The 257,191-nt window shown below is 47.3% G+C and overlaps 3 protein-coding genes and 1 pseudogene across 4 annotated transcripts; 2 read left to right on the forward strand and 2 right to left on the reverse strand.

Moving 5' to 3' along the window:
• Positions 1-15,728: 15,728 nt before the first annotated feature.
• Positions 15,729-69,243, reverse strand: LOC147107882 (uncharacterized). The gene is made up of 4 exons (XM_086006084.1): positions 69,225-69,243; positions 66,627-66,721; positions 17,306-17,468; positions 15,729-17,147 (listed from the first exon to the last, which is right to left on the reverse strand). The coding sequence occupies exons 1-4, from the start codon at positions 69,241-69,243 to the stop codon at positions 16,156-16,158; spliced, it is 1,269 nt and encodes a 422-aa protein (XP_085862210.1). The 3' UTR covers positions 15,729-16,155.
• A 7,353-nt stretch (positions 69,244-76,596) lies between these two features.
• LOC147107883 (E3 ubiquitin/ISG15 ligase TRIM25-like) lies at positions 76,597-143,092 on the reverse strand (annotated as a pseudogene).
• Positions 143,093-164,127: 21,035 nt separating this feature from the next.
• LOC147107884 (E3 ubiquitin/ISG15 ligase TRIM25-like) lies at positions 164,128-202,679 on the forward strand. Of its 2 annotated transcripts, none has more exons than XM_086007262.1 (7): positions 164,128-164,689; positions 165,841-165,936; positions 166,313-166,543; positions 172,221-172,243; positions 174,688-174,798; positions 181,451-181,473; positions 200,003-202,679. In XM_086007262.1, exons 1-7 carry the CDS (start codon positions 164,183-164,185, stop codon positions 200,530-200,532), a joined length of 1,521 nt encoding a protein of 506 aa, XP_085863388.1. In that variant the 5' UTR covers positions 164,128-164,182; the 3' UTR covers positions 200,533-202,679. The 2 variants fall into 2 exon arrangements, with proteins under 2 accessions (XP_085863388.1, XP_085863389.1); XM_086007263.1 differs by lacking the exon at positions 181,451-181,473 and adding an exon at positions 191,538-191,560.
• A 25,592-nt stretch (positions 202,680-228,271) lies between these two features.
• Positions 228,272-244,030, forward strand: LOC147107885 (E3 ubiquitin/ISG15 ligase TRIM25-like). The gene is made up of 4 exons (XM_086007264.1): positions 228,272-228,902; positions 237,194-237,289; positions 239,966-240,196; positions 244,004-244,030. Exons 1-4 carry the CDS (start codon positions 228,351-228,353, stop codon positions 244,028-244,030), a joined length of 906 nt encoding a protein of 301 aa, XP_085863390.1. The 5' UTR covers positions 228,272-228,350.
• The last annotated feature ends 13,161 nt before the right edge of the window (positions 244,031-257,191 follow it).

The raw sequence follows: 257,191 nt of genomic DNA on the forward strand, positions 1-257,191 counted from the left end.
CACTTCAGCAACTTGAGTAAATAAGCTAGGCTGACTCTCCCCGAGGGAGTGCTGCACTGTCCGATGTGCCGTCTTTTGGATGATACTTTAAACCAAGGCCCCATCTACCCTCTCAGGTGGATGTAAAAGATCCCACGGCACTATTTCGAAGAAAACCAGGGGAGTCCTGGGCCAATATTTATCCTTCAACCAATATCACTAAAACAGATTATCTGGTCATTATCTCATTGCTGTATGTGGGACCTTGCTGTGCGCAAATTGGCTGCCGCGTTGCTTACATTACAACAGCGACTCCACTTCAAAAGTACTTCATTGGCTGTAAAGCGCTTTGGGACATCCTAAGGTTGTGAAAGGTGCTATATAAATGCAATTTCTTTCTTTCTTTCATACATTTTATGTCATTAGTTTGGATTTTAGCCTGGCTGTAGATGTCCAGCGCAACTCTGTGGGAATAACACCTCCTTTAAGCCTTCAGTTGAGCAGCTATCTCTTCTGAAATATGGCTTCCATTTGTTTCTAACCTGCTACAAGAAAAGTTACCAAAGATCTGAAATGACTGGTTTGTCTGTTTCACCCTTTCCTGAACTATTCAAAGCTGTTGTGATATTTGGACTAACTTCAAATACTCGGTGCTACTGCTTTTCTGGAAAATAATTTTTGAATGCATTTGTTTGGTAGTTTAATCTGCTATGAAGGTGTTAAAATCATACATGTTATCCAGAAGAAAAATAAACAGCTTTATCAGTTACCCAAGCACATACTTTCCCAAGTCATTCTGTACTTGAGGTCATGCACCAACTCGTAGGGATTGAGAATAAGAACATAAGAAATAGGAGCAGGAGTCGGCCATACAGCCGCTCGAGCCTGCTCCGCCATTCAATAAGATCATGGCTGATCTTGGACCTCAACTCCACCTGTGAAGGAATAAGCAATATACCTATTCAGAAAAATAGACCATCCTATGAAAGAATTTTGACTTTATTAAAACATGACAAACTGGGCTTGGAAATCTAAAAGCCTCAACAATGGAAAAGCTGTAAAGAGCATACAGGCTATTAAGATAAGATAATTTGTTGACACTGAATCAATAGCCTTATTGAAGCAGGAGGTTGGAGGTTCCTGAAAGTCTGAAGTTTTGGAAAGAACACAATAGTATACCCTGTTAAGGTGTCTTAAACCAACACTTCGGAAAGAATCACATAAATTAAAGAAACATATGCCGTCGGAAAAATTACATCAAATGAAACACGGAGACACGAGTCTGTGTTACAACCAGTTGAGGTAACTAAGAAGACAATGGTGCACCCGATTGAGGTGTTTTTAATTTACACATTGTAAAAAGATACAAACAGAAGACCTTGGAAGAACGACATCAAGTAGATGCACCAGCCATCACATTGTTTTTGTGTTAAGCTTGAGACACCTACACAGGAGACATAATTCTTAATGCTACAAGCTGATCTAACTGTAAGAATAGCAGAAGTCAACAGAAAAATGACTAGAGATAATTAGCTTACATCAGCAGAAAACTTCAAAGGAAATACCACTGAGAAAGGGTATAAAAATTGAACTTTCAAATGCAAAGATAGATTCGCTTGAAGGGGCAAAGCGATTCTCGGCTTCAGAGGCAAGCTCTGTAAGTCTTCAACTCTTTGTATCTCGGGGATCAAGGTACTTGTATTTGATTTTGGTGGATATCCTGGAATAAGACTAAGAAATGTAAAAATGTAACAAAGTTAAGATTTGAGAATAAGGATCTTTGAATAAGATTGTAAAAGCTTTTTGTATTTGGAACTGTTAATGTTGCAATTGAAATACTTACTGTAAATTACATGTCAGTTCTTTAATAAATCTATATATTTTTAGAATTGTCTCACATAGTACTTCTGTATCAAACTCGCAAACTCAATCTCTGTACACTCTTTGGTGAGGAGTTGAAGAATTCTGGGGGAGTTTTCCAGGCCCTCATAATATCCGGAAGGTTACAGTCTAGTTAAACTTATTAAAAGTACTATCTGGAGGACGGTAACATCTTCAGGTTGTTCCTTTCCTTTAGGGAGAGATAGTCCAGACCTTTAGGCCCAATTAAGCATCTTTAGGATTCGGCTAACTCAAACTTTAGTTGAAGGTGAACGTCTGGGGAATACGCCTGATCTGGGGTAGGACTAGTAATTATCCCTTCACACCTTCCTGCACTATCCCCATATCCCTTGATACTTCTCTGTGGGAGTTGAGTTTTGCACTCGGCATGAGAAAAGGTATCTGCACAAGCCCTAATGGTAACACGTGCATTTGAGAACATAGGGCACGAAATTCGGTTACGCCCCGTTTGGGGGAGACAACCGAGTTAAGGCCAGACATTTAGTGCCCGGCGCAGAATTACCACCCCAGCCGCTATATTCGGCTTACCGCCCTGCACAGGAAGCGGCGCGCAATCTCGGGCGCTCCGCTTCCTGGTGGGGCGGTAACCGATGCGATGGCGGGGCGCGATCAGCAGCTCTCCGCAGAGCGCTGCCGTGTTTCAACGCTCCTTCCCTTCAGTTAATGGGGAGGGCTGCTGCGCACTCTGCAGGGTCTCCGATGGCCCACACTAGGCCACCAGGGCGGCGTGGTGCCACAGCCGCAGCCCGGCGCCGAGACGCTGTGCCGGGCCGTGCGATGGCGGCCAGGACCATGCCACGGCCCACCACGGAGGGCCGACCTGGATGTCAGGCAACAAAAGAAAATGGTGGCGCGAGTCGTGGCCGTACCTCCCCTTTAAATAATGCCCCGGGAGCGGAGGTCGGCCCAGTTCGCGACCAGCGAGGCTGGCGCTGACATCACCCGCGGCAGCCTCGTGGTGCACAGCCAAATTTCGAGATACTTCACTCAAGCAATAAGTTAATTGCCATAATGTAGAAACAAGGCATCCTAGTGGCCAGCTGTGGTGTCTAGGAACATAGGAACAGTAGTAGGCCATTCCGCCCCTCGAGCCTGTTCCATCTAACAACTGCTCTCTATGCTAATAACAACAGAAAATGCTGGAAACACTCAGCAGATCAGGCAGCACCGTGGAGCGAGAAACAGAGTCAACGTTTCATGGCGATGACCCTTCGTCAGAATTGAGGCTGTCAATGCTAAGTCTGTCCTGATAAGATTTTTTTTTAATTCGTTCCTGGGATATGGGCGCCGCCGGCAAGGCCAGCATTTATTGCCCGTCCCTAGTTGCCCTCGGGACGGTGGTGGTGGGGATAGATGCCAACTGCCCAGCCTGCGGCTACAGACGCCATTTTGAGGTTCACATTGGCGGCCGTGCCTTCAGCCGTCTAGGCTCTCGTATTCTCTCCCTAAACCTCTGCCTCTCTACTATCCTTGTTTATAAATCCCTCCATGGCCTCGCCCCTCCCTATCTCTGTAACCTCCTCCTGCCCTACAACCCTCCGAGATATCTGCGCTCATCCAATTCTGGCTTCTTGCGCATCCCCGATTTTAATCACTCCACCATTGGTGGCCCTGCCTTCAGCTGCCTGGGCTTTAAGCTCTGGAATTCCCTCCCTAAACCTCTCCACCTCTCTCTCTCTCCTCCTTTAAGATGCGCCTGAAAACTTACCTCTTCTTTGGCTTTGGTGTCAATTATTGTCTGATTATGCTCCAACGTGGACCACTTTCCATACCTCAGGAGCCTCGATCAGCTCCGATGGGCGGGCCACATCGTCCGCGTGCCAGGTACGAGACTCCCAAAACAAGCGCTCTACTCGGAGCTCCGACACGGAAAGAGAGCCCCAGGTGGGCAGAGGAAATGCTTCAAGGACACCCTCAAAGCCTCCTTGAAAAAGTGCAACATCCCCATCGACACCTGGGAATCACTGGCCCAAGACCGCACAAAGTGGAAGAGAAGCATCCGGGAAGGCGCCGAACACCTCGAGTCTCTTCGCCGGGAGCAAGCGGAAGCCAAGCGCAAATAGCGGAAGGCACACACGTCAACCCAAGCACCCCACCCACCCGCCCCTTCAACCACCGTCTGCCCCCCCGTGACAGAGACTGTAGGTCCCGCATTGGACTCATCAGTCACCTGCGAACTCATTTTTAGTGTGGAAGCAAGTCATCCTCGGTTCCGAGGGACTGCCTAAGAAGAGACGAAGATTATGCTCCTGTGAAGCACCTTAAAGACACTATAAAAAATGCAAGTTGTTGTTGGTATCTCTCTTAACAGAACCTTCTTTTAAATAAAGTGACGCGGTACAAACAGAGAAGTCAGAGAGCTGAGGCCTGCAAAGATAGGCTTTGACTGCCAACGGTCCAAGTGATTTTGTGTATTTATATTTATATATATATAGACAGAATAAAAGAGCAGTGTAAACGGGACCTGCAAAGACAGGCCTCATCATCAACTGGCATCAGCCCAGCATGCGCGTCTTTATTTTCTGTTCTGGGACAGTGCCCCACTCCGCGTAATCTAATCAGCCTGGGCCTGGTACAGTATTGAGTTAATTAAAACATCAGTACTTACTTAAAGCAGAATTGATTGTCACCTGTCATGTGCCTGAGTCAGCAGCCTGTGTCACAGATAGCAGCGCAGTTTGAATCTGTTAATAAGCAGCTGATCCTTTCTCGGGAGCTCTTTCCTACAGTTTCCAGGCACTGCGCAATAAAATCATAGAAATTTACAGCACAGAAGGAGACAATGCGTCAAATTGTGAACAGAATATGCTGGGAATGCATAACAGCCAGCGGTGAATAGCAAAAAAAAAATTTAAAGATTGCTATTGTGGGTGAGATCCTACATGGAAATATCCTACTGCTCCTCCTCCTCCTCCTCTTCCTCCACCATTCATTTTGAATTGTTGCCAGTCCCGTTCTCTTTATTCCGCGGTTACTCAAAGGGCTTGTGTTCAGGAGTTAGACCTGTGCTGCTACAAGCTTGTTATTAACCGAGCGTGCTGATCTCCCATTGCCCTGCCTGTGTGTGTGTGTTCCAGCAGCTAGGAGCTTCACCAACTGAGTCAGCAGCTCCACACAGCTTTGGATCAGCAGCTTGTCAGCGATGAAATATCACCGGCAGTAGCCTAGCCAAGACTATCATATAATGGCAACATTAAGTGGTGCGCCAGCTAATTACTCACACGCATTATGTAAGCAACTCGCCCAACCTATTCCCACCCACACCCCACCCGCACTCCCCCCCACCACCACCGCCAACCACCACAAAATCAATAATTTTACAGCATTGACAGAAATTAGCCCTCGAGTTTTCTCTTTAGCAAAATTAGCGTTCAGTCAGTGAGTTGTCCGTCACCGCGGTTAGCTGCTGGTCCCCGACCAATGGGGTTAATTGCCTGATTTCGGCAGGCACTCCACCCTCTGTCGGGGAGTGTAAGAAACATAGAAACATAGAAACATAGAAGATAGGTGCAGGAGTAGGCCATTCGGCCCCTCGAGCCTGCTCCGCCATTCAATGCGATCATGGCTGATCATCCAAATTCAGTACCCTGCCCCTGCTTTCTCCCCATATCCCTTGATCCCTTTAGCCTTAAGAAATATATCCAACTCCTTCTTGAATATATTTAATGAATTGGCCTCTACTGCCTCCTGTGGTAGAGAATTCCACAGGTTCACCACTCTCTGGGTGAAGAAATTCCTCCTCATTTCTGTCCTAAATGGCTTACCCCTTATCCTTAGACTGTGACCCCTGGTTCTGGACTCCCCGACCATCGGGAACATCCTTCCTGCATCTAGTCTGTCCAGTCCTGTCAGAATTTTATAAGTTTCAATGAGATCCCCTCTCATTCTTCTAAACTCCAGTGAGTACAAGCCCAATCAACCCAATCTCTCCTAATACGTCATTCCTGCCATCCCAGGTATCAGCCTGGTGAATCTTCGCTGAACTCCTTCCATGGCAAGAACATCCTTCCTCAGATAAGGTGACCAAAACTGCACACAATACTCAAGATATGGTCTCACCAAGGCCCTGTATAACTGCAGCAAGACATCCTTGTTCCTGTACTCAAACCCTCTCGCTACGAAGGCCAATTTACCATTTGCCTCCTTAACCGCCTGCTGCACCTGCATGCTTACCTTCAGCGACTGGTGCACAAGGACACCCAGGTCTCATTGCACTTCCCCTTCTCCCAATCTATTCCCATTCAGATAATAATCTGCCTTCCTGTTTTTGACACCAAAGTGGATAACCTCGCATTTATCCACATTATATTGCATCTGCCATGCTTCTGCCCAATCACCCAACTGTCCATATCATCCTGGAGTTTCTCGGCATCCTCCTCACAGCACACACGCCCACCAAGCTTTGTGTCGTTTGCAAATTTGGAGATATTACATCTAGTTCCCTTGTCTAGATCATTAATATATATTGTGAATAGCTGGGGCCCAAGGACCGATCCCTGCGGTACTCCACTAGTCACTGACTGCCACTCGGAAAAAGACCCGTTTATTCCAACTCTTTTCTTTCTGTCTGCCAACCAGTTCTCTATCCAAGTCAATACCTTGCCCCCAATCCCATGTGCCTTAACTTTTCACGCTAATCTCTTATGCGGGACCTTATCGAAAGCCTTCTGAAAGTCCAAATGCACCACATCCACTGGTTCTCCCTTATCTATTTTACCAGTTACATCCTCAAAAAATTCCAGTAGATTAGTCAAGCACGAGTTACCTTTTGTAAATCCATGTTGACTTTGTCCGATCCTGTCACTGTTTTCCAAGTGCTCTGCTATTACATCTTTTATAATGGACTCTAGCATTTTCCCCACTACCGATGTCAGGCTTACCGGTCTGTAATTCCCTGTTTTCTCTCAGGTGTATTGGGCATGGGTGCGTGGGGGTAGCTGACAACCTATATACATAGCAAGTCAATCAGCACCTACAAAGATAGGTTATGTTTCAGGTAAGCTCTTGACGGGAACTTTTTTACCCGGAAAGTTTTATGCATCTGACAGTTCTGAACTCCGCCCATCAAATACGTGTCAGCTGTGGCTCAGTGGCCAGCACTCTCTTGCCTCTGACTCAGAAGGCATTGGGTTCAGGTCCCACCCCAGACACTTGAGCACAAAAATCTAGGCTGACACTGCAGTGCAGTACTGAGGGAGCTGAGGTGCCGTCTTTCGGATGAGATGTTAATTCGAGGCCCTGCCTGCCCACTCTGGGGGTGGATGTAAAAGATCCCATGGCACTGTTTCGAAGAAGAACAGGGGAGCTCTCCCCGGTGTCCTATTTGTGGGATCTTGCTGTGCGCAAATTGGTTTCCGCATATCCCACATTAAAACGGCGACTACATTTCAAAAACGTACTTCAATAGGCAAAAAGGAAAAGGAGGTGGGGTAGCATTGCTGGTTAAAGAGGGGATTAACACAAATGTAAGGAAGGATATTAGCCCTGATGATGTGGAATCTGTATGGGTAGAACTGAGAAATACCAAGGGGCAGAAAACGTTAGTGGGAGTGGTATATAGACCTCCAAACAGTAATGCGGAGGTCGGGGATGGCATTAAAAGGGCAATAAAGAAGCGTGCAATAAGGGCACAGCAGTTATCATGGGTGACTTTAATCTACATATAGATTGGGCTAACCAAATTAGTAACAATACTGTGGAGGAGGAATTCCTGGAGTGTATACGGGATGGTTTCCTGGACCAATATGTCGAGGAACCAACTAGAGATCAGGCCATCTTAGAGTGGGTATTATGTAATGAGAAAGGATTAATTAGCAATCTTGTTGTGCGAGGCCCCTTGGGTCGGAGCGATCATAATATGATAGAATTCTTTATTAAGATGGAGAATGAAGTAGTTGACTCACAGACTAGGGTCCTGAATTTAAATAAAGGAAACTACGATGTAATGAGGCGCGACTTGGGTAGGATTGATTGGGGAATGTCACTCAAAGGGTTGATGGTGGATAGGCAATGGCAAACATTCAAAGATCGCATGGATGAACTACAGAATTTGTTCATCCCAGTTTGGCATAAAAATAAAACAAAAAAGGTGACTCAACCGTGGCTAACAAGGGAAATTAGGGATAGCATAAGATCCAAGGAGAGGACATATAAAGTGGCCAGAAAAAGCAGTAAACCTGAGGATTGGGAGCAGTTTAGGATTCAACAAAGGAGGACAAAGGGATTAATTAAGAGGGGGAAAATAGAGCATGAGAGTTAGCTTGCAGGGAACATAAAAACTGACTGTAAAAGCTTTTATAGATATGTGAAGCGAAAAAGATTGGTGAAGTCAAGCGTAGGTCCCTTGCAGTCAGAATCAGGGGAATTTATAATGGGGAACAAGAAATGGCAGACCAATTAAATACATACTTTGGTTCTGTCTTCACAAAGGAGGACACAAATAACCTCCCATAGATGTCAGGGAATATAGGGTCTAATGAAAGGGAGGAACTGATAGAAATCAGTATTTGTAGGGAAATGGTGTTAGGGAAATTCACAGGATTGAAGGCCGATAAATCCCCAGGGCCTGATAATCTACATCCTAGGGTACTTAAGGAAGTGGCCCTAGTAATAGTAGATGCATTGCTGATCATCTTCCAACATTCGATGGAATCTGGAACAGTAGCCATGGATTGGAGGGTAGCTAATGTTACCCCACTATTCAGAAAAGTTGGTAGAGAGGAAATGGGGAATTACAGACCGGTAAGCCTGACATCGGTAGTGGGGAAAATGCTAGAGTCCATTATAAAAGATGTAATAGCAGAGCACTTGGAAAACAGTGACCGGATCGGACAAAGTCAACATGGATTTACAAAAGGTAACTCGTGCTTGACTAATCTACTGGAATTTTTTGAGGATGTAACTGGTAAAATAGATAAGGGAGAACCAGTGGATGTGGTATATTTGGACTTTCAAAATGCTTTCGATAAGGTCCCGCATAAGAGATTAGCATGTAAAGTTAAGGCACATGGGATTGGGGGCAAGGTATTGACTTGGATAGAGAACTGGTTGGCAGACAGAAAGCAAAGAGTTGGAATAAACGGCTCTTTTTCCGAGTGGCAGGCAGTGACTAGTGGGGTACCACAGGGATCGGTCCTTGGACACCAACCATTCACAATTTATATATTAATGATCTGGACGAGGGAACTAGATGTAATATCTCCAAGTTTGCAGACGACACAAAGCTGGGTGGGTGTGTGTGCTGTGAGGAGGATGCCAAGAAACTCCAGTATGATTTGGACAGGTTGGGTGATTGGGCAGAAGCATGGCAGATGCAATATGACGTGGATAAATGCGAGGTGATCCACTTTGTTGTCAAAAACAGGAAGGCAGATTATTATCTGAATGGCAATAGATTGGGAGAAGGGGAAGTATAACGAGACCTGGGCGTGCTTGTGCACCAGTCGCTGAAGGTAAGCATGCAGGTGCAGCAGGCGGTTAAGAAGGCAAATGGTATGTTGGCCTTTGTAGCGAGAGGGTTTGAGTACAGGAACAAGGATGCCTTGCTGCAGTTGTACAGGGCCTTGGTGAGACCACATCTTGAGTATTGTGTGCAGTTTTGATCGCCTTATCTGAGGAAGGATGTACTTGCCATGGAAGGAGTGCAGCGAAGATTCAGCAGGCTGATACCTGGGATGGCAGGAATGATGTATGAGGAGAGATTGGGTCGATTGGGCTTGTACTCGCTGGAGTTTAGAAGAATGAGAGGGGATCTCATTGAAACTTATAAAATTCTAACAGGACTAGACAGACTAGATGCAGGAAGGATGTTCCCGATGGTCGGGGAGTCCAGAACCAGGGGTCACAGTCTAAGGGTAAGGGGTAAGCCATTTAGGACAGGGCTGAGGAGGAATTTCTTCACCCAGAGAGTGGTGAACCTGTGGAATTCTCTACCAAAGAAGGCAGTGGAGGCCAACTTATTAAATATATTCAGGAAGGAGTTGGATATATTTCTTAAGGCTAAAGGGATCAAGGGATATGGAGAGAAAGCAGGAACAGGGTACTGAATTTGGATGATCAGCCATGATCTCATTAAATGGTGGAGCAGGCTCGAGGGGCCAAATGGCCTACTCCTGCTGCTATCTTCTATTTTTCTATGTTTCTATTGGCTGTGAAGTGCTTTGGGACGTCCTGAGGTTGTGAAAGGCGCTAAATCCAAGTTCTTTCTTCCTAAACGATTCAGTGCATAACATGAGCAGTTACAAACCTCTGGGGTTTGGGTCCAAGTCTAGTCCAGAATGATGGCCTGCTAGTGACAGTTTAATTCTAATCCTTTGGGGGAAACGTGAATCTTTAGCACCGGACGAGCCACAACTCAATGCTAGCCGTTCCAGAATTGGCAGAGGCCACAAGTGTGATGCATGCAGTAACATGGTCCTTAACCTCCAAGCAAACAGTGGCACAATCACCATCACCTCCAACCTCGCTTACGCACATCTTATACTCAGCCTGGGATGTGCCTTGCAAATGCGCAACTTAATTAACCAGAGTTAACGGGAAGACTGCAACTGAATCTAAGTCTAATTAACTGTGCTTAATTGAACCAGCTTTGAAGTCCCCACAACATGGGGTTGAAGCCCAAAAAGGCAGAAGATCTGATATTCTGTTACAGTTGCTCACAGTATGGAGGAATCAGTTAGCGAGTTAATTAACTTTCTCATGCTATAAATCTCTTCAGTATTAGTGAAAAGCCAATTCTGCAATTGCCGTTCAATTAAAAGCTAAATCCTAATTAAAATTGATTTTTCAGCAGCTTCTTGCTTTCTCTCGCTTTCTTGAACCGCTTTGTATTAATATACGTGTAAGATGATAGGATGGCACTTTTTGTTAACGCTCGGTATTGTCTCTGAGTCAGAAGGTTGTGGGTTTGAGTCCCAACCCGGAGATGTGAGCACGAAACCGAGGGAGTGCTGCACTGTCGGAGGTGCCGTCTTTCGGACGAGACGTTAAAACGAGGCCCTGTCTCCTCTCTCAGGTGGACGTAAAAGATCCTGTGGCACTATTTCGAAGAAGAGCAGGGGAGTTATCCCCGGTGTCCTGGCCAATATTTACCCCCCAACCAACATAACAAAAACAGATTATCTGGTCATTATCACATTGCTGTTTGTGGGACCTTGCTGTGCGCAAATTGGCTGCCGCGTTTCCTGCATTACAACAGTGACTTCACTTCAAAAGTACTTAATTGACTGTAAAGTGCTTTGAGGCGTCCGGTGATCGTGAAAGGCGCTATATAAATGCAAGTCTTTCTTTCTTTCTTTCTTAAACCGAGGCCCCGTCTGCCCTCTCAGGTGGATGTAACACATCCCACTGCGCTATTTCGAAGAAGAGCAGGGGAGTTCTCCCCGGTGTCCTAGACCGATATTTATCCCTCAACCACAACCTAAAACAGATTATCTGGTCATTATCTCATTGCTGTTTGTGGGAGCTTGCTGTGCGCAAATTGGCTGCCACGTTTCCCATATTACAACAGTGACTACACTTCAAAAAGTACTTCATTGGCTGTACAGCGCTTTGGGACGTCCTGAGGTCGTGAAAGACGATATAGAAATGCAAGTCTTTTCTTACAAGGGGGGTCGTGTGTGGAGCAGTAAGCGTATCTTGTTGGAATTCTCTGTGCTGGCGGCTGACATTGTCTCAAAAAACGGGCCAAGAGAAAATGGAGGGAGGTTTCATCAAAGCACGCCTCTGGCACAGGCCGTCCCATGGGGATAGGATGATCCCCAGAACTAATGTCGGCGTTCTGCCACTCACTCCTTGCGATTTGAGATTGTATTTGCATAAAGGACAAAATGTTCTTTTTTGTGCGGCATCCATCCATATTATTAAATGCCGACCATTATTAAGTCGAGTTGGAGAAATGGAAGGAAAAGTGTGCAAAATCTTTTATTTCCTTTTTTCTTTAAATATCTTATCTGCTCCTGGAAGGACTGAAGGACTCCTCCAGGGTTTATAGCCAGAGACTTCATTTTCTGCTGCCCTAGAGACTAGTTATTAAAATCCTTACATGCAGTGAATAGCATTCTTATCAACTTACTGCAGCTTTATCAGGCCGCTAACCTCCGTATGTTTTAAATATGTAATACACCAGGGCAGTTACTAAGGGACAAGTCATCTCTGCCAATTTTAAAAGCTGTTTCCCCTGAGCGGCAAAAGAGCAACCTTGAATAGAATCAATCGTTCACTCTTTCACACAGCTTAGTGCTGGAGTTCACGGGTTGGAGAAAGGGTTGGAGCATAAAGCACGCCGGATATTTTCCAGAAGCTTGTAGCTCTTATAAGTTACTAAGAAGGAAAGCCTTGTTTTGTAAAACGGGAGACTTGCAATTCTATAAACCCCTTATCAAATAGCTCCTCGATGAATTACTTTGCAAGTGCAGTGACTGTTATTTAAGCAAATGCAGCAGGCATTTTTCACACAGCAAGATCCCGCAAACAACGAAGAGTTGACGGTCCATTTAATTTGTTTTGGGCGGTGTTGATCGAGGGAGGAATGCTGACGAGGAGAACTCCGTGCTCTTCTTTGAATAGTGCCATGGGATCTTTAATATCCACTTGAACAACGAAACAGACACAAGGCTGTAGTCTGAGGTCCAACAACACATCTCTCTCTCTCAGTCCCACACAGGAGTGCCAGTCTACAATTTGTGCTCGAGTCCCAGAGTGCGACTGGAATCCCCAGCCTACTGACTTAACAGCAAGAATTCTACCAACTGGGCCAAGGTGACACTCGGGGCAGAGGGTGGGGGGAGTATTTTTGGCTTTGGACGATAGTATAAAGCGGGCGATATCAATTCAGCCACCTGTTATACATCTCTCCTGATTGGAACTGAAAATCGGGACAGATGTATAACGAGCGGCTGAATCGATGGCGCCCATTTTACACTATCATCCAAAGTCAAAATTGCTCCCTCATTAGTTTAACCTGGCATTGATCCCCTCCCAAACATTGTTCCCAGGAAAGCTTTTCCCGCTCCTTTCTTTTAAAATGTTGCACTCATTTATAATGACAGGATTGAGGTCCAAAGTCATTGCCTCTTGTGCAGGAGGCCATTGTGATGAATCCGTGATGGTGCTGTGTTCTTTCCCTACCCACCCCCCCCCACAAAAAAAACCTTTTAATACTAAAGCACTGTAGTTTCTAATGGTTAAATGGGTGAACATATCACGGTGTCACATAGAGCAGGAATGTCCTAGCTACAAGCTGTCATCTCTGTTGATCTAATTTTCCTCAGTGGAAGTGGTGCTCTGATAGGCCTCAGTGTCTCTGGAGAAGAGAATAGTCACAATCAATGAAAATATAGCATAACTTGGCACATTCAGCAAAGGAGAGCAGAAAATTAGACCATTCTCTTCGATAGAGGTACTTATTGATTGCTGTACAGCACAAAGTAAAGAGGCCTTCTAATCATCTTAAAGCCAAAGTCGTTCCGGTACTGTCATTCATCTTAAAACTCTCAACGATGCCTTCCTGAAACTGCGCACTAATCTTTCTTCCCTATTATATATTTTGTAATGTATTCTAAATGGTTATAGCAGCAGGTTTTGGGAAGGCAAAATCATTAGTCAAGTCTGGATCGAGGTTCTGATTAAGAGTCTTGATTTAAATATGCATAAGTACTGTTGCAGAGATATTTTTTGAAGAAGGAATGATGCAAATTACTTTATTAATCTTAAGATGTTTTTAATTTCTCAGTGTCGTTTTATAAACCCATACCCTAACCAGATGGATAGTAAAAGTAAGTAGCTTATTACAAGAAGACTTTTACATGTATTTAGAGTGAGCAGGGGGAGTTCTCCCGAGTGTCCTGGCTAATATTTATCCCTCAACCAACATCACTTAAAAAAAACAAAGATTACCTGGCCATTATCGCATTGCTGTTTGTGGGATCTTGCTGTGCGCAAGTTGGCCACAGCGTTTCCTGCATTACAACAGTGACTTCACTTCAAAAGTTCTTCATTGGCTGTAAAGCGCTTTGGGGCATTCTGAGGTCGTGAAAGATGCTTTATAAATGTAAGTCTTTCTTTACAGTGTAAGGAAAACATTCTATATAGGGCTAGAAGTTCATTATAGCCCAGGAATAGGCAGTGGCCTAGAAATTCAGCTGTTTGCGCCAGCCGTTAGCGCCAGATTTCCGGCGCTATCCACTTAGCGCCCGGGCACCGCCGGATCTGCGCCTACGCCGAAATTCAGCTGGGCTTTAGCGCCGGCGCAAAGTGTTAGCGCCCGCTCAGCTGCGCGCGCATCTTATGACGTCATTCCGTCGTGCAACGCCGTTTGTGCGCCCCAAACCGGAAATTCAGTGGCGCCCGGCCGATGTGGGCGTGGCGCTGCTAAGAACTGTGAAATGGAACTCAACAGAGGCCCTGTGGGATTCGGGGAGCGCTAATTAAAGGGCACATCCACTCACCCATAAAAGCCAGCCATTTCGCTGCAATGACTTGACTGGTTTGGATTTCTGCACAGAGAGCAAGGCACAGAGATTACTGATTTCGGACACCATAGGAGAGGTATTTTTGGCTTCTAGCCAGTGCTTTGACATTTGCATCCTTGTGATTTTGCTGTTTGGAACTTTGTAATGGGGGCTGCATGGGGGGCCAACCCTCAGTTGCTACATTTTGTGCGAAGGGCTCGCAGACGCTTTGAGAGAGGGCCAGGCATGCCTAGACGCAGAGGGGCCATTAGGCGTCGCCAACGTAGGCCTTACCCAGTCAGGCAATACCGGGAGCAGGTCTCATATCTCACCATGACTGCGGCGCATTGTGTTAAGAGGCTGCGCTTCAGAAGGGAGGTGGTTGGAGAGATCTGCCAGCTGCTTCATGCAGATTTGCAGCCACAACTCATGTCCAGGGCGTCTCTCTCGGTGGAAGTGAAGGTCACGGTGGCTCTCAGCTTTTATGCAAGCGGCTCCTTCCAAGCCGCTGCTGGGGACATTGCGAACATCTCCCAGTTCGCCGCGCATCGCTGCATCCGACAGGCCACCGAAGCACTTTTCGCGAGGAGGCACCAATTCATCTCCTTCCCCATGACCCAACACAAGCAGGAGCAGCGTGCAGTCGGATTTGCCAGGATCGCGGGCTTCCCCATGGTGCAGGGCGCCATTGACTGCACGCATGTGGCTATGCGGGCACCTATCCACAATGCCGAGCAATACCGCAACCGGAAGGGCTACCATTCCCTAAATGTGCAGCTGGTGTGTGACCACAGGCAGCGCATCCTAGCTGTCAATGCCCGCTTCCCAGGAAGCAGCCACGATGCCTTTATCCTGCGCCAGACTACTGTGGCTGACATGTTCCAGGCACAGCCTCCACCAAGGGGATGGCTTATCGGGGACAAGGGCTACCCTTTGTGCAGATGGCTCATGACCCCGCTCCACGCGCCCAGGACCCCAGCGGAGCTGGCATACAACGAAAGCCATCAAGCCACAAGGAACCTAATAGAGCAAACGATAGGCGTCCTCAAGCAACGGTTCCGTTGCCTGGATCGTTCGGGCGGGTCTCTTCAGTATTCGCCGGATAGAGTCTCCCAGTTCGTCGTGGTGTGCTGCATGCTCCACAACCTGGCTATCCGCAGGACTCAGGCACTGCCACCTGACATTGCCCCACCACCTCAGGAGGACGAGCAGGAGGACCCTGAGGAGGAGGAGCACCAGGCCAGGAGGGAGCGACAAGGTCCAAGGGCCGTCCGCCGGGGGCTTATTGCTCGACACTTCTAGGCCCCCTGTCAGGGAATGGCCTGGGCCACTGAACGCAGCCGCTCCGCAAGCCCTCAGCCGGTTAACCCAACAACCACTTGAAACATGACACCTGCACATGGTGAATAAATAAACATCTTTATTTCAAAAACTCAGGGCCCTTCCCACATGGAAGAGCAAAACAGAGAAGACCCCCAAAAAACAGTCACAAACTTCTGTCACTCCCAAAACCTGGGGAGGACTAACAAAACATCACCATCCAAATGGCCTTCGTCACTGGCCTAACAAAAACAAGCCCCCCCCACAACACAAACACCCCCATAAAACCAAACCACATAATGCCCCCCAGAACAGAAGCCCCCGCATCACCCAAACCCTCGCTCAACACACTCTATTCGGTGTGGCGAGAGGGCGAGTCTGTCGACAGCCGTCTTTTGCCCCGGCCCGTCCTGCTGCTGCGCCTCAAGCTGGGCCGTGAGGCTGTGGCGAGGCTGGGGGAAGGATCTTCAGGGCGACAAGGCATCTCGCCAGATGCCCTTGGGGGTCAGCCTACACGAGGGCGGGCCCGGGAGGGGCCGGCTGGTGGCTGCTGCAGCTGTGGGTGGCCCTCTTCACTGGCTGCAGCAGCTCCTTGCACCCTGGCTGGGGGAGTGGCAGGCTCGCCTGCACCAATGGGGACAAGGTGGGTGATGCCAGGCGCGCGCTGGTCGCCAGACACACGTGCACTCGGGCGGCCTGGCCGGGGAGCAAGCGCGCCAAACTGTTGGTCGCCAGACCGGTGTGCGGCAGCAGGGCGGCGGCTGGCCTGGCGACGCCTCCGCGCCAGTGCGAGGGTGGCAGAAGTCAGTGCCCCAACTGCGCCGGCATGTGCCCGCATCTGCAGTGCCATTGTCTGCACAGCACCTCTCAGCTGGCGACTGGCGTGCTGCGCTGCCTCGAGTTGTTCGACCCCCCTCTCATGCGCTGCCACAAGGAGCTCCACCCCCCTGGCGTGCGCTGCTGCGAATTGCTCTAGGCCCCTGGCCTGGGATTGGCCGAAAGCCACCACACTTTGTGCGAGGCTTTCGATGGCGTGAGGCATCTGTGCCACCACCTCCATGATTTCGACGTGCCGCCGCTCCGACGCCGCCGACATCTCGTCCAGGAGGCGCACCTCCTGGGCGACGTCCGAGTCCGGACTGGAGGGCGCCTCCACCCTCTGGCCAGAAGGCTGGCGTGCCGCCGGAGCCTTGCCGCGTGCGGCCACGCCACTGGGACCAGGTTCTGCCCTCCCCTCCACCGCCTCCCCCCTCTGGGCAGAAGGCTGGTGTGCCGCCGGAGCCTTGCCGCGTGCGTCCATGCCACTGGGACCAGGTTCGGGGCTCCCCTCCCCCGCCTCCCCCTGGCTCTCCGGCACGCCAGACGTCTCCCCTTCATTGCCATCTCCTGGAGCGGAGGAGGGTTCCCCCGAGGTGGCGCCTTCCTGCTGCTCCTCGACGTCCTCCTCCTCCGAGGGCCTGGCTGTCTGGGCTTCAGGGAGCACCTCCTCCTCACCAGCTGAAAGCAGGAAGGCACAAGTGTAGCTTTAGAGTGAGGACAGGCCGACAGCGAGGGAGGCCGCACTGGTGCATTATGCGCATTTTTCGGCCAGTGGGGAAGGATGTAGATCTGATGCGCGAGGGCAAGGAGAGAGGTGCACCCGGTCCTGTCCTTACCAGTGGGTTCCAGTATAGGGTCGGCGTCGCCGAGCGCCACAGGCCCAATCACCGGGTGACGCAGCAGTCGGGCCACCCTCTCTTCCAGAACCGTTAGCTCCTGGTAATCGCGAGGGCCTCCACCAGTGACACGCAGGCTCCTGGCGTTCCTCGCCAGCTTGGCCTGCAAGAGAAAGGAGGGCGTCTAAGTACAGTGTGGTGCCCCGTTGTTGTGTGTGAGGCCTCCCATGGTGGAATAGCTTGCACAGTGTGGTGCCCTGTTGCTGTGTGTGAGGCCTCCCATGGTGGAATAGCTTGCACAGTGTGGTGCCCTGTTGCTGTGTGTGAGGCCTCCCATGGTGGAATAGCTTGCACAGTGTGGTGCCCTGTTGCTGTGTGTGAGGCCTCCCATGGTGGAATAGCTTGCACAGTGTGGTGCCCTGTTGCTGTGTGTGAGGCCTCCCATGGTGGAATAGCTTGCACAGTGTGGTGCCCTGTTGCTGTGTGTGAGGCCTCCCATGGTGGAATAGCTTGCACAGTGTGGTGCCCTGTTGCTGTGTGTGAGGCCTCCCATGGTGGAATAGCTTGCACAGTGTGATAAGTGCAGAAAGAGCTATTGATTAACATGCAAGTGCCATTGCAGCGGCAGCAGGGCTGGGCATTAGACCTTTGATGTCCCTTTGGCCCTAATGGGAGGTGCACATGCAAGGATGAGGGGGACACTGGAAAGGGTACTCACCTTGACCAGCCGACATAGGTCATTGTATTTCTTGCGGCACTGGTCCGCACTCCTGGGAACATCGGAGTTGGAGGAGACCCTCCGGGCAATTTTGGTCCACGCCTCCCTGAACTGGCTCCTGGGAACCTTCCTGCCACTAGCCAGGCACACGACCCGTCTTCTCTTGCGTACCCCATGAAGGAGCACACCCAGCGCATGCTCAGAGAACCGCTGGGCTCTTTCACGGGCCCTCTCCATGACCTCCAGGCGTTGATTTGGTACACAACCAGTCCTGAGGCCTAGTTGCAGGGCTACAGCATGCAGGGCGTGGCTGCAGTCAAAGTTGACCCTTCCCCCTTTAAGAGCTGGCCGGCGTCAGGGTGTCTGCTGACACTCACCACATGATCGCACCTGCGCTGCGCCCGGAATCGGCGTTATCAGGCTGCATCGCCGGATTAGCGCCTGAACACAGGGTTCCAACGCCTTTTGCAGCGCTCGGCCAAAAAGTTGGCCAAATCTACTGAATTTCGGCGAGCTCGCCTGCACTTTCCGGCGGCCGCTAAATTTGCCGAGCGCCCGACTTTAGCGCCGCAATAGCGTCCGAACTGAATTTCTAGGCCTGTATCTTTAGAAAAGTTTGAGAATTAGCGCCAGGCACTAATGCTTTAGACTGCACGCAAAATTCATGCTCACTGCTCAAAGAAATGATTGGGGCGCTAAATCAAGTCTTAAAGGCCTAGCTCAGTGGTGTTACACTCAAAGGGTGGACCAATATCGGGTGCAGTCTAATCTCAACTCATCATCACCACAGGCTTTTCCCAGTGCTTAAAGGGGAGGTTCATTGATACTGCAGCACCTCATTCTCAGCTTTGCTGGCTGTGCAACTGCCTCAGCAAGGAGAAGCTCAACAAGGAGAAGGAGCCGGAGGACTGAAGCAGGTGTGCTCGTGGCAGATCCACCTCAGTCGGGTGGTCAGGGTGAGTGAAGGCTTCAACAAATGTTACATACCACCATCTGTAACACAAGCTTCACACACTGCCCAAAGCACCAGACCCCCAGCGCTCACCCACCAACAATCTCTACCTACCAACACTCATACCCACATCTCACGCCTTGCACAAAATGACAGCTATTCAACTATGGCAGGCACAAGGGTCATTAGTTATTAGAATGATAAGTGTGATATGGTTATGCATGAATTTATTAATGGAGTTTGCAATGTTTTGTGGTCACTCTCATTTCACCTTTGCGCCAAGGAGGACGTTGTGATATGACACAGGGATGGTATGATGGGCATGTGGTGAGCAAAAGGGATCTGGGGTTTAGGGTGTGAGGCGGGAGGTCTGTTTGGAGAAAGTGGCAGAGTTCTATGACCACCACCCTGGTGATGCGGAGCCATCTAATACACTGCTTCTCGCTTCATTGAAGGTAGGAGAGGTGCTGTCGGAATATCCTTGGAGGGTAAGGCCTCCTGGTGAGAGCCCTGATGTCCCTCCTCATCCCTCTGTGCACATGTTCCCGTATTTCTGGCTGCCTGCGCTTCCTCCGCCGTAGATCCTGGAGGGCGAGGTGGCACCAGTACAGCCCCCATTAATGTTGCCAAGTGTAGCTGTTTGAATCTTTGAACAATAAATGTAGGCACTTTGCACTTGCCAGAACACTGCTGATAAAAAAGAACCTTGAAATTACTCATACAAAGTGATCCACTGGCAGAAACTGACAAGAAACCACTGAAGCTAACCTGCCCTGACAGCTGCGAGTGATTAATGCGGATGCCTTTAAATAACGTCCCTGGAGCCGGCATCCTGCAGCTGTGCGCCTGCTCTCCCTGTCGCTGTCTGGTCGAGGCGCAGAGGTAAGTGGCCAGAATGAATTTTGCAGATCGGGCGCCCAGTGTGTCACGATCTGCCTGGCATTGAAGTCTCTGGTGGTACCTCGTACCGGCGGCGCAATGGGGGGTGGGAGGGGGGGTGCCGGATTTGCCGTGCGCCGCTGGATTCGCCTCACCTCGGCGCTACTGCATCAGCGCCCCATTACCGCCCTCTGCAGGTGCTAACAGGAGGCGCTAACCAACTGAATTTCCCCACCTATTTCTTTATTTTTCATGAACAAGTTAAAAAGCACATCCTTCACAGGCTTTAGGGCGATCTTTCACAAATATCTTTCCTAAGTCTTTCATTGGAGCTGTCGCCCCTTCTGTCTCTTCCACACTCCGTCCCACAATAGTACAACCACTGACTCACTGTGAGCATTGCCACAGCAGATCTGCTGGTAGACATAAATGAAAGTTGCATGCAGTAAGAGGAGTGCTGGGGATCTGGTACTTTAGGCAGTGTGTGAAGCTTGTGGTACAGATGGTGGTATGTAACATTTATTGAAGCATTTAATCACCCTGACCACCCGACTGAGGTGGATCTGCCATGAGCACACCTGCTTCAGTCCTCCGGCTCCTTCTCCTTGTTGTGCTTCTGCTTGCACAGCCAGCAAAGCTGAGAATGAGGTGCTGCAGTATCAATGAACCTTCCCTTTAAGCACTGGGAAAAGCCTGTGGCAATGATGAGTTGAGATTAGACTGCACCCGATATTGGTCCACCCTTTGAGTGTAACACCACTGAGCTAGGCCTTTAAGACTTGATTTAGCGCCCCAATCATTTCTTTGAGCAGTGAAATGCTATTAGTTAAACTCAAAGTGGTGGGGGATTCAGGATAAACCCTGGAAATGGATTTTTAAAAACTGGTTGAAGAGTAGAAAGCTATGAACGCTCATTAGAAGAGTTACGTCACGGTAGAGGAAAGTATTGAGTAGGATGTCCCAGGGCTCGGTGTTGGAACTATTGTTTCTCATTTACATAGATGACCTAGAATCAGAAACCCAATGCAAAGTGGCCAACTTTGGTGAGGATACCAAACTGGAAGGGGAAGTGGAATTGGAGGAAGCCAAAATTACAAAGAGAGTTGGACAAAATAAGTGGAAAGATAAATGCCAGATGAAATTTAATGCAAACAAGCGCAAAGTACTGCAAATAGGATGGAAAACTAAGTAGTGTGCCTACTCACTAAATGGTGTTGAAATAGCTCAGGATGAAGAACATATTAGCATGGATAGACGATTGGCTAGCTAACAGGAAACCGAGCGTAGGCATAAATGGGTCATTTTCTGATTGGCAAGATGTAACGAGTGGTGTGCCACAGGGATCAGTGCTGGGGCCTCAACTTTTTACAATTTATATAAATGACTTGGATGAAGGGACCAAAGGTATGGTTGCTAAATTTGCTGATGACACAAAGATAGGTAGGAAAGTAAACTGTGAAGAGGACATAAGCAAGTTACAAAGGGATATAGATAGGTTAAGTGAGTGGGCAAAGATCTGGCAAATGGAGTATAATGTGGGAAAATGTGAAGTTGTCCATTTTGGCAGGAGGAATAAAAAAGAAGCATGTTATCTAAATGGTGAGAGATTGCAGAGCTCTGAGATGCAGAGGGATCTGGGTGTCCTAGTGCATGAATTGCAAAAGGTTACTATGCAGGTACAGCACGTAATTAGGAAAGCTAATAGAATGTTATTGTTTATTGTGAGGGGAATTGAATACAAAAGTAGGGAGGTTATGCTTCAGTTATACAGGGCATTGGTGAGACCACATCTGGAGTACTGTGCACAGTATTGGTCTCCTTATTTAAGGAAGGATGTAAATGCGTTGGAAGCAGTTCAGAGAAGGTTTACTAGACTAATACCTGGAATGGGCAGGTTGTCTTATGAGGAAAGGTTGGACAGGCTAGGCTTGTATCCACTGGAGTTTAGAAGAGTAACAGGTGACTTGATTGAAACATCCTGAGGGGTCTGGACAGGGGGGATGTGGAGAGGATGTTTCCTCTTGTGGGAGAATCTAGAACTAGGGGTCACAAGGGTTTGCCCATTTCAGACAGAGATGAGGAGAAATTTTTTCTCAGAGGGTCGTGAGTCTTTGGAACTCTCTTCCTCAGAGGGCGGTGGAAGCAGAGTCTTTGAATATTTTTAAGACAGAGGTAGATAGATTCTTGATAAGCAAGGGGGGGTGAAAGGTTATCGGGGTTAGGCGGCAATGTGGAGTAATCAGATCAGCCATGATCTTATTGAATGGCGGAGCAGGCTCGAAGGGCCGAGTGGCCTACTCCTGCTCCTAATTCGTGTGTTTGTAAGAGGAAAGGGATCTAGTAGACTCAATGGTAAATATGTCCAACCAATGCAGAGCAGCAATCAACAAAGCCAAATGAATTATTGAACTACATAGTCAACACAGTTGAATATAAATCAGAGCTAGACATGTTCAAACTGCACAGTGTAGACCACACCTTGAGTACTGCTTCCAGTTCTGGCCGCCAAGACATTCAAGTGTTGGAGGCATTGGAGATCAGATCTACTAGACTGATCCCTGATGTCAATGTTCTAAGATAGGATGAGAAAGGAGGTGCCCATAGGTGATCTTATTGAGACTTACAACATACTAAATGACATGGAAAAGGTATATCTGTAATATTACTTTAACTTAAATTGTGGGAGTAGGACAAGGGGGCATAGGTTCAAGCTAGCAAAAGGTAACTTTAAAAGAAAAGAAAGACTTGCATTTCTATAGCGCCTTTCACGACCACCAGATATCTCAATGCGCTTTACAGTCAATGAAGTAGTTTTGAAGTGTAGTCACTGTTGTAATGTGGGAAACACGGCAGCCAATTTGCACTCAGCAAGCTCCCACAGACAGCAATGTGATAATGACCAGATAATCTGTTTAGCGATAAATATTGACCAGGACAGCGGGGATAACTCCCCTGCTCTTCTCCGAAATAGTGTCTTGGGATCTTTAACGTCCACCTGAGAGAGCAGACGGGGCCTCGGTTTAATGTCTCATCCGAGAGACAGCACCTCCGACAGTGCAGCACTCCCTCAGCACTGTATTGGAGCGTCAGCCTAGATTTATTTTGTGCTCAAGTCCCTGGAGTAGGATTTGAACCCACGACCTTCTGACTCAGAGGCAAACTGAGCCACAGTTGACACTTTAGGACTGATATCAGGAAGTTCTTCTTCACAAAGAGAGTGATCAAGACTTGGCATGGACCATTGGGCAAAGTAGTGGAGGCAAAACCGTGGATGCAATTAAGAAATGATTAGCTGCAGTAATGGGGGGACCAGAGGGTGCTTCTGGATAGTTGAGCTAACATGGGTTGAATGGTTTTCTTTATCCACAATTGTCTTGTGACCTTTTATGCTGACCAACATGGAAACCATTTTAAGTATGACTGGCTCCCCAAAAACAGCAATGAGATGAATGGCTGGTTGACCTGTTTTTGGTGATGTTGGTTGAGGGAGGAACTCCCCACCCTTCCTGAAACAGTACTGCAGAACCTTGAATGGAACATCAAGCCAGCGATTGGGACTTTGATTTAAATTTGCGTCTGAAAGACAGCATTTCTGACAATATAGCACTCTGTCAGTGGCGTTCAAGTCTTGGAGTGGGGCTTGAGCCCACAACCAGTAATCCGGAGGCAACTCTCGTTTTGGCTGTGTATGTGTATACATTCTCTCTCTATATATATATATATATATATGATATATTCCTATGTATTCCCTTCCCCCATACACTTTCTGTGCTTTTCAGGTATTGACTGAAGACTGCAGAGCTGAATATTTTGTCATGACATCATGCGCTATAAAAAGGAATGGTGCTGTGAGCTTCTTCCCAATGAACAGAAGTGTAATTGGCTTCCTGCAGAAACAGCATGTTGTAAAATACTCTCCTCAATCTCTTTGTACGTCTTCCAGGCATCATTACCCTTCCCCCACCCCACCCACCCACCCCCGCCTCCTTGGACCACTCCGTCGATAGAAGTCCTTATTGATCACTGTACAAAACAAACAGAAGAAACCTTCTAATCATGTTAAAGCCAAAGTCATTCAGGTACTGCAATCCATCTTAAAACTCCCAACGATGCCTTCCTGAAACTGTGCACCAATCTTTCCTCCCCAATTTATGCATCAAGAACCAGCTCGTCCTCGTTACAGCTAGTGACAGTGCTCACCACCGTGCATCAGTCAATATTTCAAATTGATTGTTGGTGGCACGGCTGTGTTGCTGGATTAGTGTGACGCCACATGACGTCACAGACTCTGGGCGATTGCCTCCTTCCCCTCCCCTCCTTCCCCTCCCCTCCCTCCCCACCCCCCACCCCCAATTAACATGCACAAAAAGGCATGTGGGCAATGAGTTCCATTCAATAGCAACAGCTTGTGGAGCACTTTCAACATATCAAAATGCCCCACGGCGCTTCACAGGAGCGATTATCAAACAAAATTTGACACCGAGCCACATAAGGAGATATTAGAACAGATGACCAAAAGCTTGGTCAAAGAGGTAGGTTTTAAGGAGCGCCTTAAAGGAGGAGAGAGAAGTAGCGAGGCAGAGAGGTTTAGGGAGGACATTCCAGAGCTTAGGGCCTAGGCAGCTGAAGGCACGCTCGCCATAAAGTCCAGGGAGAGGTGTGAGTCAGAGGGAAGCCATTTTTTTTTATTGATTCTTGGGATGTGGGCATCACTGTCCAGCATTTATTGCCCGCCCCTAGTTTCCCTTGAGAAGGTGGTGGTGGGCCATCTTCTTGAACCGTTGCAATCCGTGTGGTGATCGTAATGCTGTGAGTGCCAGGATTTTGACCACCACTTAGATGGACAAGGGCAGCAGGTGCATGGGAACACCATCACCTCCAAGTTCACCTCCAAGTCACACACCAGCCTGACTGTATTTTTGCCTTTCCTAGAAGATCACATGGCTGCTGGTGGATTGAGTAGACAAGAACTATATTCTCTAGAGTTTAGAAGAATGAGAGGTGATCTCATTGAAGCATACAAAATTCTTACAGGACTTGACGGAGTAGATGCAGGGAGGATGTTTCCCCTGGCTGGGGAATCTGGAATCAGGGGGTCACAGTCTCAGAATAAGGGGTCGGCCATTTAGGACTGAGATGAGGAGAAATGTCTTCACTCAGAGGGTGGTGAATCTTTGGAATTCTCTACCCCAGAGGGCTGTGGAGGCTCAGTCATTGAGTATATTCAAGACAGAGATCGATAGATATTTGGATATTAAGGGAATCAAGGGATATGGGGATAGTGCAGGAAAGTGGAGTTGAGGTAGAAGATCAGCCATGATCTTATTGAATGGTGGAGCAGGTTCGAAGGGCTGAATGGCCTACTCCTGCTCCTATTTCTTATGTTCTTATAGGGGGTGTACATAAGAATGTAAGAATTAGGAGCAGGAGTCGGCCATTTGGCCCTTCGAGCCTGCTCCGCCATTCAATAAGATCATGGCTGATCTTCTACCTCGTCTCCACTTCTAATCATAATGCTTCAGGCATCACAACCATTTGGGGCAGGCTTGATAGACTAGATGGTCTTTTCCTGCCCGTCATTTTCATACCTTTGCATGGAAATGCTGCTATGGCTAAGATCAGTTAACCAAGCATAGAATGGGAATCAAACCTGGGACCTGGGAGCTCTGTGTGGCTCAGTACCACACAGAACAGCCAGGAGGATGACATCTTCAGAATACAGTAGCAAAATACTGCGGATGCTGTAAAATCTGAAATAAAAACAGAAAATGCTGGAAAGACTCAGCAGGTCAGGCAGCATCTGTGGAGAGAGAGAAACAGAGTTAACGTTTCAGGTCGTTGACCTTTCGTCAGAACTGGAAAAAGTTAGTAAGATGTAAGAACATTGTCCAGTTCTGACGAAAGGTCAGCGAGCTGAAATCTTAACTCTGTTTCTCCCTCCACAGATGCTGCCTGACCTGCTGAGTATTTCCAGCATTTTCACCATTTTAAGAATGTTTTGATGCTCATATATGATTTTTTTTAAAGCGTCAAATATTACCTAGTCTGTTTAGGGACTAATGCCCTAAAGTTGAGTAGGTGATAATCTAGAAAAATCTCATTCAAAATTACAATTAACGTGCATATTTTATATGTGTGTAAAATTAATTTTAGTTTTGAAATCGATGGAGTTGAGCATTTAACAGATAGTTGAAGTTTTAACGTATTGTTTCTGTGGGCATTGTATCACTCGGGATACAGACATATATAATAAGGCCATTTACAGTAGGATCCATGCACCGTGTCAGTGCACAATAATACTGGTCTTTACACAGTGCTTTATCACATCAAAAGTCTTTACACTATTAGAGTGCAGTCAATGTCTTATGTGGGCAAATGCAACAGCCATTCTGCACACAGCACGATCCCACCATAGAATCATAGAAATTTACGGCACAGAAGGAGGCCATTCGGCCCATCGTCTCTGTGCCGGCTGAAAAAGAGCTCTCCACCCTAATCCCACTTTCCAGCTCTTGGTCCGTAGCCCTGTAGGTTACGGCACTTCAAATGCATATCCAAGTGCTTTTTAAATGTGATGAGGGTTTCTGCCTCTACCACCCTTTCAGGCAGTGAGTTCCAGACCCCCACCACCCTCTGGGTGAAAAAAGTTCTCCTCAACTCCCCTCTAATCCTTCTACCAATTACTTTAAATCTATGCCCCCTGGTTATTGACCCCTCTGCTAAGGGAAATAGATCCTTCCTATCCACTCTATCTAGCCGCCTCATAATTTTACACACCTCAATTAGGTCTCCCCTCAGCCTCCTCTGTTCCAAAGAAAACAACCCCAGCCTATCCAATCTTTCCTCATAGCTAAAATTCTCCGGTCCTGGCAACATCCTCGTAAATCTCCTCTGTACCCTCTCTAGTGCAATCACATCCTTCCTGTAATGTGGTCACCAGCAGAAATGAGGTGAAGTCAGTTAATCTGTTTTTGCAAAGTATTGGACAGTCCCCATAAACAAGACAGGCTCACTTTGTATCAAGTACGGGTGGATTACAAAGAATATCTACTGTAATGCAGTTCATAGTATTGTGATTTACAGGCCCACTGTTCTGGCTCATCAGTATTTATCTCTGGTAGAAACCTTTACCATGACGATTCCCGCTCCCCGATCAGTATTTTTACCAATCGTCTTCTCACTTGTTTGGCTCAGCACAGATTAGATTAGCACTTAGTTGCTGAACTTCAAAAGTAATTAATTGCGTGAAGTGCTTTGAGACCTTTGATCAGACGTTGTATAAATGCAAGCACTGACACATTGCGCTGAGCCTGTATCTGCCTCACTATGCAACCTACATCTCAAAGTGTTTGGACGGGACATTTTACGGCCGCTTGCTAACGGCAGCAAATTCTTTCAGCTGCCCCCTGCCTTCTTCTGATGAATTAAAAATGATGAAAGTAACTGCAGGGAACTTACAAAAGAAGACAATCAGAAAAGATGAAACAGACAGTGCATTATCTTTGACATGGAGAAAGCCAAATTGATGAGTCTTATCAAGAAAGATTGATTGTGATATTGCCATCCAGTTCAACTTCGGAAGAGTTGAAAACTTTTTTTGTTATTAACGTTCAGCCCTTCGGATGGGTAAATGGCGTCTCATCTACACTGAGACCAACTGAGACACTGGATGGAGAAATACATACTAATCGTCCAGAACAGTAGACTTGGAAATTGAATTAGCAAGCTGCTGCGTAACAACAGTTTGTAAACCACAAATACTTCATTTGGTATGAAATGAAGCCCGACATCTCTAAACTAAAATGGCATGTTTTGCAGACTGTTTTCACAAAGTGTCCATTGACACCACTGTGGCAGCCAGTGAGTTGGAGGTGGGGTGGGACTTACGGCAGGACTCACAGCAAACTGTCTATTTCGTAGCAAACAGAACTCATGACCGGAACTACAGCAAAGTCCCCTGATAAAAAAGGTGGGTTTTTTCACCAGTAAAATGGAAGATAGTTACATCCAAATTATATGTGTAAAATCAAAATCTGTCCCCTCCACCACCACCTCCCCCCCCACAGTTTTTTCCCCTCCTGTCCTGGAACATTAACTTGTGTGGGATCTCACCCAAGCCTGATCTTGTCTTCACCTCAGTCCGCACATGCCGGCAGACTAGACAGGCCAAATGGCCTCCTTCTGTGCTGTAACCATTCTATGATTCTATATGCACATCTGGCTTTAGTTCATCAGTGTAACTTATACTTATTTCCCTGGTCCTCCCTCACCTATCTAACTCAACGAGCCTAGCCACACGGACCACATTTAATTTTTTCATTATTTTAAAGACCGCAATTGAATCACCTCAAAGTCTACACTTTGCTAGAGTGAAAAACCCTAGCTCTCTAGGCCTGTTGTGGTAACTGATGCCCTTTAAACTAGGTATCAGTATTGTCGCCCTCCTCTGATCCTTTGCCAGGACCTCTCTAATCGTCAAGCATGTGAGGGGACTAAAACTGGACACAGTGTTCGCTGATGATTGCACAATGTTCAGTCCCATTCGCAACTCCTCAGATAATGAAGCAGTCCATGCCCGCATACAGCAAGACCTGGACAACATTCAGACTTGGGCTGATAAGTGGCAAGTAACATTCATGCCACACAAGTGCCAAGCAATGACTATCTCCAACAAGAGGGAGACTAACTACCCCACCAGCCTTGATATTTAACAGTATTACCATCGCCGAATCTCCCACCATCAACAACCTGGGGGCCACCATTGACCAGAAACTTAACTGGACCAGCCACATAAATACTGTGGCAACAAGAGCAGGTCAGAGGCTAGGTATTCTGTGGCGAGTATCTCACCTCCTGACTCCCCAAAGCCTTTCCACCATCTACAAGGCACAAGTAAGGAGTGTGATGGAATATTCTCCACTTGCCTGGATGAGTGCAGCTCCAACAACACTCAAGAAGCTTGACACCATCCAGGACAAAGCAACCCGCTTGATTGACACCACATCCACCACCTAAAGCATTCACTCCCTCCACCACCGGCGCACCGTGGCTGCAGTGTGTACCATCTACAAGATGCACTGCAGCAACTCGCCAAGGCTTCTTCGGCAGCACCTCCCAAACCCACGACCTCTACCACCTAGAAGGACAAGGGCAGCAGGTACATGGGAACATCATCACCTCCAAGTTCCCCTCCAAGTCACACATCATCCTGATTTGGAAGTATATCGCCGATCCTTCATCGTCGCTGGGTCAAAATCCTGGAACTCCCTCCTGAAAAACACTGTGGGAGCACCTTCACCACACGGACAGCAGTGGTTCAAGAAGGCAGCTCACCACCACCTTCTTAAGGGCAATTAGGGATGGGCAATAAATGCTGGCCTTGCCAGCGACGCCCACATCCCGTGAATGAATAAAAAACTTTTAAAGTAGCTTGCAGTTATATAAGCGCCTTTAATGTTGCAAATCATCCCAAGATGCTGCAGATGTGTGATTAAAAAAGAATAGTTGTTGAGCCAAATAAGGAGATATTAGGAGAGGTGACCAAAAACTTGGCCAAACAAATGGGTTTTAAGGAGGGTCTTTAAAAAGTATAACAAAGTAGTTACAGCACAGAAACAGGCCATTCGGCACTACTGGTCCCTGCTGGTGTTTATGCTCCACACGAGCCTCCACGCACCCTTCATCTCACCCCATCAGCATACCCTTCTATTCCTTTCTCCCTCATGTGTTTATCTAGTATCCACTTAAAAGCATCGATGCTGGTCGCCTGAACCACTCCTTGCGGTAGCGAGTTCCACATTCTCACCACTCTCTGGGTCATAAAGTTTCTCCTGAAAGCACTGTTGCCTCACAGCGCCAGGGACCCGGGTTCGAATCCGGCCTCGGGTGACTGTCTGTGTGGAGTTTGCACATTCTCCCTGTGTTTGCGTGGGTTTTCTCCGGGTGCTCCGGTTTCCTCCCACAGTCCAAAGATGTGCGGGTTAGGTTGATTGGCTATGATAAATTGACCCTTAGTGTTAGGGGGATTAAATACGTGGGGTTACGGGGATAGGGTGGGATATGTGTTGGTGTAGGGGTTACGGGGATCGGGTGGGATATGTGTCGGTGCAGGCTCGATGGGCCGAAATGGCCTCTATCTGCACTGTGGGGTTTCTGTGATTCTGTGATTCCCTATTGGATTAAAGTCTTAAAGGAGAAGAAGGAGGTAGAGAGGTAGGGGGGGTTTAGGGGTGGAACTAAACCATAGATGTGGCCTACGGTGTGGTAAACCGAGGAATGGGGATGCACGAGAGGCCAGAATCAGAGAGTGGAGCCTTTGTTGTGGGGGGGGGAGGCGGAGTGGGGGGTTTGGAGTGAGGGGGAGGGGGTATAGAAGTTGTAGGGCAGGAGGAAGTTACAGAGATAGGAAGGGGCGAGCACATGAAGAACCATTTCTAGTTGATGTGTTCCTGTAATACTCAGGGGCTCTCGGCACAAGCAGTTGTCTGAATCATGTCTTGCAATTTAATTCTTCCTGCTGGGCTTTGCACTATGGCTTGGGGAGGTCTGTATAGACCAGCGATTGGGAGCCTGTATCACTGGTCGCTACGGATAGGCTCAGCTTCTGTCTGGAAGAAACTACAGCTGGTGCTATGGGCAGCATTTCCATTTGTTACTGGTGCTGTGATCTCCAGAGGTGATGGAGAAAGCCACCTCTTTGAGAGAAAGAAAGACTTGCATTTAAATAACGCCTTTCATAACCTCAGGACATCCCAATATGCTTTACAGCCAATGAAGCACTTTTGCAGTGTATTCATTGTTGTAGTTGTTATTCATTGTTAACCAAAGGCATTAAGGGATGTGGGCCAAAGTTAGATCGCAGATCAGCCATGATCTCATTGAATGGTGGAACAGGCTCAAGGTGCTGAATGGCCTCCTCCTGTTCCTATTTTCCTCTGTTCCCATGTAATGTAAAGAAATGTGGCAGCCAATTTGCGCACAGCAAGGATCCACAAACAGTAATGTGACAATGACCAGATCATCTGTTTTAATGATGTTGGTTAAGGCTTAAACATTAGCCAAATCACCAGGAAGAAATCTGTTGCTGTTCTTCGAAATAGTGCCATGGGATCTTTTACATCCACCTGAGAGAGCAGACGGAGCCTCGGTTTAACATCTCATCCGAAAGACGGAACCTCCCGACAGTGCAGCGATCCCTCAACCCTGCGCTGGGAGTGTCAACCTGGATTTTGTGCTCAAGTCTCTGGAGTGGGTCTCTAAACACACAACTTTCTGACTCAGAGGCAGGAGTGCTACCCAGTGAGCCACGGCTGACACTTTAGGGGCAAGTCTTGCCATCTCTGGAGCCATTTATTTGCAGCCCTCCCACTGAGGTTGGGGCTGCCATGAGCAGCAATTCTGTAATGCAAAGGAGCAACAACAACAGCAACAACAACAAATAAATTTGACACCGATCCACCTAATCACAGAATCACAGAAACCCCACAGTGCAGATAGAGGCCATTCGGCCCATCGAGCCTGCACCGACACATATCCCACCCGATCCCCGTAACCCCTACACCAACACATATCCCACTCTATCCCCGTAACCCCATGTATTTAATCACCCTAACACTAAGAGTCAATTTATCATAGCCAATCAACATAACCCGCACATCTTTGGACTGTGGGAGGAAACCGGAGCACCCGGAGGAAACCCACGCAAACACGGGGAGAATGTGCAAACCCCACACAGACAGTCACCCGAGGCCAGATTCGAACCCGGGTTCCTGGCGCTGTGAGGCAACAGTGCTAACCACTATGCCACCGTGCTAAGGATAAATTAGGGCAGGTGACCAAAAGCTTGGTCAAAGAGGCAGGTTTTAAGGAGCGTCTTAAAGGAGGAAAGAGAGGTGGGCAGGTTTAGGCAGGAAATTCCAGAGCTTAGGGCCTAGGCAACAGAAGGCACGGCCACCAATGGTTGAGCAATTATAATCAGGGATGCTCAAGAGGGCAGAATTAGAGGAGCGCAGATATCTCGGGGGGTTGTGGGGCTGAAGGAGATGACAGAGATAGGGAGGGGTGAGGCCATGGAGGGATTTGAAAACAAGGATGATCATTTTGAAATCGAGGTGCTGCTTAACCGGGAGTCAATGTAGATCAGCGAGCACAAGAGTGATGGGTGAACGGGACTTGGTACGAGTTAGGACACGGGCAGCCGAGTATTGGATGACCTCAAGTTTACGTAGGGTGGAATGTGGGAGGCCAGCCAGGAGTGCGTTGGAATAGTCAAGTCTAGAGGTAACAAAGGCATGGATGAGGGTTTCAGCAGCGGATGAGCTGAGGCGGGGCGGAGACGGGCAATGTTACAGAGCTGGAAATAGGCAGTCTTTGTTATGCTGCGGATATCTGGTCGGAAGCTCATTCCAGGGTCAAATATGACACCAAGGTATATAATGCATTCACTGCACCACAGATATTTAGAAAATCAGACCTTTACTTTTAACTTCAATCAAGAGACTGGGGTGAGTGGCAGGACTTGGAGAGGGAAATATCATTTATGTTCTGAAAGGTTGCATAACGACGCTTGCGTCTGCGCTCACTCAGAGGTCGATCTCCCTGTGCGAATGTGACGGATGCCCTTGCTCTCAAGGTAAGAGGAGAGTTCCGAAGAGACCACTTGGTGGCCATTGTTTGTGGTGATGGCCTTTGGATGCCCCCAGCGGGAGAAGAGGGACTCAAGGATATCAATGATGACCCGAGAGGTGACGGAGCCCACGGCAGTGACCTCTGGCCATTTTGAGTGCAGGTCATAGGTCACCACTAGGAACCGTTGATGGTGGGGGACACCATGGATCTCCCCGCAGACGTCCAGCTGCAGGTGCTCCCAGGGCTGAGAGGGCCAGGCAAGGGGTTGCAGGGGTGGGGGAGCTTGGTGGCCAGTCTTGCCACTTACAAGGCAGGCTACACAGTCAATTTCCCTGTCGATACCCGGCCACCACACTAGGTCTCGGCATCGTTGTTTGAGCTTCACTATGCCCAAGTGGCCCTCATGCGCCATGGATAAAACACGCGCACGAAGGGCACTTGGGACCACAGTGCAGAGCCCACGTGCAACACAGGAGTCATTCCAGCAGGAGAGCTCCTCTTTAACTCTGGAGTAGGCAGACAGTTCCTCAGGCACCTTGCGAGGCCAGCCATCTCTGATGAAGGTGTACAGCTGGGAGAGGGCCGGATCCTGTTCAGAGGCCTCTTTGAGCTCCTGGAGAGAGACTGTGGTTTGGAGAGGCATGTGCAGCATCTGGACGATATCCTGTTCCACTTGTTCAGACCCGACGAGTGGGGCTGGGGCAGAGACAGTACGGGAGAGCAGATCTGCAACAACATTGTCACGTCCTGGTGTGAACTGGAGACTGAAATTGTATTGGCGGAGGCGGTCAGACCAGCGGTGTAGACGCAGTGGTCTGTGGCCCGTGCCGGATGTCGACAGCAAGGCAGTGAGAGCCTGGTGATCGGTTCGCAGGGTGAAGGCACGGCCATACGTGTACAGGTGCCACCGCTCACATGCCCAGACGCACGCCAGTGCCTCACGCTCGCCTACTGAGTACTTCTGTTCGGTGGGGCTAAGGGCTCGGGAGGCAAAGGCAATTGGTTTCTCCACTCCATTCTGTATCTGCGATAACACCACCCCCACAGCTGCAGCGGACGCGTCGCAGGTGACGAGGGTGGGGCTGGCGACGTCAAAGTGAGCCAACACTGGAGGCGACGTGAGCTGCGATTTGAGGAGGCGAACAGCTTCCGTACAGACTTGTGACCACACCCAGGGCTCATCCTTTCGCAGGAGCTGGCGCAGTGGGGCTGTGGTGGCTGAGTACTGGGGCAAAAACTTCAGGTAGTAACCCAGTCATGCCAAGGAAGGAGGCAACCTGTGCTGCAGAGCTGGGTTCTGGGATGCTGTGAATGGCATCCACGTTTGACTGGAGTGGGGATATACCATCAGCCGACAACCGAAACCCCACAAATTCGATCTCTGAAACAGCAAAGACACACTTTTCGCCATTCAGTGTGAGCTTGTGTTTTGCTAGAGCTGTGAAAACTCTGTGAAGGCGTTCGTCGTGAGTGGAGGTCGAGGGCCCATGCACGACGATGTCATCCAGGTAGATGGCCACCCCAGGAATGCCCGCGAGCACAGAGGCCATCACCTTTTGGAAGCAACTGGGTGCAGAGCTAAGTCCAAATGGCATCCTGGTGTACCGAAAGATGCCAGCATGTGTCACAAAAGCAGTGAGGTCCCTGCTGCTGGGGTGGAGGGGAACCTGTAGATAGCCCTGTCGAAGGTCCAGTTTCGAGAACAGGATGGAACCATAGAAATGCGCTGTGAGTTCCTCTGACGTGGGCAGTGGATACTTGTCAGGGATTACGGCCTTATTCACTGCTCGAAGATCGACACAGGCGCGTAGACCACCTGACTTTTTCATTGCGACCACCAGGTTGGAGACCCATGGAGAGGCATCAACTGGTTTGATGATGCCGGCTTCCAGTAGCTGCTTTAGTTCAGCTGTGACCCCATCACGGAGAGCAAGCGGGATGCGGCGCAGTGGCTGAATGACAGGGGTAACGGTGGAGTCAACCATGGGCTGGTGGGTGAAGGCAGTCAGGCAGCCCAGACCCTCGAAGAGTGCTGGCCATGTTTGGCGCCATGGTGAGGCGACGTGCAGAATCACAGACCTGCCGGTGTCCAAGAGAGAAAAACCCCAGGTCAGTGAAAAGATCCAGTCCCATCAGGTTAGCTCCTTGGCGTGCCACATGAAAACAAAAATCTGGCAAAACTTTTGTTCCATAGCGTACTGTGAGGTTGACTGAGCCCACTAGTCCAATTTTCAAATTACCATACCCGCAAAGGGCAGTGGAGGGCGCAGAGAGTGGCAGGGAGTTGAAAAAGCGTTTGAATGTGTCCACATTCAGCAGTGAGACGCTGGCACCGGTATCCAACAACAGCGGGATGCACACATCATTCAGGTTAATTGTGCATGATTTGAAAGCCACTACTGGCCCAGAGCTCACGTTGTGAATTGTAGGCCAACTGCTTGAGGACTGAGAGTGTTCATTTGTAGCAACCGGGACAGAGCGGCAGACATTGGCAAAGTGATTTTGTTTTCCACAATTGCGACAGGCTTGGCCGCGCGCGGGGCAATTCTGCGCTCTGGTAGCATGTGAACGAGATCTGCAGTTTCCACACTGTTGCCGCGGTAGCACGCGTTGCTGCCGTCGCGCGAGCATTACCGTGTCAGAGCTGTCGGGGCCGAGGGCGCTATCACTGGGTGTGTGTGCTAGTTTCGCTGCACATTCGGCTGCAGACTCCATTTGAAAGGCAATGTTGACTGCCTGCGACAACGACAGATCGTCAGACTCGAGTAACAGTCTTTCACGCACTCTCACGTTGTTTGTGTGCTCTATTAGTTGATCACGCACCATCTCATCTTGTAATGCACCGAACTTGCACGAGCTAGCTAACCCCCTCAAATTAGCCACGTATTGATGCACTGACTCGCCGAGGAGTTGGTGACGCTGTCTAAAAATGAATCGCCGCAGGAGGGCACTTTGTGGGGCAGAGAAGTGTGTGCTTAACAGAGCCACAGCCTCATCATATGTTTGAATTGAGTCTGCTGTGCACAATGTCCCAAGAACACGCTGGCCCTCCGCTCCCAAGCAATGGGATAACAGTGCCTTTTTCCGAGCCGTACTCACAGTTTCTAGTCCAAGAGCAATGAGATAGGTTTCAAAGGACTGTAACCAGCGAACCCATGGGATCGGGGGCTCACCGGGTAGTGCAAGGAAGGGAGGAGGTAGTGGAAGAGAGATTTCAGCCATCCTTGTCGCCAAATATTGCGTGTGCAAAGATAATCCAGAGACCGTCAGTGAGTTCAGTTTATGCTGCTTTTAATATGGCTGACACACACACACACTTCCAGGCACAAGCAATCGAATACCTATACACAATACAATGATCACAGCACTATCAAACTCCATGTGCTCAGGCCAAGGCAATCGAGTACCTATCACCAAATGTCAGACATACCAGAACTCCAAACCATCGTCAACACCTTCACCGAAGCATACGAGAGCATGGGCCTTATATTAAACATCCATAAGACAAAGGTCCTTTACCAACCTGCCAAATCATTAAATATATTCAAGAAGGAGTAAGATATATTTCTTAAAGCTAAAGGGATCAAGGGATATGGGGAGAAGGCAGGGACAGGGTACTGAGTTTGGATGATCAGCCATGATCTCATTGAATGGCGGAGCAGGCTCGAGGGGCCGAATGGCCTACTCCTGCTCCTATCTTCTATATTTCTATGTTTCTATGTTTCTGCCCCCGCCACACAGTGCTGCCCCCCGATTATCAAAATCCACGACAAGGCCTTGGACAACGAGGACCACTTTCCATACCTCAGGAGCCTACTGTCAACAAGGGCAGACGTCGATGACGAAGTCCAACACCGCCTTCAGTGTGCCAGTGCAGCCTTCGGTCACCTGAGGAAGAGAGCGTTTGAAGACCAGGACCTCAAACCCGGCACTATGCTCATGGTCTATAGAGCAGCAGTGATACCCGCCCTGCTGTATGCCTCAGAGACATGGACCATGTACAGCAGGCACCTCAAAGCACTGGATTGGCAGGATAGGCGCACCAATGTCAGTGTTCTCGCTCAGGCCAACATCCCCAGCATCGAAGCTTTGACCACGCTCGATCAGCTCCGATGGACGGGTCACATCGTCCGCATGCCAGATACAAGACTCCCAAAACAAGCACTCTACTCGGAGCTCCGACACAGCAAGAGAGCCCCAGGTGGGCAGAGGAAATGCTTCAAGGACACCCTCAAAGCCTCCTTGAAAAAGTGCAACATCCTCACTGACACCTGGGAATCCCTGGCCCAAGACCGCACGTCAACCCAAGCACCCCACCCACCTGCCCCTTCAACCACCGTCTGCCCCACCTGTGACAGAGACTGTAGGTCCCGCATTGGACTCATCAGTCACCTGAGAACTCATTGTTAATGTGAAAGCAATTCATCCTCGGTTCCGAGGGACTGCCTAAGAAGAAACTTGGCTTGTATTCCTAAGACCGAGGGGTGATCTGATCAAGGTGTTCAGAATGGTAAAAAGGATTCTATATGGTTGATACAAAGAGACTATTTCCTCTGGTCGGGAATCAAGATCAAGGGGACATAACCTTAAAATTAGAGCTAGGCCATTGAGGACTGATATCAGGAAGCACAAAGGATAGTAGAAATCGGGAACTCTCGCCCCCAAAAGGCTGCGGATGCTGGGGGACAATCGGAGCTTTCAAGACTGAGAGCGATAGATTTTTGTTAGGTTGGGCATATCAAGGGAAATAGAGCGAAAGCAGATAAATGGGGTTGAGGTACAGATCAGCCATGATCTAATTGAATGGCGGAGCAGGCTCGAGGGTCTGAATGGCCTTTGAGGAATGATTCTATTTCCGTTATATTGGTGTCACCAACTGAACATGGGGGGGGGTGGCGGTAACAGTTGTATTGGCGATTGTGGGCCGATTGAAGTGATTCTGAGTGTACATTGATCTGACGGTGGCAGGCTAAATTAGGAGCGCACTAAAGGAATAATTGGGAGCCCAACTCGAGTGGGAGTTTGCACTGCATGGGGTCGATTTTCACTGGCCTCACCTGGCGTTAACGGGCAGTAAAATGGGGGGTCAGTCACCTCACCGCCCTGTTAACACCATCGATGCGGTCAGCGCCATTTTGAAAGTGTCCTGCCGCCTGGGCGTCCAAAGCGCCCACCTGTTTCAGGTGAAAGGCCCCTTTTTAATATAGAAGTTGAGGTCCTATGACTTAAATAAGACCCCGATTGCCATTTTAGGTCGGAACTGGTCGGAGCCTGCTCAGTACGCACTCCGACCAGTTCCACGGGCAATAGAAGAGGAGAGGCCTGCTAAAGACAAGCCTCAAATTATTTTTGATGGGACCTGGAAGAGAAGGACTGCAACTCCTGGGCCTACAAAAATAATCTGGCCCGCTGCTGCCTCGGGACACCCAACCTCCGCGATCGCGACCCGCAACCACCCCCCCACCCCCCCACAACTTACCTCACTGGCGGCAGCTCCAGCCCGATAATGAGGCCTCAATCTGACGAGCAGCCTATTTTGGCACCCCGCAGCTCACCTGACAGATCTAAATGAGACTGGAGCCTCAAAATCCCGAGGTTTGGCTGGAAGGGGGGGTAGTGGGGGGTCTCTTCTCCACCGGCGGGGGGCGGCCGGTCAATGCATTCTGCTGGTTGGTCGTCCAAAAGTCAAAATCAACCCCCACGTGTCTTAATATTGAGGGAGATGCACTACTTCTATCCTCCGCCCTCAGCTCTCGTAGAAACGAGCCACCAAGGGAACAAAGCTCTGTGTCAATACAAGGCACAGGCGGCAGTATAACTGGGGTCTGCTGACAGAGCATCATACTATAGAGATGGGTCCGGGGCTGGTCCCGGCAGTATTACTGCAGCCTTAAGTCTTCCCCGAGCTATTTATTAACACACTGCAGCAGTTCAGTACATTTCTTGCACCCTCTGCTAGATTCAGTAAAACAATGAATCAGTCCTGGTATGAAGCAGCTTCCTCTAGTGGACACTCTGCCCAGTAACAGGCCAACAAACCTCCTGTTACTTAAGATTGGGGGTGAATTATGGCAAGTAGGGATCTCCCACTCGCCCGCCACGACTTTGTCGGAAGAACTATTTACTGAAGGATATCAAGGAGAGCTAAGGAGGATAACTGGAGTTGAGGTACAGATCAGCAGTGATCTAATTGAATGGTTTCCATTGAAGATCAGGAGAACTCCTCGCGGGAATTCGCCCCGTTATATCAACGGTGCCCACTCTCAATTGTTATGAGTGAGACTCACTCGTTCTGCTTTTAAGAATCTGAGCTACTTTTGATGTCTGTGACAAGGATGATTCCAAGACTGCTTATTTCAACCTCCCGTAAGATTGCCCACCTCTCCCCCTGCCTCGCCCTCACTGCTACCACTTATCCCCTTCATCATTGATTTCTCCAATGGTCCCCTCACTGACCTCCCCACTTCCACCCATATAAAGTCCATCTCCTCGAACCCTCTGCCACCTGTAGCCTGCCCCACACTAGGTCCTGTTCAACCATCCCCTGTCCTAATTAACAAGCTTTGCATCCTCCAACACATTTGCAATCACCACAGTGGTAAAAGAAGGTTATAAGGATGAGATAGAGAGGTTGGAGGCTCCGCGGAGCCTCCGCTGAGTGCTGCCGATCGCACCCCGACATCGCCTCAGTTACCACCCCACCAGGAAGTGGAGTGCCCGAGATTGCGCTCCACTTCCTGTGCGGGGCGGTAAGCCGAGTTTAGCAGCCAGAAAGTAAGATGAAGCAGAAAAAGAGCGCATATGACAGAGGTCAGATTGAGAATACAAATGAGAATCAGGCTGAATATAGAAAGTTCAGAGGGGAAGTGAAAAAGTAAATAAGGGGGCAAAGAGAGAGTATGAGCCTAACATCAGTGGTAGGTAAATTATTGGAAAAAATTCTGAGGGACAAAATTAGTCTCCACTTGGAGAGGCAAGGATTAATCAGGGATAGTCAACATGGCTTTATCAAGGGAAGATCATGTCTGACTAATTTGATTGAATTTTTTGAGGGGGTGACTAGGTGTGTGGATGAGGGTAACGCAGTGGATGTGGTATACATGGATTTCAGTAAGGCCTTCGATAAAGTCCCGCACAGGAGACTGGTCAAGAAGGTAAGAGCCCATGGAATCCAGGGTGCCTTGGCACATTGGATACAAAACTGGCTTAGTGGCAGAAGGCAGAGGGTGATGGTCGAAGGTTGTTTTAGTGACTGGAAGCCTGTGGCCAGTGGGGTACCACAGGGATCGGTGCTGGGTCCCTTGCTGTTTGTGGTCTACATTAATGACTTGGATATGAATGTAAAAGGTATGATCAGTAAGTTCGCGGATGATACAAAAATTGGTAGGGTGGTAAATAGCGAGGAGGGTAGTCTCAGTCTGCAGGACGATATAGATGGGTTGGTCAGATGGGCGGAACAGTGGCAAATGGAATTTAACCTGGAAAAGTGCGAGGTGATGCACTTTGGGGGGACTAACAAGGCAAGGGAATACACAATGAATGGTAAGACCCTAGGCAAGATGGAGGGTCAGAGGGATCTGGGTGTGCAAGTACACAGATCCCTGAAGGCGGCGGAACAGGTGGATAAGGTGGTAAAAAAGGCATATGGGATACTTGCCTTCATTAGCCGAGGCATAGAATATAAGAGCAAGGAGGTTATGATGGAGCTGTATAAAACACTGGTTAGGCCACAGCTGGAATATTGTGTGCAGTTCTGGTCGCCACACTACAGGAAGGATGTGATCGCTTTGGAGAGGGTGCAGAGGAGATTCACCAGGATGTTACCAGGGCTGGAGCGCTTCAGCTATGAAGAGAGACTGGGCAGATTGAGTTTGTTTTCCTTGGAGCAGAGGAGGCTGAGGGGGGACATGATTGAGGTGTACAAAGTTATGAGGGGCATAGATAGGATGGATACTAAGGAGCTTTTTCCCTTAGTAGAAGGGTCAATAACAAGGGGGCATAGATTCAAGGTAAAGGGCGGGAGGTTTAGAGGGGATTTGAGAAAGAACTTTTTCACCCAGAGGGTGGTTGGAGTCTGGAACTCACTGCCTGAAAGGGTTGTGGAGGCAGGAACCCTCACAACATTCAAGAAGCATTTGGATGAGCACTTGAAATGCCATAGCATACAAGGCTACGGACCAAATGCTGGAATATGGGATTAGATTAGACAGGGCTTGATGGCCGGTGCGGACACGATGGGCCGAAGGGCCTCTAGCCGTGCTGTATAACTCTATGGCCTAGAAATTCAGTATAGCCACTTTTGGGGCGGTAAAGTCGGGCGGCCGCTAAAGTTTGCGCCCGCCGGAAAGTGGAGGCCACTTCGCCGATATTCAGTAGCTTTGGCCAAGGAGTTCGCCCGAGCGCTAAAACTGGCGTTGCACGGCTATCTTTAGGCGCTAAGCCGGCGGTGCAGACTGATACCGCCGAGGCCGGGCGCAGCGCATGTGCGGTCATGTTTTGATTGACAGCAGACACCCTGGCGCCGGCCAGCTCTTAAAGGGGGAAGGGTCGACTTGGCCTGCTGCCACGCCCTGGATACTGCAGCCCTCCAGCTAGGCCTAAACACTGCTGCTGGAGAGAAATAGCGCCAGGAAGGATGCAGAGGGCCCGTGAGCGAGCGCAGCGCTTCTCTGCCCATGATTTAAAGGTGCTGGTTAGGGCTTTGGAGAAGAGAAGCCATATCTTGTTCCCGGACAGTGGCAAGAAGCCTCCCAAGAGGGTGTACAGGAGAGCCTGGAGGGAAATCGCCCAGAGGGTCACAGCCAACAGCGATGTCCCCAGAACTGGTGTCCAATGCCGGAAAAAGTTTAACGACCTCACTCGGATTGTCAGGGTGAGTACCCTTTCCAGTGTCCTCCTCATCCTTGCATGTGCACCTCACATTATGGGCAAAGGGACCTCAAAGCCCTAATGGCCAGCCCTCATCCAGCAGCTATGGCACTGGCATGAACATCAATTGCACTTTCTGCACTTGACACACTGGCCAAGCTATTCGACCATGGGAGGCAGTGCATACAGCAACAGGGCACCACACTGGCCAAGCTATTCGACCATGGGAGGCAGTGCATACAGCAACAGGGCACCACACTGGCCAAGCTATTTGACCATGGGAGGCAGTGCACACAACAACAGGGCACCACACTGTACTTAGAGGCCGTCCTTTCTCTTGCAGGCCAAGCTGGCCCAGAATCTGAAGAGCCGGACTGTCACCGGGGGAGGCCGTGCCCAGTTCCAGCAACTCAGTGACCTGGAGGAGCGCGTGGGTCGAGTCATGGGTGCCCGGGTGATTGGCCCCGTTGCAATTGGAGATGCCGACCCTGTGCTGGGCCCCAATGGTAAGGACATGACCGTTTGGACCTCTCTCGTTCCCCTTGCGCTTCAGATCTACATCCTTTGCCACTGTCCGACCAATGCGCAGAATGCCACCACTCATGCCTCCCTCGCTGACGCCCTGTCCTCACTCTAAAGCTACTCTTGTGCCTTCCTGCTTTCAGCTGGTGAGGAAGAGGTCCCTGAAGCTGCGAGTGTCAGTCCCTCGGAAGAGGAGGACGAGGAGGAGCAAGAGGAAGGCGGCACATCGGGGGAACCCTCATCCGCGCCAGGGGATGTAACCCTGTAACCCCTACACATCCCACCCTAAATCCCTGTAACTCCACACAACACGGCAGCAACATCATATAAGCAAGAATACAACTGAGTAAAAGTGGTAAACTAAATGAGTTAAAAGTGTCTGTATTACATAGTAATAAGAACACAAGGCGACACAACATGGTGGCAGCAGTATAAGTGTGTACAACTTGTGCCATACGAACTGCGAATAAGACAAAAAGTGAATATATGAGCTGATCGTGAGTGTCGGTGTCTGTGGTGGTTGAGCGTGAATTGTACAGGCAACTAAGATGGCAGCTGCCGCTGCACTGACTGTGCAAATGCAACCCCTCATGAACTGGGAAGCCGACGATATAGTAGAGGCATTCCGCAAGTTCAAACAGAAATGTGACCTTACATTCAAAAGCTTCCTGAAGGGTACTGCCAATGAAGAAAAGGTTAGTTACATTCTGTTGTGGACAGGAGAAAAAGGTCTAGATTTGTATAATAGCTGGAGTTTGACTGAAGAGGAAAAGGAAAACCCTGCAACAACCTTTGAGAAATTCAGCAACCATCTAGAGCCTAAATCCAATCACCGTATACACAGATACAAATTCCAGAGTCTAAGACAGGAACCCGGTGAAACAACTGACAATTTCCTGACAAGGCTGAGAAATGAAGCCAGCAAGTGTGCATTTAAGGAAATGGAGGAAAGGCTTGTGGACCAGCTGATATGGGGGTCAGCGCATGCAGAGGTACAAAAAGCCCTGATAGGGAAAGAAAAGCTCGAAATAACAGAAGCTATAGATACTGCGAGAGCTCACGAAGCCATGAAGCAGCAAATGAGAATGCTGATTTCTTAAACGGCTGACATGCAGACGGCTTCTGAGACAGATAATAGAGTGGATACAGTGAGAGAAAAGTACAACATGCACATGACAACGGGAGAAACATGTGCAGAAACTGTGGAAGACCGCACGATTATACAGACAGGAGGAAATGTCCAGCATATGGAACAAGCTGCAATGCATGTGGCAAACTAAACCACTGGGAAAAGAGGTGTAGAACGAAGAAAGAAGGAACATACATCAAAAACAAAGGTGGACAGCAGAACCAGAGAAAGAAACACAATATCCATGCCATGGATAAACAGGATGATGATGATTATGGTCATGACAATACACTAAACATCGAAACCATAAAGGTACAGCTTCACGAGATGTCCAGAGCGGAAAATACTCCGAAGAGAGAATTGCACACCATTATCCAAATCAAAAAGAGGGTCAAAGATCAGCCCACAACCATCAACTTAAAGTTGAAACTGGACACAGGGGCTCAGAGCAACATTCTCCCATTGAGACTGTACCAGCAGATCTTTCCTGAAAATTTGAGAGAAGATGGCTACCCGAAAAAGGGTTGTTTAAAGGCAAGTAATGTCACGTTGACAGCATACGGGGGGAGTGAGATTAAACAACCTGGAACAACCTTTGTCAAAGGGACACATAAAAGAAAGAACATCAACTGCATGTTCTACGTCACCGACGCTGAGGGGCCAGCGATCCTGGGATTAAACAGCTGCGAGAAGTTGAGATTGATCTCAGTGAATCACGAGCTGACAGAAACGCCACTGAGGATAGACAGCAACACCCCGCTGGAGAATCGCCCACAAATCAAGAGTAAAAAAGACTTGATAGACATGTATCTGGAATGTTTCGATGATACAGTGGGATGTTTCGGAGATTTCCAATACCACATCACCATCGATCCAGAGGTAAAGCCCGTTATCCATGCTCCACGAAAAGTACCCATCGAGCTGAAGACAAAGCTTGAAAGAGAGCTAAAGGAGATGGAAGAAAAGGGAGTGATTGTAAAGGTCACTGAACCCACAGACTGGGTAAATTCAATTGTGGTACGAGAAAAGCTAAACGGGTGTCTCAGAATATGTTTGGACCCCAAAGATCTAAACCAGGCGATAAAGAGGGACCACTATCCCACCCCAACGCTAGAGGAGATTACACCATCACTGGCAGGAGCCAAGGTTTTCTCAAAACTAGATGCCAGAAATGGATATTGGAACGTGAAGTTGAATGAGGAATCAACAACACTGACAACATTCAACACACCATTTGGGCGTTACAAATTCCTACGGCTACCAGTCGGGTTAAAGGTCAGTCAAGATATCTTTCAACAGAAAGTAGACAAGACATACAGAGGCTGTGGAGGAGCTATAGGAATAGCTGATGATATTCAGATCTATGGAGCAGATGAAAGAGACCATGATATGCACCTACATGAGGCCATGGGGCGTACCAGGAAGGCTGGCATCAAGTTAAATGCCGATAAGTGCATAGTTAAAGTCAAGGAATGCCAATTCTTCAGTATGATTTACACACCAGAGGGAGTCAAGCCAAGTCCTGAGAAGATTGCAGCGATTGCTGAAATGAAACCACCCAAAGATAAGAAAGAGCTGAGGAGTTACCTCGGCTTGGTCCAGTACATGAGTTCTTTCATCCCAAACATGTCGGAACATACAACAAATCTCAGAGAGCTAATGATAGAAGATGCCGAATACCAGTGGTCTGAATCACATGAAAGGAATTTCAAACAACTTAAAGAATTGTTGTGCAAAGAAACAAGTCTGTCATATTATGACAGAAGAAAACCAGTCACTCTACAAGTAGACGCTTCTACCAGAGGACTAGGGGCAGCTCTTGTGCAGGAAGGAAAGCCAATAGCTTTCGCATCAAAGGCCTTGACGTCAGCCGAGATGAGATACGCCAACATAGAAAGAGAACTATTAGCAGTAGTGTATGGATGCGAGAAATTCCATACATACCTGTATGGAAAGCAGTTTACAATAGAGAGTGACCATCGTCCACTAGAACAGATCTACAAGAAGAATCTGTGCAAAGCGCCTGCAAGACTGCAAAGACTACTTCTAAGGCTCCAAAGCTACGACTTCACGCTTAAATATAAGCCAGGAAAGGAAATGGTGCTAGCAGATGCGTTGTCTCGATTGTCACCATATGAGAAACACGAGGTGGAGGGTCTAACAGTAAAAATCTACCACCTAGTGAGTGTTACCCCTACAAAGCTCAGTCAAATCAGAGATGAGACTAGCAAAGATGAGGAATTGCAACTGCTCACACAACAAGTGATACAGGGGTGGCCGGAGAGAATCCAGCAGATACAGGTGACAATTCGTCAATACTGGACGATTAGAGACGACATCGCAATAGAAGATGGTATTCTCCTTGCTGGATCGAGGATCATCGTGCCAAAGACGATGCAGACAGAACTTCTCCATCTCATACATGAAGGCCACATGGGAATGGAGAAATGCAAGCTGAGAGCCAGATCAGCTGTATACTGGATAGGCATGTACAAAAATATCGAACAGATGGATTCTGCATGTGGTATATGCCAGAAATACAGAAATGCACAACAGAAAGAGGAGATGATACCTAGTGAAATACCGTCAAGACCATGGCACACTGTTGGGGCAGATCTCTTTATGTGCAATCAAGAATGGTATCTCATAGTGACAGATTACTATTCCAAGTTTCCTTTTGTGAGAAGGATGAAAGATCTGAGAGCCACAACTACCACCAGAATTGCAAAGAGCTTGTTTGCTGAACAAGGAATCCCGGCAAAGGTAATCTGTGACAATGGAACCCAGTTCACATCGAGTGAATTCAGAGCTCTGGCAGAAAAGTATGGCTTCAAAATAGTAACCTCATCCCCACATTTCCCAAGGGGACACGGGTTCATCGAAAGACAGATCCAGACTGTCAAGAGAACTCTCATCAAAAGCAGTGAGATGGGGGAAGACCAAGACCTTGCCCTCCTATCACTCAGATCAACACCACTGAAAGCAGACATGAAATCACCTGCGGAATTGCTGAATGGGAGGAAGTTTAAGACTACCCTACCAGCAAAAATACATCCTCCCCAGGACCAGGAGGACTTCAGACAGAAGCTGGCAGAAGCACAAGTTGTAGGGAGCAAACATTACGACAAACATGCAAAGATGCTACCAGAATTGCTGAATGGGCAATCAGTGCATGTGCAAGACCCGGTGTTGAAAACCTGGAATCCAGCCAAGGTCATTGGAAAAGCTGATACTACAAGATCCTACTTCATAGAGACTGAACCTGGTAACCAATACAGGCGGAACAGACTCCACATCAGACCTTCACATGAACTGGTTAAGCAGCAGACAACATCAGCAACATTGACAACACCAGCTACCACAAGCAGTACAATGCCAGAAACAAGCGCCACAAATCAAACAACCATGAGCATGCACACTCCAACTCCAAGTGCGACAGCAACAACAACAACAAGAGCGGAACACACCAAAACACCGCAGAGAGGAGTGGTAATCCACAAGATGGAGGGACAACATCCAACCACCTGAGCAATATAGCGAATAAGAAAAGAAAACTCACGATTCTTTGTATTTGATAATAATAGTTTAGATATAATACTTTTAAATTAAATTAAATTTCATGTTTTAGTTTCTTTGTATTTGATAATAATAGTTTAGATATAATGGCCCAGTAATTCCGTTCCAAACGCGTGAGTACGGTCGGGGTACTCACGCGTCTGGCCGGAGGAAATGCCGGTTTTCAGCATGCACAGCACATGCGGGGAAAACTGGCATTTCCTGTCCTCTGAACGAAGGGGTTCAGAGGCACAGCGCGTGCGCAGTGAACTTCGTCGATTTCATTCATGGATTCAGTGAGGTTAAGTCCTTACAACTTACACATGAAAAAAGCATGTGTAAAGTTGCTCCAGAGGCTGCGGAGGAAGATATATTTTATCGTGGAGCTTCTGAAAGGCAATATTTTTGTTTGGGAAAGGGAGGAAAGTTATTTTAAGAAATGCTGAGGTAAGTTTTAAAGTTTAATTTTTTTTTTAATGGGTTTTCAGTACTGTAGGTAGAAGGAACAATTGTGGCTGTGTGAATTGAATTTGCTGTGTTTATTAAATGTGAAAATGACTGTTCTAAAATGAGTAATGTAACATTTCCAACATTTTTAAGAAAGAAACTTTTCATCAGTAATATATTCTTTTAAGTAATTATGTATGTATGTCCATATATATTCCTTTACGTATATATATATTCAGTATGTATGTATATATTCCTTTACTTATGTGTATGAATGTATGTATTTAATTATGATTTTCCAATAAGTTATTTCTCTGAAAGTCATAATTAAATACATACATTCATACACATAAGTAAAGGAATATATACATACATACATATACGCAAAGGAATATATACAGACATACATACATAATTACTTAAAAGAATATATTACTGATGAAAAGTTTCTTTCTTAAAAATGTTGGAGTCATTTTCACATTTAATAAACACAGCAAATTCAATTCACATAGCCACAATTGCTCCTTCTACCTACAGTACTGAAAACCCGTTTTAAAAAACAAAAATAAACTTTAAAACTTACCTCAGCATTTCTTAAAATAACTTTCCTCCCTTTCCCAAACAAAAATATTGCCTTTCAGAAGCTCCACGATAAAATATATCTTCCTCCGCAGCCTCTGGAGCAACTGTACTCGTGCTTTTTTCATGTGTAAGTTGTAAGGACTTAACCTCACTGAAAGCATGAATGAAACCGGCGAATTTCACTGCGCACACGCTGCCTGTGCAGTCGCACGCGTTCTGCCTCTGAACCCCTTCGTTCAGAGGACAGGAAATGCCGGTTTTCCCCGCATGCGCTGTGCATGCTGAAAACCGGCATTTCCTCCTGCCAGACGCGTGAGTACCCTGACCGTACTCACACGTTTGGAATGGAATTACTGGGCCAACATTTTACATGTCAATAAAATGAAAAATTTAACAATTGCACGATTTGCCCCCTCGCATCTGCGACTGAGGGTCCAAGGAGGTGCATTGCGCAAGAGGTCATCGTCGTACGTATCCTCACACTGTTCCCTTTCGGGAACTGTATGAAGTGGTGGAAGGATTTCTGGCCACGTTAACGCTCCTTCCGTGACCATAACCATCTTCATACCAGCCATTAGGGTGGTTAGTCCTATGGTGTGAGGGTTTTATGGACTCCCACAACCCATCTGAGGCGGGGGGGGCCACCCACACCCGCGGACGCAAGTATCCCGCTGGATGTCCACCCAGAATTTATAGTTGGAGCTCCGACTCCACTTGCCGGGATTGTCTGGAGCGGGGTTCGAAACCCTACTCCTTCTGGCCCAGCGGCGGGGATGCTTACCGCTATGCAAAAGGCCCACTCCGCGCAAAAGGTGACACCCATACGTTTCCTGTGCCTTTTCCCTCCCCGTGACTGGGGCCCTATGCTGCCACTTGAAAGACCAAGCTATCATCTGTCCTTTTTGCGGCGCCTTGGACTTCTCATTACCAATGATGAGCAGGCGCTGCCCCTCCACCTCGTTGAGGAGATTGCTGAGGTCATCATCAGTTCAATTGTGAGTTCTTTTAATGCCGTGAATTGTGCTCATTCCAGCCATTTCACGTTGCTAATCGGAGTGGGCCTTTGGCGTAGCGGTAGCATCCCCGCCGCTGGGCCAGACGGGTAGGGTTTTGAACCCCGCTCCAGACAGTCCCGGCAAGTGGAGTCGGAGCTCCGGCTCTAAATTCTGGGTTGACATCCAGTGGGATATTTGCGTCCGTGGGTGTGGGTGGCCCCCCTCCTCGTATAGCTTGTGGGAGCCCGTAAAACCCTCCCGCCATAGGACTAACCACCCTAATGGCTGGTACAAAGATGGTTACGGTCACGGAAGGAGCGTTAATCACGGCCATAAATCCTTCCACCACTTCATACAGTTCCCCAAAGGGAACAGTGTGAAGACACGTATGACGACGACGTTGCTAAATAAATAAATGGAATGAAAAAAATTCTTTCAGGGCTTTTAAAAGTCTTTAAATTGCTTTAATTCTGTTTAAAACTACTTCAGATTCTTCAAAATAATGTAAACGTTTTTAAAAGTTTATAAAAGTTACCAAAAGCTTCATAAAAATACCAAAAACCTATTTGAAATGCTGCTCTACATGTAAAAATGCTTTGCAGCTTGTGAGAAACATTGGGAGCGTGTCCTATTAAACTGAGACCTCAAGGGGCGTGTCTCACTTGCACTGCGCGCTCCAGGCTTCGCGCTGGCTGCACTCCTGGGCAGCGTGACGTCAGACGCTGCCCGGGATTCTTCTCTTTCAAAAAGGAATTCCAGGCGTCCCTGGAGGTGAACGGCAGGCGCGTCGGGTAAGTGCAGATCGGGGGCTTGCACGCGCGGCAAGCCCCCGATCTGAATTTCTGCCCCAATATTTTTAAATTAAATTAAATTTCATGTTTTCGTTTTTTTGAGAAAGAGGGATGTTACATCGTTATATTATTACATCGTTAAATGGAACTACTTGTTACATCGTTATATGGAACTACTTTGGTTAGTGTATTTATATTGCTATGTGGCACACTGTGAAAGGCAGTGCGCAGTGCAAGGTCGGACATCTTGTATCACTCCGCACAATGCGGCAGCAACACCGTATAAGCAAGAATACAACTGAGTAAAAGTGGTAAACTAAATGAGTTAAAAGTGTCTGTATTACATAGTAATAAGAACACAAGGAGACACAACACTCAGCCTCCCAGTGGCAGCGACGCGGGAGAGGAGGAGGAAGAACAAGCCAGAGCCTCACTGCCTGTGTCTCCCGAAGGCGCTAGGTCTGATAATGGGGTGACACGGTCGCTGGAGGGGAGCCTAGTACATGGGTCTGATGTGGGTGAAGCCCTGGGACCCAGCGGGCTGCAGCAACGCCACAGGGAAAGGGAAGCTCGGGGGCCATCTCCCCGGAGGGTGAGTTTGCGCACGAGTTCTGCTGCACAGGACTCAGATGAGGACCTTGATGTATAGGTGATGACCACATGGGCGATGGGCATGCACACTGAGCTCATGCGTGCAATGGCAAGGCTGCCCGAGAGCATGGATGCACTAGCTAGGAGCTTGGAGGAGTCCACCTCCAGCATTGCTCTCAGCTCTGCTCACACCATTGAGCCCATCCTTGGCAGTTTGCCAAAGATGGTCGACTCGCAGAGAGACCGTGGGGACCCAGACCTCATGCCTCGTGTCATGGGCGAGGTGGCAGCAGCTATTGCAGCACAGGCTGCATCCTGAGCAATCTGCTCGAGCACAGATTACTGGCCTGTTGCGGCACCATGAGATCCCCGGTGGACTGTGGGCGACCCAGTGAAGATGGCAGCAGTCAGTGCTTGCGTGGCATCAATCCGAGACTGCATGAGAGCAGTCTGAGATTGGATGCCAGCAACCACTGACTCCATTACAGCACTAATCCATTGCATTGCCTCAAATGAAAAAGGCAGTGCGGATCGTGGCTGCACCTCCCATTTAACTACTGCCCCGCGAGCGGAGGTCGGCCCAGCTCATGACCCGCGAGGCTGGCGCTGACACCGCCCACAGCAGCCTCGCGAGGCACAGCTGAATTTCTGCCGCAGGTTGGTAAGGGGCTGTGGTGGGGCGCTAAGGGGTCGCGGCGCATGACGATGCCGTCAACGCTGGCGATGCGGCGGCCCAGGGCGCTACCGATGGGGGCGCAGCGCTATCGGGTAGTGCCTCAGCAACACCCCGCCAAATTTCGCAGGAGACGCTTTTTCGCTCCCCTCCCGCCCCACCTGAGCGATGAGCCCTTTGCATCCCGTTAGCGCCCCCCGGAGGCACTAATGGCAGGCACAAAGGAGCCTAATTTCTGGACCTCTATCACTTTCGTCATCCAGGGAGCTCTGATATTTTACAACTTCTGTCTAAAGAAGCAGCAGGAAGAGGATGTGGAAGTCACAGGGCTGTGAAATGGGACTGTTTTAGCTCTGAAAGTTAACAGAATTTTTGGTACAAATCCTGATTTAAGTTTTTAACAACTTTAATTTGTTAAATATTTTATTGGTTTTGGATCTCAAAAGAGAGGAATTGGGGTATTCTGAAGAGTGTAGGTAATTTAAAGAGGAACTTTTGCTGTGGACAGGGTAAGCATTCTATTCAATTAGATTTCATTTTTTTTTAACTTGAAAATGACTGTTTAAAAATGATTTTTTTCATATTTACTAATGTTTAACATAATTATGTCAGAATATATGAATGTTTTAAATGTTAACTTTTTTTTATGCTGTTTAAAATTTTTAGGTATGAAATTGTAAAAAGTCCTAGAAATTGGTCATGGGCGCTGATTTTTACAGGCGCTGCGTATCCGCCCGTTTCGCACCAATGCCCAGCATGAATTTCTACCCACTCACTGTATTAATGTGACTTTTTACAACTCTTTCCATTTTTTTCCTTACATGTACTGCATCTCTTTAAAGAGGCAGCCTATGAGGGAGAAACATGCCTCCTGAGGGCTTTGCCCCAATCTTCTGTGTGATTCTGGCACATAGAGTCGAACGCGCCAGGGAACAACAAAGAAGACTGAGGAACCATGACCATCGCCTGATCAGGAGGAACTACTACCCACCCCAGAGAGTGTACAGGGAGAGACTGTGTTTTGAGATGCTGTCGGAGGAGTTGTGTGTGAGGAGGTTGCACTTTAGGAAAGAGGCAATTGGCCGACTATGTGGCATGTTAAAGGGCGACCTTCAAACATGCTCGAAGACCCGTACTGCCTTGTCAGTGTCCATGAAGGTAACCACAGCGCTGAACTTCTTTGCATGCTGGTCATTTCAGTCAGGCATTTCAAACATCACCCAGAGCGCTGCGAGGGCTGCCTGCATTCACCAGGTCACAACATCACCCAGAGCGCGACAAGGGTCTGCCTGCATTCACCAGGTCACAACATCACCCAGAGCGCGACGAGGGTCTGCACTCACCAGGTCACAGATGCCATTTTCCGTAGGGCTTCTGAGTTCATAGACTTTAACTTGTCCCCTCGGCAGCAATGGGAGAGGGCCCTTGCATTTTATAGCATTGCTGGATTCCCCAAAGTGATTGGGGCTGTCGATGGGACCCATGTTACATTGAAGGCACCAATTGATGCACTTGTGACATACATCAACAGGAAGCGGTTTCATTCCTTAAATGTATTGATCGTTTGTGATGCGCAAGTCAGGACTCTAAACCTTAATGCAGATCACCGGGGAAGTGCTCATGACTTCTTTGTCCTCCGGCACTCGGACATATATGGCGCCCTCAGCACATTGCCTCCAGCATCCGCATGGACATTGGGCCACAAGGGCTACCCGCTAGGACCATGGCTGATGACACCATATTGCAGGACCAATAATGAGGCTCAGGAGATGCAACCAGGCACGTATCCAGATGGCAAGTGGTGGAAAGGACAATCGGGGTTCTGAAATCACGCTTCCGGTGCCTGGACAGGTCAGGGGGGACTTTGCAGTACTCTCCTCTGAAAGTGTCAAGGATTGTGGTGGCCTGTTGCGCTTTGCACAACTTTGCCCTGCGGGAAGGACTGACCCTTAACCCTGCAGAGGAGCCCCCTGCTGGAATGGAGGACATGGACGATGCCAATGTGCCTGTGGCCAGGCCTGATGGGGAGGAGCCAAGAGCTGCCGGGAGCAGAGCTGCTCGGGAACAGCTAGTAGCCAACATGTTCACGAGGTGATGATAGCGTCGCCTCGTGCCTCACCCTCCCCCAGCTAGCCACAGAAAAAAACACACACAATTTAAAGTGAAACAGTGAACTTTTATTGCAGCATCAAAGACTTTTGCTGTACTTTTTTTGATGTTCTCAGTCTTTAAATACAAATTGTTAGCTAGCTATTTTCTACTTTGTAAACATTGGCAAAGATAAATTGGTTGATAAAAAAATGTAAACAGTTTAAAGTGACTTTTTGGGTTTCTTAGTGCAATAAAGACTTTACAATCAAAATGTAAACCAGCTATTTTTTTACTTTTTAAGCAGTTGTAATGTTAAATAGGTTGTTAATAAAAAAAGTTGAAAAAACTTTAAAGTGACTACAGGCTATACATATGAAACGAAATGGTTAAATACACTGTCAGTCACAAATATAAACTTCAAGAAATAACACACCAACATTTAAATAACAACAAACATTAAAGAATTGACAGCTGTGCCCCCTCGCATCCGTGCCTGAGGGTCGAAGGAGGTGGAATGTGCAAAAGGTGACACCCTACTGTCTCCTGCGTCTTACCCTTCCCCGTGACCGCAGCTTTCTCATGCCCAGTGAAAGATCCCTGTGTGCCATCTCTACCCTTCAGCAATTGGCTCGTGACAGGGTTGCTGCTGCTGCTGGTGAAAGGCAACATTTGCTTCCAACATAATTGGCAGAGCTGCTGTCTCGTGGGCCGGCACTGTGACTGCGCTGGGAGCAGGCAAGGGGGGTTCTGCGGGGGTCAAATGAACGGCAGCCTGTAAAGTCTGTGGGTTATATGGTGAAGTAATACACAGACTACAAGAGTAACTTTAACAGGACTTTACTATTCGAAGGTCAGGGCGAATCTGCCCAATAAATCCTTACACAGCACTTATATACCGGTGTGGTCACTCCTGGTATTACAGTATACAGCAGCCAAGATAAAGTAGTGCAACACCTAAAATAGTTCTCTTAAAGGTGGACGGTTACATACAGTAGTTCTCTTAAAGGTAGAACGGTTACATACACTACAATCCTCCCTTTTTAGTTTACAACATACTTATTCCCCATTAAACATAACATATATCCAACTTCATGTAAAAACAGTTCACAGATGTAGTCTCTGCGGAAACAGTTCACAGATTCAGTCTCTGCGGGAAACAGTTCACAGATTCAGTCTCTGCGGAAAACAGTTCACAGATTCAGTCTCGGTGTAGTCGGTTCACGTTGCTGGAGTGACTCATCCAATAGTCCTTCACTGGACTTAACAGCTTGAACTTCCGTCACTTCTGAACCAGCATTGTTGACTTTAAAAGCTTGAGTACCTTGGGAAGTTTTTCTACTTCCAAACTGATTTGGCTCCGTACGGAGAGACCACGTGTGTGACCTGGTAGAGGTGATAATGGTTCAGATGGTCATCATCTTCTGCTTCGTCTTTTCCTTTTCTGCTTCTTGGAGACTCTCTGGGCTCCACTGTCAGCTGCCAGCTGCATGCACCGTTCCTCCTTCTCGTCCTCCTTTTTCTGTAGTAGCGCCACCATCTCCCGATGTTCCTTAGACTTTAGGTGATTCTTCATGGTTTCTGCACTTTGGGAGTTTTCATCACAAGCTGGGCAGAGCAGGTCATCGTAATATTCGGTGTCGTCCAACAGGTCATGGTAATATTCGGTGTCGTCCTGAGCTAGGCCAGCGAGAGGGTCTTCTATTTCCTCCATACCCAGCTGGACGTTAGCCAGCTTTTGTTCCAAATCCAGACATCTTTCCTGAAGAGACTTCTTCATGCGTTCAGTTTCATCCAGCTTTTTCTGGGCTTCCTGCAAGTCTTTTACTAATGACCTTGTAAGAGCCATAAAAGCTTAAGAAAATACTTTAAAATAGTGGTTAAATGGCATAATACAGTTAATTTACCTGACCGACTTATTGTATTAAGAAACCCCCTACTTTCTTGCTCCAGTAGTATATTCCGAGACACCCCCTTCATTCTTGCCACAATGGAACAGTCCCTAAGCCACACATGGGTGCAGCCATTTTACAGTTTAAACTGCACGTGGTTGAAGGAGGCAGAAGCTGTGAGGTTTGGAGCAGTACAGTTTTTGACCGTGTTCGTTTATACGTGTTTGCTTTGTAATTCCGTTTGTTAAGTGTTATAGTAAACAGTTTAAAAGACAAAGCTACGTTTGGGAACGTTTTATTTCAACACGCGTCTACTCGTTGTTAAAAACCCCACAGCTCAGTGGCTGCCTGTTTGGAAACTAAGAAGCGCCACTACATTAGTCAAAAACTAGCTCCCTAAGAAGGAAGGGACAGAATCATCGGCGAACGTATACCCGAATGGTCACGGAGCCAGACGACAATATAAGAAAGCGAAGGTACAGTGACTGCTACTTGCTTTGTTCATTCTATTGAGAAGCTAAATAAGAGCTGCGGGTAAAATGGCCGAGGCCTTACGGAGCCAGGAGCTTCCATCAGCCAGAAAGATTGCTGGCCAAAAGAGGGAAATAAAGCTCACCCCAAAGGCAATGGAAGAGAAGTTACATAGAAGCATAGGCGCAAGGAAGGCTAAATTAGCTCAGATAACTGGAAAAATGAAGATAATTGATCGTCTCATGGAAGATAATGCTAATATTAAGAAAGCTGAAGACATAATGTATTACGATTTCTCCAAGCTGCATGAAGAATTTAATGTACTCAATGAAGATGTATTAGCACTTCTGTCTGAAGAAGAGGGAAACGCTGATCAGCACAACTGGTTTGATCTTAAATCAACCAGCATTAAGGACTATATCAAGGCCACGGAACAGTGGATGTTAAAGATTCGTCAAGATGCTGAAACAGCAGAGAAAGATAAAGTTGACGATGAAGTCGGACCAGACGATAGCATTTCAGAGACTTCCGCCAGACCGAGCAAAAATCGAAAAGAAGGTAGCTCTGTTTCTGGATGCAGGTCAGTCGCTTCTACCACAAGCTCGTCGCGACGCATGAGAGCGGAGGCTGAACGGACGGCGTTGATGGCGCGCGCAGCATCTTTAGCGGAGAAGCAAGCTCTTGAACGGGAAGAGGCCCAACTGCAGGTCCAAGAGGCCCAACTGCAGGCCCAACGGGCCCACGTGCAGGTAAAGAAAGAACAGCTGGAGATAAAAACAGCTATCGAGGTCTCAGACGCCAGGTTGAGTGCGTACGAAGATTATGAAGGCTCACGGGACGGCGGGAGCCACTGCCAGTCAACGTTGTCACATGGAGTTGGATCCAGGGCACCTTCAAGAGTTACAACAGAGCCCGAAGGCAATCCCCTGGCATTACAGCGTGGAAGAGTGGCCTCTCCACTAACAGGAGCACGTGATGCTACCCCAGACGTCAGACGGTCTAGACTAGACCCTGCTGATGACCACCAGAGGCCTGAAGACACAGGGAGAAGCCTATACCGAGTGATGCAACGTCAGAACGAAATTACAGAGATGCTTGTAAAACAACAGAATCTGTTTCGACTCCCTCAAAGAGACATACCAGTGTTCCAAGGCAACCCACTCAAGTATAAGCCCTTCATCAGATCCTTTGAACAAGCCATTGACTCCAAAACAGAGAGCAGCAGTGATAAGTTGTACTACCTGGGACAGTACACCAGTGGTAAACCACAAGACCTGGTCAGAAGCTGTGAACACATGAGACCGGACCGGGGATACATAGAAGCCAGGAAGTTGCTGCAGGAGCACTATGGTAACGAGCTGAAGATAGCCACTGCATATATCGAAAAGGCTACCAAGCGGCCACAGATCAGATCGGAGGACGGAGAGGCATTGAACGCATATGTTCTTTTCCTCATAGGATGTCGCAACACCATGGAGGATGTTGAATTCATGGAAGAGATGGACAATCCTACGACTATGAGAATCATCATCTCTAAGCTTCCTTACAGGATGAGAGAACAATGGAGAAGAACAGCCTTTGAGATAATGGAGAGACGGAAAAGTAGAGCCAGGTTTGCAGACTTAGTGAACTTCATAGACAAACAGGCTAAAATTGCTAGGGACCCATTGTTTGGAAACATCCAAGATGTCAGCCCGACCACCGATGGAAGAGTGAAAGCCAAGCCTGTTGAATCAAAGACTCTCAGGAAAGGTGGTTCCAGGGGAAGCAGCTTTGCAACTATCGTCACCCAGGCCGAGGAAGAAAGGCCCCAGAACTCATCTCCCAAAAAGAGCAGCACAGTGACATCTGCTAATGCCTTTCAGAAGCCATGCTTATTCTGCCAGAAGAATCATACATTGGATTTCTGCAGCGACATCAAAGCACAGCCACATAAAGACAGAATCGAATTCCTGAAGTGCAACGGCCTATGCTTTGGATGTCTCTCTCAGGGGCACCTGAGTAGAAACTGTAAGCAAAGAACAACATGCAGAGAGTGCACTCGGAAACATCCCAGCCTGCTGCATATCCATAAAGAAGAACAAGTCTCTAAGGAGAGTGAAGAAAACAATACCGACGAGAAGGTTGTCTCAAGTGCTCTGGTGTCGCTAGAACCAGAGACTTGTGGACTCACTGGGGCCGGTGACAGTGATTGTATTCTTGCCATCGTACCAGTAAAGATCAAGTCTAAGAGGAGCGAGAAGCTTGTGGAGACTTACGCCTTCATGGATCCAGGTAGCTCAGCAACGTTCTGCACAGAATCACTCATGCGACAGCTGAACGTTAGAGGCAGAAGAACAGAAATCCTATTACGCACCATGGGTCATGAGAAGTCAATGCAAAGTTATATCCTGTCAGACCTAGAAGTGTGTGGACTTGAAGAGAAGGACTTCATAGACCTGCCTAATGTTTTCACACAGAGGGAGATTCCTGTTAGAATAGGGAACCTAGCCCTGCAGAAGGATGTGGATAGATGGCCTTACCTAGAAAAGGTGCGTCTCCCATACATTGAAGCAGAAATTGGCCTATTAATTGGAACCAATGCCTACAAAACTATGGAGCCATGGCAGGTGATAAACAGCAAGGATGACGGACCCTACGCCGTCAGGACAGCCCTTGGATGGGTAGTCAATGGACCGGTAAGGAGAGATGATGGCCACAAGTCGAACAAGGAGGAACGACAAAACGTCACAGTTAATCGCATCTCTATCGCAAGCATTGAAGAGCTGTTGATCCAGCAGTTCAACGCAGACTTCTCAGAACGCAGCTGTGAGGAAAAGACAGAGATGTCACAAGAAGACCATCAGTTCATGGGTTTGATGACAAGGTCTACACAATTCATTGATGGCCACTATCACATTGGTTTGCCACTGAGAAGACAGACTGCGAAGATGCCGAACAATCGCTGCATAGCAGAGCAACGCGCCATCAGTCTAAAGAGAAAGCTGAACAAGAACCCCGACTTTCACGAAGACTACAAAGACTTCATGAGAAACATCATAGCGAAAGGCTATGCCGTAAAGGTGCCCGAGGAACAGTTGAACAGAGACGATGGAAGGGTCTGGTACATTCCTCATCACGGGGTGTATCACCCAAAGAAGAAAAAGATCCATGTAGTGTTTGACTGCGCCGTCTCATTCAGAGGAACTTCACTGAATGACCAGCTGCTTCAAGGTCCTGATCTTACTAATACCCTCATTGGCGTCTTGACTAGGTTTAGACAAGAGCTCGTTGCCATGATGGCAGACATAGAATCAATGTTCTACCAAGTTAGAATCCCTGATGAAGATGTTGATCTTCTGCGCTTCCTTTGGTGGCCAGATGGCGACGTTAGTCAAGCGATGGTGGAATGTAGAATGGCCGTACACTTGTTCGGAGCCACATCATCTCCCAGCTGTGCAAGCTACGCTCTCAGAAAAACTGCAGAAGATGGCAAAGGCAAAGCACCATCAGAGGCTGTGGAGACAATCTTCAGAAACTTTTATGTCGACGACTGTCTGAAGTCCGTGTCAACAGAAGACGATGCCATCGCACTGTCAAGAGACCTTAGAACTCTGTGTTCGAATGGAGGATTCCATCTGACTAAGTGGATAAGCAACAGCAGAGCAGTTCTAGCTTCTATCCCAGAAAAGGAAAGAGCCACTGAAGTCAAAGATCTGGACCTGAGCCACGATGTCCTTCCTATCGAGAGAGCCCTTGGTGTACAATGGTGCATCGAGTCAGACACGTTCAACTTCAGGATAATGGTGAACGAAAGACCGTCCACAAGACGAGGGATTCTCTCCGTGGTCAGTTCCATCTACAACCCTCTTGGATTCCTGGCACCACTCATTCTGCCGGTGAAGCTGATGCTACGAGAGCTGTGTAGAGACAAGAGAGGATGGGATGAAGATATCCCAGAAGGTCAAGCTCAGAGATGGCACAGATGGTTGACAGATTTGCAACAACTTTCTAGCTTCAACGTCAGTAGATGCATCAAGCCCGCGAGTTTTGGACTTACAAAGACGGCTCAACTACATCATTTCTCGGACGCCAGTGAGGACGGCTATGGCACGGCTACTTACGTCTTGCTGACAAATCAACAGGGCCAGAAACATTGTGCCTTCCTCATGGGGAAATCCAGGGTGGCTCCACTGAAGCAGGTCAGCATCCCGAGACTGGAATTGACGGCAGCGGTTGTTGCAGTTAAAGTTGACCAGGTGATGTGGAAAGAGTTACAGCTCCCATTAGAAGAATCTGTCTTCTGGACGGATAGCACGACGGTGCTGAAGTATATAGAGAATGAGAAGATACGCTTCAAGACCTTCGTAGCAAACAGAATCTCATCCATTAGAGAAGCTACACAACCATCTCAATGGAGGTACGTAAACACCTCATTAAACCCAGCAGATCAAGCCTCACGAGGATTGAAGGCTGAAAACTTCATGAGGAGTGAAACTTGGATACAAGGCCCAAGTTATCTGCTGGAAACAGAGAGATCATGGCCAGAAAGACCAGATATGCCAAGTCAGATTGCTGAAGACGACGTCGAAGTCAAGAGATCAGTCACAGTAAATCTCATAAATGCGAAAGAGAACTTTGACACAGTGAACAAGCTTGTTAACCATTTCTCAGGATGGCACCAGTTGAGGAAAGCAGTTGCATGGTTTCTAAGGTTGAAAGAGTTGCTGCTACACCTGAGCGGTAAGAGAAAAGAGTACCGAGCCACTATCAGTCAGTCTGAAAGTAACCCTGATAAGCAGAGAATGCTTCTACAGCAGTATACGCATCAGCACAAGACCACATTGGGCAAGAATTCATTGACCGTGGAGGATTTGGCCAAGGCTGAGAAGGAGATAGTTCGCTTCAGTCAAAGACAAAGATACCCAGAAGAAATCGAAGCTCTACAGCGAAATACTCCAATCAAGAAAGGTAGTCATATCTACAAGCTGGACCCTACACTGCAAGATGGAGTACTGAGGGTGGGAGGGAGACTAAACAAATCTGCTATGCCAGAGGAGGCCAAGCATCCTGCTATCCTTTCTAAGGACCTCCGGGTTGCTACCCTCATTCTTCAGCATATACACCAGAGTATTGGACACGGTGGGAGGAATCACGTGCTTGCGAAGCTAAGACAAAGATACTGGATTCCAGGAGCTAATTCCGTAATAAGAAAAATACTCTCTGAATGCATTGTTTGCAGACGGTTACACGCTAGAGCTGGGGAGCAGAAAATGGCAGACCTGCCTGAAGACCGTTTGTTACCAGACAAGCCCCCATTTACAAACGTAGGGGTGGACTATTTCGGGCCTTTCGAGGTAAAGCCAGGACGGAGCCTTGTCAAGAGATACGGTGTGCTTTTCACTTGTTTGACCATCAGAGCTGTTCATATTGAGGTGGCACACACGCTTGACACTGATTCCTGTATTAACGCCTTGCGGCGCTTTGTCTGTAGAAGAGGACAGGTGTCCATTATGCGTTCTGATAATGGCACTAATTTCGTCGGAGCGGAGAGAGAACTACGGGAAGCTATTGAAGGTTGGAATCAGCTTAAAATACAGGAAGCCATGATGCAAACAGGAATTAAATGGATCTTCAATCCTCCGGCTGCATCCCACCACGGAGGTGTCTGGGAAAGACAGATACGCACCGTAAGAAAACTACTCAGTTCTGTACTGAAGCAGCAAGCGCTTGACGACGAGGGACTCCAAACCGTTCTGTGCGAGGTCGAAGCCATCATTAATGACCGACCGATAACTAAGACATCAGATGATCCCAATGACCTCGAAGCCCTGACTCCGAACCACCTGTTGTTGTTGAAAACACAGCCAGCCATGCCCCCGAGAGTCTTCAAAAAGGAAGATCTGTATGCCCGTCGGAAGTGGAGGCAAGTTCAGTATATGTCAGACCTTTTCTGGACCAGATGGACAAGAGAATACTTACCTCTGCTACAGGAGCGTCAAAAATGGTCCAAAATAAAGAGGAACTTCATTGTCGGAGACATTGTCTTAATTGTGGATGATTCAGCCCCTAGGAATTCTAGGTTGATGGGAAAAATAATTAAGACCATGCCAGACTCCAGAGGCGTCGTTCGTCGTGTTTGTTTGCAAACCAAGACCAGTACCCTGGAAAGACCGATCACAAAGCTCTGCCTGCTACAAGAAGCAGCGTGAAAGGTTCCCGAACGAAAAAAGTGGACACATATATTGTAAATATGTTGAACTCATTAGTTTATGACTCTTAATGTTTGAGTAATTGATATGCTTCATGTGCCTAGTCAATTAGGGGCCGGAATGTAAGAGCCATAAAAGCTTAAGAAAACACTTTAAAATAGTGGTTAAATGGCATAATACAGTTAATTTACCTGACCGACTTATTGTATTAAGAAACCCCCTATTTTCTTGCTCCAGTAGTATAGTCCGAGACACCCCCTTCATTCTTGCCACAATGGAACAGTCCCTAAGCCACACATGGGTGCAGCCATTTTACAGTTTAAACTGCACGTGGTTGAAGGAGGCAGAAGCTGTGAGGTTTGGAGCAGTACAGTTTTTGACCGTGTTCGTTTATATGTGTTTGCTTTGTAATTCCGTTTGTTAAGTGTTATAGTAAACAGTTTAAAAGACAAAGCTACGTTTGGGAACGTTTTATTTCGACACGCGTCTACTCGTTGTTAAAAACCCCACAGCTCAGTGGCTGCCTGTTTGGAAACTAAGAAGCGCCACTACAGACCTCATTCGTGATTTCAATACTTCAACTTCATTGGGAGATTGATTGATTGTATTATTCAATCCCTCTACTGGAGCAGCTGTTTCAGCATTCTGTTGTTCAACATTGACGTGAATCAGCGTACTTTTGGCATCCAAGGTTTGCTCTGCTGCCATCTTCTCAGTCTGTGTTGCAACCTCAGCTATTCCAATAACTTTTGGGAGCTCCAAACCCCTCTCCTTTGAAGATTTAGACTCATGTCCAAATTGTTCCCATTTCAGAGTCTTGTCCCTCAGCATATGAAGGAGTTGGCTGACCGTTGACTCTTCTGACCTCATCCGTTTCCCAGTAGCTGCAGGGCTGTTTATAACCTTGCCCTGGGGCTCCTTTGCTGTTTCTACTTCGCCATCATCCGCAGCCTCCACCATTCGAATTTCCACAAATGAATCATCCGGTGATGCTGCACCCAACTTCAGTAGGAGCTCGGAATTCATGGCGACCAACTCAGCCTTTTCTGCCTGCAATCTGCTAACAAGCGCCTTCAGTTGCTGAACATCTTGCTCCACCAGATTAGAGCACGCACCTTCAGAAACCGAATCAGCTTTGATTCGTTTGGCCTCCTTGCGCAGACGATTTGTGTGCTCCTGCTCCCTTTTCTCCCTCAGCTGTTTCTGTTGTCTTTCCAGATTCTCCCACTCTGTGTCAAAGAACGTTTTCATTGCTTTTATCTCTTGCTCGAGACGGCAACTCAATTGTTCTAATTGCTGTTGTAATTTGAAATGGAGTTGAGTTCGAGCCCAGTGTTCCTCAGACTTGTGCATGTCTGTAAACTGGACAGACTCAGAGTTCTCTGCCAAACTATGTTGTTGTTGTTCAGTGGAATTCTGTTCTGAAACTTTGTTCTCCTTTGAAGCATCAGTATTTATGCACTCCTTCATTTTTCCAACCTTAGTCAGCAAGTCCATTTTAGACTTGTCTTTCGCACCTGGGCTGGTCTTGTCGTCATCCGTTTCAGAGTCTGAGCTGATTGTCTTCACCGAGTTCTCACTCGTTATTGCTTTTAGGTAGTGCCATTCCATGTTTATTTCCCTGATCCACTCCCGTCCCAGAAGTGGTGGACCTCCCTCAGGTAGTACATATAAGTCCATTCCTTGGTGTTCTTTGCCCCTGTCTCTCACCTTGACTTGTATCTTTCCCATGGGGTATACTTTATGCCCCGTGTATGTCTGCAATACGATCTTGGTATCTCTCAAGGGTATATGTGAGAATAGCCGGTTGTAATCCCTTCGATTTATGACTGATAGGGCTGATCCTGTGTCCAATTCCATTTTCACTTGGACTCCGGCTACTTTTAGTGTGACCCAGATAGTTTGTAGGTCAGCTTCCTTACTCACATTGTGAATTCTCAGACTACCCAGTTCCTGGCCGTTCGGGTCTGAATCCGAATTCTGTTCATCTGAACTCTTCTCAGCCACCTTGTGTACCTTGCTGTACTTTTCCTGCGGTGACTTTTTTCTGTTGTTGGTCTTCTTTCCTGACCGGCATACTTTAGCTATGTGACCAAGCTTGCCACATTTTCTACATTCCTGGTTTTTAAACCAGCATTGGTTCTGGTCGTGTGTTGTCTTCCCACAACGATAACATTTTGTTGTACCCGAAGTCATTTGATCCATGCTGAGTACCGTTGCCTTCAGCTGCATTTCCGCAGTGCCCCTCGCGGCTGCTTCGTGTGATGCTGCAATAAGGACAGCCTTGTCAAGTGTAAGATCGTTCTCTTCGAGCAGTCGCTTTTGTGTTCCTTCCTTCGACAACCCGCACACGAACTTGTCTCTCAATGCCTCTGTCAGATTTTCCCCAAACTGGCAGTATTTCGCTAGTCTACGCAGTTCGACCAAGTATTCCGCGTTGCTTTCCTCTTTCCGTTGCGTTCTCGCATAAAATTTGAATCGTTCCGCCAACATCAGCGGTGTGGGGTTCAAATGACCCTTCAGGACAGCAACAATATCAGCGAAAGTCTGATCCGCCGGTTTAGCTGGTGATAGAAGATGCTTCAATAGCCCGTATGTCTTCGCCCCCATTGCGTTTAATAAGGTGAGAGCTTTATCATCATCTGCTATTTTATTGGCCTCACAATATATCTCGATGCATTCTACGTACGTGGCCCAATCTTCCACCTCGGAATCGAAGTTGTTGATGTTACCATGCTTAGGCATCTTCACTATCTTTTTGAGAAACCACAACGAATTTGTTCGTTACTTTTTTTTCCAAAAATGGTGGTTTCCCGCGCTTGTCTTCTTCCCCGCCCACTTTCAAAATGGCGGTTTCCCGCTTCTGTCTTCTTCCCCGCCTACTGGCGGCTTCCCGCGTTTCTTCCCCTGGCGGGAGGGGTAAGCTTTCCTTCGGGCGACGACCGCTGGCTTTCGGAGTTCGCAGCCTGCGCGCCGGCTTCAGTGCGTTCCTTGTTCCCTTTTCTTGGCAGGGCAACCGGCGCTGGGGACAACCCGTTGACGGCGAACAGTTCCAGCCGCTGGCTGAATCTCCTCGGTCTCCCTCGCTCGGCTCTGTCTCTCCCGCTCGCTCGGGCTCTGTCTCTCCCTCAGTGGCTTCCAATCGCGCCTCCCAGCCCTCTCGCAGTCCGGTCCTTTCCTCCCCCGGCTGCGGCTGAGTTCTCCGCGGTTTCTTATTTTTATTTCTTCCCGCGCCTTACGATCCCGGTCGCAGCGCCTCGCGGCCTCGGTAGCTGCCCGGCCTTTCGCCGGTCGCGGTCGAGCTGTCTCATGACGCTGTTGCGTCTCCCAGCCCGCTTGTAGCCCGGTCTCTCACACTGGCTGCGTTACCGCTTGTAGCCCGGTCTCTCACACCGGCTGCGTTCCCGCTTGTACCGCGGCTTCCGTGCCCTACGCTGCCCCAGTCTCAGCGCCTCTGGGCCCGACTTCTGTCCGGCTCCTTTCCCCCGACCGTGGTCGAGTTCACCGCCCTTATCCCCCGTTTCTTTTTATTTTCCCCCTACTCACAGTCAACGTGGCCGACTTGCTTCTCTTGGCTGATCGGCTCACTCACCGCCGTGGCAGAAGGGACAATAACAGCCTGTTGCTGATGGAAGGCTTCGTGTCTGAATCCTTCCTTCTTCCTTGCTCTGCAGACTCGAGTCTTCTCTCAGCAGAACGACGAGGGCGGGTGCCTCTTCTCGACGCTCGTTAACTGCTTCGGGTGTGTCGCTGCCGCAGGGTAAGATCGAACCCGTCGCCACTGTAAAGTCTGTGGGTTATATGGTGAAGTAATACACAGACTACAAGAGTAACTTTAACAGGACTTTACTATTCGAAGGTCAGGGCGAATCTGCCCAATAAATCCTTACACAGCACTTATATACCGGTGTGGTCACCACCGGTATTACAGTATACAGCAGCCAAGATAAAGTAGTGCAACACCTAAAATAGTTCTCTTAAAGGTGGACGGTTACATACAATAGTTCTCTTAAAGGTAGAACGGTTACATACACTACACAGCCGAACCTGCTGTCTTCAACTGCAAAAGTTGAACGAGAGACTCGTTAAACTGATTAAGCGCCAGATGAACTTGGCACATCACATCAGAAAAGCTGTGTGAAGCCATGACGAGCTCATTAACAACTGTCTGTGCAGTTGTGCCAAACTGGTTGAGGGTCTGTCGACCTGTGTCCAAATTATTGCGTAATTGCTCCCAAGAACATCAATCTCCTGCCTAACAGCAGCAAGAGAGTCAAGTTTCTTCCCATGAAGAGTGAGCATTTCTCGCCTCAAGCCTTCAATCTGTTGCAGCTGAGTTTCTATGTCATTCTGCTGTGCTGTAACATCTGTCTGAGGCTGAACCACACTGTTCGCAACCTTGGTGTCATATTTGACCCTGAAATGAGCTTTCGACCACATATCTGCAGCATAACAAAGACTGCCTATTTCCACCTCCGAAACATCGCCCGTCCCCGCCCCTGCCTCAGCTCATCCGCTGCTGAAACCCTCATCCATGCCTTTGTTACCTCTAGACTTGACTATTCCAACGCACTCCTGGCTGGCCTCCCACATTCCACCCTCCGTAAACTTGAGGTCATCCAAAACTCGGCTGCACGTGTCCTAACTCGCACCAAGTCCCGTTCGCCCATCACCCCTGTGCTCGCTGACCTACATTGGCTCCCGGTTAAGCAGCGCCTCAATTTCAAAATTCTCATCCTTGTTTTCAAATCCCTCCATGGCCTCACCCTTTCCTATCTCTGTAATCTCCTTCAGCCCCACAACCCCCTGAGATATCTGCACTCCTTTAATTCTGCCCTCTTGAGGATCCCTGATTATAATTGCTCCACCATTGGCGGCCGTGCCTTCTGTTGCCTGGGCCCTAAGCTCTGGAATTCCCTCCCTAAACCTCTCCGCCTCGCTACCTCTCTTTCCTCCTTTAAGACGCTTCTTAAATCCTACCTCTTTCACATGCCCTAATTTATCCTTATGTGACTCGATGTCAAATTTTTTGTCTTAAAATACTCCTGTGAAGCGCCTTGGGACATTTTACTATGTTAATGGCGCTGTATAAATACACGTTGTTGTTGTTGTTGCTAAACATCTTGCTGCTTCTCCCACCTGCTCTGGAGTATCAGGCTGGTGTCTGGCTGTGGAACGACAGTCATCTGTGCCTGGCCCAGTGCCAGAGGGGCCAGGAGATGGAGAGGTGGTGTGCAGCCTTTCATCATAGTCAAGGTTCCCACTTCGCTCGGTCGCTCGCCCCAGGGTCCATACCCTCCCCTTCCATTAGCTGACACTCCACAACTTCCTCCTCCTGCGCCTCACTTACTGCTCGCACGGCATCTGGTACTCCTTCCCCAATGCCCTCTGCAGCCGCAGACTCGTCCCACTGTTTATCCCGTGTGTGCGAAGACAGCTGCCCACCTGTGGAAAGGAAACAGTAAACATTTACAATGGTGAAGCGCATTGATACGCCATCATCACTGATCAGCTGATATTCTGCACACACCTTACAGTTTTAAACTTCTTCTCTCTTCTTAGGCAGTCCCTCGGAACCGAGGATGACTTGCTTCCACACTAAAAATGAGTTCTCAGGTGACTGATTAGTCCAATGCGGGACCTACAGTCTCTGTCACAGGTGGGGCAGACGGTGGTTGAAGGGGCGGGTGGGTGGAGTGCTTGGGTTGACGTGCGCTCCTTGTGCTGCCTGCGCTTGGCTTCCGCTTGCTCCCGGCGAAGAGACTCGAGGTGTTCAGCGCCTTCCCGGATGCTTCTCTTCCACTTTGTGCGGTCTTGGGCCAGGGATTCCCAGGTGTCGGTGGGGATGTTACACTTTTTCAAGGAGGCTTTGAGGGTGTCCTGGAAGTGTTTCCTCTGCCCACCTGGGACTCTCTTGCCGTGTCGGAGCTCCGAGTAGAGCGCTGGTTTTGGGAGTCTCGTATCGGGCATGCGGACGATGTGGCCTGTCCATCGGAGCTGATCGAGTGTGGTCAATACTTCGATGCTGGGGATGTTGGCATACAGCAACTCATCGTCCCTTACTCCAATGTCTGATTGGGCCCCAGGCACTGAACTGCCACCACTCATTCCCAGCAAGTGCGTGACCCTTTCCTCTTGCTCAGAGTGGCAGCACCACTGCCTGTCAGGGCAGGCTCTCTGGCGTTAAGTGCCATTTTACTCTAAATTGAAAACAGAATTGAAAATGAAACTTCAGTTTTTGCTGCAGAGACCACCCAGGCATTTAAGGGACAGCTAGATAAAGGAAGAAAGACTTGCATTTAAATGCCAATATGGACTGGTTGGCCTGTTTCTGTGCTGTATATTCTATATAATGTGCTCAATTACTACTTTCTCAAAGTATTCAATAGGGAACTTAGGAGTAACATGGCCTTCCTAACTAGTGATAATGTAGGTTCCATTAATGGCTTCAAGGTAAGTGAGATGGAGCCCGTTCCCTAGACAGGCTGCTTGAATTTGTGTAGCGCGTTTAACGTATCAAACGTCCAAAGGCACTTCGCAGGTGCACATTGGGAGCATGCACTGAGATTATGGGATGCGACGGAAAGCTTACCTGAAGAGATGGGTTTTCGAAATGTTTTTATAAATCGAAAGAGAGCTGGCGCGATCTAGGGAGAGAGTTCAATAGAGAGTCGTGGGTAATGTTGACCTAAACCGCCGGGTGGGAAATGGATGGGATTGGGCGTAATGCTGGTTTGACAGCCCGCCTGATTTTACACCCCAGAAACGTTAACTCGACCTGAAACGTTAACTCTGTTTTTCTTTCTCCACGGATGCTGCCTGACCTGCTGAGTGTTTCCAGCATTTTCGGTTCTTAGTTCAGATTTTCAGCATCCGCAGTAATCTGCTATTGATTTTACACCCTGCCTGATTTTACTCACCAATTGAAAGTATTTTTGGCCGGGGTGTAAAACCAGCGTTCCGCCCGGTCCCGTGGGTATCCCGCCTCATGAGTTAAGGTTAAAATTACCCTCTAGGACTCAGGCGATTGAATGCTCTACCACCAATGGTTGGGTGAAGGGGAGAGGATAAATTGATGGCTGGAGTCAGAGATATGGAACATTCAGGGGGAGTTATAGAAATTAAGAAACTCGCAGAAGAAGGGTTGGGTAAGCCATTGGAGAGATAGGTCGGCAAGGATAAGCATTTTAACTTTAATATGTTGGGGGACGGGGAGCCATTGAAGGTCAGTAAGGACAAGGTTGATGGACAAATGCGACTTAGTGTGGGACAAGACATGAGGAGCAGAGACTTGAACAAGTTGGAGTTTATAGAGGGAGGGGGATGGGAGGCCAGCGGGAGAACATTGGAGTAGTCGAGGCTGAAAGTGAAGTTCCAGTGACAGAGGGGCTGAGGTAAGGTTGGAGGCAGGCAATATTGTGGAGTTGAAATTAAGTGACCTTGGTGAAGGATAGCACGCTGCTTGTCAAACTCAACTTAAGCTCAAACAATATGCTAAAAACCAGATGGCCTTCGGGATTGACTCAGGAGAGGGATAAAGTCACTGGCAGTGAAGCCAAATTTATGACTTTGGTCTGCCCAGTGTTGAGCAGGAGTAAGATGTAATTCATCTGGAATTTACTGTCTGACAGCACACAGGCAGCAGAGGGGTCAAGGGATACAGGAGCATAAGGGAGACATAACATTTTCGTGAGTGCGGCTTCAGACTCATGGCTTGCTATTGGCTCCTGCTGGAGAATAGCAGCCAGCAGGCCCCTAGGTACCAAACCCCACAGTCAAGGCTGGTCTCCGGCCTCTTCACCTTGCTGGAAAGTTACCCAATGCAGACTTGTTGAGAAGTCACTGTAATTGGACATGCCTGAGATACAAGAAGAGGAAATTGAGGCAGAAGGGCTAGCAATTCTTCCTCCGCCCCCCGCCGCCCCGCACCCTGCCACCGCACTCTTACCTCGGTTGCATCCCAACATTGGGCAGGCTCCACTCTGCCCTGTTGGGGAGGCCCCAAAGATCCTGGGGCGACCTAAAGGGAGCAGACAGCTGATGTAGCAGGCCTCTGCCCCGTTTTCCTCCCCTTAGCACCTAGGAAATCAATGTTCCCAGATGACCAATATTGGGGCTGCTAAGCTTTGCATCTATTGTCACTCCCAGTTTGCTTCTCGTTTCTCCTCAAGCCACTGAGTAATTGTAGAATAATAGAATCTTACAGCTCAGAAGGAGGCCATGCGGCCCATCGTGGTAGGGCTGTCCAATTAGTCCCACTCCCCCGCTCTTTCCCCGCAGCCCTGCAAATTTTTCCTTTTCAAGTATTTTTCCAATTCCCTTTTGAAAGTCACTATTGAATCTGCTTCCACCGCCCTTTCAGGCAGCGCATTCCAGATCACAACAACTCGCTGCGCAAAAAAAATGTTTCCTCATGTCGTCTCTGGTTCTTTTGCCAATCACCTTAAATCTGTCTCCTCTGGTTACTGACCATTCATTTTGCCACTGGAAACAATTTCTCTATCAAAACCATTCATGATTTGGAACACCTCTATCAAATCTCCCCATAACTTTCTCTGCTCTAAGGAGAACAGCCCCAGCTTCTCCATGTATTTCCCATTCTTTATTTCAACGTGTAATTCTTTGCACTTACAGTGAGCTTTATCTGCCATCCCTCTGTACGTGTGCAGATGGTTGCTCGGTTGTTCGTTCTGTTTTTTATTGGGTGGCTTGTTGAACCTGATTGCCCTCTAGTGGATATATTGTTATTATCTTCCCTGCTTGAAAAAAACCTCCCAATAGCCTTGTAACCGGTTTGCTATCCTTTCTCTATCCTCATTAAAGAATATTGAAATAGAAATATGGTGGGGTGGGAGAGAGCATAGCAGAGGTGTAGTTCTGGATTGCTTGAGCAAAGAGTCGGATTTTCTTCTACCATCTCGTCAGGCTCCTCCTGGTCCCTTTGCAACTGTGTTCACCTCTAGGGCATTCTACGATGATATGTCTTCACAGCACCAAGTTGTGGGGGTGCAGTGCAGTACCAGTACATTAATAAGGCTGTACTTCAGGACACCTTTGACCTGCCCAAGCTCCTGAAGACCTGCTTTAATATGCCTACGTTGTATGATTACTATGGTGGAAGCATTCACCTGACCTACAGCCAATGAAGTACTTTTCAACTGTTGCAATGTAGGAAACGCAGCAGCCAATTTAAGCACAGCAAGCTCCCACAAACAGCAGTGAGATAATGACCAGATAATCTGTCTTTTTAGTGATATTGGTTAAAGGATAAATGTTGGCCGGGACACTGGGGAGAACTCCCCTGCTCTTCTTCAAAATAGTGCCATGGGATCTTTATGTCCACCTGAGAGGGCAGACGGGGCCTAGTTTAATGTCTCGTCCAAAAGACAGCACCTCCAACAGTGCAGCACTCCCTCGGTACTGCACTGGAGTGTCAGCCTAGATTTTGTGCTCAAGTCTCTGGAGCGGGCCTTAAACCCACAATCCCACTGACTTTGAGGGGAACACCTAGCAATATCATATCCTACATCTATATTGAGTGCACCATGAAGCTCCAGAAAGTTAATGCAACAACAACAGCTTGTATTTATATAGCCCCTTTAATGTAGTAAAACGTCCCAAGGTGCTTCACAGGAGCGTAATCAAACAAAATTTCACACCGAGCCACACAAGGAGATATTAGGACAGGTGACCAAAAGCTTCGTCAAAGAGGCAGGTTTAAGGAGGGAATTCCAGAGCTTAGGGCCCAGGCAGCTGAAGGCACAGCCACCAATGGTGGAGTGATGGAAATCAGGGATGCACAAGAAGCCAGGGGCGCAGAGATCTCAGAGGGTTGTAGGACGTTAGAGCTAGGATGGGGCGAGACCATGGAGGGATTTGAAAACAAGGATGATAATTTCAAATCGAGGCGTTGCCGGACCGGAAGTCAATGTCGGTCAGCGAACACAGAGGTGATGGGTGAACAGGACTTGGTGCGAGTTAGGACACGGACAGCAGAGTTTTGGATGAGCTCAAGTTTATGGTGGGAGGCCGGCCAGGAAAGAGGTATTTCAGCAGCAGATGAGCTGAGGCAGGGGAGGAGACGGGCGATGTTATGGACGTGGAAGTAGGCGGTCTTAACGATGGAGCGGATGTGGGGTCAAAAGCTCAGTTCAGAGTCAAAGAGGACGCCAAGGCTGCGAGCAGTCTGGTTCAGCTTTAGACAGAGGCCAGGGATGGAGTCAGTGGCTAGGGAACGGAGTTTGTGGTTGGGATCAAAGCCATTGTCTTCACCTCCCCAATATTTAGTTGGAGGAAATTTCTGTTCATCCAATACTGGATGTCGGGCAAGCAGCGTGATAAATTAGAGACAGTGGATGGGTCGAGAGAGGTGGTGGTGAGGTAGAGCTGGCTGTTATCAGTGTACACATAAGAATATAAGAACATAAGTAGTAGGAGCAGGAGTAGGCCATACGGCCCCTCGGGCCTGCTCCGCCATTCAATAGGATCATGGCTGATCCGAACCTAGACTCACCTCCACTTCCCTGCCCGCTCCCCATAACCCTTAATTCCCTTATCAGCTAGGAAACTGTCTATTTCCTTTTTAAATTTATTTAATGTCGCAGCTTCCACAGCTCTCTGAGGTAGCAAATTCCATAGATTTACTACCCTCTGAGTGAAGAAGTTTCTCCTCATCTCAGTTTTGAAATGGCAGCACCTTATTCTAAGATTATGCCCCCTAGTTCTAGTCTCACCCATCAGTGGAAACATCCTCCCCGCGTCCACCCGATCAAGCCCCCTCACAACCTTATATGTCTCGATAAGATCGCCTCTCATTCTTCTGAATTCCAATGAGTAGAGGCCCAACCTACTCAACCTTTCCTCATAAGTCAACCCCCTCATCTCCAGAATCAACCGAGTGAACCTTCTCTGAACTGCCTCGAGAGTAAGTATATATTTTCTTAAATATGGAAACCAAAACTGTACGCAGTATTCCAGGTGTGGCCTCACCAGTACCCTGTATAACTGAAGCAAGACACGTTGGGTTTTCATAGATCCATAGAAACTTACAGCACAGAAGGAGGCCATTCGGCCCGTTGTGCCTGTGCCGGTTCTTTGAAAGAGCAGTCATGCTTGGTCCCACATGCCGCCTCTTTGTCCTTAACCCCCGTAAGTTGCTCAAACTCAAGTACCTGTCCAACTCTGTTTATGGGATCAGCTTCCACCCCCTTTTCAGGTCGAGCATTCCAGATCCCGACAACTCTCAGTGAAAAAAAACTCCTCATCTTCCCTCTAGATCTTTTTCCAGTGATTTGGAATCTATGGCCTCGAGTTATTGACCCACTCGCCAAAGGGAATAGTTTTTCCCTATTTACTCCATCAAAACCTCTCATCAATGTTCTCGTTAAGCTGTGCAGCCACGCCGCTGTCTGGAGCTCCGGCGCAGGCCGCTTGCCGGCTTTATAATAGGAAAAACCGCGCATGCGCGGGAATTTGAATGGGCCGCGCACCCAAAAAAATTAAAGAGAACATTGCCTCTCATCATCCTGAAAACCTCCATTAGGTCACCTCTTAACCTTCTCTGTTCCGAGGAGAACAGTCCTAACTATTCCGACCTCTCCACATAGCGGAACTCCCTCATCCCTGGTAACATCCTGGTAAACCTCCTCTGCACCCTTTCTAATACCTTTACAACTTTCCTGAAGTGTGGGGCCCAGAATTGCCCACAATACTCCAGCTGAGGCCTAACCCGTGATTTATAAAGTTCTAACATGATCTCGTTGCCTTTATATTCTATTCCTCTACTTATAAACCCAAGTAACCCATTTGCTTTTTTAACCACCTCATCAACTTGCCTCGTCGCCTTTAAGGATTTGTGAATATGGACACCAAGGCCTCTCTGCTCATCTACACTTATTAAAATGATGCCATTTATACTACACTGCCTTTCCATGTTAGTCCTCCCAAAGTGCATCACTTCACACTTCTCCGCATTGAACTCCATCTGCCGTGCTTCTGCTCATTTCACCATCCTGTCTATGTCATCCTGAAGCCTACAACTGTCCTCATCATGATCTACTCCTTTGCCAAGTTTCGTATCATCTGCAGACTTTATAATGCTGATCCCTGCACCTGGGACTAGGTCATTTATAAAAACTGCCAAGAGCTGAACCCAAAACTGACCCTTGGGGAACACCACACAAACCACCTCACCACCACCGAGGGGCAGCATGGAGATGAGAAATAGGAGGGGGCCAAGGATAGGTCCTTGGGGGATTACAGAGGTAACAGTGCTGGCAAAAGAAGCCATTGTAGATGATTCTCTGGCTACGACTGAATAGCAAGGAATAGAGCCAGGCGAGCGCTGTCCCACCCAGCTGGACGACGGAGGAGAGGCGTTGGAGAAGAATGGTGTGGTCAACCGTGTCAAAAGATGCAAACAGGGCGAGAAGAATGAGGAGGGATAGTTTACCATGGTCACTGTCACATAGGATGTAATTTGTGGCTTTGATAAAGGCTGTTTCAATGCTGTGGCAGGGGAGGAAATATGATAGGTGGGGTTCAAACGTGGAGTTGCGGGAAAGATGGGCACAGATTTGGGAGGCGACAACATGTTCAAAGACTTTGGAGAGGAAAGGGAGGTTGGAGATGGGGCGTAGTTTGCAAGGACAGTGAGGTCAAGGGTGGGTTTTTTGAGGAAGGAGGTGGTGACAGCAGATCTGAATGTAATGCAGCATAACATAAATTTCTGAACTCACCGTGTTATAATGCTTGTACCTAATTGGAGGAGCAGGACTGCCACTTAACAGTCGGTTCTCCACACAGAATAAACATGAGTCTTCAAAGAAAGAACGTTGCCTTTCATTGAATGGGAAACGATTCAAATTTGAGGACTTGAGAGGGAGGCGCAAAACAGCTGGGCCTCGAGTTTTGTCTGACCTGCCGAACAGCTATCGTCAACACTTTGATCTTCTCATACTGAGTACAACAGCTTTGAACCAATTTGACAAAAGAAATCCGCAGCATAAGACTTGAAGTGACTGAATAGCACAGCAGAGCCACAGCCGCTGAGTCAAGCCGTGTAGTCAATGAAGTCCTGCCCGTGAGGAATCCAGTGATGGAGGTCACGTTTCAGCAGAGTTCCGGCAGTTGAAGGAGCTCAGTGAGAACAAGGACACGCCGGGTCGGGGGACGGGCAGTGGACTCTGCAGGGGGAGCTTTAAACTTGTAGTTTGAACTTGTAGTTTGGGCTGAAATGCCTTCACTATCAGAGGCAGGGTTTCTTAAGCAATGGAAGAAAGGAGTTTGGGGGAAGAAAGGGCAGCAGATGGCAATGGATGACCATGGATAGAGTAGAAGAGAAGAGCAGCTCAGAAAGGAGCTGCCAGCCCAGGAGCCCATCTTGCCTAAAGAACACCTTACACCAATCACTCTACGTCATCCTTGATTCATTTGAGAAAGTGACAACCTAAGGGCAGTAGTAAACCCCACGACATTGTGCACTAAGAGTTTCCAGAAGGAATTTGATAAAGTTTCACATGAAAGACTACCAGTTAAGCTTAAAAGCTATGGGGATTCAGGATAAAACTCGGCAATGGATATGAAGTTGGCTGAAGCGTAGAAAACAATGGGTAATTGTTAGAGGAATTGTTATGGGTGGGGGGAAGCACTGAGCGGGGTGCCCTAGGGCTCCCTGTTGGGGCCACTATTGTTTTTAATTTACATCAATGACCTGTGGCTAGATTTTCACCTTCACCACCCCCCCCCAGGAGGTAATCTGGTGGAGTGAATCGCCCACCCGTTATAGAACCTAGCTGATCTTCATTCCACTGATTTCGGTGGAATGAAGATCAGGTGGGTTCTCTAATGGACCGGCGATCTGCTGTGCCAGGTCACCTCCCAGGTGATGAAGATGCAAATCTGCCTTGTGGACTCAGAAACACAATGCAAACATTGTCTAATTGCAGACAATACCAAACTAGGAGGGGCAGTGGGATCAAAAGAGCCAGTTCAGAATTTACAGAACGAGTTAAACAAAAATATGTGCCTGGGCAGATGATTAGCAGATGAAATTTATTGCAGGAAGTTGTAAAGGACTGCGTTTAGGAAAGGAAATGGACAACACATGGCATCCATGAGTGGATTGAAATAGGTAAGGTTGAAAGAATAAAAGAAAGAATTGCATTTATATAGCACCATTCACGACCACCGGACATCTCAAAGCGTTTTACAGCCAATGAAGTAGAGTCACTGTTGTAATGTGGGAAATGCGGCAGCCAATTTGCGCACAGCAAGCTTCCACAAATAGCAATGTGATAATGACCAGATAATTCATTTTTTTGTTATTTTGACTTGGTGTGATAGTCTAAAATGGGCGACATAGATTCAGCCACCCATTATACATCTCTCCTGACTTTACTTTCCATTGAAGTCAAAGATAAATAATTATCCAGTCTGCACCATTTGCAATTGCAGTAGACACCCAGGTAACTCAGGTAAAGAGTCTGTCAAAAATGGATCATCGGCCTCCATCAGGAGGGATTCTATTAGTTTATAGAGGGACACAATGCTACAGAGGCTTAGGGAAAGGTCAATGACAGTGATGCAAGTGGCAGCTCTGTGCCAACATAAACCCTGCAAAAGTGGTTTCTATGGGCACCCCTACAATTAAGGACACATCAGCAACTCAAGCAAAAGATATTTCTGGTACATCGAGTAGACGTGCATTTATCTAGCGCCTTTCACGACCTCAGGACATTCCAAAGCACTTTATAGCCAATTTTGTTTTGAAGTGTAGTCACTGTTGTAATGTAGGAAACACGGCAGCCAATTTGCGCACAGCAAGCTCCCACAAACAGCAATGTGATCATAACCAGATAATCTGTTTTAGTGATGTTGATTGAGGGATAAATATTGGCCCAGGAGACCAGGGAGAACTGCTCAGCTCGTCTTCGAAATAGTGCCATGGGATCTTTTACGTCTACCTGAGAAGGCAGACAGGGCCTCGGTTTAACGCCTCATCTAAAAGACGGCACCTCCGACAGTGCAGCACTCCCTCAGTACTGCACTAGAGAGTCAGGCGAGATTTTGTGCTGATACAGCTGGAGGTTATACTGACTCGCAAGAAGATGGTCATTTGGTAAAGTGGATACCGATCTCTTCTGCTTGCTCAGCTAGGAGACTCTCCAGCCACCACACCCTTGTAGAAACTCATAAATCACATGCAGTGAGCGCAATAGCACAAGACATTCAGGAGGAGCAGCACCTGAAGTGAGAAACCATTGGACATTAGACACGATATTCACCAAAAATTGAATTAACACACAACCTGCACTGTACACTGCATTGTATACTCATTTTATTCGACAGAAAGGATAATTAAATCAGAAATGGACAAGTTTGAAAGCAAAAATAAACATGTACAGCTCTTGGGAACATACATCTGTATTCAAACATAGAAACTGTACACATTAAAGTGCTCTCTGTCATTCTCAGGGATAACTGAAAAAGAGCAGATTCTGGCAGATTCCTGCGCCGCGCTCCCTGTCTGCAGTGCCTGGTCATTTGCCACCCACTCACCGGAGTATTTCATTCACAGATTCACAAGCTGCTCTTTCTCAACTCAAGTCAGCCTCTGTTCATTTGGACAGCACAGGCACTTTTGGAAACTGGAACAACTTTGTGATCGAAATGAAGCCAACAGCTCTGACAAAATGTCTAAAGGGAGAAGCTCCGATAAGGCAGTGATGTTTGGAGATGGATCTATATGAACTTGACTTCAAATCTCACGGTGACACTTGAGAATCCGAATTTCAGTTTGAAAACAAAAAGTCTGGAAATTAAACAACTGGTATCAGTAAAAGTGACCATGAAGCTGTTGGATTGTGGGAAAAACCCATCTGGTTCACTAATATCCTTTAGGGAAGGTCTTACCCGGTCTGGCCAATATGTGATTTCAGTACCTCACCAATGTGGTTTACTCTCTAAAGTGGACTAGCAAGGGAAACTCAGGATGGACAATAAATGCCGACCTTGCCAGCGAGAAACCAAGAATGAATAATTTTTTTTTTAAATGAAAGACTCTCAGGAATTCAGAATGAATTTAACAGTTTTAGCCCAGATTTGTTCTCACAGCAAAACGCTGGAAACACTCGCGCAGAAAATATGGTTTTAAACGTGTGCAAGTGTGTCAGTGTGTCAGTGACATGGAAAAATGACACAGTCCCTGCATCGTAGTCCAACTGAACTCGGATCCTGCTGATAGAGGGGGTCAGTGGTAGTCGTGTATACTAGTTATTATGACAGGGTACTAATGCAGAGATGCAAGCACCAGGATTTTGTGTTTCTTCGAAGATCAGAGTTGCTACCCATCTTCTGTATGCTTCCATAAGCGATCCCTATTCCCCACCAATTACCATCAGTTTCCACATCCCAGGAATGGCATCCCGAGAAGAAACTCTGGGAGCAGAGGATTTGAGAGTAGGTTTTAAACCTCTCTGGGTTACTTGGGTAGGACTGTTCCTGATAAGTGTACATCATTGATCTCCGATCATTAGACAGAATCAAGTGCTTGCTTGCAGTCTTAGCATCCAGGGTCATCCGTGAATATTTCCCTAGAGAGGCAAGGAACAGGTTTATCAGATCAACGATTGACAGCGGCAGGGTAAGATTGAAAATATTTCTCAGATAGTGAGAGCCCCGTAAAACCTTTAACACTGTATACTGTACATGTTACATATACGTCCATCAAGCAGAATCCATGTTGATTAGTGTCTGTGTCCCGTTGCTGGTCAGTCAGTACAAACATTGTCAATTCAAAATATTCAAACTTTGTCACAAATTGGGAAATTCATATTAGTTTATTTTTCAGGTAGAAGGAATCCTCCCCCCAACCCCCATAGCAACATTTATCAGGCTGTTTATTTCTTTCTTCAAAAGGAGCCCAAACGCTCCATTTGTACTCACGCACTCCTGGCTGGCCTCCCGCTTTCTACCCTCCGTAAACTGGAGCTCATCCAAAACTCGGCTGCCCGTGTCCTAACTCGCACCAAGTCCCGTTCACCCATCACCCAGGGCTCACTGACCTACATTGGCTCCAGGTTAAGGAAACGCCTCGATTTCAAAATTCTCATCCTTGTTTTCAAATCCCTCCATGGCCTCACCCCTCCCTATCTCTGTAACCTCCTCCAGCTCTACAACCCTCTGAGATATTTGTGGTCCTCCAATTTTGTCCCTTTGAGTATCCCTGATTTTAATCACTCCGCAATTGGTAGCCCTGCCTTCAGCTTATAATATTCTCTTTGTGAGATCTTTTATTCCAAAAGATTCAACGTTGACTCAAATTGGTAGCAGAGATTAAAACTTTATTTCTTGATTTTATTCAGTACCAGCAAAGATCAACATCCCTTATGGTGTCTTAAGCAACGGTAACAAAGCATAAAGCATAGTCATACTATTCCGTTATGCCTTGGGTAAAAGCCGCGGTAGGAGTTGTTTGCACTCTTGGGCACGGTCCTCTGGGTCCGCTCTTCTCACCTCCAGGTGTCCCGCTCCTTCCGGCACGATCCCCTGAGTCCGCCATTCTTGACTCTTTTGCAATTAACCCTTCCTGGATCTCCCTTTATACCTTTTCTTTCAATTCAAACCTATGGGGGGAAAAGTTGGGTGGCGCCCCGAAAAAGTTAGCGCCCCTCTGCTGGAAATTCATTAGTGGTGCCCCAAGGAGGAGGTGGAGCGCTACTGAAGCACTCCACCTCCTTCTTGGGGGCGCTACAACTGAAGATTGCGGCGCTACGAGCAACAGCGCCACGCGTGTCAGCACGTAACGCCGCGTCATTGCAGGCCTCCCTCCCCTGATTAAAGGGGAGGGGCCTAGCACTGCGTGTACCGGGGCCCTGCTGGACCACCGGGGAGCAGGGTGCCGTGAAAACAGCCCGGCGCACAAGAAGAGTGCTAGGCTGAGCGATCGCGGCTGGCACCCTGAGAAAATAAGGGGAAGTGGGCGGGTGCTGGCAGTCGGCCAAAAAAATGGCCGTCTGACACCTGGCCCTTTTACTAGCGCCACCGCCGCTGCAAAAATGCCCCCCTACCCCTGTCGGACATATTGTCCGGTGATAGGTCAGGGAGCGCAAGAGGAGTGCTGCGCACGGCGATGACGTCATCGCCGGCGGCACAGCGCTGCGGGGCACTACCGGCTCCCGCCGGCACTAACCTCCAATCGAATTTCGCAGGAGGCGTTAGCGACGCCGCACCCGGCACTCGGAGATTTGCGCCCCGTTAGCACCCCCCAGGGGTGCTAACGAGAGGTGCAAATCAACCTGAGTTTTCCCCATGGAGTCTTACTGAACCAATCACTGACTCACTCTTAACCTTCTTCTTTATTTCCATAGCATCTCACCTTGCCCAGGTTCATTCTTGTTGACAGTAACAAAGTTATTTTTTAAAAGCAAAGCGTAAAACAAGTTCTACGCAGGCATTCTTCCTTATCTGTCTGGTTCTACTGCTGTACAGATAACAGGTCATCTGTGCCTTGTTACTTCCATACTTCCATAGCCTTGTTATGTCCAAGGTCTCACCATGCAGTTCAGTTTGAATGCTGTATTGTCTATGCAGTTAAGGTCTTTGTGTTCTTTATTAAAGTCAGTGAAGTAAGCTTAATTTTCCCATCTACCCTTGCTGCAAATGGGCTATGATTGGTTACTTTGCTTAATGAGCTAATTATGATTACATATATGTGTGTTTATATAAAGTCAGTATTAATAAGAAAATAAATGAGTTAATTAATAAGGAAATTAGCTATAATCTCACAGCTGCCAAGGCCTGAAGCTCTGGAATTCTCTCCCTATACTTCTCCGCTTCTCGACCTTTCTTCCCTCCTTTAAGACGCTCCTTAAAACCTAATTGTTTGACCAATCTGCCCTAATAGCTCCTTATGTGGCTCAATATCAAATTTTGTTTGATAATCGTTCCTGTGAAGCGCCTTGGGATGTTTTAGTACGTTAAAGGTGCTATATAAATACAAGTTGTTGTTGTTATTTGGAGGCGGACAAAAGGACGAGGAGGAGCAATACAAGGAGGCGGAATTAGTCAGGCAGCACAGAAAGCATCTGGCAGAATCGCACAGAGACCCAGCATCCTCTTCAGTAACAACTTGCATTTATATAGCACCTTTAACACAGTAAAACATCCCAAGGCGCTTCACAGAAGCATAATCAGAAAAACTGACACCGAGCCATAGAAGAAGACATTAGGACAGGTGACCAAAAGCTGGGTCAAAGAGGAAGTTTTTAAAGAGCACCTTAAAGGAGGAGAGAGGGGTGGAAAAGTTTAGGGAGGGAATTCCAAAGCTTAGGGCCATAGGAACAGGAGTAGGTTATTCAGCCCCTCGAGCCTGTTCCGCTATTTATTTAGATCATTGCTGATCTGTATCTTAACTCCATTTACCCGCCTTGGTTCCGTAACCCTTAATATCCTTTGCCAAACAAAAATCTCTCAAATTCAGTTTGAAATTTCCAATTGACCCCCGGCCTCAACAGCTTTTCGGGGGAGAGAGTTCCAGATTTCCACCACCCTTTGTGTGAAGAAGTGCTTCCTGACATCGCCCCTGAACGGCCTGGCTCTAATTTTAAGGTTCTTGTATTGATTTCTTTGTGGGTTCAATGACGAGACATTTATGAAAGAGAATGTCTTTTAATCTAAAGTCTGTTCAACTCTTTATAACAGCTTTACAGGAGACATGATGCTAGTGATGCATCTAGAACGAAACTGAAACTAAACTCAACTGCCTTGCTTGTCTCGGTCACATGCCCTCTGCTGGTCAGGCACAAGCAATCAATACATGCAAACATGCTGATAAGGCATCATAATCGAACAGGCAAATACCATCGCTATTTGCTGATATCATTACAGTTCTGCCCCCTTGTTCTGGACTCCCCCCACCCGAGGAAATAGTTTCTCTCTATCCACCCTATCGAATCCTTTAATCATCTTAAACACCTCAATTAGATCACCCCTTAATCTTCTATACTTGTATAGGAAATACTAGCCTAGTCTAGGCAACCTCATAATTTAACCCTTTTAGCCCCGGTATCATTCTGGTGAATCTGCGCTGCACCCCCTCCAAGGACAATATATCCTTCCTGAGGTGCGGTGCCCAGAACTGAACCCAGTCACTCCCGATGGGGTGTTCGAACCAGAGCTCTATGTAACTGGACCATATCTTCCACCCCTTGTATCCCAGCACTCTTGAGATAAAGGCCAACATTCCATTAGTCTTTTTGCTCCTGTCCACTAGCTTTTAGTGATTTCTGTACTTGGCCCCCTAAATCTCTCTGCTCCTCCACAGTTCCAAACTTCTCTCGGTTGTAGGCACAGTAGCCCAAAGGTGTAGCGGACGAAGTGGGGGATGCACATGAGGCCAGAGTAAGAGGAACGCAGAGTTCTTGGAGGCTTATAGGGCTGGAGGAGGTTACAGCGATAGGGATGGGAAAGGCCACGGAGGGATTTGAACATGAGGATGAGAACTTTAAAATAGTGGTGTTGCCGGACCAGGAGCCAATGTAGGTCAGCGAGCACAGAGGTGAAGGGTGAACGGGACTTGGTGTGAGTTAGGAGGGCAGCAGAGGTTTGGATGCATCACCCTGATTCTGCACCACTGTCTATGCCCCCAGGTGGATGTATCTCTCCTGGCGCTTGTCAAAGAAAGGGTGCATGATGTTGCGTGCAAGGCTGCGGTAAATAGGACACAAGCAGGAGGAGCCTGTCAGTCCTTGTGCCTTCTCTGATTCTTGTTGTGTCGGCTCTTAATGAAGAGCAAATGGAGAGGTTACAATGGGTTGCTGAGGAGCATGGATCACACATGACTTTCAGTACAAGGAGATACATGAGAATTTGAAGAGGCATCTTGCTGACAGGTTGTGTGTGGTGCAATAGCTTGAAAGAAGAAGAGCAGCAGAAGGTTGTAACAAAGCTGTAGCTGGCCCTGGCCTCCAGCTTCCCTGCCTCTCACTCTCTCTATGGTCTGCCTGCCAACCGGGTCCAGGGCTTCCTCCTTGTATACCAGACGAAGGACTGGGGACCCCCAACCTTTGGCTTAACTCTACCATTGACTGTGTGCAGCTTTCTCCATATATAATAAAGTTAGCAGAATGATTGTCCATTGGTTGCCATGACATTTATTCCCACGTAGCTAGCAAGAAGCAAACTATTAATCTGCAGGAGTAATGCACTTGGTGCTCACACATTTGCAGCGCATCACAGGCGCACGTGACAATTCATGGCAATATTTTGGGCGCCCCCTAGGACAATGGGTGGAAACCTCAGCACAGTTTCTCTCAGGAACACTGTGACTGAGGAAATTGAGACCTTGGGCTCCCACTGACAGGAGCCTCTCAGGGCCAGAATTGATAGGCTGGAGCATTAGCCTGAGAGAACCTTGATGACAGACTTCACACTCTTCACTGGTGCTATGAAGCCTGTTCTCACGCAGATCCCTGGTCCTCCAGAAGGTGTGCCCAGCCTGCCAGGAGGAGGGACAGATGAGCCAGCTGCCTCTCAGGTTGGTGGCATAGTCTTCCAATGCAGCCAACCTCCTCAAAGCATCACTCAAGAACTGCCAGGTGAACAGGGGCAGGCAGCTACTGTATTATCAGAAGTGGTGCCAGCAGGTGCAGAGCTCCCTCATCACCCAACACCAAGAGCTACAGGGCCACCTTCATCTAATGAAGACACATTGACTGGAATATGAGCACTGTTAGTGGATTCCTTAGTGGTTACCATCGCAACAAAGGGCTGTTAGTCCGGCGACAATAACTCCGCTTATGATTCACGCATGAATGTTTTTTCTAATAACAAGCTATATTACATTGACTAATAACAGTATTAGATTTTATATAATATAAAATAAAAACAGAAAATGCCAGGAATACTCAGCAGCTCAGGCAGCTTCTGTGGAGAGAGAAACAAAGTTAATGTTTCAGGTCAATGGCCTTTCGTCAGAATTGGAAAAAGTTAGAGATGGAACAGGTTTTAAGCAAGTACAGAGGGAGGGAAAGGGGGGAGGGGAGGAAGGAACAAAAGGGAAGGTCTGTGATTGGCTGGAAGGCCGGAGAGATACAAAAGGTATGACAGTACAAAGCAAAAGGAGATGGTAATGGAATTGTTTCTTTACTTGTCCCATTACCATCTCCTTTTGCTTTGCCATCGACCTGAAACATTGGGGTAGATTTTCCTGAAGCTGTCGGGAAGGAGGCGGGACTACAACTTTCGGGTTTTAGTCCCGCCTACATCGACGTCCGGCCAATCCGCGCAATTTTCCCTTGATTGACCTTGTTGAGCCGCCCAGCGGGCTCAGCAGGCCAATTAAGGGCCACCCAGCAACAGGTGACGTCACAGACTGAAATTTCATCTGTCAAGACGTGTTGACAGATGAAATATCAGTGTTTCACAGCTGTTTGAAGCTGTCAAACACTGACAGTCTTACTTCTAACTTGAGTCCTTCTACGCAGACTTAGTTAGAACTGTCACCAGCAATGAAAGCTGAAGGCTGTCACTTTTGACAGATCGCAGCCATTTTGCTTTCAGTGCCGGCTGAATGATGGACTCCCGAAACCTAGAGGAAGAAAGGCTGTAAAGGTAAGTACAGGTAATTTAAACTTCTTTACACACTTTAGACACACCAAACACACTTCCCTTTGCACTCATGCACCCATCACTCACCTGAACACCGACATCGCGACCCCTCCAAGTCCTTCAACCCGACGGCCCGCCTGCTCTAACCTGGCGTGGTTTGGAGCCGTCGGGAATCCCACACGACACCCCTCAAAATAGGGATTGGGCTAAAAACTGCCTGTTAACTACCTGTTAACAGGCAGTTAATTGGCACTAATCCCTTCCCGCCTCGGGTCGGCGGGTCCCAGTGCGGGGCGGGTACCCGCTGCCTCTGAAATTTACGTGGAGGCGGGTTTTGGACGGGATGGTGTCGGGACCCCCGATTTTGGGATTTCCCCCCCCCAAACGCCTGAAACCCCGCCTGACGGCTCCAGGAAAATCTACCCCATTAACTCTGTTTCTCTCTCCACAGATGCTGCCTGACCTGCTGAGTATTTCCAGCATTTTCTGTTTTTATTTCAGATTTCCAGCATCCACAGTATTTTGCTTTTGTATTAGATTTTATATAACTGTACTACTGTGTTCTATTAAATGACAAGATGACATGAAAATAATACATCTTGGTTCCCAGACCCAAAGTAATCCCTTTAGGCTGCCTGTGTGGCTGTGGGCTTCTGCCTCCCCATGAGATGTTTATCCGACTGATGAAAAAGACATGTCCCATTCTTATACTATTTGTCTACCTTGAGCTACATCTGCCCATAACACAAAAGTGCAGGTGCCATTTGCCGAGGCTGTATTTTTAGGTGTTTACCCAGCTTCTGATCGTTCAACAACAACAACAACTTGTATTTATATAGCACCTTTAACGTAGTAAAACATCTCAAATGCTTCACAGGAACATTATAAATCAAAATTTGACACAGAAGAGAAAGGAGAAATTCAGGCAGGTGACAGGTTTCTTTACTTGTCCCATTAGGAGGTAGGGGTAGGTTTTAAGGAGCGTCTCAAAGGAGGAAAGAGAGGTAAAGAGGTGGAGAGGTTTAGGGAGGGAATTCCAGAGCTTAGGAGCTAGGCAGCTGAAGGCACGTCCACCAATGGTGGAGTGATTAAAATCGGGGATGCTCAAGATGCCAGAATTGGAGGAGCGCAGAGATCTTGGAGAGTTGTCGGGATGGAGGAGATTACAGAGATAGGGAGGGCTAAGGACATGAAGGGATTTGAAAACAAGGATGAGAATTTTAAAATTGAGGCGTTGCTTAACTGGGAGCCAATGCAGGTCAGCGAGCACAGGGGTGATGGGTAAATGGGACGGTGCGAGTTAGGACACAGGCAGAAGAGATTACCCAAGTTTACAGAGGGTAGAACGTAGGAGGCTGACCAGGAGTGCATTGGAATGGTCAAGTCTAGAGGTAACAAAGACATGGATGAGGGTTTCAGCAGCAGATGAGCTGAGGCTGGGGCGGAGTCAGCTGATGTTATGGAGGTGGAAGTAGGTGGTCTTAGTGATGGCGCGGATATGTAATCAGAAGCTCATCTCGGGGTCAAATACGACACAAGGTTGTGAACAGTCTGGTTCAGCCTCAGACAGTTGCTAGGACGAGGGATGGAGTAGGTTGCTAGCGAATGGAGTTTGTGGTGGGGACTGAAGACAATGGCTTTGGTGTTCCCAATATTTAGTTGGAGGACATTTCTGTTCATCCAGTACTGGATGTTGGACAAGCAGATAAATGTGAGGTATTACATTTTTGTAGGAAGAATAGGGAGGTCACTTATCACTTGGAGGGTGCGAGTCTAGGTGGGGTAGAGGAACAAAGGGATCTCAGAGTATAAATACACAAATCACTAAAAGTTGCGCCACAGGTTAGCAAGGCCATAAAAAAAGCAAACCAAGCACTAGGGTTTATTTCTAGAGGGATAGAATTAAAAAGTAGGGAAGTTATGCTAAACCTGTATTGATCCTTGGTTAGACCACACTTGGAGTACAGTTCTGGTCGCCATTTTATAAAAAGCATATAGAGGCACTGGAGAGGGTGCAGAGAAGATTTACAAGGATGACACCAGAAATACGAGGGTATGCATATCAGGAAAGGATGAACAGGCTGGGTCTCTTTTCTCTTGAAAAAATAAGGCTGAGGGGTGACCTAATAGAGGTCTTTAAAATTATGAGAGGTTTTGATAGAGTGGATACAGAGAGAGTGTTTCCACTTGTGGGGAAGAGCAAAACTAGAGGCCATCAATATATAATAGTCACCAAGGAATCCAATAGGGAATTCAGGAGAAACTTCTTTACCCAAAGAGTGGTGAGAATGTGGAACTCGCTACCACAGGGAGTGGTTGAAGCGAATAGTATAGATGCATTTAAGGGGAGACTCGACAAGCATATGAGGGAGAAGGGAATAGAGGGTTACGCTGATAGATTTAGATGAGGAAAGACGGGAGGAGGCTCGAGTGGAGCATAAACACTGGCATGGACTGGTTGGGCCGAATGGCCTGTTTCTGTGCCGTATATCCTATGTAATCCTATGTAAGCAGCCTTTGCCTTTGTGCTTGAAGTATCCTTCTCAAGGGCAATTAGGGATGGGCAATAAATGCTGGCCTTGCCAGTGACGCCCACATCCCAGGAACAAATAAATAAACAAGCTTTGTTTATAATACAGTAAGTGCGTAGGCTAAATCAACACATACTGTGGTATGTGTTGTCCTGGCAACTAGTCTCTTTTATCAGCATATGAGCCTTTTTCTCACAAACTGTCTGTTGTTCTTGTATATAGAGTCAAGATTAAGATTTCCCTTTCTTCCACATTGCTATAATAATACAAACCTAAGCGAAGGGATGCTGGGGTAGCTTAACTAACTAAATCATCTTAAAGCATTCTAACAAGCCCCGGTGAAGAATCATGCAGGGTTTTCTTCACTGACGAAAGATCATTGACCTGAAACGTTAACTCTGTTTCTCTCTTCACAGATGATGCTTGACCTGCTGAGTATTTCCATCATTTTCTGTTTTTATTTCTTCACTGTTATTATGGTAAATTGCAATTTTATAATGCATTTCAAAGCCCCACACTTACCCAAAGTGCTTCAAGGCCAATGAAGTGTAGGCACTGTTGGAATATAGGCAGATACGGCAGTTAATATGCACACAGCAAGGACCCACAGCAATGAGGTAGATCTGTTTTAGTGGTTTTGGTAGAGGGTTAAGTGTTGGCCAAGACATGAGGGGCTCTCTCCTACTCTTCTTGAAATTGGGCCGACATCTCCTACACCTTTAAGAGGCCAACTTCTACAGCTGAGGCCATCCAAACAGCCATGTACTTGTATTAAACAGATGAGCTGTGCCAAGAGGCAACCTTGTGGGATTACCTTCACCACATGGACTGCAGCGGTTCAAGAAGGCGGCTCACCACCACATTCTCTGGCTAAAGGGATCAAGGGATATGGGGAGAAAGCAGGGACAGGGTACTGAATTTGGATGATCAGCCATGATCTCATTAAATGGCGGAACAGGCTCGAGGGGCCGAATGGCCTACTCCTGCTCCTATCTTCTATGTTTCTATGTTTCTCAAGGGCAATTAGGGATGGGCAATAAATGCCGGCCTTGCCAGCGACGCCCACATCCCATAAACAAATTTTAAAAAACCTGTTTTACTGCTTCCTCCCTTTAAAACAATTCCACCAGTGTTGGTGAGTTTGTCAATCAGTGTTATCAGGTTAGGCGGGTTCACAGCCAGTGAGACTTGTATTTGTCTTACCGTGGGGAACAAAATAGTTTTGGGCGGGTCTGGGCTAGTTTCTTAACCAAAGATGGCCTTTATGTTTGCAAGTCTCACTTAACTGTGCTCTGCCTCTAAACACACGACGGGGACTTGACGACCAATCGGTAAACGCGTTGATTCTCATCAGCATATGGCACGAGCGTATCATATTGCTATTGGAAACGATAAGCAAACGGACAAGGGCACCAACTTGGCAATGTAGGGGGAGGGGGGGATAATATCGAGCGTGAGCGTTTAAGCAGTCGATGATGCCGCTGTTTGCAGCTTCAGTGGCATCCTTAAACTTTGCATTATTGTGTGGGCTGTTGGCGTAGGTCGTGCAGTACCTGGGGCCCAGGTAATAATGGCCGAATGCTCCACATTCAGTCATCAATTTTATTTTATTTGGTTTAATTTGAAAGTGGGGTTGATTTTAATTTCACATAAAGGTGGAGGGGAGATGGAAAAAAAAAGTTTTAGAAGGTTAATGAATGAAGGAGAAATCATCGGGGGGCAGGTTGAGTTCAAATGGATTTCGAAGCAAACGGTTATAGTTCAGTGAAAGCCTCTTCTCACCGAGCCTGGCTGTATCTACCTTGTTATTAACTTAAAAGAACAATCCAGGTTGTTTATATAATTTGTTTTCAGGTATGTCATTAAATTGAATCAATACTTATTCTCCCAAGTGCATGGCTTCTAGATTTGCTTTTCCAACACTTTTGCAGAGCTTTTTATTTAATGATTTTCAAAACAAGGTTTAAGGTTTGCAAGCAAGGAAAACCATTCTCTTGCCTCCAAAAATGCTAAAAATCCAAGAGTGGTCAAGAGCTTTGCCCATTGGGCCCCTACCTGAGTAGGCCATTCAAGCCCTCTGCCCCTGGACACCACTGGGCCCTCGGGCAGCCTCCCGACCCCTGGCAAGTTTTGGAGAGGCTAGCTCACAGATTTCAATACTTAAAGGTTGACATCTCTGTTGACAATCCCTGGTATGTGTTTGGTGCGAGTATTTAACACTGTGGCTCCTTTATGAGCCCAGGATCCTCATGTTGTCGTTACTCTGCGTCAGGTATATGAACTGGGGGTCAGTAAGAGCTTAGACACAAAGAGCCAAGTGCAAGATCAGGGAGCACTCGGGAACACATTGGCCCAGAAATTCGGGTCCCCACGGGTGAGTACGCACGGGGTATTCACGCGTAGGCCCAACGAAAGTGCCGGTTTCGTGTATGCACTGCGCATGCGTGGGAAACCAGAACTTCCGTTCCCCTGAAAGAAGGGGTTAAGAGGTGGAACGCGTGCGCCGGAGAGGCAGCGCGTGCGCATTGAACTTACGTTTTTTTTCCAGGTTTCTCTGGGAAGGTAAGTCTCCAGAAGTTAGACATGTAAAAAGCAGTCGCAAGGCCTGCTTTTAACAAGGTAAGTGGTGAATTAATTAAAATTAAAACATTTTTCCACAGGTTTATTATTTTTAAATACTTTAAAGAAAGGTAAGTTTATTTTTAGCCCCCGTTAGAAAATGTATTTAACTTTTTCAAAAATTTTAATTATTGTTTAAAATAGTTATTTCATGTAATTTATAGTTATTTTAAAAATGTGATTTTTTAAAAAATTTATTTGAAGTTTTGGTGATGTTTTGGGGCTTATATTATTTATAGGTTTGATAGCTCTTCCTGTCAAACTTATGAATGAAGCATTCCCTGCTCCGATTGGCTCTTCATGGCCCACGTGATCCCAGGGGACGCATCGGACTAATTGCACCCCTGGGATACGCAAGCACTGCGCGCCGGCAGTTGGAGGAGGCCCAGGATCGCAATTCACGGGGGCCCACAGCTCCAGAACTAGCTGCGCCCCTAACCAAGCTGTTCCAGTACAGCTACAACACTGGCATCTACCCGGCAATGTGGAAAATTGCCCAAGTATGTCCTGTCTACAAAAAGCAGGACAAATCCGACCCGGCCAATTACCGTCCCATCAGTCTACTCTCAATCATCAGCAAAGTGATGGAAGATGTCGTCGACAGTGCTATCAAGCGGCACTTACTCAGCAATAACCTGCTAACTGATGCCCAGTTTGGGTTCCGCCAGGGCCACTCAGCTCCTGACCTCATTACAGTCTTGGTCCAAACATGGACAAAAGAGCTGAACTCAAGAGGTGAGGTGAGAGTGACTGCCCTTGACATCAAGGCAGCATTTGATCGAGTGTGGCATCAAGGAGCCCTAGCAAAACTGAAGTCAATGGGAACCAAGGGGAAAACTCTCCATTGGTTGGAATCATACCTAGCACAAAGGAAGTTGGCTGTGGTTGTTGGAGGTCATTCATCTCAATCACATGACATCACTGCAGGAGTTCCTCAGGGCAGTGTCCTAGGCCCAACCATCTTCAGCTGTTTCATCAATGAACTTCCCTCCATCATAAGGTCAGAAGTGGGGATGTTCGCTGATGATTGCACACTGTTCAGCACCATTCGAGACTCGTCAAATACTGACGCAGTCCGTGTCCATATGCAGCAAGACCTGGACAACATTCAGACTTGGGCTGACAAATGGCAAGTAACATTCGCACCACACAAGTGCCAGGCAATGACCATCTCCAACAAGCGAGACTCTAACCATCTCCCCTTGACATTCAATGGCATTACCATCGCTGAATCCCCCACCATCAACATCCTGGGGGTTACCATTGATCAGAAACTGAACTGGACCAGCCATATAAATACTGTGGCTACAAGAGCAGGCCAGAGGCTGGGAATTCTGCGGCGAGTGTCTCACCTCCTGACTCCCCAAAGCCTTTCCACCATCTACAAGGCACAAGTCAGGAGTGTGATGGAATACTCTCCACTTGCCTGGATGAGTGCAGCTCCAACAACACTCAAGAAGCTCAACACCATTCAGGATAAAGCAGCCCGCTTGATTGGCACTCCATCCACCACCTTCAACATTCACTCCCTCCGCCACCGGCGCACTGTGGCTGCAGTGTGTACCATCTACAAGATGCACTGCAGCAACTCGCCAAAGCTCCTTCAACAGCACCTTCCAAACCCGTGACCTCTACCACTTAGAAGGACGAGGGCAGCAGACGCATGGGAACATCACCACCTACAAGTTCCCCTCCAAGCCACACACCATCCTGACTTGGACCTGTATCGCCGTTCCTTCACTGTCGCTGGGCCAAAATCCTGGAACTCCCTTCCTAACAGCATTGTGGGTGTACCTACACCATATGGACTGCAGCGGTTCAAGAAGGCGGCTCACCACCATCTTCTCAAGGGCAATTAGGGATGGGCACTAAATGCAGGCCTAGCCAGCGACGCCCACATCCCATCAATGAATTAAAAAAAAAAAAATTTAAATGGCCGGTGCGCAAGGTAAGTGCAGGTCGGAGGCTTGCACCTGCGGGAAGCCTCCGACCTGAATTTCTGGGCCATTGGGTCCCCTGGACAAATGCAACACTGCAGAACCCAGGCCTAGAAATTCATTGGCATTTACCAATCAAAAACTTAGCAGAGAAAGAGCATTTTAGAAAATTCAATCCCTTTGTCGTGTAGGAGTTGGTGAGAATTCCGTATTGTGCAAACTTAATTATTAGCCACTGTTATGTGGAATTCTAAATATCTGAGGCTTCAACCCACCCACAGTGAAGCTAATGACATTTCTCTTCATGTTCAAATCCAACCAACTGGTTAATCAAAAGCAAAATACTGCGGGTGCTGGGAATCTGAAATAATAACAGAAAATGCTGGAAACACTCAGTAGGTCAGGCAGCATCTATGGAGAGAGAAACAGAGTTAATGTTTCAGGTTAATGACCTTTCATCAGAACTAGTTAATCAATTCAGTTCTGCTACTTAGCTATAAAAGTATTGTGAATTATAAAAGTATACAAATTATAAAAGTATTAAGCCTCTCCATGACTGCCTAACATACTGCCAACAACACTTCAGCGCCTTTATTGTCACTCGGAGGCATAGAAACAGGAGGAGGCCATTCAGCCCCTCGAGCCTGTTCCGCCATTCAATTACAGCCTGGCTGATCTGTATCTTAACTCCATCTACTCGCCTTGGTTCTGTGACCCTTAATAACCCTTGTCTAACAAAAAGCTATCAATCTTAGTTTTGAAATTTTAAGTTGACCCCCAGCCTCAACAGCTTTTTGGGAGAGAGAGTTCCAGATTTCCACCACCCTTTGTGTGAAGAAATGCTTCCTGACATCACCCCTGAACGGCCTGGCTCTAATTTTAAGGTTCTGCCCCCTTGTTCTGGACTCCCCCCACCAGAGGAAATAGTTTCTCTCGATCTACCCTTTCAACTCCTTTAATCGTATTAAACACCTCAATTTGATCGCCCCTTAATCTTCTATATTCAAGGGAATACAAGCCTAGTCCATGCAACATGTCTTCATAATTGAACCCTTTTAGCCCGGGTATCATTCTGGGGATGAAGAGGGCTAAACAAGAGGCCAATTTAGTCTCAGATTTATTCCGCTGGAACAGTTTTGCATTCACAAAATCCTCCTTGTATCACCAAGTATTGCCGCACTGAGGGCTAATCACTGCAGTTAAAGAAGTGCTCCCTGGTTTATGTTATGCCATATTTATTCCAATGTTGGGAGGACTCGTAAAAATCAACATTTTCATTGTGCAGTACACACGTCTGCTGCATATATGACAAATAAAAATTGAATTGAATTGAATTGAATAATAGTCTTGCAGAATGAGTTTACAAGATCTCCCAGATAGTTAAACAAATTACAGAGCTTTGCCTGTATTGACATAGATCTCAAATGTGACCAGTTAACAACAGCATTGAAGCATCAGTGAAGTATTTCATACTGCATCCCTTTACGATTATTTTTGCGTCAACCTGCAGTGTTTGCTTTCTGGAGTAAGTACATTTTGTAGTGTATGTAACCGTTCTACCTTTAAGAGAACTATTGTATGTAACCGTTCTACCTTTAAGAGAACTATTGTATGTAACCGTCCACCTTTAAGAGAACTATTTTAGGTGTTGCACTACTTTATCTTGGCTGCGGTATACTGTAATACCGGTGGTAACCACACCGGTATATAAGTGCTGTGTAATGAGTGATTGGGCAGATTCGCCCTGACCTTCGAATAGTTAAAGTCCTGTTAAAGTTTACTCTTGTAGTCTGTGTAATAATTTGCAATATAACACACAGATTTTACAGTGGCGACGAGTTCGATCTTACCCTGCGGCAGCGATACATCCGAAGCAGTTAACGAGCGTCGAGAAGAGGCATCCGCCCTCATCGTTCTGCTGAGAGAAGACTCGAGTCTGCAGAGCAAGGAAGAAGGAAGAATTCAGACACGAGGCCTTCCATCAGCAACAGGCAGTGATCGTCCCTTCTGTCACGGTGGTGAGTGAGCCGATCAGCCACGAGAAGCAAGTCGGCCACGTTGACTGAGGGTAGGGGGGAAATAAAAAGAAACGGAGGATAAGGGCGGTGAACTCGACCAGGGTCGGGGGAAAGGAGCCAGACAGAAGTCGGGGCCAGAGACGCTGAGACTGGGGCAGCGTAGGGCACGGAAGCCGCGGTACAAGCGGGAACGCAGCCGGTGTGAGAGACCGGGCTACAAGCGGGAACGCAGCCGGTGTGAGAGACCGGGCTACAAGCAGGCTGGGAGACGCAACAGCGTCGTGAGACAGCTCGACCGCGACCGGCGAAAAAGGCCGGGCAGCTACCGAGGCCGCGAGGCGCTGCGACCGGGATCGTAAGGCGCGGGAAGAAATAAAAAAATAATAAATAAATAAAACCGTGGAGAACTCAGCTGCAGCCGGGGGAGGAAAGGACCGGACTGCGAGAGGGCTGGGAGGCGCGATTGGAAGCCGCTGAGGGAGAGACAGAGCCGAGCGAGCAGGAGAGACAGAGCCCGAGCGAGGGGGAACGGGACCGAGCGAGGGAGACCGAGCGAGATTCCGCCCAGCGGCTGGAACTGTTCGCCGCCAACGGGTTGTCCCCAGCGCCGGTTGCCCTGCCGAGAAACGGGAACAAGGAACGCACTGAAGCCGGCGCGCAGGCTGCGAACCCCGAAAGCCAGCGGTCGTCGCCCGAGAGCAAAGCTTACCCCTCCCGCCAGGGGAAGAAATGCGGGAAGCCGCCAGTAGGCGGGGAAGAAGACAGGAGCGGGAAACCGCCATTTTGAAAGTGGGTGGGGAAGAAAACAAGCGCGGGAAACCGCCATTTTTGGGAAAAAAAAAGTAACGAACAAATTCGTTGTTGTTTCTCAGAAAGATAGTGAAGATGCATAAGCATGGTAACATCAACGACTTCGATTCCGAGGTGGAAGATTGGGCCACGTATGTAGAACGCATCGAGATATATTGTGAGGCCAATAAAATAGCAGATGATGATAAAGCTCTAACCTTACTAAACTCAATGGGGGCGAAGACATACGGGCTATTGAAGCATCTTCTATCACCAGCTAAACCGGCGGATCAGACTTTCGCTAATATTGTTGCTGTCCTGAAGGATCATTTGAACCCCACACCGCTGATGTTGGCGGAACGATCCAAATTTTATGCGAGAACGCAACGGAAAGAGGAAAGCAACGCGGAATACTTGGTTGAACTGCGTAGATTAGTGAAGTACTGTCAGTTTGGGGAAAATCTGACAGAGGCATTGAGAGACAAGTTCGTGTGCGGGTTGTCGAAGGAAGGAACACAAAAGCGACTGCTAGAAGAGAACCATCTTACACTTGATAAGGCTGTCCTTATTGCAGCATCGCACGAAGCCGCAGCGAGAGGCACTGCAGAAATGCAACTGAAGGCAGCGGTACTCAGCGTGGATCAAATGACTTCGGGTACAACGAAATGTTATCGTTGTGGGAAGACAACACACGACCAGAACCAATGCTGGTTTAAAAACCAGGAATGTAGAAAATGTGGCAAGCTTGGTCACATAGCTAAAGTATGCCGGTCAGGAAAGAAGACCAGCAACAAAAAAAAGTCACCGCAGGAAAAGTACAGCAAGGTACACAAGGTGGCTGAGAAGAGTTCGGATGAACAGAATTCAGATTCAGACCCAAACGGCCAGGAACTGGGTAGTCTGAGAATTCACAATGGGAGTAAGGAAGCTGACCTACAAACTATCTGGGTCATGCTAAAAATAGCCGGAGTCCAAGTAAAAATGGAATTGGACACAGGATCAGCCCTATCAGTCATAAATCGAAGGGATTACAACCGGCTATTCTCACATATACCCTTGAGAGATACCAAGATCGTATTGCAGACATACACGGGGCATAAAGTATACCCCATGGGAAAGATAAAAGTCAAGGTGAGAGACAAGGGCAAAGAACACCAAAGAATGGACTTATATGTACTACCTGAGGGAGGTCCACCACTTCTGGGATGGGAGTGGATCAGGGAAATAAACATGGAATGGCACTACCTAAAAGCAATAACGAGTGAGAACTCGGTGAAGACAATCAGCTCAGACTCTGAAACTGATGACGATAAGACCAGCCCAGGTGCGAAAGACAAGTCTAAAATGGACTTGCTGACTAAGGTTGGAAAAACGAAGGAGTGCATAAATGCTTATGCTTCAGAGGAGAACAAAGTTTCAGAACAGAATTCCACTGAACAACAACAACATAGTTTGACAGAGAATTCTGAGTCTGTCCAGTTTACAGACATGCACGATTCTGAGGAACACCGGGCTCGAACTCAACTCCATTTCAAATTACAACAGCAATTAGAACAATTGCGTTGCCGTCTTGAGCAAGAGATGAAAGCAATGAAAAAGTTCTTTGACACAGAGAGGGAGAATCTGGAAAGACAACAGAAGCAGCTGATGGAGAAAAGGGAGCAGGAGCACACAAACCGTCTGCGCGAGGAGGCCAAACGAATCAAAGCTGATTCGGTTTCTGAAGGTGCGTGCTCCAATCTGGTGGAGCAAGATGTTCAGCAACTGAAGGCGCTTGTTAGCAGGTTGCAGGCAGAAAAGGCTGATTTGGTCGCCATGAATTCCGAGCTCCTACTGAAGTTGGGTGCAGCATCACCGGACGATTCATTTGTGGAAATTCCAATGGTGGAGGCTGCGGATGATGGCGAAGTAGAAACAGCAAAGGAGCCCCAGGGCAAGGTTATAAACATCCCTGCAGCTACTGGGAAACGGATGATGTCAGAAGAGTTAACGGTCAGCCAACTCCTTCATATGCTGAGGGACAAGACTCTGCAATTTGAACATGAGCTTAAATCTTCAAAGGAGAGGGGTTTGGAGCTCTCAAAAGTTATGGAAATAGCTGAGGTTGCAACACAGACTGAGAAGATGGCAGCAGAGCAACCCTTGGATGCCAAAAGTACGCTGACTCACGTCAATGTCGAACAACAGAATGCTGCAACAACTGCTCCAGTAGAGGGATTGAATAATACGATCAATCAATCTCCGAATGAAGTTGAAGTATTGAAATCACGAATGAGGTCATTAGTAAAAGACTTGCAGGAAGCCCAGAAAAAGCTGGAGGAAGCTGAACACATGAAGAAGTCTCTTCAGGAGAGATGTCTGGAATTGGAACAAAAGCTGACTAACGTCCAGCTGGGCATGGAGGAAATAAAAGACCCTCTCACTGGCCTAGCTCAGGACGACACCGATTATTACCACGTCCTGTTGAACGACACCGAATATAACGATGACCTGTTCTGCCCAGCTTGTGGGGAAATCTTCCGAAGTGCAAAAACCCTGAAGAATCACAAAAAGTCTAAGAAACACCGGGAGATGGTGGCGCTGCTAAGGCAACAGGAGAAAGAGGAGGAGGAACTGTGCATGCGGCTGGCAGCGGAGCACAGAGAGTCTCCAAGAAGCAGGAAAGGAAAAGACGAAACAGAAGAAGATGACCCATCTGAACCATTATCACCCCTACCAGATCACGCACGTGGTCCCTCCGAACGGAACCAAATCAGTTTGGAAGTAGAAAAACTTCCCAATGTACTCAAGCTTTTAGAAGTCAGCAATGCTGGTTCAGAAGTGACGGAAGTTCAAGCTGTTAAGTCCAGTGAAGGACTATTGGAGGAGTCACCCCAGCAAAGTGAACCGACTACACCACCGGGAACTGCTACACCACCGAGGCGTTGTCCAGACCGAGTCAAGAAGCACAGGAGGCGCCTCCACAGAGACTGAATCTGTGAACTGCTTTCCGCAGAGACTGAATCTGTGAACTGTTTTCCGCAGAGACTGAATCTGTGAACTGTTTTCCGCAGAGACTACATCTGTGAACTGTTTTTACATGAAGTTGGATATATGTGATGATGTTATGTTTAATGGGGAATAAGTATGTTGTAAGCTAAAAAGGGAGGATTGTAGTGTATGTAACCGTTCTACCTTTAAGAGAACTATTGTATGTAACCGTCCACCTTTAAGAGAACTATTTTAGGTGTTGCACTACTTTATCTTGGCTGCGGTATACTGTAATACCGGTGGTGACCACACCGGTATATAAGTGCTGTGTAATGAGTGATTGGGCAGATTCGCCCTGACCTTCGAATAGTAAAGTCCTGTTAAAGTTTACTCTTGTAGTCTGTGTAATAATTTGCAATATAACACACAGATTTTACACATTTGCCAGATATTGAGATCTGAAGCAATTGGGGCTAATTAGCACCCACCTGAATCGGCTAACGATGAACGGGTCCAGTTTCCGCAGTGAGCTCAATGAGCGTATATTGGGCGAGCTGTGGGTGCGAGTACCACCTGGGATTGGTAACCTATCCACTGTGGGGGAGGGGGGTGAAGGGGCATGGAAGTCATGTGCTGCTGGAAGTGTTAAATGTCTCGAGCAGCTTAAAGGGCCGCAGTGAGAGAACTGTGCCACCTGCTACAACAACACTCAGCACCACCTCCACTTCGCCAGCCATCAAACAGAGAGTTCATATGTTACGCTGCTCCTTCAGCTTGGCACAATTTCCTGCCTCCACATTTACCTGTGCCAGCCATGGGCATTTGTTAGTCATTATATAAAAGAAGACCTATTCAGAGCTTTGGGGAGGGTCAGATACATGGGGCTGGATTTTCATTCAGAAATCAGGAAGGAGGCGGGCCTACAACTTTCGGGTTTTAGTCCCGCCTCCATCGAGATGCGGCCAATCCACACGATTTTCCCTTGATTGACATTGTTGAGCCTGCCCAGCGGGCTCAGCAGGCCAATTAAGGGCCACCCGGCAACAGGTGACATCACAGACTGAAATTTCACCTGTTAAGACGTGTTGACAGATGAAATATCAGTGTTTCACAGCTGTTTGAAGCTGTCAAACACTGACAGTCTTACTTCTAACCTGAGTCCTTCTATGCAGACTCAGTTAGAAATCACGCCGGCAGTGGAAGCTGAAGGCTGTCACTTTTGACAGATCGCGGCCATTCAGCTTTCGGTGCCGGCTGAATGATGGACTCCCGACGCCTAGAGGAAGAAAGGCTGTTAAGGTAAGTACAGGTAATTTAAACTTCTTTACACACTTTAGACACACCAAACACACTTCCCTTTGCACTCATGCACCCGTCACTCACCTGAACACCGACATCTCGACCCCTCCAAGTCCTTCAACCCGACGGCCCGACTCCTCTAACCTGGCGTGGTTTGGAGCCGTCGGGAATCCCACACGACACCCTTCAAAATAGGGATTAGGCTAAAAACTGCCTGTTAACTACCTGTTAACAGGCAGTTAATTGGCACTAATCCCTTCCCGCCTCAGGTCGGCGGGTCCCAGTGCGGGGCAGGTACCCGCCTCCTTTGAAACTTACGTGGAGGCGGGTTTTGGACGGGATGGTGTCGTGACCCCCGAATTTGGGATTTTTGCCCCCCGCACGCCTAAAAGCCCGCCTCACGGCACACTGAAAATCAACCCCATGAACTCAACCCATAAATTCTCCCACATTTAACCCCACACCCTCTGCTGCTCCCGTTACTGGCTCATCACCTATACAGTAGTTTTTCGCTCACCCACCTAGGCTGCGTGTAGGGACTGACGAAATCTCACAGTAAACCAAAGGGTAATTAAAGGAGAATCATCACTTCCCCGCATGATCTTCATTCAGTATTATAGACGCACCTTCTGGGTCTCTTGATAACCTTTTCAATGCATTAGTTTTCTGATTGCCGTCCCGTGGACTGGCTGCTGCCGCCTGTTGCGCTGACATCAAGCATTCAGAGAACCTGGGTCTGGTTTCTATTGGGCGACGGTTCTCGATGGCAGCGGTCACTGCAAATAAGGAAGAGAAAGGAGATTAGGAACAATAGACGGTGTGGGTACAACAGGCAGTGACATAGATACTGTGGGTACAACAGGCAGTGACATAGGCAGTGTGGGTACAACAGGCAGTGACACAGACAGTGTGGGTACAACAGGCAGTGACAGAGACAGTGTGGGTACAACAGGCAGTGACAGACAGTGTGGGTACAACAGGCAGTGACATAGACAGTGTGGGTACAACAGGCAGTGACAGACAGTGTGGGTACAACAGGCAGTGACATAGACAGTGTGGGTACAACAGGCAGTGACAGAGACAGTGTGGGTACAACAGGCAGTGACAGACAGTGTGGGTACAACAGGAAGTGACAGACAGTGTGGGTACAACAGGCAGTGACAGACAGTGTGGGTACAACAGAAAGTGACAGACAGTGTGGGTACAACAGGCAGTGACAGACAGTGTGGGTACAACAGGCAGTGACATAGACAGTGTGGGTACAACAGGCAGTGACATAGACAGTGTGGGTACAACAGGTAGTGACATAGACAGTGTGGGTACAACAGGCAGTGGCATAGACAGTGTGGGTACAACAGGCAGTGACAGACAGTGTGGGTACAACAGGCAATGACATAGACATTGTGGGTACAACAGGCAGTGACATAGACAGTGTGGGTACAACAGGCAGTGACATAGACAGTGTGGGTACAACAGGCAGTGACATAGACAGTGTGGGTACAACAGGCAGTGACATAGACAGTGTGGGTACAACAGGCAGTGACATAGACAGTGTGGGTACAACAGGCAGTGATATAGACAGTGTGGGTACAACAGGCAGTGACATAGACAGTGTGAGTACAACAGGCAGTGACAGACAGTGTGGGTACAACAGGCAGTGACAGACAGTGTGGGTACAACAGGCAGTGACATAGACAGTGTGGGTACAACAGGCAGTGACATAGACAGTGTGGGTACAACAGGTAGTGACATAGACAGTGTGGGTACAACAGGCAGTGGCATAGACAGTGTGGGTACAACAGGCAGTGACAGACAGTGTGGGTACAACAGGCAATGACATAGACATTGTGGGTACAACAGGCAGTGACATAGACAGTGTGGGTACAACAGGCAGTGACATAGACAGTGTGGGTACAACAGGCAGTGACATAGACAGTGTGGGTACAACAGGCAGTGACATAGACAGTGTGGGTACAACAGGCAGTGACAGACAGTGTGGATACAACAGGCAGTGACATAGACAGTGTGGGTACAACAGGCAGTGATATAGACAGTGTGGGTACAACAGGCAGTGACATAGACAGTGTGAGTACAACAGGCAGTGACAGACAGTGTGGGTACAACAGGCAGTGACAGACAGTGTGGGTACAACAGAAAGTGACAGACAGTGTGGGTACAACAGGCAGTGACAGACAGTGTGGGTACAACAGGCAGTGACATAGACAGTGTGGGTACAACAGGCAGTGACATAGACAGTGTGGGTACAACAGGTAGTGACATAGACAGTGTGGGTACAACAGGCAGTGGCATAGACAGTGTGGGTACAACAGGCAGTGACAGACAGTGTGGGTACAACAGGCAATGACATAGACATTGTGGGTACAACAGGCAGTGACATAGACAGTGTGGGTACAACAGGCAGTGACATAGACAGTGTGGGTACAACAGGCAGTGACATAGACAGTGTGGGTACAACAGGCAGTGACATAGACAGTGTGGGTACAACAGGCAGTGACATAGACAGTGTGGGTACAACAGGCAGTGATATAGACAGTGTGGGTACAACAGGCAGTGACATAGACAGTGTGAGTACAACAGGCAGTGACAGACAGTGTGGGTACAACAGGCAGTGACATAGACAGTGTGGGTACAACAGGCAGTGACATAGACAGTGTGGGTACAACAGGCAGTGACATAGACAGTGTGGGTACAACAGGCAGTGACATAGACAGTGTGGGTACAACAGGCAGTGACATAGACAGTGTGGGTACAACAGGCAGTGATATAGACAGTGTGGGTACAACAGGCAGTGACATAGACAGTGTGAGTACAACAGGCAGTGACAGACAGTGTGGGTACAACAGGCAGTGACATAGACAGTGTGGGTACAACAGGCAGTGACAGACAGTGTGGATACAACAGGCAGTGACATAGACAGTGTGGGTACAACAGGCAGTGACATAGACAGTGTGGGTACAACAGGCAGTGACAGACAGTGTGGGTACAACAGGCAGTGACAGAGACAGTGTGGATACAACAGGCAGTGACATAGACAGTGTCGGTATAATAGACAATGAACTAAACTCTCAAATCTCTGGACCGTGATCCCACTGTCACTGGCCCCTATTCCCTGCTATCATTGGCTGACCTGCGTGACAGTTTCCCCATTACCCACCTGAGCAGTTCTTCGGAGATTGAATGTAACCACGCGGTTCCACAGTGACATCCTTTACGACAGATGTCGCCTGATGTTCAGTTGCTGCTGCCTCCTCCAAGATGCTGCCTATGGAAGCTGGCGCTAGAAATAAAAAAAAGCATGACTATTGGGAATAATGGAGAGCGTGTGTACACGGGGCTGGTAAACCAGGGCTCGTGTCCTTGTGCTGGTTGTGCACTAACCCCAGGCTATCTACTGAGCCTTGGCTGAGGGCTGAAGAGGCTTGTGCTGCTCCGTGACATGAGCTTTATAAATCTATGCGCTTGGGAGCATGTCCATGGAATCCACGAGATGCCGATGTCCCAGTCCACAGACACAACATCATCGAGGTGCGCCATTTAACTTAGAGCAGAGGGCAGGTCTGGCAGCGCCCATCTGCTGGGAGTAGTTCCAAGGTACATTCCTTGACCTTGGATCCAAGTTCTGAATGCGAGAGAGTAAAGTAACAATGCAGAGAGACAACGTACGGGCAAGGTAAGTCAAACCAGGACGAGAAGAAGACAACCGAAGAAAGCAGACAATGACCCTGGCTGGAAACTCATCACCGGCCTTCCCGGAGGAGAAGCCGAGGATCCCAGAGCTCCTATGTGCTAAATGCTGGAAACTTGCCAGCAACACGTAGACTGCAAATTCTCTGCTGAACCATCTTAGACATTGAAAACAGCTTTATGATACTGTTACTAAGCTAAACCTAGCTGAGGCTGAGGTCCTATTTACAGTCGTGTCTGTGCTGATTTAGACTCTTGTCATCATTTAATAGTACCAAGTTCTAATTGTAATCTTCCATGTTTATTCTTGTGATGGTTTAGGTTGCGTCGTCAGAGATGTTGTTAAGATAAGTAATGCTACTCAATGCATCTCTATGTTGACTTCATCTGCGGGGACTCTGAAAAATAGGAGTTAATTACACTTCACTCAGTATTGCACAACATTCCAGTTGTGACAGGGTTGGTTTGTATAAACCTTAAGAAACATTGCCTTGGGTTATGTGAGACAGCCCAAAGTGGTGATAATAGATACCATAGACATTCTTAGCAGATTGCAATCTGATATTCCAATGTGTGGGTGGCAAAAGGAGCGACAAGATTTACTTGATGCTCTTTGTTTACTGTCTGGGCTCAGATGCAATGGTCCATGTAATGTATGTACCTTTAAGGGGGAGAACTACTTTTTACAGCTCCTGTATCCTGTAGTACCGGCAGTGACCACACCTGTATATAAACCCTGAGTCGTGATCTGTACAGTCAGTTGCAGTTTGAACCACGTTGAGTAAACACCTGTTGTACCGTTCTCTGCAGTTCTTTTCTTATTATTACACGGACGTAACAGTGGCGATGAGCAGATTCAAACCAACCTGCAACTCTGCATCACCTCCCAGGGATTCGCTCCTGGAAAACAGTGGAAGCAGGTCGAGTCCAGAAGCATGGGCGTCGACCACGGGCAAACGCCCAGTCATCCAGCGGAGATTTGAGCATCGCAGGGGAGGCTGTCGAGAGCCAGGCTTGGCTTTCCAGTCACGGTGGTCCAGCGAAACGGGCTGGCAACAGGTACTGCGCAGACCCTTCCCGGACAGCGACGGGCTAGAGCCCGACCGAGCGGCACAGAAAAAGGCCGAGCAGCGTCGACGGGGGAGAGAGAGAGGGCAGAGCGCACAGGGCGCAGCCGGTGTTCAGGACCGAGCGGCGTCAACGGGGGAGAGAGATGAGAGAGAGCAGAGCGCAGCCGGTGGTCAAGGGCCGAGCAGCGTCAACGGGGGAGAGAGGCGCGCAGGAAAACGCGAGGCGCTGCCATTGCCACAAGGACCGCAGAGAGCGGCATTGGCAGCAGCGCAGGAGCAGCGCACGAAACCCACAGGGCGTCGCCATTTGCCACGAGGACCGCCGAGAGCGGCGTTGGCAGCAGCGTGGGAGACGCCATTTTAAGCCGCAGCGGGGAAGAAAGGAAAGCGCGGGAGACGCCATTTTAAGCCAGTCTAACCACACCCAAAAATGCCGAAGAGTGGCAGTATCACAGCGTTCGACAATGAAGTCGAAGATTGGATGACATATGTCGAACGCATAGAAGTATACTGCAAGGCGAATGAAGTGTCAGATGACAAGAAAGCGCTGGTATTCTTGAATTCAATGGGTGCAAAAACGTATGGCTTACTACGAAACCTAGTAACCCCAGAGAAGCCAGTAGAAAAGGATTTTGAAAACAAAGTGTCAATCCTACAGGACCACTTAAATCCCACACCGCTGCTGATAGCAGAAAGGTTTAAGTTTCACAAAAGGAACCAGCATAAAGATGAAAGTAATGCTGAGTATTTAACGGAACTGCGCAAGCTATCGAAACACTGCCAGTTTGGAACGGGACTAGCAGATACTTTAAGGGACAAATTTGTGTGTGGGCTTCAAAATGAAGGAACCCAGAAACGGCCTCTATCAGAAAAGGATCTTACGCTGGACAAGGCTTTCAGCATTGCAGTATCACATGAAGCAGCAGCACGAGGCGCTGCAGAGATACAACAGAGACCGCAAGAATATGGCACAAATAAAATGTCATACGGAACAGTGAAGTGCTATCGCTGCGGCAGAACAACACATGACCATAATGATTGCTGGTTCAAGGACAAAGTGTGCAGACAGTGTGGAAAAGTAGGGCACATAGCAAGAGTCTGCAGGTCGGGAAAGAAAACCAGCAGCAAGAAATCTCCACAGGAGAAGTACAAGAAGGTACATAAGGTGACGGAGAGTAGTTCAGACGAACAGAAGAGTGATACAGACTCCGGAAGCAAGGAGCTGGGTTGTCTGAAACTACATAATGTGATCAAAACGGAGGATCACCAAACTATCTGGGTCACGCTCAAGATAGCAGGAGTCCAAGTGAAAATGGAATTGGACACAGGATCAGCCCTAACAGTCATAAACCGAAGGGACTACAAGCGGCTATTCTCACATATACCCTTGAGAGATACAAAGATTGTCTTAAAGACATACACGGGGCAAAAAGTCTACCCCAAAGGAAAAATAAGGGTGAACGTTATATATAACGGCAAGGAAACACCAAAAATGGACCTATATGTATTGCCAGATGGAGGACCACCACTACTAGGACGTGAATGGATCCGGAAGATACAGCTAGATTGGAATTCCATACAAGCACTGACTGTAGATGCCAAGAAGGATGACGACATCACACCTGGACGACTGTCAAAAATTCTAACTGACGCACAGGAAGTGTTCCAGCAGGGACTCGGAACACTAAAAGGCATAACAGCGACGATCAAAATAGAGGAAAATGCAAGCCCATAGTTTTTTAAGGCCAGACTGGTACCTTATGCGATCCGCCCAGCCGTCGAAGCAGAGCTGGAAGGTTTGGAACGTTCAGGAGTACTGTCCAAAGTGGACTGGAGCGAGTGGGCTACACCCATCATTCCTGTAATGAAGAGGTCGTTGAGTAATACGCCTGGGGAACCAAAGAAGGTTCGCATCTGTGGGGACTTTAAGGTGACAGTGAACCCAGTCCTTCACACTATACAATATTCGCTTCTGCGGATTGAAGATATTTTCGCCTCGCTATCTGGAGGGAAACGCTTCACTAAGATTGATCTGGCCCAGGCGTACCTGCAAATGAAGGTAGAAGAAGCTTCGAAACAGTACCTACGATCAACACTCATAAAGGTCTCTACCAATACAACCGGCTGGTGTTCGGGGTAGCATCAGCTCCGGCTATTTGGCAAAGGGCAATGGAACAAGTCCTGCAAGGGATTCCAGAGGCCCAGTGTTATTTGGATGACATCCTGGTCACGGGCGAAAATTACAGTGATCACCTCGCCAACCTGGAGCAGGTGCTCACTAGATTGAAGGAATATGGGCTCCGAGCTAATCGCCACAAATGCGAGTTTTTCCAGAAGCAGATCTCGTATTGTGGCCACGTTATTGATAAAGAGGGGTTACATAAGTCCCCTGAAAAGATTGAGGCAGTAGTCAAGGCTCCAGCACCGGAAAATGTGTCACAACTGAGGTTGTTCCTCGGGCTGGTGAACTACTACCATAAGTTCTTGCCGAATTTGTCTACCGTACTACACCCACTGAACACCCTACTGCAAACAGGGGTACCATGGAAGTGGAGTGACGAATGTAAACGAGCTTTCCAGAAGAGCAAAGCATTGATCACATCAAAAGAGGTGTTGGCTCATTTCAACCCAGCACTACCAATTCGGTTGGCGTGTGATGCATCACCCTATGGCATTGGAGTGGCGCTGTCGCACAAATTCTGGGACGGCTCGGAGAGGCCAGTAGCCTTTGCGTCTCGGTCACTAACCTCAGCCTAGCGTAACTACGCCCAGATTGACAGGGAGGCCCTCAGCCTGGTGTGGGGAGTGAAAAAATTCAATCACCATCTGCACGGGCAGAAGTTCACCTTGCTGACTGACCACCAACCACTTGTCTCCACCTTTAATCCAAAGAAGGGCGTTCCGGTGATGACTGCGCAACGGCTACAAAGATGGTCCCTTTTTCTAGGGGCGCACCAATATGAAATCGAGTATAAGGGCACGAAACAGCATGGAAACGCTGATGGGCTATCACGCCTGCCACTGCCTACTGCAGAGGAAGCACCAGCAGTGGATCCTGTCGAAATATTTCATTCGACTATAATTGAATGCTTGCCAGTAACTAACGCTGGTATAGAGAAGGAGACCCGAAATGACCCGACACTGTCTCGGGTATATGATTTGACGGTGAAGTGATGGCCAGCACATGGCGATTCACTGTTGCCAGCATTCTCATCCAGAAGAGAACAGCTGTCAGTATGCCAGGGGACCTTGATGTGTGGATCCCGAGTGGTAATTCCACCCAAGTTAAGGGAGAGAGTGCTCAATGAGCTTCACGAAGGTCATCTGGGAGGGGTGAAAATGAAAAGCCTTGCTAGGGCTTATGTGTGGTGGCCGGGGATCGATCAGCAAATCGAGGACCTGACAAAGAGCTGCTCAGGATGCCAGAAGGTCCAAAATGCACCACCACATGCCCCTCTACACCCATGGGAGTGGCCCTCATCTCCATGGCAACGGGTGCATATTGATTTTGCTGGTCCATTCATGGACTCAATGTTTTTAATAGCCGGGGATGCGCACTCGAAATGGCCTGAGGTGATCAAAATGTCCTCCACCACCATGGAGAAAACTAGTGCAGTCCTACGGACCATTTTTGCCAGGAACGGCTTGCCAGAGCAGATTTGCTCTGATAACGGACCATAGTTTGTGTCCGAAGAGTTTTGAAGATTTATGAAAAGGAATGGGGTAAGGCATTGCACATCCGCCCCGTATCATCCAACCACAAATGGATTGGCTGAGAGGTTCGTACAAACCTTTAAAAAGCAGTAAAGGCCATGTGCGATGACAACATTCCACTGCAGCATAAGGTGGACAATTTCCTGTTAGCCTACAGAAATGCGACACATGCAGTCACCAACCAGGCCCCGGCCATGATGTTCTTTAACCGAAGGTTGAGATCTCGTCTGGATTTGCTCAGACCAAATGTACGAAGAGATGTTGAGAGTAAGCAATTCCAGCACATCAATGAGAAGCCGACAAGGAGCTTCAATGTAGGGCAACCAGTCTTGGCCCGCGACTACCGAACAGAGAAATGGCAACCAGGAACGATATGCACACAGCAGGGGCCACTAATGTACACAGTGGATGTTGGGGAGAACATTGTGAGACGCCATGCTGACCAGATCCTAGAGTCACAGGAACGAGTCAACCCCATGTCTCGGCCATACGTACCTGGTGAGGAACCCGACGTACAGGTCGCATCTACCTCAGAAACAATAGCATTGGAAGCTGATGAATCAACTGACGACAGGGTGTTAGAATCGCCTCCTCACCAAGAGCGAGACACTCGGGAAAGGCGTTATCCAGAAAGAATCAGGAAGCCTCCCCAAAGACTGAATTTAAAAATAGACTATTTTCAGTTAATGTTGCATGTTAAAAGTGTTAATTGTAATTAGTTTGATATTTAATTGTTAAATGAGTGTTATGGTACTGTTAATCTAAAAGGGGAGGAATTGTAATGTATGTACCTTTAAGGGGGAGAACTACTTTTTACAGCTCCTGTATCCTGTAGTACCGGCAGTGACCACACCTGTATATAAACCCTGAGTAGTGATCTGTACAGTCAGTTGCAGTTTGAACCACGTTGAGTAAACACCTGTTGTACCATTCTCTGCAGACCTTTTCTTATTATTACACGGATGTAACAGTCCATTACACCCTGAAGTTTGAGTATTGCTGGACCAAGAAATATGGTGAAACTCAGTTATACCTGACTTCCACCCAGTTTGTACTTTGTCCAATTTTTTCATGTGCTCTTCGGTAGGCGACGGAAGCTCCCCTCCAAAGCAGGCAGGGACTTCATTGACGTCTTCAAAGTGACGTATGGAAGCCCTCCGCTCTAACCTGTGACCAGCAGGCATGCTGGATGCCAAGTCCGCAGCACACCTAGGATATATGGGCTTAGAAATTCCTGGCAGGTCACTGTGCTGCCAGATGTGTGATGAAGCGGGACCTCCGCCCGCCAGTCTGTTCCATCGTTGACCTCGCCCCAAATCACGGGGATGGGGTTATTCTCGTAAAAGGGTGCAAGCGGCCACGCCATTTTCAGTGCTCTCTGGGCATCTGGCCTGCAGGGGTCTTGGATTTCTGCCCGAGGGATGGGGAGGTGGGTGGGTTGGGAAAAACTGGTCAAAAAGCTTTGTTAATGGCAACTGATCACTCTGAGATCGATTCCCGTTGGGAAGTAGCATTGCGGGTCCCATCTGTGCCTCCCGGAGGGCAAGTATGCCTGCATAATGCAGGAGAACTGTACGTTGGCCATAGGATTAGCGGAAGTGGCGGGAATTCCAATGGGGAAATGTCATCCCTCCAGTCCCACCTCGTACACTGACATCAGGGAGGAATGAGCAGGCAGAAGAAGCATTCACCCCTGACCCAACCCCACTCCCAACCTGCTGGGGATTGCTCCCCTCTCTCCATTACATCATTTCTGCAACAAAAACAAAGAGCAATTTCGGGGTTTTGCTGCCCGGGGTTGTTGAGGCCGACCAATCAGCAAAGGGTGGCACACGCAGGAAACTTGGTTACATCTCCTTGCAGGAGCTGAAATAAATGACTGGCATGGTGCCACTGAGTAGTTCAAAGGGCAGCTCTGCCAGCAAACAACTCGAGCAGCTCCATCTCGACTTCAGCAGCCATTAAACACGGGGTCTGGTGCTGGCCTGCTCCATCCCTTGTCTGCAGACTCATGCCTCCATCTAGAGTTCCCTCTCCCCCCAGTTTTCTCCCCCTTTTCCTTTCAGCCTTGGAAAAAGCTACTGACAGGTTGAAATACCTTTTAAGGCTCTCCAAAGTTTTCTGAAGTTTTGTTTCCAACCCTTCCCCCTCATTATGACACTTCTCTTCAATGTCCCCAACCTTTTAAGTTTCACGTACACACAATTTTAATCTCCCAACGCTTACATCACGTGTGAACCCATATGGATCTGCACCTGGCACTGTGAAGAGTTATGCAATGAGCTTAGCCTGGAGAATTGAGTGTAATTTGCACTTGGCTTTTCAGGTCTTTCACTCGACTCGTCTGCTGTAAAATCAACTTTGTTATTGGGAAGACCCTGGATTACCTTGGATTTCAACAGCTCAATCGTGTCAGTTTTGTTTCCAGAGGAAATCCGATTCGTCATCCCAATCAATTTATATTGAGTCAATTTGTCTTCAGAAATCTGGGCTGAGATCAAAAAATTCACCATTCCAGGAATCGCAGGAGAATAAAATCTCTATTCAAATCACCCCAAGAGCCTTATATTTATCGGCAGTTAGAGCAACGCTGTTTTGAACGGTGGCTCCTCACATAGAAACATAGAAACATAGAAGATAGGAGCAGGAGTAGGCCATTCGGCCCCTCGAGCCTGCTCCGCCATTCAATGAGATCATGGCTGATCATCCAAACTCAGTACCCTGTCCCTGCTTTCTCCCCATATCCCTTGATCCCTTTAGCCTTAAGAAATATATCCAACTCTTTCTTGAATATATTTAATGAATTGGCCTCAACTGCCTTCTGTGGTAGAGAATTCCACAGGTTCACCACTCTCTGGGTGAAGAAATTCCTCCTCATCTCAGTCCTAAATGGCTTACCCCTTATCCTTAGACTATGACCCCTGGTTCCGGAATCCCCGACCATCGAGAACATCCTTCCTGCATCTAGTCTGTCCAGTTCTGTTAGAATTTTATAAGTTTTGATGAGATCCCCTCTCATTCTTCTAAACTCCAGCGAGTACAAGCCCAATCGACCCAATCTCTCCTCATACGTCATTCGCCTTTCGATCTACCAGCAGTGACAGCTAGAGAATTATTTAACTTTTCATTCATTCAACTTCAGATCCGACCTTTAAATTAATTTATAATTAATCTAAAAATATTTCGCAATCTATCAATCTTGTTTGAATATAATCGATTCTGATTCTCAGTTTGACAGATGAAAAATGGGAGTTTCATTACTGCGACTTTTTGTTTTATCAATCAGTGATTCCTGGGAGATCCACCCACAGGCACCAGACACTGACTTATCTCCATGTGGAAAAATTGGGTTCTAAATGGCTCTAATGTTGCCACAAGAAACATTTAAATTACTGGAAATTCACACCTAAATGCTCTGCCCGTCAAATATCCCCTGGTCTCACTCACCTATCTCGATATCTGGACATCAATACGTCGCTGATTCACCCAATGATCAACTTTATCAGACCTCTGACTTTAAATCTAATTTTTCTAACGTGTTCTCTTCTCTCTACTCCCTGTGCTCTCGAATTAGCTTGTAACCGCGTCTGTGTAACTTTGTTTCCCAGTGTCCATTCGCGTGCGTGTTTTGGCTGCCGCTCCGGACCCGTTTCCTTTACCCCTCCTGACATCATGCCTCCTTTCCTTTCTCCACCCTCGGGTACTCTACCCTCACAACCCTAATTTTTCAAGATTCATTATCTTACCAATTCTACAGCTTCCCTCTCTGCCTCCCTTGGCATTGTCCGGAAGGCCCACCGAGGCACTCACCGCTGCCTCCTAATGAGTAGCACCCCCAATTGCCCCACCCTGTTCTCTCCCTGCGTGCCTGCTGCAGGCTAATCTTGCCAACCTCCTTCCGGTCCCTCCCTGCTCTGACCAGTAAATCGGCGATCATCGCTCCTCTCCACTGTCCTCCTTTCCTCCCTTAATCTCTCCCTCCATATTATCTCTCCTACATCGCCACCCCCTCGACCTTGTCATCTTACGTGGCCTATCTCCCACAGTAACTATCACTAATAAGGCAATCTCTGATCATTCCCTTATATTACTCACTACCCATATTCCCCTTCCCCCTCCCAACCCCACTTCTTTCTCACCGCTCTTGGAAAAAACTCTCCCTCAAGTCTGCACTTTCAAATTTCCCACTATTTAGCCTTTGGCCTACAATACTTCATGACATTTCTGCAGTTACTGATTTGCTAAATCACACCCTCTCCACCACCATTTATGCCCTTGTCCCCACTAAAACAATTACACTCTCTCACCCTAGTCGTTCCCCCGGTAAACCCCTCATTGTAATGATATCAGCAAATAGTGATGTTATTTGCCTGTTTGATTATCATGCCTTACCAGCATAGTTGCATGTATTGATTACTTATGCCTGACCAGCAGAGGTCATGTGAGAGACAAGCAGTTGGGTTTTACTTTCAGTTTCATTCAAGATGGATTTCTAACATGATGTCTCCTGTAAATGCTGTTGAACTGAGTTGAACAAACTTTGGATTAAAAGACATTCTCTTTCATAAATGTCTCATCATTGAACCCACAAAGAAATCAATACATGGTGTCAGAAGTGATTGAAAGAGATGAAGAGAAAAAATCTGAAGTTAAATCAGCTCTCCACAGATTAGCAAGCCAAAAGAGAACATCGTTACTTACCAGTAGAGAATAGCTAACAAAGTGAAAAATGGAAGGTTTACACCCACCGGCGACGCTTCAGTTGACAGGTAATGTGGCTGAAAATTGGAGAAGGTTCAAACAACGTGTGGGGTTGTATTTATCAGCAATCGGAGCTGACGAGAAAAGTAATAAAAGGAAATCGTCACTGTTCTTACATGTCGTGGGTGATGAGGCGCTGGAGGTGTATAATAATTTCACATTCGCTGCTAATGGAGACAAAATGAAGCTAGATAAAATAATGGAACAGTTTGAGGCCTACTGCATACCTAAACGTAACGTGACGTTTGAGAGGCACAGATTTTTCACATGTGTAAAGAAAACGGGTGAGACTATTGATCAGTATGTGACTGAACTGAGAAACAGAGGCAAATCGTGTGAATTTGGGGGACTGACAGACTCGCTGATAAAAGACAGACTGGTGTGTGGTATTCCAGATAATGGTCTAAGGGAAAGACTGCTAAGAGAGCAAGATCTAGACCTGGGAAAAGCCATAGCACTGTGTAGGGCTACAGAGACTGTGAAGTTGCAGGCAAAGGAGCTGTTCAGTGATAGTAGCTGCAACGTGGATGCAGTGAGTAAGAACGGACACAAACCGTTTAACAAAAAGAGCGCCAATGTGAAAAAAGAGGCGTGGCCAGTGAACGAAAATGAAAGGGACAATCGAAAGTCATGTAGTCGATGCGGTACACAGCATCCACCAAAAAAGTGTCCAGCATATGGTAAATAATGCAATAGTTGCAACAAAAACAACCATTATGCCCATTGCTGCAAGAACCAAGTGCAACAAAGCAAGGTCCATGCAGTAGATGAAAGCGACATAGAGGAGTTCTATGTAGATGTTGTGTCTGAAAACAAAAAAGAAGAAAGAGACTGGATGTTGACACTAAAAGTGAATGACATACACATTCCATTTAAATTGGATACTGGAGCACAAGTTAATGTGATATCAGAGACTGATTTTAAGAAAATTAGACCCAGACCAAAGATACATGGAATAAAAGTGAAAGTGACAGGATACTCAGGTACTGATATACCAGTGAAAGGAAGATGCATTGTCAAAGTAACACACAAGGACAGAGAGCACACGCTAGCATTAATCGTGGTGCCAAAGGATGTGCAAACCATACTAGGTTTAAAAGCCTGTGAGAGACTGAACCTGGTAAAGAGAGTCCTCGTTGTGGAAAGCGAAGGAGAGACAGTCTATGATGAACTGAAGGTTGCGTACACACCGGGTAAGCTGATGTATACAGCAGACACGTTGTCCAGAGCTGTTGACCCAGGAGAGTCCGCAAACACAGTGAAAAGACGGATGTACAAGGCAAAAGACAGTGGAACTGACTTCTACCAGAGCATGCTTGTATACCGCACAACGCCGCTCGAGTGTGGTATGTCACCAGCCCAACTCCTGATGGGACGTCGGCTAAGGTCAAACCTACCCATCCCGGAGAACCTCCTGAAAACAAAAGAGGGGGAGAAAGTGAGGAAGTTCAAAGAACAACAGAAAGAAAAGCAAAAGTACTACTATGACAGAGGAACACAAAACCTACCTGAACTCCACACTGGTGACCAAGTAAGGTTCAAAGACAAAACAAACATATGGACTCAGAAGGGAACTGTCCTGAGTGAAGTTCAACCAAGATCATACACCATTCAGACAGATGAGGGTGCTGTTCTGAGAAGAAATCGTCGAGATCTTCTCATGGGACCAGCCACAGCAAGTCAAAAGATTGATACTGTTGAACAACCTGATCACACAGCTGAGAACCAATCATCTGAGGCAACAACTCAGATTCAAGGACAATCAATCAGAAAATCCTCAAGACACGTGAAGCCCCCTGAGAGACTCATTGAGCAAATTTAAGGACTATTGTTATAGAAGGAAGTAATGTTATCTTATTCTCTCTTCAAGTTCTAGTGTATTGACATATTTCATGTGAACACACAAAGCAAGGTTAAAAAACCTTGATCATGATAATGATCATGTAAGTTCATTAAGTGTTACAGTTAAAATGCAGATTAATACAAAGAAAACATGTTGTTAGTTAAAAGTAAAATACTTTTGTTTTAAGAAAAGGAGATGTAATGATATCAGCAAATAGTGATGTTATTTGCCTGTTTGATTATCATGCCTTACCAGCATAGTTGCATGTATTGATTACTTATGCCTGACCAGCAGAAGTCATGTGAGAGACAAGCAGTTGGGTTTTACTTTCAGTTTAATTCAAGATGGGTTTCTAACATGATGTCTCCTGTAAATGCTGTTGAACTGAGTTGAACAAACTTTGGATTAAAAGACATTCTCTTTCATAAATGTCTCATCATTGAACCCACAAAGAAATCAATACACTCATCTCCGCTCCCTTAAGTCCAAGGGACACAGACTTGAACATCATTGGTGGACAACTGGTTTAACCATCCATCACCAGATATGGCTGGATCACATAAAGCATTACCGGGTCCTGCTCGCCGCCGCTAAACCTTGTTCAGTTACACCTTTCATCCTGGCGCCTGCTACTAGTCAACACACTATTCAGGACTCCCTGCCACAACCTCAAAAGTAAAGCATTAAATAACCGATTGACAAAGGACTAAAGATAATAAGCACAAGGATGGACTCGGATGATCAAACACTCAATTTGACATGATAATTTCTATACCAGTGTGTCTGAGAGTAGGGCGGGTAGGATGCTGGAGTGTGCGAAAGGCAGCGGGAGAATGATAAATAGGGACAATGTGAGAAAGAAAGAAAGACTTGCATTTATAAAGCGCCTTTCAAGACCACCGGATGTCTCAAAGCGCTTCACAGACAATGAAGTACTTTTGAAGTGTAGTCACTGTTGTAATGTGCGAAACGCGGCAGCAAATTTGCGCACAGCAAGGACCCACAAATAGCAATGTGTGAATGGCCAGATAATCTGTTTTTGTTATGTTGGTTGAAATATTGGCCAGGGAGAACTCCCCTGCTCTTCTTCAAAATATTGCCATGGGATCTTTTACGTCCACCTGAGAGGGCAGACGGGGCCTCGGTTTAACGTCTCACGCAAAAGATGGCACCTCCGACTGCAGCACTCCCACAGCTCTGCACTGGAGTGGTCAGCCTAGCTTTATGTGCTTGAGTCCCCAGAATGGGACTGTGAACCCACAACCTTCTGACTCAGAGGCGAGTGTGCTACCAACGGAGCCAAGGTTGACACGGGCAGATAAATACTAACTTATTCATGATCTGTGGGAATCATGGAATATTTATTCAGGAGACTGAATGGGTTCGGTAGTGTTTATGATAGGGTAGACTGCAGCTCATCTGTGTGAGGAGTGGACTTGATGGGCAGAATACACTTTTCTCATTCCACATATTATGTTCTCAGCTCTGTGGCTGTCTGTATATCTGCACAGTCTGTGTGACTCTGTCTGACTGTATTTTCCCTGACGTTTTCTTGGATATTCTCAGGTCTCTAAACACGACTAAAGAAACTTGCTGTCAGTTCCTTATACTAGATCAAAGCTGCACTTTCTTATCCTTTGTACAAGGAGTGAGATTGACGGGTTGCTCTGTGTGTGGGGCAGGCGCGCTGGATCAGCTGGCCCTTTCCTGCCCGTCAGTTTCATATGTTCGTATGTTCGTATCACTTCCCCTATGGCCAACTGGTACTTCTTACATTCCTCCATTTTCCTGTCGAGAAGTTGAAATACATTGGACAGGTTCAGGGTGAGCTCTGGAGCATCCGGATATGTGACATTCTGAGTCTCAATAACTCTGTAATGAAAGAGAAAACAGTGGTTTAATCCGTGGGAAGATTTCAGATACAAATCCAAGGGTTAATGAGTGATCACTGCAACGACTAATGTTCCTCCTGAAATCGACCAGCGAATCATCCTGAAAAGGTCAGAATCCATAGATTTGCAGCTTTCTCTGCAGTTAGTGACCTCCACACAATTTGTTGCTGTTTCAGCCCCCTTCGGGATTTTGAAAGCTGCATTCCAGTTCAGTCCACTTAAAGGGGCCGCGCAGGGCCAAAATTAGAGGGAATATTGGTTGAATCATTTCTCTATCTCTCAACAGAAAAATTCTATCACAACTTGGTTTAGCACCTCATCTGAAAGACGGCACCTCTGACAATGCAGCATTCCCTCAGTGCTGCACCAAAGGGTCAGTCTATATTATGAGGTTAGAGGGCTGCTTCCCTGACCAGCGTTCCACACCAGTGGGGTGGAGCACACAGACTTCAGGCTCAGAGGCAAGACGCTACCAACTGAGCCACAGTGCGATATCCTGAAGATGTGATAAGGTGCTGCATCAATGGAAGTTCTTTCTTTGGCAGTCGCTGCAAGTTTCCCTTTTATTTACTGTAGATAGCAAGTTACTGAGAAGTGTGAGAGACAGATGAAAGAGCCCACGTCACTCACATTTCCCTAAAGGCTGCCTATAGTAACCACACTTCAAATCAGCCGTACTATCAGTGATTTGAAATACATTATCGGGGAAGGTTTGCAATATGGTCTCCCAATCTTTAACTCTTCTCCAAGATACTAATGAAGGTTTCCTACCAGCATACCTACTGTACGACTGAAAGAAACTTACCTGGAAAGGAGCTCCGTAGAATCCTGTAAAGACAAAGAGAGGAGATCAAATCATTGAATTAACAGGTCAACACACTGTCGAATGAAACAAAAGGGAATGGGATTCAGTGTAAAGAGCTAAGTGTCTGAGAGCAGGTAGAGTGAGTCACAGTAACTGAATAATGGAACTTTTCTCCACAGGACATTCTGAGAAACATAGAAACATAGAAGATAGGCCTTCAAGAAGGTGGTGGTGAGCCGTCTTCTTGAATAAAACTAAGTGGCTTACTAGACCATTTCAGAGGGCAGTTAAGAACATAATAGGCCTAGAAATTGGGTTGGGGCGCCAAAGTGGCGCAAAAGTCGGCAGAGCGCAGGATTTAGCGCAGCGATCGGAGTGATACCGATCGCCAGATATTCAGTTTCATTGCCCCTCGAGGGACACGGGGCGAGGCTCGAGGCGCTCCGCGTCCCTCTTAGGGCGCTGAAACTGATTATCGCAGCGCAACGTGCCGCAGCGCCACACGCTGCGGCACGGCACGCTGCAGTACTGCAGGCCTTCCTCCCACTGTTAAGGGGGAGGTGCCTGCAACAGCGCGAGCCCCGATCGCGAGTGCTGGCAAATGAGCCCGCCACCAAGGAGAAGTGTCGGGCTCTCGGGAAACAGCCAGCAATGCTGCGGGGGGCGGGGTGGTTAGGAGGCCGGGGACGGACGTGCTGGCAGGCGGCCGCCGGAAAAGCGGCCGCCCTGCACCTCCACCTTAACTTGCGCCGCTGCTGGCACAGTAAGGCCCCGTGAACCGGGCGCGGGTAGCGAGCGGCGCAACTGCGGCGCTTGCTACCAAATATCGCGAACGGGGCACGAATGGGGCGCTGCGCACACCGATGATGTCATCGGTGGCGGCGCAGCGCAAATGCCTAACGCCACCATTAGCGCCCCTACTGAATATCGCCAGAGACGCAGCCAGTGGCGCTACAGCCACTGACTGCCTCTTTAGGCGCTAACAGGTGGTGCTACTCACCCAATTTCTCCCCCATAGAAACATAGAAGATAGGAGCAGGAGTAGGCCATTTGGCCCCTTGAGCCTGTTCCACCACTTAATGAGATCATGGCTGATCATCCAAATTCAGTACCCTGTCCCTACTTTCTCCCCATATCCCTTGATCTATTTAGCTTTAAGAAATATATCCAACTCCTTCTTGAATATATTTAATGAATTGGCCTCAATGGCCTTTTGTGGTAGAGAATTCCACAGGTTCACCACTCTCTGGGTGAAGAAATTCCTCCTCATCTCTGTCCTAAATGGCTTACCCCTTATCTTTAGACTGTGACCCCTGGTTCTGGACTCCCCGCCATCGGGAACATCCTTCCTGCATCGAGACTGTCTAGTCCTATTAGAATTTTATAAGTTTCAATGAGATCCCCTCTCATTCTTCTAAACTCCAGCGAATATAAGCCCAATCGACCCAATCTCTCCTCATACGTCATTCCTGCCATCCCAGGTATCAGTCTGATGAATCTTCGCTGCACTCCCTCCATGGCAAGAACATCCTTGCTCAGATAAGGCGATCAAAACTGCACACAATACTCAAGGTGTGGCCTCACCAAGGCCCTGTACAACTGCAGCAAGACATCCTTGCTCCTGTACTCGAATCCTCTCGCTAAGAAGGCCAACATACCATTTGCCTTCTTAACCGCCTGCTGCACCTGCATGCTTACCTTCAGCGACTGGTGCACAAGGACATAATAATCTGCCTTCCTGTTTTTGCCACCAAAGTGGATAACCTCGCATTTATCCACATTATACTGCATCTGCCATGCATCTGCTCAATCACCCAACCTGTCCAAATCATACTGGAGTTTCTCGGCATCCTCCTCACAGCACACACACCCACCCAGCTTTGTGTCGTCTGCAAATTTGGAGATATTACATCTAGTTCCCTCGTCTAGATCATTAATATATATATTGTGAATAATTGGGGTCCTAGCACCGATCCCTGCGGTACCCACTAGCCACTGCCTGCCACTCAGAAAAAGAGCCGTTTATTCCAACTCTTTGCTTCCTGTCTGCCAACCAGTTCTCTATCCAAGTCAGTACCTTACCCCCAATCCCATGTGCTTTAACTTTACATGCTAATCTCTTATGCGGGACCTTATCGAAAGCCTTCTGAAAGACCAAATACACCACATCCACTGGTTCTCCCTTATCTATTCTACCAGTTACATCCTCAAAAAATTTCAGTAGATTAGTAAAGCACAATTTACCTTTTGTAAATCCATGTTGACTTTGTCCGATCCTGTCACTGTTTTTCAAGTGCTCTGCTATTACATCTTTTATAATGGACTCTAGCATTTTCCCCACTACCGATGGTGTATAGTTCCCCATTTTCTCTCTACCACCTTTTTTGAATGGTGGGGTTACATTAGCTACCCTCCAATCCATGGGTACTGTTCCAGAGTCTATAGAATTTTGGAAGATGACCAGCAATGCATCTACTATTTCTAGGGCGACTTCCTTAAGTACCCTAGGATGTAGATTATCAGGCCCTGGGGATTTATCAGCCTTCAGTCCCATCAATTTCCCTAACACCATTTCCCTACAAATACTGATTTCATTCAGCTCCTCCCTCTCATTGGACTCTATGGGCTGAAAATTCAGTAGGGTTAGCGCCCATTTTGCGGCGCTAGAGGGCCTAGCGCCGCAATGATAGCTGTTTCTGAAATTCACTTCGGCGCTGCCATCGGCGTTAGCCGGTTGCGCTGCGCCGGCACCGATGACGTCATCGGTGTGCGCAGCGTCCCGGTTGCCGTGGCAACGCGCCCGAACGCCGAAATTCAGTTGCGGCCGCCTCGCCCGTGGCAGCCGCAACTAAGACTCTGGCAACCGAGTCTTACACAAGTTAGCGCCGGCGCATTAAGGTCGCGCGGCGGCCGGCCGCTTTCCCGCCGGCCGCCTGCCCGCACCTCCCTCCCCGGACTCCTCCACCCCCCCCCCGCGGAACAGATGCATCTGGCCTGCAAGCCCGGCACTTGTCCGAGGTGCCGGGCTCATTTTTGAAAAAATCAAACGGCCAGCGATCGGGTGAAGGCAGCGCCTCCTTAACGGGAGGAGGAGGCCTGCACTTCCCCAGCCTGCCGCACCGCATCGGGTGCCGCAGCGCCGGATTAGCACCGCAATGCGGCACTCAGCGCCCATTGGGAGGCACTCACGCCCGCCAGTAGCGCCGGCAGCCGTCTGGGCACGGCGCTACTGAATTTTTGGCGCGCGCAAGGGAATTAGCGCCGGCGCTAAATTTCCGGCGCTAAAGCCCTGGCGCGGCGTCAACTCAATTTCTAGGCCTATGTTCCCCAACATCTCTGGGAGGTTATTTGTGTCCTCCTTTGTGAAGAGGTCAGGTGTGAGGCAGCAGCAACAATGCTTGGGGCAGCAGCAATGTGCAAATAATTCAGCCTCAGCACCAGCCTTGTTCATCACCAGATTGTTATAGACAGTAAAAGCTATTCGAGCCAGCTTAGCTCATTCATCCAAAAAGACCCTAAAGTTACAACATCCAATTGGTTCTGAAGTGATGCAAGAGTTTTCTATCATTTCCTGTGTTGACCACTCTCCGTCTGAAGAAGAATTTCCTAGCATCAGACCTAAATTTACCTTTAACTAGATTGAAACTTTGACCCATTTGATTTAATTTAATTGTCAGGTCTTATCTTTTCCGTACTGTTTATCAGCTCCCACAGCACGGAAACGTCTCTAACCAAAGTCATGACTAACATTCTCTGTGACTATGGTGCATTATTCCTCCTTGTCCTCAACATCTCTGCAGTCTGGGACATAGTTGACCACTCCATCCTCCTCCAATGTTTCACCTTCATTGTCCAGTTGAATGGGACTCCCCTCACTTGCTAAACTCTTCCCTATTTGATCGTAGCCTGAGAATTTCCACCAATGGCTTTTCTTCCCACCCCGACACTGTCTCCTCGGGATTCCCCCAAGGATCCATCCTTGTCCTCTAGTTCTTCATCTAGAAAGAGCCATAGAATGGTCGCAGCACAGAAGGAGGCCATTTAGCCCGTGCCGGCTCTCTGCAAGGGCACTTCAGCTAGTCCCACTCCCCCGCCCTTTCCCCGTAGCCCTGCAAAATTTTTTCCTTCAGGTACTTATCCAATTCCATTTTGAAAGCCATGGTTGAGTCTGCCTCCACCACCATTTCAGGCAGTATATTCCAGATCCTAACTACTCGCTGCTTAAAAAAGTTTTTCCTCATGTCGCCTTTGGTTCTTCTGCCAATCACCTTAAATCTGTGCCCTCTGGTTCTTGACCCTTCCACCAATGGGAACAGTTTCTCTCTATCTACTCTGTCCAGACCCCTCATGGTTTTAAACACCTCTATCAAATCTCCTCTCAACCTTCTCTGCTCTACAGAGAGCAACCCCAGCTTCTCCAGTCTATCCACGTAACTGAAGTCCCTCATCCCTGGAATCATTCTTGTAAATCTTTTCTGTACCCTCTCTAAGGCCTTCACATCCTTCCTAAAGTGCGGTGCCCAGAATTGAACAAAATACTCCAGTTGAGGCCAAATCAGTGTTTTATAAAGGTTCATCATAACTTCCTTGCTTTTGCACTCTATGCCTCTATTTATGAAGCCCAGGATCCCATCTTCTTTTGTAACCACTTTCTCAACCTGCTCTGCCACCTTCCACAATGTGTGCACATATACCCCCAGGTCTCTCTGTTCATGCACCCCCTTTAAGATTATACCCTTTAGTTTATATTGCCTCTCCTCATTCTTGCTACCAAAAGTAATACTTCACACATTTCTGCGTTAAATTTCATCTGCCACATATCACCAGCCTGTCCATGTCTTCTTGAAGTCTATCACTATCCTCCTCACTGTTCACTATACTTCCAAGTTTTGTGTCATCTGCAAATTTTGAAATTATGCCCTGTACACCCAAGTCCAAGTCATTAATATACATCAAGAAAAGCAGTGGTCCTAGTACCGACCCCTGGGGAACACCACTGTATACCTTCCTCTGGTCTGAAAAACAACCGCTCACCACTACTCTCTGTTTCCCGCCACTTAGACAATTTCGTATCCATGCTGTCACTGTCCCTTGTATCGATGGGCTTCAACTTTACTGGCAAGCCTTATTATGTGGCACTTTATCATACACTTTTTAGAAGTCCATGTACACCACGTCAACTGCATTGCCCTCATCAACTCTCCCTGTTACCTCATCAAAAAACTCGATAAAGTTAGTAAAACACGATTTGTCTTTAACAAATCTGTGCTGGCTTTCCTTAATTAATCCATACTTGTCCAAGTGACTGTTAACTTTGTCCCTGATTATCATTTCTAAGAGCTTCCCCACTACCGAGGTTAATCTGACTGGCCTGTAGTTGCTGGGATTATCCTTACACCCTTGTTTCAACAAAGGTGTAACATTTGCAATTCTAAAGTCCTCTGGCACCACCCCCATATCCAAGGAGGATGGGAAGATTATGGCCAGTATCTCCACAATTTCCTCCTTAACTTCCCTCAACATGCTGCCCCTTGGTGATATCATTCGTGTAAGGTTTCGCAAGAATTTCCAAAATTTCTACAGCCCCGAAGATTATTTTTTTGATTAAAGAAAACCTGGGTGGAATACCTTAAAAATCTAGGGCATCAAAAAATGGCTGTCAGACCTCGTGGCAGGAGACAAAAGGACAGCCTGCTTGTGTGTCGGCAAAGGATTGGAAAAAAAACACCAGCCTGTGCGAAATGCATGAAGTACTTGGAACTGTCAATCAACTGCAGTTTAGGAAATTTCAAACCGCAGGACAATGGATGTTTGTTTACAGGACTCTCTACAATGTTGTCACAAAGGCGTAAGTACTTAAAGCTGTCAATCAATTGCGGTTGGACTGACCACAGGACAATGGGTTTGTTTACAAACCACTTAGTGCTATTGACTATTTGTTTGTCCAGCACTTGAGATATCAGTAAGACATTTAAACTGAGCGAATACCAGTTTAAATGAATGGGGAATACATTCAACCCATCACAGTCAATGGGGACAGATCAATTCCCTTTTGTATAGCCCAGATACATCCGGATTTGGGCGCGAAGATTATGGCTCCCAATGGGTATAAAATAGCCTCTCAGGAAGCCATCTCTCTCTCTGCTGCCTCGCCTCCGTGCTCTGCCTGCAAGAAGAACAACTCAACAGCCCGCCCAAAGAAGTGGAATACCAGCAGTTACTTTTAAATACTGGGGTATCTCTACTTCGGGGCGGTGAAGAATCTAAGACCGCAAGGGCACGGAGCAGGCGTTCTCTGGTGAGCATAGATTTTCTGGCCCATCACAAGGCAACCTAGATAGGTATTAGGGGTGGGAATTAAGGGGAATTTTTGTTAAATTCTGATTTTAGTCAATTTTCCCTTGATGTGTCCATTTTCTCCTCCCCTATTAAGTAAAAGAGTGTTCTACTAAGCAAAAGAGTGCTGTAGTAAGCAAAAGTGTACTGTACTAAGTAAAAGTGTGCTGCACTAGGTGAAAGTGCTGTATTAAGTAAAAGAGTGTTGTATTAAGCCAAAGAGTGCTGTAGTAAGCAAAAGAGTGCTGTAGCAAGCAGAAGGGTACTGTATTAAGTTAAAGTGCTGTATTAAGCATAGGTGTGCTGTATTCATTATTTTCAATTTATTTCTTTTTATTTCAATAAATACTGGTCTTCTTTGCACCCAACCACAAGTCTCGTTTTGTCTACATCGCTACTGAATAAGTCCAGCGGTCAGAACCAGGAAAGGGGAGCAATTCGAAACCGCACGGGGCTCTGGAGCAGCTCAGATACTTTTGACTGGCCAGAGACAATAACCCCAGTATACCCCCATTTAATTCCTACATTCGCAGCCATGGGGGTCAGCTTCTATCTGTATGGTGATGACACCCAGGTCTCCCTCTCTAGCACCTCTCTGAACTTCTCCAGTGCTATTCAACTGTTTGTCCAACTTGGAAGAGCCGCAGTTCCCTCCAGGTAAACGTTGGGAAGATGGAAGCTATCATCTTCTTCCCCCGACACAAACTCCATGCCTTGGCCACTGACTCCAGCCACCTCTCCAACCACTGTCTCCAGGTGAACCAGACAGTTTTCAACCTCGGGTGTCCTTTTCGACCCAGAACTGACCTTCCAACCCTATTTCCTCTTCATCACAAAGACTGCTTACATGCACCTCTGTGACATCGCCCATCTCCACTGCTATCTCAGTCCATCTTCCACTGAAACCCTCACCCATGCCTCTCTCACCGCCAGACTCGATTACTCCAATGCTCTCCCGGCTGGCCTCCCATCCTCCACCCTCAATAAACTTCAGCTCATGGTTTGAGTCATAAATTCAAGGCCAACTCGAGGACTTCAGCACAAAATCTATGCTGATACTTTAATGAGGCTGGAATATAAAGGGGATGAAGTTATGCTGCGGATGCAAAGAGCTTTGGACAGGCCCCATCTGGAGTACTGCGTTCAGTTTTGGGCACCGTACCTCAGGAAGGATATATCAGCCTTGGCGGGCGTGCAGCGCAGATTCACCAGACTGATACCCAGGCTTAGAGGGTTAAATTATGAGGACAGGTTGCATAAACTTTGGCTTTTACTACCTGATCAAGGTGTTTAAAATGTTAAAAAGATTTGATACGGTCCATACGGAGAAACTATTTCCTCTGGTGGGTGAATCAAGAACAAAGGGACATGATCTTAAAATTTGAGCAAGGCCGGTCAGGAGGGAAATCTGGAAGCACTTTATGCAAAGGTTAGTGGAAATCTGGAACTCTCACTCCCAAAAGGCTGCGGATGCTGGGGGACAATTGGGGCTTTCAAGACTGAGATCAGTAGATTTTGGTTAGGTCAGGGTATCACGGAATATGGAGCAAAGGTGGGAAAATGGATTTGAGGTGCAGATCAAGCATGATCTCACTGAATGGTGGAGCAGGCTCGAGGGGCTGAATGGCCTACTCCTGTTCGTAACGTTTCTATATTTAATGTAATATTTCAAAGGAGGTGTTAACGTGAGGTCCTACTTGCTTGTTCAGGTGAGCATAAAAGATCCTGTGGCACGATTTGGAGAACAGCAGGGAGCTCACCTGGTGTCCTAGCCAACATTCCTCCCTCAACTTATACCAGCAAAAACATATTTTATGTGTTTCCGCTGGGCAGACAGTGGGTCATTCTCCCATTTAACACCATGCCTGATTTTCCTATCCACTAAAGACCATCGTAGCCTACCAGCCGCTGCCCATTTCCCATTCAGCGGGAGCAGTTAAAACTGACCCCATATTAACTGGTCATTCACATCCATTGCTGTATGGAGCACCATTGTCTGCATAACAACAAGTACTTCAAACTACGGAGAAGGTCATAGACTTAGGTAGCAGTGGGGGAATTAAAAAACAGAGTGTGTCAGGAAGGGACAGAAGGTATGGAGTAAAAGGTAAAGTAGTAAAAGGGGAAAAAGCAGGAACTAAGTGTCACAAAACATATTTGAAAGTTCTTTATCTGAATGCACGTAGCATTCGTAACAACATGGATGAGTTAACGGCACAAATAACTACATATGGGTATGATATTGTGGCCATTACAGAAACATGGCTGCAGGGTGACCATGACTGGGAATTAAATATACCAGGTTATTTAACAATCAGGAAGGACAGGCAGGAAGGAAGGGGAGGTGGGGTGGCTATGTTAATAAAGGAAGGAATCACTGTAATACAGAGAAATGATATTGGGTCAAAGGATCAGGATAGTGAAACAGTTTGGGTGGAGATAAGGAATAATAAAGGGAAAAAAACACTAGTGGGCGTAGTCTATAGGCCTCCGAAAAGTGGCAACTCTGTTGGACGGAGTATTAATCAGGAAATAGTTGAGGCTTGTAATAAGGGAACAGCTATAATTATGGGGGATTTTAACTATCATATTAACTGGACAAATCAAATTGGGCAGGGCAGCCTTGAGGATGAGTTCATTGAGTGTATTAGGGATGGGTTTCTTGAGCAGCATGTAACTGAACCGACTAGGGGGCAAGCAACTTTAGATTTGGTCTTGTGTAATGAGACAGCATTAATTAAAAATGTCCTAGTAAAGGATCCCCTTGGAATGAGTGACCATAACATGGTTGAATTCCATATTCAATTAGAGGGTGAGAAGGTTGGATTTCAAACAAGCGTGCTGAGCTTGAATAAAGGAGACTATGAAGGTATGAGAGCGGAATTGATTAGAGTGGACTGGGAAAATAGATTAAAGGGTATGATGGTACATGATCAGTGGTGTACATTTAAGGAGTTATTTTACAACTTCCAAAAAATATATATTCCACTGAGGAAAAAAGGGTGTAGAAGAAAAGATAGCCATCCGTGGCTAAGTAAAGTAATTAAGGATAGTATCCGACTAAAAACAAGGGCATATAAGGTAGCCAAATCTAGTGGGAGGATAGATGATTGGGAAGTCTTTAAAAGACAGCAAAAAATAATTAAAGGATTGATTAAGAAAGGGAAGATAGATTATGAAAGTAAATTAGCAAATAATATAAAAACAGATAGAAAAAGTTTCTATAGTTATATAAAAAGAAAAAGGGTGGCTAAAGTAAATGTTGGTCCCTTAGAGGATGAGACCGGGAAATTAATAGTGGGAAACATGGAGATGGCAAAAACGCTGAACAATTATTTTGTATCAGTCTTTACGGTAGAGGACACTAAGAATATCCCAACACTGGACAAACAGGGGGCTCCAGGTGGGGAGGAGCTAAATACGATTAAAATCACTAAGGAAGTGGTACTTGGTAAATTAATGGGACTCAAGGCGGATAAATCCCCTGGGCCTGATGGCTTACACCCTAGGGTCTTGAGGGAAGTGGCGGTAGGGATTGTGGATGCATTGGTAATAATTTTCCAAAACTCCCTGGACTCAGCAAATCTAATGTAACACCCTTATTTAAAAAGGATAGTAGGCAGAAGGCTGGAAACTATAGACCTGTTAGCCTAACATCTGTGGTTGGTAAAATTTTAGAGTCCATTATTAAGGAGACAGTAATGGGACATTTGGATAAACATAATTTAATAGGACAAAGTCAGCATGGTTTCATGAAGGGGAAGTCATGTTTGACAAATTTGCTTGAGTTCTTTGAGGAAGTAACATACAGGGTGGATAAAGGGGAACCAGTGGACGTAGTGTATTTAGACTTCCAAAAGGCATTTGACAAGGTGCCACACAAAAGATTATTGCTCAAGATAAAAAAATCACGGGATTGGGGGTAATATTCTGGCATGGGTGGAGGATTGGCTATCTAACAGAAAGCAGAGAATTGGGATAAATGGTTCGTTCTCAGACTGGCAATCAGTAACTAGTGGTGTTCCGCAGGGGTCAGTGCTGGGTCCCCAACTCTTTACAATCTATATTAACGATTTGGAGGAGGGGACTGAGTGTAACATATCAAAGTTTGCAGATGATACAAAGATGGGAAGGAAAGTAGTGAGTGAGGAGGACATAAAAAACCTGCAAAGGGACATAGACAGGCTAAGTAAGTGGGCAGAGATTTGGCAGATGGAATACAATACTGGAAAGTGTGAGGTTATGCACTTTGGCAGGAAAAATCATAGAGCAAGTTATTATCTTAATGGCAAGAAACTGGAAAGTACTGTAGTACAAAGGGATCTGGGGGTCCTGGTGCACGAAACTCAAAAGGTTAGTATGCAGGTGCAGCAAGTGATCAAGAAGGCCAATGGAATGTTGGCTTTTATTGCTAGGGGGATAGAATATAAAAACAGGGAGGTATTGTTGCAGTTGTACAAGGTATTGGTAAGACCGCACCTGGAATACTGCATACAGTTTTGGTGTCCATACTTAAGAAAAGACATACTTGCTCTCGAGTCAGTACAAAGAAGGTTCACTCGGTTAATCCCGGGGATGAGGGGGTGGACATATGAGGAGAGGTTGAGTAGACTGGGACTCTACTCATTGGAGTTCAGAAGAATGAGAGGCGATCTTATTGAAACATATAAGGTTGTGAAGGGGCTTGATCGGGTGGATGCGGTGAGGATGTTCCCAATGATGGGTGAAACTAGAACTAGTGGGCATAATCTTAGAATAAGGGGCTGCTCTTTCAAAACTGAGATGAGGAGAAACTTCTTCACTCAGAGGGTAGTAGGTCTGTGGAATTTGCTGTCCCAGAAAGCTGTGGAGGCTACATCATTAAATAAATTTAAAACAGAAATAGACAGTTTCTTAGAAGTAAAGGGAATTAGGGGTTACGGGGAGCAGGCAGGAAATTGGACATGAGTCTAGGTTCGGAACGGTCATGGCCCTGTCGGTAGCGGAGCGGGCCCAGGGGCTGTGTAGCCTGGTTTTGCTCCTACTTCTTGTGTTCTAATTATGTGTTAGATTTCAGGAGATGGTTCTATTCCTGTTCCTGGCTGGGGTGGAGATCACCTTTTACAGAAGGTAAGTACTGTAGAAAATATAGGGACAGAGTGATCTCCTGGACGCGTTTCGATCGCCTAGATGGGTCGGAGAGGAATTTCCCAGATTTTTTCTCCCAAATTGGCCATTGGTTTTTTTTATCTGGTTTTTCGCCTCTCCCAGGCGATCACATGGGTTCGGGTGGGATGTAGAGTGATAGTAGATTTGAGGTTAGGATCAGATCAGCCATGATCTTATTGAATGGTGGAGTAGGCTCGAGGGGCCGATTGGCCTACTCCTGCTCCTATTTCTTATGTTCTTATGTTCTTATGTAAAAGTAATTCCTGCCTTGCGGAGGGTTTGAGAGATGTTCAGAGGACATGATAATGTGCAAAATAAAGTAAATTTCTTTCATTTTTATGGATGAAGAATTGACTTTGATGATGGATTATTGGTGGAACGGCACTACATTAATATCAGTGACTTCAGGAATGGAAGAAGAGCAGGAGAAAAGCAATAGAAAACAAATAGATGTACCTGAATAAAGGAGAGACAGTCCCCTTGTATCAGACGATTCTGCGCTTCATCATCTGTTAATTTAATCTGTTCCATCATCTTGTTTAATGCTTCTGAACGGCTCCTAATCTGTGAGAGCACTCGAAGCTCCTCCTCATCGATCAGTTCCAGTGCGTACATTTCATCTTCTTCCAACTGTTTCCTCCTTTCAAAGAATTTCTTCATCAGGTTTCCTTTCAGCTCATTGGTGAGTGTCTAAAAATCCAACCCACATTCTCATTACAAGCAGCTCTTACACAGAGCTGATGCCCTGAGAACCCCTGAGGTACGGTAACATAGTGATTATGGTAGTGGACTAGTAATCAAGAGGCCTGGAGGCATGAGTTCACATCACCACTACGGCACCTGGGAATTTAAATTCAATTAATTAAATATATCTGGAATTTAAAAAAACGCTAGTATCATAATGGTGACCATCAAACTAACAGATTGTCATAAAAACCCATCTGGTTCACTAATGTCCTTTAGGGAAGGAAACCTGCCGTCCTTACCCAGTCTGGCCTATATATGACTTCAGATCCACAGCAATATGATTGCTGGTAGAATAGTTAAGGGAGAACCAGTGGATGTGGTGTATTTGGTCTTTCAGAAGGCTTTCGATAAGGTGCCGCATAAGAGATTAAGGTGTAAAGTTAAGGCACATGGGATTGGGGGTAAGGTACTGTCTTGGATAGAGAACTGGTTGGCAGACAGGAAGCAAAGAGTTGGAATAAACGGGTCTTTTTCCGAGTGGCAGGCAGTGACTAGTGGGGTACTGCAGGGATCGGTGCTAGGACCCCAGTTATTCACAATATATATTAATGATCTAGACGAGGGAACTAGATGTAATATCTCCAAGTTTGCAGATGACACAAAGCTGGGTGGGCGTGTGTGCTGTGAGGAGGATGCAGAGAAACTCCAGTATGATTTGGACAGGTTGGGTAATTGGGCAGATGCATGGCAGATGCAGTATAATGTGGATAAATGCGAGATTATCCTCTTTGGTGGCAAAAACAGGAAGGCAGATTATTATCTGAACGACAATAGATTGGGAAAAGGGGAAGTGCAATGAGACCTGGGTGTCCTTGTGCACCAGTCGCTGAAGGTAAACATACAGGTGCAGCAGACAGTTAAGAAGGCAAATGGTATGTTGGCCTTCATAGCGAGAGGATTTGCGTACAGGAGCAAGGATGTCTTGCTGCAGTTGTACAGGGCCTTGGTGAGACCACACCTTGAGTATTGTGTGCAGTTTTGGTCGCCTTATCTGAGGAAGGATGTTCTTGCCATGGAGGGAGTGCAGCAAAGATTCACTAGACTGATACCTGGGATGGCAGGAATGACATATGAAGAGAGATTGGGTCGATTGCGCTTGTATTCGCTAGAGTTTAGAAGAATGAGAGGGGATCTCATCAAAACGTATAAAATTCTAACAGGACTAGACAGACTAGATGCTGGAAGGATGTTCCCGATGGTCAGGGAGTCCAGAACCAGGGGTCACAGTCTAAGGATAAGGGGTAAGCCATTTAGGACTGAGATGAGGAGGAATTTCTTCACCCAGAGAGTGGTGAAACTGTGGAATTCTCTACCACAGAAGGCCGTTGAGGCCAATTCATTAAATATATTCAAGAAGGAGTTGGATATATTTCTTAAGGCTAAAGGGATCAAGGGATATGGGGAGAAAGCAGGGACAGGGTACTGAATTTGGATGATCAGCCATGATCTCATTAAATGGTGGAACAGGCTCGAGGGGCCGAATGGCCTACTCCTGCTCCTATCTTCTATGTTTCTATGATTCTATGGGCTAAAAATTGAGTACCGCCCCGCGGTAACTTCGCCAGGGCGCTAAAAGTAGCGCCCCGGAAAAATTAGCGTCCCCGCACCGGAAATTGAGTGGTTGCGCCCTAAGAGGGAAGCGGGGCGCTACTGGAAGCACCCCGCATCCCTCTTGGGGTGCTGTGAGTCAATATTGCGGCGTTATGTGCCACAGCGTCACACGCTGCAGCACGTCGCACCGCAGTATTGCAGGCCTTCCTCCCCTTCTTAAAGGGGAGGGGCCTTGTGCAGCACGACCTAGGGCCCAGCTGGGCCCCTGGGGATCGGGAGTGCAGGCAAAAGAGCCCGGCACTCAAGAGAAGTGCCGGGCTCTTGGAGCGCAGCCAGCACTCCGCGGCGAGGGCGTTTCAGGAGGTCTGGGACGGGAGCGCAGGCAAGTGCTGGCAGGCAGACAGCAACAAAAATGGCCGCCCTGCACCTCGCCTTTAAATTGCGCCTCCCCGGCCGCAGGTACGCCCCCCCAGTGCCACGCCCGGGCGCTAGTTGCGTTGCGTCCTGTTAGCACCCTCTTAAGGCGCTAACGGAAGGCGCAACCAACTGACTTTTTCCCCCTATGACTCTTAACTGCCCTCTGAAATGGTCTAGTGAGCCACCACCTTCTTGAGGGCAATTAAGGATGGCCAATAAATGCCGGCATTGCTGGCGACATCCACATCCCATGAATGAATTTTTAAAAACCAGGCACTGTATATAGGTGTAGGGCAGTTTGTTTTGTACAAGCTGAGAATCACAGTTGGATAGAACAGACTGGCATATTCCCAGTTTTCTTCTGCATTAAAGCTGAATCCCAGGACAGGGATGCTAAAGTACAAAATGACAGAAACAGGAAGAAGCCGTGTAAAACCACACTGACACCCACACATTTCTGTATCAGGCTTCAGGTGAAGATTGAAACCCCAAGAGCAAGGGTTTCGTAATGTGATACAAACCCCTGGAGCGTATCACAGCCTTGTATCACACTCCCAGCAGCCTGCTGTTCCCTGTATATACAAAGGATGTTTAGTTTATTTTCTGAACACTTGCAAATCTCTAACAGGACCAACCTGATCAATAAAGACAGAAAATGCTGGAAAAACTCAGCGGGTCAGGCAGCATCTGTGGAGAGAGAAACGCTTCAGCTCGATGACCCTTCTGACGATGCAGATGCTGCCTGACCCGCTGAGTGTTTCCAGCATTTTCTGTTTTTATTTCAGATTTCCAGCACCCGCAATATTTCGCTTCTGAATAATAAGGACTGATTTTGAGGTGGGTATTTACCCAGCTTAGAGGGAAATCACATGATGCAATTGTCTCTACCTTTATTTCAGCTTCTGATTTCTCCAAGTCTTGCTGTTTGATGGAACAACTCTGCTGAACTCTCCAAAGGTTCTCAACTTCACTCTTCAATTCTTCCTATGAAGACAATTGAAATATTTCAAATTAAGATTCTAAACAGGAATATAAAAAGAAAACGATTCAGTCCCAGCTGGGTGTGAACAGTAAGTGGCTCAGGAGATGGTCAGTTTCATAGAGTCACAGAGTCATAGAGCAGTCCCTGCCCGCATGCAACAAGACCTGGACGACGTTCAGGCTTAGGCTGATAAGTGGCAGGTAAAATTCGCGCCACAGAAGTGCCAGGCAATGACTTTCTCCAACAAGCGAGAGTCTAACCACCGCCCCTTGACATTCAATGGTATTACCATCGCCGAATCCCCCACCATCAACATCCTGGGGGTCACCATTGACCAGAAACTGAACTGGACCAGCCACATAAATACTGTGGCAACAAGAGCAGGTCAGAGGCTGGGTATTCTGTGGCGAGTGTCTCACCTCCTGACTCCCCAAAACCTTTCTACCAACTCCAAGGCACAAGTCAGGAGTGTGATGGAATACTCTCCACTTGCCTGGATGAGTGCAGCTCCAACAACACTCAGGAAGCTCAACACCATCCAGGACAAAGCAGCCCGCTTGATTGGCACACCCTCGACCAACTTAAACATCCACTCCCTCCACCACCGGCGTACCGTGGCTGCAGTGTGTACCATCTACAAGATGCACTTCAGCAACTCGCCAAGGCTTCTTCGGCAGCACCTCCCAAACCCGTGACTTCTTCCACCTAGAAGGACATGGGCAGCATAGAAACATAGAAACATAGAAGGTAGGAGCAGGAGTAAGCCATTTGGCCCCTCGAGCCTGCTCCGCCATTCAATGAGATCATGGCTGATCATCCAAATTCAGTACCCTGTTCCTGCAGACGCATGGGAACACCACCACCTCCAAGTACCCCTCCAAGTCACACACCATCCTGACTTAGAAGTATATCGCCGATCCTTCATCGTCACTAGGTCAAAATCATGGAACTCCCTCCCTAACAGCACTGTGGGAGTACCTTCACCACACGGACTGCAGCGGTTCAAGAAGGCGGCTCACCACCACCTTCTCAAAGGCAATTAGGGATGGGCAATAAATGCTGGCCTTGCCAGCGATGCCCACATCCCATAAAAACAAATTAAAAAAAAAAATCATAACAGCACAGATTGAGGCCACTCGGCCCATCGAGTCCATGCCAGCTCTCTGTGGAGCAATCCAGTCAGTCCCATTCCCCCCGCTATGTCCGCGTAGCCCTGCAAGTTTATTCCCCTCAAGTGCCTATCCAGTTGCCCTGTGAAAACATTGAGTGTCTCCGTTTCCACCACTTCCGTCGGCAGCAAGTTCAAGGTCCTCGCGGCGTAAAAACGTTTTTCCTCACATCCCCCCTGTATCTCTTGCCCAAAACCTTAAATCTGTGTCCCCTAGTCCTTGTAGGATCAGCTAGTGGGAACAGCCTTTCCCCGTCTAGCCTATCCAAACCCGTCATAACCTTGTACACATCTATTAAATCATCCCTCAACCTCCTTTGCTCTAATGAAAACAAATCCAGACTCTCCAACCTGTCCTTGTAGCTAAGATCCCCCATCCCTGGAACCATTCTGGTAAATCTCCCCTGCACCCTCTCAAGGACCTTTTCATCCTTAAGTGTGGTGACCAGAACTGGACACAATACTCCAGTTGTGCCTTCTTGAACTGCTGCAGTCCGTGTGGTGAAGGTGCTCCCACAGTGCTGTTAGGGAGGGAGTTCCAGGATTTTGACCCAGCGACGATGAAGAATCGGTGATATACTTCTAAGTCAGGATGGCGTGTGACTTGGAGGGGAACTTGGAGGTGGTGGTGTTCCCATGCGCCTGCTGCCCTTGTCCTTCTAGGTGGAAGAGGTTGCGGGTTTCGGAGGTGCTGCTGAAGAAGCCTTGGCGAGTTGCTGCAGTGCATCTTGTAGATGGTACACACTGCAGCCACGGTATGCCAGTGGTGGAGGTAGTGAATGCTTAAGGTGGTGGATGGGGTGCCAATCAAGTGGGCTGCTTTGTCCTGGATGGTGTCGAGCTTCTTGAGAGTTGTTGGAGCTGCACTCATCCAGGCAAGTGGAGAGTATTCCATCACACTCCTTACTTGTGCCTTGTAGATGGTGGAAAGGCTTTGGGGAGTCAGGAGGTGAGACACTCGCCGCAGAATATCCAGCCTCTGACCTGCTCTTGTTGCCACTGTAGTGTATGTACCTTTAAGAGGAACTATGTTTTTTTGAAGCCCCTGTGTACTGTAGTACCGGTAGTGACCACTCAGGTATATAAGCCTGTATAGCGTCTTGTATAGTTAGTTCACCTCCAGACTTTGTTCAGTAAACACTTGTTAAATCAACTCCTGCATTCCGTGTCTCCATTAACACACGGATTCAACAGTGGCGACGAGTTAGAAACGAACTTACCTGCAATTCGGCAGCACCTCAAGGAGATCGATTCCTCAGACGAAGGTCAAAGAAAAAAAAATACTGTGGTTTCACCAGCTAAACGGGCTGGTGGCAGGTAGTGCACTGATCCTTCCTGGGCAGCGGGCTGGGGCTCGATCGGGTGGCTCTGCAGCGGGGCCGGGCAGCGAGTCGGAAAGCAGAAGCAAACAGAGACAGAGGGTGGAGCACTCAGGAGACGGCCGGCGCTGCAAAGCAGGTCGGCGTTCGGACCGAGCAGAGGGAGGGGAAAGTCCCAGAGGGTCCGACGGGAACGATTCTCCAAGTGACGGAGAAATTGTTAAAATATATGTGTAAATAAAAAAAATTTTAAAAAATAGAAATACCGCAAAAAGCTGCAGGTCGCAACAGGAACCGCGGAGAACAGCGTTGGCAGCAGCGGCAGTGGCGGGAAAGCACGGGAGGCGCCATCTTGACTCGGCAGGGAAGAAGGAAAAGCGCGGGAGGCGCCATTTTTGATTTTCAGGATGCCTAAGACTGGCAATATTATTGCTTTCGATAGTGATATAGAGGCTTGGACCACATATGTGGAAAGAGTGGAGGTATATTGCAAGGCGAATGAAGTAGCGGATGATAAAAAGGCATCGGTACTTCTAAATCTGATGGGCGCAAGGACATACGGGCTGTTACGAAACTTGATCACTCCAGCCAAACCGAAGGACAAGAATTTTAAGGAGATTGTTGATACCCTACAGGAGCACTTAAACCCAACACCGCTGCTGATAGCGGAACGATTCAAATTCTTCTGGAGGAATCAGCACAAGAATAAAAGTAACGCTGATTACCTCACCGAATTACGAAAGCTGTCAAAGCACTGCCAATTTGGGGCAGGACTGGCAGATTCTCTACGAGACAAATTCGTCTGCGGTCTCCTAAGCGAAAGAACACAGAAAAGACTACTTTCTGAGAAAGATTTGACACTGGACAAGGCTTTCAGTGTGGCTGTATCATACGAAGCAGCTGCAAGAGGAGCTGCAGAGCTACAGCAAAAGCCATAGGACTTCGGCACCCATGAAATGACACGGGGTTTCGAGAGATGTTACCGCTGCGGCAGATCCACCCATGACCAGAGGGACTGCTGGTTCAAGGACAAAGCATGCAGGCAATGCGGAAAGATGGGGCACATTGCACGTGTATGCAGATCTGGAAAAAAAATCCACTGACAGTAAAAAGGTCAATAAGGAAAAGTACAGAAAGGTACAAATGATGACGGACAGTAGCTCCGAAGACCAGAAGAGCGATAGCGACTCCGGAAACAAGAGACTAAGCTGTCTCAAATTACATAATGTAATTGCCAAAGAAGATTACCAGACCATTTGGGTTACCCTCACGATAGCGGGGTCCCCAGTTAAAATGGAGCTAGATACAGGATCAGCTCTGACCGTCATAAGTCGATAGGATTACGAGCGGCTATTTCCGCATATACCTTTGAAAGACACATCCATTATCTTGAACACATATACGGGGCAGAAAGTATACCCCAGAGGGAAAATAAGGGTGCCTGTTGTATACAACGGCAAGGAAATACAGAAGTTGTATTTATACGTCCTGCAAGATGGTGGTCCACCGTTGTTGGGATGTGAATGGATCAGAAAGATACGTTTAGACTGGCACTCCATTCAGCCACTGACGGTGACCAGTAAGAAAAAAAATGATGATGACGTCATACCTGGACGATTAAAAGAAATCTTGGCTAACGCCAAAGAAGTGTTTCAACAGGAACTAGGAACCCTGAAAGGCGCCACCGCCTCAATAAAAGAGGAAGATGCGGCAATTCCCAAGTTTTTTAAGGCAAGGCCGGTGCCATACGCAATTCGTCCAGCAGTTGAGGCAGAGCTGGAGAATTTGGAAAAAGCAGGCGAGTTATCCAAGGTAGATTGGAGCGAGTGGGCAACACCCATCGTCCCGGTCATGAAGAAAACGTTGAATAATGATAAATCTGAAGAACAGAGAAAAATTCGCATCTGTGGGGACTTCAAGGTGACTGTAAACCCAGTTCTTCACACGGTACAGTATCCTCTTCCGAGGATAGAAGATATTTTCGCCTCACTATCCGGAGGGAAACGTTTCACCAAAATTGACTTGGCACAGGCATATCTACAGATGGAGGTTGAGGAGGCCTCTAAAAAGTATCTCACGATAAACACGCACAAAGGCCTGTACCAGTACAATCGACTGGTTTTCGGAGTAGCATCAGCTCCAGCTATCTGGCAAAGAGCTATGGGGCAAGTCCTGCAAGGGATTCCGGGGACTCAATGCTACCTAGACGACATCCTTGTAACAGGAGAAAACGACAACGAGCACCTTGCCAATTTGCAGCAGGTGCTCACGAGGCTGAGTGAACGAGGCCTACGAGCAAATCGCCCCAAGTGCGAATTTTTCCAGAAACAAATATCATATTGTGGCCATGTCATTAACGAAGAAGGGTTGCATAAGTCACCTGAAAAAATTGAAGCGGTCGTAAAAGCCCCCACGCCTGAAAATGTCTCACAATTAAGGTCGTTCCTGGGATTAATAAATTACTATCATAAATTTTTACCGAACTTGTCAACGGTTCTGCAACCTCTTAACGCACTGCTACAAACGGGAGTAATTTGGAAACGGAGCGAAGGCATTGGAGAAAGCATAATAAGGCGCCATGCTGACCAGATCATAGAGTCATCCGAAAAGTGACAACCTACACCACAACTCTATACGCCTAGTGATGAAGCAGAGATACCCATAGTATCTACCTCCGATCTGGTGATACTGGAACCAGATGAACCCGACACTGGCATTTAAGCCGAATCGGCCTTGCCAAAAGAACATACTACACCACCGAGTCGTTATCCGGACCGAGTCAGGAAGCCTCCAGAGAGACTGAATTTGTAATGAATTAACTTCAGCAAATGTGTAGATTATTGTTCTTGTAAAAATTTTATTTCATGATTACTTAAAATGTTATGTACTATTTATCTAAAAGGGGAGGAATTGTAGTGTATGTACCTTTAAGAGGAACTATGTTTTTTTGAAGCCCCTGTGTACTGTAGTACCGGTAGTGACCACTCGGGTATATAAGCCTATATAGCGTCTTGTATAGTTAGTTCACCTCCAGACTTTGTTCAGTAAACACTTGTTAAATCAACTCCTGCATTCTGTGTCTCCATTAACACACGGATTCAACCAGTTAAGTTTCTGGTCAATGGTGACCCCCAGGATGTTGATGGTGGGAGATTCGGTGATGGTAATACCATTGAATGTCAAGGGGCGGTGTTTAGACTCTCGCTTGCTGGAGATAGTCATTGCCTGGCACTTCTGTGGCGTGAATGTTACTTGCCACTTATCAGCCCAAGCCTGAACGTCGTCCAGGTCTTGTTGCATGTGGGCATGGACTGCTTCATTATCTGAGGAGTTGTGAATGGCACTGAACACTGTGCAGTCATCAGCGAACATCCCCATTTCTGACCTTATGTTGGAGGGAAGGTTATTGATAAAGCAGCTGAAGATGGTTGGGCCAAGGACACTGTCCTGAGGAACTCCTGCAGCAATGTACTGGGGCTGTGATGATTGACCTTCAATCACCACAACCATCTTCCTTTGTGCTAGGTATGACTCCAGCCAGTGGAGCGTTTTCCCCCCCGATTCCCATTGACTTCAGTTTTACTAGGGCTCCTTGATGCCACACTCAGTCAAATGCTGCCTTGATGTCAAGGGCAATCACTCTCACCTCACCTCTGGAATTCAGCTCCTTTGTTCATGTTTGGACCAAGGCTGTAATAAGGTCGGGAGCCAAGTGGTCTTGGCGGAACCCAAACTGGGCATCAGTGAGCAGGTTATTGGTGAGTAAGTGTTGCTTGATAGCACTGTCGATGACACCTTCCATCACTTTGCTGATGATTGAGAGTAGACTGATGGGGCAGTAATTGGCTGTGGTGATTATTCCTTGTTTAGTAAAAGTATTGTGATTGGTTGTTTGTTAACTGCCTTGGGATATATGTTGTAATCTCATTGGTAGTTGATGATCACATGATGTGTTGTGGCCACCTTAAATTCAGTTCTTTTCCAGCTTTGGTTGGGACTGGATGTGGGAAGATGTGCTGCAGATTTTAAAGTTAATAAAGCCTAGCTTTGGAAGGCAAATCTATTCTTTATTTCAATTTATTAACTTTATGTTAGAATGGAGCGATATCTTCAACCAGAACGATTCAAGGCTGACCCCAATTCTGCTGGAGTGGATGATAAATGGAAACATTGGTATTGTACATTTAAAAACTTTTTGGGCGTGTTGGATCAAGAGTCGCTGAATATGCTTATCAACTACATTGCTCCGGATGTATATAAATATATTTTGGACTGTAAAACTTATGAAGTGGCTATTTCTACATTGGAAAAGATTTTTGTTAAACCAAAGAATGAGGTATTTGCACGTCACCTTCTATCTGCCCGTAGGCAGCAGGTGGGAGAATCTTTGGATACTTATTTACAAGCACTTCGGTGCCTTAGTGTTAACTGTAATTATAAGGCCGTGACGGCTGAAGAATATAAGGAAGAATCGGTACGGGATGCTTTTATTAATGGATTACTGTCTAGATCAATTCGTCAGTGGTTGTTAGAAAATAAGACTTTGGATCTTAAAAGTGCTTTTGAGCAAGCTTCTACATTGGATGTGGCTCAGAGAAGTTCGGATTCTTATGCTCTTTTTAATCGGCCTGCGACTATGGTTTCGGCAGTTTCGGATGAAAAGGAATTATGTTGACTTAATGGGAGTGGTTTACTAGATTCTGAAACAGTTTCTACTTCGGCGGCTGTTGCCTCTAGGATTCAGAAGTGTTATTTTTGTAGGAATATCCGGCACCCTCGTCTGAAGTGTCCTGCTCGGGAGGCTGTGTGTAGTAAATGTGGCAAGAGAGGTCATTATGCACGTGTGTGCAAATCATCAGGTTCAATTACCTCCTCCTCTCCTGGTGTGGGAGGGCCCTCCTCCACTACCTCCTCTGTGACTATTCAGCCTTTAGATAGGGCGTTTATTGCATCAATTTCTGCTGCATTTGCTCATGGCCTAAACAAAGCTATAGTTACGGCTCAAGTTAATGGGTTGGAAGTGAAGGCCCTTATAGATACAGGCAGTACTGAGAGTTTTATAAGTCTTCAGTTTGCGAAGGAGAAGCATTTGAAAATTTCGCCTGTTACGCATCAGGTGTGTATGGCTCAGACGACCCTTACTTCACAAATAGCTGGTTGTTGCTTTGTGAAAATGATTCTTCTAGGTAATACGTATACTGATATACGCCTATCTGTTTTGCCTAATCTCTGTGCGGATATTTTGATTGGACATGATGTGCTTCAGTTACACGAGTCTCTTAGTCTTTCATTTGGAGGGACTAAGCCACCTTTATCTATTTGTGGATTAACCTCTTTATCTATTTCTCCATTATCACTTTTTTCCAATTGGATGTCGGATTGTAAGCCAATTGCTACCAAGTCAAGAAGATATAGTAGTCAGGATAGAGAATTTATTAATTCTGAAGTTCAACGTCTCTTATTGGAAGGAATCATTGAACCTAGTTGTTCGCCTTGGCGAGCATAGGTAGTTGTCACGACTAACGAGAGACACAAGAAACGAATGGTGATAGACTATTCCCAAACTATTAATAGGTATACTCAATTAGATGCGTACCCTTTGCCTAAGATTGATGAGCTTATCAACAAAGTATCTCAGTATAAGGTTTTTAGCACTATTGATTTAAAGAGTGCTTATCATCAGATTCCTATTGTTAAGAAGGATCAACCATATACGGCCTTTGAGGCTGGTGGAAAGCTGTATCAGTTTTGCCGAATGCCATTTGGTGTTACTAATGGTGTTGCTTGTTTTCAACGGGCAATGGATGCTTTTATAAGTGATAACTCCCTCTCTGACACCTTTTCATACTTAGATGACATCACAGTGTGTGGCAAATCAAGGGTGGAGCATGATTCTAATTTAAAAAGATTCCTTCAAGCTGCGGAAAAAGTTGGTTTAACTTTTAACAAAGAGAAATGTATCTTTTCGACTACTGAGGTAAATCTATTGGGGTACATTATCTCGGGAAACAAGATTAAACCAGATCCAGAACGTCTGCGACCATTGATTGATTTACCTTGTCCTACTAATTCTAAGGCTTTGCAACGAGTTGTTGGACTGTTTTCTTATTATTCTAATTGGATTGCAAATTTTTCACGGAAGATCCGGCCTCTTATTCGGGTTATGACATATCCTCTATCATGGGAGGCCAGGACATGTTTTGAGAATTTTAAAAAGGATATTTTAGGAGCAGTTGTGCATTCTATTGATGAGCAGGTTCCCTTTGTGATCGAGACGGATGCTTCGGATTTTGCAATTGGGGCTACTCTGAACCAAAATGGAAGACCTGTGGCCTTTTTCTTACGTACTTTGAACAATAGTGAAAAAAGACATTCTTCAATAGAGAAAGAGGCATACGCAATAGTAGAAGCATTGCGTAAATGGAGACATTATTTATCGGGGCGACATTTCACGTTGGTACCTGATCAAAAATCTGTGTCCTTTATGTTTGATGTTAAACATTTTGGAAAGATCAAAAATGATAAAATAATGAGATGGAGGATTGAGTTGGCATGTTACCATTTTGACACAGTTTATCGTCCGGGGAAGGATAATGTTGCTGCTGATGCACTGTCGAGGGCTTATTGTTCTGTGATTCACGGAGATACGCTTATTAATCTTCACAATGCCTTATGTCATCCTGGGGTTACGAGGATGATACACTTTGTACGCAGTAAGAACTTGCCTTTTTCAGTTGAAGACGTCAAGCGGATGACTTCATCATGTTCTACCTGTGCTCGGTGTAAACCGAATTTCTTTAAGCCTCAACGAGCTCATCTTATAAAGGCTACTTCTCCTTTTGAACGTTTGAGCGTTGATTTTAAGGGGCCTCTTCCTTCAACTACTCAAAACCGATATATATTTACTGTTGTGGATGAGTTTTCAAGGTTCCCTTTTGCTTTTCCTTGTGCAGATGTATCAGCTGCTACAGTTATTAAATGTCTGACTCAACTTTTTGTCATCTTTGGGATGCCTGCGTATATCCATTCGGATCAGGGAAGTTCTTTTATGTCTTCCCAGTTGAAGGAATACCTTCAGAGTCGGGGAATTTCTACTAGTAGACCTACCCCGTATAATCCCCAGGGTAATGGACAGTGCGAACGATACAATGGGGTGATCTGGAAGGCAGTTATGTTGGCTTTGACATCCCGGAACCTTAAGAATACACAGTGGGAAATGGTACTGCCTGATGCCCTGCATTCCATTAGATCATTGCTTTCAACGGCTACTAATGTGACCCCCCATGAAAGGCTCTTTAACTATCCGCGGAGATCTACTATGGGATATTCGGTACCTTCATGGCTTACTATGCAGGGACCTGTGCTGCTTCGACGCCATGTTAGATTGTCAAAATATGATCCTTTGGTGGAGGAGGTGGAGCTGTTGGAGGCAAATTCCCAATATGCTCATATTCGATTCCAAGATGGGAAAGAAAGTACTGTTTCAATTAAAGACTTGGCTCCTTGTGGGGGCCAGCCCTCTTCTGAGGATATTAACAATAGTCATGATTCAGATAATGTGGATGCTGTTACAGATACTACGAATATTTCCAATCCGATTGCAGATAATTATACTTCTATTAGTCAGCCCTTGATAGATGTTTATGACCATCCCAGTTTACCTTCTGATGGGATTTCTAATCCGGAAACCGTTGAAAATCGGGATATGGATAGCCTTCCTGCTGAAGATACTTCTGTGCCTTCTGGTGTGGGAGGGCAAGGAATTTCACCAAGGTTAAGAAGGTCGACACGAACAAGATATCCGGTCGACCGATTGAAAATGGACTTATAAATTGATAGTAATGTTTTAAAATTGTTGAAATATTATAGTATATTGTTTTAGTTGAGAGATACTTAATACTTATGTGCAATGTTACTATTTGTTGTTGTTCACTTAGTATTGTGTCATGTGAACAGTTTTATTCTTGTTGTGCATAGTTTTAGTTGTAAATAATTAATTATAAATTGTAAAGGTTATTTAGGTTGGAGTATATTTTAAAAGGAGGGGTGAATGTGGTGATTATTCCTTGTTTAGTAAAAGTATTGTGATTGGTTGTTTGTTAACTGCCTTGGGATATATGTTGTAATCTCATTGGTAGTTGATGATCACATGATGTGTTGTGGCCACCTTAAATTCAGTTCTTTTCCAGCTTTGGTTGGGACTGGATGTGGGAAGATGTGCTGCAGATTTTAAAGTTAATAAAGCCTAGCTTTGGAAGGCAAATCTATTCTTTATTTCATTGGCCGGGTTGGATTTGTCCTGCTTTTTGTGGGCAGCGCATACCTGGGCAGTTTTCCACATTTTTGTATTCAGTCCCTGCTCCCACATAATACAAGGGAGCCTTCTCGCTCTTTTCCATTGAAAATATTCCTTTAAATGCTCTTCAGATGGCAGGTAACCACAGCACTGGTGGTGCAATCGATTGGCTAATCTCCAAAACTCCAACAGTGGGAGTTGCCATGGCAGTAGATGAAGTAAAACGTCCCAAAGTGATTTAGAGGATCGTTATCAGACAAAAATTGACACTGAGCCAAAGAATGAGACGTTTGGGCAGATGATCAAAAGCTTTGTCAGAGGGAGGTTTTAAGGAGCATCTTAAAGGAGGAAAGAGAGGTGCAGAGTTTTAGGGTGGGAATTCCAGAGCTTAGGGCTGTTGGCTGAAGGCACGGCCGCCAATGGTGGGACAAAGGAAGGTGGGAGGTGGGGGATGCACAAGAGACCAGAATTGGAGGAACGCAAATGTTTACAATGTACATCTGGTTGATCCATATCTAAACAAAAAAAAAGCTAGGTTAACATTTCCAGCACTCCGTTTCAAGATTTGGTTTAGATGATGTAACTCACCTTGATTCCCCCGAAGACATTTATAGCATAAAAATTATTTCTGCTCAAAATGATTAAAACAGCATTTGATCAATCCAAGTAACCCCCTAGAAGACTTTGAGATATCATGGGGTCTGGCACAAGAACAGAATTGGAACTTACCTTAATTAAAGCTTCTGCCTGATCAAGGCTCACCATTGTGTGCGATTTGTGTCTGCCTATCATTACACATGAAGCACACACACAGACTCCATCATCTGTACAGAAGAACTCAAGAATCTTCTTATGGTCCGGGCACTTCCTGTGAGTAAGATCGGCCACAGGGTCGACTAGTCCGTGATCTTTGAAGACTTCTTTTATGAAATGCGGCTTCAGATGAATGGAACAAAAGGAGGTTTCGCATTTCAGACAGGTCTTCGCGGCTGCGGATGGACTCTTGATACAGTGATCACAGGTAACGGTGGGAAAGCTCCTCTCCAGACTGGGCTTGGAGTTGAATTTCCTATGACACTGAGGACAGCTGAACCCATCCCGATTGACTGCTTGGGCCCAAAGATCCTCGATACATTTGAGGCAGAAGTTGTGCTGGCAGGGCAATGTGACAGGGTCTTGGTACACCTGGAGACATAGAGCACAGGTCAACTCCTCTTCCAAAGCTCTGGCTTCCATCCTTCTAAACCCGGGAGTAGAGGCTTCATGTAGCACAGCGGAGAGTGTACAAACAAAGCAGGGAGTGTAATTCCTGAATAAACACTGCTCAGAGGGAGTGCAGGTATTTGATCAGTTTCAGGATTTGCTGTCACTGCAGGTTAACCCTCTGCATACTGCCACACCAGCTCAGCAACAGAAGTACGGATTCCAGTTTCACAGTTTAGACCCAGAATGTTGGTAATTATTCACTATTTCCTTAATTCAGTTTTACAATATTCAACTTTAGAAACTGTACACACAGTTACCTTTAAGGAAGGAATGTCGATTTTTTTTTTAAAATGACAAGAACTTCCAATATTCAAAGTGATGATAGGTTGATGTTGTTACAAATGGCTCTCTTTGGATTTAATGACCATCACTAATCAGAACAGACAGGGACAATTATTTTTTTAATTAAGTGGGCACTGTCTTTATGAAAAGTGTTCGCTAAAGCAGGGATAGCCATGATCTCATTAAATAGCGGAACAGGCTCGAGGGGCCGATTGGCCTACTCCTGCTCCTACCTTCTATGTTTCTATATTTCTATGTTTTTATTTTGTTTGTTGAGAGAGACTAGCAATGTAGAGAAATGCATTAGTATTTACACTTGTGTAAATATGCAACTTAGCTCATCCTTGACTTGTCCTACAAAAAACAATTCAATTAGCATTGATGAAGCCACCATTTCATCATTGGCAGGAAGGTAGAACATTGCTTGAAGTATTATTTTACACTTGGCTAATCTAAAAAAAATCAAATGATGAACAGGACACATAATAAATACTTCATTTTACTACTGTTATGACAGTAAGGATAATTTTTTTAAATTTGTTTATGGGATGTGGGCGTCACTGGCAAGGCCAGCATTTATTGCCCATCCCTAGTTGCCCTTGAGAAGGTGGTGGTGAGCTGCCTTCTTGAACCGCTGCAGTCCGTGTGGTGAAGGTACTCCCACAGTGCCATTAGGTAGGGAGTTCCAGGATTTTATCCCAGTGACAATGAAGGAACGGCGATATGCTAAGGATGGTGAGTGACTTGGAGGGGAACTTGGAGGTGGTGGTGTTCCCATGTGCCTGCTGCCCTTGTCCTTCTAGGTGGAAGAGTTCGCGGGTTTGGGAGGTGCTACCGAAGAAGCCTTGGTGAGTTGCTGCAGTGCATCTTGTAGATGGTACACACTGCAGCCACGGTGTGCCGGTGGTGGAGGGAGTGAATGTTTAAGGTGGTGGATGGGGTGCCAATCAAGCGGGTTGCTTTGTCCTGGATGGTGTCGAGCTTCTTGAGTGTTGTTGGAGCTGCACTCATCCAGGCAAGTGGAGAGTATTCCATCACACTCCTTACTTGTGCCTTGTAGATGGTGGAAAGGCTTTGGGGAGTCAGGAGGTGAGACGCTCGCCACAGAATACCTAACCTCTGACCTGCTCTTGTTGCCACAGTATTTATCTGGCTGGTCCAGTTAAGTTTCTGGTCAATGGTGATGCCCAGGATGTTGATGGTGGGGGATTCGGCGATGGCTATTGAATGTCAAGGAGCGGTGGTTAGACTCTCGCTTGTTGGAGATGGTCATTGCCTGGCACTTGTGTGGTGCTAATTGTAGTGGCGCTTCGTAATTTCCAAACATGCAGCCACTGAGCTTTGAGGCTTTTAACAACGAGTAAACGCGTGTCGAAATAAAACGTTCCAAAACGTAACTTTGTCTTTAAACTGTTTACTATAACACCTTACAAACAGAATTACAAAGCAAAACACGTTTAAACGAACACGGTCAAAAACTGTATTGCTCCAGCCATCAAAGCCTTTACCTTCTCTCTAGCCTCGTGGAGCTTGAACTGTAAAATGGCTGGATACCATGTGACAAGCTTAAGGACTGTACCATTGTAGCAAGAATAAAGGGGGTATCTCAGACTATACTACTGGAACAAGAAAATAGGGGGTTTCTCAATACAATAAGTCAGTCAGGTAAATTAACTGTATTATACTATTTAACCAATATTTTAAAGTATTTTCTTTCTTAAACTTTCATGCCTCTTACATTCCGGCCCCTAATTGACTAGGCACATGAAGCATATCAATTACTCAAACATTCTTAAGAGTCATAAACTAATGAGTTCAACATATTTACAATATAAATGTCCACTTTTTTTGTTCAGGAACCTTTCACGCTGCTTCTTGTAGCAGGCAGAGCTTTGTGATCGGTCTTTCCAGGGTACTGGTCTTGGTTTGCAAGCAAACGCGACGAACAACGCCTCTGGAATCTGGCATGGTCTTAATTATTTTTCCCACCAACCAAGAATTTCTAGGGGCTGAATCATCCACGATTAAGACGATGTCTCCGGCAATGAAGTTCCTCTTTACTTTGGACCATTTTTGACGCTCCTGTAGCAGAGTTAAGTATTCTCTTGTCCATCTGGTCCAGAAAAGGTCTGACATATACTGAACTTGCCTCCACTTCCGACGTGCATACAGATCTTCTTTTTTGAAGACTCCCGGGGGCATGACTGGCTGTGTTTTCAACAACAACAGGTGGTTCGGGGTCAGGGCTTCGAGGTCATTGGGATCATCTGATGTCTTAGTTATCGGTCGGTCATTAATGATGGCTTCAACCTCACACAGAACGGTTTGAAGTCCCTCGTCGTCAAGCACTTGCAGCTTCAGTACAGAACTGAGTATTTTTCTTACGGTGCGTATCTGTCTTTCCCAGACACCTCCATGGTGGGATGCAGCCGGTGGATTGAAGATCCACTAAATTCCTGTTTGCATCATGGCTTCCTGTATTTTAAGCTGATTCCAACCTTCAATAGCTTCCCGTAGTTCTCTCGGCGCTCCGACAAAATTAGTGCCATTATCAGAACGCATAATGGACACCTGTCCTCTTCTACAGACAAAGCGCCGCAGGGCGTTAATACAGGAATCACTGTCAAGCGTGTGTGCCACCTCAATATGAACTGCTCTGATGGTCAAACAAGTGAAAAGCACACCATATCTCTTGACAAGGCTCCGTCCTCGCTTTACCTCGAAAGGCCCGAAATAGTCCACCCCTACGTTTGTAAATGGGGGCTTGTCTGGTAACAAACGGTCTTCAGGCAGGTCTGCCATTTTCTGCTCCCCAGCTCTAGCGTGTAACCGTCTGCAAACAATGCATTCAGAGAGTATTTTTCTTATTACGGAATTAGCTCCTGGAATCCAGTATCTTTGTCTTAGCTTCGCAAGCACGTGATTCCTCCCACTGTGTCCAATACTCTGGTGTATATGCTGAAGAATGAGTGTAGCAACCCGGAGGTCCTTAGAAAGGATAGCAGGATGCTTGGCCTCCTCTGGCATAGCAGATTTGTTTAGTCGCCCTCCCACCCTCAGTACTCCATCTTGCAGTGTAGGGTCCAGCTTGTAGATATGACTACCTTTCTTGATTGGAGTATTTCGCTGTAAAGCTTCGATTTCTTCTGGATATCTTTGTCTTTGACTGAAGCAAACTATCTCCATCTCAGCCTTGGCCAAATCCACCACGATCAATGAATTCTTACCCAATGTGGTCTTGTGCTGGTGCATATATTGCTGTAGAAGCATTCTCTGCTTATCAGGGTTACTTTCAGACTGATGGATAGTGGCTCGATACTCTTTTCTCTTACCGCTCAGGTATAGCAGCAACTCTTTCAACCTTAGAAACCATGCAACTGCTTTCCTCAACTGGTGCCATCCTGAGAAATGGTTAACAAGCTTGTTCACTGTGTCAAAGTTCTCTTTCGTAGTTATGAGGTTTGCTGTGACTGATCTCTTGACTTCGACGTCATCTTCAGCAGTCTGACTTGGCATATCTGGTCTTTCTGGCCATGATCTCTCTGTTTCCAGCAGATAACTTGGGCCTTGTATCCAAGTTTCACTCCTCATGAAGTTTTCAGCCTTCAATCCTCGTGAGGCTTGATCTGCTGGGTTTAATGAGGTGTTTACATACCTCCATTGAGATGGTTGTGTAGCTTCTCTAATGGATGAGATTCTGTTTGCTACGAAGGTCTTGAAGCGTATCTTCTCATTCTCTATATACTTCAGCACCGTCGTGCTATCCATCCAGAAGACAGATTCTTCTAATGGGAGCTGTAACTCTTTCCACATCACCTGGTCAACTTTAACTGCAACAACCGCTGCCGTCAACTCCAGTCTCGGGATGGTGACCTGCTTCAGTGGAGCCACCCTGGATTTCCCCATGAGGAAGGCACAATGTTTCTGGCCCTGTTGATTTGTCAGCAAGAGGTAAGTAGCCATGCCATAGCCGTCCTCACTGGCGTCCGAGAAATGATGTAGTTGAGCCGTCTTTGTAACTCCAAAACTCACAGGCTTGATGCATCTACTGACGTTGAAGCTAGAAAGTTGTTGCAAATCTGTCAACCATCTGAGCCATCTCTGAGCTTGACCTTCTGGGATATCTTCATCCCATCCTCTCTTGTCTCTACACAGCTCTCGTAGGATCAGCTTCACCGGCAGAATGAGTGGTGCCAGGAATCCAAGAGGGTCGTAGATGGAACTGACCACGGAGAGAATCCCTCGTCTTGTGGATGGTCTTTCGTTCACCATTTTTCTGAAGTTGAACGTGTCTGACTCAATGCATCATTGTACACCAAGAGCTCTCTCGATAGGAAGGACATCGTGGCTCAGGTCCAGATCTTTGACTTCAGTGGCTCTTTCCTTTTCTGGGATAGAAGCTAGAACTGCTCTGCTGTTGCTTATCCACTTAGTCAGATGGAATCCTCCATTCGAACACAGAGTTCTAAGGTCTCTTGACAGTGCAATGGCATCGTCTTCTGTTGACACGGACTTCAGACAGTCATCGACGTAAAGGTTTCTGAAGATTGTCTCCACAGCCTCTGATGGTGCTTTGCCTTTGCCATCTTCTGCAGTTTTTCTGAGAGCATAGCTTGCGCAGCTGGGAGATGATGTGGCTCCGAACAAGTGTACAGCCATTCTACATTCCACCATAGCTTGACTAACGTCGCCATCTGGCCACCAAAGGAAACGCAGAAGATCAGCATCTTCATCAGGGATTCTGACTTGGTAGAACATTGATTCTATGTCTGCCATCATGGCAACGAGCTCTTGTCTAAACCTCGTCAAGACGCCAATGAGGGTATTAGTAAGATCAGGACCTTGAAGCAGCTGGTCATTCAGTGAAGTTCCTCTGAATGAGGTGGCGCAGTCAAACACTACACGGATCTTTTTCTTCTTTGGGTGATACACACCGTGATGAGGAATGTACCAGACCCTTCCATCATCTCTGTTCAACTGTTCCTCGGGCACTTTTACAGCATAGCCTTTCGCTATGATGTTTCTCATGAAGCCTTTGTAGTCTTCGTGAAAGTCGGGGTTCTTGTTCAGCTTTCTCTTTAGACTGATGGCGCGCTGCTCTGCTATGCAGCGATTGTTCGGCATCTTCGCGGTCTGTCTTCTCAGTGGCAAACCAATGTGATAGTGGCCATCAATGAACTGTGTAGACCTTGTCATCAAATCCATGAACTGATGGTCTTCTTGTGACATCTCTGTCTTTTCCTCACAGCTGCGTTCTGAAAAGTCTGCGTTGAACTGCTGTTTCAACAGCTCTTCAATGCTTGCGATAGAGATACGATTAACTGTTACATTTTGTCGTTGCTCCTTGTTCGACTTGTTGCCATCATCTCTCCTTACCGGTCCATTGACTACCCATCCAAGGGCTGTCCTGACTGCGTAGGGTCCGTCATCCTTGCTGTTTATCACCTGCCATGGCTCTATAGTTTTGTAGGCATTGGTTCCAATTAATAGGCCAATTTCTGCTTCAATATATGGGAGACGCACCTTTTCCAGGTAAGGTCATCTCTCCACATCCTTCTGCAGGGCTAAGTTCCCTATTTTAACAGGAATCTCCGTGTGTGAAAACATTAGGCAGGTCTATGAAGTCCTTCTCTTCAAGTCCACACACTTCTAAGTCTGACAGAATATAACTTTGCATTGACTTCTCATGACCCATGGTGCGTAATAGGATTTCTGTTCTTCTGCCTCTAACGTTCAGCTGTCGCATGAGTGATTCTGTGCAGAACGTTGCTGAACTACCTGGATCCATGAAGGCGTAAGTCTCCACAAACTTCTCACTCCTCTTAGACTTGATCTTTACAGGTACGATGGCAAGAATACAATCACTGTCACCGGCCCCAGTAAATCCACAAGTCTCTGGTTCTAGCGACACCAGAGCACTTGAAACAACCTTCTCATCGGTATTGTTTTCTTCACTCTTCTTAGAGACTTGTTCTTCTTTGTGAATATGCAGCAGACTGGGATGTTTCCGAGTGCACTCTCTGCATGTTGTTCTTTGCTTACAGTTTCTACTCAGGTGCCCCTGAGAGAGACATCCAAAACATAGGCCATTGTACTTCAGAAATTCGATTCTGTCTTTATGTGGCTGTGCTTTGATGTCACTGCAGAAATCCAATGTATGATTCTTCTGGCAGAATAAACATGGCTTCTGAAAGGCATTAGCAGGCGTCACTGTGCTGCTCTTTTTGGGAGATGAGTTCTGAGACTTTTCTTCCCCAGCCTGAGTGACGATAGTTGCAAAGCTGCTTCCCCTGGAACCACCTTTCCTGAGAGTCTTTGATTCAGCAGGCTTGGCTTTCACTCTTCCATCAGTAGTCGGGCTGACATCCTGGATGTTTCCAAACAATGGGTCCCTAGCAATTTTAGCCTGTTTGTCTATGAAATTCACTAAGTCTGCAAACCTGGCTCTACTTTTCCGCCTCTCCATTATCTCAAAGGCTGTACTTCTCCATTGTTCTCTCATCCTGTAAGGAAGCTTAGAGATGATGATTCTCATAGTCATAGGATTGTCCATCTCTTCCATTAATTCAACATCCTCCATGGTGTTGCGACATCCTATGAGAAAAAGAACATGTGTTCAATGCCTCCCCGTCCTCTGACCTAATCTGTGGCCACTTGATGGCCTTTTCAATATATGCAGTGGCTATCTTCAGCTCGTTACCATAGTGCTCCTGCAGCAACTTCCTGGCTTCTATGTATCCCCAGCTTCTGACCAGGTCTTGTGCTTTACCACTAGTGTACTGTCCCAGGTAGTACAACTTATCACTGCTGCTCTCTGTTTTGGAGTCAATGGCTTGTTCGAAGGATCTGATGAAGGGCTTATACTTGAGTGGGTCGCCTTGGAACACTGGTATGTCTCTTTGAGGGAGTCGAAACAGATTCTGTTGTTTTACAAGCATCTCTGTAATTTCGTTCTGACGTTGCATCACTCGGTATAGGCTTCTCCCTGTGTCTTCAGGCCTCTGGTGGTCATCAGCAGGGTCTAGTCTAGACCGTCTGACGTCTGGGGTAGCATCACGTGCTCCTGTTAGTGGAGAGGCCTCTCTTCCACGCTGTAATGCCAGGAGATGGCCTTCAGATTCTCTTTTAACTCTTGAAGGTGCCCTGGATCCAACTCTGTGTGACAACATTGACTGGCAGTATTCGTTCATGCCATCCTGTGAGCCTTCATAATCTTCATACACACTCAACTTGGCATCTGAGACCGCAATAGCTGTTTTTAGCTCCAGCTGTTCTTTCTTTGCCTGCACTTGGGCCTGTTGGGCCTGCAGTTGGGCCTGTTGGGCCTGCAGTTGGGCCTGCAGTTGAGCCTCTTGAGCCTCTTGGGCCTCTTGGGCCTGCAGTTGGGCCTCTTCCCGTTCAAGAGCTTGCTTCTCCACTAAAGATGCTGCGCGCGCCATCAACGCTGCCCGTTCAACCTCCTCTCTCATGCGTCGTGACGAGCATGTGCTGGAAGCGACTGACCTGTGTCCAGAAACAGAGCTACCTTCTTTTCGATTTTTGCTCAGTCTGGCTGAAGTCTCTGAAATGCTATCATCTAGTCCGACTTCATCGTCATCTTTATCTTTCTCTGCTGTATCAGCATCTTGACGAATCTTTAACATCCACTGTTGTGTGGCCTTGACATAGTCCTTAATGCTGGATGATTTAAGATCAAACCAGTTGTGCTGATCAGCGTTTCCCTCTTCTTCAGACCGAAGTGCTAATACATCTTCATTGAGTACATTAAATTCTTCATGCAACTTGGAGAAATCATAATGCATTATGTCTTCAACTTTCTTAATATTAGCATTATCTTCCATGAGACAATCAATTATCTTCATTTTTCCAGTTATCTGAGCTAATTTAGCCCTCCTTGCACCTATGCTTCTATGTAACTTCACTTCCATTGCCTTTGGGGTGAGCTTTACTTCCCTCTTTTGGCCAACAATCCTTCTGGCTGGGGGAAGCTCCTCACGGCTCCATAAGGCATCCGCCATTTTACCCACAGCTCTTATTTAGCTTCTCAATAGAATGAATAAGGCAAGTAACAGTCACTGTACCTTCGCTTTCTTATATTGTCGTCTGGCTCCGTGACCATTCATGTATACGTTCGCCGACAATTCCGTCCTTTCCTTCTTAGGGAGCTAGTTTTTGACTAATGTAGTGGCGCTTCGTAATTTCCAAACATGCAGCCACTGAGCTTTGAGGCTTTTAACAACGAGTAAACGCGTGTCGAAATAAAACGTTCCAAAACGTAACTTTGTCTTTAAACTGTTTACTATAACACCTTACAAACAGAATTACAAAGCAAAACACGTTTAAACGAACACGGTCAAAAACTGTATTGCTCCAGCCATCAAAGCCTTTACCTTCTCTCTAGCCTCGTGGAGCTTGAACTGTAAAATGGCTGGATACCATGTGACAAGCTTAAGGACTGTACCATTGTAGCAAGAATAAAGGGGGTATCTCAGACTATACTACTGGAACAAGAAAATAGGGGGTTTCTCAATACAATAAGTCAGTCAGGTAAATTAACTGTATTATACTATTTAACCAATATTTTAAAGTATTTTCTTTCTTAAACTTTCATGACTCTTACACTAATGTTACCTGCCACTTATTAGCCCAAGCCTGAATGTCATCCAGGTCTTGCTGCATGCGAGTACAGACTGCTTCATTATCTGAGGAATTGCGAATTGAACTGAACACTGTTCAATCATCAGCGAACATCCCCACTTCTGACCTTATGATGGAGGGAAGGTAATTGAGGAAGCAGCTGAAGGTGGTTGGGCCTAGGACACAGCCCTGAGGAACTCCTGCAGCGATGTTCTGGGGCTGAGATGACTGGCCATGAGGGCGCAGCACCACTTCAAGAGGACGAAAAGGGAGCGGAGGACGATGAGGTAGAGGACGAGGAGGAGCAAGAGGAAGAGGAGGGAGGGAGGAGGCAGGCAGCCATTCGTCCTTCTGGATGGGCTGTCCATGAACAGCTCATCAGAATCCGATTCCAATGAATGAAACACCAGATCCCCGTTAATCACCACATCCCTATCATACCATCCCTGTGTCACGGAATATCACAGCGTCCTCCTGGGTGCAAAGCTGAAATGAGAGACATCAACAATCAGTTAACACATATTTACAGGAAAAATATCAACTAATCACCCTGTGCAATCCCTTAGTGCCTGTCATTCATGTGCCTTTTCCTAATCTAGTGCTCCTACGAAGTGCTACCCGAGTGGCTGCAGCATGGCTGGTGGAAGGCTGCTGAGTTTCTGTGCATGGAACTTCAGATGGCCTTGCAGGATGACCTCGAGTAGCTGTGGCCCTACAAGACGGCAGCAGTCTAGGCTGGCTGGCTGACAGACAGCGGCAAGGGCAAGGGCGGAGTGGCAGTGGTGGGACAGAAATACTGTCACCTTGAGAGAGGACAGCAGGGTCCTGCTCCACTGACCCACTGCCACTCCCGCAGGGCAGCGCCTCAGCATTCCTAGTAATCTGTTGGAGCACAGTTTGCTGGCCTGCTATGACACTCTGCAAGCCCCGGGTGACACTCGTAAACCCAGCCACGATGACAGCAGTCAAAACTTGGGTGGCTTCAAGCTGAGACTGCATGAGAGTGGTTTGAGCTTGGGTGGCTTCAAGTTGAGACTGCCTGAGCTCAGTCTGAGTTTCCACTGCAGCACTAAGACGTTGGGTCACTTCCGCTTGTGCTGCAATGGGAGCTGCGACATCGCCCATCATGCACACCATTATGTCTGGGTCTCCATGACCTGTCTGGGAGTGCACCATCATTTCCAGGTTGGAAATCCTGGGTTCCATGCTCTGCGCAGAGTCCTATGCAATGTTGGATGTGGTATCCTCCACACTCCTTGACATTGCCGAAATGCTCTCTGGCAGGCTTGCCATTGCACCAATCAATTTGGTGTGCATGCCCATCACCCTTCTTCTGAAGACTGCCCCATCGAGGTCCTCATCTGAGTCCTGTGCAGCAGAATTCGTGTGCGAACCCGCCCTCCAGGGAGCTGGCCCTCCCAAGCTGCCCTTTCCCCTGGCCTTGCTGCAGCCCACTCCTGCCCAGTGCCTTTACCCTGTGCAGATCCCGCTACTACACTAGCCTCTAAAGTACACGTAGTGCCAGTTTCTGAGCATCTGAGATTGACAAATGCAGTAACGTGGTGTCTTCTTCCTCCTCTTCTTCTCCCCCCCCCTCACTCTCTTCCATGACCTTGGGGACAGGCTGCTTGGATGACAGACCATGGCACCACAGTACTCGCCATTACATGGTTTGCTATCTCCTGCCACATGGTATGGGATGTATAGGACGAGGGCTTACTGCCACTTTGGATTTAGAGTACAGCCCGCCTCCTCTCCATGGCCACTATGAGTGTCTCCAGAGCTTCGTCAGTGAACCTCCTGGCTCTCTCCCTGGCACGACAATCTGCCATTTCTATCTATCCGCAACTCTTGCTTGGGCTTGGGCTTGGGGGGGCAGCTGCAGATCCAACTGCCCTGACAATGAAGTGCTGTAGCATCAATGCACCTTCCCTTAAGTCATGGAAAGGTCTGTGCAACACATTACTGTGAATTAGACTGGACCCGATATTGGTCTGCCTGTTGAGCGTTAAGCCAATGAGCAGCAGTTTTAGCGCTGAAATCATGACTATAATCATGTTAATGAGGAGTGAGCACAAATTTTGCATGCTACCTAGACCAGTTTCAGGTGTTGCAGGTTAACATCATTTTGGCCTTAACACTGCCCGTTTCGTGGCTTTAGCCAATTTCTAGGCCAAAGTCTCTGCGATGTGTCATTTGATCCAGTCATTATCACAGACAGGCTCCCCAAGCCAAGCTGCTCCAGTGCAGCCATGACAGTGGCATCTACCTCTTAATGTGGTCACCTAGAAAAGCAAGATAACTCGCACACAGCCAGGTACGGCCTGCCCTGTCAGCCTCCTCCCAATTAATCCTATTTTCAGGGTCCCTTGCAATAACATAACATGCTGGAAAATCTCAGCAAGTCGGGCAGCATTTGTGGAGAGAGAAACAGGGTTAACGTTTCAGGTCAATGACATTTCATTGGAATGTGAAACGTTAACTCTGTTTCTCTTTCCATTAATGCTGCCTGATTTGCTGAGTGAAATCCACAGCAGTGACTATTTTACATAATTTGGGCTGGAAGGTTGGTTTAGTGAGGCGCAGTTCCTTCAACCAGAATAGGTGAGGGTGGCGCCATTGCAAGTGACATCACTAGCAGAGCCATAGATGTTTATCATGTGCTGAGAATTATATCGTCAAGTGTCCCGGCTCAAGCGCAGGATGAGATCACGGGTCAACCAAAAACCGGAAGAACTGATGCTAATCACTCCATCAAACTAAACACTCTGGGTGAGAGCTGCGGTTACTGATGGGGCATTACGTGTGGGTCACGGATTGTTAACAGGTTTATTGGGTATGAAGTGAATAGTGACCGTGTCGTGATTTCCTGATTTCGTCCAGTCCAATGATGTCACTTGCCGTAGATACGTTGGGCTTTCCGAGAAATCAACTCCTTGTCGTTCATGGTCAAGAGCGTGATCCAGGTCTGGAGGGAGGAGTGGGTGAACATGGAGCATGTATAAAGGGGGTGGGAATGGGGTTGCAAGAACGTGATCCTTCTTCCCATCTGGATCACGTTCACGCTCTCATCGTCCCCTTTAGACCTGGATCACGTTCTTCCCCCCATTCCCACTGTTCCCTCCGTGCTATTCCACACCCCCCCGCCCCCACCGCAACGAGTTCCTGACCTTCTCCCGCCCGAGCTCCTGACCTTCTCTCCCCCCCCCCCGCCAAGATGCTGACCTTCTCCTCCACCCCCCCTGAGTTCCTGATTTTCTACGCCCCCAATCCTGTCCTCTCCCCCCTCTGATCCCCTCTCCTCTCCCCCAGTCTGATCCCCTCTCCTCTCCCCCCTCTGATCCCCTCTCCTCTCCCCTCTCCTCTCCCCCTCTGATCCCCTCTCCTCTCCCCCCTCTGATCCCCTCTCCTCTCCCCCCCCAGTCTGATCCCCTCTCCTCTCGCCCAGTCTGATCCCCTCACCTCTCGCCCAGTCTGATCCCCTCTCCTCTCCCCCAGTCTGATCCCCTCTCCTCTCCCCCCTCTGATCCCCTAAGCTCCACAGGGTGGAAACGCGGTTGAGGCCACAGAACATAAGAACATTAGAACATAAAGAACATAAGAAGTAGGAGCAGGAGTAGGCCATACGGCCCCTCGGGCCTGCTCCACCATTCAATAGGATCATGGCTGATCCGAATCTAGACTCATGTCCACTTCCCTTCCCGCTCCCCGTAACCCCTAATTCCCTTATCAGCTATGAAACTGTCTATCTCCGTTTTAAATTTATTTAATGTTGCAGCTTCCACAGCTCTCTGAGGTAGCAAATTCCATAGATTTACTACACTCTGAGTGAAGGAGTTTCTCCTCATCTCAGTTTTGAAACAGCAGCCCCTTATTCTAAGATTATGCCCCCTAGTTCTAGTCTCACCTGTAGTGTATGTGCTTTAAGTCAGAATTACTTTTTACAGCTCCTGTATACTGTAGTACCGGCAGTGACCACACCGGTATATAAGCTGTGCGCATGCCTCTGTACCCCAGTCTAGAGATTACCCTCCTCCAGTAAAGACCTGTTATTTGTTTATGTATAGCATCCGTGTAATTATTTATCCACTGAACCACGGATCTAACAGTGGCGACGAGTGTTGATGCGAATCTACCTACAACACAAAAATAAAAAAATAGTCGAGTCCAGGAACACGGGCGTCAACCGCAAGCAACCGCCCAGCAGTCAGGCAGAGATCCAACTTCGCTGGGGAGGCTGTGGAGAGCCGGGCTTGGTTCCCCAGCCACAACGAGCAGTAAGAGACCGACGACAGGTCCAGAGCAGACCCTTCCCGAGTAGCGGCGGCTGGAGCCGATCGACAGCAGAGAGAGAGAGCCGGGCAGCGTCGACGGGTTAAGAAAGAGGGTGAAGAGAGCAGGGCGCAGCCGGTGGTTGATCACCGAGTGGCGTCGAGGAAAAATGCTGCAAACCGGAGAGAGAGAGGGTAAGAAACAGCCGGGTTCTAGACTGAGCGGCGTCGACAAATATCAAGAGAAGAACACGCAGAGCACAGCCAGGGATCACGGGCTGATCAGGGTCCGCGGGGCGAAGCAAGGGGAGACGCCATTGAGCCGCGGAGAAGCAGGGAGAGCATGGGAGATGCCATTGAGCCGCGGAGAAGCAGGGAGAGCGCGGGAGGCGCCATTGAGCCACGGAGAAGAAGGAAGAGCGCGGGAGACGCCATTTTGCGAAGCCGCAGCGGAGAAGACGGGCGAGCGCGGGAAAGAAGGAAAGCGCGGGAGACGCCATATTGTGCCAGCGGAGATGAAGGGGAAGCGCGGGAGGCGCCATTGGTGATAGTTAATGCACAACCAAGGATGCCGAAGAGTAGCAGTATCTCTACGTTCGACAATGAAGTCGAAGATTGGGCGACATATGTGGAACGTATTGAGGTGTACTGCAGGGCGAATGAAGTGCCAGATGCTAATAAAGCACTGGTTCTGTTAAATTCCATGGGTGCAAAAACTTATGGGTTACTGCGAAATCTAATAACCCCAGAGAAGCCGGTAAACAAGAATTTTGAAAGCATAGTAGAAATCCTACAGGACCACTTAAAACCCACACCGCTGCTGATAGCAGAACGATTTAAGTTCCATAAAAGGAACCAACACAAAGACGAAAGCAATGCTGAGTACCAAACGGAACTGCGCAAGCTATCGAAATACTGCCAGTTTGGAGCGGGACTAGCAGACACGTTAAGGGACAAGTTTGTGTTTGGGCTTCAAAGTGAAGGAACCCAGAAACGGCTTCTATCAGAAAAGGACCTTACGCTGGACAAAGCTTTCAGTATGGCAGTATCACACGAAGCAGCCGCAAGGGGCGCTGCAGAGATACAACGGAGACCGCAAGAATATAGCACCAACGAAATGACCTATGGAACAGGGAAGTGCGATTGCTGCGGCAGAACAACACATGACCAGAAAGATTGTTGGTTCAAGGACCAAGTGTGCAGACAGTGTGGGAAAGCAGGACACATAGCAAGAGTCTGCAGGTCTGGGAAGAAAACCAACAGTAAGAAATCTCCACAGAAGTACAAAAAGGTACACCAGGTGATGGACAGTGGTTCAGACGAACAGAAAAGTGACAGACTCCGGAAGCAAGGAGCTGGGTTGTCTGAAACTACATAATGTAACCAAAATGGAGGATCACCAGACTATCTGGGTTACACTCAAGATAGACGGAGTCCAAGTGGAAATGGAATTGGACACAGGGTCAGCTCTAACAGTCATAAATCAAAGAGACTACAAGCGGCTAGTTTCACACATACCCTTGAAAGCTACAGAGATTGTCTTGAAGACGTATACGGGGTAAAAAGTCTACCCCAAAGGAAAAATAAGGGTGAAAGTGACATATAAAGGTCAGGAAATACCTAAAATGGATATATATGTATTGCCGAATGGAGGACCACCACTGCTAGGACGTGAATGGATCCAGAAGATACATTTAGATTGGCATTCCATACAGGCACTGAAGGTAGAGGCCAAAAAGGATGACGACGTCACACCTGGACGACTGTCAAAAATGCTAACTGACGCAAAAGAAGTGTTCCAGGAGGGACTAGGAACACTAAAAGGAATAACAGCAACAATTAAAATAGAGGATAATGCAAGCCCAAAGTTTCTGAAGGCCAGACCAGTGCCTTATGCGATCAGACCAGCGGTTGAAGCAGAGCTGGAAGGGTTGGAACGTTCAGGAGTACTGTCCAAAGTGGACTGGAGCGAGTGGGCTACACCCATCATTCCTGTAATGAAGAGGTCGTTGAGTAATACGCCTGGGGAACCAAAGAAGGTCCGCATCTGTGGGGATTTTAAGGTGACAGTGAACCCAGTCCTTCACACGGTGCAATATCCGCTTCCACGAATTGAGGATATTTTCGCCTCGCTATCTGGTGGTAAACGCTTCACCAAAATTGATCTAGCCCAGGCGTACTTGCAAATGGAGGTAGAAGAAGCTTCGAAACATTACCTTACGATCAACACCCATAAAGGTCTCTATCAATACAACCGGCTGGTGTTTGGAGTAGCCTCGGCTCCGGCTATCTGGCAAAGGGCAATAGATCAGGTCCTGCAAGGGATTCCAGGGACCCAGTGTTATTTGGATGACATCTTGGTCATGGGCAAAAATGACGGTGATCACCTCGCTAACTTGGAGAAGGTGCTCGCCAGATTAAAGGAATATGGGCTACGAGCTAATCGCCACAAGTGTGAGTTTTTCCAGAAACAGATCTCGTATTGCGGCCACGTCATCGATGAAGAGGGGTTACATAAGTCCCCTGACAAGATACAGGCAGTAGTCAAGGCTCCAGCACCGGAAAATGTGTCACAACTGAGGTCGTTCCTCGGGCTGGTAAACTATTACCACAAGTTCTTACCAAATTTGTCTACGGTATTACACCCGCTGAACACCCTACTGCAAACAGGGGTACCATGGAAGTGGGATGACGAACATAGACGAGCTTTCCAGAAGTGTAAAGAATTGATCACATCAAAAGAGGTGTTGGCCCATTTCAACCCAGCACTACCAATTCGTTTGGCATGTGATGCATCACCCTACGGCATTGGAGCGGTGCTATCGCACAAATTCCCAGACGGGCTGGAGAGGCCAGTAGCCTTTGCGTCTCGGTCACTAACCTCAGCCGAGCGCAACTACGCCCAGATTGACAGGGAGGCCCTCAGCCTAGTATGGGGAGTAAAAAAATTCAACCACTATCTGCATGGACAGAAGTTCACCTTGCTGACTGACCACCAACCACTTGTCTCCATCTTTAATCCTAAGAAGGGCGTGCCAGTAATGACTGCACAGTGGTTACAAAGATGGTCCCTGTTTCTAGGGGCGAATCAATATGAAATAGAATATAAAGGCACGAGACAGCATGGGAACGCTGATGGGCTATCGCGCCTGCCACTGCCTACTGTGGAGGCAGCACCAGCAGTGGACCCTATCGAGATATTTTATTCGTCGATAATTGAACGATTGCCAGTAACAAACGTGGATATAGAGAAGGAGACCCACAATGATCCGACGCTGTCACAGGTATATGAATTGACGGTGAGGGGATGGCCAACACATGGCGACTCACTGTTGCCAGCATTCTCATCCAGAAGAGAACAGCTGTCAGTATGCCAGGGGACAGTGATGTGTGGATCCAGAGTGGTGATTCCACCCAAGTTAAGGGAGAGAGTGCTAAATGAGCTACATGAAGGTCATCTGGGGGGAGTGAAAATGAAAAGCCTAGCTAGGGCTTATGTGTGGTGGCCGGGAATCGATCAACAAATCGAAGACCTAACTAAGAGCTGCTTAGGATGTCAGAAGGTCCAAAATGCACCACCACATGCCCCTCTACACCCATGGGAGTGGCCCTCCTCTCCATGGCAACGGGTGCACATTGATTTCGCTGGTCCATTCATGGACTCAATGTTCTTAATAGCAGTGGATGCTCATTCAAAGTGGCCTGAGGTGATAAAGATGTCTTCAACCACTACAGAGAAAACGATTGCAGTCCTACGGACCATATTTGCCAGAAACGGGTTGCCAGAGCAGATCTGCTCTGATAATGGACCACAGTTTGTGTCCGACGAGTTCCAAAAATTCATGAAAAGGAATGGGGTAAGGCATTACACATCCACCCCGTATCATCCAGCCACCAATGGATTGGCTGAGAGGTTCGTACAAACCTTTAAGAAGGCGATAAAGGCCATGTGCGACGAGGAAATTCCACTACAGCATAAGATGGACAATTTCTTATTAGCCTACCGAAATGCGACACATGCAGTTACCAACCAGACCCCGGCCATGATGTTCTTTAACTGAAGGTTGAGATCTCGTCTGGACTTGCTCAGACCAAATGTGCGAAGAAATGTTGAAGACAAACAATTCCAGCACATCAACGAGAAGCCGACGAGGATCTTCAATGTAGGGCAACTAGTCTTGGCCCGGGACTATCGAACAGAGAAGTGGCAACCCGGAACGATATGTACAAGGCAGGGGCCATTAATGTACACAGTGGATGTCGGGGAGAACATTGTGAGACGCCACGTCGATCAGATCTTAACATCACAGGAATGCGTCAACCCCATGTCTCGAGTACCTGGGGGTGAACCCGACATACCGGTAGTATCTACTCCAGACCCAGTAGCAGTGGAACCCGATGAACTACCCGATGAAAGGGGGTCAGAATCGCCTCTGCACCAAGAACAAGAACCTCTGGAAAGGCGCTATCCCGAAAGGGTCAGGAAGCCGCCCCAAAGACTGAATCTATAAATGGACTTTTGTTATTGAATGTACATGTAAAAATGTAATTGTTATTTGAATATTAAGAAGGGGGTATTATTAATCTAAAAAGGGAGGAATTGTAGTGTATGTGCTTTAAGTCAGAACTACTTTTTACAGCTCCTGTATACTGTAGTACCGGCAGTGACCACACCGGTATATAAGCTGTGCGCATGCCTCTGTACCCCAGTCTAGAGATTACCCTCCTTCAGTAAAGGCCTGTTATTTGTTTATGTATAGCATCCGTGTAATTATTTATCCACTGAACCACGGATCTAACATCACCCATCAGTGGAAACATCCTCCTCGCATCCACCCGATCAAGCCCCCTCACAATCTTATATGTTTCGATAAGATCGCCTCTCATTCTTCTGAATTCCAATGAGTAGAGGCCCAACCTACTCAACCTTTCCTCATAAGTCAACCCCCTTATCTCCGGAATCAACTGAGTGAACCTTCTCTGAACTGCCTCGAGAGCAAGTATATCTTTTCTTAAATATGGAAACCAAAACTGTACGCAGTATTCCAAGTGTGGCCTCACCAGTACCCTGTATAACTGAAGCAAGACTTCCCTGCTTTTATACTCCATCCCCCTTGAAATAAAAGCCAAGATTCCATTGGCCTTCCTGATCACCTGCTGCACCTGCATACTAACCTTCTGTGTTTCATGCACCAGGACCCCCAGATCCCTTTGTACTGTAGCACTTTGCAGTTTCTCTCCATTTAGATAATAACTTGCTCTTTGATTTTTTCTGCCAAAGTGCATAACCTCACACTTTCCAACATTATATTCCATCTGCCAAATTTCTGCCCACTCACTTAGCCTATCTATGTCCTTTTGCAGGTTTTTTTTATATCCCCCGCACTCACTGCTTTCCCTCCCATCTTTGTATCGTCGGCAAACTTGGATATGTTGCACTTGGTCCCCTCCTCCAAATCGTTAATATAGATTGTAAAGAGTTGGGGTCCCAGCACTGACCCCTGCGGAACACCACTAGTTACTGATTGCCAACCCGAGAATGAACCATTTATCCCAACTCTCTGTTTTCTGTTAGATAGCCAATCTTCCACCCATGCCAGTAAATTACCCCCAATCCTGTGATTTTTTATCTTGTGCAGTAATCTTTTGTGTGGCACCTTGTCAAATGCCTTTTGGAAATCCAAATACACACCACATCCACTGGTTCCCCTTTATCCACCCTGTTTGTTACATCCTCAAAGAATTCGAGCAAATTTGTCAAACATGACTTCCCCTTCATAAAACCATGCTGATTCTGTCCGATTAAATTATGCTTATCCAAATGTCCTGTTACTGCTTCCTTAATAATGGACTCCAACATTTTACCAACCACAGATGTTAGGCTAACTGGTCTATAGTTTCCAGCCTTTTGCCTACCTCCCTTTTTAAATAAGGGCGTTACATTAGCAGTTTTCCAATCTGCTAGGACCTTTCCTGAATCCAGGGAGTTTTGGAAAATTACCACCAGTGCATCCGCAATCCCTACCGCTACTTCTCTCAAGACCCTAGGATGTAAGCCATCAGGTCCAGGGGATTTATCCGCCTTAGGTCCCATTATCTTACTGAGCACCATCTCCTTAGTGATTTTAATCGTGTTTAGCTCCTCCCCCCCTATAGCCCCGTTTGTCCAGTGTTGGGATATTTTTAGTGTCCTCTACTGTAAAGACTGATACATAATATTTGTTCAGCGTTTCTGCCATTTCCATGTTCCCCACCACTAATTTCCCGGTCTCGTCCTCTAAGGGACCAACATTCACTTTAGCCACCCTTTTTCTTTTTATATAACTGTAGAAACTCTTGCTATCTGTTTTTATATTTTTTGCTAGTTTACTTTCATAATCTATCTTCCCTTTCTTAACTAATCTTTTAGTTATTCTTTGCTGGCTTTTAAATGCTTCCCAATCTTCTATCCTCCCACTAGATTTGGCTACTTTATATGCCCTTGTTTTCAGTCGGATACTACCTTTATTACTTTACTTAGCCACGGAGGCTGTCTTTTCTTTTACGCCCTTTTTCCTCAGTGGAATATATTTTTCCTGAAAGTTGCGAAATATCTCCTTGAATGTACACCACTGCTCATGTACCGTCTTACACCTTAATCTATTTTCCCAGTCCACTTTAGTCAACTCTGCTCACATACCTTCATAGTCTCCTTTATTTAAGCTTAGTACACTGGTTTTAGATCCAACTCTCTCACCCTCCAACTGAATTTGGAATTCAACCATGTTATGGTCACTCATTCCAAGGGGATCCTTTACTAGGACATTTTTTATTAATCCTGTCTTATTACACAGGACCAGATCTAAGATTGCCTGCCCCCTGGTTGGTTCAGTAACATACTGCTCAAGGAACCCGTCCCTAATGCACTCTATGAACTCTTCCTCAAGGCTGCCCTGCCCAATTTGATTTGTCCAGTCAATATGAAAGTTAAAATCTCCCATGATTATAGCTGTTCCCTTATTACAAGCCCCAACTATTTCAGCGCATGACCTCCGGTGGAGGTCCATGTAGGACCATGGTGGAGGCGAGACGGTGTTTAGGCTCCGCACCCATACAGTGCGCATGCACAGAACGATGTTGCATTTGTACAAATAATCAATCTGTTCTCTACATTCCTAATCTCACTCATCAAACAAGAAAAAATATTAAGCAAACACTTTTCATAAAGAAAATACCCCTTAATTAAAAAAATAGCTATCCCTGCCTGGTCTGATTAGCGATGGTCACTAAATCCAAAGAGTGCCACTTGTGACAACATCAACCTATCATCACTTTGAATATTGGAAGTCCTTGTTGTAGTGTATGTAACTGTTCTACCTTTAAGAGAACTATTGTATGTAACCGTCCACCTTTAAGAGAACTATTTTAGGTGTGGCACTACTTTATCCTGGCTGCTGTATACTGTAATACCGACGGTGACCACACCGGTATATAAGTGCTGTGGCAGAATTTATTGGGCAGATTCGCCCTGACCTTCGAATAGTAAAGTCCTGTTTTAAGTTACTCTGGTAGTCTGTGTATTAATTAACTAAACAACTCACAGACTTTACACTTGTCATTTTAAAAAATCGACATTTCTTCCTTAAGTGTAACTGTGTGTACAGTTTCTAAAGTTAAATATTATAAAACTGAATTAAGGAAATACTGATCCTAGTGAATATTTACCAACAACATTCTGGGTCTAAACTGAAACTGGAATCCGTACTTCTGTTGCTGAGCTGGTGTGGCAGTATGCAGAGGGTTAACGTGCAGTGTTAGCAAATCCTGAAACTGAAACAAACATCTGCACTCCCTCGGAGCAGTATTTATTCAGGAATTACACTCCCTGCTTTGTTTGTACACTCTCCGCTGTGCTACATGAAGCCTCTACTCCCGGGTTTAGAAGGATGGAAGCCAGAGCTTTGGAAGAGGAGTTGACCTGTGCTCTATGTCTCCAGGTGTACCAAGACCCTGTCACATTGCCCTGCCAGCACAACTTCTGCCTCAAATGTATCGAGGATCTTTGGGCCCAAGCAGTCAATCGGGATGGGTTCAGCTGTCCTCAGTGTCATAGGAAATTCAACTCCAAGCCGAGTCTGGAGAGGAGCTTTCCCACCGTTACCTGTGATCACTGCATCGAGAGTCCATCCGCAGCCGCGAAGACCTGTCTGAAATGCGAAACCTCCTTTTGTTCCATTCATCTGAAGCTGCATTTCACAAAAGAAGTCTTCAAAGATCACGGACTAGTCGACCCTGTGGCCGATCTTACTCACAGGAAGTGCCCGGACCATAAGAAGATTCTTGAGTTCTTCTGTACAGATGATGGAGTCTGTGTGTGTGCTTCATGTGTAATAATAGGCAAACACAAATCGCACACAATGGTGAGCCTAGGTCAGGCAGAAGCTTTAACTAAGGTAAGTTCCAATTCTGTTCTTGTGCCAGACCCCATGATATCTCAAAGCCTTCTAGGGGGTTACTTGGATTGATCAAATGCTGTTTTAATCATTTTAAGCAGAAATCATTTTTACGCTATAAATGTCTTCGGGGGATTCAAGGTGAGTTACATTATCTAAACCAAATCTTGAAACGGAGTACTGGAAATGTTAACCTTGCTTTTTCTTCTTTAGATATGGATCAACCAGATGTACATTGTAAACATTTGTGTTCCTCCAATTCTGGTCTCTTGTGCATCCCCCACCTCCCACCTTCCTTTGTCCCACCATTGGCGGCCTTGCCTTCAGTCAACTTGACCCTAAACTCTGGAATTCCCTTCCTAAGCTTCTCCGCCTCTCTCCTCCTTAAGATGCTCCTTAAAACCAACTCTGAGCAAGATTTTGGTCACCTAACGTCTCATTTTTTGGCTCAGTGTCAATTTTGGTCTGATAACGCTCCTCTGAATCACTTTGGGATGATTTACTGTGTTAAAGGTGCTATATAAATGCAAGTTGTTATTTCTTTCTTAAATGTGTAAAGTAGGAACAGAGGAGATCACGCTCCGACATATGCGACTATCATCAAATATGGGAGGGTTTACAGATGTGCAGAACAGGGTGACTGCCCTAGCAACTCCCACTGTTGGAATTTCAGAAATTAGACAATTGATTGCACCACCAGGGCTGTGGTTACCTGCCATCTGAAGAGCATTTAAAGGAATATTTTCAGTGGAAGGGAGCGAGAAGGTTCCCTTGTATTAAGTGGGTTGGGGACTGAAATTATAAATGGATTTCACCATTACCTGTAACAGGTATGAACTTGCTTCAGAATGCTGGGGTGCAGTAGAAAATCTAGCCCAGTGTGTGATTGTAAGAAGCAGCAATAGAGCACCAAATGAGCATTGGTTGGATATAGGGTAAAAATATTGTAGCCCCTATTTAATGATCTCCGACTCCCTGGGAGTGCATCTTTCCGCTGGGATCATGAAGTTATCCCGAATATTTCTGTTCAGTAACCAGAAACCGACCATCTCCTGAGCCACTTGCTATTCACACCCAGCTGGGACTGAATCATTTTCCTTTTATAATACTGTTTAGAATCTTAGTTTTAAATATTTCAATTGTCTTCATAGGAAGAATTGAAGAGTGAAGTTGAAAACCTTTCAAGAGTTCAGCAGAGTTGCTCCACCAAACAGCAAGACTTGTTGAAATCAGAAGCTGAACTAAAGGTAGAGACAATTGTGTCATGGGATTTCCCTCTAAGCTGAGTAAATACCCACCTCAAAAAACTGTTATATTAATCAGGTTGGTCCTGTTAGAAATTCGCAAATGTTCAAAAAATAAACTAAACATCCTTTGTATATACAGGGAACAGCAGGCTGCTGGGAGTGTGATACAAGGCTGTGATACGCTCCAGGGGTTTGTATCACATTACGAGACCCTTGCTCTTGGGGTTTCAATCTTCACCTGAAGCCTGATATGGGTGTCAGTGTGGATTTACAGGGCTTCTTCCTGTTTCTATCACAGCGTTGTTTCTCAGTTTGTACAAAGCAAATTGCCCTACACCTATGCAGCTTGTAATGAGAATGTGTGCTGGATTTCTAGACACTCACCAACAAGCTGAAAGGAAACCTGATGAAGAAATTCTTTGAAAGGAGGAAACAGTTGGAAGAAGATGAAATGTATGCACTGGAACTGATCGATGAGGAGGAGCTTCGAGTGCTCTCACAGATTAGGAGCCGTTCAGAAGCATTAAACAAGATGATGGAACAGATTAAATTAACAGATGATGAAGCGCAGAGTCTGATTCAAGGGGACTGTCTCTCCTTTATTCAGGTACATCTATTTGTTTTCTATTGTTTTTCTCCTGCTCTTCTTCCATTCCTGAAGTCACTGATATTAATGTAGTGCCGCTCCACCAATAACCCATCATCAAAGTCAATTCTTTATCCATAAAAATGAAAGAAATTTCCTTTATTTCACACATTATCGTGTCCTCTGAACATCTCTCAAACTCTCCGCAAGGCAGGAATTACTTTTGAAGTACTTGTTGTTTTAACTGCTCCCGCTGAATGGGAAACGGGCAGCGGCTGGTCGGCTACGATGGTCTTTAGTGGATAGGAAAATCAGGCACGGTGTTAAATGGGAGAATGACCCACTGTCTGCCCAGCGGAAACACATAAAATATGTTCTTGGTGGTATAAGTTGAGGGAGGAATGTTGGCTAGGACGAGGCGAACTCCCTGCTGTTCTTCAAATCGTGCCACAGGATCTTTTACACTCACCTGAACAAGCAAGCAGGACCTCACTTTAACACCTCCTTTGAAAAATTACCTTAAATATAGGAACGTTACGAACAAGAGGAGGCCATTCAGCCCCTCGAGCCTGCTCCACCATTCAGTGAGATCATGCCTGAACTGCACCTCAACTCCATTTTCCCGCCTTTGCTCCCTATTCCGTGATACCCTTACCCAGCCAAAATCTACTGATCTCAGTCTTGAAAGCCCCAATTGTCCCCCAGCATCCACAGCCTTTTGGGAGTGAGAGTTCCAGATTTCCACTGACCTTTGTATGAAAAAGTGCTTCCAGATTTCCCTCCTGAACGGCCTAGCTCAAACTTTAAGATCATGTCCCCTTGTTCTTGATTCACCCACCAGACGAAATAATTTCTCCGTATCGACTGTATCAAATCTTTTTAACATTTTAAACACCTTGATCAGATAGGAAAATCTTCTCAATCTTTTATACTCAAGAGAATAAAAGCCAAACTTTATGCAATCACTCCTCATAATTTACCCCTCTAAGCCCAGGTATCATTTTGGTGAATCTGTGCTGCACCCCTTCCAAGGCCAATATATCCTTCCTGAGGTACGGTGCCCAAAATCGAACGCTGGGGTCTGCCCAATGCTCTGTACAACTGCAGCATAACTTCATCCCCTTTGTATTCCAGCCTTCTTAAAGTATTTCCTGCTGAAGTCCTAGAGCTGGGCTTGAATTTGTGACTCAAACCAAAGAGTGGGTTTCTTGAGCAGTATGTAACTGAACCAACCAGGGGGCAAGCAACCTTAGATCTGGTCCTGTGTAACGAGACAGGATTAATTAAAAATGTCCTAGTAAAGGATCCCCTTGGAATGAGTGACCATAACATGGTTGAATTCCATATTCAGTTAGAGGGCGAGGAGGCTGTATCTCAAACAAGCGTGCTAAGCTTGAATAAAGGAGACTATGAAGGTATGAGAGCGGAATTGAGTAAAGTGAATTGGGAAAATAGGTTAAAGGATAAGACGATACATGATCAGTGGTGTACATTTAAGGAGTTATTTTACAAATTCCAAAAAAAGTATATTCCACTGAGAAGAAAAGGGTGTAAAAGAAAAGACAGCCATCCGTGGCTAAGTAAAGAAATTAAGGATAGTATTCGACTAAAAACAAGGGCATATAAGGTAGCCAAATCTAGTGGGAGGATAGAGGATTGGGAAAACTTTAAAAGACAGCAAAAAATAACAAAAAGATTGATTCAGAAAGGGAAGATAGATTATGAAAGTAAATTAGCAAAAAATATAAAGACAGATAGTAAGAGTTTTTATAGTTATATAAAAAGAAAAAGGGTGGCTAAAGTAAATGTTGGTCCCTTAGAGGATGAGACCGGGAAATTAATGGTGGGAAATATGGAGATGGCAAAAACACTGAATGAATATTTTGTATCAGTCTTTACAGTAGAGGACACCAAGAATATCCCAACACTTGACAAGCAGGGGGCTATAGGGGGGGAGGAGCTAAATATGATTAAAATCACTAAGGAAGTAGTACTTGGTAAAATAATGGGACTCAAGGCGGATAAACCACCTGGACCTGATGGCTTATATCCCAGGGTTTTGAGGGAAGTGGCGGTAGGGATTGTGGATGCATTGGTAATAATCTTCCAAAACTCCCTGGACTCAGCAAAGGTCCCGGCAGACTGGAAAACTGCTAATGTAACACCCTTATTTAAAAAGGGCAGTAGACAGAAGGCTGGAAACTATAGACCGGTTAGCCTAACATCTGTGGTAGGTAAAATTTTGGAGTCCATTATTAAGGAGACAGTAACAGGACATTTGGATAATCATAATTTAATAAGACAAAGTCAGCATGGTTTTATGAAGGGGAAGTCATGTTTGACAAATTTGCTGGAGTTCTTTGAGGAAGTAACATATAGGGTGGATAAAGGTGAACCAGTGGACGTAGTGTATTTAGACTTCCAAAAGGCATTTGACAAGGTGCCACACAAAAGATTATTGCTTAAGATAAAAAATCACGGGATTGGGGGTAATATTCTGGCATGGATAGAGGATTGGCTATCTAACAGAAGGCAGAGAGTTGGGATAAATGGTTCATATTCAGACTGGCAATCAGTAACCAGTGGTGTTCCGCAGGGGTCAGTGCTGGGTCCCCAACTCTTTACAATCTATATTAACGATTTGGAGGAGGGGACCGAGTGTAACACATCAAAGTTTGCAGATGATACTAAGATGGGAGGGAAAGTAGTGAGTGAGGAGGACATAAAAAACCTGCAAGGGGACATAGACAGGCTAAGTAAGTGGGCAGAGATTTGGCAGATGGAATACAATACTGGAAAGTGTGAGGTTATGCACTTTGGCAGGAAAAATCGTAGAGCAAGAACATAAGAACATAAGAAATAGGAGCAGGAGTAGGCCAATTGGCAAGAAACTTGAAAGTACTGAAGTACAAAGGGATCTGGGGGTCCTGGTGCACGAAACTCAAAAGGTTAGTATGCAGGTGCAGCAAGTGATTAAGAAGGCCAATGGAATGTTGGCTTTCATTGCTAGGGGGATAGAATATAAAAATAGGGAGGTATTGCTTCAGTTGTACAAGGTATTGGTGAGACCGCACCTGGAATACTGCATACAGTTTTGGTGTCCATACTTAAGAAAGGACATACTTGCTCTCGAGTCAGTACAAAGAAGGTTCACTCGATTAATCCCGGGGATGAGGGGATGGACATATGAGGAGAGGTTGAGTAGATTGGGACTCTACTCATTGGAGTTCAGAAGAATGAGAGGCGATCTTATTGAAACATATAAGATTGTGAAGGGGTTGGATCGGGTGGATGCAGGGAGGATGTTCCAGATGATGGGTGAAACTAGAACTAGGGGGCATAGTCTTAGAATAAGGGGCTGCTCTTTCAAAACTGAGATGAGGAGGAACTACTTCACTCAGAGGGTGGTAGGTCCATGGAATATGCTGCCCCAAAAAGCTGTCGAAGCTACATCATTACATAAATTTAAAACAGAAATAGACAGTTTCCTAGTAGAAAAGGGAATTAAGGGTTACGGGGAGTGGGCAGGAATTTGGACATGAGTCTAGGTTCGGATAGGTCATGGCCCTGTGGGTAGCGGAGCGGGCCCAGGGGCCGTGTAGCCTGATCCTGCTCCTGTTTTCGTGTGTCTAATGCTGTTAGATTCAGGAGATAGTCCTGTCATAGTGGATTGGCGGTTAGGATCAGATCAGCCATGATCTTATTGAATGGCGGAGCAGGCTCGAGGGGCCAATTGGCCTACTCCTGCTCCTATTTCTTATGTTCTTATATAAGAGGTCATGGGTTCAAGTCCCACTCCAGAGACTTGAGCACAAAATCTAGGCCCACGCTCCAGTGCAGTGCTGAGGGAGTGCTGCACTGTTGGAGGTGCCGTCTTTTGGATGAGATGTTAAACCGAGGCCCCACCTGCTCTCTCAGGTCGACATAAAAGACCCATTGAGACTATTTTGAAGAAGAGCAGGGGGAGTTCTCCCCGGTGTCTTGGCCTATATTCATCCCTCAATCAACAACCCTAAAACAGATTATCTGGTCATTATCACATTGCTGTTTGTGGGAATTTGGCTGCATTTCTTACATCACAACAGTGACTACACTTCAAAACTACCTCATTGGCTGTAAAACGCTTTGGGACATCCTGAGATCATGAAAGGCACTATAGAATTGTAGGTCTTTCTTTGCTTAACTGAGCCATCAAGCCATTGGGGCTATGGCAGCCATTGGCACTAAGCCCAGTCCTATTTCTATATGGTGCCCACAATTGTACACTCACTAGCAGGACTCACTGGATAGTAATGATAAGCAGGAACCCTGGTTGAATTTTCCTCTCTCAAGCAAAGGGAGCTGAAGCCAATTTTAGCTGTCCTGGCTAAGATCTGTTACCTCAGCACACACTGTAGAGCTGGAGGAGTTTGTAGACATAGGGAGGGGCAAGGCCATGGGTGGATGATCATTTTAAATTGTTGGGGGACCGGGAGCCAATGTAGATCACACAAGGATAGGCAATGGGTGCATGGTACACGGTGCTGTACAAGATACAGGATGCAGCATTTTGGATGAGCTGAAGTTTATTCACGTTGGAGGATGGGAGGCCAGGCGGGAGAACATTGGAGCAATCGAGTCTGGAGGTGAGAGAGGTATGGGTGAAGGTTTCAGGGGAAGAATGACTGAGATAGGGGTGGAGATGGGCGATGTCACAGAGGTGCATGTAAGCAGTCTTTGTGATGAAGAGGAAATAGGGTTGGAAGGTCAGCTCTGGGTCGAAAAGGACGCCCGAGGTTGAAAACAGTCCGGTTCAGCTGGAAACAGTGGTTGGAGAGGTGAATGGAGTCAGTGGCCAAGGCATGCAGTTTGTGTCGGGGGATGAAGATGATAACTTCCACCTTTCCAACATTTAGCTGGAGGAAACTGCGGCTCTTCCAAGTTGAACACGCAGTCGGATAGCACTGGATATACTCAACAGACAATAGGCTTGCTCAAAATGCGCTTGGGTTGACATGCGCTCCTTCCACTGTTTGCACTTGGCTTCTGCTTGCTCCCAGCGAAGAGACTCGAGGTGTTCGGCGCCTTCCCGGATGCTTCTCCTCCACTTTGTGCGGTCTTGGGCCAGGGATTCCCAGGTGTCGGTGGGGTTGCACAGTTACATAGAATATCGGTTGTGACTTTGGTTAGAGCCGTTTCTGTGCTGTGGGAGTTATTAAATGGTACAGAAAAGATAAGGCCCGACCATTACGTTAAATTAAATCAAAAGGGCCAAAGTATCAAATTAGTAAAAGGTAAATTTAGGACCGATGCTAGAAAGTTCTTCTTCAGACAGAGAATGATCAACACAGGAAATGATAGAAAACTCTTGCATCACTTCAGAACCAATTGGATGTTGTAACTTTAGGATCTTTTTGGGTGAATGAGCTAAACTGGGTCGAATAGCCTTTCCTGTCTATAACCATCTGGTGATGAACAAGGCTGGTGCTGAGGCTGAATTATCCGCACATTGCTGCCGCCCCCAGCATTGTTGCTGCTGCCTCACACCTGACCTCAGAATGTCCTGTGGAGAAAAGTTCCATTATTCAGTTACTGTGACTCACTCTACCTGCTCTCAGACACTCAACTCTTTACACTGAATCCCATTCCCTTTTGTTTCATTCGACAGTGTGTTGACCTGTTAATTCAATGATTTGATCTCCTCTCTTTGTCTTTACAGGATTCTACGGAGCTCCTTTCCAGGTAAGTTTCTTTCAGTCGTACAGTAGGTATGCTGGTAGGAAATCTTCATTAGTATCTTGAAGAAGAGTTAAAGATTGGGAGACCATACTGCAAACCTTCCCCGATAATGTATTTCAAATCACTGATAGTACGGCTGATTTGAAGTGTCGTTACTAAAGGCAGCCTTTAGGGAAATGTGAGCAACGTGGGCTCTTTCACCTGTCTCTCACACTTCTCAGTAACTTGCTATCTACAGTAAATAAAAGGGAAACTTGCAGCAACTTCTAAAGAAAGAACTTCCATTGATGCAGCACCTTATCACATCTTCAGGACATCGCACTGTGGCTCAGTTAGTAGCGTCTTGCCTCTGAGTCTGAAGTCTGTGTGCTCCATCCCACTGGTGTGGAACGCTGGTCAGGGAAGCAGCCCTCTAACCACATAATATAGACTGACCCTTTGGTGCAGCACTGAGGGAATGCTGCATTGTCAGAGGTGCCGTCTTTCAGATGAAACTGAGTTGTGATTAAATCTTTCTATTGAGAGATAGAGAAATGATTCAACCCCGAAACACTCCAATAATGCCAGTGTGACTGGACACATTGAGAAAGAATCCATGGGAGGCTGTTCCTTCTCCTCTTATCACAGTAACAATTTGCATTTATATACAGGAAACTTTCGATTAACCGGCCCCTAAATAACCGGAAATGTCGGTTAACCGGCAAAATTCAGGAGTAGGTTCAGGTAACTTTTATTACTTTTTTTACTCCATTTGTTGCTGTGCAAGGGTGTAGCTGCAGCTGTTGCTAAGCTACAGAGATGCTTGCAAATTGTGCCGATTGTTCTGAAGCTAAGCAACAGGGTTTGTTGCTTTATACGGAGCTCTCAGCTCCGTATCTTTTACTATAGCGTTCGGTTATCCGGAATTGCTGATGAACCGGCACCACGTCGGTCCTGTCCATGCCGGATACCAGAAAGTTTCCTGTAGCACCTTTAACGGCCCAAGGCGCTTCACAGGAGCGATTATCAAACAAAATTTATCACCGAGCCACATAAGGAGGTATTAGGACAGGTGACCAAAAGCTTGGACAAAGAGGCAGGTTTTAAGGAGCATCTTAAAGGAGGAGAGAGAGGTAGAGAGGCTGAGTGGTTTAGGGAGGGAATTCCAGAGCTCAGGGCCTTGGGAGCTGAAGGCACGGCCACCAATGGTGGAGTGATTAAAATCAGGGATGCGCAAGAGGCCAGAATTAGAGGAGTGCAGAGATCTCAAAGACCTATAGGACTGGAGGAGGCTACATAGATATGGAGGGGCCAGGCCATGGAGGGGTTTGAAAATAAGGATGAGAATTTTGAAATCGAGTCGTTGCTTAAATGGGAGCCAATGTAGGTCAACGAGCACAAGGATGATGGGTGAACGGAACTTGGTGCGAGTTAGGATATGGGTAGCAGAGGTCATGTTTATGTCGGGTGGAAGATGGGAGGCCAGCCTTGAGAGCACTGCAATAGTTAAGCCTAGAGGTAACAAAGGCATGGATGAGGGTTTCAGCAACAGATGAGCTGAGGCAGGGGTGGAGTTGGGCAATGTTGTGGAGATGGCCTTGGTGATGGAGCGGATATGTGGCCGGAAGCTCATCTCAGTGTCAAATACGGCACCAAGGTTGCGAATGGTGTGGCTCAGCTTCAGACAGTTGCCAGGGAGAAGGAAGAAGTTGGTGGCTAGGGAACGGAGTTTGTGGCAGGGACAGAAGGCTTCGGTCTTCCCAATACAGGAAACTTTGGTTTATCCGGAGGTTAACTGTCCGGAATGCTCGAGCCACCGGCAAAAATCAGGAGCCGTTTCGTTAGGTTTTTTTTCTTCTCGTTGCTTTTTTTTCACCAGTCAGGCTCTGCAAGGTCTCGCTGAAGCTGTTGCTAAGCTACAGAGACACTTGCAAGGTACGGCCGACTGTTTAGAAGCAGGATTTGTTGCCAGATACAGAGCTCAAAATCTCCGTATGTTTCAACATTAGCGCTGGTTTGTCCGGCAGTTTTGATGGGACGGCAACAGCTCGGTCCCGTCGGTGCCGGATAGCACAAAGTTTCCTGTACTTAGTTAGAGGAAATTTCTGCCCATCCAGTACTTATTTCACACAGTTGTGCATTGGAAAATCAAGCGGTGTGTATATCGGACGCCCGCTAATGTTCTTCACCCCTGATGACTCTCATACAGAGAGACTGAACTGGAATGCAGACAGCTTTGAAAATCCTGAAGGGAGCTGAAACAGCAGCAAACCAGGATCTCACTGAGTGTGTGGAGATCACTGTAACTGCAGGGATAGCTGCAAATCCATGGATTCTGACCTTTTCAGGATGATTCGCTGGTCGATTTCAGGAGGAACATTAGTCATTGCAGTGATCACTCATTAACCCTTGGATTTGTATCTGAAATCTTCCCACGGATTAAACCACTGTTTCCAATTTCATTACAGAGTTATTGAGATTCAGAATGTCACCTATCCGGATGCTCCAGAGCTCACCCTGAACCTATCCAATGTATCTGAACTTCTCGACAGGAGGATGGAGGAATCTAAAAAGTACCAGTTGGCCATAGGGGAAGTGATACGAACATACGAACATATGAAATCGACAGGCAAGAAAGAGCCAGCTGATCCATCGCGCCTGCCCCACACACAGAGCAACCCGTCAATCTCACTCTTTTCACAAAGAAGTAAGAAAGTGCAACTTTGATCTAATATAAGGAACTGACAGCAAGTTTCTTTAGTTGTGTTTAGAGACCTGGGAATATCCAAGAAAATGTCAGGGAAAATACAGTCAGACACAGTCACACAGACTGTGCAGATATACAGGCAGCCACAGAGCTGAGAACATAATATGTGGAATGAGAAAAGTGTATTCTGCCCATCAAGCCCACTCCTCACACAGATGGGCTACAGTCTACCCTATCATAAACACTACCAAACCCATTCAATCTCCTGAATAAATATTCCATGATTCCCACAGATCATGAATAAGTTAATATTCATCTGCCCTCACATCGTCACCATTTATCCTTCTCCCGCTGCCTTCCACACACTCCAGCATTCCTACCCGCCCTACTCTCAGACACACTGGTATAGAAACGATAGTAATAGTGTAAAGGGCAGAGAGAGGGAAAAATTTCTGAAGTGTGTTCAGGAGAACTTGCTTGATCAGTACGTTTCCGGCCCAAGGAGGCATTGCTGGATCTGGTTCTGGGGAATGAGGTGGGTCAAGTAGAGCAAGTGTCAGTAGGGGAACATTTAGGGAATAGTGATCACAGTATCATAAGGTTTAGACTAGCTATGGAAAAGGACAGGGAGCAAGCTAGAGTAAAAATTGGAGGAAGGCTAATTTCAGTGGGTTGAGAATGGATCTGGCCTGGGTAAATTGAAATCAAAGATTGGCAGGCTAAACTGTAATCGAACAATGGGCTGCCTTTAAAGAGGAGATCGTTCAGGTACAGTCGAGGCACATTCCCACGAGCGGGAAAGGTAGGGCAACCAAAGCCAGAGCTCCCTGGATAACGAAAGAGATACCCTGTAGTGAGTAAGATGAAGCAGAAAACAGGGGCGTATGACAGGTGTCAGGTTGAGAATACAAGTGAGAAACAGGCTGAATATAGAAAGTTCAGAGGGGAAGTGAAAAAGGAAATAAGAGGGGCAAAGAGAGGGTATGAGAATAGATTGGCAGCTAACATAAAAGGGAATCCAAAAATTTTCTATAGGCATATAAATAGCAAACAGGTAATAAGAGGAGGGGTGGGACTGATTAGGGACCAAAAAGGAGACCTACGCATAGAGGCAAATGTTGCGTCCGTGTATAATCAGACATAGACTGCGGAGAACAGTACAACAGGTGTTTACTCAACGTGGCTCACACTGCAACTGAACTGTACAGGTTACTACTCAGTGTTATATACAGGTGTGGTCACTGCCGGTACTGCAGTATACATGAGCTGTAAAACATAGTTCCCCCCTTAAAGGTATATCCATTACAATTCCTCCCCTTTTAGATTAACAGTACCATAACACTCATTTAACAATTAAATATCAAACTAATTACAATTAACACTTTTAACATGCAACATTAGCTGAAAATAGTCTATTTATATATTCAGTCTTTGGGGAGTCTTCCTGATCCTTTCTGGATAGCGCCTTTCCCGAGTGTCTTGCTCTTGGTGCGGAGGCGATTCTGGCCCCCTGTCATCGGTTGGTTCATCAGCTTCCGATGCTACTGTTTCTGGGGTAGATGCGACCTGTACGTCGGGTTCATCACCAGGTACGTATGGGCAAGGCATGGGGTTGACTTGTTCCTGTGACTCTAGGATCTGGTCAGCATGGCGTCTCACGATGCTCTCCCCAACGTCCACTGTGTACATTAGTGGGCCCTGCCGTGTGCATATCGTTCCTGGCTGCCATTTTTCTGTTCGGTAGTTGCGGGCCAAGACTGGTTGCCCTACATTGAAGCTCCTTGTCGGGTTCTCATGGATGTGCTGGAATTGCTTACTCTCAACATCTCTTCGTACGTTTGGTCTGAGCAAATCCAAGCGAGATTTTAACCTTCGGTTAAAGAACATCATGGCTGGGGCCTGGTTGGTGCCTGCATGTGTCGCATTCCGGTAGGCGAACAGGAAATTGTCCACCTTGTGCTGCAGCGGAATGTTGTCATTGTACATAGCCTTTATTGCCTTCTTAAAGGTTTGTACGAACCTCTCAGCCAATCCATTTGTGGCTGGATGATACGGGGCGGATGTGTAATGCCTTACCCCATTCTTTTTCAAGAACGTCCGGAACTCTTCGGACACAAACTGTGGTCCGTTGTCGGAGCAAATCTGTTCTGGCAAGCCATCCCTGGCAAAAATGGTCCGTAGGACTGCAATAGTTTTCTCCGTGGTGGTGGAGGACATTTTGATGACCTCAGGCCATTTTGAGTGCGCATCCACGGCTATTAAAAACATTGAGTCCATGAATGGACCAGCAAAATCAATATGCACCCATTGCCATGGAGATGAGGGCCACTCCCATGGGTGTAGAGGGGCCTGTGGTGGTGCATTTTGGACTTTATGGCATCCTGAGCAGCTCTTGGTCAGGTCCTCGATTTGTTTATCAATTCCCGGCCACCACACATAAGCCCTGGCTAGGCTTTTCATTTTTACCCCTCCCAGATGACCCTCATGAAGCTCATTGAGCACTCTATCCCTTAACTTGGGTGGAATTACCACTCGGGATCCACACATCAAGGTCCCCCGGCACACTGACAGCTGTTCTCTCCTTGTCGAGAATGCTGGCAACAGTGAGTCGCCATGTGCTGGCCATCCCTTCACCGTCAAATCATATACCCGAGACAGTGTCGGGTCATTTCGGGTTTCCTTTTCGATTCAAGCGTTAGTTACCGGTAGATATTCAACTAAAGTCGAATGGAATATTTCGACAAGATCCACTGCTGGTGCTTCCTCTGCAGTAGGCAGTGGCAGGCGTGATAGCCCATCAGCATTTCCATGCTGTTTCGTGCCCTTATATTCAATCTCATAGTGGTGCGCCCCTAGAAAAAGTGACCACTTTTGTAGTCGTTGCGAAGTCATCACCGGAACGCCCTTCTTCGGATTAAAAATGGAGACAAGAGGCTGGTGATCAGTCAGCAAGGTGAATTTCTGCCCGTGCAGATAGTGATTGAACTTTTTCACTCCCCACACTAGGCTGAGGGCCTCCCTGTCAATCTGGGCGTAATTACGCTCGGCTGAGGTTAGTGATCGTGATGCGAAGGCCATTGGCCTCTCTGAGCCGTCCGAGAATTTGTGCGACAGCACCGCTCCAATGCCGTAGGGTGACGCATCACATGCCAACCGAATTAGTAATGCTGGGTTGTAATGGGCCAATACCTCTTTCGATGTGATTAGTGTTTTGCTCTTCTGGAAAGCTCATCTACATTCATCACTCCCCTTCCATGGCACCCCAGTTTGCAGTAGGGTGGTCAGTGGGTGTAGTATTGTAGACAAATTTGGCAAGAACTTATGGTAGTAGTTTACCAGCCTGAGGAACGACCTCAGTTGTGACACATTTTCCGGTGCTGGAGCCTTGACTACTGCCTCAATCTTCTCTGGGGACTTATGTAACCCCTGTTTATCGATAACGTGGCCACAATACGAGATCTGTTTTCTAAAAAACTCGCATTTGGGGCGGTTAGCTCGGAGCCCATATTCCTTCAATCTAGTGAGCACCTGCTCCAGGTTGGCAAGGTGGTCACTGTCATTTTCGCCCATGACCAGGATGTCATCCAAATAACACTGGGTCCCTGGGATCCCTTGCAGGACTTGTTCCATTGCCCTCTGCCAAATAAACGGAGCTGATGCTGCCCCGAATACCAGCCGGTTGTATTGGTAGAGACCTTTATGGGTGTTGATTGTGAGGTATTTTTTTGATGCTTCTTCTACCTCCATTTGCAGATACGCCTGGGCCAGATCAATCTTAGTGAAGCGTTTCCTTCAAGATAGCGAGGCGAAAATATCTTCAATCCGCGGAAGTGTATTGTACGGTGTGAAGGGCCGTTCACTGTTACCTTAAAGTCCCCACAGATGCGAACCTTCCTTGGTTCCCCAGGCGTGCTGCTCAACGACTTTTTCATCACAGTGATGATGGGTGTAGCCCACTCGCTCCAGTCTACCTTGGATAGTACACCTGAATGTTCCAGACTCTCCAGCTCTGCTTCGACGGCTGGGCGGATCGCATAAGGTACCGTTCTGGCCTTAAAACATTTTGGGCTTGTGTTTTCTTCCATTTTAATCATCGCTGTCATGCCTTTTAGTGTTCCGAGTCCTTGCTGGAACACTTCTTTCGCGTCAATTAGGATCTTTGACAGTCGCCCAGGTGTGACATCGTCATCCTTTTTGTCAGCCACAGTCAGTGCCTGTATGGAATGCCAATCCAGTTGTATTTTCCGGATCCATTCACATCCCAGTAGTGGTGGTCCTCCATCTTGCAATACATACAGGTCTAGTTTTGGTGTTTCCTTACCGTTATATATAACGGTCACCCTTATTTTTCCTTTGGGGTAGACTTTTTGCCCCGTGTACGTCTTCAAAATAATTTTTGTGTCTCTCAAGGGTATGTGTGAGAATAGCCACTCGTAGTCCCGTCGGTTTATGACTGTTAGGGCTGATCCTGTGTCCAATTCCATCTTTACCTGGACTCCTGCTAACTTGAGAGTGACCCAAATGGTTCGGTGATCCTCCGTTGTGATCACATTATGTAGTTTCAGACAACTCAGTTCCCTGCTTTCGGAGTCGTTATCACTCTTTTGTTCGTCTGAACTATTCTCCATCATCTTATGTACCTTCTTGTACTTTCCTTTGGTAGGTTTCTTATTGCTGGTTTTCTTTCCCGACCTGCAGACTTGTGCTATGTGTCCTACTTTTCCACACTGTCTGCACACTTTGTCTTTGAACCAGCAATCATTCTGGTCGTGTGTTGTTCTGCCGCAGCGATAGCACTTCTCTGTTCCATATGACATTTCGTTTGTGCCATATTCTTGCGGTCTCTGTTGTATCTCTGCAGCGCCCCGTGCTGCTGCTTCATATGATACCGCAATGCTGAAAGCCTTTTCCAGCGTAAGGTCCTTTTCAGATAAAAGCCGTTTCTGGGTTCCTTCACTTTGAAGCCCACACACAAACTTGTCCCTTAAGGTATCTGCCAGTCCCGCTCCAAACTGGCAGTGTTTCAATAGTTTGCGCAGTTCTGTTAAATAATCAGCATTGCTTTCATCCTTATGCTGGTTCCGTTTGTGAAACTTGAATCTTTCTGCTATCAGCAGCGGTGTGGGGTTTAAATGTTCCTTTAATATCGTTACTATGTCTTCAAAACTCTTTTCCATTGGCTTCGTTGGGGTTACTAGATTTCGTAATAAACCATACGTCTTTGCACCCATTAAATTTAACAATACCGATGCTTTCTTGTCATCTGACACCTCATTTGCCTTGCAGTACACCTCTATTCGTTTGACATATGTAGTCCAATCTTCAACTTCATTGTCAAATGCGGTGATACTGCCACTCTTCGGCATTTTGGGTGTGGTTTAAAATGGCGTCTCCCAATGGCTTAAAATGGCGTCTCCCGCGCTTTCCTTCCTCCCCCGCTGCTGCCAACGCCGCTCCCGGCAGTCCTCGTGGCAATGGCGGTGCCTCGCGGGTTTCTGCACGTCTCTTTCTCCCTCTCTCCGACGCTGCTCGGCCCCTGAACACCGGCTGTGCCCTGTGCGCTCTGCCCTCTCTCTCTCTCCCCTGTCGACGCTGCTCGGCCCTTTTGCTGTGCCGCTCGGTCGGGCTCTAGCCCGCCGCTGTCCGGGAAGGGTCTGCGCACTACCTGTTGCCAGCCCGTTTCGCTGGACCACCTCGACTGGAAAGCCAAGCCTGGCTCTCGACAGCCTCCCCCACAATTCTCGAGTCTCTGCTGGATGACTGGGCGGTTGCCCGTGGTCGACGCCCGAGTCTCTGGCCTTGACCTCTAATCCACTGATCTCCAGGAACGAAACCCCGGGGGGTGGTGCAGAGTTGTAGGTAGGTTCGAACCTGCCTCGTTGCCAATGTTGCGTCCGTGTATAATCAGACACAGACTGCGGAGAACGGTAGAACAGGTGTTTACTCATCGTGGCTCACACTGCAACTGAACTGTACAGATTACTACTCAGTGTTATGTACAGGTGTGGTCACTGCCGGTACTGCAGTATACATGAGCTGTAAAAGATAGTTCCCCCCTTAAAGGTATATACATTACAGCAAAGGGCATGGCTGAGGTACTAAATGTGTACTCTGCATCTGTCTTTACCAAGGAAGAAGATGCTGCCAAAGTCATAGTGAAAGAGGAGGTAGAGATACTGGATGGGATAAAAATTGATAAGGAGGAGGTACTAGAAAGGCTGGCTGTACTTAAAGTTGATAAGTCATCAGGGCCTGATGGGATGCATTCTAAGATGCTGAGGGAAGTAAAGGTGGAAATTGCGGAGGTACTGGCCATAATCTTCCAATTCTCCTTAGATACGTGGCTGGTGCCAGAGGACTGGAGAATTACAAATGTTACAAGCTTGTTCAAAAAAGGGTGTAAGGATAAACCCAGCAACTACAGGCCAGTCCGTTCAACCTTGGTAGTAGGGAAACTTTTAGAAACGATAAAAGGATAAATTCACAGTCTCTTGGAGAAGTATGGATTAATTAAGCAAAGCCAGCACAGATTTGTTGAAGGCAAATCGTGTTTAACTAACTTGATTGAGTTTTTTGATGAGGTGACAAGGACGGTTGATGAGGGTAATGTGGTTGATGTGGTATACATGGATTTCTAAAAGGCGTTAGATAAAGTGCCACATTATAGGCTTGCCAGCAAAGTTGAAGCCCATGGAATAAAAGGGACAGTGGCAGCATGGATACGAAATTGGCTAAGTGACAGGAAACCGGGAGTAGTGGTGAACGGTTATTTATCGGACTAGAGGAAGGGACACAGTGGGGTTCACCAAGGGTCGGTTCTAGAACCACTGCCTTTCTTGATATATACAGGAAACTTTGTGCTATCCGGCACCGACGGGACCGAGCTGTTGCTGTTCCCTCAAAACTGCCGGACACACCAGCGTTAATGTTGAAGCATACGGAGCTTTTCATCTCCGTATCTGACAACAAACACTGTTGCTTAGCAACAGCTTCTAAACAGTCGGCCCGTACCTTGGAAGCGTCTCTGTAGCTTAGCAACAGCTTCAGAGAGACTTTCCAGAGCCTGACTGTTGAAAAAAAAGCCACGAGAAGAAAAGAACCTAAGAAAACAGCTCCTGATTTTTGCCGGTGGCTCCAGCTTGCCGGACACTTAGCCTCCGGATAACACAAAGTTTTCTGTATTAATGACTTAGACTTGGGTGCACAGGGCACAATTTCAAAATTTGCAGATAACACAAAACTTGGAAGTATAGTGAACAGTGAGGAGGAGAGTGATAGACTTCAAGAGGGCATAGACAGGCTGGTGGGATGGGCGGACACGTGGCAGATGAAATTTAATGCAGAAAATTGCGAAGTGAACATTTTGGTAGGAAGAACAAGGAGAGGCAATATAAACTAAAGGGTACAATCCTAAAGCGGGTGCATGAACAGAGAAACCTGAGGGTACATGTGCACAAATGGTTGAAGGTGGCAGGGCAGGTTGAGAAAGCGGTTAAAAAAGCATTTGGGATCCTAGCCTTCATAAATCGAGGCATAGAAGACAAAAGCAAGGAAGTTATGGTGAACCTTTATAAAACACTGGTTTGGCCTCAACTGGAGTTTTGGGCGCGATCTTGCCAGCCCTGGGGAGGCGGATTGGAGGTGGGACTGCCGGGAAAATGGCAGAATCTGGGGCCTGTTGCCCATCCCGCCCCCAACCCGCCTCTGTGCCATCTTCCCGGGAGGCAGGTAGCCGACCCATGCCGGGTACCGTCTCCTGGAGGCGGGAAGGGGATTACAGCCACTTAACTGCCTGTTAAGAGGTAGTTAACAGGCAGATAAGAGGATTATCCCCATTTTACCCACACAAGTGCAGGCTTCCCGAAGGCTGTGAATCCCGCCAGGGTCATTGAGGCGAGCAATGGGTCTGCGGGGGTCGGAGGGGTGCAAAAGTGCGTTGTGAAGGTAAGTGATGGGTACCAGTGTGGAGAGGTAAGTATGTGAGGTGAGTGGAAAGTGATAGAAAATGTTTACTTACCTTTGTTTCTTCCTGCAGGCTTCAATCGTTGGGGATGCGGAGAGTCTCACATCTCACCGGCAGAGATGACAGATGGCTGCTGCATTCTCCGATGCAACAACCATCTAATTTCTGCTCACAAAAGAGGTTTGATGAGGTCTTGAATACAAGAACTCATCAAACTACAGAGAATATCAGTGTTTGACAGTTTCACAGAGCTGTCAAACGATGACAATTCATCTGTCAAAAATTTTTGACAGATGAAACGTCAGACGCTGACGTTCTCTGTAACCGGCCTTCCCTTAATTGACATGCTAAGCCCGCTGGGTTGACCAGAAGTCAATGGAGGCAGGACTAAAACTCGACAAGTGGGAGTCCCGCCTCCAAAAGCTCCCCATTGGCAAACTCCAGCCCATTGTGTCCAATTCTGGGCACCGCACTTTAGGAAGGATGGGATGACCTTAGAGAGGGTGCAGAAAAGATTTACAGGAATGGTTCCAGGGATGAGGGCCTTCAATTACGTGGATAGACTAGAGAAGAGAGGAGATTTGATAGAGGTGTTCAAAATCATGAGGGGTCTAGACAGAGTAGATAGAGAGAAACTGTTCCCATTGGCGGATGGGTCGAGAACCAGAGGACACAGATTTAAGGTGATTGGCAGAAGAACTAAAGGCGACATGAGGGAAAACCTTTTTACACAGCGAGTGGTTAGGATCTGGAATGCACAGCCTGAAAGGGTGGTGGAGGCAGATTCAATCGTGGCTTTCAAAAGGGAATTGGATAATTACATGAAGGAAAAAAAATTGCAGGGCTATGGGGAAAGGGCGGGGGAGTGGGACTCGCTGGGAGTTGACATGAGCTCGACGTGCCAAATGGTCTCATTCTGTGCTGTAACCATTCTATGATTTTGTGTCAAATTTAGTGTTTGATCCATCCCTGTGTTTATTATAAGAACATAAGAAATAGGAGTACGAATAGGCCATTTGGCCCTTCGAGTCTGCTCCGCCATTCAATAAGATCATGGTTGATAGTCTACCTCATCTCTACTTTCCTGCACTATCCCCATATCCCTTGATTCCATTAAAAGTCAAAAATCTATCGATCTCTGTCTTGAATATACTCAACGGCTGAGCCTCCGCAGCCCTCTGGGGTAGAGAATTCCAAAGATTCACCACCCTCTGAGTGAAGAAATTTCTCCTCATCTCAGTCCTAAATGGCCGACCCCTTATTCTGAGACTGTGACCCCTGGTTCTAGACTCCCCAGCCAGGGGAAACATCCTCCCTGCATCTACCCTGTCAAGTCCTGTCAGAATTTTGTATGTTTCAATGAGATCGCCTCTCATTCTTCTAAACTCTAGAGAATATAGGCCTAGTCTGCTCAATCTCTCCTCATAGGAAAATCCCCCCATCCCAGGAACCAGTCTGGTGAACCTTCGTTGCACTCCCTCTATGGCAAGTATATACTTCCTTAGGTAAGGAGACCAAAACTGTACACAATACTCCAGGTGTGGTCTCACCAGGGCCCTGTATATCTTCAGTCCTTTGTCAATCGGTTGCTTAATTGATTGCTTTAGCTGAGTGGAACCTTTTTTTGAAATTCACACTAAATTGCAGTTTCTTTAAGCAGACCCACGAATCCTACGATCTAAAATGTACAACCTTACACGTGGCACTGATGGGCTAGCATACCACAGGATTAACAATGAAAGAGTACTATAATCTTAAATATCAGACACCCACGTGCATTGCCCAATATTCACTCTTGTCTACTCCACATTGCCAAACTGTAGTATTCATGCTAATCTAGTAGTCATATTTACTTACAACAATATAATCACACAGAAGCACAAGACTACAACAGGTAATCAGCCTTAGAATGCTTTACCTTTGAGGCTGTGGCAGGGAATCCCAAAAGAGTGTGTTGGCTAGTAGCAGGTGCCAGGATGAAAGGTGTAACAGAACAAGTTGGAAATATCTTGGAAATGGAGGAAATCAGCTAGAAGTCATGGTTCATGTTGCGATCAATGATCGAGTGAGTTAGGATCCAAGCTAAAGAGAAAGGGTGGAAACCTTAGCATTAATTTTGGTGCACACGCAAGTTAGATTAACATTACATTTGATAAAATATTTAAGAAATATTGGGGCTCATTTTCATCTTCAAGTCTAAGTCAATTCTAAATGGATAGTAATAAGTGTCACTCCTTACACAGACGAGTCGAGTGAAAGACCTGAAAAGTCAAGTGCAAATAATACTGAATTCTCCAGTCTAAGCTCATTGCATAACTCTTCACAGTGCCAGGTGCAGATCCAGATGGGTTTACACGTGATATAACTATTGGGAGATTAAAATTGTGTGTAAGTGAAACTTAGAAGGTTGGGGACAATTAAAGGCGTGTCATAATGAGGGTGGGGGAGGAGGGTGGCGGTGGAAACAAAACTTCAGCAAGCTTTGGAGAGCCTTAAAAGGTATTTCAACCTGTCAGTAGCCTTTTCCAAGGCTGAAAGGAAAAGGGGGAGAAAAATGGAGGGAGAGGGAACTCTAAATGGAGGCATGAGTCTGCAGACAAGGGATGGAGCAGGCCAGCACCAGACCCCATGTTTAATGGCTGCTGAAGTCGAGATGGAGCTGCTCGAGTTGTTTGCTGGCAGAGCTGCCCTTGGCACCATGCCAGTCATTTATTTCAGCTCCTACAAGGAGATGTAACCAAGTTTCCTGCGTGTGCCACCCTTTGTTGATTGGTCGGCCTCAACAACCCTGGACAGCAAAACCCCGAAATTGCTCTTTGTTTTTGTTGCAGAAATGATGTAATGGAGAGAGGGGAGCAATCCCCAGCAGGTTGGGAGTGGGGTTGGGTCAGGGGTGAATGCTTCTTCTGCCTGCTCATTCCTCCCTGATGTCAGTGTACGAGGTGGGACTGGAGGGATGACATTTCCCCATTGGAATTCCCACCACTTCCGCTAATCCTATGGCCAACGTACAGTTCTCCTGCATTATGCAGGCATACTTGCCCTCCGGGAGGCACAGATGGGACCCGCAATGCTACTTCCCAACAGGAATCGATCTCAGAGTGATCAGTTGCCATTAGCAAAGCTTTTTGACCAGTTTTTCCCAACCCACCCACCTCCCAATCCCTCGGGCAGAAATCCAAGACCCCTGCAGGCCAGATGCCCAGAGAGCACTGAAAATGGCATGGCCGCTTGCACCCTTTTACGAGAATAACCCCATCCCCGTGATTTGGGGCGAGGTCAACGACGGAACAGACTGCCGGGCAGAGGTCTTGCTTCATCTCACATCTGGCAGCACAGTGGCCTGCCAGGAATTTCTAAACCCATATATCCTAGGCGTGCTGCGGACTTGGCATCCAGCATGCCTGCTGGTCACTGGTTAGAGTGGAGGGCTTCCATACGTCACTTTGAAGACGTCAATGAAGTCCCTGCCTGCTTTGGAGGGGAGCTTCCGTCGCCTACCGAAGAGCACATGAAAAAATTGGACAAAGTACGAACTGGGTGGAAGTCAGGTATAACTGAGTTCCATCATATTTCTCGGTCCAGCAATGCTCAAAATTCAGGGTGTAATGGACCATTGCATCCGAGCCCAGATAGTAAACAAAGAGCATCAAGTAAATCTTGTCGTTCCTTTGGCCACCCACACATCGGAATATCAGATTGCAATCTGCTAAGAATGTCTATGGTGTCTATTAGCACCATTTTGGGCTGTCTCACATAACCCAAGGCAATGTTTCTTAAGGTTTATACAAACCAACCCTGTCACAACTGGAATGTTGTGCAATACTGAGCGAAGTGTAATTAACTCCTATTTTTCAGAGTCCCCGCAGATGAAGTCAACATAGAGATGCATTGAGTAGCATTACTTTTCTTAACATCTCTGACAACGCAACCCAAACCATCACAAGAATAAACATGGAAGATTACAATTAGCACTTGGTACTATTAAATGACAAGAGTCTAAATCAGCACAGACACGACTGTAAATAGTACCTCGGCCTCAGCTAGGTTTAGCTTAGTAACAGTATCATAAAGCTGTTTTCAATGTCTAAGATGGTTCAGCAAAGAATTTGCAGTCTACGTGTTGCTGGCAAGTTTCCAGCATTTAGCACATAGGAGCTCTGGGATCCTCGGCTTCTCCGGGAAGGCCGGTGATGAGTTTCCAGCCAGGGTCATTGTCTGCTTTCTTCGGTTGTCTTCTCGTCCTGGTTTGACTTACCTTGCCCGTATGTTGTCTCTCTGCATTGTTACTTTACTCTCTCGCATTCAGAACTTGGATCTAAGGTCAAGGAATATACCTTGAACTACTCCCAGCAGCTGGGTGCTGCCAGACCTGCCCTCTGCTCTAAGTTAAATGGCGCACCTCGATGATGTTGTGTCTGTGGACTGGGGCATCGGCATCTCGTGGATTCCATGGACATGCTCCCAAGCGCATCTATCTATATATATAAAAGGATCGATCTGTCTGTCTGTCTGTCTGTCCTTCCGTCTGTCTGTCCGGCTATACACTCTAAAGTTATAGAGCGTTCCTACACGTGTGTTACGTCGAAAGAAAGCTTACGCTTCCAGAACGGTCATAAGCGTATTTACTTTTTGGTCGGATAAAAATTGTTCGCACATTATACAAAAAACCTTCAAAATTCCACTCATTATCCACTCATTAGCATTGACTGACGTCAAGGTCGACCAATCCTGTGCCGTGATGATTGACCAATCCTACAGTTCAGTCACCTGATGGTTGACCAATCGGTGTGTGTGTGGGCAGGACTAATCGTTTTCATCTCGGGGATCTGTCAGCCATTATACAGCAGCCAGGGCAGCTCAAAACTTTCGTAATCCAGGTCAGTTTCTTTTTAAAAAAAAATAAGATTTACCAAAAATGTTTTATAAGTACTTTAACTTTCATCTTTGAAGGTATTAAAAGCTAGAAATGTTTAGGTTAAAAAACTGTGCAAAACGGGCCTAGGCTTCTCCAACTGCCGACAGCCCAAATCCAGTCCCAGGCTTCCGGCCCACACATCCACCAGGCCCAAAAAAGCCCTGGAAACTACCGACAACCCAAATCCAGTCCCAGGCTCCCGGCCCACACATCGACCAGCCCCCAAAAAGCCCTCGCAATGCGGGGCTCCCCTGCTAGTGGATTTATAAAGCTCATGTCACGGAGCAGCACAAGCCTCTTCTGCCCTCAGCCAAGGCTCAGTAGATAGCCTGGGGTTCGTGCACAACCAGCACAAGGACACGAGCACTAGTTTACCAGCCCCGTTTACACACGCTCTCCATTATTCCCAACACTTGTGATTTTTTTTTTCTAACGCCAGCTTCCATAGGCAGCATCTTGGAGGAGGCAGCAGCAACTGAACATCAGGCGACATCTGTCGTAAAGGATGTCACTGCGGAACCGCGTGGTTACATTCAATCTCTGAAGAACTGCTCAGGTGGGTAAAGGGGAAACTGTCACACAGGTCAGCCAATGATAGCAGGGAATAGGGGCCAGTGACAGTGGGATCACGGTCCAGAGATTTGAGAGTTTAGTTCATTGTCTATTATACCCACACTGTCTATGTCACAGCCTGTTGTACCCACACTGTCTATGTCACTGCCTGTTGTACCCACACTGTCTATGTCACTGCCTATTATACCCACACTGTCTATGTCACAGCCTGTTGTACCCACACTGTCTATATCACTGCCTGCTGTATCCACACAGTCTATGTCACTACCTGTTGTACCCACACTGTCTGTCACTGCCTGTTGTACCCACACTGTCTGTCACTGCCTGTTGTACCCACACTGTCTATGTCACTGCCTGTTGTACCCACACTGTCTATATCACTGCCTGCTGTATCCACACAGTCTATGTCACTGCCTGTTGTACCCACACTGTCTATGTCACTGCCTGTTGTACCCACACTGTCTATGTCACTGCCTGTTGTACCCACACTGTCTGTCACTGCCTGTTGTACCCACACTGTCGATGTCACTGCCTGTTGTACCCACACTGTCTGTCACTGCCTGTTGTACCCACACTGTCTATGTCACTGCCTGTTGTACCCACACTGTCTATGTCACTGCCTGTTGTACCCACACTGTCTATGTCACTGCCTGTTGTACCCACACTGTCTATGTCACTGTCTGTTGTACCCACACTGTCTGTCACTGCCTGTTGTACCCACACTGTCTATGTCACTGCCTGTTGTACCCACACTGACTATGTCACTGCCTGTTGTACCCACACTGACTATGTCACTGCCTGTTGTACCCACACTGCCTGTTACTGCCTGTTGTACCCACACTGTCTGTCACTGCCTGTTGTACCCACACTGTCTATGTCACTGCCTGTTGTACCCACACTGTCTGTCACTGCCTGTTGTACCCACACTGTCTATGTCACTGCCTATTGTACCCACACTGTCTATGTCACTGCCTGTTATACCCACACTGTCTATGTCACTGCCTATTGTACCCACACTGTCTATGTCACTGCCTGTTATACCCACACTGTCTATGTCACTGCCTATTGTACCCACACTGTCTATGTCACTGCCTGTTGTACCCACACTGTCTATGTCACTGCCTGTTGTACCCACACTGTCTATGTCACTGCCTGTTGTATCCACACTGTCTATGTCACTGCCTGTTGTACCCACACTGTCTGTCACTGCCTGTTGTACCCACACATGTCTATGTCACTGCCTGTTGTACCCACACCGTCTATGTCACAGCCTGTTGTACCCACACTGTCTATTGTTCCTAATCTCCTTGCTCTATTCCTTATTTGCAGTGACAGCTGCCAACGAGACCCAGTTTCACTGAAAGCCACCCTGGTGACCTAGTGTGGGCCATCAGGGGCCCTGCAGAGTGCGCAGCGTCCCTCCCCTTTAACTGACGGTGAGGGGTGTTCAAATGCAGTAGCGCGCTGCCGATTGCGCCCTCTCATCGCCTCGGTTACCACCCCACCAGGAAGCGGAGCGCAAGACATTGCGTTCCACTTCTTGGGCTGGGCAATAAGACAAATTTCGTGGCCGGGGCGGGACTTCCTCGCTGGGCGCAGGATGTCCTGCCTCGCCAGCGTTACCACCACAAAACCGGGCACTACCGAATTTCGTGACCAGAGAATCTATTTCCTCCGGTGGGAGAGTCCCAAACAAGGGGCCATAACCTTAAAATTAGAGCCAGGCCGTTCAGGGGTGATGTCAGGAAGCACTTCTTCACACAAAAGTGTGTAGAAATCTGGAACTCTCTCCCCCAAAAAGCTGTTGAGGCTGGGGGTCAATTTAAAATTTAAAAACTGAGATTGATAGATTTTTCTTAGGCAAGGGTATTAAGGGTTACGGAACCAAGGCGGGCAGATGGAGTTAAGATACAGATCAGCCATGATCTCATTGAGTGGCGGAACAGGCTCAAGGGGCTGAATGGCCTCCTCCTTTTTCTATGCCTCCGAGTGGCAATAAAGGCGCTGAAGTGTTGTTGCCAGTATGTTAGGCAGCCATGGAGAGGCTTAATACTTTTATAATATGCAATGTTTTTATAGATAAGTAGAAGAACTGAATTGGTTAACCAGTTGGTTGGATTTAAACGTGAAGAGAAATGTCATTAGATTCAGTGTGGGTGGCTTGAAGCCTCAGATATTTAGAATTCCACATAACAGTGGCTAATAATTAAGTTTGCACAATATGGAATTCTCACCAACTCCTACACGACAAAGGGATTGAATTTTCTAAAATGCTCTTTCTCTGCTAAGTTTTTGATTGGCAAATGCCAACGAATTTCTCGGCCTGGATTCACAGAATCACAGAATCACAGAAACCCCACAGTGCAGATAGAGGCCATTTCAGCCCATCGAGCCTGCACCGACACATATCCCACCCGATCCCCGTAACCCCTACACCAACACATATCCCACCCTATCCCCGTAACCCCACGTATTTAATCCCCCTAACACTAAGGGTCAATTTATCATAGCCAATCAACCTAACCCGCACATCTTTGGACTGTGGGAGGAAACCGGAGCACCCGGAGGAAACCCACGCAAACACGGGGAGAATGTGCAAACTCCACACAGACAGTCACCCGAGGCCGGATTCAAACCCGGGTCCCTGGCGCTGTGAGGCAACAGTGCTAACCACTATGCCACTATAGTGTTCCATTTGTCCAGGGGACCCAATGTGTTCCCAAGTGCTCCCTGATCTTGCACTTGGCTCTTTGTGTCTAAGCTCTTACTGACCCCCAGTTCATATACCTGACGCAGAGTAACGACAACATGAGGGTCCTAGGCTCGTAAAGGAGCCACAGTGTTAAATACCAACACCAAACAGACACCAGGGATTGTCAACAGAGATGTCAACCTTTAAGTATTTAAATCAGTGAGCTAGCCTCTCCAAAACTTGCCAGGGGTCGGGAGGCCGCCCGAGGGCCCAGTGGTGTCCAGGGGCAGAGGGCTTGAATGGCCTACTCAGGTAGGGATCCAAGGGGCAAAGCTCCTGACCACTCTTGGATTTTTAGCATTTTTGGAGACAAGAGAATGGTTTTCCTTGCTTGCAAATCTTAAACCTTGTTTTGAAAATCATTAAATAAAAAGCTCTGCAAAAGTGTTGGAAAAGCAAATGTAGAAGCCATGCACTTGGGAGAATAAGTATTGATTCAATTTAATGACATACCTGAAAAAAATTATATAAACAACCTGGGTTGTTCTTATAAGTTAATAACAAGGTAGATACAGCCAGGCTCGGTGAGAAGAGGCTTTCACTGAACTATAACCGTTTGCTTCGAAATCCATTTGAACTCAACCTGCCCCCTGATGATTTCTCCTTCATTCATTAACCTTCTAAAACTTTTTTTTCCATTTCTCCTCCACCTTTATTTGAAATTAAAATCAATCCCTGCTTTCAAAATTAAACCAAATAAAATAAAATTGATTGCCAGTGGTGGCGTATTCGGCCATTATTACCTGGGCCCCAGGTACTGCACGACCTACGTGTGGTAAACCACTGTATTGTATATTGCCACCTCTGGGTGGCGCTGTGTATGGAGGCATGCCTCAGCTGACTCCACCCACCACTGTGTGGGTTTCGTTCAGACTTGTTCAGTCACTCACGAAGAAGCATGGTCTCTTCTTAGCTAATAAAAGCCTTATTCATCTCTTCTTTCGACTCATCATCTCTTCTTCGACTCATCACCTTTTATGAAGTAATTGATAAGCGTATCAATTTTATTAGCTAAAAGTTAAATGGCGACACCTGAGGAGCAACAACAGCAACGGATACAGCAGACATTGCTGAGAGCCCTCAGACCACCACGCCTGGACCTCGACCCTCAAGATGTGGGTGCATCAGTCAAGTTTGAACACTGGCTGAGCTGCTTTGAATCCTTCCTCGCAATCTCACAGGTTACAGAGGAGGATCACAAACTGAAAATTTTGACCGCCCAGGTGAGCCATCAAGTATATATGCTAATCCGGGACTCTAATACGTACGTGGCGGCCCTCGAGCTACTAAAAGGGCAATATACGCGCCCAGTGAACACAATTTACGCCCGACACCTCTTGGGATCCCGCAGGCAGCAACCGGGAGAATCGGTAGGGGCATTTGCACGGGCGCTACTGGCACTCTGCAGAGACTGCGATTGTAAAGCGGTAACGGCTGTGGAGCACGCGCAGGGACTCGCCTGTGATGCCTTCGTCAGGGGCCTCCAGTCAGACCACACCCGGCAGAGACTGCTAGAAAGCAAGGAACCCGACCTGAAGACGGCCATTGCCCTTGCACTCTCGTTAGAGGAGGCCCACCGAAACCTCGAGGCATACCCCCGTAACGGCGCCGAGACATGGCAATCGAAACCGTGGGACACGGGACCGCCGCCCCCGGCACCAACCGCTGCAGCGACCCAACCGAGACAGCAGCCTCCGGTAAGAACTGCTTCGATGCCCAGTAACCAGGCCCAAAAATGCTATTTCTGTGGCCAGTTAAAACATCCCAGAGCGCACTGCCCAGCTAAGACAGCTACCTGCTCGGGCTGCGGGAAGAAAGGCCATTACGCTAACGCCTGCAAGGGGAAGCCAGCCAGCAGCGCAGCGTGCGGGCCGTGGGAGCAGCCATCTTATCCGCCATTTTGTGTACCCCCGGCCGCATGGCATCCGCCGCCATCGTATCCAACGCACTCAACCGCCATTTCGTCACCGGAACCGACCACCGTCTCGGCGGATGACTATAGTGACTCACTAAGCCACATACTGGCCTCCGTGACGCTGGATCAAGGCCACCCTCACCATCTATCCAGCTCCATGATGGATATCGCGGTAAACGGCCGCGCCACCAGTTGCCTGATCGACAGCGGGAGCACAGAGAGTTTCGTCCACCCCGACACGGTACGTAGCCACTCCCTCACGATTCTGCCAGCACACCATCGCATTTCTATGGCGTCCAAGTCCCAGTCAATGGACATCAGCGGCTACTGTGTGGTGACCCTGTCAGTAGGGGGCACTGAATATCAAAAATTTAAACTGCTAGTCCTGCCCCGTCTTTGCGCTGCCGTCCTGCTAGGGTTGGATTTTCAGTGCCACCTTAAGAGTGTCACACTAGCATACGGTGGACCCCTCCCCCCACTCACAGTCTGCAACCAACAACTTTTAAATCGCCCGCTGCAAACCACCTGCAGCCTTTCCACATTAAAAGTCCCCCCCCTCCCCTGTTCGCTAACCTCACCCGCGACTGTAAACCCATCGCTACCAAAAGCAGGCGGTACAGTGCCGGGGACAGAGCTTTTATCAGCTCTGAGGTGGAGCGGCTCTTGAAGGAGGGCATTATCGAAGGTAGCACTAGCCCCTGGCGAGCCCAGGTTGTAGTCGTTAAAACCACTGCAAAACGCCGCATGGTAATCGACTACAGCCAAACCATAAACCGGTACACCCAGCTGGACGCGTACCCCCTCCCTCGCATATCTGATATGGTCAATCAGATTGCGCAATACAAAGTATTCTCCACCATCGACCTTAAGTCAGCGTACCACCAGCTGCCCATCCGCCATGAGGACCGCCAGTATACTGCCTTCGAGGCAAACGGCCGCCTCTACCACTTCCTTAGGGTCCCCTTCGGCGTCACCAACGGGGTTTCGGTCTTCCAAAGGGAGATGGACCGAATGGTTGACCAGAACGCGCTGCGGGCAACCTTCCCCTATTTGGATAACGTCACCATCTGCGGCCACGACCAGCAGGACCACGACGTTAATCTAGCAAATTTCCTCCGTACGGCCCAACGGCTGAACCTAACGTACAATAAGGAAAAATGTATGTTTCACACCAAGCGCCTGGCCATCCTCGGCTGCGTGGTGGAGAACGGAGTCATCGGGCCCGACCCCGACAGAATGCGCCCCCTAATGGAGCTACCCCTTCCCCACTGCCAAAAAGCACTGAAGAGATGCCTGGGGTTTTTCTCCTACTACGCCCAGTGGGTGCCCCTCTATGCAGACAAAGCCAGGCCCCTCATCAAAGCCACCTCCTTCCCCCTGACACCAGAGGCGTGTGCAGCCTTCACTCTTATCAAGAACGATATCGCGAAGGCCGCAATGCACGCGGTGGATGAGTCCATCCCCTTCCAAGTGGAGAGCGATGCCTCCGACTTCGCCCTAGCCGCGACCCTTAACCAGGCGGGCAGACCCGTGGCCTTTTTCTCAAGGACCCTCCAGGGCCCCGAGACGAGACACTCCTCCGTCGAAAAGGAGGCCCAGGCTATTGTAGAAGCGGTGCGTCACTGGAGGCATTACCTGGCCGGGAAACGATTTACCCTGCTCACTGACCAGCGTTCAGTAGCTTTTATGTTTAATAATAAGCAGAGGGGTAAAATCAAGAACGACAAGATCTTGAGGTGGAGAATCGAACTCTCCACCTACAATTATGATATCTTGTATCGGCCAGGGAAACTCAATGAGCCCCCAGATGCCCTATCACGTGGTACATGCGCCAACGCACAGAGTGATAGGCTGCAGTCCCTCCACAATGACCTCTGCCACCCGGGGGTCACCAGGTTTTTCCATTTTATCAAATCCCGTAACCTGCCCTACTCCATCGAGGAGGTCAGGACCATGACCAAGAGCTGCCAAATCTGCGCCGAGTGCAAACCGCACTTCTATAGGCCGGACAGAGCAAGCCTGATCAAGGCCACCCGCCCCTTCGAACGCCTGAGCGTCGATTTTAAAGGGCCCCTCCCCTCCGCTGACCGCAATGTGTACTTCCTCAACATAGTTGATGAGTACTCCCGTTTCCCCTTTGCCATCCCTTGCCCAGACATGACCAGTACCACGGTCATCAAGTGTCTGAATGACATCTTCGCTCTGTTCGGGTTCCCCAGCTATATACATAGCGACAGGGGCTCATCGTTCATGAGCGACGAACTTCGGCAGTACCTGCTAACAAGAGGTATCGCCACGAGCAGGACCACCAGTTACAACCCCCGGGGGAACGGCCAGGTGGAAAGGGAGAACGCGACGGTTTGGAAGGCAGTCCTCTTAGCACTAAAATCTAAGGGCCTTCCGACCTCCCGCTGGCAGGAGGTCCTCCCTGCAGCGCTTCACTCCATTCGGTCACTGCTTTGTACTGCCACTAATGCGACCCCTCATGAGAAAATGTTCGTTTTCCCCCGGAAGTCTACATCGGGAACCTCGCTACCGGCATGGTTGACTTCTCCTGGGCCCGTCCTACTGCGGAGGCACGTGAGGACGCATAAAACGGACCCCCTGGTCGAGCGGGTGCACGTCCTACACGCCAACCCCCAGTATGCCTGGGTGACATACCCAGACGGGCGGGAGGACACGGTCTCCATACGAGATCTCGCACCCTCGGGTACCCCTGAATTACCACCGTTATCCCCCTTACCACCGTTATCCCCCTTACCACTGTTATCCCCCACCACCCCTCCCAACCCAACCCCTGCAGACGGCATGCCAAAGCCCCAGGAATCTTCGCCAACCACCCAGACACCAGACCCGACGTCGGATGCTGCAACACCACCGCCGCCACCACGACGATCAGGACGTCAGACAAGGCCTCCTGATAGACTTAACTTGTAGTACCCTTCACCCCGCCGGACTTCACATTAAACAAGGGGTGAATGTGGTAAACCACTGTATTGTATATTGCCACCTCTGGGTGGCGCTGTGTATGGAGGCATGCCTCAGCTGACTCCACCCACCACTGTGTGGGTTTCGTTCAGACTTGTTCAGTCACTCACGAAGAAGCATGGTCTCTTCTTAGCTAATAAAAGCCTTATTCATCTCTTCTTTCGACTCATCATCTCTTCTTCGACTCATCACCTTTTATGAAGTAATTGATAAGCGTATCACTACGCCAACAGCCCACACAATAATGCAAAGTTTAAGGATGCCACTGAAGCCTTGCGCTCGATATTATTCCCCCCTCCCCCTACGTTGCCAGGTCTGTGCCCTTGTTCGTGTGCTTATCGTTTCCAATAGCAATGTGATGCACTTGTGCGACGTGCTGATGAGAATCAATGTGTTTACCGATTGGTTGTCAAGTCTGTGTTGTGTGTTTAGAGGCAGAGCACGTTCAGGTTAGACTTGCAATCAAAAAGACCATCTTTGGTTAAGAAACTAGCCCAAAAATAGGCACCCACCCAAACAAAACTATTTTGTTCCCCACGGTAAAACAAAAACAAGCCTAATTAGCCGTGAACCCGCCGAATCTGAAAACACTGATTGACAAACTCACCAACATTGGTGGAATTGTTTTGAAAGGAGGAAGTTGTAAAACAGGTTGCCTCTTGCCCCAAGGCACAACTCATACGTTTACTACAAGTGCATGAATATTTGGATTGCCTGAACTGTAGAAGTTGGCTTCTTAAAGGTGTAAAAGATGTCAAAGATTCCTTGGCCCTATTTGAAGAAGAGCAGGGGAGTTTCTGGCCAACACTTAACCCTCTACCAAAACCATTAAAACAGATCCCTCTGTTTTCTGAGGGACCTTGATGTGTGCACATTAGCATTGTATTTGCCTACATTACAACAATGATTACACTTAAAATGCACCTCATTGGCCGTGAAGCATTTGGGTAATTCTGAGGCTTTGAAAAATATAATTGCAATTTCTTTCTTCTTTACCAAAATAACAGTGAAGAAAACCCTGCATGTTTCTTCGTCGGGGCTCATATTCCAGTGAGTGTGACTTTATTGGATGAAGGTGGCCCTGTAGCCCTTGGTGTTGGGTGATGAGGGAGCTCTGCACCTGCTGGCACCACTTCTGATAATACAGTAGCTGCCTGCCCCTGTTCACCTGGCAGTTCTTGAGTGATGCTTTGAGGAGGTTGGCTGCATTGGAAGACTATGCCACCAACCTGAGAGGCAGCTGGCTCACCTGTCCCTCCTCCTGGCAGGCTGGGCACACCTTCTGGAGGGCCAGGGATCTGCGTGAGAACAGGCTACGTAGCACCAGTGAAGAGTGTGAAGCCTGTCATCAAGGTTCTCTCAGGCTAATGCTCCAGCCTATCAATTCTGGCCCTGAGAGACTCCTGTCAGTGGAAGCCCAAGGTCTCAATTTCCTCAGTCACAGTGTTCCTGAGAGAAACTGTGCTGGGGTTTCCAACCATTGTCCTAGGGGGCGCCCAAAATATTGCCATGAATTGCCACGTGCTCCTGTGATGCGCTGCAAATGTGTGAGCACCAAGTGCATTACTACTGCAGATTAATAGTTTGCTTCTTGCTAGCTACGTGGGAATAAATGTCATGGCAACCAATGAACAATCATTCTGCTAACTTTATTGTATATGAAGAAAGCTGCACACAGTCAATAGTAGAGTTAAACCAAAGGTTGGGGGAACCCAGTCCTTCGTCTGGTATACAAGGAGGAAGCCCTGGACCCGGTTGGCAGGCAGACCATAGAGAGAGTGAGAGGCAGGGAAGCTGGAGGCCAGGGCCAGCTACAGCTTTGTTACAACCTTCTGCTGCTCTTCATCTTTCAAGCTATTGCACCACACACAACCTGTCAGCAAGATGCCTCTTTGAATCCTCATGTATCTCCTTGTACTGAAAGTCACATGTGATCCATGCTCCTCAGCAACCCATTGTAACCTCTCCATTTGCTCTTCATGATGAGCCAACACAACTAGAATCAGAGAAGGCACAAGGACTGACAGGCTCCTCCTGCTTGTGTCCTATTTACCGCAGCCTTGCACGCAACATCATGCACCCTTTCTTTGACAAGCGCCAGGAGAGATACATCCACCTGGGGGCATAGACAGTGGTGCGGAATCAGGGTGCTGCATCCAAATCTCCGCTGCCCTCCTAACTCACACGAAGTTCCGTTCACCCTTCACCTCTGTGCTCGCTGACCTACATTGGCTCCCGGTCCGGCAACGCCTCAATTTAAAAAATCTGATCCTCATTTTCAAATCCCTCCATGCTTTGTCCCTACCTATAACCTCCTCCAGCCCTACAAGCCTCCAAGAACTCTGCCTTTCTCCAACTCTGTGAGAAACTAGGAACTGTGGAGGAGCAGAGAGATTTAGGGGGCCAAGTACAGAAATCGCTAAAAGCCAGTGGACAGGAGCAAAAAAGTAATGAAAAAGCCTAATGGAATGTTGGCCATTATCTTAAGAGTGCTGGAATACAAAGGGTTAAAAGTTATGTTGTATAGAGCTCTGGTTTGAACCCCGCATCTGGACACTGCGTTCAGTTCTGGGCCCCGCACCCCAGGAAGGATATATTGGCCTTGGAGGAGGAGCAGCACAGATTCACCAGAATGATACCGAGGCTAAAAGGGTTAAATTATGAGGGCAGGTTGCACAGACTAGGCTTGGATTCCCTTGAGTATAGAAGATTAAGGGATGATCTAATCGAGATGTTTAAAATGATTAAAGGGTTTGAGAGGGTAGATAGAGAGAAACTATTTCGCCTGGTGGGGGGAGTCCAGAACAAGGGGGCATAACTTTAAAATTAGAGCTAGGCAATTGAAGGGTGATGTCAGGAAGCACTTCCTCACACAAAGGTAGTGTCTAGTGGAAATCTGGAACTCTCTCACCCAAAAAGCTGTTAAGGCTGGGGGACAATTGAAAATTTCAAAACTCAAATTGATTGATTTTTGTGAGGCAAGGGTATTATAAATCTCATCATTCATCAAGAAACTACTCGTGAAATAACATTGGACGGCCAGCTGGTGGTGCTGTCCAAGGAGTATAAATACTCGGGCATCGGCCCCAGCTTCCCAAGGACATTTTGTAAGACAGGGAACTAGTGAAGTACAACTAGACCTCCATGTTCTGAAACAAGTTGATTAAAGCCTTGCTTTATACTCAAACCAAGTGTGTAGTGAGTTTTATTACGTCAAAGGGTATTAAGGATTACGGAACCAAAGGTAGATGGAGTTAAGATACAGATCAGCCATGATCTAATTGAATGGTGAAACAGGCTCAAGTGGCTGAATGGCCTCCTCCTGTTCCTATGGGCCTGAGCCCTGGAACTCACTCCCTAAATCTCTCCACTTCTCTGCTCCTTAAAACCTTTCTTTAACCAAGCTTTTGGTCATCTGTCCTAACGTCTCTTTCTATGGCTCGGTGTCAGTTTTTACTGATTAAGCTCCTGTGAAGCACCTTGGGATGTTATACTACATTAAAGGCACTCTTATAAATGCAAGAGTATGCTGGGTCTCTGTGCGATTCTGCCAGATGCTTTCTGTGCTGCCTGACTGATTCCGCCTCCTTGAATTGCTCCTCCTCATCCTTTTCTTACTCCTCCAAATAGCAAGAGCAAAGATAGAGTTTTAGCCTCTTTGAAGAATGATAAAAACAGCCTGATAAATGTTGCTGAGGGATTTCTTCTACATTAAAAATAAACTAATATGAATTTCCCAATTTGCGTCAAAGTTTGAATATTTTGAATTGACAATGTTTGTACTGACTGGCCAGCAACGGGACACAGACACTAATCAATATGGATTCTGCTTGATGGACGTATATGTAACATGTACAGTATACAGTGTTAGTGGTTATACGGGGCTCCCACTATCTGAGAAATATTTTCAATCTTACTCTGCCGCTGTCAATCGTTGATCTGATAAACCTGTTCCTTGCCTCTCTAGGGAAATATTCACGGATGACCCTGGATCCTAAGACTGCAAACAAGCACTTGATTCTGTCTAATGATCGGAGATCAATGATGTACACTTATCAGGAACAGTCTTACCCAAGTAACCAAGAGAGGTTTAAAACCTACTCTCAAATCCTCTGCTCCCAGAGCTTCTTCTCAGGATGGCATTCCTGGGATGTGAAAACTGATGGTAATTGGTGGGGAATAGGGATCGCTTATGGGAGCATACAGAAGATGGGTAGCAACTCTGATCTTCGCAACACCTCAAAATCCTGGTGCTTGCATCTCTGCATTAGTACCCTGTCAGCCTGTCATAATAACCAGTATACACGACTACCACTGACCCCCTCTATCAGCAGGATCCGAGTTCAGTTGGACTACGATGCAGGGACTGTGTCATTTTTCCATGTCACTGACACACTGACACACTTGCACACGTTTAAAACCATATTTTCTGCACGAGTGTTTCCAGCGTTTTGCTGTGAGGACAAATTTGGGCTAAAACTGTTAAATTCATTCTGAAGTTGCCCTTGCTAGTCCACTTTAGAGAGCATTTAAGAGTAAACCAGTTGGTGTGGGACTGAGGACACATATTGGCCAGACCGGGTAACAACTTCCCTAAAGAACCAGCTGGATTTTTCCCACAATGCAACAGCTTCATGGTCACTTTTACTGATACCAGTTGTTTAATTTCCAGACTTTTTTTTCAAACTGAATTCAGATTCTCAAATGTCATGGTGAGGTTTGAACTCAAGTTCTCTAGATTATTAGTCCATGCCTCTGGATTACTAATCCAGTCTCATAAATATTACACTATCGTACCCTGGTAATGGTTAATGGTTAAACTGTAGTCAAAATGTATGCCTTAAAATAAAATGCACTGTATATTCTCCTCAGAGATTACAAGGCACGAGTCAATGGGCTGAATGGCCTCCTTCTGTGCCATTATGACTCTGACTCTATAACTATGTAGGGGTAAAGTGGTGAAGGATACTGATATTTATGTAAGGTGGTGAAAAATTAAATAGCAAAAGAAATGCCAAATTAGTGGCTTGTTATAAATGCTTGCTGGTGTCTGGGGTGGGGGCGGGGTTTGCTATACTGAAATGCAGAAAAATAAGTTGAAAACTTATTCGAGTTTAGAAGACTGAGAGGTGATCTCATTGAAACATATAAGATTCTGAGGGGGATTGACAGGGTAGATGCTGAGAGGTCGTTTCCCCCTGGCTGGAGAGTCTAGAACTAGGGGGCATAGTCTCAGGATAAGGGATTGGCCATTTAGGACTGAGAGGAGGAAGAATTTCTTCACTCAGAGGGTTGTGAATCTTTGGAATTCTCTACCCCAGAGGGCTGTGGATGCTGAGTTATTGAGTATATTCAAGGCTGAGATCGATAGATTTTTGGACTCGAGGGGAATCAAGGGATATGGGGATTGGGCGGGAAAGTGGAGTTGAGGTCGAAGATCAGCCATGATCTTACAGAATGGCGGAGCAGGCTCGAGGGGCTGTATGGCCGACTCCCGCTCCTAATTCTTATATTCTTACCTTATGTTAAAAGGGAAAGTTGAAATGGAAAGGGGTTTAGTGACTTCTATTCAGAGCTGGGGATGTTTTCAAACTGAAAGTGAAGCTCCCTAAGTATCAAACAAAAAGCCAAAAGCAACATGACATAGTGGTGATGAATGATGATCACTGTACTATCATTTGCAACCTCGCCCCTGCTGCCAGCCAGGGCTCCTGTTATTAGACCCAAGTCTCTGGGCATATTGGCTCATTTGGGGGCAAAATCAGGCGGGGAAGCTTGCACACTTTGTAAGGGAGCCTTGGCCCTCATTTGCGTCCATTCAAATTAATGGACGGATGTTCGGGTGGGATCCCTTACGGGCATGCAGTCCTCCCTGCCCAGTATTCCTCTATGTGCTGTGCTGAGGAGATCCAACATCACGAGGTACAGGAACAGGGTAATCTGACTCTTGGTCCCAGCTGCTGCTGTCAGACCCAAACTGATGGGATCCAACCGCCACTGGGCATGAAAGGCACGAGATACTTTATGGTATTCTTGTCCCAGGCTTAATGTACCCTCGGTATAGTGAGTTTAGCAAAAATCTACCCCTTAATGACTTACAAAGATCAGGCAGTTAGGTGCAGCGATTTAGCTTGGTCAGCAGTAGCACAAAATGGGTCATGGCGAATCGGCAGCTCGTTTTACATCGTGTTTGACTTCAGTGGAAAAGAATATCGGGCACAGTGTCAAAAGGGCAGCCGATTCGCCATCTCCAAACATCACTGCCGTGTCGGAGCTTCTCCCTTTAGACATTTTGTCAGAGCTGTTGGCTTCATTTCGATCACAAAGTTGTTCCAGTTTCCAAAAGTGCCTGTGCTGTCCAAATGAACAGAGGCTGACTTGAGTTGAGAAAGAGCAGCTTGTGAATCTGTGAATGAAATACTCCGGTGAGTGGTGGCGGGGGTGGGTGGCAAATGACCAGGCACTGCAGACAGGGAGCGCGGCGCAGGAATCTGTCAGAACCTGCTCTTTTTCAGTTATCCCTGAGAATGACAGAGAGCACCTTAATGTGTTCGGTTTCTTTGTTTGAATACAGATGTATGTTCCCAAGAGCTGCAGATGTTTATTTTTGCTTTCAAACGTGTCCATTTCTGATTTAATTACCTTTTCTGTTGAATAAAATGACTATAGAATGCAGTGTACAGTGCAGGTTGTGTGTTGTTAATTGAATTTTTTGGTGAATGTCGTGCCAAACGTGCAAGTGGTTTCTCACTCCATGTGCTGCTCCTCCTGAATGTCTTGTGCTGTGCACCGAGTGCTCTTAAACAGAGTGTTAAAGTTGGGAATTTGGAGAGAGTGGAAGTCTCTGGTAAGTACTGGGTGAGTACCAGGTGTAAAAAAGTGAAATTTAGTTTAACATTTTGCATTTAACTTAGAACTTTAAAAACCGTAAAATAAACTGTAGTTAACAGAAACTGCCTGTCAGTGGCCGTTAACTGTCAATCAGCTGTATGTGTTTGTCTGAATAGTTGCTCATTTCTGTGAGCAGGAAGCTCAGTCAACACTTGTAACTTGGGTGTGGCTCAAAGGTGTATAAAAGTAAACCGTATCTGCTGACGCACAGAGTGGTGTTAAACAGAGTCTTTGGGGGTGATTTTGCCAATGGGGACGTGATGGAGGCGAGACTGCTGCTTGTCGGGTTTTAGTCCCGCCTCCATCGACGTCCGGCCAACCCACGCTATTTTCCCTTGATTGACCTTGTTACGCCCGCCCAGCGGGCTTAGCAGGCCAATTAAGGGAAAGCCGGTTACTGGTGACGTCAGCGAGTGACGTTTCATCTGTCAAAAGCTCTTGACAGATGAATTGTCATCGTTTGACAGCTCTGTGAAGCTCTCATACACTGACAATCTGTCTTCTAAGTTGAGTCCTGGGACACAGGCTCAGCTAGAGATCTGTCCTGAGCAGAAAGCAGAAGGCTGATGTATTTGAGAATGCAGCGGCCATTTTGCTTTCTCTGCCGGTGAGATGAGAGACTCCAGAGACCTGAAGGGATGAAGCCTGGAGGAAGAAGCAAAGGTAAGTAAAGCTTTTAAAACACTTAAGACTCATCTCACACATTTACCTCGGCACACATGCACCCATCACTCACCTGCACACCGGACATCTTGGCCCCTCCGACCCCCGCAGACCCACAGCTCGCCTCGCTTACCCTGGCGAGGTTCGGAGCTGTCGGGAAGCCCACACTTTAGGTGACAAAATAGGGATTATCCAAAAATTAATTGGCACTAATCCCCTTCCCGCCTCGAGGAGGCGGCTCCCAGCGCGGGTCAGGTACCCGCCTCCTGGGAAGATTACACGGAGGCGGGTTGGGGGCAGGATGGGTACCTGCCCCCAGATTCTGCCATTTTCCTGGCAGTCCCGCCTCCATACCCACCTCCTCAGGGCTGGCAAAATCGCACCCTTAAAGTTGGGAATTTGGAGAGAGTGAGAATTCGGAGAAGAAGGTATTTTTTTGCTTTTTTTCCTACTTTTTTTTTGCCTCCACTCTTTGTACTGGTTTGTGTTACAGATAAATATTTAAATTAATCTACCTATAACTTAAACTAGATCTAGTAATTAGTTAAAAAAACGAAACTATAAGCTAATTAAATACATAGACCTTGAATTTTGGGGGTTTAGCGCCGGCCGTTAAGGCCCGTTTTGAATAAAAAATGGCGACCATCTCATTTCTGCCCGCTTCCGGCGGGTCACTCGGTGGCCACCATTTTTGGCAGGTCGGCAGGGCTTCTGTTGCCTGCGCTCGCTGCAAAAATGGAAATGAGGCAGATTGCGACGTTAATGAGTGTACAACGCTCACTTGACGCACGATCTGCCAATTTCGCCATCGCCGCTCCATGTACTGCCCTCTCATAATCACAACCAGCTGGCCAAGCATTCAGCAGCAGGAAGGAGCCTCCAGCAGCGATGTTTAAAGAGATCATCAGCAACAACTTGCAGCTGACATGGTTTCAGTTTCAGTGGCTCAGTGGGTAGCACACTTGCCACAGAGTCAGAAGGTTGTGGGTTCAAGTCCCACTCCAGGGTTTCCCGTCTACTCTCTCAGGTGGAGGTGAAAGATCCCATGGCACTATTTTGAAGAAGAGCAGCGGGAGTTATCCCTGATGTCCTGGCCAATATTTATCCCTCAATCAACATAACAAAACAGATTATCTAGTCATTATCACATTGCTGTTTATGGGAGCTTGCTGTGCGCAAATTGGCTACCGCATTTCTCACATTACAACAGTGACTATACTTCATTGGCTGTAAAGCACTTTGAGACGTCCGGTGGTCGTGAAAGGCGCTATAGAAATGCAAGTCTTTCTTTTTTGACCGGCTCTGTGCAACTTTCTACAACTCTTGCAGCTTTCTCAACTTGTTCAAAATTCCTGAGATGACAGGGAGTGTTGTTGCAAGTGGAGAACACCTTCATTCTCATTTAAAGGCTTCTGCTCACACCATTTGCTCACAGTACCCCTCACGCTCGAGTGTCTTCAGGAGAGGGAGCGGAGGCAGCAATGAAAAGGAGAAGATGCGCGCAGAGGGAGGAGGAGGAGGGCTCTCAACAGGAGGCCTTACCCACCTAGGGTCTTCCGAGAGCACTTCTCTTACCTCCACCTAAGCAAGGAGCAGTGTTTTAAGAGGCTCCGCTTCACCAAGGAGGTGGTCACAGAACTCTGCCACATCCTGCAGCCAGACCTGCAACCTCAGAGCAGGGCGACCACGGTTCTCCCAGTTGCCCTGAAGTTCACTGTGGCCCTCAATTTCTCCGCTAGTGGATCCTTATAATCTGCAGCAGGAGACATAGCTAACATCTCCCAGTTCGTCATCCATCGCTGCATCTGGGAGGTCATATAGGCTCTCTACTCCAGGAGAAGGGACTACATTGTCTACTCTCTCAACAGAGAGAAGCAGGATGAGCGTGCATGTGGCTTTGGCAGGCTACCATGGTGCAGGGTGCTCGGAGACAAGGGCTATCTGCTCTGCACCTGGCTGATGATTCCCCTTCCGCAACCCCAGCACTCATATAATGACAGCCATGCTGCCACCAGGAACATCATCAAGCAGACCATAGGGGTGTTCAAGCAATGGTTATGCTGCCTTGACCGCTCGGGAGGAGCCCTCCAGTACTCGCCGGAGCGGGTGTCCCATTTCGTGGTGATCTGCTGCATGCTTCACGACATAGCCATCATGAGGGCGTAGCCCTTGCCACCAGGGATTGCGGGACCACCTCAGGAGGAGGAGGAGGAGTGAGAGGAGGAAGAGGACGGGGAAGAAGAGGGAGGGAGGAGGCAGGCAGCAAATCCCTGTTCCGGGCGGGCTGTCTGTGAACGCTTCATCAGAATCCGATTCCATTGAATGAAACCTCAGATCCCCGTTGCTCACCACTTCCCCATCATAGCATCCCTCTGTCACGGAACATCACAGCGTTGTTCTGGGACAAAGCTGAAATGAGAGCCCCCACAAAACACACATTCCAAAAAAATTATATATTTATCCAAATCCAATCAGCATTACAGTATCAGCTAATCACATTTGTGCATTCCCTTAGTGTCTGTCTTTCGTGTGCCTTTACCTACTCTAGTGCTCCTACGCAGTGTTCCCCCTGTGACTGGAGCGTGGCTGGTAGAAGGCTGCTGACTTTCAGTGGGACAGACTACAAATGAGCCTTGCACGACGACCTCGACCAGCTGTGGACATAGAAGGCCCGGCTGTAGACTACACTGTAATGATATCAGCAAATAGTGATGATATTTGTCTGTGTTTGATTACTTATGCCTTACAGCATATTTGTCTGTGTTTTTGATTACTTGTGCCTGACCAGCAGAGGTCATGTGAGAGACAAGCAGTCCAGAGGAGTTTTACTTTCAGTTTCATTCTAGATGCATCACAGCATAGTGTGTTCTGTAAAAAGCTGTAGAAAGTCTTGAACAAGACTTTAGATTAAACAACATTCTCTTTCAGAAATGAGTCTTTATTGAACCCAAAAAGAAATCAAAACATGATGTCAGAAGTGGCTGAAAGAGAAAAAATCTGAAGTTAGCAACTTGATGGGACAGTGAAAGCAGTTGTGGCAAGTAAGCGAAATCAGCTCTCCACATATTAGCAAGCCAGAAGAGAACATCGTTGCTTACCATTAGAGAATAGCTAACGAAGTGAAAAAATGGAAGGTTTACTCCCACCGGCGACGCTTCAATTGACAGGTAATGTGGCTGAAAATTGGAGAAGGTTCAAACAACGTTTAGAGTTGTATTTAGCGGCAATCAGAGCTGACGAGAAAAGTGATAACCAAAAATCGTCCGTGTTCTTACATGTCGTGGGTGATGCAGCGCTGGAGGTATATAATAATTTCATATTTGCTGTTGATGGAGACAAAATGAAGCTAGATAAAATAATGGAACAGTTTGAGGCCTACTGCATACCTAAACGCAACGTGACCTTTGAGAGGCACAAATTTTTCACATGTGTACAGAAAATCGGTGAGACTATTGATCAGTATGTGACTGAACTGAGAAACCGGAGCAAATCGTGTGAATTTGGGGGACTCACAGACTCGCTGATAAAAGACAGACTGGTGTGTGGTATTCCAGATAATGGTCTAAGGGAAAGGCTGCTAAGAGAGCAAGATCTAGACCTGCGAAAAGCCATAGCATTGTGTAGGGCTACAGAGACTGTGAAGTTGCAGGCAAAGGAGCTGTTCAGTGACAGTAGCTGCAACGTGGATGCAGTGAGAAAGAACGGATACAAACCGTTTAACAAAGAGAGCGCCAATGTGAAAAAAGAGACGTGGCCAGCAAACGAAAATGAAAGAGACAATCGGAAGTCATGTAGTCGATGCGGTACACAGCATCCACCAAGAAAGTGTCCAGCATATGGTAAAACATGCAATAGATGCAACAAAAACAACCATTATGCCCGTTGCTGTAAGAACCAAGCGCAACAAAGCAAGGTCCATACAGTAGATGAAAGCGAGCTAGAGGAATTCAATGTAGATGTTGTGTCTGAAAACAAAAAAGAAAGAGACTGGATGTTGACACTAAAAGTGAATGACATACACATTCCATTTAAATTGGATACTGGAGCACAAGTTAATGTGATATCAGAGACCGATTTTAAGAGAATTAGACCCAGACCAAAGTTACATGGAATACAAGTGAAAGTGACCGGATACTCAGGTACTGATATACCAGTGAAAGGAAAATGCATTGTCAAAGTAACACACAAGGACAGAGAGCACACGCTAGCATTAATCGTGGTGCCAAAGGATGTGCAAGCCATACTAGGGTTAAAAACCTGTGAGAGACTGAACCTGGTAAAGAGAGTCCTCGTTGTGGAAAGCGAAGGAGAGACAGTCTATGATGAATTCATGAAAGAGTACAAAGACCTATTTAAGGGTCTAGGCTGCATTCCAGGAGAACACACGATCAGAGTAGATAAAAGTATGACACCGGTCATACATCCATGCAGAAAAGTTCCGTTTGCTCTTCAAAAGCAACTGAAGGCAGAGTTGGACAGGATGGAAAGCCTGAACGTGATTCAGAAGATAGATGAGCCAACTGAGTGGGTGAGTTCCCTCGTCGTAGTGGACAAAAAGAATGGAAAGCTCAGAATTTGCCTGGATCCAAGAGATCTAAACAGAGCAATAAAGAGAGAGCACTTCAAGCTTCCTACACGTGAGGAAATCATGGCACAGTTTGCAAATGCAAAATATTTCAGCAAGTTAGCTGCGTCCTCAGGATTTTGGCAGATGAAGCTGGACGAAGCAAGTTCAAGACTGTGCACGTTCAACACTCCATTTGGCAGATACAGATTCCTAAGGTTACCATTTGGCATTGCCTCAGCTCCTGAAGTGTATCACAAGACTATCCATATGATCTATGAGCACCTGGAGGGAGTTGATACATCAATGGATGACATCATAGTATGGGGAACCACGAGAGCTGAGCATGACGAGAGACTGAAAAAAGTGCTGGAAGCAACAAGGAAAACAAACCTGAAGCTGAATAGAGAGAAATGCCAGCTCGGGGTGACAGAACTGACATTCGTGGGAGATATCCTTAGCAGTGAGGGCATCAGACCAGATCCCAGAAAGGTGTCCGCCATTGAGAATATGCCAAGGCCACAATGCAAAAAGGACGTGCAGAGGTTTAATGGAATGATCAACTACATGGGTAAATTCATATCCAACCTCTCAGAAAAAATAGCGCCACTGAGAAGACTAACTGAAAAGAACATAGAATGGGAATGGAATCATGAGCATGAGAAGTCATGGAGCGATCTAAAGAAACTGCTCACAGAGGAACCAGTTCTGAGGTTTTATGACCCAGCGAGACCCATCAAGATATCATCAGATGCATCACAGAGTGGGCTCGGTGCCGTTCTTCTGCAACAATATGACTACTGGCAACCTATTGCATATGCATCGCGCTCAATGACAAACGCGGAGACGCGATATGCTCAAATAGAAAAGGAGCTGCTCAGCATCACATACGCCTGTGAAAGATTTCACCAGTTTGTGGCAGGACAAGCAATCAGTGTAGAGACTGACCATAAGCCCTTGATTGCATTGTTCCAAAAGCCACTGAATAGCTGTCCGCTTAGAATACAAAGAATGATGATCAGGCTGCAACACTATACATTGAATGTTGCGTACACACCGGGTAAGTTGATGTATACAGCAGACACGTTGTCCAGAGCTGTTGACCCAAGTGAGCCCGCAAACACCACAATGGATGAAAAAGTGAACGCCCACGTGGACATGATCACAAGTGCACTGCCCATAGCAGATGCAAAAATGGAGCTCATAAAGACTGAGACAAACAAAGATGAAACAATGAGACGACTGAGAAAAAGCATCTTGGATGGATGGCCCAACATGAAGCAAGACTGCTCACCTGATATAGCAGAGTACTGGAACTGCAGGGCGGAACTATCAGTGGTCGAAGACATCATCTACAAAGGAAGTAAAATAGTTATCCCAAAGAGTCTGAGAAGAGAGATGCTAAAAAAGATCCATGGAGGACATCTGGGAATCGAAAAGTGTAAGAAAAGAGCACGAGAGGTGATGTACTGGCCACGAATCAACCAAGATGTGACAAATGAGGTGTCAAACTGCACAATATGCCTGAAATATCGAGCAAGCAATCCGGTAGAACCACTAAAGCCACACCCAGCACCAGACAGACCTTACCAGAAGGTAGGCGCTGACCTATTCGTATGTCAAGGGAAGGACTATCTTGCCGTCACAGGCTATTACTCCCTGTATCCAGAGGTTTGTAGACTGTACACCACCACTGCAGAAGCTGTGATAAGAAGTATGAAAGCCATATTCTCCAGACATGGCGTGGCAAGCGAGGTCTTCACAGACAACGGACCCCAGTTTAACAATGCAAATTTCCGACACTTTGCCAAAGAGTGGGACTTTGTCCACACAACGTCAAGTCCTCACTATCCACAGTCCAATGGACTAGTGGAAAAATCGGTCCAGACAGTGAAAAGACTGATGTACAAGGCAAAAGACAGTGGAACTGACTTCTACCAAAGCATGCTTGTATACCGCACAACACCGCTCGAGTGTGGTATGTCACCAGCCCAACTCCTGATGGGACGTCGGCTAAGGTCAAACCTACCCATCCCGGAGAACCTCCTGAAAACAAAAGAGGGGGAGAAAGTTCTAAAGTCTGTGGGTTATATGGTGAATTAATACACAGACTACAAGAGTAACTTTAACAGGACTTTACTATTCGAAAGTCAGGGCGAATCTGCCCAATAAATCCTTACACAGCACTTATATACCGGTGTGGTCACCACCGGTATTACAGTATACAGCAGCCAAGATAAAGTAGTGCAACACCTAAAATAGTTCTCTTAAAGGTGGACGGTTACATACAATAGTTCTCTTAAAGGTAGAACGGTTACATACACTACAATCCTCCCTTTTTAGCTTACAACATACTTATTCCCCATTAAACATAACATCATAACATCTATCCAACTTCATTTAAAAGCAGTTCACAGATGTAGTCTCTGCGGAAAACAGTTCACAGATGTAGTCTCTGCGGAAAACAGTTCACAGATTCAGTCTCTGCGGAAAACAGTTCACAGATTCAGTCTCTGTGGAGGTGCCTCCTGTGCTTCTTGACTCGGTCCGGACAACGCCTCGGTGGTCTAGCAGTTTCCTGTGGTGTAGTCGGTTCACGTTGCTGGAGCGACTCATCCAATAGTCCTTCACTGGACTTAACAGCTTGAACTTCCGTCACTTCTGAACCAGCATTGTTGACTTCTAAAAGCTTGAGTACCTTGGGAAGTTTTTCTACTTCCAAACTGATTTGGCTACGTTCGGAGGGACCACGTGCGTGATCTGGTAGAGGTGATAATGGTTCAGATGGGACATCTTCTTCTGTTTCGTCTTTTCCTTTCCTGCTTCTTGGAGACTCTCTGTGCTCCGCTGCCAGCCGCATGCACAGTTCCTCCTCCTCTTTCTCCTGTTGCCTTAGCAGCGTCACCATCTCACGGTGTTTCTTAGACTTTTTGTGATTCTTCAGGGTTTGTGCACTTCGGAAGATTTCCCCACAAGCTGGGCAGAACAGGTCATCGTTATATTCGGTGTCGTTCAACAGGACATGGTAATAATCGGTGTCGTCCTGAGCTAGGCTAGCGAGAGGGTCTTTTATTTCCTCCATGCCCAGCTGGACATTAGCCAGCTTTTGTTCCAAGTCCCGACATCTCTCCTGAAGAGACTTCTTCATGTGTTCAGCTTCCTCCAGCTTTTTCTGGGTTTCCTGCAAGTCTTTTATTAATGACCTCATTCGTGATTTCAATGCTTCAACTTCCTTCGGAGATTGATTGATCGTACTATTCAATCCCTCTACTGGAGCAGCTGTTTCAGCATTTTGTTGTTCGACATTGACGTGAGTCAGCGTACTTTTGGCATCCAAGGGTTGCTCTGCTGCCATCTTCTTAGTCTGTGTTGCAACCTCAGCTATTTCAATAACTTTTGAGAGCTCCGAACCCCTTTCCTTTGAAGATTGAAGCTCGTGTTCAAATTGTTCCCATTTCAGAGTCTTGTCCCTCAGCATATGAAGGAGTTGGCTGACCGTTAACTCTTCTGACCTCATCCGTTTCCCAGTAGCTGCAGGGCTGTTTATAACCTTGCCCTGGGGCTCCTTTGCTGTTTCTACTTCGCCATCATCCGCAGCCTCCACCATTCGAATTTCCACAAATGAATCATCCGGTGATGCTGCACCCAACTTCAGTAGGAGCTCGGAATTCATGGCGACCAACTCAGCCTTTTCTGCCTGCAATCTGCTAACAAGCGCCTTCAGTTGCTGAACATCTTGCTCCACCAGATTAGAGCACGCACCTTCAGAAACCGAATCAGCTTTGATTCGTTTGGCCTCCTTGCGCAGACGGTTTGTGTGCTCCTGCTCCCTTTTCTCCCTCAGCTGTTTCTGTTGTCTTTCCAGATTCTCCCACTCTGTGTCAAAGAACGTTTTCATTGCTTTTATCTCTTGCTCGAGACGGCAACTCAATTGTTCTAATTGCTGTTGTAATTTGAAATGGAGTTGAGTTCAAGCCCGGTGTTCCTCAGACTTGTGCATGTCTGTAAACTGGACAGACTCAGAATTCTCTGCCAAACTATGTTGTTGTTGTTCAGTGGAATTCTGTTCTGAAACTTTGTTCTCCTTTGAAGCATCAGTATTTATGCACTCCTTCGTTTTTCCAACCTTAGTCAGCAAGTCCATTTTAGACTTGTCTTTCGCACCTGGGCTGGTCTTGTCGTCATCCGTTTCAGAGTCTGAGCTGATTGTCTTCACCGAGTTCTCACTCGTTATTGCTTTTAGGTAGTGCCATTCCATGTTTATTTCCCTGATCCACTCCCGTCCCAGAAGTGGTAAACCTCCCTCAGGTAGTACATATAAGTCCATTCCTTGGTGTTCTTTGCCCCTGTCTCTCACCTTGACTTGTATCTTTCCCATGGGGTATACTTTATGCCCCGTGTATGTCTGCAATACGATCTTGGTATCTCTCAAGGGTATATGTGAGAATAGCCGGTTGTAATCCCTTCAATTTATGACTGATAGGGTTGATCCTGTGTCCAATTCCATTTTCACTTGGACTCCGGCTACTTTTAGTGTGACCCAGATAGTTTGTAGGTCAGCTTCCTTACTCACATTGTGAATTCTCAGACTACCCAGTTCCTGGCCGTTCGGGTCTGAATCCGAATTCTGTTCATCTGAACTCTTCTCAGCCACCTTGTGTACCTTGCTGTACTTTTCCTGCGGTGACTTTTTTCTGTTGTTGGTCTTCTTTCCTGACCGGCATACTTTAGCTATGTGACCAAGCTTGCCACATTTTCTACATTCCTGGTTTTTAAACCAGCATTGGTTCTGTTCGTGTGTTGTCTTCCCACAACGATAACATTTTGTTGTACCCGAAGTCATTTGATCCACGCTGAGTACCGCTGTCTTCAGCTGCATTTCCGCAGTGCCTCTCACGGCTGCTTCGTGTGATGCTGCAATAAGGACAGCCTTGTCAAGTGTAAGATCGTTCTCTTCGAGCAGTCGCTTTTGTGTTCCTTCCTTCGACAACCCGCACACGAACTTGTCTCTCAATGCCTCTGTCAGATTTTCCCCAAACTGGCAGTATTTCGCTAGTCTACGCAGTTCGACCAAGTATTCCGCGTTGCTTTCCTCTTTCCGTTGCGTCCTCGCATAAAATTTGAATCGTTCCGCCAACATCAGCGGTGTGGGGTTCAAATGATCCTTCAGGACAGCAACAATATCAGCGAAAGTCTGATCCGCCGGTTTAGCTGGTGATAGAAGATGCTTCAATAGCCCGTATGTCTTCGCCCCCATTGCGTTTAATAAGGTGAGAGCTTTATCATCATCTGCTATTTTATTGGCCTCACAATATATCTCGATGCGTTCTACGTACGTGGCCCAATCTTCCACCTCGGAATCGAAGTTGTTGATGTTACCATGCTTAGGCATCTTCACTATCTTTTTGAGAAACCACAACGAATTTGTTCGTTACTTTTTTTTTTCCAAAAATGGCGGTTTCCCGCGCTTGTCTTCTTCCCCGCCCACTTTCAAAATGGCGGTTTCCCGCTTCTGTCTTCTTCCCCGCCTACTGGCGGCTTCCCACGTTTCTTCCCCTGGCGGGAGGGGTAAGCTTTCCTTCGGGCGACGACCGCTGGCTTTCGGAGTTCGCAGCCTGCGCGCCGGCTTCAGTGTGTTCCTTGTTCCCTTTTCTCGGCCGGCAACCGGCGCTGGGGACAACCCGTTGGCGGCGAACAGTTCCAGCCGCTGGGCGGAATCTCGCTCGGTCTCCCTCGCTCGGTCCCGTTCCCCCTTCACTCGGGCTCTGTCTCTCCCTCAGCGGCTTCCAATCGTGCCTCCCAGCCCTCTCGCAGTCCGGTCCTTTCCTCCCCCGGCTGCGGCTGAGTTCTCCGCGGTTTTATTTATTTTTATATCTTCCCGCACCTTACGATCCCGGTCGCAGCGCCTCGTGGCCTCGGTAGCTGCCCGGCCTTTTTCGCCGGTCGCGGTCTAGCTGTCTCACGACGCTGTTGCGTCTCCCAGCCCGCTTGTAGCCCGGTCTCTCACACCGGCTGCGTTCCCGCTTGTAGCCCGGTCTCTCACACCGGCTGCGTTCCCGCTTGTACCGCGGCTTCCGTGCCCTACGCTGCCCCAGTCTCAGCGCCTCTGGGCCCGACTTCTGTCCGGCTCCTTTCCCCCAACCGTGGTCGAGTTCACCGCCCTTATCCTCCGTTTCTTTTTATTTTCCCCCTACTCACAGTCAACGTGGCCGACTTGCTTCTCTTGGCTGATCGGCTCACTCACCGCCGTGGCAGAAGGGACAATAACAGCCTGTTGCTGATGGAAGGCTTCGTGTCTGAATCCTTCCTTCTTCCTTGCTCTGCAGACTCGAGTCTTCTCCCAGCAGAACGACGAGGGCGGGTGCCTCTTCTCGACGCTCGTTAACTGCTTCGGGTGTGTCGCTGCCGCAGGGTAAGATCGAACCCGTCGCCACTGTAAAGTCTGTGGGTTATATGGTGAATTAATACACAGACTACAAGAGTAACTTTAACAGGACTTTACTATTCGAAAGTCAGGGCGAATCTGCCCAATAAATCCTTACACAGCACTTATATACCGGTGTGGTCACCACCGGTATTACAGTATACAGCAGCCAAGATAAAGTAGTGCAACACCTAAAATAGTTCTCTTAAAGGTGGACGGTTACATACAATAGTTCTCTTAAAGGTAGAACGGTTACATACACGACAAAAGTGAGGAAGTTCAAAGAGCAACAGAAAGAAAAGCAAAAGTATTACTATGACAGAGGAACACAAAACCTACCTGAACTCCACACTGGTGACCCAGTAAGGTTGAAAGACAAAACAAACACATGGACTCAGAAGGGAACTGTCCTGAGTGAAGTTCAACCAAGATCATACACCATTCAGACAGATGAGGGTGCTGTTCTGAGAAGAAATCGTCGAGATCTTCTCATGGGACCAGCCACAGCAGGTCAAGAGACTGATACTGGTGAACAACCTGATCACACAGCTGAGAACCAATCATCTGAGGCAACAACTCAGATTCAAGGACAATCAATCAGAAAATCCTCAAGACACGTGAAGCCTCCTGAGAGACTCATTGAGCAAATTTAAGGACTATTGTTAAAGAAGGAAGTAATGTTATCTTATTCTTTCTTCAAGTTCTAGTGTATTGACATATTTCATGTGAACACACAAAGCAAGGGTAAAAAACCTTGATCATGATAATGATAATGTAAGTTCATTAAATGTTGTTAGTTAAAAGTAAAATACTTTTGCTTTAAGAAAGGGAGATGTAATGATATCAGCAAATAGTGATGATATTTGTCTGTGTTTGATTACTTATGCCTTACAGCATATTTGTCTGTGTTTTTGATTACTTGTGCCTGACCAGCAGAGGTCATGTGAGAGACAAGCAGTCCAGAGGAGTTTTACTTTCAGTTTCATTCTAGATGCATCACAGCATAGTGTGTTCTGTAAAAAGCTGTAGAAAGTCTTGAACAAGACTTTAGATTAAACAACATTCTCTTTCAGAAATGAGTCTTTATTGAACCCAAAAAGAAATCAAAACATACACCACCTCCACATGGGCCGCAGCAGTCTGGGCTGGCTGGCTGAAAGGCAGCGGCAAGGGCAATTGCGGAGTGGCAGTGCTGGGAGTAAGAATGCTGTCATCCTGAGAGGACAGCAGGGTCTTGCTGTACAGATTCACTGCCACTCCCCCAGGGCGGCACCTCAGCATTCCTAGCAATCGGTTCAAGGGCAGGTGTGTTAGTGTCAGCTGTGGCTCAGTGGGTAGCACTCTTTGCCTCTGAGTCTTCAGTGAAGGTTGTGGGTTCAAGTCCCACTCCAGAGACAAAAAGTCTAGGCTGAAAATCCAGGGGAGTGCTGCACTGTTGTGGATGCAGTCTTGCAGCTGAAATGTTAAACTGAGGCCCCATTAGCTCTCTCAGGTGGATGTAACAGATCCCATCGCACTATTTTGAAGAAGAGCAGGGGAGTTATCCCCGGTGTCTTGGCCAATATTTATCCCCCAATCAATATAACATAAACAGATTATCTGGTCATTATCACATTGCTGTTTCTGGGAGCTTGCTGTGCACAAATTGGCTGCCACGCTTCCTACAATACAACAGCGACTACACTTCAAAAGTACTTCATTGGCTGTAAAGCGCTTTGGGACGTCCTGAGGTTGTGAAAGGTGCTACATAAATGCAAGTCTTTCTTTTTCTTTTCAGATTCCTGGCCTGCTGCAACACCCTGCAAGCTCCTTTTGAGACTCGTAAACCCAGCAATGACGGCAGCAGCCTGAGTTTCCACTGCAGCAGTGAGGCTTCCCCCTGTGCTGCAATGAAAGCCGTGACATCGCCTATCACACGCAGCATCATGGCTGGGTCCACAAGTTCTCTCTTGGAGTTGTCCATCATTTCCATGCTGGAAATCATGGGTTCCAAGCTCTGCGCAAAGCCCTGTGCAATGTTGGAGCCAAACTCCTCTACGCTCCTTGACACTGATAAGAGTCTCTCTGGCAGGCTTGCTATTGCACCTATCATTTCCGTGTGCACGCCCATCAAACTTCTTCTGAAGGCCGCCCCATTGAGGTCATCATCTGAATCCTGTGGAGCAGAACTCGTGCGTGAGCACGCCCTCTGGGGAGCTGGCCCCCGAGCTACTCTTTCCCCCCGGCCTGGCTGCAGCCCACTCATGCCCAGTGACTTACCAAGTGCCAATTCCGCTTCTATATTACCCTCTAAATTTCACGCAGTGCCATTTACTGAGCTGGTGTCTGCCAGTGTCAAATGCAGTACTGGTGGCAGTTCTTGAGTATCTGAAAGCAGAAAGGCACAAGGGTCGGGTTGTGGTGAGGGGATGGGGGGCACGGGGGAAAGCGAGATCTTCATGGGAACACCATCAGCGGCTTGTACGTGAGAAGAGATTGTGGGATGAGGGGGAAGAGGGATGTGAGAGGAAGGATTAGGTATGACCATATGATCATCAGCAACTGTTTCAACTTCTCCACTGGCCGTGGACTCCGCCACTGCCCCGCCAATAATTTCAGGCACGGATTCCTCCAGGCCGGCTTGGCCGCCTCCCGTCTGCGATTGCTCCCTCCTGTTATGTGCCAACTTGGCCTGCAAGAGCAAGGGAAGCGTGTCAGTGAGTGTAATACAATGTGTTTGGGTGATGTGCCTGTCATAGTCAAGTAGCTATCAGTGTGTTGTTAGAAATCAGGGGTGCCCAAAATGTATATTTTTAAATGAATAAAATCATCCTCCCACCACATGGGGGTGTGTCGGTGGTGCTCCCAGGAATTCCACCCAGTATGTCCTTCTCAGGTCTCAAGTCACTTGATGTCAGCTGCGAGAAAACAAGAGTCTCCCACTAAAACCCCAGGAAAGGCCCGAAAACTCTTGACGTCAAAGGGAAATGTCCTAAGGAGAAGAATTGACAGCTTACAGGAGCCCTAGTAAAACTGGTCAATGGGAATCAGGGGGAAAACTCTCCACTGGCTGGAGTCATACCTCGCACAAAGGAAGATGGTTGTGGTGCTTGGAGGTCAATCATCACAGCCCCAGGACATCGCTGCAGGAGTTCCTCAGGGCAGTGTCCTAGGCCCAACCATCTTCAGCTGCTTCATCAATAACCTTCCCTCCAACATAAGGTCAGAAGTGGGGATGTTCGCTGATGACTGCACAGTGTTCAGTGCCATTCGCCATTCCTCAGATAATGAAGCAGTCCATGCCCGCATGCAGCAAGACCTGGACGACATTCAGGCTTGGGCTGATAAGTGGCAGGTAACATTCGCGCCACAGAAGTGCCAGGCAATGACTATCTCCAACAAGCAAGCATCTAACCACCGCTCCTTGACATTCAGCGGCATTACCATCGCCGAATCCCCCACCCTCAATATCCTGGGTCACCATTGACCACAAACTTAACTAGACCAGCCACATAAAGACTGTGGCTAGGTATTCTGCGCTGAGTGTCTCACCTCCTGACTCCCCAAAGCCTTTCCACCATCTACAAGGCACAAGTCAGGAGTGTGATGGAATACTCTCCACTTGCCTGGATGAGTGCAGCTCCAACAACACTCAAGAAGCTCGACACCATCCAGGAAAAAGCAGCCCGCTTAATTGGCACCCCATCCACCACCTTAAACATTCACTCCCTCCACCACCGGCGTACCGTGGCTGCAGTGTGTACCATCTACAAGATGCACTGCAGCAACTCGCCAAGGCTTCTTCGGCAGCACCTCGCAAACCCACGACCTCTACCACCGAGAAGGACAAGGGCAGCAGGCGCATGGGAACACCACCACCTGCAAGTTCCCCTGCAAGTCACACACCATCCTGATTCGGAAATATATCGGCCGTTCCTTCATCGCCGGTGGGTCAAAATCTTGGAACTCCCTCCCTAACTGCACTGTGGGAGCACCTTCACCAGACGGACTGCAGCGGTTCAAGAAGGCGGCTAACCTTCTTTGTGTGACTTGGAGGTGAACTTGGAGGTGGTGGTGTTCCCATGCACCTGCTGCCCTTGTCCTTCTAGGTAGTAGAGGTTGTGGGTTAGGGAGGTGCTGACAAAGAAGCCTTGGCGAGTTGCTTCAGTGCATGCTCTGCGAATTTGTCTCTTTAACATGCAATTGGAGTTCTAGCGGGCCCCGGTTTGTTTATTACATGGTCTCCTGCTGAAATAGTTGGGTGCCCAGGTCTCGGCACCCTACCTGTCATGAATCTTATCATGACTCATGAAGTAACACTGGGCGGCCAGCTGGTGGCGCCTGTGGTGTATGTAACCGTTCCACCTTTAAGAGAACTATTTTAAGAGATGCACTACTTTATCTTGGCTGCTGTATACTGTAATACCGGTGGTGACCACACCGGTATATAAGTGCTGTGTAATGATTTATTGGGCAGTTCAGCCCGACCTCCGACTAGTAAAGACCTGTTGAATTTACTCTTGTGGTCTGTGTGCAGTGATTCTTATTAACAATAACTAGAACACACAGACTTAACAGTGGCGACGATGACGATCTTACCCTGCGGCAGAGACATATCCAAGGCAGTTTAACGGGCGTCGAGAAGAGGCATCCGCCCTCATCATCCTGCTGAGAAAAGACTCGGGTCTGAAGAGCAAGGAAGAATCCTGACACGAAGCCTTCCATCAGCAACATGCAGTGATCATCCCTTCTATCACGGTGGTGGGTAAGCCGATCAGCGACGAGCAGCAAGTCGGCCACGTGGGCTGTGAAGTAGGGGAGGGAAAAACGGAGGATATAAGGGCGGAGAACTCGACCACGGCCGGGGAAAAGAGCCGGACAGAAGTCGGGCCAGAGGCGCTGAGACTGGGGCAGCGTAAGGCACGGGAGCCGCGGTGAATGCAAACGCAGCCGGTGTAAAAGACCGGGCTGCAAGCGGGCTGGGAGACGCAACAGCATCGAGAGAGAGCTCGACCGCGACCGGGGAAAAAAGGCCGGGCAGCTACCGAGGCCGCGAGGCGCGGGATAAAAAAAATTTTAAAACGCGGAGAACTCAGCCGCAGCCGGGGGAAAGGACCGGACTGCAAGAGGGGCTGGGAGGCACGATTTGAGAACCGCTGGGGAGGGCGAACGCAGCAATACGGCAATCGCCATTACAGCCAGCGGGGAAGAAAGGCAAACGCGGGAAGCCGCCATTTTCGTAGGCGGGGGAAGAAGACAAGCGTGGGAAACCGCCATTTTGAAAAAAAAAAAAAAAATTCTTTTTGTTTCTCAAGAAGATTGCGAGGATGCCTAAGCGTGGTAACATCAACGATTTCGATCCCGATGTTGAAGATTGGGCCACGTATGTAGAACACATAGAGATTTATTGTAAGGCAAATAAAATATCAGATGAAGATAAAGCACTAACCTTACTAAACTCAATGGGTGCGAAGACATACGGGCTATTGAAGCATCTTCTATCACCAGCTAAACCGGCGGATCAGGCTTTCGCTAATATTGTTGCTGTCCTGAGAAATCATTTGAACCCCACACCGCTGATGTTAGCGGAACGATTTAAATTTTATGCGAGAACGCAACTGAAAGAGGAAAGCAACGCGGAGTATTTAATTGAACTGCGTAAGCTAGCGAAATACTGTCAGTTTGGGGAAAGACTGACAGAGGCACTGAGAGACAAATTCATGTGTGGATTGTCGAAAGAAGGAACACAAAAGCGGCTGCTTGAAGAGAATGATCTTACACTTGATAAGGCTGTCACTATTGCAGCATCGCACGAAGCCGCAGCGAGAGGCACTGCGGAAATGCAGCTGAAGGCAGCGGTACTCAGCGTAGATCAAATGGCTTTGGGTACAGCGAAATGTTATCGTTGTGGAAAGACAACACACGATCAGAACCAATGCTGGTTTAAAAATCAGGAATGTAGAAAATGTGGCAAGCTTGGTCACATAGCTAAAGTATGCCGGTCAGGAAAGAAGACCAGCAACAAAAAGTCACCGCAGGAAAAGTGCAGAAAGGTACATAAGGTGGCTGAGAAGAGTTCGGATGAACAGAATTCGGATTCAGACTCCAACAGCAAGGAACTGGGTAGTCTGAGAATTCACAATGTGAGTAAGGAAGCTGACCTACAAACTATCTGGGTCACACTTCAGATAGCAGGAGTCCAAGTGAAGATGGAATTGGACACCGGATCGGCGTTGACGGTCATGAATAAGCAAGATTACAAAAGGTTATTCACACATATTCCCCTACGGGATACGGAGATAGTATTGCAGACATACACGGGGCAAAGAGTATACCCCATCGGAAAGATAAAAGTCAAGGTGGTACACAAGGGCAAAGAACACCAAGGAATGGACTTATATGTACTACCTGAGGGAGGTCCACCACTTCTGGGACGGGAGTGGATCAGGAAAATAAATATGGACTGGCACTCCCTAAAAGCAATAACGGTAGATTCCGGAAAAAAAGATGTCAAACCTGAACGATTGTCCAGAATATTGGATGAGGGCATATGCAGCAGTGACAGTGACAAAGCAGAGAGTGAGAACTCGGTGAAGACAATCAGCTCAGACTCTGGAACTGATGGTGAAGACAATCAGCTCAGACTCTGGAACTGATGATGGTAAGACCAGCCCATGTGCAAAAGACAAGTCTAAAATGGACTTGCAGACTAATGATGGAAAAACGAAGGAGTGCATAAATGCTTCAGAAGAGAACAAAGTATCAGAACAGAATTCCACTGAACAACAACAACATAGTTTGACAGAGAATTCTGAGTCTGTCCAGTCTACAGACAAGCACATTTCTGAGGGCACTGCTGATTCAAAGAATGAAAAAGAATTGCTAACCAGAAATGAAAAGGAAAGTAAATCTGATAAACAAGTCACTCTGGTCCCGGATTCATTAACTCTCAATGGAGCAGTAGATTCTACCAATAGAAAGTCAAAGAGAAATTCTGATTCGGGTAGCATATCTGCATCCGATAGCGTTGACTTGAACATTTCCCTTTCAGGTGATCTCTCTTTAAACAAGGAAAGTGGCTCTCTATCAATACGGGGTAACCAAGCATACAACAAAACTCTGAAACGAACTAGAAAATTTGTTGTCGATGGAGTGGAAGTGAGTGTCACCACTTCAAAGATTATTGGTGAGGATGAGAAGAAAGCTGAGGAAATGCGATTCCTAAGGCGGCAGGAGCTGCGAGAGTTGCGGTTGCTTCAGAAGGAGGAACACCGGGCTTGAACTCAACTCAATTTCAAACTACAACAGCAATTAGAACAAATGATTCGCCGTTTTGAGCAAGAGATGAATGCAAAGAAAAAGTTCTTTGACACAGAGTTGGAGAATCTGGAAAGACAGCAGAAGCAGCTGATTGAGAAAATGGAACAGGAACACACAAACCGTCTGCGCGATGAGGCCAAACGAATCAAAGCTGAGCAAGAAAGGGAATATGTCAAATTCATCGATCAGTTGAAAGCTAAGAAGAAAGAGCACCCTTTTGTGAGCAGTGTCAGCAGTAATAAGCCACTCAGGGAATTGGTGCCAGAGGCAAAAGCTGAAGTGATGGAGGAAATAGAAGACAATAGAGAGGAAGCAGAAGATGATGACTCATCTGAACCATTATCACCCCTACCAGGTCACGCACGTGGTCCCTCCGAACTGAGCCAAATCAGTCTGGAAGCAGAAAAACTTCCCAAGGTACTCGAGCCTTTAGAAGTCAACAATGCTGGTTCTGAAGTTACGAAAGTTCAAGCTGTTAAGTCCAGTGAAGGACTATTAGATGAGTCACCCCAGCAACGAGAACCAGAGACCCTGAAAGGCGTTATCCGTCTCGGATCAGGAGGCCTCCTCAGAGACTGAATCTGTGAACTGTTTTTACATGAAGTTGTGTATATATGTTATTATGTTATGTTAATGGGCAATATATACTGTTAAGCTAAAAAGGGAGGATTGTGGTGTATGTAACCGTTCCACCTTTAAGAGAACTATTTTAAGAGATGCACTACTTTATCTTGGCTGCTGTATACTGTAATACCGGTGGTGACCACACAGGTATATAAGTGCTGTGTAATGATTTATTGGGCAGTTCAGCCTGACCTCCGACTAGTAAAGACCTGTTGAATTTACTCTTGTGGTCTGTGTGCAGTGATTCTTATTAACAATAACTAGAACACACAGACTTAACAGCGCCGTCCAAGGAGTATAAATACTCGGGCGTGGGCCCAGCTTGCTCAGGATGTTTCTGTAACCAGGAACTAGTGATGTAACTAGAATCTCATGGTTGTGAAACAGTTGATTAAAGCCTTGTTTTATACTCAAACCAAGGGCTCAGTAGTCTTTTCACATCAATTTAATCAACTGAACCTGCTCCACGCTCTGAGTGGTCTTGGGAACAGACGGCTACGACTCAAACCGTAGAAGGGAACTCGGATGAAGTAATCGATCCATCATGGAGAAACTACTGAGACCCGCCCATCTCGACCTGGACCCGAATTCACTTACAGCTGCTAAGGTATGGAAACACTGCTATCGTACCTTTAGCAACTTCCTTGAGGAGTGTGGTGAGAATGTTCCTAATAAGTTACGAATGCTTGCCAACTATGTATCCCCTCATGTGTTTGACTATATCGAAGACTGTGTAGACTATGACGCCGCTATCCAAATACTACAGCAACTATGGCCCTGAAATTAGGATCGGGAGATTGCCGCGCGTGCAAGCCCCCGATGTTCACTTACCCGGCGCGCTGACATTTTAATCCTGGCCCACATTGCATTTCCTCTCACTGGCCCGCTTGAGGTCCTGCCGTGCTGTGCATGCGTGACCCAGCAGCGTACTTAGTGCGATGAGCCAGCTGGGATCACATGAGCACAGGGCAACCAATGGGAGGTTGCAAAAGTTCATTCATGAGTTTGACAGTAAGAGCTGTCAAACTCATGAAAACTCCTGGCCCCAAAACGCTACTTAAACCTGAAAGAAAATTTTAAAAAACATTGCACTACTTAACCATAAAGAACTTCTGAAAAACTATTTTAAACAATAATTTTAAAATTTGAAAAAAAAAATTATATAAAAAATCGGGGCTAAAACTAAACTTACCTTACTGTAAATTCTTTAAAAATAACAAACCTGTGGGAAAAAAAATTCTCAATTGTATTAATAGACCACTTACCTGTAAAACAAAGTACTTACGTGTGGTTTTTCAATGCGTAAATACCGGAGGCCTTTACACACGTACAACTCTCTAAAAATAGAGGAAATCCAAGTCGCACGCGCTGCCTGATACCGCGCACGCGTTGAGCCTCTTAACCCCTTGGGTCAGAGGACAGGAAATGCCAGTTTTCAGCGCATGCGCTGTGCATGCTGAAAACCGGCAATTCCTCCGGGCACACGCGTGAGTACCCCGTCCTTACTCATGCGTTGTGCCCGGAATTACTGGGCCTATATGTTAAGTCCCCAAATGAAATTTTTGCTCGGCATCTACTGGCCACAACTCAACAACAACCCGGGGAATCACTTGACGAATTCCTTCAGAAACTTCGCAGGCTCAGCAAGGATTGTAATCTTGAAGCTGTCACAGCTGAGCAGTACCAGGAGGAGTTAATTCGTGATTCCTTTATTAATGGGATTGCGTCTCCCTTCATACGTCAGCGTCTGTTGGAGAATAAAACCCTCAAGTTACAGGCTGCCTATGACCAGGCATGCTCTCTGGACTTGGCAAAGAGGAATGCAGATACCTGTCTTTCACCATCTGCACAGGCTGCTGCTATCACTTTTAGTGACTCCTTCGACAGACCTCAGGCGGAAGCCCTCACTGATGATGACTCCCACCTGGCTGATGACAACCCTGCCCTAGCAGCCTTCACTAATGACGACCCTGCCCTAGCGGCATCTTGGCAATCTGGAAGGAAGTGTTTCTTCTGTGGAGGTGCATTCCACTATAGCAAATTTTGTCCTGCTCGTAACGCAGTCTGCAATCATTACAGTAAGAAAGGTCACTTTTCTAAGGTTTGCCAGTCAAGAGCCTCTGTTAGTAAGAAAGGCCACTTTTCTAAGTTATACTGGTCGAGAGCCCCTGTTAGTTTTGCAGCTACTATGTATAAAACTGCTTCTCCCCCAAGAGCCACTACTAAGGTTACAGCTGCAATCTATAAAACTGCTCCTCCCCCAAGAACCACAACTAAGGTTACAGCTGTCAAGGGTAAAACTGCCCCTCCTCCCATCACAGCTGTTTTTCCCCAAAGTCTGTCCCATGCAGCCACAAAGGTTTCGGTAAATGGACACATTTTGAGTGCACTAATCGACTCATGCAGCTCTGACAGCTTCATTAGTGAGCGGGCTGTCAGTAAGTTAAAACTGCGTATTTACCCCTCGGACAGGAAAATTGCAATGGCTCTGACGACACTGACCACCAACTCTTCCGGCTTTTGTCTTGTCAACCTTATTCTCAATGGCCGCACTTATTTCTCCACCCAGCTCGGGGTGCTCAAAAACTTATGCAGTGATGTGCTCCTGGGACAGGATTTCCAGAAACAACACAAAAGACTCACTTTCGAGTTTGGAGGGTCAAAGCCGGAGCTCACTATTTCCAAAGTACCGTTTTGTGCACTTTCGGCGGCTTCGCTCGACGAGCCCTCCTTGTTTGCCAATCTTTCCCCCCGATGTAAGCCCATAGTCACTAAATCACGACGTTTCAGCCAAGATGATCGATCCTTTATCGAGGCAGAAATCTCTCCCCTTCTAGCTGGCGGTATCATTGAGCCATGTTCATCTTCCTGGCGGGCTCAAGTCGTCGTTGTTAAAAATCCTCTGAAGCAATGCAAGAAATGTTTTTGCATCGAATACTCGCAAACTATTAACCAGTATACCGACCTGGATGCCTACCCACTACCACGCATCGATGACATGGTCAATAACCTTGCCAACTACAAGGTATTTTCAACTTTTGATTTAAAGAGCACATACCATCAAATACCTTTAAAGGACTCTGACAAAAAGTATACGGCCTTTGAGGCCAATGGTCGGCTTTATCAGTTTTGTCGCCTTCCATTTGGGGTCACAAATGGGGTGGTCGTCTTTCAACGAGCAATGGATAGCCTAGTCAAACAGGAGAACTTAACGGACACTTTTCCATATCTGGATAATATCAGCATTGCTGGTCATGACCAGAAGGAGCATGATGCCAACCAACAGAAATTTTTTGACGTTCTCCGTCGTCGCAACTTAACCTTAACTGAGTCCAAATCTGTGAAATCAGTACCATCAGTCAACATCCTTGGCTACTGGGTGGGCAACGGTGTTGTCAAACCAGATCCGGAGCGACTTCGTCCGCTTCAGGAGCTCCCTCCCCCTACGAATCTCAGCTCTCTTCGTCAGGCACTCGGCATGTTCGCCTGATATGCGAAGTGGATACCCCACTTCTCCGACAAGATCCAGCCCCTGCTTCTCCCAAAGTCATTTCCGTTGGAGGCAACGGCTATTTCAGCTTTCAACCTCCTCAAGCGACAACTGGAAAAAGCCACGCTTCGTTCCATCGATGAAAATCTTCCTTTCGTGGTCGAGTGCGATGCATCGGAGGTGGCGATCTCTGCTACCTTGAATCAAGGTGGTCGACCCGTTGTATTTCTGTCCAGAACTTTGTAGGGTAGCGAGCTCCATTATCCCCCTGTCGAGAAGGAGGCTACGGCTATCATCGAAGCTGTACGTAAATGGAGTCATTTTCTCGCTCGTCGCCATTTCACGCTTATAACCGATCCGCGCTCCGTGGCCTTTATGCTGGATAACTGGAAACGCACTAAGATCAAGAATAACAAAATACAGCTCTGGAGGATGGAATTGGCCGCCTTTGGCTACACCATACATTATCGACCCGGCAAAGAGAATGTAGCCCTGGATACCCTCACGCATGCATTCTGCTCTTCTATGTCAACTTCGACTCTTGCGGATCTTCATGCTGACTTATGCCATCCTGGCGTTACCCGTATGTTGCACTTTGTGCGATCTAAAAATCTCCCATTTTCTACGGAAGATGTGAAAAGAACATGCTCCACCTGTAGAATTTGCGCGGAATTAAAACCGCAATTCTTCCGTCCATCGGATGACTCGCTCATACATGCTATGCAGCCTATGCAGCGATTCAGCATTGACTTTAAAGGGCCATTGCCTTCCTCAACGCGAAACACCTACTTGCTTACAATGGTGGACGAATATTCACGCTTTCCCTTTGCTTTCCCCTGTCCCAATATGCTTACTTCCACAGTGATCAAATGCCTCGATCAGGTCTTTTCCCTTTGCGGTACGGCCAATTTCATCCACTCTGATCGGGATCCCTCCTTCATGTCAAGCGAACTCAAAAGTTATCTTTCCCAATGGGGAATCGCCACAAGTAAAACGACACCGTATCATCCCATGGGTAACGGACAGGTTGAAAGATACAATGCTATCATTTGGAACGCTGTTCGTCTTGCACTGAGGTCACGCAACCTACCAGACCAGCAGTGGGAAACTGTGCTCCCTGATGTGTTGCATTCCATCAGGTCTCCTCTTTCTATGTCCACCAATGTCACTCCTCATGAGCGATTCTTCAGGTTCCAGCATCGCTCCACTCATGGGACGTCCCTACTGTCATAGTTGGCAGCTCCCAGCCCCGTGCTGCTCTGAAGATTCGTCCGATCTTCCAAAAACGATCCCCACGTCGACAAGGTGTAACTAACGGACGTTAATCCCACTTACGCGCACGTGCAGTACCCTGATGGCCGGGAGTCCACCGTTTCACTCCAAGATCTGGCTCCCTGTCCAACCAGTCCCACAGACCCAACTGGCAGAGGAACCCATGGTAATGATGCCGATGCTCTGCGCTCCTTTGAGGATGACGCCCTACCTGGGACATCAAGGGATCTGCCGGCTACTCCACCGGATCAACTCGGGGAGCCGAGCGCTTCCCATGGGATGGCCACCCGAAGCCAGGACGCCGGTCAATCCCCGGCTACCAACCAAGATGACGCCAGCTCTGCGCCTGTGGGGACGCGTACCCGGATTCACGATCTCCCCAGTCTACCGCAGATCGATCAAGGCGACACGGGCCCCGTCGATCTGCCAGTACGGACCAAACGACCCAGGGACCAAGACACGGTCCGAGGAGACGTGCCTTCCAGCCACAAGCGAAGATCTAAAAGGCTGCGGCTATTCATAGTCCACCTAATCCACTAGAATTAAGTCGTCGGACTTCCAAAACTTTCAGGCGGGAAGGATGTCATGAATCTTATCATGACTCATGAAGTAACACTGGGCAGCCAGCTGGTGGCGCCGTCCAAAGAGTATAAATACTCGGGCGTGGGCCCAGCTTGCGCAGGATGTTTCTGTAATCAGGAACTAGTGATGTAACTAGAAGTCTCATGGTTGTGAAACAGTTGATTAAAGCCTTGTTTTATACTCAAACCAAGTGCTCAGTAGTCTTTTTACATCACGACCCAAAATGGCGGTGACCGGAGCAGTAGTGTAAATGGGGCACTAAGTCTTCTAACGCTATTCTTGGGTCTGAACCAGCCTGTTTATGTGCCATGGAGGGAGTTAAAATCAGTCCTCTTGTATTTTTACTGCTCAACTAGTGCAGAATTGAAAGAGTTAAACTTCAGCCAAATCGTGAAACTGAAAGCAAGTATTTTCCCTCCGTCCAGGCTGTTTTTTCTTTCACTTCCGGCTCTGCTTACTCCATTCTCTCTGGGCTGTGTGACTCATCTCTCTCAAGGGTCGGAAGAATGGAAGCCGGAGCTTTTGCAGAGGAGTTGACCTGTGCTGTGTGTCTCCAGGTGTACCAGGACCCTGTCATACTGCCCTGCCAGCACAGTTTCTGCTTGAAATGCATCAGTGATGTTTGGGCATATGCAGCAGAAATTAACTGTCCTCAGTGTCGCAGGAAATTCAACAGCAGGCCCAGTCTGCAGAAAAACTTCACTCTGCGTAACATAGTGGAGAAATACAACCAGTCCCAGACTGCTGCTGAACGTACCCCTGTTCTGTGTGAGTACTGCATCGAGAGTCCGTCTCCAGCTGTGAAGACTTGTCTCAAATGTGAAACCTCTTTTTGTTCGCTTCATTTAAAACCACATTTGACAAAGGAGACTTACAAAGACCACACCCTGATCGAGCCTATAGCTGACCTTACAACGAGGCAGTGCCTGGATCATAAGAAAGTTCTTGAGTTCTACTGTGAAGAGGATGAAGCGTGTGTGTGTATATCATGTACAGTAATAGGGAAGCACAAATCCCACACTCTGCTGAGTCTGAATCAGGCGGAAGCTAAAATCAAGGTGAGACTTTTTTTGAGAAGCTGAGGTAAAGGGCCAAGGTCTCTTAGGCAGTCCCTCAGAACTGAGGATGACTTGCTTCCGCATTAAAAATGAGTTCACAGGTGACTGATGAGTCCAATGCGGGACCTACAGTCTCTGTCACAGGTGGGGCAGACAGTGGTTGAAGGGGCGGGTGGGTGGGGTGCTTGGGTTGACGTGCGCTCCTTGCGCTGCCTGCGCTTGGCTTCCGCTTGCTCCCGGCGAAGAGACTCGAGGTGTTCGGTGCCTTCCCGGATGCTTCTCCTCCACTTTGTGCGGTCTTGGGCCAGGGATTCCCAGGTGTCGGTGAGGATGTTTCACTTTTTCAAGGAGGCTTTGAGGGTGTCCTTGAAGCGTTTCCTCTGCCCACCTGGGGCTCTCTTGCCGTGTCGGAGCTCCGAGTAGAGCGCTTGTTTTGGGAGTCTCGTATCGGGCATGTGGACGATGTGACCCGTCCGTCGGAGCTGATTGAGCGTGGTCAAAGCTTCGATGCTGGGGATGTTGGCCTGAGCAAGAACACTGACGTTGGTGTGCCTATCCTGCCAATGGATTTGCAGGATCTTGCGGAGGCAGCGTTGGTGGTACCTCTCCAGTGCTTTGAGGTGCCTACTGTACATGGTCCATGTCTCTGAGGCATACAGCAGGGCGGGTATCGCTGCTGCTCTGCAGCGCATGAGCTTAGTACCGGGTTTGAGGTCCTGGTCTTCAAACACTCTTCCTCAGGCGACCGAAGGCTGCACTGGCACACTGAAGGCGGTGTTGGACTTCGTCATCGACGTCTGCCCTTGTTGACAGTAGGCTCCCGAGGTATGGAAAGTAGTCCACGTTGTCCAAGGCCTTGTCGTGGATTTTGATAATCGGGGGGCAGTACTGTGTGGCGGGGGCAGGTTGGTAGAGATCCTTTGTCTTACGGATGTTTAGTGTAAGGCCTATGCTCTCGTACGCTTCGGTGAAGGTGTTGACGATGTTTTGGAGTTTGACCTCCAAGTGAGCACAGACGCAAGCATCGTCTGCATACTGTAATTCGACAACAGAGGATGGGATGACCTTGGATCTGGACTGGAGGCAATGGAGGTTGAACAGTTTCCCGTTTGTTCTGTAAATTAGCGCCACTCCAGCGGGGAGCTTACTGAGGGTGAGATGGAGCATTGCAGCAAGGAAGATCGAGAAAAGCGTTGGTGCGATGACACAGCTTTGCTTGACCCTGATCCGTACGTGAATTGGGTCTGTGGTGGAATCGTTGGTTGGGATCACGGCTTGCATGTCATGGTGAAGAAGGCGGAGGACGGTGTGAGGGCATCCAAATTTGAGGAGGACACTCCATAATCCCTCATGGCTGACAGTGTTGAAGACCTTTGTGAGATCAAAGAAGGCCATGTACAGCGGTTGGTGCTGTTCCCTGCATTTCTCTTGTAATTGACGCGCGGTGAAGATCATGTCCATTGTGCCCCTTAGTGGGAGGAATCCACATTGCAACTCTGGGAAGACCTCTTCGGTCACTAGGAGAAGGCAATTGAGGAGGATTCTTGCGATGACTTTCCCTTTAGCAGACAGCAGGGAAACTCCTCTGTAATTACCGCAATCGGACTTGTCACCGTTCTTGAATATGGTCACAATTACGGCATCTCTGAGATCCCCTGGCATGCTCACCTCCTTCCAGATAAGAGAAATGAGTTAATGAATTCGGGCCAGTAGTGCTACTCTGCTATGCTTTAGTACCTCGGCAGGGATTCCATCTGCTCCTGAGGCCTTGGGCCAAGGTCTATATTGACATAGCCACCCCACCTCCCCTTCCTTCCTGCCTGTCCTTCCTGATCGTTAAATAACCTGGTATGTTTAATTCCCGGGCATTGTCACCCTGCAGCCATGTTTCTGTAATGGCCACAAGATCGTACCCATATGTAGTTATTTGTGCCATTAACTTGTCTATTTTGTTACGAATGCTACGTGCCTTCAGATAGAGAACTTTCAAATATGTTTTGTGACACTTAGTTCCTGCTTTTGCCCTTTGAATAAAGGAGGCACTAAAACATAGCGGAGAAGCACTACTGGCCCGAATTCATGACAAGACTAGAGTCCTGGCGGATCATATAACTAGGGCTGTAGAGAGGGCTTTAAACTAACTAGTGGGGGGGAGGTTCCTAGAGAGCAAATAATAAAAATGACAACAGAGAAGGTCATAGACTTAGGTAGCAGTGGGGAAATTAATAACCAGAGCGTGTCAGTAAGGGGCAGAAGGTATGGAGTAAAAGGTAAAGTAATAAAAAGGGCAAAAGCAGGAACTAAGTGTCACAAAACATCTTTGAAAGTTCTCTATCTGAATGCACATAGCATTCGTAACAAAATAGACGAGTTAATGGCACAAATAACTACATATGGGTATGAGCTTATGGCCATTACAGAAACATAGCTGCAGGTTGACTGCCTGGGAATTAAACATACCAGGTTATTTAACGATCAGAAAGGACAGGCAGGAAGGAAGGGGAGGTGGGGTGGTTATGTTAATAAAGGAAGGAATCACTGTAATACAGAGAAATGATATTGGGTCAAAAGATCAGGATAATGAAAAAGTTTGGGTGGAGGTAAGGAATAATAAAGGGAAAAAAACACTAGTGGGTGTAGTCTATAGGCCTCCGAACAGTTGCCACTCTGTTAGATGGAGTATCAATCAGGAAATAGTTGAGGCTTGTAATAAGGGAGCATCTATAATTATGGGGGATTTTAACTATCATATTAATTGGACAAATCAAATTGGGCAGGGCTGCCTTGAGGATGAGTTCATTGAGTGTATTAGGGATGGGTTTCTTGAGCAGTATGTAACTGAACCGACCGGGGGCAAGCAACCTTAGATCTGGTCCTGTGTAACGAGACAGGATTAATTAAAAATGTCCTAGTAAAGGATCCCCTTGGAATGAGTGACCATAACATGGTTGAATTCCATATTCAATTAGAGGGTGAGAAGGTTGGATCTCAAACAAGCCTGCTAAGCTTGAATAAAGGAGACTATGAAGGTATGAGAGCGGAATTGAGTAGAGTGGATTGGGAAAATAGATTAAAGGGTAAGACGATACATGATCAGTGGTGTACATTTAAGGAGTTATTTCACAACTTCCAAAAAATATATATTCCACTGAGAAGAAAAGGGTGTAAAAGAAACAACAGCCATCCGTGGCTAAGTAAAGAAATTAAGGATAGTATTCGACTAAAAACAAGGGCATATAAGGTAGCCAAATCTAGTGGGAGGATAGAAGATTGGGAAAACTTTAAAAGACAGCAAAAAATAACAAAAAGATTGATTAAGAAAGGGAAGATAGATTATGAAAGTAAATTAGCAAAAAATATAAAAACAGATAGTAAGAGTTTTTATAGTTATATAAAAAGAAAAAGGGTGGCTAAAGTAAATGTTGGTCCCTTAGAGGATGAGGCCGGGAAGTTAATGGTGGGAAACATGGAGATGGCAAAAACACTGAATGAATATTTTGTATCAGTCTTTACAGTAGAAGACACTAAGAATATCCCAACACTGGACAAACAGGGGGCTAAAGGGGGGGAGGAGCTAAACACGATCAAAATCACTAAGGAAGTGGTACTCGGTAAAATAATGGGACTCAAGGCGGATAAGTCACCTGGACCTGATGGCTTACATCCTAGGGTCTTGAGGGAAGTGGCGGTAGGGATTGTGGATGCATTGGTAATAATTTTCCAAAACTCCCTAGACTCAGCAAAGGTCCCGGCAGACTGGAAAACTGCTAATGTAACGCCCTTATTTAAAAAGGGCAGTAGACAGAAGGCTGGAAACTATAGACTGGTTAGCCTAACATCTGTGGTAGGTAAAATATTGGAGTCCATTACTAAGGAGACAGTAACAGGACATTTGGATAATCATAATTTAATAGGACAAAGTCTGCATGGTTTTATGAAGGGGAAGTCATGTTTGACAAATTTGCTGGAGTTCTTTGAGGAAGTAACATATAGGGTGGATAAAGGGGAACCAGTGGACGTAGTGTATTTAGACTTCCAAAAGGCATTTGACAAGGTGCCACACAAAAGATTATTGCTTAAGATAAAAAATCACGGGATTGGGGGTAATATTCTGGCATGGATAGAGGATTGGCTATCTAACAGAAGGCAGAGAGTTGGGATAAATAGTTCATTCTCAGACTGGCAATCAGTAACTAGTGGTGTTCTGCAGGGGTCAGTGCTGGGTCCCCAACTCTTTACAATCTATATTAACGATTTGGAGGAGGGGACCGAGTGTAACATATTAAAGTTTGCAGATGATACTAAGATGGGAGGGAAAGTAGTGAGTGAGGAGGACATAAAAAACCTGCAAGGGGACATAGACAGGCTAAGTAAGTGGGCAGAGATTTGGCAGATGGAATACAATACTGGAAAGTGTGAGGTTATGCACTTTGGCAGGAAAAATCGTAGAGCAAGTTATTATCTTAATGGCAAGAAACTGGAAAGTACTGAAGTACAAAGGGATCTGGGGGTCCTGGTGCACGAAACTCAAAAGGTTAGTATGCAGGTGCAGCAAGTGATTAAGAAGGCCAATGGAATGTTGGCTTTCATTGCTAGGGGGATAGAATATAAAAATAGGGAGGTATTGCTTCAGTTGTACAAGGTATTGGTGAGACCGCACCTGGAATACTGCATACAGTTTTGGTGTCCATACTTAAGAAAGGACATACTTGCTCTCGAGTCAGTACAAAAAAGGTTCACTCGGTTAATCCCGGGGATGAGGGGATGGACATATGAGGAGAGGTTGAGTAGATTGGGACGCTACTCATTGGAGTTCAGAAGAATGAGAGGCGATCTTATTGAAACATATAAGATTGTGAAGGGGTTGGATCGGGTGGATGCGGGGAGGATGTTCCCGATGATGGGTGAAACTAGAACTAGGGGGCATAGTCTTAGAATAAGGGGCTGCTCTTTCAAAACTGAGATGAGGAGGAACTACTTCACTCAGAGGGTGGTAGGTCCATGGAATATGCTGCCCCAAAAAGCTGTAGAAGTTACATCATTACATAAATTTAAAACAGAAATAGACAGTTTCCTAGAAGTAAAGGGAATTAAGGGTTACGGGGAGCGGGCAGGAATTTGGACATGAGTCTAGGTTCGGATCGGTCATGGCCCTGTGGGTAGCGGAGCGGGCCCAGGGGCCATGTAGCCCGATCCTGCTCCTATTTCATATGTCTAATTCTGTTAGATTCAGGAGATGGTTCTGTGATAGTGGATTGGCGGTTAGGATCAGATCAGCCATGATCTTATTGAATGGCGGAGCAGGCTCGAGGGGCCGATTGGCCTACTCCTGCTCCTATTTCTTATGTTCTTATGTTCTTATAGGTCACTATCTGGATTGAGACAAGTAAATGAAATTATAAAAGGAGGACAATCATAATTAAACAGATTGAGCTGAATTTTAATGGCGAAGGCAGGTTGGGGGCTCTGAGGCGGTCGGGAAACCCAGGAGAAAGGGTTTCCCGCAAGCCCTGCCAAAGTTAATGGCAGGGCCTGTTTTGAATGGGAAGTCTCTGTTTCCCACCTGCATCAGCCAGAGTGAGAGGCTGGCTGGCTCCGGCAGGTAGGCCTGCGGCACTGGGCCACACTAAGGAGGGAGGGAGGGAGGGATCGCGTGCTGGCCAAGGGGCGGCTGTAGCAGCATGAGGGAGGGGCATCGTAAGAAGATTGGGGGCCGGGAGCAGCATGGGAGGGTGGGGGGAGGCCTCATGGGGGAATTGGAGGTCTGGGGGGGGGTGGGCGAGAGGCCTGGGGTGGGGGGCGCAAGGCCTGGGGGGGTTGATCAGAGGTCTCGTAGGGGTTCTCGGATCGCGAGGGGTGGGTTAGGTGGCGACCCTGGATTCAGGAAATCATTGTTAAGACACTTACCTCCTGCATTCCGAAGTCCTCGCCTTCCATTAGTTAGGGGGGTTTCCCGAGGCGTGCAAAACCCAACCAGCCACAGTTAAATTCAAAATGGAGGTTAAAGCAGAGGCTTCCTGGCTCATTATAATATTTAAATGCAGACCCCCTCCTGGGAGCGGATTGGCTGCCTGCCCCCCCCCCCCCTCCTGCCTCCGTTAAAGCCAGAAGTTGGCAGGTTGGAGGCGGGTTCAGGTCGGGATTCAGAATTTTTACATTTTAACTAGCCCAACCCACCCGTTTTTTCTTTTAGCTTAAAATTCCCCCTTTAGTTCTAAGAATTTAAGAGTTACACAACTCCGTTCTCTGTGGCAGTGTAGCGAGAGGGCAGGCTGTCTGGCCACTGGGAGTATGTGTGACAGTGGCCCACGCTGACTGTTTCTCCACTCTGCATGGCATCTCCTGCCGATGAGCTGGCACTCCATGGCACAGGTCAATGGATCTCCAAAATAATGTTCCACCAAGCGATACTGTGTTGCTCTGAACAGGAGATGAGCAAACATCAGAGATGGAAAGGGAAACGGTATGCATGGTAGAGAATCAGGAACTGGATGTAAAAACTGTGCCCCGTATTTTCCGATCGGAGGCTTCCTGCATGAGGAGGCCTCTGATCTGGAAAAAATCTACGCCCTTACCTGAGGGGCTCCCGAGATCCAGACTCTTCCAACCCTGGGCCTCTCCTGGTGAGCGCGCGCAGAGGCCCAGGAATCCCAGGGGCGCAGGCGGTTCGCAAGCGTCCCTTGGATCACGTGGGCCAGGCGAGCCAATGGGAGTAGGGAATCCTCCTTCATACTTTTGATAGGTAGACCTGTCAAAAGTATGAATGGGGATCACTGAAAAAAGACATTACATCAAATAATTTTTTTTTAAATCACGTTTTTAACATGAGTTAAAATTACATTAAATTAAATATTTTAAACAAAAATTAAATTTTTTGAAAAAAATAATTGAAGATTTTTACGGGGCTAAAAATAAACTTACCTTATTTAAAAGTATTTTTGCATCATAAATGAGTGAAAAAAAATTATTTTTTTACTTTTTTAAACTCTTAGGGCTAAAAGTTGAGCAGCATCCCATTTGGGCTACTTTTAGCGCCCCGGAAAAATTAGCGCCCCCGCGCTGGAAATTGAGTGGTTGTGCCCCAAGAGAGAGGCGGGGTGCTACTGGAAGCGCCCCACATCATGGCGCTGTGGCACGTCGCGCCGCGGTATTGCAGGCCTTCCTCCCCTTCTTAAAGGGAAGGGGCCTTGCGCAGCACGACCCGGGGCCCAGCTGGGCACCCGGGGATCGGGAGTGCTGGCAAAAGAGCCCGGCACGCAAGAGAAGTGCCGGACTCTTGGAGCGCAGCCGGCACTCCGCGGGGGAGGGGGGCCGTTCAGGAAGCCGGGGGTGGGAGCGCAGGCAGGTGCTGGCAGGCGGCCAGCGACAAAAATGGCCGGCCCATACCTCGCCTTTAAAAAGTGCCTCGCCGGCCGCAGGTAGGCCCCCCATAGCGTCCAGCAGTAAGTCAGGGGGCGCTCCCGATCATCGCCGCCAGTGCAGCTCCGAGGGGCGAAACCGGTTAGCTCAGCCACTAACCTCCTGCTGAATTTCGCGGGAGGCGTGGGCGGCGCTGTACCTGGGCGCTAGTTGCTTTGCTCCCCGTTAGCCCTCTCTTAGGGTGCTAATGGGAGGCGCAAAGCAACCCAATTTTTGCCTCTTATGCTGGTAAAAGAGTGTTCTTGACAGATCGGAAGTGCTGGTTTTCAGCTCATGCGCTTTGCATGCCTGAAACCAGCACTTGTGAGATCCCTACGGGTGTGTACACAGCTTGTACACACCCGTAGGGATCGGAAAATACGGGCCTATGATTCGCTCTGTGTCTGTAATGAGATGGAATTCATTCTTATAAAAATTTGTTGGTGTGACTCTTTGTGACCCTATTTGTTGATAATCATAAAGAAAGAAAGACTTGCATTTATACAGCGCCTTTCACAACCTCAGGACTTTCCAAAGCGCTTTACAGCCAATGAAGTACTTTTGAAGTGTAATCACTGTAGTAATGTAGGAAACACGGCAGCTAATTTGCACACAGCAAGCTCCCACAAACAGCCATGTGATAATGACCAGATAATCTGTGTTTTTAAAGTAATGTTGATTGAAGGATAAATATTAATTCCATAACCTAGATTAACCAGTTTAGAACCAGTTTAATGTGTGTAATAGTGAAAAGCAACAAGACTCAATTTATACAGACCAGTAAGTCCCTGAACCACTTTCTATATCCATATCCAGTCCTGGAACTGAATCAATTTCTTCTTAAATTCCTTTTGGGAACCCACTTTCTGAACTATTTGAATTGTCTTTTATAGGAGAAATTGAAGAAAGAAGTTGAGAACCTTCATAGTGTTCAGAAGAATTGTTCAATCCAACAACAAGATTTGAAGAAATCAGAAACAGAAATCAAGGTAGAGAAAACTGTGTGTAACTAGATTTAGAAAGGATTTCCCTCAGAGCTGAGTAAACCTCCGAAACAGTCCTTGTAAATCAGGCTGGTCCTGTTGGAACGTGTCACTGTTAACGCCGAGTTCCCCATGTGTTTGACGTGGGGGTGAGCTGCTCCTCTCCACCCACACAGAATGTTACATCACTGGTCACCTGTGTTCTCTGAAACTGTCTTGACCAAAAGCCTGATTTGAAAGGTGATGTGGTTGCTAAGGAATATGTTACTTAGGCCCTGAGCCCATGGAGGGACAGAAATGTTTTCCACCATTGGGCTAGAACATTGGGGTGTAATCCGGCTCCACCTAGATTCGGCCCTGCTTACTCTGGCTGGCTAATTTCTAGTTCGGGGTGGGGGTTAGGGCCATTCATCCTCCCACCTCATGGGGGTGTGTACGGTGACGCTCCCAGGAATTCCACCCAGTATGTCTTTCTCAGGTCTCAAGGGAATTGATGTCAGCTGCGAGAAAACATGAGTCCCCCACTAAAACCCCAGGAAAGGCCCAAAAGGTCTTGACACGAAAGGGAGTCATTTACCTTGGAAAAATGCCCTGAGGAGAAGAATTGACAGCTTACAGGAGCCCTAGTAAAACTGGTCAGTGGGAATCAGGGGGAAAACTCTCCACTGGCTGGAGTCATACCTCGCACAAAGGAAGATAGTTGTGGTGGTTAGAGGTCAATCATCACAGCCCCAGGACATCGCTGCAGGAGTTCCTCAGGGCAGTGTCTGAGGCCCAACCATCTTCAGGTGCTGCATCAATGACCTTCCCTCCATCATAAGGTCAGAAGTGGGGATGTTCGCTGATGACTGCACAGTCTCAGTGCCATTCACAACACGTCAGATAATGAAGCAGTCCATGCCCGCATGCAACAAGACCTGGACGACGTTCAGGCTTGGGCTGATAAGTGGCAAGTAACATTCGCGCCACACAAGTGCCACGCAATGACTATCACCAACAAGCAAGAGTATAACCACCTCCCCTTGACATTCAACGGCATCACCATCGCCGAATCCCCCACCATCAACATCCTGGGAGTCACCATTGACCAGAAACTTAACTGGACCAGCCACATAAATACTGTAGCAACAAGAGCAGGTCAGAGGCTGGGTATTCTGCAGCGAGTGTCTCACCTCCTGACGCCCCCCCCCCCCCCCCCCCCCCAAAGCCTTTCCACCATCTACAAGGCACAAGTCAGGAGTTGGCCCCTCTAATGTCCTTATACAGGTGCAGGCAGCAAGCCCGACCACTTGAATAACACCATCCCCTGGATTTGGGAGAGGGATCTGCATCAATGCACCCGTTAATATTTTTTTGATTCACATGGCCCCTTTAACGGGCTGCTCGGCCCATTCAAAATTCCGTGCATGCTCGTTTTTTTCAATTTAAAAGCTGGCTCACCGGCTGCGCAGGACCTGCAGAGACTGTGCGGCCGTGCAGCTTAATGGAAACGCTGATTTGCAGCTTTGACTTTGCTGGTAGGTGGTTGGGCTCCATCACACTTGTACTTGGTGGAGCAGGATGCCCAGAATTTCAGGTTCCACACCCCACCCCCCCCCCCCCAATTCCCTCCTACTTATACAGGGAACAGCAAGCTGCTGGAAGTGTGTTACAAGGCTGTGACACACTCCAGGGTTTCTATCAAATTATAAACTGTGCTATTTTTGATCTTGGGGTTTAAATCTTCACCTGAAACCTGATACAGAAATGTGTGGGTGTCAGTGTGGTTTTACACGGGCTCTTCCTGTTTCTGTCACGTCCCTGTCATTTTGTACTTTAACATCCCTGTCCTGGGATTCACCTTTAATGCAGAGGAAAACTGGGAATATTCCAGTCTGTTCTAACCAAATGTGATTCTCAGCAGGTACAAAACAAATTACTAGCCACATAAATGCCGTGGCTACTAGACCAGGTCAGAGTGTCTGTGTTCTGCAGTGAGTGACTCACCTCCTGACTCCCCAAAGCCTCTCCACCATCTACAAGGCACAAGTCAGGAGTGTGATGGAATACTCTATATTTGCCTGGATGAGTGCAGCTCCAACACCACTCAAGAATTTCGGCACTATCCAGTACAAAGCAGCCTGCTTGATCGGCAGCCCATCCACTGGCTTAAACATCCACTCCCTCCACCACTGTGGCTGCAGTGTGTATAATCTACAAGATGCACTGCAGCAACTCACCAAGTTACTTCTGTAGCACCTCCCAAACCCACAACCTCAACTGTAAGTGCACCTTGGCTGCAGTGTGTATCATCTACAGGATGCACTGCAGTAACTCGCCAAGGCTTCTTTAACAGCACCTTCCAAACCCACGGCCTCCACCACTTAGAAGGTCAAGGGCAGCAGGCGCATGGGAACACCATCACCTTCAAGTTCCCCTCCAAGTCACACACCGTCCTGATTTGGAAATATATTGCCGTTGCTTCATCGTCGCTGGCTCAAAATCCTGAAACTCCCTACCTAACAGCACTGTGGGAGTACCTTCAACACATGGACTGCAGCGGTTCAAGAAGGCCCACCCCACCAGGGCAAGTAATTACTAATAAAAAGAATAATTGCCCTACACCTATACAGTGCCTGTGTTCACAGGGTAACAGCTCTGTGTAAAGGCAGCTTGTAATGAGAATGTGGGTTGGATTTTTAGACACGCACCAATGAGCTGAAAGGAAACCTGTCGAAGAAGTTCTCTGAATGGAGGAAACAGTTGGTAGATGATGAAAAGTACGCACTGAAACTGATCAACGAGGAGGAGCTTCGAGCGCTCTCACAGATTAGGAACTGTTCAGAATCACTGGCAAAAAAGATGGAACAGATTCAATTAATAGATGATGAAGCACAGAAACAACCGCAAAGGGATTGTCTCTCCTTTATTCAGGTACACTTTACTTTTCCAATTATCACCCTCCTCATGTGAACCATTGCTGACTGCTTCCACAGCCACCAGCAGCCCTTCAGTGTCTTCCTCGAGTGACCATTCTGAATGCATCTGTCAGTGGGCTAGTGGGCGGTGTGGCGCTAAGAGCCGGCCGGCAAAGGGGAAACCAAGATCAGGCCACTGCTCGTGTTGCAGCGGCCCTCAGGTAAATGAAGGCTGGGTGGGGAGTGGGGGGGTGGGGTGATGGAGAAACAGAAGCCAGAGAGGCAGATCGGAAGCCGGCAAGTGGGTGGAATCCGTCCTTGGGCAGTGTCTGGGAGGGGGCATTGGGTGCGATTGGTGGCCGGTTTATGGGGATCGCAGTGCACTTCTGGACAGAAATGTGCGCGGGCTGCCTGCCCACCATACTGAAGCATAGGAGGCCATTCACCTGCGCAACTGAATCTCTAGGCCACTCCCTGCTACTCTGGCTAAGATCAGCTACCGGCACATAGACAGGAAATCATAGAATCAAACAGCACAGAAGATGGCCATTCGGCCCACTCCCCTGCTCTTTCTGCATTGTGCTGCACACTTTTTCTTTTTCAGCATTTATCCAATTCCCTTTTGAAAGTTGCTGTTGAATCTGCTTCCACCGCCCTTTCAGGCAGCGCACTGCAGATCACAACAACTCGTTGCATATAAAACTTTCTCATCTCTTCTCTGGTTCTATTGCCAATTATCTTAAATCTGTCTCCTCTGGTAACCAACCCTCCTGTCAGTGAAAAAAATGTCTCCTTATTTACTCTGTCAAAACCCTTGATAATTTTGAACACCTCTATTAAATCCCCCCTTAACCTTCTCTGCTGTGAGGAGAACAATCCCAGTTTCTCGAATCACTACACTACGACCGCACGCTGGGAACATTTAGAGGGTAAATCAAAGCTGCAGTCTTCTGCTCCATTTGGCTTATCGATACCTTTACCTACTGGGCCACTGGGGGAGCTTCATGTCAGTGTAAACAGTGACATCACTGGTGAAAGAGACATTTCCCTGAGGTTAGTGCTGAGGTTGTATTATTCACTTTGTCCCGCTACACGTCACTAGGAGGCCCTGTGGGCAATGTTCCTTTAAACTGGCTCACTGGTTTTTAAATAGGAAAAACCTTTACGTTGTCCATCTCTGACTCTTCACTTCCCAGACTTCTCTATTTCTAGGGATACTGTCCACTGACATCTATTACAAGCGCACTGTTATGTATTGTGTGTTCTCCTCCCACCTGCGGTGGCGCTGTCACAGCAGATAAATGGTTGGGGTTGTTCTCTTGGTTAAGTTTTGGTTCTCTTTATTCGGTACTCTCCAGAACTTTCTTTTCTGAATAAAGCACCTCATGTTTGAATCTCTGGGTTCTGAGTTCTAATTGTGTCTAGGTAGAAAAGTACCGACACAACACGCACTGACTCCCATAACTACCTGGATTGGACATCTACCCACCCAGCTTCCTGTAAGGAAGCCATGCCCTTCTCCCAGTTTCTCTGTCTTCATTACACCTGCTCTGACTATACTTCCGCACCAGAGCTTCCAAAATGACCTCCCTTTTCCTCAGTCGTGCATTCCCCTTGACCATGGTAGAAAGGACCATCAACTGAGTTCATCCCATTTCTCGCAGTTCCACCCGCATCCCTTCTACTCCCTCCCAGAAACATGATAGGGTCCACCTTCCACCCCACCAGCCTCCGCATTCAACAGATCATCTTCCGCCATTTCCGTTTACCTCTAACACAATCCCACAACCAAACACAGTCCCTTCCCCTCCACTTTCAATATTCCAAAAGGAACGATTCTCTCTGTGACACCTGCTCTCCTTCCCCTGGCACCGTCCCACGTGAGCGCGGAGATGAAACATCTGTCATTTTGTCCCTCCCACTCCACCATCAAGGGACCCAAACATTCCTTCCAGGTGAGACAGTGATTTACTTGTACTTCTTTCAACTTAGTACACTGTATTAGTTGTTCACAATGCATCCCCCTCCACATTGGAGAGACCAAACAGACCAATCACTTTGCTGAACACCTTTGTTCTCTCCACAAGTGCGACCGCCAGCTCCCGGTTGCTTGCTACTAAAATTCACCATCCCACTCCAATTCTGACCTCTCTATCTTTGGCCTCCTACTGTGTGCAGTGAATCTCAATGTTAGCTCAAGGAACAGCACCTCATCTTTCTACTCGCCACTCAGCATTGAGTTTGGCAACAACAGATCTTAACCACCATTCCAGTTTTCTCTCAGAAAGCAGGTGCTGGCAATGTAGGAGGGGTGTAACAGGACTCGGGACTTGGGAAAGGTTGTGGCGGGTTGGTGCTCAGTATGGGGATCCCCTATTGGATCATGGCCGGCAGGATGGTCTCACCCCTGGTATCTATCCACCTTTCTTTTCCGCCACTCTCTCGGGCCAGTTTTTAATGCTTCCCTCCCCTCTGCTATTCGTCAACTATTCACACATCCTCTGCGTCTCGTATACAGCTTTAATTTCTCTAATTTCTCTTATTGTGTTTCCTTTTGTTGTATGCTATCATCACTTCTGTCATTTTACCATCTCCTGTTCTCTACCTAAACACTTTGCAGATCATCCTTTTTCTTAAATAACAACAGAAAATGCTGGAAAAACTCAGCAGGCCAGGCAACATCCGTGGAGAGAGAAATAGAGTCAACGTTTCAGGTCAAGACAAAGGGTTTCGACCTGAAACGTTGACTCTATTTCTCTCTCCATGGATGTTGCCTGGCCTGCTGAGTTTTTCCAGCATTTTCTGTTCTTTCGGATTTCCAGCATCTGCAGTATTTTGCTATTGTAGCGGTTCGTGTAGATCGCCACTAAATAAGAGAGTTTGACTTCGACGAACTATTAACAAGTTGTTTATTTACAGGAACAGACTAATTACATCAGGTAAGATGGCAGGTAAGATGGCTGACTGTAAGAGCACCGTGGTATAGGTCTTGTCCCAGCGGGGACTCCACGAGGACTGAGTTCGCAGTCCTGTGGGGAGCATGATGACGTCATCGCATTTGTGTTGTGACGTCATCACGTTGTTCGCATTTCCCGCGCTTAGGGCGTCATGTGGTGCGCGTCGTTGCGTCGCTGGCCGTTGAGGCCGAAGTCACGAGTGCGGGAGCTGGAGGTCAAGCCGAGCCGGTGCTTGCCGCGGGAGCGGAAGATCGCGTCGCTCCCGTTGGCTGGCTGATGCGGCCGAAGACGCTAGGCTGGGCTGTGCTGGCGGCCATCCTGGAAGGCCGAGTCGGGCCGGCAGCCACCGCACGCACGTCACGTCGTACGTGAAGTGACGTCAGTGCGTTAGGGCGCGTCTTAAAGGGGCAATGGCCCCAACAGGTAAGTTAAAAGGGCAACGGCCCCAAAAGGTAAGTTAAACATACAGTAAGGTAAGTTAAAGGGAATTATGTGTCTTTATGTCAGGTACAACCGGTGGTACCGCCACACTATCATCCTTTTTCTTATGTTGTGTATGTGGTCATTTCCACACCACCACCCCTCCTCCCCACACCCTTTCCCTGGTTCTGTACCTCCTTATAAGCTGCTCATCTGTAACGTTCTGATACCTGAAATGTTTTTATGTTAATTATTTGCACATTGTTGCTGCCCGCAGCATTGCTGCTGGCTCACACCTGCCTCAGAATGTCCTGTGGAGAAATGTCGCATTATTCAATTACTGTGACTCACTCTACCTGCTCTCAGACCCTCAACTCTTTACATTGAATCTCATTCCTTTTGTTTTATTCCATTGTGTATTGAACAATCTCTCCTTCTATTCACAGGATTCTAAGCAACTCCTTTCCAGGTAAGTTTTTTTTCTGTCATATAGTGAGTGCTGCTGCTGGGGAACCTTCATTAGTATCTGGGAGACGAGTTAGAGGAGGAAACCTGGGTTAGAACCAGGCCTACCTGCAGCAGGCGGTTAAGAAGGCAAATGGTATGTTGGCCTTCGTATCAAGAGGGTTCGAGTACAGGAACAGGGATGTCTTGCTGCAGTTGTACAGGGCCTTGGTGAGACCACACCTTGAGTATCGTGTGCAGTTTTGGTCGCCTTATCTAAGGAAGGATGTTCTTGCCATGGAAGGAGTGCAGCGAAGATTCACTAGGCTGATGCCTGGGATGGCACGAATGATGTATGAGGAGAGATAGTGTCGATTGGGCTTATACTCACTGGAGTTTAGAAGATTGAGAGGGGATCTCATCGAAACCTATAAAATTCTGTCAGGCCTGGACAGACTAGATGCAGGAAGGATGTTCCCGATGGCCAGGGAGTCCAGAACTAGGGGTCATAGTCTAAGGATAAGGGGTAAGCCATTTAGGACTGAGATGAGGAGGAATTTCTTCACCCAGAGAGTGGTGAACCTGTGGAATTCTCTGCCACAGAGGGCGGTAGAGGCCAGTTCATTAAATATATTCAAGAAGGAGTTGGATATATATCTTAAGGCTAAGGGGATCAAGGGATATGGGGAGAAGGCAGGGACAGGGTACTGAATTTGGATGATCAGCCATGATCTCATTGAATGGCAGAGCTGGCTTGAGAGGCCGAATGGCCTACTCCTGCTCCTATCTTCTATGTTTCTATGTTTAATGACATTGCAAACTACTAGATGGAGTACTGACCATGGGGATACAGCAGACGGTTTGATTTTTTTCTTCTTGACTGAATGAAACTTTGTTCATTGTTGAATAAAACTGTTCTTGAGAATCGTAGCTTGAACAAAAATGGATCATTTCCTGAATATCCAGAAAACATTTTTCAGCCACTTATAGACACAGGCCGATATCGAGATGTTAAATTTGCTACATGTGAGATGCACCACTTCTGCCGTGCCTCGAGGTGGTGCCTGGATAGTTTTCCCCATTATTAAGTGAGCAGCTACTCGTGGTCACAGGCTCCTAGTCATGTTCCACTTCTACCAGTATGTGAAGCTTAAGTCCTCAAGAGCTAGACCTCAAGAGCTAGACCACCATTATATAGACAGGTACATGGTTCTAACGTTCTAATCTTCCTCTGGGATAACAGTTGGTTGCTTCTATTATGTTTATGGAGGGAATTCCAGAGCTTAGGGCCTAGGCAACTGAAGGTACGGCCACCAATGGTTGAGCGATTATCATCAGGGATGCTCAAGAAGGCAGAATTAGAGGATCGCAGATATTTCGGAGGGTTGTGGGGTTGGAAGAGATTACAGAGATAGGGAGGGGCGAGGCCATGGAGGGATTGGAAAACACTGATGAGAATTTTGAAATCGAGGCGCTGCTTCACCAGGAGCCAATGTAGGTCAGCGAGCACAGGGGTGATGGGTGAACAGGGCTTGGTGTGAATTAGGTCACGGGCAGCCGAGTTTTGGACGACCTTAAGTTTACGTAGGATAGAATGTGGGAGGCCAGCCAGGAGTGCATTGGAATAGTCAAGTCTAGAGGTAACAAAGGCATGGACGAGGTTTTTAGCAGCAGATCACAGAATCACAGAAACCCCACAGTGCAGATAGAGGCCATTTCGGCCCATCGAGCCTGCACCGACACATATCCCACCCGATCCCCGTAACCCCTACACCAACACATATCCCACCCCTATCCCCGTCACCCCACGTATTTAATCCCCCTAACACTAAGGGTCAATTTTATCATAGCCAATCAACCTAACCCGCACATCTTTGGACTGTGGGAGGAAACCGGAGCACCCGGAGGAAACCCACGCAAACACGGGGAGAATGTGCAAACTCCACACAGACAGTCACCCGAGGCCGGATTCGAACCCGGGTCCCTGGCGCTGTGAGGCAACAGTGCTAACCACTATGCCACCAGATGATCTGAGGCAAGCGCAAGGACGGGCGATGTTACGGAGGTGGAAATAGGCGGTCTTAGTTATGCCGCGGATGTGTGGTCAGAATTTCATTACAGGGTCAAATTCAAGGTTGCGAACAGTGTGGTTCCGCCTCAGACAGATTCTAGGGAGAGGGATGGAGTTAGTGGCTAGGGAATGGAGTTTGTGGCAGGGACCGAAAAGAATGGCTTCGGTCTTCCCAATATTTAATTGGAGAAAAATTCTGCTCATCCAGTACTGCATGTCAGATAAGCAGTCTGACAATTTAGAGACCGTGGAGGGGTCCAGTGAAGTGGTGGTGAGGTAGAGCTGGGTGTCGGCAGCATACATGTGGAAACTGACGCTGTGTTTTCAGATGATGTCACCAAGGGGCAGCATGTAGATGAGAAATAGGAGGGGGCCAAGGATAGATCCTTGGGGGACACCAGAGGTAACGATGCAGGAGCGGGAAGAGAAGTCATTGCAGGCGATTCTCTGGTTACGATTAGATAGATAAGAATGGAACCAGGCGAGTGCAGTACCACCGAGCTGTACGACGGTGGAAAGGTGTTGGAGGAGGATGGAGTGGTCAACCATGTCAAAGGCTGCAGATAAGTCGAGAGGGACGAGGAGGGATAGTTTATCTTTGTCACAGTCACAAAGGATGTCATTTGTGACTTTGATGGGAGCCGTTTCGGTACTGTGGCAGGAGCGGAAACCTGATTGGAGGGATTCAAACATGGAGTTGCGGGAAAGAGGCGCACTGATTTGAGAGGCGACAACACGTTCAAGGACTTTGGAGAGGAAAGGGAGTTTGGAGATGGGGCTGCAGTTTGCAAGGATGGAGTGGTTAAGGGTTGTTTTTTTGAGGAAAGGGGTAATGATGGCAGATTTGAGGGAGAGGAGGACAGTACCTGAGGAGAGAGAACCGTTAACAATGTCAGCTAACATGGGAGCCAGAAAACTAAGTTGGGTGGTCAGCAGTTTAGTGGGAATAGGGTTGAGGGAGCAGGAAGTGGGTCTCACGGACAAGATGAGCATGGAGAGGTCATGAGGGGAGATCGGAGAAAAACTGGAGAAAAATGCGAGTTCAGGGCTAGGACAGAGGGGAACCTTAGAGGAAGTTTGGCCCGGTGGGCTAGGGGAAGGAAGGGAAGTGGCAGAGGCAGCTGAATGGATGGTCTCAATCTTAGAGACAAAGAAGTCCATGAGCTCCTCACACTTGTTGTTGGAGGCGAGGGTGGAGGAAACAGGGGAGAGGAGTTTAAGAAGATGGTTAGCAGTAGAGAATAGAAGCCGGGGGTTATCTATAGATTCCAGAATGATTCTGGAATAGTGAGCAGTTTTGGCAGACGAGAGCAGGACCCGATAATGCTTTATGTGGTCCAGCCAGATGTAGCACTGAATGGCTAAGCCAGTTGTCCACCATATCTGTTCAAGTCTGCGTCCCTTGGACTTAAGGAAGCATAGATAAGGGCCGTACCATGGAAACGGCCAGGGTGAGAGAGTAATGGTTTTAATAGGGACTAGGGCATCAAAGGTAGTGGTGAGGTTGTGGTTGAGCAGATCAGTAGCAGCAGAAATGTCGTGGTGAATGGAGGACCAAAGGCTGGACAGTTGGGATTTTGTAAGTGCAGTTGCAAGAGAGGTGGAAGAGAGTTTTTTCCAGGGGCGGACACAGAAGGAAGTAGGGTTGCGGGGAGCAGGGACGGGGGATTTGGGTGGAGAGAGATACAAGGAAGTGGTCAGAGATGGTTTTATCTGCGAGTAACACGATAGGAGTAGCGAGGCCACAAGAGATGGCAAGATCGAGGCGGTGGCCGTGAATATAGATTGGGGACTTACACTTAACTCCTGGATCCAGCATCCCTGCGTCACCCACCTCCTGCAATTGTACACTCCCCCCACGAGGCCTCCGATTCCCTTCCCTGACTCCTCTCCCCACTCCCACCGATGATCCTCAGCCCGGCCCCAATGCTTCCCCGCCACCCCTCCCCCCCAACTGCCACTGATGATCCCCCGATGCTCCAGCCCAGCCCCATCCCCTCAGCGTAAGCTTGAGCAACAGCACATCATCTTCCGATTAGGCACTTTCCAGCCTTCGGGACTCAATATCGAGTTCAACAATTTCAGATCATAACCTCGGCCCCTATCATATTTTTATATATTTTTTATCCACACTTTTGGTCTGTGCCTTTTCTTTTTTTTTTCTCTCCCACATGGCAGCTGTCTCTCACTCTGCCAGCGCATTTCACACTTCATCTAGAGCCATCCTTTGTCTCTTTACCTGTCCTATTACCATCTCGTCTCGCCTTGAATATCTCTTAATGTCTCCTCACCCCTCCCAGACCTTCGCTTTTGTTCTTTCATCCCCTCCCCAATTTCCCAGCCCCCAAACTTGCTTCTTAATCTGTTTCATTTCCTGCTTTTTTCTCAGTCCTGACGAAGGGTTTCGACCTGAAACGTTGGCTCAATTTCTCTCTCCACGGATGGTGCCTGGCCTGCTGAGTTTTTCCAGCATTTTCTGTTGTTATTTCCCATCCCTTCCCTTCCCTGGCCGCTGACCAGCCCCCGCCCCCCACCCCCGGCCACACCCGAACCCTCCCTCCTCTTTGTGGCCGAGTGCCACAGGCCTACACGCCCACAGCCAGCCAGCCTCTCCATCTGCAGGGCCTGCGGGGAAACCCGTTCTCCCATATTTCCTGACCGCTTTATAGCACCCCCCCCACCGGCTCCCAACCCGCTTCCATATTAAAATTCAGGCCTAAATCCTTGATACAGTCTGTAAATATATAAATAACTATTACATGTGGTCAATTGTGAGACAATTGGTGTGCACAAAACATTTGCATCCAGGTAAAGCCTGAGGTGCTATAAATATTAAAGTCCAATCCACCCTGCATGAAAATGTGAAATATGAAGGGAACATATATATAATAGGAAAATCCAACACCAGGAGAGTCAGTTAACTCATTTGTAATGGACTTGAAAAGGAAAACTAAATCCTGTGAGTGTCATGCATTGTGTTAGACCCTCAACAAGACAGCATTATGTTAAGCATCACAGATGTCCAAATCAGAGCTATCCTTCATAAAGAAAACCTTAGCCCTCAAAAGTAGTACTCCTTTTGTCATGTTGCAGAGGTTATTAAGATAGTTAGGTCAGTTGGTAACTGGACCTACAGAAATTAAGGGCGTGAAATTTTAAGTCCAAAAAATTTATAGTGACATTGTATGGATGAATGATGGGGTCTGGTTTGGAGTGTGGTGGGTATTTTTGGTTACCCTACTAAAAAGAGGACTAAGTTATGAAGAAAGGCTCAAGCAACTAAAGATATTTTCATCAGTGAAAAGACTGAGAAGCGTTGTGATACAGGACTTGTAAACAAACTATTTAACTAATTGGAGAATGAGTATAGGACTAGAGAACATAAGTACAAAATTCACTCAAGCAACATTGGAGATTAGAAAAGAAAGGTTTTCTTCACAGGATAGTGAATATTGGAGAGACAACCAGAGAAGGTCAATTCAGGGTTAATTGGCACTTTTAAACAACAACAACATGTATTTATACAGCGCCTTTAACAGAGTAAAATGTTCCAAGGCGCTTCACAGAAGTGTTATAAGGCAAAAATTTGAAAGCGAGCCACATAAGGTTGTGAATCGATACCTTTTGAGAAGGGAGATTGAGACAAAGCAAACATCTTGTACTTGAAATTGATGAAATGGAGTAGGTGCTTAAGTTTTTACAGTGGATACTGAAAATGGATTTGTAGAAGTACCTGAGGAGAACGTGAAAGAGCCACTACTAGAGATACATATTCAAAAGGAAGCTGTTTTTGAAAATGTAATTAAACTAAAAGTAGAATTTTGCCCATATCGTTTACATCCCAGAATACTAAAGGAGGCTGGGGAGGAGTTCTTTGAGGCACTAACCATAATTTATCAAAGGTCTTTAGAAACATGAATTGTGCCAAAAGACTGGAGGGTGAAAAATGTTATACCACTATTCAAAAATGGGGAAAGATACAAGCTGGGACTTGATAGGCCAATTAATGTTACCTCCGTTGTGAGTAAACTTCTAAAGTTCATCATAAGGGATGAAACTAGTGAACCTGTGCTTCCTTGTACCCAGTTGGCCTCTTCTACTTACTTATTTCAATTCCGAAATATTCATTCTTTTAATCATTTTTAAAATGTTTGTACAATTTTAAAAATTTCATTTCATCAATATTTACTCATTAGTAAGTTGTACCATTTTTAGATTTTCAATTCCTAATTATCTATACATTTTAAGGCTGAGATCGATAGATTTTTGGACTCTAGGGGAATCAAGGGATATGGGGATCGGGCGGGAAAGTGGAGTTGAGGTCGAAGATCAGCCATGATCTTATTGAATGGCAGAGCAGGCTCGAGGGGCCGTATGGCCGACTCCTGCTCCTATTTCTTATATACTTAATTTATATACTCAATTATTAACTTATTTTTATATTGTACTGATTCAGATTTGGTAAATCATTATTTCAATTTTTCATTTCTTCTTTATTCTAGATAACAGTTTTCATTATTTCTATCATTTTAGAGTTTCACTTGTTTCAAGCCAGACAAAAGCCCAGAGAAAGCAGCAACGTCAAAAGCACCAGCAGGCCACCAGGTACATGTGACTGACGATCCTCTGACTCACCCTGAGTAACGCTATGGGATATCAACTAGTACTTCAGAAAATTTGAATCTTAGCAAAGCCTCCAAATGTACAGATGTCAAAAGCTAGAGATGCTATAAAGATCATTCTACCCTGCAGACATCTTGGCCGGGTTTTAACCTCTCGCACCCAGCGAGAATGGTGCGTGGGAGGGGTTAAAATTTGAAAATTCTGCTTCCTGGCTCCAATCAGCCACATTCCCTGCCTCTGTGATTACTATGACGGCAAAACATGTCATCAATGAAGCTCCCACTAAAGGCATGTGGGGACCTACTTAATATTCAAAAGATGTCATCAGGCCACGACATAATATTAACCTGAAGTCAGGGGATGTGACACACTGTCTGTAGGCTGGCAGCAGAACCAAGGCAGGAGGCACTGACTGGCCAGAAGAGGCTAAGGTGGGGAAGCCCAAGGACTCCTTGCAAGGCCTGTGGAGTGCACTCTTGCTGTTCCTGGCCCACAAGAAATTTTAACAGAGGTAATTTTTAAAGACATAAAGGCCTGCTAGAAGTCCTTGTGGGCCAGGTGGAGCAAGTGCTCTCCCAGGCTTCGCAAGGAGTCCTTGGGCCTTCCCAGCCACAGCCTGCCCCTCATAAGAACATAAGAAATAGGAGCAGGAGTCAGCCATTTGGCCCTTCGAGCCTGCTCCACCATTCAGTAAGATCATGGCTGATCTTCTACCTCATCTCCACTTTCCTGCACTATCCCCATATCCCTTGATACCCTTAATATTCAAAAATCTATCGATCTCTGTCTTGAATATACTCAACGACTGAGCCTCCACAGCCCTCTGGGGTAGAGATTCCAAAGATTCACCACCCTCTGAGTGAAGAAATTTCTCCTCATCTCAGTCCTAAATGGCCGACCCCTTATTCTGAGACTCTGACCACTGGTTCTAGACCCCCCAGCCAGGGGAAACATCCTCCCTGCATCTACCCTGTCAAGTCCTGTAAGAATTTTGTATGTATCAATGAGATCACCTCTCATTCTTCTAAACTCTAGGGAATATAGGTCTAGTCTACTCAATCTGTCCTCATAGGACAATCCCCCCATCCCAGGAACCAGTCTGGTGAACCTTCGTTGCACTCCCTCTATGGCAAGTATATCCTTCTTTAGGTAAGGAGACCAAAACTGTACACAATACTCCAGGTGAGGTCTCACAAGGGCCTTATATAATTGCAGTAAGATGTCTTTACTCTTATACTCAAATCCTCTTGTAATAAAGGCCAACATACCATTTGCTTTCCTAATTGCTTGCTGTACCTGCATGTTAACTTTCAGTGATTTGTGTACAAGGACACCCAGGTCCCTCTGAACACCAACATTTCCCAATCTCTCACCATTTAAAAATCTTATCTCTGGCTGCCCCCGAGACCCCAGCCTTGGCCTCCCCTGATCTGGCTCAAGACCCCAGCCCTGGCCTCCCTCGATCTGCCTCAAGATCCCAGACCCAGCATCTACCGATCGCCCTCAAGACCCCTCTCCTCCCAACAAATTCCTGCTCCTGCCCACCAGCCAAGTAGTAAATCTGGCCGGGTGTCAGGCGGGACTCTGGAAACTTTTATTTAAGATCGGCAGGGCTTCCATGTTCCTGAACTCTCCAGGTGTGCCTAGTGTTAAGCTGAGGAAAAACAGGCCAAGAACTGTTACATTGAGTCTCTGCCTCCTTTGCGCTTACACAAATTTCCTGGGGCATCCCCCAAGCATGGGCAGAAAGCTCCCACCTGAAACAGATGCAAGCATTCAAATGGCAATGATGCAGGAGTGACTTCAAAATGCCTCCCACGTCATTATTCTGGGCTTCGACCTAGCAGATGCCCAACCAATGTGAGCATCCAGTGAACTGGGTCTCAGAGGTTGTGGCCAACCCCATTAGATTGAAGGATGTGGAAAGGGGCTGCCAGCAACCTGGCACCAGGTAAGTTTTTGGATTATTCAGGGTCAGCAAGGGGGAGCAGCGGGGGTTGGAGGCCCATCTAGCTGCTGTTGTTGACAGGCGGTGGACATTATTTATCAATGTTGCAGGCCTGGAAGGTCTACAGCAGCAGGAAAATTCCAACCTCTGATCTACGTTGGATCAAACCAGTGGCTCCCAAGATCCTAAGGCACTATTTTGAATAAGTTGGCTGCCGCATTTCCTACATTACCACAATGACTACAGTTCAAAATGTACTTCATTGTCTGTAAAATGCTTTGTGATGTCCTGAGGTTGGGAAAGGCATTATATTAATGCAAATTCTTTCTTTCTCTCTGGGTATCCACCAATTCCTAGGGGTGTGTCTGCACCCAGGTGAGAGCGTGCAAATTAGCATGAATCCAGAAATTCGTGGGTGCCTCTCCCATCATAGGCACCGCTAACCTGCCCCAATCCACCCATTCAGTAATATGTGAATGTTTGAGACAATTTTATTGAAAAAGATGTAATAACTTAGGCCTGGATGGTTAAGTATTTTTTTCTCTAGAAAAGATGTAATTATATTGTATATCTGCTTGGAGATGTTGGATGCTCTATAGAGGCAAGCGGGTGGTGGAATTGGGTGTGGGTAGGGGGTTAAATGGGCAAAAGTTCCGAGCATGTTGGGAAGCCGGCTCCAACCCGCCGATTTCTGGGTTTTATTGAGGTGGGACAAGGGACGGGCAGCCAACCCACTCCCAGGAGGCGGGGTGGCATTTTAAATATGTTACGAGGCTGGAAGCCTCGGATTTAATCTGCTCTGCTGGTTTTACTGGGACCGGACGGGTTTCTATTCTGAATGTCTTTATTATATTTTGAATAAAATTGTCATTGACAATGTCATCCTGATTACAAATGGATCATTGCATGATTGACTCTCCCCTATTGCGTGGCAGACCATCTCCTGCCTCAGGACTGCAGTCTCACTCCTGTAGGAACTATGTGATGAAATATTCCATTCATCACTCATCAGTATTTCTCTGCCTGTGACTGTGGTTGGTTTCAGTTTCATTTCCATTGTATTGTACTGTGTGTAGGGCTCCGCCCGTACCTGGCTCCTATGTAAGCTGGCCCAGCCTGCAGCACATCCAGTACGGCAGACCTCTGGATGGAAGATACATTCTCCTCTGTGTGTTACCTTCTAAGTCAATAAAAGCCTTGTTTTGTTTCGCTAACATCGAGTCTCGGATTTATTGAGGCACATCAATTTTATTGACTTAATTTTCAACACAATGGATCAACTCTTGAAACCCGAACGTTTGGATTTGGACCAGCATGCTTCGGATGCATCGGCACGCTTCGGACACTGGTTTATGTGTATGGAATTCTTCCTGGACAATTCCGCAGCCGTCAAAGACGCTACGGACGCTGCGAGTATGAAACTCGGAATTCTGCGGAATTGGGTAAGCCACCGGGTTTACCCCCTCATCCAAGACGCCGACACGTACCCGGCCGCCTGCGACATCTTAAAGGCGCATTACCAGCAGCCTACGAATGAGGTGTATGCTAGGCATCTGCTCGCTACTCGCGCACAGCGACCTGGGGAATCGGTGGAGGAGTTCCTAGGCACCCTGAAAACGCTTGGCAAAGACTGCAAGTGCCAAGATGTAAAAGCCGCAGTGTACACTGACGAGCTTGTTCGCGATGCCTTTATCACAGGCCTCAGCTCCACTTACATCTGGCAGAGACTGCTGGAAAAAACGGGATTGGACCTGAAACAGGCTGCGGACACAGCACGATCCCTGGATGTGGCCCAGAGAAACTCGGACGCCTACTCTTCAGCCCGCGCCGTCCACGCCGCCACGTGTGCACCAAGGGCGCCGCCATCTTGGAAGGCATCTTCCCCGCCCGGCAGCCCGACACCGTCGGGGCCCCGCTCTCCCCCCAGAAGCCCTACGACAGCCGCGACGCGTCGGGGACCCAACTGCTACTTCTGCGGGCAGCCGAAGCACACCAGAAACCTGTGCCCGGCGAAAGGCACCACCTGCTTTAAGTGCAGTAAGAAGGGGCACTTCGGGAAGGTGTGCAGAGGGAACCCCGCCGGAAAACCCGCCACCGCCGCGTGTGCGCCGTGGGAGCGGCCATCTTGGACGCCATCTTGCCCGACCTCGTGGGGTCCGCCATCTTGTGAGCAGACAGCGTGGACGCCATCTTGTCTCGATCAGGGCCCTACAGTGGCATCGGTCACAGTGGACCAGACCAGGCCGCACCCGCTATCCAAATCAATGGTGGACATCGAGGTAAACGGGTGCAGGGTTAAATGTTTAATTGACAGTGGAAGCACGGAGAGTTTTATCCACCCTGAACTGGTACAACAACTCTCCCTAAAGGTGGTCCCTACTCGGGGTACCAGCTCTATGGCTGATAAAACCCAGACATCGACCATTATGGGTTACTGCACGGTACAATTGTCCGTTAACAGAACTGTATACGATAATTTTAAAGTATTAATCATGAAGAATCTATGTGCAAGCGTGATCTTGGGCCTGGATTTCCAGTGCTACCACCAAAGCATCACGCTCAATTACGGTGGGTCCCAGCCGCCCCTCACAGTGTGCGGTCTGGCTACCCTGAAGGTAAAGCCGCCTTCGCTATTCGCGAACCTTACCCCTAACTGCCGGCCAATAGCGACCAAAAGCAGGAGGTACAGCTGGGAGGACAGGCGGTTTATCGCGACCGAGGTAGACAGGCTCCTGAAAGAGCGCATTATTGAACGCAGCAATAGCCCGTGGCACGCCCAAGTGGTGGTGGTAAGGGGTAGCGAGAAGAAACGGATGGTGATCGACTATAGCCAAACGATCAACAGGTACACCCAACTAGACGCCTACCGCTACCCCGCATATCAGAAATGGTGAACCAAATCGCCCAATACCGGGTGTTCTCCACCATCGACCTCAAGTCAGCGTACCACCAGCTCCCTATCAGACCAGAGGACCGCCCGTACACCGCCTTCGAGGCGAACGGACGCCTCTACCAATTCCTCAGAGTCCCCTTTGGGGTGACGAATGGGGTCTCGGTCTTCCAGAGGGAGATGGACCGCATGGTCGATGACCACCACTTGCAGGCAACCTTCCCCTACCTCGACAACGTCACCATCTGCGGTCACAACCAGCAGGATCACGACTCGAACCTCGAGAGGTTCCTGAAAACCGCACAAAAACTCAACCTCACCTACAACGAGGACAAGTGCGTTTACAACACCACGCGCCTCTGCATACTAGGCAGCGTGGTGGAGAATGGGGAAATCGGACCAGACCCCGACCGATTGCGCCTCCTACGGGAGCTGCCCCTGCCCAACACTCCCAAAGCCCTGAAAAGGTGCCTGGGGTTATTTTCTTATTATTCCCAATGGGTCCCCAACTACTCCGACAAAGCCCGCCCCCTCTTGAAAGCATCCTCTTTTCCGCTCTCTGCTGAGGCCCATGCCGCCTTCAAAAGCATTAAGCAGGATATTGAGCGGGCCACGCTACAGGCAGTGGACGAGAACACTCCCTTTCAAGTGGAAAGTGATGCGTCTGACTTTGCCTTGGCGGCCACCCTCAACCAGGCGGGGCGGCCCGTAGCTTTCTTCTCGAGGACCCTCCAAGGGCCCGAGATCAGACACTCCTCCGTAGAAAAGGAGGCCCAAGCCATCGTGGAGGCAGTGCACCACTGGCGCCACTACCTAGCCGGCAAACGCTTCACCCTACTTACCGACCAGCGGTCGGTAGCGTTTATGTTCAATAATAAACAGAGGGGGAAGATTAAAAATGATAAGATTCTTAGGTGGCGGATCGAGCTCTCCACCTTCGATTATGACATCATTTAACGGCCAGGGGCCCTTAACGAATCCCCCGACGCCCTCTCACGAGGGATGTGTGCCAGCGCCACCGGGGATCGGCTACAGACCCTCCACAATGACCTCTGCCACCCAGGGGTCACGCAGCTGTTCCACTTCATAAAGTCCCGCAACTTACCCTACTCGATTGAGGAAGTTCGGTCCCTGACCAGGAACTGTCGCACTTGCGCTGAGCGCAAGCCTCGGTTCTACCGCCCAGATAGAGCCCACTTAATCAAAGCTACACGGCCCTTTGAGCGGCTCAGCTTAGATTTCAAGGGCCCCCTCCCATCCGTCGACCGCAATGTTTACTTCCTGAACATTGTGGACGAATACTCTCGTTTCCCATTCGCCTTCCCCTGCCCAGACATGACCAGCGCCACGGTCATTAAATGCCTCAACAGCCTGTTCTGCCTGTTCGGTATGCCGAGCTACATCCATACGGATAGGGGGGCGTCCTTCATGAGCGAAGAGCTACGCCAGTACATGCTGTCCAGGGGGATCGCCACGAGCCGTACCACCAGCTACAACCCCCGGGGTAACGGTCAAGTGGAGCGAGAGAACGGGACAGTATGGAAAGCAGTCACTCTAGCTCTAAGGACCAAAGGCCTCCCTATCTCCCGCTGGCAGGAAGTCCTCCCAGATGTGCTCCATTCGATACGGTCGCTATTGTGTACTGCCACTAATGCCAC

The sequence above is a fragment of the Somniosus microcephalus genome, chromosome 14 (genome assembly GCF_052327205.1).
Source record: "Somniosus microcephalus isolate GS21.2 chromosome 14, FLI_Smic_1.0, whole genome shotgun sequence".
Classification (NCBI taxonomy): Eukaryota; Metazoa; Chordata; class Chondrichthyes; order Squaliformes; family Somniosidae; genus Somniosus; species Somniosus microcephalus.

Coding starts and splice junctions, on each gene's coding strand:
- LOC147107882 (XM_086006084.1), bottom strand. Junction 17,469..66,626: donor TACCAGATGCCGTGCGAGCA/GTAAGTGAGGCG, acceptor TTTCTCTTGCAG/GCCAAGCTGGCGAGGAACGC. Junction 17,148..17,305: donor CCCTATACTGGAACCCACTG/GTAAGGACAGGA, acceptor TCCTGCTTTCAG/CTGGTGAGGAGGAGGTGCTC.
- LOC147107884 (XM_086007262.1), top strand. CDS start 164,183: ATGGAAGCCAGAGCTTTGGAAGAGGAGTTGACCTGTGCTCTATGTCTC. Junction 164,690..165,840: donor AGGCAGAAGCTTTAACTAAG/GTAAGTTCCAAT, acceptor TTGTCTTCATAG/GAAGAATTGAAGAGTGAAGT. Junction 181,474..200,002: donor AGATTTGTTGAAGGCAAATC/GTGTTTAACTAA, acceptor TTGCCTCTCTAG/GGAAATATTCACGGATGACC.
- LOC147107885 (XM_086007264.1), top strand. CDS start 228,351: ATGGAAGCCGGAGCTTTTGCAGAGGAGTTGACCTGTGCTGTGTGTCTC. Junction 228,903..237,193: donor AGGCGGAAGCTAAAATCAAG/GTGAGACTTTTT, acceptor TGTCTTTTATAG/GAGAAATTGAAGAAAGAAGT. Junction 240,197..244,003: donor ATTGTCTCTCCTTTATTCAG/GTACACTTTACT, acceptor TTCTATTCACAG/GATTCTAAGCAACTCCTTTC.